This window comes from Nomascus leucogenys, chromosome 15, assembly GCF_006542625.1.
Source record: "Nomascus leucogenys isolate Asia chromosome 15, Asia_NLE_v1, whole genome shotgun sequence".
Classification (NCBI taxonomy): domain Eukaryota; kingdom Metazoa; phylum Chordata; class Mammalia; order Primates; family Hylobatidae; genus Nomascus; species Nomascus leucogenys.
Window position 1 is genome coordinate 77,608,411 of NC_044395.1, and position 288,358 is coordinate 77,896,768.

Below are 288,358 nucleotides of genomic sequence, written 5' to 3' on the forward strand. Positions count from 1 at the left end.
ACAAACATCCACAAGCATCAACACCATCCAGGAAAACATGATCAAAAACATGACTTCACCAAACAAACTAAATAAGGCACCAATAACAAATCCTGGAGAGAGAAAGATATGTGACCCTTCAGAAAGAAAATTCAAGATAGCTGTTTGAGGAAACTCAGTAAAATTCAAGATAACACAGAGAAGAAATTCAGAATCCTATCAGATGAATTTAACAAACAGATTGACATAATTTAAAAGAATCAAATGGAAATTCTGGAGTTGAAAAATGCAATTGACATGTTGAAGAATGCATCAGAGTCTCTTAACAGCAGAATTGACCAAGGAGAAGAAAGAATTAGTGAGCCTGAAGACCGCTATTTGAAAATATAGAGTCAGCTGGGTGTGATGGCTCATGTCTGTAATCCCAGCTCTTTGGAAGGCCAAGGCAGGCAGATCACTTGAGATCAGGAGTTTGAAAACAGCCTGGCCAATATGGCAAAACCCTGTCTCTACTAAAAATACAAAAATCAGCCAGGCATGGTGGCAGGTGCCTATAATCCCAGCTATTCAGGAGGCTGAGGCAGGATAATCACTTGAACCTGGGAACACAGGTTGCAGTGAACTGAGATCATGCCACTGCACTCCAACCTGGATAACAGAGTGGGACACCATCTCAAAAAAAAAAAAAGAAAATATAGAGTCAAAGGAGACAAAAGAATAAAAAATAAGCATGCCTATGAGATCTAGAAAATAGTCTTAAAAGGGCAAATCTAAGGAATATTGGCCTTAAAGAGAAAGTAGAGGGAGAGACAGAAAGTTTATTCAAAATATAATAACACCTGAGCATGGTGGCTCATGCCTATAATCCCAGCACATTGGGAAGCCAAGTCCAGAAGTTCAAGACCAGCTTGGATAACATGGCAAAACCCCATCTCTACCAAAAAATAAAAATAAAAAATTAGCCAGGCATAGTGGTGCACATCTGTCCCAGCTGAGTAGTCGCAGCTACTCAGGAGGCTGAGGGAGAAGGATGGTTTGATCCCAAAAGATGAAGTTTGCAGTGAACCGAGATCACACCACTGCTTTCCAGCCTGGGCAACAGCCAGACCCCATCTCAATAAGAAAACAAAACAAAACAGGATAATAACAGGGAAATTCTCAAACCTAGAAAAATATATCAATATTAAAATACAAAAAGGTTATAGAACACCAAGCAGATATAACCCAAAGAAGACTACATCAAGATATTTAATAAGCAAACTCCCTCAGATCAAAGATGAAGCTTAAAAATAGAGTCTTAAGATCAACAAGAGACAAGAAAGAAGTAATATACAAAGGAGCTCCAATATGTCTAGCAGCAGACTTTTCAGTGGAAATCTTACAGCCCAGGAGAGGGTGGCATGAATTATTTAAAGTGCTGAAGGAAAAAAAAAAAAACTTTTATCCTAGAATAGTGTATCCAGTGAAAATATCCTTCAAACATGGAGAAATAAAGACTTTCCCAGACAAACAAAAGGTGAGGTATTTCATCAACATGAGACCTATCCTACAAAAAATGCTAAGGGGAGTTCTTCAATCTGAAAGAAAAGGATGTTAATGAACAGGAAAAAATCATCTTAAGGTACAAAACTCACTGGTAATAGTACGTACGTAGAAAGATGCAGATTATTATAACACTGTAAATGTGGCGCATAAACTACACAAATCTTCAGTAGAAAGACTAAAAGATGAACCCACCAAAAGTAATAACTACAACAAATTTTCAAAAAATAGAAAGCATAATAAAATATAAATAGAAACAACAAAAAGTTAAAAAGCAGGGGGATGAAGTTAAAATGTAATGTTTTTATTCATTTTCTCTTTGCTTGTTTGCTTGCTTGTTTATGCAATCAGTGTCAAGTTATCAGTTTAAAATAATAAGTTATAAGACAGTATTGCAAGCCTCATGGTAACACCAAAAAACATACAACAAACCAGCGTGGTGGCTCACATCTGTAATCCCAGCACTTTGGGAGGTCAAGGCAGTGGATCACTTGAGGTCAGGAGTTCAAGACCAGCCAGGCCAACATGGGGAAACCCTGTCTCCACTAAAAAATACAAAAATTAGCCAGCATGGGGTGCATGCCTGTAATCCCAACTACTCCAGAGGCTGAGGCAGGAGAATTGCTTGAACATGGGAGGCAGAGGCTTCAGTGAGCCAAGATCATGCCACTACACTCCAGCCTGGGTGACACAGGGAGACTCCATCAAAAAAATCAATCAATAAATAAATAAACAGATACACAAAATATAAAAAGCAAGAAATTAAAAATTATCATCTGAGAAAATCACCTTCACTAAAAAGGAAGGCAGGAAGAAAGGACAGAAGGAAGAGAAGACTATAAACCAACCAGAAAACAAATAACAAAATATCAGGAATAAGTCCTTACTTATCAATAATAATACTGAATGTACATAAACTAAACTTGCCAATCAAAGACACAGAACAGATGAATGGATTAAACAAACAAGACCCAAAAATCTGTTGCCTACAGTAAACACACTTTACCTATAAAAATACACATAGACTGAAAATCAAAAAATGGAACAAGTCTTTCCATGCCAACAGAAACCAAAAAGTGCAGGAGTAGCTACACTTAGATAAAATAGATTTCAAAACAAAAAGTATAAAAAGAAACAAATAAGGTCATTATATGATAAAGGGGTCAAAAAGGATATAACAATTTATAAATATATATGCACCAAACACTGGAGCACCCAGATATATAAAGCAAATATTACTAGCACGAAGAAGAGAAATAGACCCCAATACAATATTAGCTGGAGACTTTAACACTGCACTTTCAGCACTGAACAAATTATTCAGACACAAAATAAACAAAGAAACACTGGACTTAATCTGCACTATAGAACAAATGGACCAAATAGATATTTACAGAACATTTCATCTAATGGTTGCATAAAAATCATTCTTCTCAGCACATGGATCATTCTCAAGTATGATAGACCATATATAAGTTAGGCCACAAAACAAGTCTTTAAAAATTGAAAAAAAAATTGAAGTTATATCAAGTATCTTCTCTGACCATAATGGAATAAAAGGAAATCAATAACAAGAGGAATCTTGGAAATAAAAATATGTGGAAATTATCCAATATGCTCCTGAATGACAGGGGTTCAATGAAGAAATTAAAAAGAAAATTAAAACTTTTCAAAGCAAGGCAGGACAACAGTCCATCCTAGAGCAACATGGAGCCAAGAGAACCTCCCCCACCCAGGGAAGTGGTACTGGAAAATCCAAGACAACTAGGGACTGCAGCAGACCCCCAGCATACTGCAGCAGCCCTACAGAAAAGTGGCCAGAGTGTTACATGGGTGCCTGTTCCCATATCTCCTCACTGGGCAGGTCCTCCAGGTCCTGCGCCTCCAGCCATCCCCTGCTGGGGCTATTGAGCCAGGGGCATCTCTGCAATTCCCTGGACAGAACTCCCAGTGGGAGGGGTGGGTTGCCATCTTTGCTTTCTTACAGCCCTTGCCCTTGCTGTCTCCAGGCTTGGGAGAGTCTGTGGAAATCAGGGGCTCATCCCAACCCCCAGCACAGAGCAACCACCTCACAGAAAAGTGGCCAGACTGTTCTCCATGCAGATCCCCATCCTCACTTCTCCTTACTTGGCAGAGCCACACAACCTGGAACTCCGACACAACCACCCTGCCTCCACCTGATCACCACAATCAGAGACAGCCCAGCACTTCTCTGAGGAGAAGATCCCAGAGTCAACCTGCAACTGCTCTGCCACTACAGTTGCAGTCATACAAGCTAACAACCCTCAAACTAGGAAGGAACAAAGGGTTGAGTCATTATGCTGGCACCCCCAGCATACCACAGCTACCATAGGGTGAGGAGTCCAGCCCCCTTCCCTGAGAATCCCTACCCCCGCCCTTCATCAGGCAAGGCCCCCAACTCATGGACACAAAGCAGCTGCCACACTCATGGCTGAGCATACCTACTTGTAGTGCCTGGAGTTTCCCTGGGGAGAGGATCCCAGAAGCACAAAACAGCCCCTCTGCCACTGACACAGTAACAGTTCTATCCCTGATGCCTTGGTCTGGGGAAGAAACAAACAGATTGAGGGCTACGCCCAAGCTTACAGCACACCATACGGAGAAGAGACCAATCTCTCCTCCCTGCGAGCCTTCAACCCCCTCCTCCCCAATAAGCAGACCCCCAAGCTCACACCAGCAGTACAGCCACCCCACCCCACTGGTTGAACACCCCCAGTAACAGTGACTCCATGTTTCTTGGAGGGGTAGCCCCCAATGGCAACTGAAATCCTCTCTGCCACTGCCTCTGCAGTGAAACTGCCCTTGCTACACTTAGGCTTAATGAAGGAGCAAAGACCCTAAGTGCTTTATTCACACCTCCAACAAACTGCAGTTAGTCCAAGGAGAGGAGGCCAGTCTATCTCCCACAGGTCACACCCACACTCCCTCTTGTCACCAGACAGGGAATCCCCAACTTGGGCCCACAGCACAAACTTCATACTGCACTGTTTGCAGAGCAATTGCTGACCTGCATTTCTCCGGGGTGAAGCCCTCAGAAGACAAGCAAAAGACCCTTGGCCACAACCACTACTGAGGTCCCTTCCTCTGCTGCCTCCAAGTTGGGGAAGAAACATAAACCCTGAGATCATGCCAGAACTGCATTGGGCAGCCCAGGAGTGCAAAGCCATGAACTACAGCCATCGCTCAATGGGAAGAGGAGCCCCCATCACTCAATGAGAGGGATCATGGCTGCAACTGTGAGGAAATATAGGAAAGTCACACAACTAAGCAAGAGCCTACCAACTGACCAATACATCTAAGTGTCACCTACTAAATCACACCCCAAAGCTTCAACACCAAAAGCACCTCACTAACATACCCCACTATGAAACAAAAGACAAAAAGTAAGCTACAAATAAAGATCCTGCACAGAGCCTCAGCCCTGTGAAAACATCCAAAAAAGAAGTCTATTGACTATACTCAATCTGCACTGCAGTTAAAGAAATAGCCACATGCAGAGATGAGAAAGAACCAAGACAATAATTCTGGTAACTCAAATGGCAAGAGTGTCATATGACCTCCAAATGACCACACCAGTTCTCCAACAAAAGTTCTTAACCAGGCTGAGCTGGCTGAAATGGCAGAAATAGAATTCAGAATATGGATAGGAATGAAGGTCATTGAGATTCAGGAGACTAGCAAAACCCAATCCAAGAAAACTAAGAATTGCAATAAAGTGATACAGGAGCTGAAGGATGAAATAGCCAGTATAAAAAAGAACCTAAAAGATCTGACAGTGCTGAAAAACACAATACAATTATTTCACAATACGATTATAAGTATTAACAGCAGAATAGACCAAACTGAGGAAAGAATCTCAGAACTGGAAGACTGGCTCTCTGAAATAGGACAGGCAGAAAAAAATAAAGAAAAGAAAATGAAAAAAAATGAACAGAAGCCCCAAGAAATATGGAGTCAGGTAAAGAGGCCAAATCTACTAATCATTAGCATCCCTGAAAGGGAGGAGGAGAAAGCAAACAATTTGGAAAACATATTTCAGGATATCATCCATGAAAACTCCCCCAACCTGGCTAGACAGGCCAACAGTCAGATGTAGGAAATACAGAGAACTCCTTAAAGATTCTACACAAGAATATCATCCTCGAGACACACAGTCATCATGAAAATGAAAGAAAGAATGTTAAGGCAGCTAAAGAGAAAGGGCAGGTCACCTACAAAGGAAACATCCTCAAGATAACACCAGATGTTTCAGCTGAAACGCTTTGAGCCAGAAGAGATTGGGGGCCTATAGTCAACATTCTTAAAGAAAAGATCTTCGACCAAGGATTTTATATCCAGCCGAACTAAGCTTCCTAAGTGAAGGAGAAATAAGATCCTTCAGACTGGCCTTACAAGAGATCTTGAAAAGAGCACTAAATATAGAAAGGAAAGAATATTACCACCTAATACAAAAACACACTTAAATACACAGACCAGTGACACTATAAAGCAACCACACAAACAAGCTGGCATGATAACTAGCTAACAACACAATGACAGGATCAAACCCACACATATCAATACTAACCTAAAATGCAAATTGGCTAAATGCCCCATTTAAAAGGCCCAGAGTGGAAAGCTGGATAAAAACACAAAACTGTATTAGTCCATTTTCATGTTGCTGATAAAGACATACCTGAGACTGGGCAATTTACAAAACAAACAGGTTTAATTGGACTCACAGTTCCACGTGGCGGGGGAGGCCTCACAATCATGATGGAAGACAAGGAGGAGCAAGTAACATCTTACATGGATGGCAGTAGGCAAAAAGAGAAACTGTGCAGGGAAACTCCAGTTTTTAAAACTGTCATATCTCATGAGACTAAGTCACTATCAGCACACAAAAAACCCACCCCCATAATTCAACCACCTCCCACCAGGTTCCTCCCATGACACATGGGAATTGTGAGAGTTACAATTAAAAATGAGATTTGGGTGGGATAACAGCCAAACAATATCAAAGACCCAGTGGTTGCTGCTGCTACCTTCAAAAGACCCATCTCACATGTAAGGACACTCACAGGCTCAAAGCTCAAAATAAAGGGATGGAGGAAAATCTACAAAGCAAATGGAAATCAGAAAAAGCAGGGGTTGCAATCCTAATTTCAAACAGAATAGATTTTAAACCAACAAATATCAAAAAAGACAAAGAAGGGAATTACATAATGATGAAGTGTTCAATTCAACAAGAAGATCTAACTATCCTAAATATATACACAGCAGGCAGAGGTTGCAGTTAGCTGAGATCATGCCACTGCACTCCAGCTTGAGCGACAGAGCAAGAGTCTGCCTCAAAAACAAAAACAAAAACAAAACATTGGAATACAGTGAAAGTGAAAGCAGTACTAAGAGGGAAGTTTATAGCTATAAGCACCTACATTTTAAAAAGAGAAAAACTTCAAATAACCTAACAATGTGTCTTAAAGAATTAGAAAAGCAAGAGAAAATCAAGCCCAAAATTAGTAGAATAATATAGGTTAAAGCAGAAATAAATGAAATTGAAATGAAGAAAAGAATACAAAAGAACAATGAAACAAAAAGTTGTCTTTTTGAAAATATAAACAAAATTGACAAATCTTTAGCCAGACTAAGAAAAAAAGAGAAAAAACCCAAATAAATGAAATCAGAGATGAGAAAAGAGACATTACTACTGATATCAGAGAAATTCAAAAGATAGAGGCTACTATGACCAAGTATATGTATGCCAATAAATTGAAACACCAAAAGAAATGAATAAATTCCTAGACACATAAAACCTATCAAGATTGAGCCACGAAGAAATCTCAGACTAATAACAAGTAATGGGCTCAAAAGTATAATAAAGTATCCTAGTAAAGGAAAGCCCAGAACCTGATGGCTTCACTGCTGAATTTTACCAAACATTTAAAGAAGAACTAGTATCAATCCTACTCAAACTATTCTAAAAAAAACCAAAAGTAGAGGAAGGAGGGAATACTTCCAAACTCATTATATGAGGCCAGTATCACCCTGATACCAAAACCAGACAAAGATATATTGAAAAAAGAAAACTACAGTCCAAGATCCCTGATAAACACTAATGCAAGAATCCTCAACAAAATACTGGCAAACCAAATTCAACAACACATTAAAAATATCATTCATCGGCCAGGCGCAGTGGCTCACGCCTGTAATCCCAGCACTTTGGGAGGCCGAGGCAGGCGGACCACAAGGTCAGGAGATCGAGACCATCCTGGCTAACACAGTGAAACCCCGTCTCTACTAAAAATACAAAAAATTAGCCAGGCCTGGTGCCAGGCGCCTGTAGTCCCAGCTACTCGGGAGGCTGAGGCAGGAGAATGGTGTGAACCAAGGAGGTGGAGCTTGCAGTGAGCCGAGATCACGCCACTGCACTCCAGCCTGGGTGACAGAGTGAGACTCCATCTCAAAAAAAAAAAATCATTCATCATGGTCAAGTAGGATTTACCACAAGGATGCAAGGATCTCTCAACATACTCAAATCAATCAATGTAACACATCATATCAACAGAATAAAGGACAAAAACCATATGATTATTTCAAGTAATGCTGAAAAAGCATTGATAAGATTAATATCCCTTCAGGCTGAAACCTCTCAAAAAACTTGGTATGGTAGGAACATATCTCAACATAATAAAACTCATATTTGCAAGACCCACAGCTAATATCATACTGAATGGGGAAAAATTGAAAGCCTTTTATCTTTAATCTGAAACATGACAAGGATGCCCACTTTCACCACAGTAATTCAACATAGTACTGAAGTCCTAGCTAGAGCAATCAGACAAGAGAAAGAAATAAAGGGCAGCCAAGGCCAGGCATGGTAGCTCACACATGTAATCCCAGCACTTTGGGAAGCCGAGGCAGGCAGATCACCTGAGGTCAGGAGTTCAAGACCAGCCTGGCCAACGAAGTGAAACCCCATGTCTACTAAAAATACAAAAATTAGCCAGGCGTGGTGGTACATGCCTGTAGTCCCAGCTACTTAGGGGGCTGAGGCAGGAGAATTGCTTGAACCTGGGAGGCAGAGGAAGGTTGCAGTGAGCTGAGATCACACACCACTGCACTCCAGCCTGGCTGACAGGGTGAGACTCTGTCTAAATAAATAAATAAATAGCATCCAAATTGGAAACGACTAATTCAAATTATCCTTGTCTCCTGACATATTTAAAAAACCTGAAGTCTCCACAAAAAACTACTAGAATTGATCAACAAATTCAATAAAGGGGCAAGATACAAAATCAACATACAAAAATCAGTAGCATTTCTATATGCCAACAGTGAACAATCTGAAAAAGAAACAAAAAATATAATCCCATTTACAATAACCACATATAAAGTTCAATACCTAGGAATTATTGTAGCTCTCTGCAACATTGAACTCCTTGGTTCAAATGATCCTCCTGCTTCAGCCTCCCATGTAACTGGGACTACATGCATGTGCCGCCACATCCAGCTATTTTTTTAAATTATATTTAGGGAAGGGATCTCATTATGTTGCCCAGGCTGATCTCAAACTCCTGGCCTCAAGTGATCCTCCCACCTCAGCCTCCTGAGTAGCTAAAAATACAGTCATGAGCCACCATATCCAGCCATAGATATACAATTATTAGTTTATGCTATTATCTTTTAAAACTTTAGAAAAAAAAGAGAGTTACAAACCAAAAATACGTAGTTCTTTGATGAGTGATTTTTTTGTCTTTGTCTGGGTTCAAGTTATTGTCTAATGTCCCTTCATTTCAGCTTAAAGAAGTCCCTTTGTCACTTTTTGTAGGTAAGGTCTACTAGAGATAAACTCAGTTTTTGTCTGTCTGAGAATATCTTAAATTCTCCTTCATACTGGAAAGATAGTTTGGCCAGATACAAAATTCTTTGTGGATTATTCAATTACTTTGAAGACATCATCCCATTGCTCTCTGGCTTCCATGATTTCTGATGAAAAATTAGCTGTTAACTTATTGAGGCTTTCTTGTACATAAGTCACTTCACTCTTGCTACTTTTAAGATTATTTTTGGTTTTTAAATGGTTTAATTATAACTTATCTTGGTGTGGCTCTCTGTTATCTTACATGGAGTTTGTTGAGCTTCTTTGATGTATAGCTTTATGTCTTTTGTCAAATTTTGAAAGTTTTAAACCATTATTTCCTTAAGCATTCTTTCTGTCCCTTTCTCTCCTCTCTTCTGGGACTCCAACTATGCATAACAGTCCCACAGGTTTCTGAGGCTCTGCTCATTTTTATTCATTCTTTTTTTTTCCTGGTCTTCAGTATAATCTCAATTTACCTATTTTCAGTTTCATGGATTCTTTCTTTTGCCTGCTCAAATCTGATTTGAACACTTCTTGTGAATTTCTCATTTCAGTTATTATGCTTTTCAACACCATAATTTCTATTTGGTTCCTTTTTATAACTTCTACATCTTTGTTGATATTCACTATTTGGTGAGACATCAGTCTCATGGATTCTTTATTTGCAAATTGTTTCCTTTAGCTATTTGAGAATATTTAAAATAATCGATATAAAATCTTTGTCTAGTGAGTCCAATGTCTGAGCTTCCTCAGGAATAGTTTCTATCAATTTCTTTTTCTCCTGTCCATGGGCCATATGTTCTCATTTCTTTATACTTGTTGAATATCCAATACTTTGACAAGTATAATGTGAAATCTCTGGAAATCAGAATCTTCCACCTTCTCTGGGGTTTTTTGTTGCTTCTTGTTGTAGTTGTTTTGTTTAGTTAGTGACTTTTCTAAACAAATTTTGTAAAGTCTGTATTCTTTGTCACATGTAGCTACTGAATTCCGTCCCATGAACTTAGTAGTCATCTAATAGTTCAACAGAGATTTCCTTAAATGCCTAGAATCAACCCAAATCAAACAACAACAACAACAACAACAACAACAAAAACCTCCCAGTCTTTGTAAATGGGCTTTGTATATGTTGAGCATGCCTTCAACACACAGTTTACAACTTCCTGAGTCCTGAATTCCTGCTTACACAGAGCCTAAAAGTCACTCTGAGAAGAAAACTTGGGGTCTTTCTCAGGTTTTTTTTTTTTAGTATGCACTCAGTCCTGGGCATGCAGTTGGCCTTCTAGATTACCAGGAATATGTGGGTACTTTTCAAAGCGTATTCCCCAAAATATCTCTTTCCCCAGCCTTTCTTCCTCAGCTTTTTGGTTACTCTATTGTTTGCCCCAACTATTATGCCTTTCCCCAGGTGACAGCAATAAAAACATTTGCTTTTAAATGTTTCCAAACTGTACCTCCAGGGTAGCCATCTCATCTGTGAGAAAGTTCTGAGTTAAACAAAGTAATGGCAAGGCTTTTATTTTTTGTTTTTATACTTTAGGTTTTAGGGTACATGTGCACAATGTGCAGGTTTGTTACATATGTATCCATGTGCCATGTTCGTTTGCTGCACTCATTAACTCATTATTTAGCATTAGGTATATCCCCTAATGCTGTCCCTCCCCACTCCCCCCACCCCACAACAGTCCACGGAGTGTGATGTTCCCCTTCTTGTGTCCATGAGTTCTCATTGTTCAATTCCCACATATGAGTGAGAACATGCGGTGTTTGGTTTTTTGTCCTTGTGATAGTTTACTGAGAATGGTGTTTTCCAGTTTCATCCATGTCCCTACAAAGGACATGAACTCATCATTTTTTATGGTTGCATAGTATTCCATGGTGTATATGTGCCACATTTTCTTAATCCAGTCTATCGTTGTTGGACATTTGGGTTGGTTCCAAGTCTTTGCTATTGTGAATAGTGCCGCAATAAACATACGTGTGCATGTGTCTTTATAGCAGCATGATTTATAGTCCTTTGGGTATATACCCAGTAATGGGATGGCTGGGGCAAATGGTATTTCTAGTTCTAGATCCCTGAGGAATTGCCACACTGACTTCCACAGTGGTTGAACTAGTTTACAGTCCCACCAACAGTGTAAAAGTGTTCCTATTTCTCCACATCCTCTCCAGCACCTGTTGTTTCCTGACTTTTTAATGATGGCCATTCTAACTGGTGTGAGATGGTATCTCATTGTGGTTTTGATTTGCATTTCTCTGATGGCCAGTGATGATGAGCATTTTTTCATGTGTCTTTTGGCTGCATAAATGTCTTCTTTTGAGAAGTGTCTGTTCGTATCCTTCGCCCAGTTTTTGATGGGATTTTTTTTTCTTGTAAATTTGTTTGAGTTCATTGTAGATTCTGGATCTTAGCCCTTTGTCAGATGAGTAGGTTGCAAAAATTTTCTCCCATTCTGTAGGTTGCCTGTTCACTCTGATGGTAGTTTCTTTTGCTGTGCAGAAGCTCTTTAGTTTAATTAGATCCCATTTGTCAATTTTGGCTTTTGTTGCCATTGCTTTTGGTGTTTTAGACATGAAGTCCTTGCCCACGCCTATGTCCTGAATGGCATTGCCTAGGTTTTCTTCTAGAGTTTTTATGGTTTTAGGTCTAACATGTAAGAACATTCCATGCTCATGGGTTGGAAGAATCAATATCGTGAAAATGGCCATACTGCCCCAGGTAATTTATAGATTCAATGCCATCCCCATCAAGCTACCAATGACTTTCTTCACAGAACTGGAAAAAACTACTTTAAAGTTCATATGGAACCAAAAAAGAGCCCGCATCACCAAGTCAATCCTAAGCCAAAAGAACAAAGCTGGAGGCATCACACTACCTGACTTCAAACTATACTACAAGGCTACAGTAACCAAAACAGCATGGTACTGGTACCACAACAGAGACATAGATCAATGGAACAGAACAGAGCCCTCAGAAATAATGCCACACATCTACAACTATCTGATCTTTGACAAACCTGACAAAAACAAGCAATGGGGAAAGGATTCCCTATTTAATAAATGGTGCTGGGAAAACTGGCTAGCCATATGTAGAAAGCTGAAACTGGATCCCTTCCTTACACCTTATACAAAAATTAATTCAAGATGGATTAAAGACTTACATGTTAGGCAAGCCTTTTATGTAATACTTCATGGAAGCACCAGACAGGTCAAATCCACAGTTCTTTGGGAATAAGGTCCATGCTGCTCCCACTTGTACTATGTACCTGTAGTTGGAATGTCAGCTGTCTTTAAAACCACCACCAAGATGGGAAATGAGGAAAACCTGAGTAAGTTAAAGTGTTACAAAGTTATTTTACAGAGATTCAAGGTTTTATTTAATTATTATTAAATATTTCCCTGGTTGCTGTAAGCTTTTGATTAGTTTCAAGTTTTAAAAAACTCGATCTTCAAATCTTTGCCAGTTTTTGTGGAGGGATGGACTTTGGGACTTCTCTACTCCACCATTTTTGTTTATGTTACTCAGCATTAACTGATTATATAAAGTTAAAACGATTTTACATTCCTCAGAGGAAAGCCCGCTTGGTCATCATGAATTATCCTTTCTAGGGGGGTGGAGCCAAGATGGCCGAATAGGAACAGCTCCGGTCTGCAGCTCCCAGCCTGAGCGACACAGAAGACGGGTGATTTCTACATTTCTCTTTGAGGTACCGGTTTCATCTCACTAGGGAGTGCCAAACAGTGGGTGCAGGACAGTCGGTGAAGTGCACTGTGCGCGAGCCGAAGCAGGGCGAGGCATTGCCTCACTCGGGAAGTGCAAGGGGTCAGGGAGTTCCCTTTCCTAGTCAAAGAAAGGGGTAACAGACGGCACCTGGAATATCGGGTCAGTCCCACCCTAATACTGCGCTTTTCCAACGGGCCTGGAAAACGGCACGCTAGGAGATTGTGTCCCGCACCTGGCTCGGAGGGTCCTATGCCCACGGAGTCTCGCTAATTGCTAGCACAGCAGTCTGAGATCAAGCTGCGAGGCGGCAGCGAGGCTGGGGGAGGGGCGCCCGCCATTGCCCAGGCTTGCTTAGGTAAACAAAGCAGCCAGGAAGCTCGAACTGGGTGGAGCCCACCACAGCTCAAGGAGGCCTGCCTGCCTCTATAGGCTCCACCTCTGGGGGCAGGGCACACACAAACAAAAACTCAGCAGGAACCTCCACAGACTTAAATGTCCCTGTCTGACTGACAGCTTTGAAGAGAGTAGTGGTTCTCCCAGCACGCAGCTGGAGATCTGAGAACGGACAGACTGCCTCCTAAAGTGGGTCCCTCACCCCTGAGCAGCCTAACTGGGAGGCACTGCCCCAGTAGGGACAGACTGACACCTCACTCGGCCGGGTACTCCTCTGAGGCAAAACTTCCAGAGGAACTATCAGACAGCTGAATTTGTGGTCTCACGAAAATCTGCAGTTCTGCAGCCACCGCTGCTGACACCCAGCCAAACAGGGTCTGGAGTGGACCTCTAGTAAACTCCAACAGACCTGCAGCTGAGGGTCCTGTCTGGTAGAAGGAAAACTAACAAACAGAAAGGACATCCACACCAAAAACCCATCTGTACATCACCATCATCAAAGACCAAAAGTAGATAAAACCACAAAGATGGGGAAAAAACAGAGCACCTCTCCTCTTCCAAAGGAACACAGTTCCTCACCTGCAATGGAACAAAGCTGGAGGGAGGACGACCTTGACGAGTTGAGAGAAGAAGGCTTCAGACAATCAAACTACTTTGAGCTACGGGAGGAAATTCAAAACAATAGCAAAGAAGTCAAAAACTTTGAAAAAAAATTAGAAGAATAGATAACTAGAATAACCAATGGAGAGAAGGGTTTAAAGGAGCTGATGGAGCTGAAAGCCAAGTTTCGAGAACTACGCGAAGATTGCAGAAGCCTCAGTAGCAGATGCGATCAACTGGAAGAAAGGGTATCACTGATGGAAGATGAAATGAATGAAACAAAGCGAGAAGGGAAGTTTAGAGAAAAAAGAATAAAAAGAAACGAACAAAGCCTCCAAGAAATTTGGGACTATGTGAAAAGACCAAACCTACGTCTGATTGGTGTACCTGAAAATGACGGGGAGAATGGAACCAAGTTGGAAAGCACTCTGCAGGATATTATCCAGGAGAACTTCCCCAATCTAGCAAGGCAGGCCAACATTCAGATTCAGGAAATACAGAGAACGCCACAAAGATACTCCTCGAGAAGAGCAACTCCAAGACACATAATTGTCAGGTTCCCAAAGTTGAAATGAAGGAAAAAATGTTAAGGGCAGCCAGAGAGAAAGGTCAGGTTATCCACAAAGGGAAGCCCATCAGACTAACAGCTGATCTCTCGGCAGAAACTCTACAAGCCAGAAGAGAGTGGGGGCCAATATTCAACATTCTTAAAGAAAAGAATTTTCAACCCAGAATTTCATATCCAGCCAAACTAAGCTTCATAAGTGAAGGAGAAATAAAATACTTTACAGACAAGCAAATGCTGAGTGATTTTGTCACCACCAGGCCTGCCCTAAAAGAGCTCCTGAAGGAAGCACTAAACATGGAAAGGAACAACCGGTACCAGCCACTGCAAAAACATGCCAAATTGTAAAGACCATCGAGGCTAGGAAGAAACTGCATCAACTAACAAGCAAAATAACCAACTAACATCATAATGACAGGATCAGATTCACACATAACAATATTAACTTTAAATGTAAATGGGCTAAATGCTCCAATTAAAAGACACAGACTGGCAAACTGGATAAGGAGTCAGGACCCATCAGTGTGCTGTATTCAGGAAACCCATCTCACGTGCAGAGACACACATAGACTCAAAATAAAGGGATGAAGGAAGATCTATCAAGCAAATGGAAAACAAAAAAAGGCAGGGGTTGCAATCCTAGTCTCTGATAAAATAGACTTTAAACCAACAAAGATGAAAAGAGAAAAAGAAGGCCATTACATAATGGTAAAGGGATCAATTCAACAAGAAGAGCTAACTATCCTAAATATATATGCACCCAACACAGGAGCACCCAGATTCATAAAGCAAGTCCTGAGTGACCTACAAAGGGACTTAAACTCCCACACAATAATAATGGGAGATTTTAACACCCCATTGTCAACATTAGACAGATCAACGAGACAGAAAGTTAACAAGGATATCCAGGAATTGAACTCAGCTCTGCACAAAGTGGACCTAATAGACATCTACAGAACTCTCCACCCCAAATCAATAGAATATACATTTTTTTCAGCACCACACCACACCTATTCCAAAATTGACCACATAGTTGGAAGTAAAGCTCCCGTCAGCAAATGTAAAAGAACAGAAATTATAACAAACTGTCTCTCAGACCACAGTGCAATCAAACTAGAACTCAGGATTAAGAAACTCACTCAAAACCTCTCAACTACATGGAAACTGAACAACCTGCTCCTGAATGACTATTGGGTACATAATGAAATGAAGGCAGAAATAAAGATGTTCTTTGAAACCAATGAGAACAAAGACACAACACACTAGAATCTCTGGGACACGTTCAAAGCAGTGTGTAGAGGGAAATTTATAGCACTAAATGCCCACAAGAGAAAGGAGGAAAGATCCAAACTTGACACCCTAATATCACAATTAAAAGAACTAGAAAAGCAAGAGCAAACACATTCAAAAGCTAGCAGAAGGCTAGAAATAACTAAAATCAGAGCAGAACTGAAGGAAATAGAGACACAAAAAACCCTCCAAAAAATTAATGAATCCAGGAGCTGGTTTTTTGAAAAGATCAACAAAATTGATAGACTGCTAGCAAGACTAATAAAGAAGAAAATAGAGAAGAATCAAATAGATGCAATAAAAAATGAAAAAGGGGATATCACCACCGATCCCACAGAAATACAATCTACCATCAGAGAATACTACAAACACCTCTATGCAAATAAACTAAAAAATCTAGAAGAAATTGATAAATTCCTTGACAAATACACCCTCCCAAGACTAAACCAGGAAGAAGTTGAATCTCTGAATAGACCAATAACAGGTTCTGAAATTGTGGCAATAATCAATAGCTTACCAACCAAAAAGAGTCCAGGACCTGATGGATTCACAGCTGAATTCTACCAGAGGTACAAGGAGGAACTGGTACCATTCCTTCTGAAACTATTCCAATCGATAGAAAAAGAAGGAATCCTCCCTAACACATTTTATGAAGCCAGCATTTTCCTGATACCAAAGCCTGGCAGAGACATAACCAAAAAAGAGAATTTCAGACCAATATCCTTGATGAACATTGATGCAAAAATCCTCAATAAAATACTAGCAAACCAAATCCAGTAGCACATCAAAAAGCTTATCCACCATAATCAAGTGGGCTTCATCCCTGGGATGCAAGGCTGGTTCAACATATGCAAATCAATAAATGTAATCCAGCATATAAACAGAACCAAAGACAAAAACCACATGATTATCTCAATAGATGCAGAAGAGGCCTTTGACAAAATTCAACAACCCTTCATGCTAAAAACTCTCAATAAATTAGGTATTGATGGGACGTATCTCAAAATAATAGGAGCTATCTATGACAAACCCACAGCCAATATCATACTGAATGGGCAAAAACTGGAAGCATTCCCTCTGAAAACTGGCACAAGACAGGAATGCCCTCTCTCACCGCTCCTATTCAACATAGTGCTGGAAGTTCTGGCCAGAGCAATCAGGCAGGAGAAGGAAATAAAGGGTATTCAGTTAGGAAAAGAAGAAGTCAAATTGTCCCTGTTTGCAGATGACATGATTGTATATCTAGAAAACCCCATTGTCTCAGCGCAAAATCTCCTTAAGCTGATTAGCAACTTCAGCAAAGTCTCAGGATACAAAATCAATGTACAAAAATCACAAGCATTCTTGTACACCAATCACAGACAAACAGAGAGCCAAATCATGAGTGAACTCCCATTCACAATTGCTTCAAAGAGAATAAAATACCTAGGAATCCAACTTACAAGGGACGTGAATGACCTCTTCAAGGAGAACTACAAACCACTGCTCAATGAAATAAAAGAGGATACAAACAAATGGAAGAACATTCCATGCTCATGGGTTGGAAGAATCAATATCGTGAAAATGGCCATACTGCCCAAGGTAATTTACAGATTCAATGCCATCCCCATCAAGCTACCAATGACTTTCTTCACAGAATTGGAAAAAACTACTTTAAAGTTCATATGGAACCAAAAAAGAGCCCGCATTGCCAAGTCAATCCTAAGCCAAAAGAACAAAGCTGGAGGCATCACGCTACCTGACTTCAAACTATACTACAAGGCTACAGTAACCAAAACAGCATGGTACTGGTACCACAACAGAGATACAGATCAATGGAACAGAACAGAGCCCTCAGAAATGATGCCGCATATCTACAACTATCTGATCTTTGACAAACCTGACAAAAACAAGAAATGGGGAAAGGATTCCCTATTTAATAAATGGTGCTGGGAAAACTGGCTAGCCATAGGCAGAAAGCTGAAACTGGATCCCTTCCTTACACCTTATACAAAAATTAATTCAAGATGGATTAAAGACTTACATGTTAGACCTAAAACCATTAAAATCCTACAAGAAAACCTAGGCAATACCATTCAGGACATAGGCGTGGGCAAGGACTTTATGTCTAAAACACCAAAAGCAATGGCAACAAAAGCCAAAATTGACAAATGGGATCTAATTAAACTAAAGAGCTTCTGCACAGCAAAAGAAACTACCATCAGAGTGAACAGGCAACCTACAGAATGGGAGAAAATTTTTGCAACCTACTCATCTGACAAGGGGCTAATATCCAGAATCTACAATGAACTCAAACAAATTTACAAGAAAAAAACAAACAACCCCATCAAAAAGTGGGCAAAGGACATGAACAGACACTTCTCAAAAGAAGACATTTATGCAGCCAAAAAACACATGAAGAAATGCTCATCATCACTGGCCATCAGAGAAATGCAAATCAAAACCACAGTGAGATACCATCTCACACCAGTTAGAATGGCCATCATTAAATAATCGGGAAACAACAGGTGCTGGAGAGGATGTGGAGAAATAGGAACACTTTTACACTGTTGGTGGGACTGTAAACTAGTTCAACTATTGTGGAAGTCAGTGTGGCGATTCCTCAGGGATCTAGAACTAGAAATACCATTTGCCCCAGCCATCCCATTACTGGGTATATACCCAAAGGACTATAAATCATGCTGCTATAAAGACACATGCACATAGCAAAGAATTGGAACCAACCCAAATGTCCAACAACGATAGACTGGATTAAGAAAATGTGGCACATATACACCATGGAATACTATGCAGCCATAAAAAATGATGAGTTCGTGTCCTTTGTAGGGACATGGATGAAACTGGAAAACATCATTCTCAGTAAACTATCGTAAGGACAAAAAACCAAACACCGCATGTTCTCACTCATAGGTGGGAATTGAACAATGAGAACTCATGGACACAGGAAGGGGAACATCACACTCCGGGGACTGTTGTGGGGTTGGGGGAGGGGGGAGGGACAGCATTAGGAGATATACCTAATGCTAAATGACGAGTTAATGGGTGCAGAAAATCAACAGGGCACATGGATACATATGTAACAAACCTTCACATTGTGCACATGTACCCTAAAACCTAAAGTATTATAATAAAAATAAATAAATAAATAATTAAAAAAACAAAAAACAAACAAAAAAATTATCCTTTCTACATATTTGGATTTAATTTGTTAGACTTTTCTAAATTTTTTAATTTGTTTTTATAAGGAGTATTGATCTGTGAGTTTGAGTTTCTTCCTTATAATGTTGTTGTATGGTTTTGGTGTCAGAGTAATGCTAGCCTCATCTACCCCCATCATAAATTTTCTGGAAGAGTTTCTGTCCAATTAGTATTATTTCTCCTTTAAATGTTCGGTAGAATTTGCCAGTGAAGCTATCTGGTGCTGGAATTTTCTTGAGAAGATTTTGACTTACAAAACCAATTGCTTTAATGAATATACAGATACTAAGGTTGTTCATCTTAAGTAAGCTCTGGTAGTGTGTCTTTTAAGAAATTGATTTCAATTTCATCTAAGCTATTGAATCCATAGGCATAAAGTTCTTCTATTATCCTTTTAGTAGCTGTAGAATATTCATGTGCTTCTTTTATCTTTTTTCCTTATCACTCTGACTAGATGTTTATCAACATTATCAATCTCAAAGAACCAATTTTGATTTCACTGATTTTTTCTTACTGTTTTTCTGTTCTCTATTGCATTAATTTTCATTTTGATCTTTATTGTTTCTTTCCACATGGTTAGTTTGGGTTTAGTTTGCTTGTCTTTCTCTGTTTCATAATGTGGACCTAAGATGATGGATTTGAGAGTTTTCTTGTTCTCTAATACAGGTTTTCAGTCATATAAACTTCCCTATAGGGACTAATTGAACAGCATTCCTCAAGTTTTAATATGTTATGTTTTCATTTTCTTTCCATTTAAATTGACCTTCTAATTTCTTTTTAAAATCTATTTATTTAGAAGTATGTTATTTAGCTTTCAAATTGTGTTAGGCTATTCTTGCATTGCCATAAAGAAATATCTGAAACTGGTACCACTTCAAGATAGCCAAATAGAAACAGCTCCTGTCTGCAGCTCCCAGCAAGATCAACACAGAAGACGGGTGATTTCTGCATTTCCAACTGAGGTACCTGGTTCATCTCATTGAGACTGGTTGGACAGTGGGTACAACCCAAGTATGGCAAGCTGAAACAGGGCAGGATATTGCCTCACCTAGGAAGTGCAAAGGGTCAGGGGATTTCCCTTTCCTAGCCAAGGGAAGCCATGACAAACTGTACCTGGAGGAACAATACACTTTTGCCCAAATACTGAGCTTTTCCCATGATCTTAGCAACCAGCAAACCAGGAGATCCCCTCCCATGCCTGGCTCAGTGGGTCCCACGCCCACAGAGCCTTGCTCACAGCTGGCACAGCAGTCTGAGATTGACCTGCAACACTGCAGATTGGTGGGGGGAGGGGCATCCGCCTTTGCTGAGGCTTCAGTAGGCAGTTTTATGCTCACAAAGCAGCCAGGAAGCTCGAACTCGGTGGAGGCCACCAGAGCTCAGCAAGGCCTACTGCCTTTCTAGATTCCACCTCTGTGGGAAGGGCATAGCTGAACAAAAGACAGACAGCCTCTTCAGACTTAAATGTCCCTGTATGACAGCTCTGAAGAGAGCAGTGGTTCTCCCAGAGTGGCGTTCGAGCTCTGAGAATGGACAGACTGCCTCCTCAAGTGGGTCCCTGACCCCTGTGTAGCCTGACTGGGAGACATCTCCCAGTAGGGGCCGACAGACACCTCATACAGGCGGGTACCCCTCTGGGACAAAGCTTCCAGAGGAAGGATCAGGCAGCAATATTTGCTGTTCCGCAGCCTCTGCTGGTGATACCCAGGCAAACAGGGTCTGTGGTGGACCTCCAGCAAACTCCAACAGACCTTCAGCTTATGGGCCTGACTGTTAGAAGTAAAACTAACAAACAGAAAGGAATAGCATCAACATCAACAAAATGACATCCACACCAAAACCCCATCTGTAGGTCACCAACATCAAAGATCAAAGGTAGATAAACCCACAAAGATGGGGAGAAACCAGAGCAGAAAAGCTGAAAATTCTAAAACCAGAGTGCCTCTTCTCCTCCAAAGGATTGCAGCTCTTCGCCAGCAAGGGAACAAAACTGGATGGAAAATGAGTTTGACAAGTTGACAGAAGTAGGCTTCAGAAGGTTGGTAATAACAAACTTCTCTGAGCTTAAGGAGCACATTCCAACCCATCACAAGGAAGCTAAAAATCTTCAAAAAGGTTACAGTAATGGCTAACTCAAACAGTGTAGAGAAGACCTTAAATGACCTGATGGAGCTGAAAACCAAAGCACAAGAACTTTGATGGAGCTGAAAACCAAAGCACAAGAACTTCGGGACACATGCACAAGCTTCGATAGCCAATTTGATCAAGTGGAAGAAAGGATATCAGTGATTGAAGATCAAATTAATGAAATAAAGCATGAAGATAAGATTAGAGAAAAAAGAATGAAAACAAATGAACAAACCTTCCAAAAAATATGGGACTATCTGAAAAGACCAAATCTACGTTTGTTTGGTGTAACTGAAAGTGATGGGGAGAATGGAACCAAGTTGGAAAACACTCTTCAGGATATTATCCAGGAGAACTTCCCCAACCTAGCAAGGCAGGCCAACATTCAACTTCAGGAAATACACAGAACACCACAAAGATACTCCTCGAGAAGAGCAACCCTAAGACACATAATTTTCAGATTCACCAAAGTTGAAATGAAGGAAAAAATGTTAAGGGCAGCCAGAGAGAAAGGTCAGGTTACCCACAAAGGGAAGCCCATCAGACTAACAGCAGATCTCTCTGCAGAAACCCTACAAGCCAGAAGAGAGTGGGGGCCAATATTCAACATTCTTAAAGAAAAGAATTTTCAACCCAGAATTTCATATCCAGCCAAACTAAGCTTCATAAGCAAAGGGGAAATAAAATCCTTTACAGACAAGCAAATGCTGAGAGACTTTGTAACCACCAGGACTGCCTTACAAGAGCTCCTGAAGGAAGCACTAAACATGGAAAGGAACAACCAGTACCAGCCACTACAAAAAGATGCCAAATTGTAAAGACCATAGACGCTATGAAGAAACTGCATCAATTAACGGCCAAAATAACCAGCTAACATCATAATGACAGGATCAGATTCACACACAGGAATATTAACCTTAAATGTAAATGAGCTAAATGCCCCAAATAAAAGACACAGACGGGCAAATTGGATAAAGAGTCAAGACCCACCAGTGTGCTGTATTCAGGAGACCCATCTCACGTGCAGAGACACACATAGGATCAAAATAAAGGGATGGAAGAAGATCTACCAAGCAAATGGAAAACAAAAAAAAGCAGGGGTTGCAATCCTAGTCTCTGATAAAACAGACTTTAAACCAACAAAGATCAAAAGAGACAAAGGCCATTACATAATGGTAAAGGGATGAATTCAACAAGAAGAGCTAACTATCCTAAATATATATGCACCCAAACAGGAGCACCCAGGTTCATAAAACAAGTCCATAGAGACGTACAAAGAGACTTAGACTCCCACACAATAATACTGGGAGACTTCAACACCCCACTGTCAATATTAGACAGATTAACAAGACAGAAGGAAAACAAGGATATCCAGGACTCGAACTCAGCTCTGGACCAAGCAGACCTAATAGACATCTACAGAACCCTCCACCCCAAATCAACAGAATATACATTCTTCTCAGCACCACATCACACTTATTCTAAAATTGACCACATAATTGGAAGTAAAACACTTCTCAGCAAATGTAAAAGAACAGTAATCACAACAAACTGTTTCTCAGACCACAGTGCAATCCAACTAGAACTCAGGATTAAGAAACTCACTCAAAACTGCACAACTACATGGAAACTGAACAACGTGCTTCTGAATGACTACTGGGTAAATAACGAAATGAAGACAGAAGTAAAGATGTTCTTCGAAACCAGTTAGAACAAAGACACAACATACCAGAATGTCTCAGACACATTTAAAGCAGTGTGTAGAGGGAAATTTATAGCACTAAATACCCACAAGAGAAAGCAGGAAAGATCTAAAATTGATACCCTAACATTAAAATTAAAAGAACTAGAGAAGCAAGAGCAAACAAATTCAAAAGCTAGCAGAAGGCAAGAAATAACTAAGATCAGAGAAGAACTGAAGGAGATAGAGACACAAAAAACACCCTTCAAAAAAATCAATGAATCCAGGAGCTGGTTTCTTGAAAAGATCAACAAAATAGACCACTAGCCAGACTAATAAAGAAGAAAAGAGAGAAGAATCAAATAGACACAATAAAAAATGATAAAGGGGATATTGCCACTGATCTCACAGAAATACAAACTACCATCAGAGAATGCTATAAACACCTCTATGCAAATAAACTAGAAAATCTAGAAGAAATGGATAAATTCCTGGACAGATACACCCTGCTAAGACTAAACCAGGAAGAAGTTGAATCTCTGAATAGACCAATAACAGGTTCTGAAATTGAGGCAATAATTAATAGCCTACCAACCAAAACAAGTCCAGGACCAGACGGATTCACAGCTGAATTCTACCTGAGGTACAAAGAGGAGCTGGTACCATTCCTTCTGAAACTATTCCAATCAATAGAAAAGAGGGAATGCTCCCTAACTCATTTTATGAGGCCAGCATCATGCTGATGACAAAGCCTGGCAGAGACACAACAAAAAAAGAGAATTTTAGGCCAATAAAATCCTCAATAAAATACTGGCAGGAGAATGGCGTGAACCCAGGAGGCGGAGCTTGCAGTGAGCCGAGATTGCACCACTGCACTCTAGCCTGGGTGGCAGAGCAAGACTCCATCTCAAAAAAAATAAAAATAAAAATAAATACAGGCAAACCAAATCCAGCAGCATATGAAAAAGCTTATCCACCACGATCAAGTGAGCTTCATCCCTGGGATGCAAGGCTGGTTCAACATATGCAAATCAATAAACATAATTCATCACATAAACAGAACCAATGACAAAAACCACATGATTATCTCAACAGATGCAGAAGAAGCCTTCAACAAAATTCAACAGCGCTTCATGCTAAAAACTCTCAATAAACTAGGTATTGATGGAACATATCTCAAAATAATAAGAGCTATTTATGACAAACCCACAGCCAACATCATACTGAATGGGCAAAAACTGGAAGCATTCCCTTTGAAAACTGGCACAAAACAAGGATGCCCTCTCCCACCACTCCTATTCAGCACAGTGTTGGAAGTTCTGGCCAGGGCATTCAGGCAAGAGAAAGAAATAAAGGGTATTCAAATAGGAAAAGAGGAAGTCAAATTGTCTCTGTTTGCAGATGACATGATTGTATATTTAGAAAACCCCATCATCTCAGCCCCAAATCTCCTTAAGCTGATAAGCAAATTCAGCAAAGTCTCAGGATACAAAATCAATGTACAAAAATCACAAGCATTCCTATACACCAATAACAGACAAACAGAGAGCCAAACCATGAGTGAACTCCCATTCACAATTATTACAAAGAGAATAAAATAACTAGGAATCCAACTTACAAGGGATGTGAAGGACCTCTTCAAGGAGAACTACAAACCACTGCTCAACGAAATCAAAGAGGACACAAACAAATGGAAGAACATTCCATGCTCATGGATAGGAAGAATCAATATCGTGAAAATGGCCACACTGCCCAAGTTAATTTATAGATTCAATGCTATCCCCGTCAAGCTACCAATGACTTTCTTCACAGAATTGGAAAAAACTATTTTAACATTCACATGGAACCATAAAAGAGCCCACATAGCCGAGACAATCCTAAGCAAAAAGAACAATGCTGGAGGCATCATGCTACCTGACTTCAAACTATACTACAAGGCTATACTAACCAAAACAGCATGGTACTGGTACCAAAACAGATATATAGACCAATAGAACAGAACAGAGGCCTCAGAAATAACACCACACATCTACAACCATCTGATCTTTGACAAACCTAACAAAAACAAGCAATGGGGAAAGGATGCCCTATTTAATAAATGGTGCTGGGAAAACTGACTAACCATATGTAGAAGGCTGAAACTGGATCCCTTCCTTACAGCTTATACAAAATTAATTCAAGATGGATTAAAGACTTAAATGTAAGACCTAAAAACATAAAAACCCTAGAAGAAAACCTAGATAATACCATTCAGGACATAGGCATGGGCAAAGACTTCATGACTAAAACACCAAAAGCAATGGCAACAAAAGCCAAAATTGACAAATGGGATCTAATTAAACTAAAGAGCTTCTGCACAGCAAAAGAAACTATCATCGGAGTGAACAGGCAACCTATAGAATGGGAGAAAATTTTTGCAATCTACCCATCTGACAAAGGGCTAATGTCCAGAATCTACAAAGAACTTAAACAAATTTACAAGAAAAAAACAAACAACTCCATCAAAAAGTGGGCAAAGGATATGAACAGACACTTCTCAAAAGAAGACATTTATGCAGCCAACAGACATATGAAAAAAATGCTCATCATCACTGGCCATCAGAGAAATGCAAATCAAAACCACAATGAGATACCATCTCACACCAGTTAGAATGGTGATCATTAAAAAGTCAGGAAACCACAAATGCTGGAGAGGATGTGGAGAAATAGGAAAGCTTTTACACTGTTGGTGGGAGTGTAAATTAGTTCAACCATTGTGGAAGACAGTGTAGCGATTCCTCAAGGATCTAGAACTAGAAATACCATTTGACCCAGTGATCCCATTACTGGGTATATACCCAAAGGATTATAAATCATGCTACTATAAAGACACATGCACACGTATGTTTATTATGGCACTATTCACAATAGCAAAGTATTGGAACCAGCCCAAATGTCCATCAATGATAGATGGATTAAGAAATTGTGGCACATATACACCATGGAATACTATGCAGCCATAAAAAAGGATGAGTTCATGTCCTTTGTAGGGACATGGATGAAGCTGGAAACCATCATTCTCAGCAAACTATCACAAGGACAGAAAACCAAACACTGCATGTTCTCACTCATAGGCGGGAGTTGAACAATAAGAACACAGGGACACAGGGCAAAGAATATCACATACCAGGGCCTTTCAGGGGGTGGGGGGCTGGGGGAGGGATAGCATTAGGAGAAATACCTAACATAAATGACGAGTTGATGGGCGCAGCAAACCAACATGGCACATGTATACCTATGTAGCAAACCTGCACATTCTGCACATGTACCCTAGAACTTAAAGTATAACTTAAAAATAAATAAAAGTAAAGGCCTTTCTCTTTGGAAAAGAAAAGAAAAGAAATATCTGAAACTGTGTAATTTATAATGAAAAGAGGTTTACTCGTCTCATAGTTCTGCACGCTGCACAGAAATCATGGTGCCAGCATCTGCTCATCTTCTGGGGAGGCCCCAAGAGCTTTTACTTATGGCAGGTGAAGTGGTACCAGACATGGTACCACATGGTGAGAATGGGAGCAAGAGGTGGGTAAGGTGCCACACACTTTTAAACAACCAGATCTAATGAGTACTCACTCACTACCATGAGGACAGCAGCAAGTCATGAGGGATCTGCCCCCATGACCCAAACACATCCCACCAGGCCCCACCTTCAACTTTGGGGAATACAATTCAACATGGGATTTGGTGGTGACATATATTCAAACTATACCATTCCATTCCTGGCCCCTCAGAGCTCATGTTCTTCTCATACTGCAAAAAATAAAAATAAATTAAAAAAAAAATACAATCATGCCTTCCCATTAGTCCCCCAAAGTCTTAACTCTCCAGCATTAATTCAAAAGTTCCCAGTCCCAAGTCCAGTCGAAAGTCTCATCTAAGACAAAGCAAGTACTTTCTAACCATGAGCCTGTAAACTAAAATACAAGTTATTTACTCCTAAGATACAATGGGAGTATTGGCATAGAGTAAACATTTCTGTTCCAAAAGGGAGAAACTGGCCAAAAGAAATGAGTCACAGGCCCCACGAAAGTTTGAAAAAACCAGCAGAGCATTCATTAAACCTTAAAGCTCCAAAATAATTTCCTCTGACTCCATGTCCTACATACCTGGCACACTAGTGCAAAAGGTGGGCTCCCAAGGCCTTGGACAGCTCCACCCCTGTGGCTTTGCAGGATGCAGCCCCCACAGCTGCTCTCATGGACTAGAGCTAAGTGCCTATGGCTTTTCTGGGAACAGGTGCAAGCTGTCAGTGGATCTGTCATTCTTGGGTCTGCAGAATAGTGGCCTCACAACTCCACTAGGCAATGCCCCAGTAGGGACTCTGTGTTGGGGTTCCAACCCCACATTTCTCCTCTGTACTGTTGTACCCTGCAGTAGGCTTCTGCCTGGGCACCTAGGCTTTCTCATACATTCTCTGAAATCTTGGTGGAGGCTGCCAAGCCTTCGCTCTTGCACTCTGTGTGCTGGCAGGCTTAACACCATGTGAAAATCACCAAGGCCTACAGCTCGCATTCTCCAAGGTGGTAGGTTGAGCTGCACCTGGGCCCCTTTGGGCCCCAGCTAGAGCTGCAGCAGCCAAGATGTGGAAGGTTGTGTCCCAAGGCTGCACAGGGCAGTGGGGTCCTGTGCCTGGCCCATAAAAGCATTCTTGCCTTCTAGACCTCTGGGTCTGTGATGGAAAGGGTTGCCACAAAGGTCTCTGAAATGCCTTCAAGGCCTTTTCCCAATTGTCTTGGCTATTAGCACATGGTCCCCTTTTAGTTATGCAAATATCTCTAGCAAGTGGTTGAATTCCTCTTCCCAAAAAATCTTTTTCTTTCTTTGCCACATGACTAGGCCACAAATATTCCAAATCTACGCTCTGCTTCCCTTTTCAATATAAATTCCATCTTTAAGTCATTTCTTTGCTCCTGTATCTGAGAGTAGGCCACATCTTGAACACACTGCTGCCTAGAAATTTCTTCTGCCAGATACCCCTGTGTCATCACTCTCAAGCTCAAACTTCCACAGATCTCTAGGGCATGGACACAATACACAATACAGCCAAGTTCTTTGATAAGGTATCTCAAGAGTGAACTTTGTTCTAGTTCCTAATAAGTTCCTCATTTCAATCTGAGACCTCAGCAGCCTGGACTTCACTGTCCATTTGACAATGGCCAGCATTTTGGTCATAACAATTCACTGGTCTCTAAGAAGTTATAAACTTTCCCTCCTTTTCCTGTCTCCTGTCCCTCAAAACTCTTCCAATCTCTACTCATTATCAAATTCCAGAGTTGCTTCCACATTTTCAGGTAGCTTTATAGCAAAGCCTCATTCCTCAGTATCAATTTTCTGTGTTAGGCTATTCTTGCATTGCTATAAAGAAATATTTGAGAATTAGTGGCAGGCACCTGTAATCTCAACTACTCGGGAGGCTGAGGCAGGAGAATCGCTTGAACCTGGGAGGCAGAGGTTACAGTGAGCCAAGATTGCACCACTGCACTCCAGCCTGGGTAACAGAGTGAAACTATGTCTCAAAAAAAAAAAAAAAATAGCCAGGTATGGTGGCACATGCCTGTAATCCCAGCTACTTGGGAGGCTGAGGCACAAGAATCACTTGAACGTGAGAGGCAGAGGTTGCAGTAAGCCAAGATCGTGCTACTGCACTCCAGCCTGGGCAACAGAACAAGACTCTGTGTCAAAAAAAACCAAATTACTTGAGACTGAGTAATTTAAAAAGAAAGGTTTGCTTGGCTCACAGTTCTGCAGGCTGTACAGAAAGCATAGTGCTAGCATCTGCTCAGCTTCCGGGGAGGCCTCAGGGAGATTTTACTCATGGCAGAAGATAAAGCAGGAGCAGGCATCTCACACGGTGAGAACAGGAGCAAGAGAGAGAGTGGGTGGAAGGATGTTCCACACACTTTAAACAACCAGATCTATGAGAACTCATTCACTACCGTGAGGATGGCATCAAACCATCAAGGATCTGCCCCCATGACCAAACACCTCCCTAACTAATTTTCACATTTTTAGTAGAGACAGGGTTTCACCATGTTGGCCAGGCTGGTCTCAAACTCCTGACCTTAGGTGATCCACCCGCCTCAGGCTCCCAAAGTGCTCGGATTGCAGGCATGTACCACCATGCCCGGCCTGAATCTTTAGCTTTTATGGGCATAAAAACGTCTTTATCTTACCTTGACTTTTGAAGAATACTTTTGCTGGCAATAGATTTACAGGTTGACAGTTGTATTTCCACCCTGCTTTATTTATTTAAAATTTTTTAGAGTCCAGTTCTTGCTTTGTTGCCCAAGCTGGTCTCAAACTCCTGTCCTCAAGTGATCCTCCCACCTCAGCCTCCTAAAGTGCTGGTATAATAGGCATGAGCTATCACACCCAGCCCCTATAGTGCTTTAAAGTTGTTGTGCCACTATCTTTTCATTTGCATTACTTCCAATGTGAAGTCGATTATTTTTATCTTTGTTTCTCTATAAATAATGTCTTTTTTCCTCCTTTATCACTGGCTTTAATAACTTTAACACAGGGTCTCACTCTGTCATCCAGGCTGGAGTGCAGTGGCATGATCTTGGATCACTGCAGCCTCAACCTCCCAAACTCAAACAATGCTCCAATCTCAGCCTCCCAAGTAGCTGGGAACACAGGTGCACACCACCACGCCTGGCTAATTTTGTTTAATTTTTATAGAGATGAGGTTTTACTATGTTGCCTAGGCTGGTCTCGAACTCCTGGGCTCAAGTAATCCACCCACCACAGTCTCCCAAAGTGTCGGGATTACAGCCACTCTGATGAGCCATTCTGCCTGGGTTGGCTTTAATAAATTTTTATTATAATGAGTTTCTTATGATTAGAGCTTATGATTTTTAACAAATCTGAAAAAACACTGGCCATTATTTTACTCAAATATTTTTCTTTCCCTACTCCCTTTCAGAGATTCCTATTACACATATAATAGGCTAATTGAATTAGTCCCACAGCTCACTGATTCTCTGTTCATTTTTTTCTGGTCATTTTTCGCTGTGTGTTTCATTTTGTTGAGTTTCTATTGTTATGTTATCAAGATATTTAATCTTTTCTTCTGTAATATCTAATATACTGTTCATTCCATCCAGTGGACATTTGAAATCTCATTGTAGTTTTCATCTCTAATGGTTTGATTTGTATCTTTTTTTATATCTTCCATGTCTTTGTGTAGTCTTTCTTCTAGCTTTTTGAACATATAGAATACCATCATAATAACTATTAATATTTTTAATGTCATTTTTGGGTAAGTTTCAATTGATTGATTGTTTTCTTCTTATTAGGTTGTATTTTCCTGCTGTTTTGGATTGCCGTTAAATTGTTATTAAATGCCAGACATTGTAAATTTTACCTTGATGGGTGTTGGATGTTTTTGTATTCCTATGAATATGCTTGAACTGTGTTCTAAGAAAAAGCTAAGTTACTTGAAAACAGTTTGATCCGTTTGGGTCTTGCTTTTAAGCTTTATTAGGCAGAACTAGAACAGTATCTAGTCCAGCAGTATATAGTCTAATTTTGCCTCCCTACTGAGGCCAACCGCTTCTGAGTTTTCTACCTTATGCCCTTATTAATTATGATATTTTTCTACTCTAGCTGGTAAAAATTGAAACTAAACCTGTTTTGTCATTGATTATTATTTCTTCTAATCCTTTATGGCTATTCTTTCCCTGGATGAGAATAGTTTCCTCACACCCATGCATGGATCACTACACAACTGAAGACTCATGGGGTACCCTTTGCAGATCTCTGGAGCTCTCTAGAAAGAATTTTAAAGTACTTTAAAATAGCTCCTTCCTGACACTCTGACCTGAAGCTCTAGCCACACTGACCTCCCTGGACTCCAAATGTAATGTCTTCAACTCTGGGTCCCTCTTCCTTATGCCATAGCCTGAAAACTCTCTCAAGGTTGTAAGCTGGAGCAACTGTAGGACTCATCTTGTTTATTTCCAGAATTTCAAGGATCACTATTATTGCCTGATGTCCAATGGCTTGAAAACCACTGTTTCATATATTTGATTTTTTCCTCCATATATTTAGGCAAGAAGGTAGACCCGATGCCTACTAGTCCATCTTGGCTAAAAGCAAAAGAACCAGACACTAATGTTTTGATTTTAGTAGTCCTAGCAGCATGCTTGGCATTCACTGAATAAATAAATAAATGTCCACCTGAATTTAAATATTTAAAAAGTTTACTATGTAAATAGCCTTAACTGAGTTCAATAGGTTTTGGTATAGAATGCTTTTCTTTTAAGTACATTCTAGATAATTTATATTTATTTGTTTTGTTTTCCAATGAAGAAGATTGTTTACTTTATAAATCATTAAAATTTTAGAGAGGTCATCATTTGTTTATTTCTATATTTAATGAGTTTTATCAGAGATTGTGCATCTCTGAAATTTAAGATTTTGTCACCAAGGTTATAATCAATTTTTGTAAATGTCCCATGGCTTTTTTTTTTTTTTTTTGAAAGAGTCTCACTCTGTCACCCAGGCTAGAGTGCAGCAGTGCAATCTCAGCTCACTGCAACCTCCGCCTCTCGGGTTCAAGCAATTCTCATGCCTCAGCCTCCCGAGTAGCTGGGATTACAAATGTGTGCCACCACACCCAGCTAACTTTTATATTTGTGGTATAGGTGGAGTTTTGCTATGTTGGCCAGGTTGTTCTCAAACTCCTGGCCTCAACTGATCCGCCCACCTTGGCCTGAGCCAAGGCGCGAGCCACTGCACCTGGCCTTGTCCCAGGATTTTTTTTCCACGCACGAAGTGTTTTTATCTTCTCTGAGTGTGCTAGGAGATACATCATTCCTCTCTCTGTGGCTTATGACATAAACTCAAGGATCTGAATCACCAGCGATCTTAGCCCATAAAGCTTAAAATTCTGTTCTCTCTCCAGACTATTATCTCTTTGATGGGTTTCATAGAGCCCATTTTAGAATTCAAAGCCAAGATTTTGACTCTTTATTCTTGCTTAGTTCTTTTCTGTTTCCCCTTTGCTGAAGCAAAAAAAATCTGTCTCAGAATCTAGTTTTAATAGTATAAGGGATACAAGGAAGGTAAAACAGAATTGTCAAAAAGGAAAACTTTCTATAACATTTCAAAATAGTACCCCACTATACGTTTTGAAAATTATACTTTTTTAAAAATCTCATTACGTGACTTAATTCCTTGGCTTTTCATGCGATGCAGGGAAACATTCTGTCTTTGGAGGGTAAAAGAATTGGCATTGCTGGCCATTTCCAAGTTGGGTTACCTGAGACAAGTTACTTAAACTCTATTACATCATTTGTAAAATGGGAATAATAACTTGTGAGCTGTGAGTATTAAATTGGTTGTTATATGTCAAGTACCTGCCACCATAAATGACATATAATAACACCTTGATTATTGTTAGGCTTTAGTAAGGAAACACTTTTACAAAGTTAAAAAAAATCCATAAGTGATTCAAATAGAGGTCAAAGGCTTTATTCAGCTAATGTGCATCAGGAAGCATCTGAAGATTAGGTAACTCCCCAATGGAAGCAGGATCAGAATGTCTACAGGATAGGGGAAACTATGAGTCCTTGCAGTTTTGACTTAGGCAGCGGGTTTTTTTGTTCTTTGTTTCTTTTTTACTTTAACTGAAACTCAAAATTGAGGATCATTCCTGTTTTCATGCTCCTTCTTGGGGTTAGTTGGCACAATCCTGATAACCATCAGAACAGTATTGTCTGAGAATTGTTTCTGCAAGTTACTTAAAGATATTCAAAGTTCATAAGGCAGCAGAGGAAGCTAGCTAAAAGAAAGAAAAGGTGGCAAAAGTAGAAGGCAAGGGAGAAACTGGGGACACCGTCATGTTTGTTTTAGACCATTTACAAAGGCAAGCAAATTAAGGAATATCAGAATGATGTTTCCATTAATGAGAATTCAGTTATAGTGGAAAGAGGCAACCAAATCAAAGCATCAAAGAGAAAGATTTTTTCTTCTGAGACTTTTATCTAACTTAATGATTACAAAAGTAATACATTTAAATAATAAAACAGAAGTGTAAAGAAGGAAAAAAACTGGCTGGGCATGGTGGCTCAGGCCTGTAATCCCAGCACTTTCGAGGCTGAGGCAGGCAGATCACTTGGCTCAGGAGTTTGAGACCAGCCTGGGCAACATGGCAAAACCCCATCTCTACAAAAAATACAAAAATTAGCCAGATGCAGTGGCATGTGCCTGTAGTCCCAGCTACTTGGGAGGCTGAGGCAGGAGAATCACTTGAGCCTAAGAGATGGAGGTTGCAGTGAGCCAAGATCGCACCACTGTACTCCAGCCTAGGCAACAAGAATAAAACCCTGACTCAAAAGAAAGGAAGGGAAAAACAAAGCAAAACACCATCACTCAAGATAATAATCATTAACCTTTTAGATTACATCTCTCTGGTTTTTCTATGTATTTGTAAACCAGATGCATCTACTCCCTCATTAGCTGGCTCTGAAGTCCTAGAAAATATTTCTCCACTTACCTCCCTGTTTAGACTGTCCGTCTCTCTTTAAAAGAAAAAGAAAAAAGCTTTAGTAGTAATCAGTTAGACTTCACTGAAGTTTTGATTTGTGTGTGCGTGTGTGCGCGCTGAGACAGTCTTGCTCTGTCGCCCAGGCGGTGGCGTAATCTCGGCTCACTGCAACCTCTGTCTCCAGGTTCAAGGGATTCTCCTGCCTCAGCCCCCAGTAGCTGGGACTATAGGAATGCACCACCATGCCCAACTAATTTTTGTATTTTTAGTAGAGACAGGGTTTCGCCATGTAGGCCAGGCTGGTGATCCACCCACCTTGGCCTTCCAAAGTGCTGGGATTACAGGTGTGAACCACTGCACCTGGACCACTGAAATTTTTTTAGTGAGCTTTCTCCACAGCTAACAAATTTAGAATCCCCCTTAGATATTTTTATTCTCCCAAACCCCTCCTCAATGCAGCCTGCCCCAACCTCCTAAGAAGCTCTTCCTTTCTGCCTTTGCTCTCATTTTTCTCTCTCTGTAGAGGTGTTCTCTAGGTCCCATATCCAAACTTACATACACACAAAACAAAAGACTCTCTATTTAGATGACAGTTTACCAACTTTTGAACTTGAATATCCAGCTTGGAGTCTGAAAAATCACTCCAAGCAGTTTATTAAGGATTTTCTCCAAATAAATAAGAGTTCTCCCCAAAAGGTGTTTTGGTGAATAATATATTTTTCATATCATTACATATAGACATGTACATACACACACATTGTTTTTTCTTTTACAAAATCAGTATTGTCCTATTTATAAAGTTTTGTATCCTACTTTCATAGGATATAGTGAGCATTTTTCATTTTATTAGAGATTGTTTATAAACACTATTTTATATCTGCATAAAATTGCATCATATCGTAAGAGACAATATTATGCATTACATTGAATCATATGAAATTGATGTTTTTAAATGTTAATAACAGTCAAATACTGGCACTTTCATATGATTCGTTCTAATAATTATTCTCTTACTGTTGGGCATTTAGAGCATTTTCCACTTTTCATTTTCCATTTCCATTAATGATGTGACGGGTATACTTGTACACAAATCTTTTGTTATTTCTGGTTAATATTTTACGCCCTATTCCTAGAAGTGAGGTTGAACTAGGTCAAATTGTAAACAATAAGAATAAGAATAAACTGCTTTCCATAAATGTTGTACCAATTCTTAGTCCCATTAGGAAGTATCTCCATCTTACCATACTCTGAACAGCATTATTGTCACTAAAAAATTGAGACTCAACAAACAGTATTTCAGTATTATTTATCTTTGGTGGTGATTTGATTTACCTTTCACTTATTTTATTGTAATTATTTGACTAATTTTCATGTTTATTCACTATATACAAACTTTTTGTGTGGGATTCTTCCAGTGATGTTTTCTATACAGTTTTTCCATTTATATTATTTTCAAAATGAAGATCCTAATTCTCTATGACATCGGTTGTAAATATTTTATCCCAATTTGAAATTTATCTTTTAATTTTAGGAATTTTTAATGTATAGAAGCTTTAACTTTTCATGTAATCCATGTAATCCCATCGTTTTTTATATTTAAATAGTTCCCTAAGACCAGAGTAAACTAAACATTCTTTGTCACAATTTTCAACATAATAAAAGTTAATTTTATTCTAAAATTATACTCCTGGATGTAAATGTCATGGTTCCCAATATTAAATCATATGAACAAATGTAAGTGTATTTGTAAACCTCCTCATCATTAAGGAGCCAAAAACTTTCTAAGTCCATATTCTGATAGTACAGCAGAAGTATTATCTACATATAATGAGTAAAACACTAATAATTCATTCATAGATACCTGTCATTTTTCCTCCAACTCAAGTATGATTCGGTTCATGGCATCAATTTCAATATTTATTTTAAGATAGTTTTTAGGTCCTAAAAAATAAGTTCATGTAACATTCTATGCTAGAGAAATAATTAATTCTCCTAGCTGAGCATTACTCTTCATTTCTTCCCAAACCAAGTATCTAACTTGTTTTCAACATGAATATATTTTTGACTTCTACCTAACACAACAGATGAGTCCTGCCTATGAAAACCATTAATCTATCCCTAACAGTCTCTTTCTAATCAGTATTGTCAAACTTAAGAAACAAGGATTTAGTATGTAAGGCCATGATTTTTATACTGTAGGAAAAATAAAATGCATGCCAACCCTTTAAAAGTAAGGTACTTCCGGAGCCAGGCATGGTAGCTCACATCTGTAGTCCCAACAGTTTGGGAGGCCATGACAGGAGGATGGCTTGAGGCCAGGAATTCAGGACAAGCCTAGGCAACACAGAGAGACTGTGCCACTACAAAATCAAATTAGCCGGGTATGGTGGTGCATACCTGTAGCCCCAGCTATTCAGGAGGCTAAGACAGGAGGATCGCTTGAGCCCAGGAGTTTGAGGCTACAGTGAGCTATGATAGTGCCTCTGCACTCTAGCCTGGGCAACAGAGTAAGACCCTGTCTCTATAAAAAAATAAATAAATAAAAGATCATTCCTAACCTCAGAAAAGTACAGAGGTACTATTTACAAGAAAATTTTAAATCTTTATGTAATAGTATTTATGTAATATTTCTGCATTTAAAATGTCAGAAGTCTTATTACTCATGCTGTCTTATATAACTGGCAAGCAGTAGGGAAAGTGGATGGACAAACATACCAAATACAGCACCTACCAAAGTTCATCTACCATTCTAAAATAACACACAGTTAGTCCAATATATCCACAGGTTCTGCATCCGTGCACTCAACCAACAAAAGATCAAAAACGTTTGGGGAAAAAAAAGAATGGTTGTATCTGTACTGAACAAGTACAGACTTTTTTCCTTCTCATTATTCCCTAAACAAACAGTATAACAACTATATACGTAGCATTTACATTGTATTAGGCATTATAAGTAATTTAGAGACAATGTTAAATACATGGGAGGATGTGCATAGGTTATATGCAAATACTACACCATTTTATAAAAGAGGCTTGAGCATATGTGGGTTTTGGTATCCACAGGAGGTCTTGGAATCAATCCCCCACGGATATCAAGGGATGACTGTAGTTCCCCAGAAAGAAGCCAGTTCTCTATATGTAATTCACCAAAGGAAAAAGATCTCTGAGGACTGCATCAGGGATAAAAAGAAGACTTTCATCAATGGATATTATTTCAATAGCTCCCATACACTGCTGTACTGAGACAGATTGCACAAAGGTGAATTCTGCATTTTATACTTAGCAAATCTAGAAATGAAAAATAAAATTCTATCCAACACAAAATAAGCAAAATTTTCATTAAATCTTAAGACCTAGTAATCTAAGAAGCCTAATAGAGAAGTTAATCAAAACTGGAATGTAAGCATAATATAGCAGAATAAAATACAGAAAAATGAGTGGAGTAAATGAAAATCAAAAACAGTATTTTCAAACCCAAAATAAATCACTATGCATTTTAATTTCATTTTAATCTACCTATTGGATAAGTAACAGATTCACAGAAAGACAGGAAATATCAGACCACCATTATTGCCTGATGGCAAGAGACAGACTTAGCCCCTTCAAGGAGTTTGTGTTTCTACTGTTCTAAGAATACATGTGATATCTTAATTCTATTCAGGAAACACTGCAGTCTTTGTTGTGATATTTAGAAATAAACAGAATCCGGCCAGGCATGATGGCTCAGGCCTATACTCCACTCTTTGGGAGACCTAGGTGGGCAGATCGCTTGGGGTCAGGAATTTGAGACCAGCCTGGCCAACATGGTGAGACCCCGTCTCTACCAATTAAAAAAAAAAAAAAAAAAAAGAAAAGAAAAAAAAAACACACAACAATTAGCCAGGCCTGATGTTGCATGCCTGTAATCCCAGCTACTAGAGAGGCTGAGGCAGGAGAATTGCTTGAACCTGGGAAGCAGAGGTTGCAGTGAGTGAGCCAAGATGATGCTACTGCACTCTAGCCTGGTGACAGAGTGAGTGAGACTTCATCCCAACAAATAAATAAATAAACAAACAAGCAGAATCCAACAACTACAAAGTCATTTAGTTGTAGTTTACTTAACAGTTTCCTATTTGTTGTTTTAATGTTTAAGAAATGAACATTTTGAAAGGCGTTATTGATTATAAACAGAGATTTATCTCAGTCTACCTATTTAAAATCTAAATGTAACTCTAACCACAAACAGTGGTTCAACAAATGGTAATGACAGGATTTTCCTTTTCACTCTTAAGTTCCGGTCTCAGTTCTTCCACTAATTAAGTCATTAGATATATAACCTTGAATGTGTCATCTAGCCTCTCTGAGCTTGAATTTCCTGATATGTAAAATAAAGACATCGGATTGTATAATTTCAAATTATCTTCTAGCTATAAATATCAAAATCTTAGAACTATATTCACTTGTCAAACACTCACTGAACATCAATCATAGGCATACCTTCAGAGATATTGCAAGTTCAGTTCCAGATCATTGCAATAAAGCGAATGTCACAAAAAAAGTGAGTCACATGAATTTTTTTTGCTTTTTGTTTCTGAATGCATATAAAAGTTTCGTTTGTATTATATGGTAGTCTATTATGTGTAACAGCATTATGTCTGAAAAACAATATATGTATCTTAATTTAAAATACTTTATTGCTGAAAAATGCAAATAATTATCGGAGCCTTCAGTGAGACATAATCTTTTTGCTAGTGGAGGTTCTTGCCTTGATGTTGATGGCTGCTGACTGATCAGAGTGATAGTTGCTGAAGGCTGAGGTGGCTGTGGGAATTTCTTAAAATAAGACAGCAATGAAGTTTGCCACATTGATTGACTCTCCTTTCATGAAAGATTTCTTTGTAGCAAGTGTTGCTATCTGATAGCATTTCAACCACAGAAGAACTTCTTTCAAAGTTGGAGTCAATGCTCTCAAACCCTGCTGCTGCTTTATTAACTAAGTTTATGAAATATCCTAAATCCTTCGTTGTTATTTCAACAGTGTTCACAGTATCTTCATCAGCTGTAGATTCTATCTCAAGAAACCACTTTCTTTGCTCATCCATAAAATGCAATTCCTCACTGGTTCAAGTTGTATTGTGATATTGTAACAATTCAGTCACATTTTCAGGCTCCACTTCTGATTCTACTTCTCTTGCTGCTTCCACATCTACAGTTACTTCCTCCACTGAAGTCTTGAGCCCCTCAAAGTCATCCATGAGGGTTGGAATCAACTTCTTTCAAACTCCTCTTAATGTTGATATTTTGATCTCCTCCCATGAATCAAAATGTTCTTAATGGCATCTAGAATGGTGACTCCTTCCTAAAAGGTTTTTTATTGGGCCAGGTGTGGTGGCTCATGCCTGTAATCCCAGCACTTGGGGAGGCCGAGGTGGGTGGATCACCTAAGGTCAGGAGTTTCAGACCAGCCTGGCCAACATGGCAAAACCCCGTCTCTACTAAAATTACAAAAATTATTAGGCATGGTGGCATGTGCCTGTAATCCCAGCTACTCAGGAGGCTGAGGCAGGAGAATCGCTTGAAGCCGAGATCACTTCACTGCACTCCAGCCTGTGTGACAGAGTGAGACTCTATCTCAAAAAAAGAAGAAAGATTTTCTATTTACTTTGCTCACATCTATTAAAGGATCACTATGTATGGCAGCTACAGCTTTATGAAATGTATTTCTGAAATACTGACTTGAAATTACTCCTTGGTCCATGGGCTACAGAGTGGATGTTGTGTTAGCAGGCATGAAAACATTAATCTCCATGAACATCTCCATCAGAGCTCTTGGGTAATCAGGTGCATTATCAATGAGCATTGTCTTGAAAGGAATTTTTTTCTGAGCCGTAGTTCTCAACAGTGGGCTTAAAATATTCAGTAAACTATGCTGTAAACAAATGTGCTGTCATCCAGGCTTTGTCATTTCATTTATAGAGCACAGGCAGAGTAGATTTAGCATAATTCTTAAGGGCCCTAAGACTTCCAAAAAGGTAAATGAGCATTGGCTTCAACTTAAAGACACTAGCCACATTAGCCACTAACAGGAGAGTCAGACTGTCCTTCAAAGTGTCGAAGCCAGGCATTAACTTCTCCTCTCTAGCTATCAAAGTCCTCAATGGCATCTTCTTCCAATATAAGGCTATTTCATCTACAATGAAAATCTGTAGTTAGTGTAGTCACCTTCATCAATGATCTTAGCTAGATCTTCTGGGTAACTTGCTGCAGTTTTTCATCAGCACTTGCACTTTTATGTTATCGAGACAGCTACTTTCCTTAAACCTCATGAACCAACCTCTCCTAGCTTCAAACTTTTCTTCTGCAGTTTCTTCACCTCTCTCTGCCTTCCTAGAACTGGGAGAGTTGGAATCTTACTCTGGATTAGGCTTTGACTTAAGGGAATGTTGTGGTTGGTCTGATCTTCCATCTGGACCACTAAAACTTTCTCTTTATCAGCAAGAAGGCTGTTTTGGTTTCCTATCATTCTTGTGTTCACATTGGCATAGCACTTTGAATTTCCTTCAAGAACTTTCCCTTTTCATTCACAACTTGGCTAACTGGTGTAAGAGGCCTAGCTTTCAGCCTGTCTCAGCTTTCAACATGACTTCTTCCCTAAATTTAATCAATTATAGCTTTTGATTGAAAGTAAGAGACAACTCTTCTTTTCACCTGAATATTGAGAGGCGATTGTAGGCTTATTAATAGGCCTAATTTCAATATTGTTGTGTTTCAGGGAATAGAGAGGCCTGAGGAGAAGGAGAGAGACAGGCAAATGGCTGGCTGGTAGAGCAGTTAGAACACACAACTCTCATCAATTAGGTTCATTGTCATTTATGGGAGAGGTCTGTGGCACTCCAAAATACTTACAATAGTAACATCAAAAATCACTGACCCCAGGTCACTGTAAGAGATACAATAATAATGAAAAAGGTTGAAATATTGCAAGAATTATCTAAATGTGACACACAGATATGAAGTGAGCATATACTGTTAGAAAAATGGCACTGACAGACTTGCTGAATACTAGGTTGCCACAAACCTTTAATTTGCAAAAGATGCAATATCTGCAAAGCACAAGAAAATGAGGTATGCCTGTATGTTCTATGCACTGGGTTAAATGTTGACAATCAAAAACTAATTCTGCCATTTACTGAAGATTTATATGACAGGCATTAGAGTAAATGTTTAGCATATATTTTCTCATTTATTTTTTGTCTTCACAATAGTCTTAGGAATTGGATATTACTATAGCCCATTTTATAGCCAAAAAATTCTCACCTAGAGGTTTAAATAATAGCTAGTTAGCAGGGAACCAAGATTCAAACCCAAGAATTTCTGACTCCCAACCCTATGCTTAACCAGAACATCACACTGCCACCAAGAAACTTATGGTCATGTTTCTCGACATTATTTGTGTCAGAATTACTTGGGGTGCTTATTTAGAATGCACATTTTCAGGCCTGCTTTACTCAAGTTCTACCGAAGTTGCTATCTCTGGAGTGGAGCCTGTGTTTTAAACATGTGATTCTGCTCTGATGATTCCTATTTATACTCATTTTGAAGTCTAATATACAGTTTATAATTTATCTACATGCATTAAATATTTAATGAATGCCCATTATGTACAAGTCACACTATACCAGATACTGTGTTAGACACATTGTTGTATGATACATTTTGTGTCTGATTGCAAGCAAAAGACTTGACAATAAGACACATAGAAATACTTACATCAGAGAACATTCTTGGAAATTGTGAGATCCTGCTTTAACTGCTATAATTGCTGTCCTGTAATTGCTCTTGTATTATTTATTCATGCACACATTATCTTTGTCACACAGAATGCAAATCCTTTGGAGGCTGCTATTCATCTTTTATTTACATTTGTCCTTTCAGCAAATATCTATTAAGTATCCACTGAGTGCAAAACATGTGGACACTAGAATTACACTGGTGAGCAAAAACAGGCTCAGTTCCTTCATGGAGCTTTTGATCTAGTGTGTGGGAAGCCATTTGTTAAATAATCAGACACATGCAAATAATGTAAATAATCAGAAATACAGCATGTATAAATTACTACTATGATACATGATACAAAGAAACAGTACTCTTGGCTAAAATAACTTAAAAAGATTTGGTCTGGTAGGAGAAATCAGGAAAAGCTTCCCTAAAGAAGCAAATTTTGAATGAAAATCTGAAACATATACAAACACTGATAGGTAAAATGGGAGGAAAGGGAAGAAGTATCCAAGAAAAGGGTACAGCACATAGAAAGGCATTTGTGACAGATGGAAACAACAAGAACAAAGCATTGATAACAGCCAGCACACCTGGACTGGAGAGAAGGAAAAGGAGCTGAAGAGTTCATCAGGAGTCAGTCTAGGGCCTTATAGGTCATGTGAAGAATTTTGTCTTAGTCCTAGAAACAATGGCAAAGCAATAAAGGAACGTACTGGTTATTCTCCATTTGCTTTGCCCCATCCCCAGACTCACTCTCCACTTAGAGCCCTGGGAGACTGACCCCATGAACTGCATCATCTGGTCTCCAGGTCCAGTTTCTGTTCAGATTTGGACAATGGGAAGCACATGCAGGAGACCAGTGAGAAGAAAGACAAGAAAGTCAGAGTATTTCTTCTCCACTCCCACTCTACTTTAGGGTCTCAGTTCTAGTACTGTTTGCATACCTGAATAACTATGTCTCCTGCCCACCAGGCCCTCTTCTAGGGGTCTAGACTCCAATAACACTATTTCAGTCCTCTTATCCCTTCAGGCCTGAGGATGATAATGGCTTCCTGCTATTGCTGGTCTCTGGGTGCGCCAGCATTTCTTGGTTTTCTTAACCCTGCTCACACCTTTGAAGGTAGTTCCTCTTCATTAAAATCCTTTCCTCTGAGTTGAATTGTTTCCTGCTAGGACCATAAGGTATGTGGTATCAATCCCTAGTTCCTAGTTTAAAAAAATATATACAATGCAACACTCAAAAATATCTGACAATCAAATAACCAGACTGACTTTTTCCCATCATAGAACAGTCCATGGAATTTTCGTTTGCCTCTTAGTTACACTTACTACTTTATTGTCAATAGTTGGTCTTCTTAATTATTAAAAGATTCTTGGAGGACTATAATCATTACCATTCATTACCATTCATACAAACAGATTTCTTGCCATCCAAAGGAATTAGGGTGAACAATGCCTTTATAGTGTAGACATAAAAAGCATGGACTCAGAGAGACCTGGATTTAGTTCTTTGCTCTGCCACTTAGTATTGGTATGCCCACAGATATATTTTATAAAACACTCTGAATCTGTTTCCTACGTAAAATGGGAACATTTATTCTTATCTTACAGGATTTTTGGGAATATTAAATAAAATTATGTTAAGGGACTGGTAGAGAAAAAGTACTTAATAAGCAGTAACTATTGTTACTATTACACCTATTTAATCATGGATAAAAAAGAAGTGACAAGTTTTTAGAATTGACATATGTTCATGGTTTAAATAGAAAACCAATATGGAAGAATATGAAGTATAAAATAAAAATTTCTCATTTCTTTCCTTCACCTCCTAATTCCACTATTAAAAGGATATGCAACTCATGCCTCTAATCCCAGCACTTTGGGAGGCCGAGGCAGGCGGATCACAAGGTCAGGAGATGAGACCATCCTGGCTAACATGGTGAAACCCCGTCTCCACTAAAAATACAAAAAATTAGCTGGGCGTGGTGGCCGGCGCCTGTAGTCCCAGCTACTCGGGGGGTGGGGGTGGGGGGTGGGGGGTGGGGGGTGGGGGGTAGGGGGGTGGGAGGGGGGACCGAGGCAGGAGAATGGCGTGAACCCAGGAGGCGGAGCTTGCAGTGAGCCGAGACTGCGCCACTGCACTCCAGCCTGGGCGACAGAGCAAGACTCCGTCTCAAAAAAAAAAAAAGGATATGCAACTTTATAGATATTTTCCATATTATACTCTGCATTTGGAGAATGAAGATGAAATAACACATGTGGGAAGAAGAAGAATCGGCACTCCTCCTGTTCTTTATGATTGAGATATTCAGAGAAGCATGTGTATCACAACAATACCATAGAATTCAGATACCACCCTAATATCAATTCAGTTCACAAAGAAGTACAATTTTGGAAATAGAGTGAACGAATTTTTATTTCTGTATCTCTGGCTGGGAAATCACTTGGACTAATTTAGCACAGAATAGTAAATAATTCTGATTCTTAATACCAACAATTTAGGCAGCTGAAAGGAGAGGATATGAAGCTGAATAGCTTAAAAGTACTGGGACAATGGGAAAACACTGTCAAAAATGATTCTGATCATTTTACTCAGGACCCAAAGATTGGATTCAGGTATCTTATATCAACCTATAGAAATAAGTAATTTCCAATCACTTACTACAGAACATATTTTTTTAATCCTCTACCGGTCTTTTTTACAACAGGTAGTTTCTCTGAATTCCTTAAACCTTTCTATGAAATAAAGCAGGCATCCATGTACCAGCAAGTAATGAGAATGCTACTTAGAGAAAACTTGGTAACTATGTGAATTGTTAAATTTACTCTATATGTTTTCTGAGTCAAACCACTGGAAGACACTCCTACAAACATCAGAACCCTCCATTTCCAGACCTTCTTGAAGTCCAAGGACACTGGCTAGCTCTGAAATTCAGTCACTTTTTCCCACTAGTATCCTCTCATTCCCTTTAGCCATGGAGAATTTTGAAAACTCCCCATTCCAAGCCCATTGGCCACCCTTCTTTTCCTGAGTCCCAAGTCTTCTGAAGGTGTTTGATGTCCCAGGCACCTTCAGAAAGCCTGTGTTGTACTGTAATATTTTATGAACAAGGAAAGAAAAATCCTGAATATTGTATTTTATATCCCAATTGAAATGGTCTATGTCAAAGAAGAAACTACCTAAAATATTTATATATATATATAATTATTCATATATATATAATCCTTCATATGTATATATATAAATTCTTCCCCACACATATCTTTAAGGAATACATTTGCCTTGAACATTTAGCAAATAAATAAATGAATAAAACAATTATTATAAGATGACAAATGGTAGGAAATCTGAACTTACTACAGCATTTAAAATGTATCTTATATGTTTGTACTTTAATAAGTTACATAGTATATGCATAGCACAGTTTACTACATGATCAAATCACACTGATCAGTGTGATACACAAAATAAAAAATATATAGTTTATAAATATGAACTAACGTCTATGAGGGTATCTCCAATTATTCCATATACACCAATGCTAAATGATCAAATTACACTTGTAAACTGGTTCATGTAAGATTCTTAGAACACCTGGTAATGAAAACATTTTATTATTTTTATGAATGTATAATGTCTTGCCATTGCCAGAAACATTCTTTTTCATTTAATTAAAAAATGGCTCTTGAATATTTGTTATGAAAAAGACTATTCAAGATAGAGACCTCTGTGCCAAGTTCTAGTCCCAAAATTTTTTTTAAATACAAAGACTTCTTTAAATTAAAAAGACAGTTTTTGCTTTTCAGTTTGCCAAAGTATTTCATAATAATATAAACTAGAAATAGAAAGTAAAGGGGGAAGATACTGTCCTGAATGCTGTAAAACAACAATATACCTGGCTTTTACTCCTCTCTCTCATCAAAAACAAACCAACTATAAACATTTATTTGTGCTTTTGTGTTTGTTATTTCATCTTTTTTTACAATGTGCTTAAACCTGATAGCTTATGTTTTAAAATTTTACCCATGGAACATCATTTGTGAGTCCTAACACAGAAGAATTTGTATTTCTCTCAATAGTACCACTGTGTAATATACCTTGCAAATAGTGTTCATACACCTAAACTTTTCTATTTTTCTCTCACCCCCAGGTACTCAACAAATACTTGTAGAATGAATGAATAAAGCTCAGTGAAATGTCCTATCTTACCAATAATACAACTTCCATCTAACCTTTCACTTTTTAACAGCTTTTGTCAAATCAACAAATCTAATCTGCTGCTAAAGGCACTGTCAATCAAACTCCGAATTAGTTACATAAAGAACAATGCAATAACTTCCTTTCAGAGTTAAATGATAGACAAAAGTTTGTATCATTTAAGAAACACATATGCTTCCTTTTTATTAAATATTATGATTTTCATTTATTCTAGATTGCCAGAAAGCCTAAAACCAGATATTGTAATCAATTCAGCTAAAATGATCTTCATTTCATTCCTTGAAAATAATTTACTTTGTTTCAAGAATTACAATGAGTTTCCCTTCTGGGAATACATGGAACCTACTGTGTGCAAAGTATTGTAACAAATAAGACAAGTTCCCTATTCTCCCACTTACATTTCTACTGTTAATTACAATGCAAAAAATGCAAAAGACCAAATGGATAACAGAGTGACAACAAGCTAGGCAAACAATAGCAGCCTTTTATTAAAAAAAAAAAAGTATGTAACCATTTATTGAACATCTTTGTATCAGGGATTTGGTAAACATTTTATATATACCACCACAATAATCCTGCAAAATAGGTATTGTTATGCTCACACTGATGTCAGAAAACAGGCCCTTAGCATAGGACTTAGCACATGCCAGGTATTCAACAAATACATGTGGAATGAATAAAGCTTAGTGAAGTTCCCTAATTACACAGGTAACAAGTTAAGAAGGTGCAGAGCATTATATGTACCTATAGAATGTCCAAATTCAATTTTATGAATTAATTAATCTAAACTGAATTCTACCCAGTTTATAGGTGGGCTTTATAAAACATACTTCAGTAACCAGCCTTCTGGATACCTTATGAATAAACTAGGTTACCTTCTGGATAAACTAGGGTACAAATTATAGGAAATTTTTTTGAAAGGGAAAGAAACTTTAAATAATTTTCCAGCGAGAATATTCAAATACTCTTGACAACTTTTTAAAACATTATTTAACAGGAAAAAATATATATTTGTCATAAAGCAAACTAAAAGAAACTAGGTATCAGGCCAGGCGTAGTGGCTCACGCCTGTAATCCCAACACTTTGGGAGGCTGAGGCGGGCGGATCACCTGAGGTCAGGAGTTCGAGACCAGCCTGTCCAACAAGGTGAAATCCCGTCTCTACTAAAAATACAAAAATTAGCCAGGCATGGTAGTGGGCACCTGTAATCCCAGCTACTCGGAAGGCTGAGGCAGGACAATTGCTTGAACCCAGGAGGTAGAGGTTGCAACGAGCCAAAATCATGCCACTGCACTCCTGCCTGGGCGACAGAGCAAGACTCTGTCTCAAAAGAGAAAAAAAAAAAAGAAAGAAACTAGAAATCATCTAGTCTTCCATTCCTTCTGCTTATATTCATAAAGAATTAGGCATTTAGACCAGGCGTGGTAGCTCACACCTGTAATCTCAATACTTTGGAAGGTCGAGGCAGGAGGATCACTTGATGCCAGGAATTCAAGATCAGCTTGGGCAATATAGCCAGACCTCGTCTCTACAAAACAAATTTAAAAATTAGCTAGGCATAATGGCATGCACCTGTGGTCTTAGCTACTTGGGAGGCTGAGGCGGGAGGATGGCTTGAACCCAGGAGTTCAAGGTTACAGTGAGCTATGATAGTGCCACTGCACTCCAACCTGGACAACAGAGCAAAACCCCACCTCTAGGGGGGAAAAAAAACTATGTTGATGGGCATACAATGTATAAAGATGTAATCTGTGACAATCACAACATCAAGAGGCAAGAATGGAGCTTATATAGAAGCAAAGTTTTGTATTCTATTGAAATTAAGTTGGTAGTAATTCAAACTAAATCATTATATATTAAGATGTTAATTGTAATCTCCAGGAAGATCATTAAGAAAATAACCAAAATATATTTCAGTAAAAGAAATGAGAACGGAATAAAAACAGTACAATAGAACATATCTAATTAACACAAAAGAAGGTAGTAATGGAGAAATGTGAACAAAGAAATGATACATAGAAAACAAATAGCAAAATGGCAGAAGTCCTTCCTAATCAGTAATTACACTAGCTATAAGTGGATTCAACTCTCCAATTGAAAGGGGGAAATTTACAGAATGGAGAATTTGTAATTTGATTGTGCAAATCTGATCTTGACTAATGTTTAAATCAGTAAGACTAGCAAGGCTCATTATGGTGTCCATTTATGCTATAAGATATTGTGAGAGGAGGCTGGGTGCAGTAGCTCACATCTGTAATCCCAGCACTTTGGGAGGCCAAGGCTGGAGGATCACTTGAGGCCCCCAGTTTGAGACCAGCCTGGACAACAAAGGAGACCCCATTTCTACCAAAAAAAAAAGTTTTTTTAATTAGCTGGGTATAGTAATACATTCCTGTGGTCCCAGCTACTCAGGAGGCTGAGGCTGGAGGATCACTTAAGCCTAGGAGGTCAGCTATGATTGAATCACTGCACTTTCCAGCCTGGGTGAAAGAGTGAGAACCTATCACCAAAAAAAAAAAAAAAAAAAAAAAAAAAAACCATATATTTTATTTATATATATATATATATATATATATATATATATATATATATATATATAGTGTGAGATGGTATTTTCTAGTAATGGTCCTGTTTAGAAAAGGGCAGTGGAAAAAAGGGTCCAGCAAACATGCAGGAGAATGAGAAGCAGAGAGGGGTTGGGTGGAGGAAGCTAAGATATAGGGGGTAGGAGAGAGTTCACTCCAGAGTTCCAGAGTTGGGTCTGGAGGGGGAGAGGAGTTTGAGTTTGGATTTTTGGATTTGAGATCCTGTACATTTTCATTAAAATGACAAATTAGCCATTTTAATATACTTTATTATTTTAATAGCATACCATTAGAAAACCATTTTTTTCTGCTATATCTGGATGGCCCTAATAAATTATTCTAGGCAAAAATTCTCCTATCTGCACATTGACTCTTTGTCATGTTCACTATCATTTCTTTCTCTATGTTACTGGTTTATTTTTACCTTTGGATTTTGTTTTTACTTTTAGAATGAAAAAATGCACACTGGTGAATAGATGTACCTTTCCATAATAGTGTTATCACTTTAAATAAGCGAAATCATTCAATAATGAGTGGATCTTAAAGGCAGTGGTCTACTTCCGAGTTATAACACAGTTCTTTACTCTTTCCCAGTAGTACTCCAAAATAAATGCCAAATAAAATCCTTAATATGGAATTTCAGTACGAATGCTCACAAATTAAGCAAAGAAACAGTGTTTTATTTAAAATAAATTAGTCATTTTTTCCATTTTCTCTTTCAGCCTTAAGAAATGAGATATAGTTAGTTTTAAATGTAAAACTTGGTACACTATGCAAATCATGTCTGTGTGTCAAAGAAAAATAACAAACTTAATGAGGAATGTTAAAAAAAAAAAAAAAGCAGAACCCATTAGTTTAAAGATACATAGGAACAGCCAAAGATGACAAACATACACAAAATTCAAAACATGGTAGGGAAAGGGAATAGGCACTGAAACACATAAATCAGTGTTTTGAATTCTTTTTCTCTGTGGGTATAATTGTACCTTAGTTTCTTATAATGATTTATTGAGGTAAGTATTCTGTATGGTTTAACAGCTACAGCTTCAAAGTGTCAGGCACAAGCTCTCCTTTATTCATGAGGTAGCTGAGTATTGGGATGTGAATTCACTTCTGTATTCTGGGACTTGGCAAAGTTTGTTTTTAAGGTCCTTATAAAGAATTCATGTTGATGCAGTCTATTCAAATGTGAAAAACACTGTGCTATAATGAGTGAAATAGAAAACCTTTACAGTAATTCTGGAGAAAAAAGTAAATAAATTGAAGTAAGCCACACAGAATTACTTTCAGCAAAGTAAAGAATGCCCCTGAGTTCATCTTAATCTACTTTTTCAGATTTTCAGATTTAGGGATGCCTACAAACCCCCTTCATCAGATGGGTTACTATACTGGGAATTGAATCTAATATCAAAACAAAAAGAAAATAATCAGAGAGAAATAGAATTAAGTCTCTGTCTATAATATTCAGATAAGAAAGTATTTTGGGTTGATTTTCAATTTGCACATGTTACTGCTCTGAGACCAAGGTATTTCCAACAGCAAACAGTAATAACAGTCACATAGTAGTTTATTAAACTACCATATAGCTACTTTATAGTTTGGAAAGGGGAAACAAGTAATTTACTAAATGTATTTCCTTTTAAAGTATTATGCCAATAGAAGTTATACATGGATACTTAGGGCATAGAGACCTAATGAAACCTTGAAATTCATTGATCTTATGTTTGTTTATGTCAAGCCTTTCAGCAGAAAATTCAGATTTTTGCCAAGAAATACATATGCCTTAGATGTATAAGCTCAATATGAAATAAAGATTTGACCTGCTTAGACAGTGGTCCTCTGATGCATCCACTTTCTTATACATCTGCCAAAGTGGCTTTATGATTCCCCACAAGGTAGTTTGATAGTCTGACGGTATAGGTGCCAAGTAAAAGTAAATTTAAAAAAATTAAAACACATAGTTTAAAAATATACCTACATTTTTTGTAATGAGATTCTCTCATTTCCAGATAATATATCTTATGCTTTCAAATTTTGTTCAATTGAGGAAGTATTTTGCATTATTAGAGAGAGAGATCTCACTAATAAATGGCTTTTGCCTTCTTGCTAATTCCCTTTATAATTAAGAATTACCTAAAAACTCTGCCTGCTTAAAGCTACTCATTAAATTATAAACTTTTTCTTTATCTTCATAGAGCCTAACATAGCCATGGGTGGGGTAGATGATCGGTAAATAAAGACTTACACTGGATAGCAACTTATTAGTTTAAAATGGCTCTAGACAAATCGTATTACTTTTCAGGTAACATATTTTTCTCCCCAGAATAATAACTTTTTCACACAAAAAAATTCACTAAATAAATATGCTATAAGATGTGATGTTTTGACATTACTTTCTGGCAAAAAACTTACTAATTTACTCAACACAACTTCTAGTCAGAGAATATCATCTGGAAAAATATGCATTGTGTACCATGTTTAAATGACCCAAAATGTTTTGCATTGCCAATGCAGAATGAAGAGGTGGCATCTTGTACAACTCTAAAAGTAGCTGATACAGTTGGATATTTATCCCCACTCAAATCTCATGCTGAAATGTAAATCCCAGTGTTGACAGACGGGCCTGGTGGGAGGTGATTGGGTCATGGGAGTGGATCTCTCATGAATGTCTTATTGCTGTCCTCGTGATAGTGAGTTCTCATAAGAAATGGTTTTTTAAAAGTATGTGGCACCTGGCCAGGCATGCTGGCTCACACCTGTAATCCCAGCACTTTGGGAGGCTGAGGAGGGTAAATCACTTGAGGTCAGGAGTTCGAGACCAGCCTGGCCAACACAGCAAAACCCAGTCTCCACTAAAAATACAAAAATTAGCTGGGCATGGCCACACGCACTGGCAGTCCCAGCTACTTGGGAGGCTGGGGCACGACAATCACTTGAACTCAAGAGGTGGAGGTTGCAGTGAGTTGAGATCGTGCGACTGCACTCCAGCCTGGGCAACATAGCAAGACTCTGTCTCAAAAAAAAAGAAGTGTGTGGCACCTGCCCCCTTCTCACCATGTGAGAAGCCTGTTCCTACTTTGCCTTCCACTATGAGAAAAAGCTCCCTGAGGCCTCCCCAGAAGCCAAGCAGATGCCACTGCCATGCTTTCTGTACAACCTGCAGAACTATGAGCCAATTAAACCTCTTTTCTTTATAAATTTCCCAGTCTCAAGTATTTCTTTATAGCAATGCAAAAATGGCCTAACACAGTAACTTTCTCTGCTATAACTTCCAGTTAAGTTCATTTGAAGCCAAGATAATCATGAGCTCCTAAAAGTCTAAAAAAAATTGATGCAGAAAATGGTGCAGAAAGAAGAATGCACCTTCCAAAGAATGAATATCTCACACTTGTCCTCTACCAGCCATCCATTATCAATTCTTTAATTCGTTCAGCAAATACAATAAAACTTTATTACTTTATAATTTATGTATAATCTATATTTATTTACTTTCAAATGCTATTTATTACTTATTTATGCTTGCCTTCATTGTTCATCAAATGCTATATTTTTCTGTGAAAAGAGAGGGTATCTTGCGTTGGTATAAAATGCATTATAATTTTTCCTATTAGAATTAATGAAAATATTTTCTGTTTTATAGCTTTTCACTAAAGAGCAGAATTTTCCAAAACAAAATTAACAACTTGAAGGGAGGGATAGGTGTACTCTATTCAAAGTTTCTAAAATTATCATAAAACTAGAGAAGAAAATAATTAATATCAACTCTGCATCCCATATTTTTCAGGTAGTATTCAAGTAAATGTGTTAGTTCATTAATCCTTAGAATAACCCCATGTGAGAAGTACCTTTTGAGAAGGTGAGAAAACTAAGACTCGATGATGTGAAATGAAGTGTTCAAGGTCATACAACTAATAAGTGGACGAGCCAGAACTCAAATCAAACATTGCCAAGTCCAATGGCCATTTCTCTATGCTTATCTTCACTTCTCATCAGCATTTAACGAAATCATCAACTTCCTCCTTCTTGAAACCCTGAGCTCTCTTGGCCTCCAAATACTGCATCTCCTGGTTTATTTCATCCTTATTAAGAGTTACTACCTCTTAGCCTCTAGTGTTGAATCTACCTCTTTTACCTGACTTAAAAGTTACAGGGTTTCTCAGACTCAGGCCAGAGCCCTCTGAAATCTCTCTCTTTTCCTGGATGACCTTATCCATTCCCATGGATTTGAATATCATCCCTATATTGATAACTCCTAGATATATCTATACTTAGCCATGACTTTTGTAAGCTTCAGGTTTGACTATCTATCTACTTTGTTTCTTGGTATTTCCACATATATATCTCAAAAACATTATAAATTTAATGTGTCCGAGGAAAAAAATTAACAAATCATGATGTCTAGCCACCCAAATCTGTCTGTCTCCTCCCATTTGGATAAACAGAAAATTTGTCCATAAGTTGTTCAAGCCAGAAACCTAAGAGCTGTCTTTTTATTTTCCTTTTCATTATCCCCAATTCTAATCCATCAGCAAATCCTGTTGTTTCTCATTCTAAGATATATCTTGAATTGCTCCATATCTCTTCAGCTCCATCTCTACCACCTTAACCCAGGTCCCCATTATTTCTCACCTGAACCATGCAACAGCTTCACTTCTACTCTTGACCTCCTCCAATCCATTCTCCATACTGTAATAAGAGTAAATGTCTTAAGACATCAAATCAATCACTCTCCTGCTAAAAACCTTACAGCAGGCCAGGCACAGTGGCTCATACCTGTAATCCCAGCACTTTGAGAGGCCAAGGCGGGTGGATCACTTGAGTCCAAGAGTTCAAGACTAGCCTGGGCAACATGATGAAACCCCGTCTCTACAAGAAAAAAAAATGTTAGCCAGGCATGGTGGGCCTATAGTCCCAGCTACTGGGGGGTGGAGATGGGAGGATCACTTGAGCCTCGGAGATGGAAGCTCCAGTTAGCCGTGATCGTGCTACTGCACTCCAGCCTGGACGACCGAAGGAGACACTGTTTCAAAAAGAAAACCCTACAATGGTTTACTTTTAAGATAAAATCTTAAAATGGCACTTAAGATGAAATCCAAACTTCATTTCATGATCTAAAAGCTCTGCCTATCTTTCCAACCTCACCTTATGGCAGTCTTCCCTCTTTTCACTATACTCTAATACATACTGATCACCTTTCTTTTTTTTTTTTTTTGTCAGCTCAAAATGTTATGTTTCTTTTTTTCCATAAGTGATTGGGGTACAGGTGGTATTTGGTTACATGGGTAAGTTCTTCAGTGGTGATTTGTGAGATTTTGGTGCACCCATCACCTAAGCAGTATACGCTGCACCACATGTGTAGTCTTTTATCCCTCATCCCCCTCTCACGCTTCCCCCCAAATCCCCAAAGTCCATCGTATCATTCTTATGCCTTTGCATCCTCATAATTTAGCTCCCACATATCAGTGAGAACAGATGATGTTTGGTTTTCCATTCCCGAGTTACTTCACTTAGAATAATAGTCTCCAATCTCATCCAGGTCACTGCAATTGCTGTTAATTCATTCCTTTTTATGGCTGAGTAGTATTCCATACACACACACACACACACACACACACACACACACACACACGCCACAGTTTCTTCATCCACTCATTGAGTGATGGGCATTTGGGTTGGTTCCATGATTTTGCAATTGTGAATTGTGCTGCTATAAACATGCGAGTGCAAGTATCTTTTTCATATAATAGCTTCTTTCCCTCTGGGTAGATACCCAGTAGTGGGATTGCTGGATCAAATGGTAGTTCTCCTTTTAGTTCTTTAAGGAATCTCCACACCATTTTCCATAGTGGCTGTACTAGTTTTACATTCCCACCAGCAGTGTACAAAGTGTTCCCTGTTCACCACATCCATGCCAACATCTATTGTTTTTTGATTTTTTAATTATGGCCATTCTTGCAGGAGTAAGGTGGTATCACATTGTGGTTTTGACTTGCATTTCCCTGATCATTAGTGATGTTGAGCATTTTTTCATATGTTTGCTGGCCATTTGTATATCTTCTTTTGAGAATTGTCTATTCATGTCCTTAGTTACTAGAACACACTAAGCTCTTTTCAGCCTCAAGGCCATTTCACATGCTGTTCCCTTTACCTAAAACACTTCCCCATTAATTACCTAGCTAGCTCCATCTCACCCTGAATCACTACCTTTTGAAGCAGACCCACACCATACTGTCACAGTCCCTTGTTTTTTCCTTATGGCACTTACTATATAATTGTTTTATGTAGTTGTCTTTTTGTTGTCTACCAAACTAGAATATAAGCTCCATAAAGGCAGAGACTAATTAGTTCAATTATTTATACTGTTAATTGTTATATTTCCCATGGCTGGCACAATAAATAATAACTCTCAATAAATACTTGTGAATGAATGAAAACCAGGTGTGACTGATTCCAAACAAATATTCCCTCCACTATATCAGGCTGCCACCTTAAAGGATCTTAGAAATCATTTAGCCGACTCTCTTGTTTTACAAATAAAAAACTGAGATCCAGAAAGACAAGTGATTTTCCCAAGGTGACACAGCATTAACTGACAAAGCCACAGTGACCCCAGACTTTCTGATTTCTGAATCAGGTTTTTTTCTTAGACAGCATATGGCCTTATGCTAATAGGTGCATTCAAACTATACCTAAGAAATTTTCTGCAAGTATGAGGTGGCCAAAAATATCAGAAAAAAAATTTTAACAAGCATTTACAAACTAATAAAAAACTAGAAAAAAATACAATTATAACGGTAGAATACAATGCATTACATTGCCAAAATCTTTTACTAAATTGTTTTTAAAAGAAAAATTTGAGAATATAGACAAAATAGTCCTCTATTTTACATTGCATAAATCATTTACTTCACAATATAAACAACATTTTATTTCATATGGATACTACATTCAGAATATGCCTGCTTAGAGAAATCACACATTTGCTGTTGTGGAAACAATAAATAAGCAATAAAAAATTTAAAAAGGAGAAATCATATTTTGTTCCTAAAAATTTAAGTTTTCCTAATAGCTAGTAACTCTAAAATTCATACGACTATAAAATTTGCACAATTTTGAAACTAAACAAGAAACCAAGCAAAGTATCTAGAGTTAATAATAATAGATAAAAGATAAAAGAAGGAACAGCCAAACCCAGGAATCCTACACTACCTATTTCCAGAATTCAGTCACTGGTCTGCAAAACACTAAACCATGTATCAATTTATTCAATCCATGAAGCAATGCACAACTACATTGTCACAACTACACTTCCCCAGCTCCTTCCACTCCTGCAGAACTCAAATCAGGTAGCTACTAAATCATCTCAAGTTGTTCCTGTCACTTGGTGACCAATGGAGAAAACTGTGATCCAAATTTTCTTTGCCAAAAATATTTTACTTCCCCACTAAGCACATGGTGTCCATACTCACAATTCTGCCCATGTGTGAATACGTTTTTTAATTTCCATAATAAAAAGCTAGAAAATATAACCTCCATCATGAACCACTTAGTTGTTAAAAACATCTATGCCTCCATTTAACTCCTTCCTCATCTTCCAAAGAATGCTACATAATTTTTCAAAAGTATTAGAAATAATAAAATACAAATTATTTTACTTTTAGCATTGCAACACTATTACTGCAAATGATAATTAGTTTAGCTACCTTATAGTTCAAATAGGTTTATGTAGACTATCCTAGCGAACAAGAAATTATGTACAGCATTGTTGTGTGGAAAAAAAAAAAATCTGCTTCCATGGAACTTTTGATTTCCAACTTCCCTAAAATTACTAAACTTTCAAAGTTCTTTTCATACAATGTCATGTTCATTGTTTTTCCCTCAGAAAAATTTCCCTCATAAAAAAGACGTTTTTATAAATACCTTTGTTATTTACCTACCAGTTGTTCCAAATGTGTCTTTTAATTTTCTTTTTTTTTTCCTTTTTTTGAGACAGAGCCTCACCCTGTCGCCAGGCTGGAATGCAGGGGAGCATCTCGGCTCACTGCAACCTCCGCCTCCCGGGTTCAAGCAATTCTCCTGCCTCAGCCTCCCAAGTAGCTGGGACTACAGGCGAGCGCCACCACGCCCAGCTAATTTTTGTACTTTTAGTAGAGACGGGGTTTCACCATGTTGGCCAGAATGGTCTCGATCTCTTGACCTCGTGATCCGCCCAACTCGGCCTCCCAAAGTGCTGGGATTACAGGCGTGAGCCACTGCGCCCGGCCGTGTCTTTTAATTTTCATTAGGTCTTTTATGTCTACCAGATGTGTCTCTTGCTCCTCCTCATTAGAATATGCAAATTACCTCAGTATATATTGGACTTCTGTAGATTTCAAGGCTCTGATTTAAAAGTTGTCATTTAGAATCCGTCAAAACAGTCCTGTTGGAAAAGTTTCAAAAAATAAATTTCAGTACTTTGGAGCCCTTTCCTACTCTAGAAACTAAAAAAATCCTGTGTCAAACATAGATTAATGACCCATTATTAGAGAACATTACAGTGGAATGTTACCAAAAGCATGAGTAAATCATGTTTACCTTGTACAGCATGGGATCTGCTCCCATTCTGTTACGGAAAGCCTAAACCTGCACTATCCAACGGGATAGCCAATAGCCACATGGGGCTCTAAGGTGCTAGAAATACGACTAGCCTTAATTGAGAAGGGCTGTAGTACAAAGTACACACCAGATTTTTGAAGAAAAGAATCTAAAATATCTCTCATTAGTAATTTTTACAATTACATATTGAAATAATACTATTTTTGATATATTGGGTTACATAACATACATTATAAACATGAATTCCACCTGTTGCTTTTCACCTTTTTTTAGTATGGCTACTAGAAAATTTTAAATTACATATGTGATTCACATTTGTGACTCAGATTATATTTCTGTAGAATAGCATTGTCTTGCTATAATAAATAAGATTTTTATAGTTAAGTTAGTTTTTGGTGTTTTATTTTCCCCAAAGAAATAGTTTATGATTAATGTGTTGTGGATAGCCCATAGGAAGCAAGGTCCTTAATGAAAACTTAAACTTTTAATGAGAATTAGAAATAAAAAAAAAAGGAGTGGGGAATAAAAGAGGAACAGAAACATTGTAGGAATAGATAATAAACATTAATTTCCTCTCTGCTCAAAGCAAAAAGTACTACATATTCAAAAACACTGTAACAGCTAAAGGTGTTTATTATTATTAAAACACTGCTTATCAAGGAAGTAAAAAAAAGATAAAAACAATAGTTTAATGGTTTCGAAGTTTTACTTTTTTCCAACTACTCTCAGTTCTTTGAAGGAACAAAAATTAGCAAAAAAGAAAAAAAAATCAACTGCTTTTCCCTGTATCAAATGACAGGTAGTAAGAAATTTCAAAGTTCTAGTCTCCAAAGAATAGTACTATAATATTTTTTTAAATAAGCATTAGAGGCCAGGCACGGTGACTCATGCCTGTAATCCCAGCACTTTGGAAGGCCGAGGTGGGAAGATCGAGTACAGGCCAGGAGTTCAGGGACAGCCTGGCCAACGTGGTGAAACCTCGTCTCTACTAAAAATACAAAAATTTATCCAGGCATGGTGGTGCACACCTGTAATCCCAGCTACTTGGGAGCCTGAGGCTCAAGAATTGCTTCAGCCTGGGAAGCGGAGGTTGTAGTGAACCGACACTGTGCCACTGCACTCTAGTCCGGGTGACAGAGCAAGACTCTGTCTGAAAAAAAAAAAAAAAAAGCATTAGTAATCAGGTGTGGTGGTATGCACCTATAGTCTCAGCTACTAGGGAGGCTGAGGCCAGAGGATCACTTGAGCTTAGGAGCTGGAGGCCAGCCCGGGCAACACAGAGAGAACCCATCTCTTTAAAACAAAACAAAAAAAGGCATTAGTAAGGCTGGTCAGCATCCATATATCATTTTCTGAGAAAGTTCACATGCTTCATATTAGTGATCATTTCATTTCAATGGTCATAAAGGAACAGTTCAAATTTTATGGTCTGAGCATATGGGAGTATAAATTGGTACAAGCAGTTTGGAAAACCTTTTGGCATTATTATCTACTCCTAAGCATATCCCCAACAGTAACACATGCACATTTATATAAAAAATATACAAAAATGTTCATAGCAGCATCATTCATAATAAGTCAAAAACTGGAAACAACTCACATACCCATCAACAAATGAATTCATACAATGGCATACTATATAGAATAAAATGAACCAACCACTACTATAATACAGTAATGATTCTCATAAATATAACATTGTGTAAAGGAAGTTAGATATAAAAAAACTGTATGATTCTATTTAAATAAAGCTCAAAAACAGAAAAAAATTAATTTATGATCTTAGAAATCAGGATAGTTACCTTTGAGGGGGTCATAGTAATTGGGAGGGAAGGAAGGAGTCAGCAGCACCGAAAATGTTTTATTTCTTGACCCAGGTAGTGGTTATATAGATATGTTCATTTTGTGATGAATGAGCTATTTACACTTATGATTTGTATACTTTTCTGTATGTCTATTATGTTTTCATCAAAATATAATTCAAAAAATAAAATCTGTGGTCATACTAAAATTTTGTTTTATATTATGAATTAAAATATCATTTGAAATTAGGAATATTTTTGCTAAATTGAGTTTTTTAAATGTGGTTTTATCCTTAAGATTACTTTCATATTTATTAAACTCATAGAATCACAGAGTGTTACAGATGGAAGAAACTTAGAATAAACTAGTTTGGCTCTGTGAGAAGTTAGGTGACTTGGCCAAGATCATATCAGTATCAGTAATGAGACTAAAATTTAGAACTTTCATATTATATTACAGAACTTTTTAAGTTTTTAATTTCAGAGAGTTAGACTCCATTAGAAAGAACTAGGATTTCTTCTGAAATCTTGATTTATAATGCTAAAAGAAAAAAATCTACACATCACCAAATATTATTCATTTTTCTATTTCTTTTATAATAAAATAATGAATAAGTCATAAAACAAGTAAGGAAAATCATTCTTGGATGTTTGGTGAGGAACTTTATAAGAATTGGTAACCTATGTCCTTTGTACATCTTTTTGAAACTTATTCTTCATGAAAACAGATATAGAATATTTATATTCAATTACTGTATTAAAAACAGAATAGTCTCAATACACACTACCCTCTTTCTCTTACTTTTTGCAGCTTGTTTGTAAACAAGTTTAGCAGTAGCACAATCAAGAAGTATTGATTCCTTTTAGAAATGCACCTACATTTGAGCTATTCACAATTCACAAAAATTCAAGGATATAACCACTTATTCTCCTCGTTTCCTTCAGACTTTAAAATATGGCAACTCTTCCCCCTTGTTCTTTTTTTTTTTTTTTTTTTTAAGCTTTTCTTCTGGCTCAGAAATGTAAAATAAGCTATGGCAACATCCATTGTATCTGTTCTTTTCCTGTTTTTCTTTTTTTTTTTTCCAACCATTTTGTTTTGGTGGAGGAAAAAGAAGGAGAGTTCTAAGAAAAGCTTTTTGTAACAGGTTCAAAAGTACAAAAGCCATTTCAAGCTCCAGACATTTGTAGCTTTTATTTCTTTAGTCCTTGAAAGGGCTTTTTAAATGTTAACAGCTAAGATAGGACTGCTTTCCTATACTGATGTTCCAGGTTTCATTTCCTTTGTAGTCTTGAGTTCTTTCCCATCCTCAATTCCCCAATAACCTCCATGCAGGCTTCTTTTTCAAAACAAAACAAACAACAATTTTTTTAAAAAAATATTTCATTCCTCATGATACACATACAAGCAGACTTCTAAGATCCCATACACAATGGACACCTCTAATGATTTAGAGAATTAAAATATTTTGCTTGAATTTCTTCCATATTTGGTGATTTAATGTGCCCATTTATGCTTTCATTTCTAAAATAATAACACGTCACCTGCAAAGTTATTACAGCTAAAACAGCTAACAAGAAGCTTTGTTGACCCCCTCTTCAGGAATGCTGAAATGCAATCTTCAAAAAATACCAGCCAAAATATGTTCATTTATGTGTTTAAAATTTTTTAAAACAGTATGTACATATTATCCTGGTTCAGAAATAAATTACATATATGCCAAGAAACAAGTCTGAAACACTGTATTCCAAGGTCTTAATAGTGATTATTATTCCTGAGTGGTGAGATTATAAATGTTTTTATTTTTAAATTTTATTCTTGCTTCTGAATATATTTTAATTTATCTTCAGTGTACATGCATTGTTTGTGACAAGGGAAAATATTACTCTTCATTTTAAAAATAAATGCTGTTTTATTATTTTTCAGCACATCATATAGGTACTTTTAAAACATCCACATATATAGGCCAGGTGTGGTGGCTCATGTCTGTAATCCCACCACTTTGGGAAGTTAAGGTGGGTGGCTTGCTTGAGCACAGGAGTTGGAGACCAGCCTGGGCAACATGGCGAAACCTTTCCTCTATTTTTAAAATTTAAAAAAAAAAAAAAAGAGAGAGAAATCCAAAGGTATACACTTATATTTAACTACTCATATTACACAAGTATATAATTTTAAAATGTAATTTCCAAAATTGTAAAATTATAAGTCATATAAATATAAAAACAGCATGAGTCAAAATGTTAAGTGTCAAAGAGTTTACTTAACTGAGTAATTAATGAGGAAACCAGTAAGTTAAAACCAATTCATTATAGAATTTGACTTACAGAAATTTGTATTCTCTACTGGATAAAGTCCATTTGCATTGCCAAGAATAGGAATCATTTGCGTTGTTACGGGCCAAAATCATTTGCATCCTTTCCAGATGTATAAAATTTAACTTTTATCCCTCTACAGAGTTGTAAAATAGCCTAGTCAATCAAAGATGATCAAAAGTACACACTCATTTAGAATCAGATAATCCCTGGAGAGTCCCTACACATTCAGCACTCCCCTGAAAAAAAACCCATTTATCAGTTTTGCCTGCTTCCAAGTCTTTGACAAATTTTCCTGATATAATTTACTAATTAGTAAACATGCTTTCTTACATATCACCTAGAAACGTTTAGTAAAGTTTTCTGTACCTTGATATAATCAAGGCATATCAGCAATATTTGAGGTGAGTATAAACTTTAGAAACTTCACACCAGGCCAGGTACAGTGGCTCACAACTATAATGCCAACATTTTGGGAGGCCAAGGCTGGAGGATCGCTTGAGTCCAGGAGTTCGAGGCTAGCCTGGGCAACATAGTGAGACCTCACCTCTACAAAAAATAAACAAAATTAGCCATGCAAGGTGGTATGTGCTTGTAGTCCAGCTACTAAGGAGGCTGAGGTGAGAGGACTGCTTGATCCCAGGAGGTAGAGGCTGCACCACTGCACCCCAGCCTGGGCAACAGAACAAAACTGTCTCAAAAAACAAAAAAACGAACAAACAAACAAAAACACTTTATATCAGTTTAAATCATGGAACATTAGCAAATTATAAAAACATAATGAAATACTGATATATGAAATAGGAAATACTGTATAAAGTATGAGTAATTTTTATGCATGCAATATAAAAACATAATCACAAACAAAATATCCATGAGGAAACACGCTGTCAAACAAAATATGGTCAACTTTGAGTTTTCCTATCAGCAACTTTTCAAAGTTGAGAAAATTTTAAGGGATAAAATCTTAAAACTGAGAAAAGTCCAGTAACATCTTCCTAGTGAACCACAAAAGGACTATACTGAGGAGACCCTCAACTCAAAGGAAATAGACTGTAGCACCAATTGGCCAACTTTGGGTAAGTGGTGGGGTACATTTTACCCAGGTGAAGGACGTGAATGGGCCTGAGGCCCAACTTAGGACAATCTCTCTTAAGATACAGAAGGTTAAAGGCCCCTCTTAATAAAAGGCAAGGACGCTTGATTAAACTTAGGTTCAAGGCCCAACTTAGGAAGCTCAGAGTCCTTCCTAAGATTTAGGGGGTTAGAGGCCCCACTCAGAAAAGTCTACTTCGGTTAAAAATGGATTTGGCACTATGGAATGTGAACCACTATTCTCTTTGGATGAATCTGCCTTGCACTCTTTGCTGATGGCTATGGGTGACAGGATTAGGTATGTACAAGATCATGGGACATGGGGAACTTTTTTTTCCCCAAGGGGGAAACTTGAGAGCTGATGGATCTGCTGGAAAAGATCCCTTCACAACTGACAAGCAGCCGCCTGAATTTTGATTCAGTGTCACTGCAATGGTTTGGTCTTCCTCTAGCCTCCCTGAGCTCTCTAACTTCCCCGTTCTATGCAGGCAATGCATCTCTCTCTCTCTCTCTCTCTTTCCTGCCAGCTGTGTGAAGACTTGACTGCTTCCCCTTCACCTTTCACCATGATTGTAAGCTTCCTGAGGCCTCCCCAGCCATGCCTCTAGTATAGCCTGCAGAACTGTGAGTCAATTTAACCTATTTTCTTCATTAATTATCCACTTTTAGGGAGTTCTTTATAGCACTGTGATAATGGAATAATACAGAAAATTGCACAGACAAATGGAACAGAATAGAGCCCAGAAATAAGGCTGCACATCTACAACCATCTGACCTTTGACAAAGCTGACAAAAACAAGCAATGGGGAAAAGACTCCCTATTCAATAAATGGTGCTGGGATAACTGGTTAGTCATATGCAAAAGATGGAAGCTGGACTCCTTCCTTTCACAAAAATCAACTTAAGATGGATTAAAGACTTAAATGTAAAACCAAAAACTATAAAAACCCTGAAAGACAACCTAGGCAATACCATCCTGGACATAAGAAAAGATTTCATGACAAAGACACCAAAAACCATCATGACAAAAGCAAAAATTAATAAACTTAAGAAATTCTACACAGCAAAAAAAACTATATCAATAGAATAAGTGGACAACCTACAGAATGGGAGAAAGTATTTGCAAACTATGCATCTGACAAAGGTCTAATATCCAACATCTATAAGGAACTTAAACAAATTAAACAAATTTACAAGAGAAAAATAAACAACCCCATTAAAAAGTGGGCAATGGGCCGGGTGCAGTGGCTCACACCTGTAATCCCAGCACTTGGGAGGCCGAGGCAGGCGGATCATTTGATGTCAGGAGTTCAAGACCAGCCTGGCCAACATGGTGAGACCCTGTCTCTACAAAAATACAAAAATTAGCTGGGTGTGGTAGCACATGCCTTTAATCCCAGCCACTCGGGAGGCTGAGACAAGAGAATCACTTGAACCCAAGAGGCAGAGGCTGCAGTGAGCCAAGATCACACCACTGCACTCCAGCCTGGGTGACAAAGTGAAACTCTGTCTCAAAAAAAAAAAAAAAAAAAAAAAAAAGGGCAAAGGACATGAAATGACACTTCTCAATAGAAAACATACATGCAGCCAATGAGCATATGGAAAACAGCTCGCCGGGCACGGTGGCTCACGCTTGTAATCCCAGCACTTTGGGAGGCCGAGGCGGGCGGATCACGAGGTCAGGAGATCAAGACCACAGTGAAACTCCGTCTCTACTAAAAATACAAAAAATTAGCCGGGCGTGGTGGCAGGCGCCTGTAGTCCCAGCTACTCGGAGAGGCTGAGGCAGGAGAATGGCGTGAACCTGGGAGGCGGAGCTTGCAGTGAGCCGAGACTGCGCCACTGCACTCCAGCCTGGGCGACAGAGTGAGACTCCGTCTCAAAAAAAAAAAAAAAAAGGAGAACAGCTCAATGTCACCATCATTAGAGAAATACACATCAAAACCACAAAGAGATACCATCTCACACCAGTCAAAATGGCCATTACTAAAAAGTGAAAAACAACAGATGCTGGCACAGTTGCAGAGAAAAGGGAACACCTACACACTGTTGGTGGGAGTGTAAATTAGCTCAACCATTGTGGAAAGCAGTATGGCAATTCCTCAAAGAGCTAAAAGGAGAATTACCATCCAATCCAGGAATCCCATTACTGGGTATATACCCAAAGGAATAGAAATCACTCTACCATAAGACACACGCACATAAACGTTCATTGCAGCACTATTCACAGTAGCAAAGACATGAAATCAACCTAATTGTAGATCAATTATAGACTGTATAAAGAAAATATAGTACATATACACCATGGAATACTATGCAGTAATAAAAAGGATGAGATCATGTCTTCTGCAGGAATATGGATAGAGCTGGAGGCCATTATCCTTAGCAAACTAATGCAGCAACAGAAAACCAAATACCACGTTTTCACTTATAAGAGGCATCTAAATGATAAGAACTTATGAACACAAAGAAGGAAACAACAGACACTGGGGGCTTCTTGTGGTGGGGGGAAGGTGGGAGGAGCAAGAGGAGCTGAGAAGATAACTATTGGATACTGGGTTTAATACCTGGGTGATGAGATAATATGTGCAACAAACTTCCGTGGCATGTGTTTACCTATGTAACAAACCTTCACATGTACCCCCAAACCTAAAATGAAAGTTAAAAGAAAAAGAAAAAAAAATGAGAAAAGTCCATCTACAGCCAGGCGCAATAGCTCGCACCTGTAATCCTAGCACTTTGGGAAGCTGAGGTGGGCAGATCACTTGAGGCCAGCAGTTGGAGACCAGCCTGGCCAACATGGTGAAACCCCATCTCTACTAAAAATACAAAAATTAGCCCGGTGTGGTGGTGGGGGCCTGTGATCCCAGCTACTTGAACCTAGGAGGCAGAAGTTGCAGTGAGTGAAGACTGAGCCACTGCACTCCAGCGTGGGTGACAGAGAGAGACTCCAACTCAAAAAATAAAAAAGAAAGAAAAGTCCATCCTCTCAATTTTTCCCCTTTCCCCTCTCAACTAAGAAATGATTGTCGTTGTTTGAATTTTACAATGGAACAACTAAATCCAAGTCACAGAAGCATAGTCAGATGAAGAAACTTGACACCCAAAGAATTTCTGTGACTCTCTGAAGTCTCAAAACCACTGATTCAACAATACTAGTTTGTATACAAATTATAATTCACATTAGTACTATATTACATAAAACTGGGCCTTAAACATATAAGTAATTTTTAAATTACTGAATAACTAATTAGTTAATTGATACACACAAGCACATTGAGGGAATACTTGGATTTTTAGACTGTTGTCTTGAAAGATAATAAGTCTCCTTTCTTGGAGGTAAGCATCCCAAATTTGCAGAAAATTGATTATTTGCAAGTTTTCACTCAATAAACATGTATACCATGTGTGAATTAACTCTGTGTAGCAGCATAACATAGTGATTAACAGCATAAACACTTAGAGCCAGACTAGGCCATCAGCTCTACTACTTCAGCTCTGCCTCAGTTTCCTGATCTGTAAAACAGGATAATAATAGTATGTAACAAATGTAAAGCATATGTAAGGAACAAACTGGGCACAAGACAAGCATTACCAACATGTTTGTTAAGTTAGTGGTCCTAAAAACGTTGTCTTCATTCAGAATGACTGTAGGCTTTAAAAAAAAAGAGGGACAATAAAATGTGGTCCTCAGACCAGCAGCAGCAACATCTGAGAATTTGTTAGAAATGTAAATTTTGGGACTCATCAGAGACCTACTAAATCAGAAACTCTGGGGTAGGGCTCAGCAATCTAAGCTTAAACAAAACATCTTTCAGGTGATTCCAATGCCCATTAACGTTTGGGAACCATTGCTGCAGATTAGTAAGATTTTATCTCTTCCTCTCTAGACTTTAGTGCATGTGTGTGTATATATATTCATTAGTATATTTGGTGTTTTGCACATCTCATCTTTTGTCATAAAACTGCTCAAACGTAGTGTCAACACTGAAGGTAACTTCACACCCACTAGGATGTTTATAATAAAAAAGATGACAAATGTTGGCAATGATGTGGAGAAACTGAACTCTTTACACACTGCTGGTGGGAATGTAAAAGGTACAGCCACTTTGGAAAACAGTCTGACAGTTCCTCAAAAAGTTAAATATAGTGTAACCATATGATCCAGCAATTCCACTCCTAGACATATACCCACAAGAATTGGAAACAAAGTCACACAAAATCTCTTCTACACAAATGTTCATCACAGCATTATTCACAATAGAAAAAAGGAGAAACAACCCAAATGCCTATCAACTGATGAATGGACAAACAAAATACAGTATATCCATACAATGGAATCTTATTCAGCCATAAAAAGGAATGAAGTACTGATACATTCAACAATATAGGTGAACCTTAAAAACATGCCAAGTGGCTGGGCGCAGTGGCTCATGCCTATAATCCCAACACTTTGGAAAGCCAAAGCGGGCGGATCCCTTGAACCCAGGAGTTAGAGAACAGTGTGGACAACATGGTGAAACCTTTTCTCTACAAAAAAAATACAAAAATTAGCTGGGTGTGGTGGTGCGCACCTATAGTCCCAGCTACTGAGGAGGCTAAGACAGAGGTTGCAGTGAGCAGAGATCATGCCACTGCACTCCAGCCTGAGTGACAGAGTGAGACCCTGTCTTAAAAAAATGCTAAGTGAAAGGAACCAGTCACAAAAGACCACATATTGTATGATTCCATTTATATGAAATGGCTAGAAGAGGCAAATATAGAGAGATAGGAAGTAGGTTAGTGGTTGCCTGGGGTTGGGGGTGATGAGAGGAAAACAAGGAGGAGGGATGGCTAACAGGTGCAGAGTTTCTTTTTTTCTCTCTCTCTTTATTTTTCCTCATTTGGATGAAGAAAGAAAAATTCAGTTAGCTAAGGATTTAAGTCAACTAAATTTCAATTAATTGAAATGTTAGGAAATTTAAGTGTTTTTTATTTACAGATGTTATAGTATTACTAATAGATGAACTTTTTAAAAAATTAGAATTTTCAGCACATCCTTAGAATAACTTCTTATTCTGTACTAATTTTAGATTTTTGAAACATGAATGTTAAATATAAAGTTAATTGTTTTAAATTGTTTAATAACCAGCAAAAACAATACCTCCCTTTCTATTTGAACTGTCTTAAAACTCAGAGTTAAATTTAAACCAAAGCTGGGAAAAGGTCTATTTCAGGTTCTTCTAATATCTACCTCAGGTATAAAATTTCTTTTGAAGGTGATGAAAATGTTATAAAATCAACAGTGATGGCTGGGCATGGTGGCTCACACCTATAATCCCAGTACTTTGGGAGGCCAAGGCAGAGGATTACTTGAGGTCAGGAGTTCAAGACCAGCCTGGCCAACATGGTGAAACCCCATCTGTACTAAAAATACAAAAATCAGCTGGGTGTGGTGGTGCACATCTGTAATCCCAGCTACACAGCTACGCAGGAGGCTGGGGCACAAGAATCGCTTGAACCCAGGAGGCAGAGGTTGCAATGAGCTGCGATCACGCCACTGCACTCCAACTTGGGTGACAGAGTGAGACTCTGTCTCAAAAATAAATAAATAAATACAATCAATAGTGATGGTTGCACAACTCTGTGACTACATTAAAAAACAATTGTATACTTTAAACAGGTGAATTATATAGTATGTAAATTATACCTCAATAAAGTTATCATTTAAAAAGCCTAAAGGCACATGCCAAGATATTATTATTGATGGAAAATACATGTGATATAACAATTTGTGCAATAACAATAATCTATATTTAAAACTCTAAATTATATTATCCTGGAAGTCAGGGAGGGAAGAACAGGGCAAAAGTAAAGGTTCTAAATTATTCACAAATATAGGGACTGATGAGACACTCAGATATTGCTTTACTGTTGATTAGAGCAAAAACTAAAATATAACCATTGAAAACAAAGTATTAAGACCAAAATGTAATATCTTGAAAATCACTAGAATAAAGAGACTAGAAGGAATTATGCTTAGATATTAACCATGATAACCTCAGAACTATGGCACTACTAAGTGATTTTATTTCCTTTCTGTATTTTTATTTTCCATGTCTTTTCCAATGATTTTATTATTGTGTGAGTCTGCTTATCTTTGTGACCCTGACTTTTTTAAAATCCAATTTTACTTACTTGTGTATTAACTTACAGTTAAATTTTTAGTTAATACACTCAGATAATTCAAAGTTCAAAAGACAGAAAAAGCATGGTGAAAAACCTCCTTGCTACCAGTACACCTAGCCCCCACCTACCACTACTCCAACCATGGAGTCTACAACTGTGATCAGTTTCTTCAATATTTTTGGGGAAATATGTCATGAATACACATTGATTATTTTCCATCTTTTTAATACAGACACAATTTAATATATCTACTTCACTTTATATGCTATATTCACCTTGCTTTTTTTTTTTTTTTTTTTTTTTTTTGGAGACTGCCCCATATCAGTACCTACAGAGCTTCATCTTTCTTTTCAATGGCTACATAGTATTCCACTGTATGGATGTAACATAATTTATTTAGCCAGCCTCATACTGAAATATCACTTTTTTTTTTTTTTTGAGATGGAATCTTGCTGTGCTGACCAGGCTGGAATGCAATGGTGTGATCTCAGCTCACAGAAGCCTTGACCTCCCAGGAACAAGCAATTTTTGTGCCTCAGCCTCCTGAGTAGCTGGGACTACAGGCGCGTGCCACAACACCCAGCAAATTTTTTTTTTGCTTGTATTTTTAGTAGAGATGGGGTTTCACCATCTTGGCCAGGCTGGTCTCGAATTCCTTACCTCAAGAATCTGCCCACCTCGGCCTCCCAAAATGCTGCGATTACAGGCATGAGACACCACGCCCAGAGACATATTACTTTTATAACTGACAAGCACAACACAGGAATGTTAGGGGAAATTTTATTCAAATTCTCTTTTTAAATTTTTTTCAACTTCATATGCTCTGGATCAGTGTTTATCATTCGAATTTTCTTTTTTAAAAAGGATTATTACCCACTAATTTAAACTCATAGGTTCTTTTTGACAATACCAATTGGAATATTGCTACTTTATGTATACATAGACTTTGTGGCTAGAAGATACACATCTGGGTGGAGCCCACCTCAGCACCGCAAAGCCACTGTAGCCAGACTGCCTCTCTAGATTCCTCCACTCTGGGCAGGGCATTTCTGAGAGAAAGGCAGCAGCCCCAGTCAGGGGCTTATAGATAAAATTCCCATCTCCCTGGGACAGAACACCTGGGGGAAGGGGCACCTGTGGGCACAGCTGCAGCAGACTTAAACGTTCCTGCCTGCTGGCTCTGAGAGATCCCCAGCATAGCACTGGAGCTCTGCTAAGGGACAGACTGCCTCCTCAAGTGGGTCCCTGACCCCAGTGCCTCTTGATTGGGAGACAGCTCCCAGCAGGGGTCAACAGACACCCCACACAGGAGAGCTCTGACTGGCATCTGGCAGGTGCCCCTCTGGGATGAAGCTTCCAGAGGAAGGATCAGGCAAAAGTCTTTGCTGTTCCGCATTCTCTGCTGGTGACAGCCAGGCAAACAGGGTCTGGAGTGGACCTCCAGCAAATACCAGCAGACCTGCAGCAGAGGGGCCTGACTGTTAGAAGGAAAACTAACAAACAGAAAGGAATAGCATCAACATCAACAGAAACGACGTCCACACAGAAACCCAATCCGAAGGTCACCAACATGAAAAACAAAAGGTAGATAAATCCACAAAGATGAGGAAAAACCAGTACAAAAATGCTGAAAATTCCAAAAACCAGAACATCTCTTCTCCTCCAAAGGATCACAACTCCTGGCCAGCATGAGAACAAACCTGGATGCAGAACGAGTTTGAGGAACTGACAGAAGTAGGCTGCAGAAGGTCGGTAATAACAAACTCCTCCGAGCTAAAGGAGCATATTCTAACCCAATGTGAGGAAGCTAAGAACCTTGAAAAAAGGTTAGAGGAATTGCTAACTAGAATAACCAGTTTAGAGATGAACATAAATGAATGGATGGAGCTGAAAAACACAGCACAAAAACTTCGTGAAGCATACACAAGTATCAATGGCCAAACTGACCAAGCAGAAGAAAGGATATCAGACATTGAAGATTAACTTAATGAAATAAAGCATGAAGACAAGCTTAGAGAAATAAGAATGAAAAGAAATGAACAAAGCCTCCAAAAAATATGGGACTATGTGAAAATACCAAACCTACGTTTGATTGGTGTACCTGAAAGTGATGGGGAGAATGGAACCAAGTTGGAAAACACTTCAGGATATTATCCAAGAGAACTTCCCCAACCTAGCAAGGCAGGCCAACGTTCAAATTCAGGAAATACAGAGAACACCACAAAGATACTCCTTGAGAAGAGCAACCCCAAGAAACATAATTTTCAGATTCACCAAGGTTGAAATGAAGGAAAAAATGTTAAGGGCAGCCAGAGAGAAAGGTTAGGTTAACCACAAAGGGAAGCCCATCAGACTAACAGCAGATCTCTCTGCAGAAACCCTACAAGCCAGAAGAGAATGGGGGTCAATATTCAACAATCTTAAGGGAAAGAATTTTCAACCCAGAATTTCATATCCAGCCAAACTAAACTTCATAAGTGAAGGAGAAATAAAATCCTTTACAGAGAAGCAAATGCTGAGAGATTTTGTCACCACCAGGCCAGCCTTACAAGAGATCCTGAAGGAAGCACTAAACATGGAAAGGAACAACCAGTACCAGCCACCGCAAAAACATACCAAATTGTAAAGACCATCGACACTATGAAGAAACCGCATCAACTAATGGGCAAAATAACCAGCTAACATCATAATGACAGGATCAAATTCACACATAATATTAACCTTAAATGTAAATGAGCTAAATGCCCCAGTTAAAAGACACAGACTGGCAAATTGGATAAAGAGTCACGACCCACCAGTGTGCTGTATTCAGGAGACCCATCTCACATGCAAAGACACACATAGGCTCAAAATAAAGGGATAGAGGAATATTTACCAAGCAAATGGAAAGCAAAAAAAAAGCAGGGGTTGCAATCCTAGTTTCTGATAAAACAGACTGTAAACCAACAAAGATCAAAAAAGACAAAGAAGGGCATTACATAATGGTAAAGGAATCAATGCAACAAGAAGAGCTAACTATCCTAAATATATATATCCTAAATATATATGCACCCAATACAGGAGCACCAAGATTCATAAAGCAAGTTCTTAGGGACCTACAAAGGGACTTAGACTCCCACACAATAATAGTGGGAGACTTTGACACCCCATGTCAATATTAGAAAGATCAACAAGACAGAAAATTAACAAGGATATTCAGGACTTGAACTCAGCTCTGGATCAAGCAGACCTAACAGACATCTATAGAACTCTCCACCCCAAATCAATAGAACATACATTCTTCTCAGTACCACATTGCACTTATCCTAAAATTGGCCACACAATTGGAAGTAAAACACTCCTCAGCAAAAGCAAAATAACGGAAATAAAAACCAACAGTCCTTCAGACTTAGTGCAGTCAAATTAGAACTCAGGATTAAGAAACTCACTCAAAACCGCACAACTACATGGAAACTGAACAACCTGCTCCTGAACGACTACTGGGTAAATAACGAAATTAAGGGAAAAATAAATAAGTTCTTTGAAACCAATGAGAACAAAGACACAACATACCAGAATCTCCGGGACACATTCAAAGCAGTGTGTAGAGGGAAACTTATAGCACTAAATGCCTACAAGAGAAAGCAGGAAAGATCTAAAATTGACACCCTAACATCACAATAAAAAGAACTAAAGAAGCAAGAGCAAATACATTTAAAAGCTAGCAGAAGGCAAGAAATAACTAAGATCAGAGCAGACCTGAAGGAACTAGAGACACAAAAAACCCTTCAAAAAAATCAATGAATCCAGGAGCTGGTTTTTAGAAAAGATCAACAAAATTGATAGACTGCTAGCAAGACTAATAAAGACGAAAAGAGAGAAGAATCAAATAGATGCAATAAAAAATGATAAAGGGGATATCATCACCGATCCCACAGAAATACAAACTACCATCAGAGAACACTATAAACACCTCTACGCAAATAAACTAGAAAATCTACAAGAAATGGATAAATTCCTGGACAGAAACACCCTCCCAAGACTAAACCAGGAATAAGTTGAATCTCTGAATAAACCAATAACAGGCTCTGAAATTGAGACAATAATTAATAGCTTACCAACCAAAAAAAGTCCAGGACCAGACAGATTCACAGCCGAATTCTACCAGAGATACAAAGGGGAGCTGGTACCATTCCTTCTGAAATTATTCCAAATAGAAAAAGAGGGACTCCTCCCTAACTAACTTTATGAGTTCAGCATTATCCTGATACCAAAACCTGGCAGACACACAACAAAAAAAAAGAAATTTTCAGGCCAATATCCCTGATGAACATCTATGCGAAAATCCTCAATAAAATACTAGCAAACCAAATCCAGCAGCACATGAAAAAGCTTATCCACCACGATCAAGTCAGCTTCATCCCTGGGATGCAAGGCTGGTTCAACATATGCAAATCAATAAATGTAATCCATCGCATAAACAGAACCAATTGCAAAACCCACGTGATTATCTCAATAGATGCAGAAAAGGCCTTCAATAAAATTCAACACCCTTTCATACTAAAAACTCTCAATAAATTAGGTATTGATGGAATGTATCTCAAAATAATAAGAGCTATTTATGACAAACCCACAGCCAGTATCATACTGAATGGGCAAAAACTGGAAGCATTTCCTTTGAAAACTGGCACAAAACAAGGATACCCTCTCTCACCACTCCTATTCAACATAGTATTGGAAGTTCTGGCCAGGGAAATCAGGCAAGAGAAAGAAATAAAGCATATTCAAATAGGAAAAGAGGAAGTCAAATTGTCTCTGTTTGCAGATGACATGATTGTATATTTTGAAAACCCCATTATCTCAGCCCAAAATCTCCTTAAGCTGATAAGCAACTTCAGCAAAGTCTCAGAATACAAACTCAATGTACAAAAATCACAAGCATTCCTATACACCAATAATAGACAGAGAGCCAAATCATGAGTGAACTCCCATCCACAATTGCTACAAAGAGAATAAAATACCCAGGAATACAACTTACAATTGATGTGAAGGACCTCTTCAAGGAGAACTACAAACCACTACTCAAGGAAATAAGAGAGGACACAAATAAATGGAAAAACATTCCATGCTCATGCATAGGAAGAATCAATATCATGAAAATGGCCACACTGCCCAAGTTAATTTATAGATTCAATGCTATCCCCATCAAGCTACCATTGACTTTCTTCACAAATTAGAAAAAACTACTTCGTTTCATATGGAAACAAAAAAGAGCCCATATAGCCCAGACAATCCTAAGCAAAAAGAACAAAGCTGGAGACATCACGATACCTCACTTCAAACTATGCTACAAAGCTGTGGTAACCAAAACAGCATGGTACTGGTACCAAAACAGATATATAGACCAATAAAACAGAACAGAGGCTTCTGAAATAATACCACACATCTACAACTATCTGATCTTTGACGAACCTGACATAAACAAGCAACAGGGAAAGGATTCCTTATTTACTAAATGGCTTTGGGAAAACTGGCTAGCCACATGCAGAAAACTGAAACTGGACCCCTTCCTTACACCTTATACAAAAATTAACTCAAGGTGGATTGAAGACTTAAATGTAAGACCTAAAGCCATAAAAACCCTAGATGAAAACCTAGGCAATACCATTCAGGACATAAGCATGGGCAAAGACTTCATGACTAAAACACCAAAAGCAATGGCAACAAAAGCCAAAATTGACAAATAGGATCTAATTAAACTAAAAAGCTTCTGCACAGCAAAAGAAACTATCATTGGTGTGAACAGGCAACCTGCAGAATGGGAGAAAAATTTTTGCAATCTATCCATCTGACAAAGTGCTAATATCCAGAATCTGCACAGAACTTAAACAAATTTACAAGAAAAAAAAACCCCATCAAAAAGTGGGCGAAGGATGTGAACAGACACTTCTCAAATAAGACATTTATGCAGCCAACAAACATATGAGAAAAAGCTCATCATCACTAATCATTAGAGAAATGCAAATCAAAACTACAATCATCTCACGCCAGTTAGAAGGGCAATCATTAAAAAGTCAAGAAACAACAGATGCTGGATAGAATGTGGAGAAATAGGAATGCTTTTACACTGTTGGTGAGAATGTGAATTAGTTCAACCATTGTGGAAGACAGTGTGACAATTCCTCAAGGATCTAGAACAAGAAATGCCATTTGGCCCAGAAATCCCATTACTGGGTATATACCCAAAGGATTATAAATTATTCTACTTTAAAGACACATGCACATGTATGTTTATTGGAGTACTGTTCACAATAGCAAAGACTTGGAACCAACCCAAATACCCATCAATGATAGACTGGATAAAGAAAATGTGGCACATATACACCATGGAATACTATGCAGTCATAAAAAAGGATGAGTTCCTGTCCTTTGTAGGGACATGGATAAAGCTGGAAACCATGAGTCTCAGCAAACCATCGCAAGAATAGAAAAACCAAACACCACATGTTCTCCCTCATAAGCGGCAGTTGAACAATGAGAACACATGGACACAGGGAGGGGAATATCACACACCGGGGCCTGTTGGGGGTGGGGGGCTAGGGGAGGGATAGCATTATGAGAAATACCTAATGTAGATGATGTGTTGATGGGTGCAGCAAACCACCATGGCACGTATATACCTATATAACAAACCTGCACATTCTGCACATGTATCCCAGAATTTAAAGTATAATGAAAAAAAAAGGACCGGGCGCAGTGGCTCACGCCTGTAATCCCAGCACTTTGGGAGGCCAAGGCGGGTGGATCACGAGGTCAGGAGAGTGAGACCATCCTGGATAACACGGTGAAACCCCGTCTCTACTAAAAATACAAAAAAATTAGCCAGGCGTGGTGGCAGGCGCCTGTAGTCCCAGCTACTCAGGAGGCTGAGGCAAGAGAATGGCATGAACCTGGAAGACAGAGCCTGCAGTGACCCGAGATTGTGCCACTGCACTCTAGCCTGGGTGACAAAGCGAGATTTTGTCTCAAAAAAAAAAAAAAAAAAGAAGATATACATCAACAACAATTTTATTGAAGCAATTTTAAGCAATACATTTTTCATTTCCCTTTTCATTCCTTTTTCATTTAAGTTCCTAGGTATGTGTAAAATAATCAAGTTAATATTTATAGTGTCACATTTTAAATCACAGTAGCACTCTGACAAATCTGCCTGCCCAATGGACAGAATGGGAGTTATCCAATCATCAACCATCATCAACCACAAATATGTATTTATTTATACCTTGTTTTCAGGATTCTGTGTTAGACCCTTGAGTTGCATTTATATTATGCCTTTAAAATCAGCTTCTAAATGGGCTTCATCTCATAGTCCACCACAGTGGAATAATGCATTTTTCACATTTTTTCCCTTTGCTTCAATGACACTAACCTCTCCTTCTAGTTCTATGTCTACCTTCTAACCTCAGGCTCTTCTTCCTCATTCTATCCTTAAATCTTCTCCTTCTTGTTCTTTTCCAAGTATGTCTCTTCTAGGCACTCACTAGGCAAGCTCAGTTACTCTCCTTGTTGACCCATCACCTCTAGATGGGTGATTTCTAAGTTTATTGCTCTCTCCTAACTTTGAAGCCCATATTTTTAACAGTTCCACTTGGTGTCCTACTAATACTTTAACATGTCTAAAATCAAAGTCATCCTACCACATAAACCTGCTCCACTCTAACCTCACCCATTCATATATTAAAACAACAAATATCTATTGAGTGATAGTTTATATATGTCATGGTGCTAAGCTTAGATCCTACCCAAAAGCAGCTGAGAGTCTAGAACAGTCAACAAGACTAGTATCTTTGTTCAATACCTTTATTATAGCACATATTTTTGTTGTGGCGGGCTAATCAAGATAAGTAAAAGATAACAGTAGAAAATAAGACTGGAATGGATTATTGAGATCAGAATATCGACCTTATTCTGACCTCAAGAACTGAATTCTTATTTTAATTATAGGCTTAATTCTAGCAATTTGATTCTGTATAAAATGGGGAGCTCCAAGAAGTTTTTGAGCAGGAGAATCTCTACATTCCATTTTCAGAGGCTGAATCTGGCTAGAATGCATAAAATGAATTTAAATGGAGAAGTATTAGAAAATAGGTCACACAGATCTATGAAAGAGATTATCTTAATCTGAACCCATATAGTGAGAGATTCAAACTCAAGGCTTTTCACAGCCTGGCTTTGATCAGTCTATAGAATTTTGTCTCACAATACAATACTTTTAGGCTTATCAGGTTTCAGCACACTGGACACTAACTATCACTGAATACATGCCCCATCCTGCCCAAACTGTTTTTCAAGGCCTAGCTCAAAAACTTTTGGGAAATAATTTTCCAATTTCCCTCAGCCAAAATGAACTGTTCCCACAGCATTTTATTTGTAATTTACTGATGCCATTTAATCATTCTCCTGCCAAGCTGTAAACTCCTTGCAGTAAAGGATTATACATTATTTGCTCTGGTTTTCCTCAAACTTGGCACACTTCCTGACATATATGAAGCATCTTATTTATTAATATTGGGTTATATTGGCACAGTGGAAAGTGCACTGGCTTTTGGAATTAGACTTAAGGACTGAATCACTCACTAGCTACATTATTTTAAGCAAGTATTTAACTTTTCTTAAGCTTAATTACCTATAAAATTCCCTACTTCTTGCAAATTATTGTGAAACTTTGAGGTCAATTCTAAAAATCACCTGTAAAAAGCACCTAGCAAAGTATATGGTACATGGTGGGTATTTAATAAATGGTAACTGTAATTATGGCCCTAGGAATTTTTTTTTTAGTCTTAAGTGAAACAGCAGATTTTTTGTACACAGCATAATCTTCGAAGCCTTTATTTCCTCTTCTGGTTTAACTATGGTCAATTATGACTATCCCTGGTTGAGAGAATGTACTCGACAAACATCTGTGACTGCCCACTACATGCTAAATGTTGGGAAAATTAAAAAAAATGGAAAGTTCTCAGTGACAGGGCCTCCTCTCCTTGTCTTTACTACCCAAGAAAGAAGAACATTGCTGAGTTTCTAGGCCTCATATAAGATACCACTCTGGTACTATATAATTTCATCCTTCCTATATTAATTCAGAAATATTTATTAACTACCCTGTGGCAGGCATTGTGCCAGAAACAAAAATGGAGATGCAACAATTCTGAAGGAGGCATTTCATTGTTTCACTCATGATAGCGTATCTTTGTTTTTACAGTACAAGAAAGAGAAGCATTACTGAGTTTCTGTGGCATATATGCATTCTATTACACTGTATAATTTCATCCTTACCTATATCCTTCTGTATATGAAACTGAGTAAAATCTGATAAAATATTCCAGTCTTTAGTATTTCCTATGTTACTTTTTGGTTTGTGATCTTGTTTCACAGTAACTTGAAGATTTACCATCCAGGTGCCAACAATTCTGGTGAAGAAATAAAAGACATGTTGCTAGCTCATTAAAGTTTTCTGGACTTTCACCAACTAGTAAAATTAAAATTATATAGTAACTACTATTCTTATTGACAATCCTTTCTTATTTCAGAATTCTTTTAGCAGCCTAAAGTACCTATTCAGCCATCTTATTTGTTTTGGTAATATAGCTAATAGTTCTAAATCACCATTTGTCAAACCCATTAGAGGTGAACTGTAGTTGAAACTGCAAAACTCTGTAACTTAAATGTAATTTCATTGTAATTAATAGAACCTAAGTAGAATCATGGAGTTAGTGGTGAAAATATTTTAATTCTAGCAAAAAGCAATCAACCACTTCCTAAAACAATGTTTTGTTTTGTTTTTCTCTTGGGTTTACTCTCCTCCTCCTTTATGATTTATTCTTACCACAGAACCATTAAGATGTTCTTTGTTTGGTTATACTTACAAAATGTAACCCTGACATCTCTTTTTCTATTATAGTACTTACTATTATACTATTTTTCTGCTTCCAAAATAAGGGAGAATTTGAATCTATGACTGCATAAATTTAAAAACTACCTTCCACTGGTCACAATTCTATGAATGGTTCAGTGAGGATCTGAAATCTAGGTAAGTAATATTTGTACACAGGCAGTGAAACTACAGCAATTGCTGAGTTCAAAAGCTAATAGCTAAGCATTGTTTCACAAACTGCTCTCAGTTCCGAAACAGCAGATATGTATTATCCATACCACTTATTATTTATTTATTTAGAGACCGAGTCTCACTCTGTCGCCCAGGCTGGAGTGCAGTGGCACCATCTCGGCTCGCTGAAACCTCCGCCTCCCGGGCTCAAGCGATTCTCCTGCCTCAGCCTCCTGAGTAGCTGGGATTAGAGGCATGTGCCATCATGCCAGACTAATTTTTGTATTTTTAGTAGAGACGTGGTTTCACCATGTTGATCAGGCTGGTCTCGAACTCCTGACCTCGTGATCCACCCGCCTCAGCCTCCCAAAATGCTGGGATTACAGGCCTGAGCCACAGCGCCAGGACTAATTTTTGCTTAAAAAAAAAAAATCACATTTGTATTCAAGGTGAGCAAGCTTCAGAATTATTAAGGACAAGGATTCTGACAGAAAGTTAGGTTCAGACCTGGTTACAAATTCAGACACCTTGATAAAGTAGGAGATAGTCTCCAGTATCTGAACAATAAATACCTTTAAACGCAGGGCTTTTTGAGTAGAAGAGTGATCACTTGAATCTGGAGAGAGGGCGAGAAATGGGGAGGGATTGCTAACGGGCATTGGGGTTCCTTTTGGAGTGGTGAAACTTCTTGGAATCAGAGGTGACAGCTGCACACGATTGTGAATGTACTAAGTGCCAGTGGACTGTACACTTTAAAATGGTTAATTTTATATGTGAATTTCACCTCAATAATTACTTTTTTAAAAAAAGAAAAAAATAGAGGCTTTTGTGGTAGGGATGGACTTTGCTTGGTGAAGGCCCCTACCGTACGGTGCCCAGACATCCGCAGCGAGGTCAGTGAGGAGCACTCCCACCTCACACAAAGCCATATGAAAACTTAACAGATTTCCCTCAGCTAAATCCCCGTTTTCAATAGCCGCCAATTAGCCAACATTTAACAACATACTCAACTCATTTCTGTATGGGAAAAGAGCGAAATATTCATCAAAACCTTTAAAAAGCAGCATCACCGGCCGCGCAATAGAGAAATCCCCTGGGCGCAATAGAGAACACCAGGGTGGAAATGGTAGAAGCCATTTTTTGTTAAGGTTTTTGTCCTGGGTAGAGGGTATTCGTGAGGATTCAGTCAGCCTCAAACATTACATTTAAACATAGGTGCCTAGCTACGATGATACATTTGCCACTAGGGCAGCGTTGCACCGTGAAAGGCAAAAACCCCTCTAGGCCTCCTCCTGCGGCGACGAAGCTCTCAGTCAAAGCTCACCGCCATACCCATCCGCGGGAACGTTCCTCCACCAGCCGAAGGCGGGGCCTCTGAGGGCACTCCCGCCACACAGCGCGAATTGAACCTCCGGGCTTCCTGGGAATTGTAGTTTTAGTCACGGACACATCTTTTTTATTCGGGCCAGTATGCAGTGAATCAGAAAACTACAACTCCCAAAGTGCCCCGGGGCGGCGAGGGGCCGCAACAGTGACGACTGTGGCAGAGAAGGCCCGGAGGGGCTCTGCGTTGTGTAGTGGCGCTGCTTGGGCCGGTGGCGGATTGCAAGCTGCTGGTTTTGCGGCTGGGGAGAGCGGCGAGAGGTTTCGGCATTTTTCGTCGGGATCCCCGCAAGGATGAGTGCTGCCAGAGAGTCTCACCCGCATGGGGTGAAGCGTTCAGCCTCCCCAGACGACGATGTAAATAACAATGGCGGAGTGGCTGAGGGTTGAGGCCTACTAAAGGCTGGAGTAGGCCGGAAGGGTGGTTGGAGGAGGACGCGCCTGAGGTGGCCCGCAGCGGGAGAGCCCAGGGAAGAAATCAGAAGAATGAGTGGGAAATGTCTCCCTTAATCTTTATGAGGGTCAGAAGGTTTGAAGAGGCCCACACGCTGAGAGCCGGAGACCTGCGTAGGAAGGGAGATTGAGGAAGGAAATTCTGAGAGGGTCGAGGAGTGAAAGAGCTTAGTCAAGGGATTTCGTACGTGCGTTTTGGGGGGCCGATGAGGGTGCTTTCTCGGGCCTTTGTACTCAGGATAGAGACGGCAAGACTCTCCCTGTTTTGGGTTCTAAATGTTCCCGTGACAATGTCGAAATGTTCTTGCACATTTGTACAGATTTTTCCTGCCTGGATGATTTTTACAATGTGCTGTTGAGAGTTAACTTTAGCTGCACTAGTAAGGGTAAACCGAGAGTAGTATTGAGCCGAAAGTTGTGCCACGGGTGTAATTTGGTACTGGCTGTGGTGGTGAGGTCTAAGACGTTGAGACCTAGAAGCCCATTTTGATGTCGGATGTTAATACCTCGTTCTTCTTACCTCGTCTCCCCATCAAATGCCGTTCCCTTTCCCAGCCCCCACCTCATAGGTTTTAATAGCGAACGGTTTATCCCTTAAAGTAACCCATTAAATATTTACTGCAGTGCCGGATGTTGGGAATTCGGAGAGAAATATGATGCTTATTTTAGGCCTTTTTGTATATTTGCCCTAGCTCCTAGCGCAGTGTCATGGAAACGGTAGGTAACCAGTAAAGGTAAAACTAGGTCCTTCATACAATGTCTTCATACAGCGTCTTGGCAACGTTGATGGGGAAAATTGTTGGAGAGGGCGCGGAGAGGTCGGTCATCTTTAAGGAAGATGAAGGGATATCTAGGTTTTTTTCGGTTTTGTTTAAAGTACTGTCAATTTCTGAATACATAGAGCTTTAAATTTTTCGATAGTGCATTTTAATGCTTTTCATAAAATTTTAAAAGCCCACTGAATACTACTTTATAGCAAATGAGATGATGTTAAGACCTACCCCTCTGATGGGAGGTGGGGCGAGGACCGGAATATTAAGGGTCTTTAAAGGAATCGACTTCAGCTCTGCAGAAAGATTAGCAATCAATAAAGATTTGGGGATGAATGGGCATCTAGAGAAGTTTATGCTTGCTCTCTGTTCTTTCTGCTACTGGCTTTTAGATCTTGTTAATATGGTAATTCAGGTTTTGTCAGGAATTGATCCACACTTTTGAGTAACCTGGCTGCCACCTAAAAAGCTGTTAAATTGTTTTCCTCCTGATCTTTAAATGTGACTTGATTGCTAGGATGTCAGACACCTGTTTGGAAATAGCTTTTAGCGTGACAGAAAACTCCAGGTGATATGAAATTTAACAAAGTTAAAGGGATTAAGTCATTAAGTTTACAGCTTCGGAAGAGATCAGTTTAAACTAGACGACCTTTAAGACCTTTCCCAATCATATAAGCGTATCTTTAAGTACCTGGGTTTTGTTTTTGTTTTGAGACAGGTGAGACAGGGTCTGTGTCGCCCAGGCTGGAGTGCAGTGGCACGATCAGTGCTCCCTGCAGCCTCCACCTCCCTGGCTCAGGTGATCCTCCTGCTTCAACCCCCTCTTCCCCCACCACCACCACAGTAGCTCGGACTACAGGTGTGCGCCATTACACCCGACTAATTTTTTGTATTTTTAGTAGAGACCGGGTTCTGCCACATTGCCCAGTCTGGTCTCCAACTACTAGACTCAAGCGATCTGCCTACCTTGGCCTTCCAAAGTGCTGGAATTACAGCTGTGAGCCACCTCGCTCAGCCAGTACTTAAAAAAAATTTTTTTTTAACCATAAGTAATACATTCATTAAAATACCTCCAAGCTGTTGTAGGAAAAAAAAAAACTAGCAGGCCGGGCGCGGTGGCTCACGCCTGTAATCCCAACACTTTGGGAGGCCGAGGCAGGCGGATCACGAGGTCAGGAGATCCAGACCATCCTGGCTAACACAGTGAAACCCCGCCTCTACTAAAAAAATAATAAAAAAATTAGCCGGGCTTGGTAGCGGGCGCCTGTAGTCCCAGCTACTAGGGAGGCTGAGGCAGGAGAATGGCGTGAACCCGGGAGGAGGAGCTTGCAGTGAGCCGAGATGGCGCCACTGCACTCCAGCCTGGGCGACAGAGTCAGACTCTGTCTCAAAAAAAAAAAAAATCTAGCTATAATATATAGTTGGGAAACAGTTTCTAATGAGCATCCACGGTATATGAGAGATCATTGAAGTTTTCTTATGCCCATTGACCTCACATCTAATTGAGGTAACAAAACTTTTTTTAATATTAAAAGTAGATACTAAATCACAATACAACTCTAGAAAAACGCTAACAATGTAGGAGTAAATTCTAAGAGTCACCAGGGTATGTATTGAGGAGGTAAATTGATTGCAGTTCTGTAGTAAAGGGTATTAAGGATGAAGACAACTTAAAAGTAGTTTCATTGGCTTGGAGTGGAGAAATGAAAGCTATCTTATAGGAAGTGGGAAGAGTGGGAAGGTTAATTTTAGTAACTGCTAAGGAACTCTCTTAAAATGTATAGCGCACCCACGTGCTTTTCAGAATGCAGCATTTGGGCAACTTTAAGGCAGCATGCAGCAACTGCTGTACTTTAAGGCAGGGGTCTCCAACCCCTGGGCCACAGAACTAGGCTGCACATCAGGACATGAGCTGTGGGCCAGCCAGCAAATCTTCATCTGTATTTACAACCGCTCCCCTTGGCTTGCATTACCACCTGAGCTCTGCCTCCTGTTGGCATTTGATTCTCATAGGAGCATGAACCCTGGTGTGAACTGCACATGCGAGTGATCTAGGTTGCATACTCCTTCTGAGAATCTAATGCCAGATGATCTCTGTCACTGTCTCCCATTACCCCCAGATGGGACTGTCTAGTTTTAGGAAAACAAACTCAAAGCTTCCACTGAGTCTACATTATGGTAAGTTGTATAATTATTTCATTATAGATTACAATGTAGTAATGATAGAAATAAAGTGCCCAATAAATGTAATGCACTTGAATCATCCTGAAACCATCACATCCTCTCAGTGGAAAAAGTGTATTCCACGAAACCAGTCCCTGATGCCAGTCCGGTCCCGAAGTGCTGCTTTAAGCTCTTTGAAAAGAAGAACTGGCAGGACTTAATGTTATTTCCTTAAAACATTGGGATTAGAAGTTGTAGATGACAGGGTTATTTATATAAACACTAAAGATATTTTACTCTTTTAATAGAAGCAGAATCAAGAAAGTTGGTTTTTACACAATTTTTTAACTTCTATACATTTTTATAACTAGTTCATAGACCACTTTCATCTGTCTCATTTGATCATGGACAGTATGATGTGGAAAAAACACAGGATGGTCAGAGGATCAAAGCAAGTCACTTACCTCTCTGTGCCTCAGTGTCTTAAGACAGTCTTTTAAAAAGGCATCTCTTTATAGATAAGGAGTTAAAATTAAGTTAAATGTCAGATTCTGGCTTAGAGAGCGAGTGATTTAGTGATTGTCAGAACTGAAGCTTCACCATTACTTTAACTGTATTGAGCCAGAAATAGTTAAGAACTAAATGGCCTATAAAAATATATGAGAGGGTCACATGGAAAGAAGTAGAGATTTGGAACTTAGGGAACCAAAATTATGACAGCATATAAGCCCTTCCACTAATGAGAATTTAGAAGCGCAAATGGGTCCAGGTTGGTACAAATGCTTTAACTCTCATATGCCCAGGGGAAATAGTGTTTTTTTTAATATTAGTCTTTTACAAATAATTTTTAGAAATAATAAAGGGAGATAGTGCAAAACAACTTTATTAGGAATTTTAATGTGAATTTAACAATAGCAAACCGAAACTTACATTATATGTTTTCCTGATTTTGATGTACATATAGTCATCCTTCAGTATGCTAAATGTGGGGGATTGGTTCCAGGACCCACCCACCTCCTTGGCAAATCTTGCATACTCAGGTTCCGCAGCCAGCCCTGTGGAACCTGAGAATAGGAAAAATCAGCCTTCCATATACTTGGGATGGATCTGCATTTGGTTGTAAAAGAAATCCACTTATAAGGGACCCTTGAAGTTCAAACCTGTCTCGCATTTTGCATCATCAAAATACAATACTTGAGGAATTTTTGAAACGTTCTATTGCTTACAATTTTGTGTTGAAGAAGGATTTGTCATCCTTGCTCCATAATTGCAAAACATTTTTATTTTTAGATTATAAACTTAATTAGAATGATAAATTCAGTGAATATTTTTATTTCATTTTCCTTCCAGTCACCTTGTGTACACATCTGCCTTCACCCTTTGTCCATTTGCAACCAAATCAAGTAAACTTTGATGCATAAACATTGTAAAAGATGAGATAAAACAGTCACACCTCCTTTTAGAAAATGGGCTGATCCTGGCTCTTAATGTGAAATATTGCAAGATGAAGTCCTTCCTGCTGATGGCTCTCCCAGTGAGAGTACATTTCTTGTTTGTCTTTTTTTTTCTTTTTCTTGTCAATTCTTGGGTGGGAGAAAAGCCTTCTAGTATTTCCTCATCCAAACTCGTAGTCTGAGATTTTTGCAGTTAATTTTATCATCATCATTAGTCTAGAATACAACTGCCTGTCATTTTGCATTCACCTTCTTCGTCTAATAATGGTTAATGCCTTCTGTCAGTTTTTTCTCTTTGCCATTATGAATAGAAAATGAAAAATTGTGAATTCCCATCTGTGTTCAATGAAAGCTAAAAGTAGACAACAGGTATGATGTCTTGAAAGATGATGATGAAATACTTTGGACAATACAGTGAGAAAACTAATATCTTAAAAACTATTTTAGTTATTTTTAGCATAGTTGAAAAAATGAATTATAAATAATGAACTGTTAAAAAAACAACAGTTTTTACATTTGTTTCAAAATGTAGGGAAAAATATGCTCACTAGGATTCCATTGTATTTCTTAGATTTATAAAAGAGTTCAGTGGACTCATTTGATAATTGCAAGATAGCTGAGTTTTAGTCTATTATTTTAAAAAATAAGTTTTCTCTTTGTTCTTTGGAAGACTTTTAAGAAAGAATAAAAGTAATGACATCTCAATCCTAACAAATAACTAGAACTGCTAAAAAAAAAAAAAAAAAAAAAAAGGCAACTGAAAAGTTAAAATTTTCTCTCAAGTTAAAAGTTAGCGGCCGGGCGCGGTGGCTCACGCTTGTAATCCCAGCACTTTGGGAGGCCGAGGCGGGCGGATCACGAGGTCAGGAGATCGAGACCACGGTGAAACCCCGTCTCTACTAAAAATACAAAAAAAAAAAAATTAGCCGGGCGTGGTGGCGGGCGCCTGTAGTCCCAGCTACTCGGAGAGGCTGAGGCAGGAGAATGGCGTGAACCCGGGAGGCGGAGCTTGCAGTGAGCCGAGATCGCGCCACAGCACTCCAGCCTGGGTGACAGAGCGAGACTCCGTCTCAAAAAAAAAAAAAAAAAAAAAAAAAAAAAAAAGTTAGCTCACTGGTAAAGGCAGAATTTTTAACTTCAACTAACAACTGTGGCTGCCATCTAAGTTCAGAGTACTAGGTGCTCTAGGACCCTGCAAGGCAGTAGGTCTCAAAGTGTGGTCCCCAGATAAATAGCATCAGCAATCATTTAAGAATTTGTTGAAATTCAAATCCTAGAGCTCCACCCCAGACCCGCTGAATCTCTGGGGCTGTAGCCCTGCAGTCTGTTTTAACAAGCCCTCTAGGTGACTCTGATACAGGCAAACTTTTGAGACTCAGCTCTGGCTGTAGAAGAACTAAAGGATTCTACTGTGAGGTAATAGAAAAGGAGTAAATTTGAATGTGATGAATATGCTTAACTTCCTAAGCAAGAAAAATGAACTCTGTTTATAGTTACAACTGACGGGAAAAAAACTTGAGAGTTACAGGTAGACTTTAGATTTTGTAATACTTATTTTTATGCAAAAAAAAATTAATTAACCAATTTTTTTTCTAGCTGGGATCTAGCAATTGGGAGGCAGCAGACTTGGGTAATGAAGAGAGAAAACAAAAGTTCTTGAGACTTATGGGTGCAGGAAAGGTAAGCATCAGATGGTGAGCATTTTTACCTTTTCTGTGAAAATATTGCCCTTTTTGTGTATGCTGAGTAAGAAGGACTGAATATACTTGGACTCCATTTTCCTGTTCTGTGTGATTTCTTTTGGCTTTGGGAAATACATATGGCCTAACCAAGCACATAAAATTTATATTATTTTTGAGCCACTTCTAGGATGCTCTGTCCTTAAAGTTTGAAGACTGTACAAAGAAAAATTTGGTTCAAGGAGGCTGTATAGGAGAAAAGAGATGTCAAAGTTTATGATTTGCCATATGTTGGCCCAGTGGTTTGACAGAAGATATTTCTTCTGGGTAGGTTATCTTGTGGGAACCTCTGGCCAAAGTGTAAAGCCTGTCATATTTTATAGCTCCCTCCAGCCCTTGAAGTAGTAACCACAGGAATATCCTTTATCAAAAACCTAATTTTAAGACTACACTTTCAGAGATTATTTCTATAGTTTGTTACTAGATAGAGAAGTTTCTCTGAATGTTTAGAACACCAGGGGGAAAGAAAACCTTAATTTTAAAAGTGTTCAAGATACTTTGAAATGCCTGTCAGTTTGGTTAACGTTAATGGAAGGTACAGTTGACCCTTGAGCAATGTGGGGTTTAGGGGTGCTGGTTCTGCAGGCAGTCAAAAGTTTGCATATAACTTTCGACTCCCCAACAACTTAACTACTAGTAGCCTACTGTTGACTGGAAGTCTTACTGATAACATAATTATCAGTTAACACATATTTTACATGTATTATATCCTGTATTCTTACAATAAAGAAAAGGAAATGTTATCAAGAAAATTATAAGGAAGAGAAAATAATTGGCTCTTCATTAATTGGAGGTGGATCATCATAAAGGTCTTCATCCTCATAGTCTTCATGTTTTGAGTGGGCTGAAAAGGAAGGATTGTCTTACTGTCTGGGAGTGGCAGAGGCAGAAGTAAATTCAAGTATAAGTGGATCCACACAGTTTAATCCTGTGTTCAGGGTCAACTGTATAAAACAAGTGCCAGGAAAATATCTATTGTAAAAAGCTTTCTTTATCCTAGCAGTTTATACAGGGATCTCTAGATACTTATTTTTTGTAAGCAAGTAAATTTATTTTCCTAACATTGTCCCAACAGTCTTCCTACAAACTAAATTGAAAAGAAATAGGAAAGCTTTTTTTCTCTCTTCTTAAGCACCTTAAAATGAAATTCTGCTCTTTGTTTGTTTTGTTATGCACATGGGAATACGTTCATTCATTTTCCCAAAAATTACAGACTACCTACTACTGTGCTGGATCCTCGGTGGTCATATAGATCAATAATACATGTTTGAAGCTATTATGTAATGGAGGAAACCAGGTAATAGCAATACAGAGTTGTAATTGCTGTGAGAAAGCCATGCACTTAGTGCTGTGGAATCACAGAGGGCAGCTAACTCTGGTTTAGCAGTGCAAGAAAGCTTCCCCAAAATAGAATTGATCTGAATCTCAAAGGATGAGAAGGAGTTAGCCAGACTACAACAATGGGTTTGGGGATAGAAAGAGGTCATGTAAAACACTGAGACCTATTTAAATAAAGCATTTGTATAATATCATTAATCGAGATTTCCCAATTTGTAATTTGTCATAGAAAATAGTCTGCAATTTCTCTTGTTTCATGCAAATATATTAAGTCCTCACTTAACATCCCTTGTGGTTCTTGGAAACTAACTTTTAGCAAACTGACAATAAAGTTGTTTCACTGTAACACTGATAAGGAGGAAAATTGTTTTCATTATAGGTTGTTTCAACTAAAATCAGTTAACGTCGAAGTTTCCAAGAACCTATCATTGAAAATTAAGTGAGGACTTAAAAGATTTGTTAAGGATATGTAAGGTAAGTGTTAGTTTAGGGGCCATATTCAACTTAGTAGAATGAAAATTATTCAAGTACTTAGGAAGAACATCCTAATATAAAATATATGGAAGTTGACTAACTAGTAAATAGGTTGTTCAGCATAGATTAAATTCTTTTTTTTTTTTTTTTTTTTTTTTTTTTTGAGACAGTCTCACTGCAACCTCTGCCCCCCCGAGTTCAAGCAGTTCTCTGCCTCAGCCTCCCGAGTAGCTGGGATTGCAGGCGCCTGCCACCATGCCTGGCTAATTTTTGTATTTTTAGTAGAGACAGGGCTTTACCATTTGAACTCCTGACCTCATGATCCACCCTCCTTTGCCTCCCAAAGTGCTGGGATTACAGGCATGAGCCACTGCGCCTGGCCCATAGATTAAACTCTTTGTGAGGCCAAGATTGTAGATTTGATCTTCATATGGGGTGTTTAGATTTATTCCATTTTGTGGCCACAGAGTATATTTGTAATCCTAGCCAGCTATCATGAATATTTTATTGGTCACAGGAAGAACCAGCTAAGAACATATGAATAGATCAGTGCAATACTATCATCATCCTGGAATAACTTGATGCTATTATATTAAAATATTGTTAATGGCTGTCAGTTTTGCAACCTAAACAAGTAACACACTGAATTATTGATTTGCTTATGTGTTAATGGCACATAAAGCAATGAGCATTAACACTTGAAGTTTTTCAGTAGTATCATTTTTGTGTATGGAGACCATCTGCCATTTTTTCACAATAGGAAGGTTTGTTACTGTATCTTCACAGATGATTGGTTAAGTTTGCTTTCCAAAGTCACATTTATTCTCACCTTCACATGGTGTTTTAATGAGCACTTATGAAACTAAATATGAACCATAAAGAGTGGATTGGACTGATTAAATTGAGAGTAATTATGCAGTTTAATCAGTTGGTAATATTGAATCAGATGTATTTTTATGTTTAGAGTACAGGATTGTTTTAAATTGTTCTTTTTGACAAGTTGAGATTAGTAGTTTATTGTCAAATAGTAAAGAGATAGCTAATGATTGTGATATACTGTAATAAGATCTATCACTTTATATGATACATTATAAGTTTTAATTATTTCATTTTTGTCTGGCTAAATCTCATTTGCTTTCTCTCCATGAGATATACTTGAGGCAGCAGAAAGAGCAGGTGAGAAGTTAAAGCAACTCATTTAACTGGCCTTTAGGAAAGAAAATGTTTAGATTGACTCAATTTTCTAGTTATCTATTCATCTTATTTAAAATTCCAACCTGCTCTACTCCTTACTCAAGTCTGTTTTGTTTTAATCACACTTAGTACCTTCTAACGTAGTATAAATAGTGATTACATTTGCCTGTCTCCCTTCCCCATTCCTACCCTTGCTAGAATGTAAGGTCCTTAAAGGCAGAGATTCTAATTTAATCTTTTGTCTTCACTGTGTCCCAGAATAGTTTTCAGCACATAGTAGATACCCAGTAAGGTTAAATTAGTGGTCTCAAATGCTAATACATTTTCAACCTTCTTATAGAAAGAACATACTGGTCGTCTTGTTATAGGAGATCACAAATCAACATCTCACTTCCGAACAGGTAGGAAAGTAAAATGTAATTAAAATGGAAGTGGTAAATTCAGAATATGAAGTATGTGTTCATGTTTCAAGATATTCTACTTTGGCATGTAATTGTGTAAATTATTAAAATATTAGAATTGGAGCTGGGTGCAGTGGCTTAATGCCTGTAATCCCAGTTATTTGGGAGGTTAAAGTGGGAGATTCACTTAAGCCCAGGAGTTTGAGGCTGCAATGAAGCTATGATTGCACCACTGCATTCCAGCCTGGGCTACAGAGCAAGACCTCATCTCTTAAAATTTAAAAAAAAAAGAGGAGAGAAAAAAATGCTGGGCACCATGGCTTATGCCTGTAATCCCAGCATTTTGGGAGGCTGAGGTGGGCCGATCACTTGAGGCAAATCACCAGCCTAGTCAACATGGCAAAACCCTATCTCTACTAAAAAAAAAAATTAGCCAGATGTGGTGGCTCACACCTGTAATCCCAGCTGCTTGGGAGGCTGAGGCATGATAATTGCCTGAACCTCAGAGGCAGAGGTTGCAGTGAGCCAAGATAGCACCATTGCACTCCAGCCTGAGCGACAGAGTGCAACTCTGTCCCCAAAAAAAAAAAAATTAGAAATGTGTAATAGGTAAACATGTTACATATATAAAGTATCAATTATCATGTACTTTGATTTTTAAAAGATGAGAGATTATATGTCATTATGATATTCTAACCAAGAAACTAACCTTTTTCTGTCTCCATTTTTACTGATTCAGAACATATAGTTTAACTGTAGTGAGGTTTTATGCCTCAACTTGTTAACTCTGGTATGTACAGAATTTTTGTTCCTTGTATATTAGCATATAATGTCATAGTTGGCATTTGGTTTTGTGTATTCACTAAATTTTGTTTTAAAATCTTTGAAGAATATAAACTAGTTGCAGAGCCTGAAGAAATAAGCTTTTAAAATAATTTTAGGGAAGAACATTTTTAAATAAAAACTGAAAATGAATTTGGGTATTTGGTGTGCTGAAAAGTGAAAATTTTGCCTATTTAAAACTGACCCTAATCTTGGACATTATTAATAAAAGGCACATATTAATAAAATACACATTGACCTAGATTATGTTTAACAAAACTTTAAGTTATTTAAATTATGCTAACACAGCATATGTGGCACATGTTAGAAATTCATAGATCTTTTATTTTTCTAGTGTTAAACAATTACCTCAAATTGATCTGTATTGCTACATAAGGCAAAAAACAATTCCTAAACTTTGCAGAATGGAAAAATATTTCAACGCCACATTTACTCTTTTAAAACTGAGAGCTTTAAAGCAGGAGCTCCCAATCCCCGGTACCCCTCCCTGGCCTGTTAGAAACTGGACCACACAGCAGGAGGTGAGTGGCACGCAAGCCAGAGAAGCTTTATCTGTATTTACAGCTGCTCCCAGTGGCTTGTATGGCCACCTGAGCTCCGCCTCCTATCAGATCATTGGCAGCATTAAATTCTCATAGGAGCATGAACCTTATTGTGAACTGTGCAAGCCAGGGATCTAGGTTGTGCCTCCTTATGAGAATCTAATGCGTGATGATCTGAAGTGGAGCTGAGGTAGTGATGGGGCGTGGCTGCAAAAACAAATTAACATTAGTAGAGAGGCCTGACTGCACAGAGACCATAATCAACTGCTTGCAGGCTCATATCGAAACCCTCTCAGTGAGTGGCAAGTGACAAGCTGCATCTAGTGGCAGGTTTTAAGTCAGAATCTGACATTTATTTAATCTGCATGTGGCCTGCCCATTATTTATTTACCACTTCCATCCGTGCCTCTTTCCTGCACTGTGCATTTGTCTCAGTCACAGCTTTGGTAAGCCCACAAGCTAACCCTAGCCAAAATGAGTAAAAAAACAAACGTCCTTGGAGAGCTTCTTTGCAAAGGGGGAAAGACCCAATGATGAGAGAACAGAAGACTCTAATACTGCCAACAAAGAGAAAGCGGCATTTAAAAGAAAATATCAAGAGTCCTACTTAAATTGTAGGTTCATTGCAATAGGTGATTCACATTCTCCAAACCTGCTTTGTCTAATATGTGATGACCAGCTATCCAGAAGAGCCATGAAACCTTTAAAAGTGCTTCACCACGTGGAGACTGAGCACCCTGCATTAAAAGACAAGCCTGTGGAATTTTTCAAAAGAAAAAATGATGAACGCAAAGAACAGAAGTAATTATTGAAGGCCACCACTTCATCAAATGTGTCTGCAGTGAGAGCATCATTCTTAGTGGCTAATCACATTGCTAAAGCTAAGAAGGCCTTTACTACTGAGTTGACTGACTTTACTACTAAGAGTTGATCCTGCCTGCTGCTAAGGACATCTGTTGTGAACTCTTAGGAGAGCCTGCAGTTCAAAAGGTGGCACATGTTCCTCTTCTGGCTAGCACCATAACTAGATGAATTAATGAAATAGAGGATATGAGGCACAATTGTTAGAATTAATGAGTCACTGTGGTACGCAATCCAGGTTAATGAGTCTACCAGTGTTGACAACAAGGCAACAGTGCTTGTTTTTGTGTGATACATTTTTCAGGAGGATGTGCATGAGGATATGTTATATGCACTTTTGCTTTCAACCAGCACCACAGCTGCAGAACTATTCAAGTCTTTAAATACATATCAGGAAAACTGAATTGGTCATTTTGTATCGATATATGCAGGGATGGAGCAGCTGCCATGACTGGATGGCTTTCTGGTTTTACTACTCAGGTCAAAGAGCTTGCTTCTGAATGTGAGTCTGTGTACTGTGTCATCCATAGAGATGCTGGCTAGTTGAAAAATGCCACCTGAACTTACCATTTTGTAGGATGTGATTAAAATTTTCAACCACATTAAAGTACATACCCTTAATTCACATCTGTTCATGTAGCTCTGTGAGAAGATGGACACAGAGCACACACGTCTTCTCTTACACAGAAGAGAGATGGCTTCCTAAAGGTGGATCACTGGCCACAGTTTTTCAGTTACAATAGCTGCTCCAGAGATTTCATTTTAGAAAAAGTCACCACTGGCAGCACATTTCATTGACACAGAATTGGGTCACAAAACTTGCTTACTTCGCCAGGCATGGTGGGTCACGCCTGTAATTACAGCACTTTTGGGAGGCCACGGCAGGCAGATCACCTGAGGCCAGGAGTTTGAGACCAGCCTGGCCAAAGGGGAGAAACCTCGTCTTTACTAAAAAATACAAAAATTAGCTAGGCGTGGTGGCACACGCCTATAATCCCAGCTACTCAGGAGGCTGAGGCACGAGAATCACTTGAGCCTGGAAGGCAGAGGTTGCAGTGAGCTGAGATCATGCCGCTGCACTCCAGTCTGGGCAAGAGAGCGAGACTCTGTCTCAAAAAAAAAAAAAAAAAAAAAAACTTGCTTACTTGTGTGACATATTCAATCTGTCACCTCAGGGGAGAACAAAACTGTGTTCAAGTTGGCAGATAGAGTGGCTGCATTCAAAGCCAAACTGGTATTATGGGGGCCACAAGTGAACATTGGGATTTTTTGACATGTTTCAAACATTAGCAGAAATTTTAAAAGAGACTGAGCCAGGACCTTTTTTCTCCCAGCTGGCACATAATCACCTAGCTCAGCCTTCAAAGAATTTGAGTATTATTTTCCAGCCACAAAAGAGCCCCGAACTGGGAAGGAATGGATTCACAACCCATTTGTGAATAAGCCAGGTGAATCGACTTTGTTCATGCTAGAAGAGGATCAGCTGCTTAAGATCACAAATGACGTTGCCCCTAAAAGTATGTTTGAGACAACTTCACATCTCCATACATTCTGGATTAAAGACAAAGTGGAATATCCTGAGATTGCCACGAAAGCACTGGAAAGCCTGCTTCCATTTCCAACCTCCTGTCTTTGTGAAACAGGGTTTTCTGTAGTGACAACAGCCAAACAAGATTACGGAGTAGACTGGACATAAGCAACACACTTAGGGTGTCACTGTCTCCCATCACCCCCAGATGGGACCGTCTAGTTGCAGGGAAAACAAGGTCAGGGCTCCCACTGCTTCTACATTGTGGTGAGTTGTACAATTATTTCATTATGTATTATGATGTCATAATAATAAAGTACACAATAAATGTAATACACTTGAATCATCTCAAAACCACCACCACCCCCCTCCATGGAAAAATTGTTTTCCACAAAACCGGTCCCTGGTGCCAAAAAGGTTGGAAACTGCTGCTTTAAACTTTAAGTTGCTCTGATAAACTTGATAAGCAAAGAAAGGCATAAAGAAGAGTCAGTACATGACCATTTTATTTAGCCATTTGCTGAACAGAAGTGCCTAGCTTTTTTCACTGTTTTTGTTCAAAGATAGATAATTCCGTTTGTTAGAGAGTTTTTATTAGGTGAATAGAAAAAAAACTTTCAGGATAACATGTACTTATTATATTACAAGTAAGCTAAAACATTTAATACCCAAAGTGCTTAGTAATAAATATTTATGCTATCTCTACATCAGGCATTTTATTGTCTATTAGGTAACCACCTATGGCATAAATTCTCAAAATTCATAGTAAAATTAGTCACAATTAGATAAATCAGCCCTGAGCATAATAGCATCTGAATTATGGGTTTTTGTGTAAATTATTAATTTGACTGAAACATAACTAAAGTATCCTGGACATGCAGGGGAAGAAGACAAGAAAATTAATGAAGAACTGGAGTCTCAATATCAGCAAAGTATGGACAGTAAATTATCAGGAAGATACCGGCGACATTGTGGACTTGGCTTCAGTGAGGTAGTAATTAACTTATTTTCATTGGGAAGATAATTAGTTTTCAGTTTGGTACCATTTATTGCTGTTAGATTACCCTAGCAATCAAGAATCCCATGTAGAAAGCTTTCTGTATGTAGTTATCTTAAAAATAATTGTATATGCCCTACTGGTCTCTGTAGATAATCAGGAGAGATGTTTCTAAGGATTTTGTGTGGGGTTGTTTTTTCTTTTTTTTTTTTTTGAGATGGAGTCTCACTCTGTCACCAGGTTGGAGTGCAGTGGTGTGATGTCTTCCACCTCCCGGGTTCAAATGATTCTTCTGCCTCAACCTCCTGAGTAGCTGGGATTACAGGCGCCTGCCATCACGCCCAGCCAATTTTTGTAGAGATGGGGTCTCACCATGTAACCAGGCTGGCCTCAAACTCCTGACCTTAGGTGATCCCACCCACCTTGGGCTCCCAAAGTGCTGGCATTACAGGTGTAAGCCACCACACCCGGCCTTTTTTTTTTCTTTTGGAGACAGTCTCTGTTGCCCCAGGCTGGGGTGCAGTGGCTCGATCTCAGCTCACTGCAACCTCCACCTCCCGGGTTCAAGCAATTCTGCCTCAGCCTCCCGAGTAGCTGGGATTACAGGTGCACGCCGCCACACCGGGCTAATTTTTTGTATTTCAGTAGACATAGGGTTTCACCATGTTGCCCAGACTGGCCTTGTACTACTGAGCTCAGGCAATCCGCCCGCCTCAGCCTTCCAAAGTGCTAGGATTCCAGGCTTGAGCCACCATGTCCAGCCTCACCTGGCCTGTTTCTAAGGATTTTAAAGTGTGTTTTCTAAAAATGAAAATTCTGCTTAATCATTAGAGCACCTTTTTTTCCCCCTTTTTTGAGACAGGTTCTCACTCTGTCACCCAGGCTGGAGTGTAGTGGCACAGTCTCACTGCCACCTTAGCCTCCTGAGGACCTGGGATATAGGCCTGCACCACCACGCCTAGCTAATTTTTGTATTTTTTGTAGAGACGGAGTTTTGCTATGTTGCCCAGGCTGGTCTCAAAACTCCTGGGTTCAAGCAATCTTTCCGCCTCCCAAAGTGCTGGAACTACAGGTGTGAGCCACCACGCCCAGCCAAGACACATTTTTAATAGGCATGAACAACAACATGCTCACAAGTTAAGTAAAATATTTCATGTAAGTTTAAAATAATGGTATAGGAGAGCTTTTTTTTTTTTTTTTCAGTTGTTTCCTAAGTGATCTCTTTTTATATTATGAATTTATGTGTGACTACTGTTTACTCCAAAGTAATGCAATGTGCAAAACATTGATAACTGATTTCTACATAAAGGTCAGTGGTTAACATGCCTTACTAATTTAAAAAATTGTTTCTTTCGGGAAAATGTAATACCGTGGTTTTCAAACTAGGGGAGGGGAGATAGGTGTGTGATCTTCAGAGCACCTCCCCTCTTGTTTTCTTTTGTCTTTTAAGAAATGGAGTCTTGCTCTGTCACACAGGCTGGAATGTAGTGGCATGATCATAGCTCACTACAGCCTTGAACTCCTAGGCTCAAGCAATCCTCCCACCTCAGCCTCCCAAGTAGCTAGAACTACAGGTATGCACCACCATGCCTGGCTAATTTTTTTTCTTTTTTCTTTCTTTTTTTAGTTTCTCTCTTTTTTTTTTTAAAGAGACAGGGTCTCACTATGTTGCCCAGGCTGGTCTCAAACTTTTGGCCTCAAGCAATCCCCCTGCCTCTCAGCCTCTTGAGTAGCTGGAATCCCAGCCACAGGTATGAGCCACTGGGCCCAGCCAGACAGAGCTCTTTCTTAAAATTCTACTCAAGTCTTAAAGCTGTTGTTCTAATGGCTACAAAGTAGAGTGTTTCTAAGACTGACAGAACTTAACGGTCTTTCTCACATTTTGTATGGGCTAATGTTTATTTTTAAAAGAGCCTGTTGATTGATGTCTTAGGTAGAAGATCATGATGGAGAAGGTGATGTGGCTGGAGATGATGATGACGACGATGATGATTCACCTGATCCTGAAAGTCCAGATGATTCTGAAAGCGATTCAGAGTCAGAGAAAGAAGAATCTGCTGAAGAACTCCAAGCTGCTGAGCACCCTGATGAAGTGGAGGATCCCAAAAACAAAAAAGATGCAAAAAGCAATTATAAAATGATGTTTGTTAAATCCAGTGGTTCATAACTCCCAAACGCTTAGTCTTTGTATTAAAAGTAAGCCTTATTGTTATAATGCACAGTGGAGGACTGCTTATAGAGCACAGACCTTTGTATTATAATTTTTAAAAAGGCCCTTTTAAATAATTACAAAGAGTGTTTGCTTTCAAATGCCATGGGTTACACTTTTATGGGCATGACTATAACCATTTTTGTAAAGAGTAAGAGTTGTATAAAATAAATAAATACAGTACTCAACTTCCTTTCATATTAGCATCATCAACCCTCTAATTCACCTTATGGGGGAAATGCTTCTTTTTGTTTGTGATAGCTGTTTTATCATTTCCTTCATATTTTTCTCTTATAAAAATGTATTTGATACTGTGATCTGTTCACGAAAAGTATTCTTTAATTATTCTTTGTTATAGTAGAGCTGTTCATTATGGATATTTCTGCTGCCAGTCACAATCTAAATTAATTTTGGCAAAAGATTGGGTACTTAGTTTCCTGTTACTGAGTTAGCTCTACTCTTTTGGACCAAAGCAACATGAGAGCAAGTACTTTTCACACTTGTTAAGATGGAGTTATAACTGTCATACATTTGGAATATTATGATCCCAAGTAGTCTTTTTATAATTTGGATTATATCGTATGTTAGATTTTTGATAAAATTTGGCCAATTTTTACAGAAGAAATTATTTCTCTGATCCTTTAGTTCTATTTAGAAATATGTAAAACTGGATTTTTTTTTTAAGTAATATGTGACCAAAGTTAATTTTGTCCCAAAGGTCTAAATAAAGAGCAGTTTCCCATATTTGGCTGTGATATCTTTATCCTCATTATCTACAAATGAGGAACAGGCTTACTGATAAGAAGCTGAAACAAGAAATTCTCTTCATTTTATCCCAGTGCTATTTTATTGATTAATTACTAAAAAGTATTACTTTCTAATTTTATTGCTGTTTCTGTTGGTGTGAGAGTAGAATCATCTGACTGCTATAAGGTGGTTGATTTGTACAGCTCATGAACACAAATTGCATTATGAGCTAGTAAATGGATCTTTGAATAATTGGGTCCAAATTCTTAATGTTTTTAAGTAACAAGTTCAAAAGGCTTTAGTCACACCTGTGAGCTGAACTATTATACATCTAGGTATTTAAAGGATGTATTTGGAGTGTTGGATTTTTTTTTTTTTTTTTTTTTTTTTTTTTAGGTGGAGTCTTGCTCTGTCACCCAGGCTGGAGTGCAGTGGCGCGATCTCAGCTAACTGCAACCTCCGCCTCCCGGGTTCAAGCGATTCTCCTGCCTCAGCCTCCCGAGTAGCTGAGATTACAGGCATGTGCCACTACTCCTGGCAAATTTTTTGTATTTTTAGTAGAGATGGGGTTTCACGGTGTTAGCCAGGATCGTCTTGATCTCCTGACCTCGTGATCCAGCTGCCTTGGCCTTCCAAAGTGCTGGGATTACAGGCGTGAGCCACCACGCCCAGCCTTGGAGTGCTGGAATTTTAAAAAATTATTCTTATGTCACTTTGAAATTTAGAACGTGTTGCCAGGTGCGGTGGCTCACACCTATAATCCCAGCACTTTGAGAGGCTGAGGTGGCTGGATCACCTGAAGTCAGGAGTTTGAGACCAGCCTGACCAACATGGAGAAACCCCATCTCTACTAAAAATACAAAATTAGCTGGGTGTGGTGGTGCATGCCTGTAATCCCAGCTACTCAGGAGGCTGAGGCAGGAGAATCACTTGAACCCAGGAAGCGGAGGTTGCAGTGAGCCAAGATCACCCATTGCACTCCAGCCTGGGCAACGAGAGCAAAACTCCGTCTCAAAAAAAAAAAAAAATTTAGAATGTGTTAGAGAAATTTAGCAAGTAGAACAGGTGATTTCTGGTTGATAGACTCTATCTTGCAGTATATTTCATGTATCAGACCCCAAAGTTGTTGCCTTTTTGTTTTTAATTTCTCACATTTTTGAAAAATAGATGCTACCCTCTATAGTAAAATATTGAATCACTTGATAGACAATACATATGACATTTACAAATACTTGGTTTGAAAAAGTTTGGCTTTATTCAACAATTTTAGTTTGCCCACTGATTTTCAAATGTCTGGGATTGCTTATAACTAAGTAGAAAGTGAAGATTGATTTTTACTTAAGAATGGGATAGAGATGAGTTTTATGGTTGTTAAAAGTATTTTCAGTTCATTATTTAAATGTCGGGTTGTTGATATGGTCTTGTTTCTGATAAGGAAATAGGAGCACCTTGTTTTAAAATAACTACACTAGAAGACTTTCTTCATCTCCGTATAGAGAAATCCAGATTTCAATTAATTCATGTATTGGGTGTTAACAAAATTCAGGGTTAGAGTAAATTTAGGTCGGTTGGTCCATGTGGCCTGGTTTCCTAGCACCCATTAAACATAATGCTATCTTAAGCATGAACATGTGGGTTTTTTAAATCAAATTGGAAAAAAATTAGACAACTGATGTCATGCTGTCTTGGTATCCATACTAAAAAAGTATCAGGAAAATAGATTATTTTTGTGCTGTGAAACACTATTCAGTGGAAAGTTCAGTGGCAACTTTTCCATATCATTCATAATTTAATACCTGAAATGCACTTTTAAATGTTTGCCTTATATCCAAGTGTTTACTTGTACCCATAACCTAACCGTCTATTGAATGTTTGCGGATACAGATTGCAATGTTTGTATTCATAGGCAAAAGTCCTCTTCTCTAGTATAATTTTTTAAATCTGAGAGAATTGAAGGTACAGAAAAAAAGTCTGGAGTGCCTGAACCATAGTTTGAGAGCACAAAGGTCACATTCTTTCAGTAAATTTGGGGGAAATAAATTTCAGCTACCTGGTTAGCTTCAGTGACTACTTACACACAGGGCTTTGGTTCCATTACTTGTTTCCACCACAGCCACATCCTAAATACTTGCAGTATCCGAAAACAACTTCTAAAATCACTCAATAAAAATATTCACTTCTAACCAACCCCTCCTCCTTTATACCTGCTCTGTGTTAGGGCATAGTCTGTTTCCACCTCTGTAAGTCCTATCTAGGCTTCCTGATCTATCAATTCAGTATCATGATTGTTAACTCAAACGACTTCCTGGAAAATTCCCAGCCCTAGATGTATCCAAGCCCTCCTACCCTCACCAGTTATTTCTGGAGAAAGATCACCAAATGTATAAATCTGTATTAGTAAAAATTGGTTTTAACTGACCTCAGCACTGCCCATTAACCCTTATTTTCTCTAGTCGGCTCTCCATTCTTACTATGTAAAACTTACACTCTGAAACTTGTTACCCTCTTTTTTTCCTTAACTCTTAACATGTCCTTGCCTTCTATCTTATATAAAAATAGAGACCTTCAGGCACAAATTCCCTGAACTTCACTTACTAAATCCACAGCCATGGACAAGTTTCTGTGCTCTAAGTTGTGACATCCCAACTCTACCACAGGGCTAAACTCGGTGACCTTGAGCATAAGTTGATCTCTCTGGGTCTCCTTTCTGGGTAAGTAAAATAAGGATAGTAACAGTAACCCCCTTGCATAGTTATTGTGAGACTTAGGTAAAATGAGCAAAAAGCTTAGTGCATAGATAAGTGATCAATAAGTGCTGGCTCCTGATTCCCACCACTGCCCCTGCTGCCCCGAGACAGGGTCCTGCTCTGTCACCCAAGCTGGAGTTCAGTGGCATGATCATGATCATGGCTCACTGCAGCTTTAACTTCAAAGGGCTCAAGCCCCTCCCACCTCAGCCTCCTGAGTAGCTGGGACCACAGGTGTGTGCCACCACACCTGGCTAATTTTTTAATTAATTTGTAGAGACTGGCTATGTTGCCCAGGCTGGTCTTGAACTCCTGGTCTCAAGCAATCCTCCTGCCTCAGCCTCCCAAAATGTTGGGATTACAGGTGTGAACCACCACACCCAGCCTACTGTTGAATCTTTTAAACCTTGTGAATGTAGTGCTTATTATCTTCCCTTGAGTCTTCAACCTCCCCCTTAATCTGTGACCCTTTTCTTTTGACATTTGTTCAAGTATTTCATATCTTTTTAAACAAGAAGTTGCTCCTAGGTACCACCTATGTTGGGTGTAATTCTCTCATCTATATCTAATTTTAGTAACTTTTCTATTACTGCCTCTATTTCTTACTTCCATCCCCTCCCTCCTCAATCCACTCCAGTGTGGCTCCTACCCACCCTTGACACAAGAGCACTGAAAACTAATCAAATCAATTATTGACATTTTCCTAAAACATAAGTACTTGTAAATTCTTCCCTTGACCTGTTAGCAGTACTTAGCATTGTTAACCAGTAGGATATACGCGCTTAGTACATGAAGGGGTTTCGGTAGAGAATTTCCCAATCCTGTACATCCATATGTATTTGTTCCTAAATTGATCTGCCTTAAAACAACTACCTCTTATTTCACAGCCTTTCTCCCACTAGAGGAAAGGCAATACCTCTCAGCCATGCCAGACCTACTGTGTTTAATTGTCCCAGGGAATAAAATATTTCATGGGTCCAAACAAAGGGACAATTTGAAACATTCATGTTTATGTTGAGGCCTGAATGACTCCATTTGCAAGTCAGATGGTTTCTGTCATCTGTCAGCTGCCCTCAGTGAAACTAGCAGACAAGTGAATTGTCAGCTAATTTATTAAAAATAAATTTTGATGCAAATCCCTATGATTTTTGGCCTAAGAGTTCAGAAGATTGACATTCCTAAAACCTATTATTGACTTTTTATCATGTGAGCAAAGTTTCTCAGTGCTTTCATCTACAAAAATAGAAAATGGACGTTTTCTACTTTAGGAACTCCAATTATGTGCATGTGTCATTTCCTTTCTCTATGTTATTTTTCTTTATAATTCCTGTTCCTTATTCCCCTTACCATGATTCAAACACTGTATACCCCATCATTCCCACTTTCATTTTTGCGATTATTTTTATTTTCCTGAGTTCTGCCAGCTCACATTTCATTCTTTGTCATTTAATTGTATCTTCCTTTTTTCGAGACACAGTTTCACTCATCGCTCAGGCTGGAGGGCAATGGCACCATCTCGGCTCACTGCAACCTCTGCCTCCCAGGTGCAAGTGATTCTCCTGCTTCAGCCTCCCAGGTGGCTGGGATTACAGGTGCATGCCACCACACCCGGCTACTTTTTGTATTATTAGTAGAGATGGGGTTTCTCCATGTTGGCCAGGCTGGTCTCAAACTCCTGGCCTCGAGTGATGTGCCTGCCTCGGCCTCCCAAAGTGCTGAGATTACAGGCATGAACCACTGTGCCTGGCCTTATCTTCTATTTCTGATGTATGTTCTTGGAGAGATGAATCTTTAATTAAGATATTAAGGTCATTGTAAAATATTTCATAATTTTCAAATATTTTGAAGCAGTATTTTTCTGGAGAGTGTTTTTCATCTGCCAATTATTTTTCTCTCTATTATATCCTTATACAGAGCTTGTGCTAGCTTTTGTTAATTATCTGATCAACTGCAAGTATTTATTGAGCACCTGCTATGTGCCAGGCAGTTTTAGGCACTGGGAATACAACAGCAAACAAAATCAGACCCTGCTTTAATAAAGCTTAGACTCTAGTGGAGGGGAGACACAATAAACACTTTATATATATATATATATATATATATAATATATAATATATAACTATATATGTTCTATATATGTTATATATCATATATGTTATATATAACATATATAACATATATAATATATATTTTATTTATATATATATATATATATACACACACACACACCATCTCATCTTTTAGTGGAGACGGGGTTTCACCATGTTGGCCAGGATGGTCTTGATCTCCTGACCTCATGATCCATCCGCCTCAGTCTCCCAAAGTGCTGGGATTACAGGCATGAGCCACCATGTGTAAATATATATATATATATATCTCATATATATGTCAGATGGTGCTAAATATTAAAACAGGGTTAAGAGATGTAATGAAAATAATAAGCTAGGGTCAGCAGAGGGTTATGAGTTCAAAGAGACAGCAGGAATTAAGATCATTAAAGCCATGATATGAACTTTGAGTTTTATTCTGAGGAGAATTAGAAGAACTTGCAGATTTTTTTTATTAGTGTGACATGATCTAATATTGCTTAAGCTGCAATATTAGATCATGTCACACTAATTTTAAAAAAACTTGGGAAGCCAACTGTGAAAATTAGATTATGGCAATATTCTAGGTGAGCCCACCCTTGGACTAGGGTGGTAATGGGAGTGGTGAAAAGTAGATTCTGGGCCGGGCGCGGTGGCTCAAGCCTGTAATCCCAGCACTTTGGGAGGCCGAGGCGGGCGGATCACGAGGTCGGGAGATCGAGACCATCCTGGCTAACACAGTGAAACCCCGTCTCTACTAAAAATACAAAAAATTAGCCGGGTGTGTTGGCGGGCGCCTGTAGTCCCAGCTACTCAGGAGGCTGAGGCAGGAGAATGGCGTGAACCCGGTAGGCGGAGCTTGCAGTGAGCTGAGATCGCGCCACTGCACTCCAGCCTGGGGCACAGAGCAAGACTCCGTCTCAAAAAAAAAAAAAAAAAAAAAAAAAAAGAAAAGTAGATTCTGGATATATTTTGAAGGTAAAGCCAACAGTATTTGCTTAAAGATTGAATGTATTATGTAAGAGAGGAGTCACGAATGAACTCTTGGCTGGGTGTGGTGGTGCATGCCTGTAGTCCCAGCTATTCAGGAAGCTGACATGGGAGGATCACTTGAGCCCAGGAGTTTGAGGCTGCAGTGAGCTATGAATGCACCACTGTACTCCAGCCTGGGAAACAGAGTGAGACCCTATCTCTTAAAAAAATAAGTTTTGGCTGGGCGTGATGGCTCACGCCTGTAATTGCAGCACTTTGGGAGGCCGAGGTGGGTGGATCATGAGGTCAGGAGATCAAGACCGTCCTGGCCAACATGGTGAAACTCCGTCTCTACTAAAATACAAAAAATTAGCTGGGCATGGTGGCGCATGCCTGTAGTCCCAGCTACACGGGAGGCTGAGGCAGGGGAATCACTCGAACCCGGGAGGTGGAGGTTGCAGTGAGCCAAGATCGCACCACTGCACTCCAGCCTGGCGACAGAGCAAAATACTCCATCTCAAAATAAATAAATAAATAAATAAATAAATAAATAAATAGTTTTTTATTTGTTCTTTTTTTTCTAACTCCTTTTTAGGAAGGAATTGCTATATACCTACATGGGGAAAACTGATGACTTATCTTTAAATGAGATGCTTCCCAGTTATTTGTGGATTTTCATGTTGGAGAGTGGTCAGGCTAGCAGAAATTTCTTTCATGATTCAGGGTTGTGGGAACCACTGTAATTCTGACAGTGAAAATCAGGCATTATAGGGCTGTCAGAATGCCAGGTCTCTTTTTGTCCTTGCCACTCAGACTGGTGCTACAAATCACTTCACTTAAGGAAGACACTCTAGTTAGCTTACTCAGACCCTGCAGAAGCGGCCATCCTCCTGTATTCTCACTTTATATTCACTACCTTTTCAACTCTTTCACCTATTTTAGAATTAAGAGTTTCAGATGTCTCCTAGTTTTGTTGAAGCTGGAGTTTGCACATCTGTTTCTCATTCTCTGTTGCTTTTGAGTGATTTCCAAGAGAAGAAATGACTTCATTATTCTGTCTCTAAACTAGAAGTACACATTAACTTTAACACTCAAATTACTATGGCTTGAATCCCCACTGGCTTGATTTCTAAACTTCAGCTTTCCACCCTACTCTCAGAAAGCATCCTCACCATTATTTCTGACACAGGAAAAACCCAAGCAATACCTCCTGTATGTTCCTCACAAGGTATGCCCACCACCATTACTGAACAGTGCCTTTCCTGCTCTCTCCAACTCCCACAACTGCTGTTCATTGCTCTCAAAACTGCTTCAAGGGTCAGGCGTGGTGGCTCACGCCTGTAATCCCAGCACTTTGGGAGACCGAGGTGGCTGGATCACTTGAGGTCACGGGTTCGGGGCCAGCCTGGCCAACGTGGAGAAACCCCATCTCTACTAAAGATACAAAATTAGCTGGGTGTGGTGGCACATGCCTGTAATCCCAGCTATTTGGGAGGCTGAGGCAGGAGAATCACTTGAACCCAGGAGACAGAGGTTGCGGTGAGCCGAGATTGTGCCATTCATTGCATTCCAGCCTGAGCAACAAGAGTGATGTTGCCCCTCCTAAGGCTGAAGTTTCATATGGCAATTTTCCCTGACAAGCTCTTCAAACCACTTGAAGCCATTTCCACAAGAATTAATATATTAGAAATAAAAGATCTATCCAGAAAACTGAGGCCCACATAGCTAATGTAGTAAACTTGAAACTCAGCTTGAAGCTTGCAAACAGCTAAAGCCAAAGGAAAACAAACAATTCAGAATAACCCATGTTTCTGGCTAAACTAGTGATGTGCTTTCTTTTATTCATTAAGCAGAATATTTCTTGATATTAAGTTGCAAGTAGAACTGTTCATGTGGACCTTTCCTGTGTGTTGGCCAACCCATGCAGGACTTACGATCATTGAGAGAAGGGAAGCACACGAGGAGAGTCCTACATTCAACCCAGATTTCTTCCTTAGGCCACTTCCAAACCACTGCGAAGGAAACAAGTCCAAACTGAAGTGGCAACAATCTCAGTGGGCAGAAGAAACAGAGATCAGCATTGAGGGCTGTCAAGGTGACTGGGATTTGAAGGAAAGAGTACTGGAGACAAAAGAACTCTAGAGCCCCCCAAATCTGTACAAAGATACCCACTTGGGTCCTTGGCTGACTGCTAGGCATATGAACAGGGTGCAACTATAGGAGGCTATCAAAGAACAGCTGCTTGTAGTCAAATCGCTGCTGAGCAGCTTCTTGGGCTTTCAGCTGCAGCTTTTGGGCTAGACAATCCACCTGAGGAGAAAAGTGGCATCAAATGCTGAGCTCACACCCCCTACCTTTCTTCCTTTCCTCTGGATCTTGGCTCCACAAATTTTCACTCTGTTGATAGCACTGCTTCAAATGCTTTCCAATGCTTCAAATATGTTTTTTAAAATCTTAGCCTGCTTTTCTCCTTGTTCTCAGTGGAAAAGTTGGTTCAAAGCATTCTTATCGCCATTGATAAAAGCAGAATGCTTTTTTTCTATAATACATTTTGAAGGCTGGGTATGGTGGCTTGCACCTGTAATCCCAGCTACTTGGGAGGCTGTGATGAGTGGATCCCTTGAGCCCAGGAGTTTGAGGCTGTAGTGAACTATGATCATGCCACTGTACTGTAGCCTGGGTAACAGAGAGAAACCCCCCCTCCAAATACATAAAATAAAAATCAAACGTTTTGGAGAGAAAATTTTAAAAGCCTAAATAAATGAATGGATTAGGATTCCATGCTCAAAGATTAGAAGACTCAGTATTGTAGAGATGCAGTTTGCCCCAAAGTTATCAAAATGCAATGCAGCTCAGTTTTTCGAAATCCAATTGGAAGTGATGGGGGAGACTTAGCAAGTTGGCTCTGAAATTTATGAAGAAATGCAAAGTCCAAAATTAACCAAACATTTGTGAAGAATAAGAACAAGACAGATAGAAACCTTGCTCTCCTGGGTATCAAAACTTACTATGAAGCGCCAGTAATTAAAATATTGTGATATTGGCATACTAGACAAATAGACAATGAAATAGAAAAAAAGAGCCCAGAAATAGATTCGCACACATATATATTTGATTTATGATAAAGGTGGCATTCTACAGCAGTAGGAAGTAATAGATTTTTCAGTAAGTTGGATATCTATTTGGAAAAAATGAAACCTGATACCCACTTCATACCTTACTTAAAAATCAATTCCAGGTAAACTATAAATCTGTGAAAGACAAAACAATAAAGATCCTAGAACATCTCATGGGAGAACATTCTTATTACTTAAATACAGGACTTTTTCTTTTCCTTTTTTAATTTTTTTTTATTTTTGAGATGGAGTCTAGCTTTGTCGCCCAGGCTGGAGAGCAGTCGTGCAATCTTGGCGCACTGCAACCTCCATCTCCCAGGTTCAAGTGATTCTCCTGCCTCAGCCTCCCCAGTAGCTGGGATTACAGATGCCTACAACCACCTCTGGGTAATTTGTGTATTTTTAGTAGAGATGAGGTTTCACCATGTTGGTCAGGCTGGTCTCAAACTCCTGATCTCAGGTGATTTGCCTGCCTCGGGCTCCCAAAGTGCTGGGATTACAGGTGTGCGCCACCACGCCCAGCCAGTACAGGACTTTTTTAAACAGAATACAAAACCCCACAAACTATAAAGGGAAAATTTATCAACTCTACTACGTTAAAATTAGTAATGTCTCTTCATCAAGACACCATGAAGAGAGTGGAAAAGCAAGCCACAGAGGGGAGAAGATATTTACATACAATCCCTAAGAGGCTGTGGGGCAGATACTTCCCACGCTCCACCTCACATCCTCTCGGCCACATTTTCCTCTGCTATGGCTATCACTGCTGCAAGATGGCATCTTCACCCTTTGCCCCAGGGCTTCTCAGTGGCTCCAGTGTGGGGTTCATGTGGGAATCACTCACACATGTATGATCTGGAAAAGTGAGGGGCTTAACACCCCATGGGAACCCCTTGGTCAAAAGGGGCCCTGAGCTAGAGGATAAGTGCTCCCTTCTTTCATTCTCAAGTGGATAATTTTGAGGTGCATTTTACATGGCCCCTCAGAAGTAAGGTCTCAGTGAGACTGAGTCCAAGTTTCCCACAACAGTGACCAGCTCTGGAGAAGCCATTCTTCGATTGGTTTCCTCTCCTTTCCTTTCCACTGTGATTCCCTAGGACATTCCCAAATAAACGCTCTGCCTGCAAGCCCTGGCCTCAGGCTCTGTTTTCTGGTGGTAACCCTGGCTACCCTAGAAATCTAGAATCTCTACAAATCACTAAGAAAAAGATATGCAACTCAATAGAAAAATGGCAAGACATGACAGGCTTTACAAAAAAGGAAATCTAAGTGGTCAAGGAACATTTAAAAAGCTGCTTGACTCTGTTAATGGTCAGGAAGATGCTACTTAAGCTTACTTCATACTCATCAAAATGGCTAAAATTTTAAAATAATGAAAAGTTTTGGTGGGTATATTATCTACCACTGTGTGACAAATTACCTCAAAACTTGATGGCCTAAAACAACAAACATTTATTATCTCACCATTTCCATGTGTCAGGAATCAGGGCTTAGCTGAGTGTCTCTGGCTCAGGGTCTCCCACAAAGCTGTAATGGAGGTGTGAGCTAGGACTGCAGTCACCCAAGACTTGACTGGGGGGATAACTCACTTGCAAGCTCGCTCAGGTGATTGCAGCAGGTCTCAGGTCCTCACTGGTTGTGGTCAAGTGTCTGTTCCTTGCTGGGTAGACCTCCTTCCACTAGCTCACTACAGGGCTTCCCTCGCAATAAGCAGGTGAGGATGCAAGGGAGGGTGCCCAAGATAGAGGCCTTTTTGTAACCTCATCTTGAAAGTGACATCCATTACCTTCTGTCACATCCTATGCAGTAGAAGTGAGTTACTATCTCCAGCCCACACCTAAGAAGAGGAGATTACACAGGGTGTGAATACCAAGAGGTGAGGATCTTTGGGGCCATTTCAGAAGCTGGCTGCCACAATGAGGATGGACAACAACTCATATAGTGATGGTGGGAGCATAAATTAGTACCACTATGTTAGAAAACAGTTTGGCATTTTCTACCTAATGCGAAGATATGCTTATCCTCTGACATAGCACCTCTACACTTAGCATGCGTGCCAACAGACATGCATAGAAATGTTAATAGCAGCATTATTTGTAATAGCAATATTACAGTAATGCTATTGTAATAGCAATAACATTATTGGTAAAAGCCCAAATGTCCTTCAACAGTAAAACAGATCAATAATTGTTAGATAAAACAGATCAATAATTGTTGGATATCCATGCAGTGGAATACTATCGCATACAGTAGCAAAAATGAGTGAAACATAGTTACATGCAACACAAATGAATATAAAAGATGTTTAATGAAAACAAGTTGGACATAAAGGAATTTCTATTTGAGAAAATTATTCTATTTGTAGAAATTTCAGAAAACAAATCAAACTAAGCTACTGTATTTTGTGATGTCTGCTTCGATGGTAACACTGTAAGGAATAGCAAGTAAGTAGTTACCACAAAAGTCGGTGGAGTGCTTATCCCTTGCAGGAGTGGGAGGGCCTCCTGAGCAGGCAGGGGCAGGACCAGGGCTGCCAGCACCCTGGTACACTTCTATTTCTCGACTGAAGAGTGGTTATGCAGGTGTTTGCCTTCTGATCACTCACTGAGCTGAACATTTTTTTGTGTGTACCTTCTGTATGTACGTTACATTTGCCATAAAGAAAGGTCTTGGCCGGGCACAGTGGCTCATGCCTGTAATGCCAGCACTTTGGGAGGCCAAGGCGGGCAGATCACCTGGGGTCAGGAGCTCAAGACCACGGTGGCCAACATAGTGAAACCCCATCTCTACTAAAAATACAAAAATTAGCCGGGTATGGTGGCGTGCACCTGTAATCCCAGCTACTCAGGAGGCTGAAGCAGGAAAATCACTTGAACCCAGGAGGCAGAGGTTGCAGTGAGCCAAGATCATGCCACTGCCCATTCCAGACTGGGTGACAGAGGGAGACTCTGTCTCCAAAAAAAAAAAAAAAAATGAATGATTTCAGAAAACTACACACAAACTTACATCCTATTATCTAGTCATGCACAAAAGAAGGCCGAGGGTCTGGCAGAGGAAGCACTCGGCAACTGTCAGCCTGTTTTCGGGGCTCCTTCAGGTGAGAAATCCAGGCACATTCATGTCTGCCTCACCCCTTCACCATGCCAGGCCCTGGAAGGAAAAGAAAGCAGTAGAGTCCGTAAGCCTTGCCATTTCCAACATGGTTTGGTCTGGAGAGAGGCCTCTCCTTCTGGGAGAGGACCCAGTCTTCTCCCTCAGTCATGGTGGGAGGCAGGGAGTGTGAAGGGGGTGTTGGCTGAGCGGACCTGGGGTCGGGGGTCAGGGATAGGAAGCCCTTTGGAGCAGTCACTGGAGCTCAGCTCTTGGAGACAAACTGCCTGCTCCATGTGGCTTTAGTGAGAAGACAAAAAAACCCTCTCTAAGTGCCCCCCCAACCCCCACCCCTAGAACTTCAGTGAAAAGGTCAAGGGAATTTTCCTCTCCTTTAAATGGAATGAATCTTTCTTGGGCCCAAAAAGAATTATTCATCAGGTGTTCATGGCACTCCGCGTGCCTTTACAGGGCCCGGCCGCGCTCTGAGGCACAACAGATAACTTTTTTTCCTGAAAGCTCAGTTTATAGGCCAACTTCAAAGCTCAGGTTCTCAGAGCAGGGCACGAGGCTCCAGTTTGAGGACTCACATCAAAGGGAGGCACACAGGTTGATCTGCTGTCGGGTGGACAGCCGCAGGGCTGCAGGGGCGGCCTCCGAGGACTTGGCTGTCCTCTGCACCTAGAGAGCTCGGGGGGGTAGCCTGGCATGGCCCAGCCTTGCAAACTCCAACTTCAAAAGCCCCAGACCATCACTCTACCCATGGCAGGTGACTGTCTGAAATGGAAGGCAGAGGGTGGAGGGCAGAAGACAGGGGTCGGGAGATAGTAGATGCCCCCAAACCTGTTTATGCTGCCCAGTCAGGAAAGGAGACAGGGTTTAAATGTGGAAGAACCACTTGGAGCCCTGCTGTCCCTAAGGGCAAAACCAGCCCAGTGAATGCTTCTTGAGTGCTCCCAAGCCAGGGACTGTGTGTAGGACTACCTCCTTTAGTCCTCACTATGAACCGTGGAAGGTAGGTCCTATTATGTTCCTGTTTCAGAAGAGGAAACTGAAGCTTACAAAGTCCAATGGCTTGCATACCTCAGTAGAGCTGTTGTGAAAATTAAATGAGTTAGTCCACAGAAAATGCTAAGAACAGTTCTCAGCACCATGGGAAGGATCAGAAAAAATATACGTATTGGTTATCATTTACCTGCATTTAAATTAGAGTCACAGAATTAGTAAGGGTAGATTGGAATTCCACAGTCCCTGCCCTTATCTACTACTCAAGGGACTTAAGAGGGTGAGAGATGCTCTCTGGGGGCTACAGTATAAAACACATAACAGAGCTGAGCAGAGATAGGCAAAGTCATCCCAAAAAGAGAGACGGCTCCCTGGCCAACAGGCCTCAACTTCATTCATTTATCCATTCGTTGAACAAATTATTTCTTAGCACTCTCTTTGTGGCTGACATTGTTCTGGGCAGAAGGGATAATACAGTGAACAAGACAGTGTCCTTGCTTTCATGAAGCTTGTGTTGTTGTGAGGGAAGCAGTCAATAAACTGGCAAACAAATAAATAAAGAACAAGAGTGTGATGCATATTAAATGACTGTAACTTAAATGCTGGTAAATAACTAATATGTATATTTTTTCTGATGCTTCCCATAGGGGCAAGAACTGTTCTTAGCATTTTCTATGGACTAACTCATTTAATTCTCACAACAGTTCTACTGAGGTAGGTAAAAATATCCTTATTTTCCAGGTAAGGACATGGAGGCATGGAGAGGGGAAATAACTTGCCCAAGTCACAGGGCTGGCAACCCGGATTTGATTCCAGGCAGCCTGGCTCAGTGCGTGTCACTTCTGCACTAGGCTGTCTCCCTCCCATGGTGTCAACCTGTGGATGAGGGGCTGGCCAGTCATAGCCACATAGAGAAGAGCCACCTGAAGGGCAGTGCCATCTTCCTCTGTTCCAAAGAGGAAGCCCCAGTCCAGGAACATGAGCATCAGGTCTGCAGGACATAGTCTCCTGTCATGGAGATAGTACCTCTGGTTGGTATAGCTCAGTAACACCAGGACTCTCCAAGACTGCCCTGGTCCTGAGACTTCCATGTCTAAAGAAGACACGCATCCCAACCCCAGGTGGGGCTGGGGGTGGTAGTAGTAGTGTCAGTGAATACCAGTAGCCAATCTGCCCTGCAGTTCGGTCCTCATCCAATTTTCTCCATCTGTCTCCCAAGCCTGGTCAGTGTGACTGCAGCCCTGAGAGACAGCCCCACTCTTAGTGCTGACAAATCTGGTTTCTGACTCCTAAAGCCTAAAGACCTGTGGCTAGGTCAAGTGTGCCTAAGTAACACCTCTCCAACGTGCCCCCAGGCCATGCTCGCTGTCAGATCGCAGCCACAGAGGGGGTTTCCATTCATCACACAGTAGGCACTGACACAGGCACTTTCCCAAACCTAAGTTTCTCTTCAGGCTGTCTGTAACATCATCGATTTCACCAGAGATTATTCTTTTTCAAAGGACCCAGAATCCAACTCTATAGGACCATCATCCCTTTCTCCATCAAAATCTTCCCGTAAGTCCCCAGGAAGCTCTTCTCTCTCTCTTTTTTTCCTCCAAGGTAACAGCAGCCAATGTAGTGGTTAAAAGCTCCCTGGAGTCAGAGGAATACAAGCTTAAGTTTCAACTCAGTTAATTCCTAGTCATGGGACCATTGTGCCTTAGTTTTCTCATCTATAATATGGGAATCATAATATCTAAAGTATGGGAAGTCTAGACTATACTATGGTAGAAAATAAACCCTAAAGTCCCAGGGGATGAATATATCAAAGTTTATTTCTCACCCATGCAAAGTTAGGTGTGGATCTTGGGGCCTCTCCCAGGTTGTTCCCTTCCAAAGTGGAGAGTTAGGGCAAGTCAGTTTGCGTCTTGCGGTTCCACTCTCTAGAATATGTGGCTTCTAGGTGGCCACTGCAGGGCAAGAGAAAGCTAGAGACAGTGCACTGGTTCTTAAATGCTTCAGCCCAGATGTGACACATCTCATTCAACTTGTGGTCCACTGTCCAGAGCTGGACATATGGCCTTGCTTGAGTCTAAAGTGGCAGCATGATGGGGAGGAACACATGGTTATCTGTTTGTAGTTACTGTATCTGCCACAGAGAGTAACACAAGGTGCTTGATACATAAGCAGCACTAAATGTAACCAGAATTATTACTACCCAAAATAACCACCTGAAAAATGATTCTGACCTGAGGTTAGTGGAGCTTCAGGTATGGGCTAGATTCATCAGTGGTGGGCAAGTTCCTGGGAGGTGGAAGAGGTGCTGGAGTGTAACCATGATTGTCACTCCCACGCTCTCCACCCTCCCCCCAACCCAGTGCCAAGCTCAGCATGTCCATTATACGCTCACATGTGTTCAATCTATCAGAACCTTCCCTGGGTTTCTGCCTTGTTGCCCCAGGGCCAGCTCTCCTAGAATAGTGAGAAGTGGGGAAGTGGGAGGCAGAGGTGGACACCACAGCCCACCCGTTCTCTCCAACCTCACCTTCCCGAGCAGTCAGCATCTGTGATAAGCTGGGCACTGAGCAAAAGAAAGCCTTGGAGAAGCCCACAGGCTGGCTACCAAAACAAGGTGTATGGGAGCAGATAGTGCCTTGCAGAAGTTCTCTTGTTGGTAAGGGTCATGGAAACCATCGCATCTTGTGAGGCTTGTGCTCTAAGCAATTGCCAGTTTACACGGAGACTATCACCTTTTGGTGAGCAAGTTTTCCTCTAAATTAGTTAATGCTTGAGACCTTAAAATTATAAGCATGAGTAGCCATTATTGGGACCTGCTGATGCCCAGGGCACACTTTGGCCCAAGTAGTAAGCAAGACCAGCATATCCCCAGTGGCGGAGCCAGCCTGTTCCAGGCTTCATGGCCAGTAGGCATCAAGTAGCTGCAAGTGGAAGAACTTAAATTTGAGACAGTTGTGAGTTCACGTGAGGAAAGTCTGGGGGCTCCTGGGAATGAACAGGTGAGACAACAGCAGAAGACTCCTGTGGTGAGCAGCAGGAGGCAGAGGCCATGAAATCTGAGTTACTACTGTCACTGGGACCTTATTTTGCCTAACAGCTAGTGTGGCCCCAAGAAACACAAGTAACAGCAGAACGTCCTGAAAGTGACAGCCAAGAAAATGGATTTCAGAGCATACATGGAACACCTCCGGGGGCTCCCAGAACAAGGTAAGAGAACTCTGGGGGTGGGGGGGGGCTGATGTTCCCACAGTTGTGGGCAGAGAGGGACCCAGAGAACTACCGCTTTTCACTGTGATTCTGACCCTATTGTGCTCCTGACCCTATTGTGCTCCTCCGGGCCACTGTCTTCGAAGCTGGAGATTTGGCAAAGATCCTGAAAAGACTTCGCTGGGATGTCCGAGCCCTGGGTTCTCTTGGTGCAGGACCTGATTTTCCAGCTCCTCCCAGCGATGATTCTGCCTCTGAACCCAAATTCTGGGTCTAGGAAGGAGGTGCTTTCCAGGCCCAAGAGGCCTCAAGGGGCAACAGAGACTCAGACCGGCATGAGCCAGGAGCTCAGTCAAAAGGAGCTGTGCACCCTCAGTGCCCCAAAGGGAGCCTCCTTCCGTGTGGGGAGAGTGAGACTTGGTGGACAGTTCCAGGGTCCTGGGCCAGGATGGCAAAAGGGACTGCTGCCATGGCCCACACAACCAGCAGCACATCCAAATCCAAAGATATCAAATCAGTTAAGGATTGAGATGCAGCTCAGCGCTCAGTGAGAAAGCATCTGCAACTGATCTGTGAGGTCCACCCGGGGGCTGGAGGATGTAGGTGACTGCAGACAGTTACGGCAGCTTCCTATCTGACTGTGAGCTCAGCCAAGGGACTCAGCCTCCCGCGTTCCTTCCCAGCTCTAGGGCCGAGTGTGAGAGAAAGTAAACAGCAAGGAAGCCTCTATGCATGAGGACAAAACCCTCTTCCTTTGGAGGAGCCCTCAGCAAGTGCTTCCTGGCTCTCTCAGTTCAAGTCTTCAAGTTAAGCTGTGAAGCCTCTTCCCTGTCGCCAAGCAGTTGCCCTTGTGCTCAGAGAGGTCCCTTTTAGGGTCTGCACGAGCAGCTCCAGAGCATGGGGCTGAGCCTTTCTCCCCAAAACCCAGACCTTCCTGGGCTGGTCGACACCCTCCCCTGCAGGTCCACTCCCTTCCTCACCCTGCTCCAACCTCATCTGCATTTAACATCCCTTGTTGGGCTGTGGCAGAGAATACTCAACAGACTCATATTAAAAATGCCCTTTAAAATTCAAAAGCTTTGAACTAAAGAAATACCTTGAGAAGTTTTCATGGAAAGTTCAGCTCCACTGGTTCAATTCACTACACTTAGATGCACCTTTTCAAATAATAGGGAAAAAATGTAACAGGGTCAGACCCAATCAATAGGCTTGTTCAAACAGAATTGCAGGGACTGTGATGTGCGCACATTTTGTACTCTGCCTTTGTACCCCGCCACTCGCTCTGAAGAAAGGTTTCTTTGCTAGGAGAGCAATGAAAGTGGTAGCCTTTTGAGTGGAGGTGGCAAAGCCATGGCGTGTTTACTGGGCCGGGAGGGGCTCTGCCATTTTTCATGTCTTCCCCAGCCAGGTCTCTTTGTTCTTTTCATAACGGTGCACAACCCGCATGGGCAAAGTCCCTTGCACACCCCAGCATCTGATGCTGAGTCGGAAGCAGAGGGCTCCCAGCATTTGTCCGCCACATCTCAGAAATGTGATATGGGGATTATACAAACAATTTGATTCTTCTTTCCCACCCTTGGTAAGAACACAAAAGGACTTGCCAGGGAGTCCTCTGCTGTCCTTGTGGGAAATTCCCAAAGCCCAAAATGGGCTCCTGTCTGGCTGAGCCTGAGCCAGGGTCTGCTCCACCCCACCCCCATCCCTTCAGGTCCCTGGAATGAAACTGTGGGCGGAGAGATGATTCCCCGGCCATGCCCTGAAACCTAAAATAACCAGGAAAATTCTAGAGAACCCAGATGACCTGAAGGCAGCCCAGGGGTTAGAGAGAGAGGAAGGGGCTAGCTGCAGCTTACACTCCCACAGACACCAAGGCAGGCAGGAAAGTGAATGATGGAGAAAACAAAACGCTTGTTTTCATCGTCTACACTAGTCTGGGCACATCTACTTCATATGGACTCACAAATCCTACATACAATTGTAATCATCTGAATGACGTTCTGAACATGTTGAGAATCTTGGCAGTTCAGGAGGTTCAAGAAGGCATTAGGAAAAGATGTTATTCCTAACCCGTTTCATACTAGATCCTAAAATGTTCTTGTTGGTTCTTGCTAAAACTAGACATCCAGGGCTCAACCTGCACCTGCGGTAAAGTCAGAATTGAGGAGTGGACACCAGCAAATGGATGCAGAAGTGTGCTCACATCCCCTTTGTCAACTGCAATCTTGTTTAAGGCCCTGGGGTCTCCTGGAAGGAAGGGAAGTTGGAATCACAGGGCCACATGGCATTCCCCAGAGTCCTCCCCACCCTGTAGTGTCACCGGCCAGCCAGCACCATCACAGATGGCCCCATCTTACCTCAGGTAATGAGACTGCTCTCAAGGCCAGGCCACGTCGCCTGCCTACGCAGGATGGAGATGGAGTGTGCCTTTTCTGACCATGGTAGTCTCCGTCGACTCCGAGTTGAGGGCCTGTCACACACTCACTCAACCTGTAGATTGAAATCTGGGCCTCAATTCCTATAGAACAGGCTACCCCTCCTCCCTGACGGCATGCTCTAAAAAGAGCAGCAAGGTAGTTGTTCTGCATTCCCTCTTACACAGCATTGTATGTGTGAGACAGAAAGTGAGACCAACAGTAAATAAATAAATAAATAAAAAATAAACCCACTGGCATGTTTTCACTGAGAAAATGTCTGCAGATGGCCACCCTGTGGGGTGGGTATTATCTCCTGTGTGGTTTCTTTTTTGGTTTGGGAGGCTTTGCATTCAGTTATGAAATCATTCTCACCACCACCACCCCCCCCTTCATCTGTTATGGTGACATCTCCAAGTAATGTTTAAAATCAAAGAGTACATTTTATTTTAAAATTCAGAGTTCAGTAGCTAAAAAAGCAGCAGTACCCCGTGTTCGGAATGCCTTGGAATCTACTTTCCCCAGTTTAAATAGTTGGAAAGTCACCATGAACCTCGAATGCTCTTCTTGGCAGTAGAGAAAAACTGCCGTAACAACAAGCTCAGAAATATACACACCCCTCAATGGAACTGGCTTCTTGCCTTCTGTTTTGAGCATACATCACAAGTCAAAATGAATTAAATACAAATCCAGTTTGCAATGGTCCGTCACTAAGCTGCCTCCCAGGAGTGAGCCGGCAGCATGTGGGTTGGAAGGGGGCCCGCAGCGTTCCCTGCACTGTCTTGAATTGGACTGCAGTCTGTCTGACAAACCAGCCCCACAAGGGAGTCCACAGCCTGGTGGCTCCTATGACTGGGATGGAGTAGGGGGTTGCCTTGAGCAGCTGTGGAAGCCTAGCCAGGGGCCCGGGAGCACAGGCCTCCTCACTCCAGGCCTCTACAGTCAATCAAATGTCAAGGAACCGTCACCAGAAGAAACTTTTCATAGGTAAATAGAAGCAGGGCCGAGAGCTGACAGTGGGGATTTTCCAAAAAAATGGAAACAAATGTACACAGGCCACTCACCAGAGACTACAGCCAGCAAGAAACAGGAAACATATCAGGTTAGTATTTTAATCTGTACATCACATTTTTTTTGCAAACCATTACATTTTTAAATTAACTTTTTCTTGCAAAATATTCATTTCATTTTTTCCAAGAAAATCTTATAAAGGCAAAAATAAAATTTTATTTTGGCAAATGTCATGAAGTCGATACTGGCAGCATATGGAGTTAGTTAAAAATAGACGACAACTGCTAAATATATTCAAAATTCTATTTTTTTTCTGAGCATAGTCAAAGAGAAATTTTCATTTAAAGTGTGGCTCCACCCAATGGAGGTTTTTGTTGTTGTTGTTTTTTCCACTTAAACGTCATTGTTTATATGCAGAATAACATAAGAACACAACTTAAATAAAGGGCCACAAACACTGCACCTGGCTTGGTAGCCCCCCTCCTCATGTGGGGCTGGAAATCAAATCAAAGTCCTGCCATTATGGCCCTGCTGGCGGCAGGCCATGAGGGATGGTGGGGGCACGCTGCTGCCCTCCTGCCACCAGACCTGAGTCCCAGGGAAGCCAATCCGGGGTTCTCCAAGGGCAGGCAGCAAAGGTTCCCATCATGGCCTGGTTGGAGGGAAGGGATTTCTAGGTAGATGTCACCCAGTGTGGAGTTTATTGCTATGATACAATGAAAGCTGCTTCCTCCCAACTTTTCTGTACTTCAATGTGTACTGTTAAAAATGAAAGCAGGCTGGGCATGGTGGCTCACGCCTGTAATCCCAACACTTTGGGATGCCGAGGCGGATGGATCACCTGAGGTCAGGAGTTCGAGACCAGCCAGATCAACGTGGAGAAACCCCATCTCTACTAAAAATACAAAATTAGCCAGGCGTGGTGGCGCATGCCTGTAATCCCAGCTACTTGGGAGGCTGAGGCAGGAGAATCACTTGGACCCAGGAGGCAGAGGTTGCAGTGAACTGAGATCACGCCATTGCACTCCAGCCTGGGCAACAAGAGTGAAACTCCGTCTCAAAAAAAAAAAAAAAAAAAAAAAAAGAAAGCCAACTGCTTTTTTCTTTCTGACAAGAGCCCTTTGCTGAGGGAAGCCTGGGGGCAGGTTGTGGGCCCCAGTCCTCTTGAACACACTGCTGCCCCTAAGCCAAACCCAAGGGGCAAGGCACAGACTTGGGCTCCACGTGCGATCCTGGTGGAGTTTCACACAGAGCTGGTCATCATCAGGTCAGGGACAGCTGATCTCTGCAGCCAAGGGCCCCTCTTCTCCCAGACAGCATGCCAACCAGCCTCTTGCTGGAGTCTACTGGGAACACCTCTTCAAATCTCACTTTCTCCTGAGGTCATTGGAAGGTGGACTAGCCTCGGCTTGCCCCGCCCTTCCCGCCCCCCCCAACACCTGTTACCCAAAAGTACCTGAATCTGTACGTGCAGCTGCAAGGTCCTGTATCCTCAACCTTCCTGCCACTCAGCCCTTGAGGTGAACATTAGAAAATAGATCCCAATTCTAAAATACAGTGTATTTTACAGTGTGTATCAAAAGTGCCTTTGCCATTCATATGTAGAGAGGACTCTGAGCTAAACTGGTGGATGCGTATTAGGGCCTGGCCTGTGGTGAACACCCGCAGTCGGTAAGCTGCTCCTTTCTCCAGCCGGATTCCCTGCTCAGCTGGAAGGGGTTTCCTTGGGGGCAGAAAGGTCATCTCCTTGGAGGAAGCTGGTTCCACTGGGCCCCTGGCTCCAGGCTTCTCCTTTGCATGCTGGGTCACGGGTCAGTCACTGCCTGGGCTGGCAAAAAGCACAGGAGACAGTGAGAGGCTGGCAGGAGCCCTGCTCACATCCAGGGAGCAGGCACGTCTGCACACACATGACAGAATGGCAGATAGGTGGACAGGCAGAGCAGCAGAGCAGGGGGCTCTGGCAATGCGGCCGCTGCTGGGGGACCCTCAGCTTCTAGGACACATGGGGCTCTTGCCCCACCCTCCCTGTACCCCTACTCCACTGCTAGACACATGCTGGCCCCTAAATTGAGTCCCCATCCTGACAGGGCAAAGACTCTAATAAGAGTGCAGTCTGGCCCTGCCCTTCATTCTTTCAATGTGGGTAGCGCTCTTGGCCTCTGTGGGCCTTGTTTTTCTAACCTAAAAAACATGGTGGTCATACCCACTTCTTAACAAGGATGCTGTGAGGGTAAGAAGAAATGCAGTACTCCAAAGAGTATAATAGGCCAATCTTACAGCCATGGGGGCACCAAAACCCAGGAGGAACAGAGCCTCTCTCCTGCCTCTCTGTGACTGAGTGCTGTTACTGTGCTCAGATCTCTAGGAGAAAGCCACACCCCCAAATGTGGCCTTCACAATGGACGTGACTACAGCACTTCCCTATGGCTCCTCAACCGTGGGGCCTCTACTCCACACCTCCTCAGAGCCTGGCCCAAGGAGGCTGGCCTCTTCCTTTCATGCTCAGGCTGGCGGGGACCTGCTGACTCTGCTGTGAGGCAGGGGGAGCACTCAGGATGGACATCTGCCAAAAAATCATGCTTCGTTCCCTGCAGCACAAATACTCTCTCCCTCCTTTCACTTCTTTCTCCAAACACCTAGAGCTGCTCGGAGCGGCCCAGATGAACCCACGAGTGGTGATGGGGAACAAAGGCTCTGAACTCACATCAAAGGGGTTCAAACCCCAGCACTTACAAGCTGCGATTCCTTGTGCAAATCCCTCAAGGTCTCTGAGCTTTTGTTTTTTCATCTGTAAAACGGGGGGGGGAAATATCTTCATAGGGTTGTTGTGTGGATCGAAAGAGATGCTTAGCACAATGCCTGGCACACAGCAGGCACTCAACAATGTTAACCACAAGTATATGTAAAGGAAGGAGAGGGGAAAGCCCTGCAAAATGATAGTGGGATGGGATGTCAGGGAAAGGACTGCCCAGACCGGCAGTCTGACCTTCCCCTGTCCAGGTGAACCGATGGGCTCAAAAGCAACAGGCCCAGGCCAAGAACTCACTTGAGACTGGACCAGATGCTGGCCTCCTGTTCCAGAGCTCCCTCCTCATCCCACACTGCCTCTCATCACTAGATGCCCACATGGGGAGGACTTGGTAGGGGTGGTGCCAGAGCTTTCTGCCTGGCTGAGGGCCAATTTCACATTGCCCTGGCCTTCCCTTTCTCTCCCTCTTAAAGTGCCCAGTGACCAAAAGGGCAGTCTCAGTCTCTGCGCTGACACCAATTCTTTGTGATCTGGAGTGAGCCCCGGCCCCTCACTGGGCCTCAGTTTCCTCATCTGTAGAACTGGACTTTTCCCAATCTTACAGTTCTTCAATTTCTTTGGCCAAAGCCCTGAAAGGCCAAGATCTAACTCTTCCTTTCCAGCCCCCCGAGGCTGGCAGTGTGGTCTGCACTGGTTCTCAGGCATCAGGCTGCCCTACTGAGGAGAGCAGGGGATGGGGGGCATAGTTCTGGTTCTAGAGATTTCATGGAGGCAGCAGGGTGGATCACTCAGTCCCTATTGTATTAGAGCCACTGAGGACTGAGTTCCTAAAAAGCATCACTTTCCCACCTGCCTACCAGTCAGAACAGTCCCCCCAGCGGCCGCTTTGCCAGTGGAAGGAGGCGTCAGCAGGTGGCACTGCAATCATCTCAGCACAGCAGGGAGGTGAGGGGCTCAGCGCTAGGGAGGTGCAGGGAGCAGGCAGAAGCACACCAGACAGGGGCTCTTACTTGGAAGGTGTTAGACAAAGGTGTAGTGGAGTCCGTTGGTAAAAGGGGGGTAAGGTGGCACCGTCCTGGAAGACAGGGGGCCTTTAGGCGGGAGGAGGGCCAGCTGCTGTGCTAGATGGGGCACACAGGAATTAAGCGGTGTGTTAGACTCCTCATCAGCTCCTGCAGCACCAGATGCCCCATTTGGCAGGCTGGGGTGGCATGGGCCCTGCTGCCCACCATGAAGGGCCTGGGCTTGAGGGTGAGGGACAGATCCATGGGGCCTGGTGGGGAACCAGATGGGTCAGGCTGCAGTTCCTGGATATGTTTCTGAGATGGAGAGAGGGATCAAGAGTGAGGAAAGGCCGCAGCAAAGATCACCCCTGAGTAGAGAGGGAGAAAGGCCCTGGAAACTGGCTGCAGCATGTTAGGGCTGGGGGCGCTCATCTGCTGGCAGTAAGCAGGCCGAGGATGGCAGACCTCCCCAGGGTTAGAGCAAGCAAGGCGAGAGGAGGGCATGGTATGGTGGGGGAGCCGCCCCTGCTCGAACTCTCCCCAGGAGGAGCTCAAAAGCTGCTAAGATGAACCCCAGGGTCATGAGGAGGAGAGGTCTGGATGAGTCATCTCCTGCATCCCTAATCCCAGAACACCACACCGGCCACCTCTCAGCCGACTCAGCATGCGCTCGAAGGGACTGAGGACAGCAGAGATTTCAAGGACTCTGTGCAAGATCAGGCTGTGGGGGACAGAGAACAGGTTTTGACTAAGACTAAGGCCCCACCCCTTGTTGCCAGTCACTCTCATGGCCCTCTGGGGCCACAGCAAAGCTCTGATCTCCAGACGAGACTCTCCAGGCCCAGGCATCTGAGGACCCTGCCGGCCACATCCTTGGCTACTTCTAGACACTTTGGCCAGGGTTGGAGAATTGGTAGGGCCATGACACCACTTCAGGCTCCATGGCTGTTCCCTCCCCAGAAGGAGCACACCTGGCCAGGAGCACCACCCAGACACACAATGGCCTCTGCATTGGGGGAGAAATGCTACCGGGTGAATTGTGAAGGCACAAGGCACACACAGGCAGGTGAGCTGTGAGTGGAAGGAGGAGCCTGCGGTCTCCTTCCTGGCTGAGAGAAAGAGCAGCCCTTTTATACACAGACACACACACATACACACAGTCACACACACACAGACACACATACACAGACACACACAGACACACACATAGACACACACTGAGACACACGGACACACACACACACACACGTTCTCATCTCATGGTGTTATTTTTTTCCAACTGGACTGCAAAGTCCCACTTCCCAAGTCCTGTACTTTCTGGCACAGTACACTGTGACAAGGTGAACACTGGCTTTAGTTTAGAGACCAAGGCAGGGGGCCAGGGAAGGTGAGAGGGGCCCCCTTCTGCCTTGCCCCAGCAAGAAATCCAAGCATCAACCACTTTCCTGCCCCCTTCTTCATGAGGTCAGAAACCTTAGCCCCTTGGCTCAGCACCTTGAAAAACCTGTTCTTAGCTCATAGTCTCAGAAGAACTGGGGTAGCAGCACCGCTCCTCCTGGGACCTTTATCCCCTGACACTTCTGAGCTTCTGGGCCCCCTTGGTCTCCCCCACTGTGTGGCCTGCTCCACCTTCCTTTCCAAGTCCTGCTGTGCTCATGGGACAGGATGCCGAGTGGTCAGGGGAACACACCACTGACCCTCAACTACCATCCTTGACACCTGATTTTCCACTGGCTCTGGAACAGGCCATGCTGGACCCAAGCCCACAGGTGCAGTGGGGCAGGATCCAGGCCTTGGGGGCTGGGCCATGGCCTTACCTGCTACCTGCTTGCTACGCTGGGAGGCCTCGGAGGCCAGGGCATAGGAGATGTTGATGATGCGCTCCTGCTCCTGCAGCTGCAAGTCCAGGTCAGCCACACTGTTCCGGTCCTGGCCTGAGGTCGGCTGTAGGTTGCACATGCTGCAGGAGGGTCGGAAGCAGACCATGGGCCCTCCTGCCCTGGGCAGCAGCCTCAGGAATGGAGGGTCTCCCTGGCCTAGAGGTTCTCAACATTTTGAGGGGGATCAGACAAAAACTGTGGTACTTTCTCCCTAGACAAAGGTATACACTTTTCCCCAAATACCCAAACGCTCCCAGCTTTGTTCCTCCTTTGGGAAGGCCAGAGGCCTTAAGTTCACGGCTCTAGCTGGTGGCTCTTGTTAAATTCAGACATGAGATGGCTAAGCCAGCTCTGAAAGGCAGGCTTACAAACAAGATTAAATTTCTGAAGCTATTGAGGCTTAGGGGACAGTAAAGTCACTTCAGAGGGGCCCCAGGCCAGCATCCAGGGGAGTGGGCAACGACTCTGGTGCCCTAGGAACAAGGCTGGCACCCTTGGCTCTGATCTGCTGGTCTGCATGAGGGTGCACAGGCCCAAATGCTGGCAGGACCTTCATTGGAGCTGATCTCCAACTGGGTCCACTTCACAGCCATGCTTGGCTCCACTCTCCACACTTGCTAGGGTCACTTGGGACACAGAATTGGGGGTGAGAGCCCAGGACAAGAAGCCTCTATGAATGTTGCAGGCCTTTCCAGATGACCCAGGCAGGCTTCCTTGCTGATCTGCTGGTGATGTACCAGCCTGCCCCCTCCAATGAGTAGGGCTTACCTGAGACGAAGACCTGGCAAAACACGCACCCCAGCCAGCCTGGCCCAGGGCCCACATGGTATAGATACCACCTGGGGTCAGGGTGACCTGCCAACACTTGAGCAAGCGAGGGCTGACCTTGACCGGGTGAGGATGTTGCGGATCTTCTCGGCTTTGCGGTACCGCGCCTGCAGCTCCTCAAGGCTGGGCGGCTCTTCGGGATCTAGCTCCACGTAGCGCTCAGGGATTGACACCTTCTCTGGTTTGGACAGCTGGGGAGAGGCCAGGAGGTGGCAGAGGGAGAGGCTCAGATGTCTGGGTTTAGGACTTGCTTTCCCCACCTCTGTCCCCTCCCACCATGGGAAGCAAGCAGAGTCCACAGAGGCTAAGTAACTTGCTAAGATCACAAAATTAGTCAGTTGTGGAATCCAGGTTTGAACCTGAGTCCGACTCCAAAGCCCATGTTCCTTCCACTGCACCAGCCAACCTCCTACAGGCTGGGGGAAGGGAAGGGCGAAATAACTAGACTACAAGCTCTCGGGATACAAAATAATCATCCTTAATGCCACCGCCAAGGCCCTAAGTGATCTGACCCCTGATGACCTCTCCAGCCACTGATCAACCAGTCCCTCCAGTTCCCCGCCCACAGTGGGGCCTCTGTTCTGTCTAGGAAGCTCTTCCTTTTGTTCCCTTGACTCTCATCTTTCCAACCTCACTTTGAGAAGCCTTCTCTGATCCCCTCCACCCCCTCACTTTCCATTCACCATTGTCTCCCTCTGTCTAATGCAGGGACTTAGTAGCCCTCCAACTAATTCTCCCTGAATGGATGGATAATGGATAAATGGATGATTGACAGGTGGGTGAATGAAAGGATGTGATGGTGCTTTCTGTCCCTAAAAAAGCTCTTCTGATCTAGACAGGAGGCAGCTATGCTGAATCTACTGCTGGCCAGAGGAAAATGGCCCCAAATTCCACCTCACCAGCATCTCTCGTGGACCTAGTGGCAAACTCGGCTTGGTGAAACCTTGCTTGGACTAAGAACACTAAAGGAAGCTTTTGCATGCTCCAGAAACTTTTTCCTCCCTGAATTACAAAAGCACACTAAAATGGGGTAGGTTGAAGCTCCTAAAACCAAGCTTAATCCAATCTCAGGGCAAATCTGGTCATGGATTTAAACCCACACGCAGCCCTTTCACTCTGTTGGAGATGGCAAGAAATAAGCTCTTCTCTGTTACAGATTTAGAGGAAGGAAGCAGATTACATTGTAGCAGGAGGAATTTAGGTTAGAGATAAGGAAGAACTTTTTCCCTGGGCTGGCAGGCAATCAGGACACTACAGAACACACTTCCCCTGCCAAGGCAGCATGTTGGGGCTTCTTTTGTGAATCTGAGAACGCACAGACCTTTGGCTGTTTCAGATGGCAAAGAAACAAGGTCTTGGGGCAGGAGACCAGCCTTGTTAACTCCTAGAGCCCCAACAGACCCCAAAACTCAGCAACTGTACAGGCATCTATCTTATCCACACACTGTTCCTTTGTTCCCAAAGACCACAGGAACCCCTAACATATTGAGTCAGGTAGATACCATTGGCAAATCAGCTTGTGAATGGGCCTGGCACTGCCTCTTAAGACAGCAGGAAGGCTCTGGAAGACACAGGTCCTCCTCAGTACTCACTCTCCTATCACACAGACCTGGGGGAAAGTTTTATTGAGGTCTCGCCTTGATCCATCCTTCATGTGGTGAGAACATTTCCTCTTGTGCAGTTTCCAGGCAGGCCAAGTCCTTGTACAAATGCTTTTGGTACATTTATGGGTCACTGTGTGATTCATTCAACATAGTCAAAGATGCAGCAAAGATGTACCACGCACCCACTGTGTGCCAGGCCCTGTGCCAGGGGCTAGGGATACAAAGGTGAACCAAGCAGCCATAGACACTGCCCTGCAGAGCTTAGGAATAGCATTGACATAGGCCATAGGAGACAATCTACATCTTGAAGACGCTGAGTGTGTCATCCCGAGTTCCCTTTCTCTCCCCTTGGGTAGAGACATTTCCTGATGGGTAGAGATCCAGGAGTTACTTGCTCTCCTGGGCCTGCCCTGTCATGATGCACATGAGCCACCAGAGGGCACCAGAAGAATTCAGACCAGAACTCTGCACCAGAAGAATTCAGACCAGCTTCTATCACGGCTGGAAATTTCACCTGTGATTTTCAAACCTGCCCCCCCCATTATCCCCTAGTCAGACTGCCCAAGTTGGCCTCACCAGCCAGTTGCAAAGCCAACCCCTGGTGTTGCAGGGAACATTTCCTAACAATAACAACTGCTGCTCACGTGCCTACCATGTGGCTTTGATCGCTAAACCTCCCGAGAAAATGTACAGTTACTTAATCCTCTTCACAACCCACTTCACTGTTGAGGAAACTGAGGCACAGAGAAGCTAAAATTGCAATTTGCCCTAAATTACAGAGATAGTTTTGAACCTTCATCGAAACATCTGGCCTCCTTTCATTGTCTTAAGCTGCTATCCATCCATCCTCCTAGGCCACAATGTAGCTGACCCATGTCCCTGCTCAGGATGATACCCCACAGTGGGAAGGTGGATCAGGCTGGGAGCTTGAAGGCCATGTCTCCTGGAGGACATGAAGGAAGTGCCTGCCCTCACCTCTCTGCTGATGTCCAAGTCATAGTCTTGAGGCTCCAGGTCCAACTCAGTGACAGGCATGGCCTGCACTTTCAACCAGCCATTCTCCTCCTTGTCCTTTTTTTCCCCTTGCACGACCCGTTCCAGCAACTGCAGGTCAAAGTCCTGCTCACGCTTCCACTGGCAACAGAACAAGAGGGTTAAACGTAGTCGCTTCCTGATTGCTGAAAGAGCCCGGCTGGTCACCTTTTTCCATGGGGTCCTTTGGAAGATGAACCTGTGATCCCCTTAGGGAAAAGCTATATGTGCAATAGAGAATGAAGCTGCTGTCCCCTTCATATGGGCTGTTCCAGACTGCTAATTGCTTTCTGATCTGGGTTCCCAGAGGTTTCAAACTACACCCTCGGGGCACAGGTCTAAGACTCATGACTTCAGGCTCACAGTGGTCCCCAGGGAAACAGAAGGCTTCCAGAGAGGGTGACCTCCAAACAACTTGGGACAGAGTTCTACAGAAGGGATTTGTCCCTTCCACTCTCTACAGCTGGTTCAGGAGACATACGTCCCAGGCTCAGAATTAATGGAAAAACACACCCTTCAAGGCCCTGCTAAGCAAGAGGAATAACCAAGGGTCTTTCTATTGGGAATTTTCAACAAGATAACATTCGTAGGTGGGGGATCTCGCACTCACAGCAGGGCTGGGGAGGTACAAGCAAGAGCAGCTTGGAGCCAATGAGGCAGAAAAACTGCTGTGTGAGACCCATCTATTTGAGATAGATGTTTTCTTTAAATTAGAAAAAAAAACTAAATCATATAAAATTGAAATGCTAAATCAAATGGAATGTTTCTAAGGCTGTTTCACAGTATCAACTTTGTAACAAGCTTCCCAAGAGGGAAAATCTAACCCATAAGATCCAACCATGACTGTCCAGCTCTGTGGTGACTTCCTGTTGACCCAGGACCTGCATCCTCACAGGCCTTTGACCGCTGAGCAGGTTGTTGAGAATAGAGCAGGCTCAAAGCCTCTCTTCCCCTGAGCAAAACCAAAGCAGATGCTTATCTATCCCAGGCCATCTTCTCTCTCCCCATCCATCCACCTCAAAGCCCCAAATGGTCCTGATTGTCTTTGATGCCTCAAGTCCCTCCAGAACCCCAAACCCAGAGCCATATTCGCACATTTCACCCATTCATGCACAAGCTGTCAATAATGACTCCAAATCAATGTAATCACTCTTAGGTGATGGTTTCCAACTATTGTTGGAAGGTATTAGGCAACTGAAGTTCAAAGGATGAAAAAATCAATTTAATGATTCACGAAGAAAACACTCATTTCCTTACACGCTCACAAATGCTCCAAATAGAGATAAGTCCTCATTTAAACCCAGCCTGATTGTTTTCACAAACAGGAAAAGTTCACTAGACTCTACAAGGTATCCTGGGGAAGAACCACGCCAATCCATGATTATTAAGCAACATGTTTATTGGCGTTGATGCAGAGACTTACACAAGTCTTCTTTTTTTAAGAGAAAAATTACAAGGTATTCAAGTTACGATTTTTAGATAATCTCTACATTTGAGACATCAAATTATAAAAGGTCAGTGTTACCCTATATGACATTTGTTTTAAAAGTTTAAAGGTTACCAGGTTTGCAGCTTTTAAAGATATGAATGTCCTGGGTCTTACCCCTTTGGTGTCTGAGCTAACAGCTGCAGAAAGGCCCTCTGAATACACAGTATATTTTGCTATCCCTTCAAGTTATTAAATACCAGAAACACAAAAGGTTTTCCATAAGAAATTGTGTGATTGGACTACAGGAATTAAAACCGAACAACCTCAGTCTTGGGAGAATGTGTTCAAATGTGCAATCTCTGAAGTCCCTGTCTACTGTCCAGGTGTAAAGCATGAATCTTTATAAATTAATAATGCCCAGACCTCTGCCAATGACTGTGGCCTCAGGCAAGCAGGTTGGCTCAGGCTTGTGGGGTGGCTTTTGGGACAAGTGAATTATGAATCAGTAGGCCTGCATGAAGAGGGCAGCAGAAAGGTGAGTCACATCTGGGAACATTCAACAGGCTATGGAGACAAGAACCGCTATTACAAGCCCGGTAACAAGTAGCACAGGCCAGTTAGAGCACGTTCAATGCAAATCAGAAGCTTCTGTAAACACAATCAGGCAGGATTAGAGAGGCAATGAGCGGTAACACTAAAAGCAAAGGAGCTTGTGCAATGAATTAGGGAAAGAACAATCAGGCTAGAGGTTTAGGGAAACATGGGATTTCAAACAACAGGGAAAAGTCAAATGGAATGTTTCCAAAGGGACCTAAGGTGACTGGGGACAGGGCGCAGCGCCAGGAAGCGCCACCAGGGGGCAGCACAGGCCTCCCCAGCAATCCCAGACACCCTGAGGCCTCTGCACTGCAAGCCCAGGGAGACCAGTGGCCCTCGGGGCAGGGGTGTGACCCTGTGCTCCATCGCCCTCACACAGCATCTGCTGGCAGGTCTGGGAGGCTGATCGGTTTGCTTGTGCTTCTAACCAAATCATGTCACCATCTTCCTCCTCTCCTCTCTGAACCCTATATTCCCAGGTCCTGAATTTGGCTGAGATTCTGAACACCTGCATTCCCAGGTCCTGAATTCGGCTGAGATTCTGAACGCCTGCAAAGGCCCCTCTCCATTGCAGCTGGGAGGACTGACTGGGTATTTCCTCAGGCTCCTGGGCCTGTTTGATCCTCACTCCAGCTCTGGTTCAGGTCACCCTCTGACCAGGCGTTTGTCCAGCCCGGGTCGTGGACAAACAGCCCCATGGGGTGTTCTCTGACCCATGTAGGTCAATGGACAGCTCGCTCACTGGGAGGTGTGATGTGCTTGTGTTTGGGGGACTCTGAGGGGCACTCGGCTCCCTGTCCCTGCCCCGCTGCCTGGCCCCTCCTAACATACTGAGCCAAGATCTCCAGGGAGCAGCCGGCTGAGGTAGCGAGATGAGGGCAGGCCCGTCCTCTCCCCTTGGCCCAGTGTCCTCTTGCGCTCTCGGACCAGGGCCTTCTGGTGTCGCTTCATGCGCTCCAGCTGCTCCTCCGCACTCATCTTGCCCCGCTGGTGATCCCCTGAGTACAGGCGCTCCAAGGCACTCTTGGGTCTCTGAGGAAGAGGAGGCAGGCAAGAGAGACACAGAATGGCTGGGCTGGGCACGCAGAGGACAGCCACCCCACTGGCTGCATTCCCGTTGTCTCTCTCTCACACACATGCACACTCTAGTTGGGCTCCTCTTGGCCTTAGAGAACTATTTCCTCTAAGCAACATGATGCCCCCAACCCTCAGGAGCTTTCTGAGCAGCACCCATTCTGCAGATGCAGACACTTAGGCTCAGGCCTGTCCAGTGAAGCCAGAACCCAGGGTGCAGGCTTCTTGAGCTCCCTCCTGCCACCCTGACAGGCCAGAGAGAAAGGCAGAATGCCCTCCTTGGTGGACAGTGGGTGACAGGGAGCTCAGGAGGGGCTGAGGCCACCCCAGAGGCCATTCCCAGGGCTGACGGGATGGCCAGCTACTGTCCCCCTGGGAGACCCTCCCTCCCCATGTGAAGGAGCAGGGAGGTCCTCGACAGCTCAAGGCCACTCACAGGGAAGGTCACCTTGCTGCTTTCGGCATTGAGACCCCTCCGGAGTGTGACGTAGGGAGCAATGGTGGACGACTGCTGGAGCCTTGACGTGGACCCTGAGAGTCCTTAGTGAGGAAAGAGAAGTGCAAGCATGTTTGTGCTGGGGTGGATGGGTCCCTGCTTCTCCCTCATCACACATTCTTGTAGGAGGACAAAGAGCATCCAGTCAATGACCCACCCTTATTTCTCTTCTTCCTCCCCAGGGCATGGAGGAGCAAGGTCCCCAATAGAGGATGGGGGCCAGCCCAGGGGTGACCTTTGTCCCTGATGGGGGGCAGTGTCCCTGCAGATCTGTGGACCACCCCAGGCTTTCCTTATATGCAGACGACTGGGCTGCCTGGCAGGTAGAAAGGCTGGAGGGGCAGGAATGCCTTTCGCCCCCTGATCCATTCTTAGGCACCCTGCACAACCCAGCTTGGGGTGAGGAGGACAGTGAGAAGGACACTCAACTGGCAAGATAGCATTTAAGGAAAGGGCTCGCTGAGTCTTAGAGTGGCATTCTGGAAGGTCTGAGATGGCCAAGCTGGTGGCAGCCACCCAGCACTCCAGCCTACAGGGTGCAGTGACTCTGGAGCCAGAGCACTGGGATGGTCTTCTGGTTCCACCAATGATCAGCTAATTGGCAAGTTATTTAATTTCTCTGGGCCTTAGTTTCCGTGTCTCTAAAATGGGGATGACAGTACTTTCCTCATAGGATTGTTGTGATATCATGTCTATATAAAGTGCTTAAACAGTGACAGGCTTTCTAGTAACTGCTATTATCATTGTTCCTGGGGACAGATGTAACAAAAGAGGAAGAGAATCAGGATGTGGGCCACAGGAAGGCAGGCCAGGTCCTCCCTCTTGGCATCCCAGACCCCCCTGACAGCTGCTGCTCACTCCTAGGCCTGGAGCTGCAGGCAGAAGGGTACGAGGCACCAGCTGAGGGCTGGAAGCAGTGTGGTGGGATTCCCAGAGAAACTCCAGGGGGGGCCCTGCCTTACCTCTGCCTGGCAGCGTCTGGTACCTGCTCTCAGGGCCCACAAGTCCCAGGGAGGGCTGGGCTATGTCCCCGCTGAGGGTCGCCAGCTCAGGCTCACTGACATACGACCGCAGCTCCACCTGTGGGCAGAGTCCCAGGTGATGTGACCTGCCAGTGTCACACTCCTTTCCCTCTCCCCACATGCAGAGTAGCAGCCCCAGGGTCCCCCACTCACTCTGGAATCCCCGTTGACACACTGCCCCAGCTCCCGGTCTCGCTTCCTCTCGTCTGACTGCCGCTTGAGGCCCCGCACAGATGTGTGCCGGATGATGGTGGCCTCTCTTGGCAGAGGCGGCACAGCTGGGGGCTGGTCCTCTGGGCTGTAGAGTTCGGGGAGTGGGGGCCTGGGAGGTGCTTCATCTTCCTGCTGAGAAAGAGAACCAGACCAGAGGTCAGTGAGACGGAGCTGGAGGGAGGACTGGTAGGTACTGCCACGGTGGAGGTTTAAAGGGTAGGAACAGGCCACATCGGAGCCACAGAACATGACTGCCTCAGTCAAGGAGCACTCACGCTTCCCCTGGAGGAGCAGTGAAGAAGGTACATGCTCTGCTCCTCTATCCCCTCAGATGTATACAGTTTCTATTCCTCAAAGTGTTATCTGTATAACTGTGTCCTGAAACCCAGGACTCACGTCTCCTGGGTCCACGCCCTTGGTGCTGTGCCAAATTGCTCCCTCCGCTCATCTGGAGTGCACATCGCAGGCAGATGTGCCTGCCCTGACTTCCATGCTTATGACAGCACTACCCACCTGGAGAGTAACATCTACCCACTCAGCAGTGCTCAGCCTGAGCCTGCTCATTGGCCCTTCACAAGCTCTGGCTCCTTCAGCAAGGTGGGGACCTGAACAAGGACAGTCTACATCCTCTTGGCCTTTCTATCAGAAATGTGCATGGTTACAAAATATTTCCTCCTTCCTGACTCAGAACAGGCGGTCAGGATGAGTGACTCACTGCCTACCATGCAGTTCATTCCCTAGAATGTGATGAATGCAACCATTTTCCTTGAAACTCCCTGTCCACAATGCTCTGTGAGGGCTGTGGTTCCTCTACATATCGACAGACCGGCCCCTGATTGCCATGAACACCCACTCGCAGGACTAATGACCATCACGGCTTCCACCTCCTAAATTCCCTCTTTCTCGGTCTAATTTGGTTTTGTTTCTAAGAATTTTGCAGAGTTCAGGAAAGGGCACTCCAAACTCTTGGAAAGTTCAGGAAAGAACACTCCGAAGCAAAGGTTTATCAACAGTCTTCTAAAGCAACACGCTTCACTGATGTGTGAAAGTTAAGCCATCTGCCTAAGATACACACTGGTTCTCTGAGGATCCAGTTTCCAATCCTGACAAGACATCTGAATCACCAATTTCTAAAAAGCTCCCCAGAAAGATAAAACATAAAACATTGATTGCCTTTGATTGAATGGAATGTCTGGAGGCAGAGGGTAGGAAGGAGAGATGTTATTATGTACTTTTTATATCTTTTCCTTTTGTATCCTTTGAGAATATTATCTAATTTATTTTTAAAAAGACATTAAACTCAAGAAAATAAGTCAAATAAAAATAAAAGAACTATAGCCACATGCAACAATGTATATAAATCTCACAAACATAATGTTGAAGAAAAGATGCAAGATACAAAAGAGTACAGAATTATATACCAGCATAATCACAGTGTTTAGGAAAGTCAACACAGGCACTAAAACTTAAAAAAAAAAAAAAAAAAAAAGGCAAGGGGATTATTATCCAAAAAGTCAAGATGGTGGTTACTTCTGGCAGACAGGAAGAAGCTTGACCTGGGAAAGAACCCACAGGCTTCTGGTTGCTGGCGGTGTTCTATTTCTTAGTCTAGCTGTTGGTATAAAACAGATGGTCTCTTTATTGTTATTCATTAAATTATATAATCCTGTTTTATGTCATTTTCAGGATGTATATTATTGTTTCACAAATATAAATGGGTTTTGTTTTGTTTTGAGACAGGGTCTTGCTGTATTGCCCAGGCTGGGGTGCAGTTGTGTAATCACAGGTCACTGCAGCCTCAAACTCCTGGGCTCAAATGATCCTCCTGCCTTAGCCTTCCCAGTAGCTGGGACTACAGGCACGCAGCACCACGCCCATCTTATAAGTGTTAAAAGCAAACAAGTAATAAAACAAATGGTAAAACTGGCAAACACACATATATTCCTAGGAGAGAGGACCTCTCCTGGTGATCCTGATGCTCACCCAAGCTGAGAAAGCCCTGCCTGAGAGCCACAGATGACCAAGCTGAGGAGGAGCCTCTGTGACCATCTACAAAAGGGAAAGTGAGGAGGCTCAGAGAAGGGACGGACTTGCCTGAGGACAGAGTGAGAGAATCAGTCCCGGAATCTGGGTGTCCCAGCTCCTATGCCAGTGCCTTTTTCCCCTACTCCCTGTCCCAGCTGGCAGCATTCTGCCCTATGTTGGCAGCCCCAGACATTCCTGCTGTTTGTTTTGGTATTTTCCCTCTTCTGTTTTAGGGCTAGAGCTCCAGTCCACCTCTTGGATCTGGGATTGGGAAGGAGATCTCAAGATGTTGAAATCCACAGTGACTCTCTGGCTGGGTGCTGGGCCATACCCTGGGTCCAGCTCTGGGCCCTGGGCTATGGCTGGAAGCAGGTAGATGGTGAGGACCAGGGTAGCAGAACTCAGGTGTCTTACCCAGCACTGTGCACTGACCTCATCAGAGGTCCAGGCACACACGATGCCCAGGTGAGTCTCCTCCAAGCCTTTGTTGGCAAAAATCTGGAGGGCCCCATTCCGAGGTCCACTCTGCTATGGCTTCCCTGCACTGGGACCAGCCTCCTTGTGTTCTCCAGCCAAGGCTGGCCTGGCCCTGGAGGTGTGAGCTCTCTTGGGACCTGACCACATCTCCTATTTCTTTAAAGTCTCCTGCATTCCCAGACTCTGCCAAGAGCTTGGCTCCTTTCTATGCCAGGCAAACCAAGGTGCTGGCCCAGTCAGCCACAGAGGCCACAGACCGGATCTGGGACTGAAGGCCCAATTAGATGGCAGATGGCACAGAATAAAAGAGAAAGGCCAGGAGATGTGATTGGATTCACTAGTTAGCATGGAGACATTGAGCAAATGTCAACAATTTAGGCTCTTAGTTTTCTTCTCTGTGGAATGGGGATACTGCTCTTGCTGTGTATACTCTGCCAGGTTATTTTAAAGATCAAAGCACCCTCACAACCCAGCCCAGTGCTCAGCGGCAGGTGAAGGGAAGGACACTTTTCCACTGGACTGAGCTCACTGTCCACAGGCTGTGTAACTGCAGGAGAGCCCCCTGCGGATTTGCACAGAGGTTTGCATGGGGACAGCTTCGTCCACAGCCACACACCTCTCTGCAGATCACAAACTCCACCCTACTCAGCACGCTCACTTCTTGGTGGGCCTCAGTTTTCCCAACTGCAAAATGGGAGAGTTGGGTTAGATCATCTTCCAGGGCTCTTCCAGTTCTGAGAGTCTAAGACACAATAGCAAGGAAATACTACTTTTTAACTGCTTGTGACTAAGGACTCCTTTAGGACGCTGGCTGGGTCCATTTCCCCAAGTTTTCCCAGGAGTTTCTCTCCCAGGAGAAGGTAATCTGAGGACAGAGAGGAAACAATGGCATTCAGCTCCTAGTCATCACTACTTACAACTTTGGGCTTTGCCTTAGTCGGTGACTGAAGGGGGGATGTCACTTTTCTCAGCTGGGGTGGGTGAGGTCGGTACGGCACGTAGGTTTGCAGCTGGGGGAAGAGTCGAACCTCCAGAGGGGTCCGCACAGGGCTGGTGGGAGGACTGGGCTGTGGGGGCGGCTTGCTCTCAGAAGTTGAGAGTGAAGGCACAGGCGGGTGAGGAAACAAAGGCACCGTTTTTCTCTCTAAGGAGCATAGAAGGAAACAAAGCACGGGATAGAACAAAGACCCCCTTCCTCGGAGGATGAGTGGAGTGATTTAGCACCTCGAAGACTCGACCTCCCCAAGGGCCATCCCACCCACCTGGTTCCCAGCCTTCCACCCTCCCACCACCCTGCCCCCAACCAGATCCCCCACACCCAGGAAGATGAACAGCTCACCCGGATTTTTGACTGACTCCACTAGAATTCTGAAGTTCTCTTTATTTGCACTCAGGCCTGCAGTGACATCTTCAATTCTCCATAGATCTTTCTGTATCTGCGATTTCTCCTGAGGAAGACGAAGTGGTGGGTTTGCCTTCTTAGCTCCTTACAAGTTTCTTCTTAGGACTTATCCTACCATTTCAGACAGAGCCCCCTGCCCTGGGGGGCAGCATCTCTTCTGGAAACCCCACTAGTGCTAGAACCAAGCCTGCTTCATAGCTTTCCAGGGAAGCATAGACATGGAAAACGCCCAAGATCCAGGGAGAAATTTCAGAGTAGCTTTCAGCAGTCCAGCTTGCCTACCTAATTTAAAAACAGACTGCCGTAAACACTGTGCCATTCCACTAAAATACTGTATGACATACTTAGTCAATTTCATAGAGACAGGAAGTACAACAGTGGTTGCTGGGGGCGGGGCAGAGGGAAGAATGGAGAACTATTTAATGTGTATAAAGTTTCAGTTACACAAGAAAAAAGTTCTGGAGATTGAGCCCACAAAAATGTGAATGTACTTAACACCACTGAACTGTATGCTTAAAAATAATTAAGACGAGTCGGGCGCAATGGCTCTTGTCTGTTATCCCCGCACTTTGGGAGACCAAGGAGGTAAACACTTGAGGCCAAGAGTTTGAGACCAGCCTGGCCAACATGTGAAACCCCATCTCTACTATAAATACAAAAATTAGCCAGGCATGGTGGTGTGCGCCTGTAATCCCAGCTGCTTGGGAGGGGGAGGCATGAGAATCACTTGAACCTGGGAGGCAGAGGTTGCAGTGAGACGAGATCATATCACTGCACTCCAGCCTGGGCAAAAGAGTGAGACCCTGTCTCAACAAAATAATAATAATAAAGGTGGTAAATTTATGTTCTGTGTATTTTACCACTATTTTTTTTTTTTTTTTTTTTTTTTTTTTTTTTTTTTTTGAGATGGAGTTTCACTCCTGTTGCCCAGGCTGGAGTGCAATGGCACCATCTCAGCTCACTGCAACCTCCGCCTCCCAGGTTCAAGCATTTCTCCTGCCTCAGCCAACCAGGTAGCTGGGATTACAGGCGGCCACCACCATACCTGGCTAATTTTTGTATTTTTAGTAGAGACGGGGTTTCACCACATTGGCCAGGCTGGTCTTGAACTCCTGACCTCAGGTGATCCGCCCGCCTCGGCCTCCCAAAGTACTGGGATTACAAGCGTGAGCCACTGCACCTGGCCTTTACCACAATTTTTTAAAAGACACTGTCTTATGTAATCATGGCAGAAGGGACGGCAAGGACTAGAGTTTACACCATCTCTAGGATATAAAAAACATTTTTTAAAAGTCAGAGCTGAACCTGAGATTTGAGGTTTAGTTAAAAATACAGTAGTGAATGGAATATTAGTTGGCAATAAAAAGGAATGAAGTACTGATGCATGCTACAACAAGGATGATCCTTGAAAACATGTGAGAGAAAGAAGCCAGTCACAAAAAGCTACACATTATATGATTCCATTTATAAGAAATTTCCAGACTAGTCAAATCAGTAGAAACAGAAAGTAGATTCGTGTTTGGCAAGGGCAGAGGGGATGCTGGGGGAATGGGAGTGACTGTTAATGGATACAGGATTTCTACTGGGGGATGATGAAGTGTTATAAAATTGATTGTGGTGACGGCTGTATCATGCTGTGAATATACTAAAAACCACTGAAATGTATACTTTAGAAGAGTGAATTTATTTGTTTATTTATTTTTTGGAGACAGGGTCACTTTGTTGCCCAGGTTAAAGTGCAGTGGTGTGATCAAGGTCACTGTAACCTCAAACTCCTGGGCTCAAGTAATCCTCCCGCCTTGGCCTCCCAAGTAGCTAGGAGTACCGGAGCGTGCCACTATGCCTGGCTAGTTTTTCTTTTTCTTTTTCAGTTTTTGTAGAGACAGGGGTCTTGTTATGTTGCCCAGGATGGTCTTAAAGTCCTGGCTCCAAGTGATCCTCCTGCCTTAGCCTCCCAAAGTGCTGGGATTATAGGCGTGAGCCACCATGACCAGCCGAAAGGGTTAATTCTATGACGTGAAATATATGATAAAGCTGTTAATTTTTTTAGCACAATAAGAGTACAATTTTTATATATCAATTTAAAAAAATAATAAACTCCAAAAAATACATATCTACATACAATGGGGAAGGACCTAGGCTATATGATCATGTGCATTCTGACAACCAAAATCGAATGGGAAGAGGATCTAAAAGAGGTGCCGAGGGGTCTGATGTGGTTAAGGGACTGTGGCCATCTCTTGACAGGGCTGTTTAAACATCAAATGTAGTATTCTCTTGACTTTTAAGTTAAAATGGGGGGAAGATAGCCTTGGTCCCACCCCATGGACTAAAATAAAGGCAGGCTTCCCACCCCATCTCCTCTCGAGGCACCTAGCTACCCCTCAACTGGAAGAGTTCTTGCACTGCATGAGCCTCACGGACCTGCCCGATACTGCTCGTTGATCCATCCCTACAGGGCCTGGCACTTAGCAGGTTCTCAGTGCACACATGCTACATGAATAAAGGACCAGTCATGTAAAATTCCCTGAGCAAATACTTTCCAACAGCCATGACAACAGATGTCCAAAGCCTCCTGTCCCAAGGGGGCTCACAGTTCTCACTCTGTCTCTTAACCCCTCCAACATAAAGCACATCCTCAGGTCTGGCAAGCTAATAATGGGTTTGATTCTCAGCTCCATGCCAAAGCATGAGCATCCTAAAACAGACAGGTGTATTACTGAACCCAGGGCATGTGTATGTAAGAGAATGACCTCTAGGGCTGAAGTCCCCAAGCTGAGTGTTGGGAACAGGTAAAGAAAGGGATTAAACGCAGTCCTCTTCCTCCTCCATAGCTCCCTGGCAAAGCTCCCCTGTCAGCCACTCTCTTGCCCCCGATGCCTTTCTGTCACCCCCACATGTGAGAAAAGAACAGAGAGCAGAGAATAAAAAAGGCTGGAGAGTCCCTATCCTTCTCCAAGGGTGATGGAATTTTGGGCCTTCATAATGAGGGGAGGGGAATTTGGGGGGAAATGAGGGGGTGGAGTTTTATTCCTGCCTCCTCCCACCACACTGGGTAGAAAGGCTCCTATGTGCTGCTTTCAGCAAAGCCTTGAACTCACTGTTTTAGCCTTGACTGAAAAGGCTATTTTCCTGGGGCCAAACCTGACTACAGGGAGGCGAATTTCTAAGCCCTGTTACTGAGAATCTGCATATGGGGCTGCAAGCGCATCTGCAGTGCTGATGATTTATCTAGGGCTCTAACAGCCTGCCTGGCCTAGAATGACACCAAAGAAGCTAGCACAGTGCCTGCTCAAAGCAGGGCTTTGTTAGCTTCCCAGGTTACTGTGCCACTTAGGGAAAGCGTGAGCAGTGCCGCAGGCAAGGTGGAAATCAAGATGCAGGCTCCAGGCTGGCCTATCTGAGAGTAACTCGTGGGGCTGAGTTCTCCAGGGCGTCTGTGATAAAGACCTGTCACAGTGTATCTATTTGCTTTTTGGAGGGAAGGGGAAAAAAAAAAGGATTCTAAGCCTGCTATATGTTAAATCACCATGACATAAGGCACAGTAAAGACACAAATGGCCAATAATCATACAAATAGATATTTAACCTGCTAATAACTAAATAAATGCAAATTAAAGCAAGATGCCATTTAGTAGACTAGCAAAACTAAAAAGATCGATTGCAAGTGCTGACAAGGATGTGAGCAAATAGGTCCACTACTTTCATTTGCTGTGGGTAGGAAGATAAACAGGTGCAGCCCTTTAGAAGGTGGTTTGGCATATCCATCAACTTTAAGATGTATACTCATTTCAACCCCAGCAAGTCCACTCCTAGGAGCCTATCTTACACAGATACTTGTAAACAATGTGAAAAGGCAGTTACACGAATCCTCATCACACCACCATTTATAAAAGCAAAATGCTGAAAATAATTAAATGCTATCAGAAGAGGAATGGCTAAATAAAGTAGAAAACACCCAGACTATGAAATAGTATGTAACAGCCAAGGAGAACAAGTTTAATTTCCTTAGACTGGCGCTGCCCAATACACCTTTCTGAGATGATAGAAACCTATAATCCTTGCTGTCCAAGACAGTAGCCAACAGCCACACGTGGGTATGGAGCACGTGAATGAGTCTGGTGTAAATGAGGAATACATTTTGAATTTCAGTTACTTTTAATTAATTTATATTTTATTGGGCAGTATAAATTTTGGGTTAACTGTCCTGGAAAGACTTCCATGATATCAGGTTAAGACAAAAAAAGTGAGTTGCCAAATAATGTGTAAGTGTGATCCCCTTCAAGTAAGCCTTTTACCTGCTCCCATCCCTGAATAAATCATATGATTCTATGCACGTGCATATTTTTGAAAGTGCATAGAAAATAGTCTAGAAGGCAATGCCGCCAACGGATAGCACTGATGACACATAGGGAGGGTGATGGGAGGCGCAGAAAGGGGGAGGGGGAAGAGGAACTTTTATATCATTTTTTGTTTTTGCTTGTTACTGTTTTGGCCTTTTCAAAGACACGTATTCATGTATCATTTGTGTAATTACAGAAACAAACAATGAAAAGCTTGAAAAAATTACTGCTAAAAATAAAGCAAAAAAAAAATTACTGCTAAAAAAATTCAGATCACTGAAGTCCAAGAAAATAGGTAAACCTGGGCAGTTTTATAAGCTCATAACCAGAAATAATTGAAGGACTTTGTCAACAACATTCACCTAGTATTTTCAAGTCATTACGGTAAATGCTGGGGCTACAAAAAAGAGTAGTGAAATGTTAGTCAGTGTGGATGAAGAGAAATTATGGGAGGGAAATGACCCCAACAGCAGCAGGAGATAGACAAGTGCTGGGGAGAGTCTCATAGGCCAGCCCTGAGCCACAGGCGAGGGTCTCCTCCACATGGTCCTAGGCAGGGCTCTCTGGGAACCATCTCTGCATGAACAGAGGGACAGCAGGGCCCCTTGGAAAAGCCTCAGGGCCCACACACCTACACACCCCCTCCAGAATTTCCTTCAACTTTCTGGGGTGAGGCTAATGTCTGGAGAGTCAATATACTCATTAAATCACTTAAACAAAGAGCCTTGGTTAGAACTATCTCATCAGTTAGCAAGCCCAGCACCAAAAATGGCCCAGCGTGGTGCCTCATACACAAGAAGCCTCAATTAATGCTTGCTGAATTCAAACACACTTATTATGTCAGGGCCCTGAAAGGAGAAGATATAGATCTTAAGTCAGGTGAGAAAAAAACAGGTTATTTTCCACTTAAAAAATTGTGAGGGTGGGGTGGAAACCTGGTTAAGCATCACACTGGGGGAACACTGGGCAATTTGGAACCCAATTTGGAAGAAGAAAAACCACACAGGGCCTTTCACTGTCTCACTTCTGGGGGACAGAAGCAGCTATCAACAGGGTGGCCTGATTTTTTAAGGGTGAAGAGGCAGGGCTCTAAGGCCAGCTTTCCTGAGTGGTACAGGGGTCACAGAGATGGGTATCACCCAGCCTGGCCTCCAGAAATGCAGATGACTGCCTGGAGACCAGAGTGCCTCAAAGGACAGAATTCACACTGTCTACCTCTGGTAGAGGTGTGATAACATCTATCTCCAGGAATCAGAGGAGGGAAGGGGTGGACACTTCCTGCTGCTGTCTAAGCGATGAGTTAGCAGCCTAAGATGGGGCCAAGAACTACAGGAACACGGATCACTCTGTGATCACTGATGACACCAAATGATCAGAAGTAAAGCCCTTTCTAAAACACCCAAGAGCTTGTCTTTGGGAGCAGCAAGGCAAGGGGAATGGGGTGGAGCTTCTCATCACAGCCTGGCTTGGGGAAGGGATCCTCAAGGGAGAGCTTGGGGTGGCTCCTTTACAGGGGTGGAGCATCTGGGGCCAAGGGCTTCTACCAGGTGAAGTCTCTTGGAAAAAAAAACAAAACAAGAGCTCAGAAGGGATGGACAGGTATCAGGTCACCTGGAAAAAAAAGGCTCTTCTGTGTTGCTCTTGCAGGGTCTGCTTCAGCTGTTCCACATCATTCTCCAACTTCAGGTATTCGTTCCAAGCATTTTCCATCTCCTGTTGGCCAAGACAATGCCTCCGGTTCTTAGTTAACCCCTGCCCCCTTGGAAGGCCTCATGAACACCTGTACTCCTGACCATGCTGACCCAGCCAGGGGAAGAGGGAAGGAGACCAGGCAGGCCTGGTGGGAGAAAGAGAGGAGCAGGAAAGAGCGTGGCATCCTCTCATTTGTGCTCTGACCCTCGTCACCTGCACTGTTCACTCTTCCACCCTCAGGATGCTTTGGTTCTCAGCCCTGGCCCGTACCACAACAGACTGAAAAGTGAAAAAGCAGATTCTGACAACTTGGAATTAACTGCACACAGATCAGGGGAACAGCCTTGCAGAGAGCTCTGAGGAAATCTGGCCCACTGGGTGTCACTGGCCTGCAAGAGTCGCTGTGGTAAGCAGCCTAAGGCACACATGCAGCCAGACATGTCACCCCCAGACAAGGTCATCTACTGTCAGGCAGCAGTTCTGCTACTGGAGAAGCTCTGCTATTTCAGGACTCTTGCCTCTGGACACCAACTCAACTACATCTTGGGAGGTGAGAAAAGCAGCCCCTGGCTCAGCCTGTCCTGAGGGAGACAGGTCTGCCACCCTCTACGCACAGTGGACTCTCTGGAGAGCTCAGCTCGGATATGGACGAGGTCCTCCTGCAGCAACTTCTGCTGGTAGGCAATCTTCTCCAAGTGCTGGGGCTGGTCTCGGTACTGCTCCATCTGTCTGTGCAACACCTCCAGCACGGATTCTAGCTGGTCCTGCACCATGAAGGGCCAAAAAACAGCAGGATAGGAGGACAGTCCCCAGAGGCCTCCCCATACCACACCAGGAACCAAAGCTACTGGACCCAAGCAAGGCTGAAGGGACCAGCGCTGAGATGTGGGCCCACAGTCGGGGCTCTGATGCCAGCTCTGACTCTGTCTAGGGGGTAGGCTGGGGAAAGTACCTAACAGCTCTGTGCCTCAATTTTGTCATCTATAAACTAGGGATACAGCTGTCTAACTCCTTATGGGATAAACTAAGAGGATAAACGAAACTAAGAGGATAAATCAAAGAATTAAAAAAAACAAAAAACAGACAACCTCTCTAGCCTCCTAGGGAAAAGAGTATATTATCAACCTCCAGCATCACAAATTTAAAATACAAAAGGAAAAAAATACTTTAAAAATAGAAAAGGCCAAATGTTGGTGGCCCCTGGCCCATTCTGGCACTCCCATCCAGACTTGCTGCCTCCATAGCCCAGATCCTAGGTGACAAGGAGCTTTAGGAAGCAAAGGCCTCTGCCCTGTAATGACTACAGCCACTTCCTCCAAAGGAACCCTGCTTCCCTGGGGTTCAGGGACCTGGGGTCATCACATATAAGCCAGTGGAGCTCCTCTCCCAGGCTCACCTCACAGGGCCTCCAGGGAGAGGTGAGCCAAAGCAGAATGGGGGCAGGAGGGTCTCTATAAGATAGAAACCCCTAAGAAACACCATTTAAACACAAAGGCTTTTTTTTTTTTTTTTTCTCCTGAGATGAAGTCTTCCTCTGTCGCCTAGGCTGGAATACAGTGGTGCGATCTCGGCTCACTGCAACCTCTGCCTCCCAGGTTCAAGCAATTCTTCTGCCTCAGCCTCCTGAGTAGCTGGGATTACAGGAACCCGCCACCACGCCCAGCTAATTTTTGTATTTTTAGTAGAGACAGGGTTTCACCATGTTGGTCAGGCTGGTCTTGAACTCCTGACCTCATGATCCACCTGCCTTGGCCTTCCAAAGTGCTGAGATTACAGGCATGAGCCACCGCACCCGGTGCATTTTTTTTTTAAATAAGCTAACATCTGTTTTTCAATACTAACATGAGGGTCTAGCCTATGTTTCAAGAAAGACAGGACAAAATGCCCCTCTGCCCATTCCAAGATTATTCAAAACTGACACTTACTTTGTTCTCTTTAAGGGCTCGTATCTTGTCTTCCAAGTCCTGGAGGACTCTGTCTTGTTCACAGAAGATGCTCAGTTTGACCTAAAATCAAGAACAGGTGGAGAGGGCCTGGGGTGATGAGAAAAGGACATGACCTTGGGATTGCGATCAGACAGCTTTGGCTACAGAACCATCCAAGCCCTGCCTGAAGCTGTTCACCCTGGGTCTGGGTCAGGAGGCAGCTGAGGGGTCAGCATGTCACTCTGCTCACTCACGTCAGTGTCGCTCTCAGCGATCTTCACAGGCTTCAGACTTCGATCCTTGAGAAGGTCCCGGCCTGTCATCTGGGAGGTGAACAATTTAAAAGAGATTTAACCATGGTGTGAGATCAGAACTCAGGAAAGAAAATTCATCCTATAATGGATGGTGTGGAAGTCCTTGGCAGTGGCAGGTAGGGTCATAGCATGAGAGGGACAAAAACTTGGGCCATACTTGGCTCTATTTCTATGCCTATTTCATTTTAGGAAAAAACCAAAACCTTTTGATGATTCTAGTAGTGCTGGTAAGCCCTTTGAGTTAAAGAAAATGTAGATGTTCAAGTTAAAGGATCATCAATTTTAAAAGTATATATTTGCCTAAAATGAATGTGAAAAATCAGCATGAATCTTGGAAGATTTGCCACTGATAAGACAGAGGTGTATTACTGAGCCTGGGAACAAACACAAGTTATGAAGCCCATCACCCCCTGCCCAGGGTGGTGAGATGGGCAGACCCAGAGGAACAAACAAATCCCTTGACCATTGTCAAGCCTTAGTTTAAGGAAGTCTCTGAGGAACCCACTTCCCTGTGGGTAAGGCCAGCCTTCCTCACCCTTTACCATTTGGGAAGACCTGGCCAAGATAAAAAGGAACCTGGCTAGTTCCCAGCAAGGGTTTTTAATTGTTCCCTGAATAACTGAGGCTAGGCTGTACTTGTATAAGTTACAAGAAAGGAAACCATAAAGCAATACACAAAAGTCACCCAAACTTGCGGGCCAATGGGATTTTACATTTCCCATCCCTCACTTGACTCAAAGTAGGCAACATGCTGCCTGTCTCTCACTGACTCCGGAGAATCTAAATCTAACTTATCCCATTTTTCCATTTCCCCCAATTTCTTTCTTGCCAAAAGTCATGCAGGGGCTGAGGGGAGTGACTTTCACAGATGCACCCTCCCATGGCCAAGACAAGACCAGGGAGAACCAAGTCTATTTTGCCTAATGTAGGAGAAACCACCTCACTGAGCTCTATTTTGCAGATCTGACCAGGGAAATGGAGGGTGGAGCTAACAGTGGCAGAGACAGGTGGTGTGCGTGTGCTATGCAAAGAGGTCCCAGCGTGGACTGATAGCTGCTGGAGAGAGAGGTGTAGATTTCTCCCCATTCTATCTGTAAGGTCCAGGAAGTTTGTCAGTGTGAATTGGGGGTGGAAATAAATTGGCAAACATTCCACTCAGTGCTCAAGCCTTTCATGTGCCCAACTGTCCTATGCTACCTCTCCTTGCAAACTGTCATGAGCAAATCCAAAGGTCAAGGCAGAGGACCTCTCCCTGCCTTGGGGTGAGGACTGATTCTGGGCTACACACCTGCCCCACCCATTCCCATGATTCCTTTGGTGGCACAGAAGAGGGCGGAACCATTGTTTTATGTATCTTGGTAAAGTCAGCCCTGAACAGAAGACCTGGCACAAACTCAGCAAATGCTTATTGAATTGCTGAATTGCATGTAGGTCAAAGGGAAACACATGTAGATCAGTGTTGTTGAGTTCCTGGAAAAAATAACTCCAGCCAAATTCTGCTCTTCAGACTGTCAGATTACGTGTACATACACATATACACACAGTTGCAGAACATAAGACTGCAACGATCCACAAACAAACAGACTGTACTGTCTCCTGCAATGCGGGGGGGCAGTGCAGGGAGGTGCGGGGAGGTGGGCATGAAGTTAACCCTGGTGAATCACAAACAGCTGAACTTCTCAGGCAGCATGTGGGTTTTAAACTCAGGGCAACCCAGGAGAAAAAGCAGGTGAAAGCAGTGAAGTCTTCGCTCTATGTCATGTCCTTTCATCAAAGCCAAGAACAAGGAGGTTGTCTATTCTCCAAACGGGCTGACCTTTGGGGCTCATTTCCTAGGTAGAAATCATTTTCAAATGGAGATACACTCGGGAGATTCTTTCCCCCAGCAAAACTCTTCCCCTTATTTCACTGAAGCTTTTTACAGAGGATGTCTTTTTGATACTTAAATCACAAGCCAGAAAATCTAATTGAGCAATGCCTCATTTATCCAGTACCATCAGGAAAAGAATGAGATATTTTATATAAAAAGGACATTTTGAGAAGAAGCTGAATCTTCTAAATTATACTTTTTGATGGAAAGCTTTCTAAAAGTATGCCCTTTGCTGCCTTCATGGAATACTGAATATACATTCAACCGTTTTTTTCTCCCTCTCAGGATATTAGTACTACCTCTTTTTCTAAGAAGTAGATTTCTCTTGTCCCTTTTTAAAGTGCTGCTTATCTGGCCAGGCATAGTGGCTCACACCTGTAATCCTAGCACTTTGGGAGGCCGAGGCAGGTGAATCATGAGGTCAGGAGTTCAAGACCAGTCTGGCCAACATGGTGAAACCCCATCTCTACTAAAAATACAAAAATTAGCCGGGCGCAGTGCCGCACGCCTGTAGTGCCAGCTACTCAGGAGGTTGAGGCAGGAGACTCTCTTGAACCTGGGAGGCAGAGGTTGCGGTGAGTTGAGATTGCACCACTGCACTCCAGCCTGGGTGACAGAGCGAGACTCTGTGTCAAAAAAAAAAAAAAAAAAGTGCTGCTTACTAGGTGTTGTGGGTTAGGAATTCAAAGGACTATAAGCTCGGCTGACATGAGATTCTTACATCTCTTCTCTCCCTCTAACTGGGGGTGGTGCCCTTCAGGGTGCTCTTTCCACATGTTGCATCTGCCGCTACTACAGCACCCAGCACATTAGAGTACAATGTTCTGTTTGCTCATTTGTCTCTCCTCACTAGAGAGTAACCTAATTAGGGGTGACTGTGGAGATGGGTGCATTTCCTCTGTATCCTCAAAGCCCAGCCAGGGCCTAGCATATTGAGGAAACTCGGGCAATGTTTGCTCAGTGAGTTCATGAATGTGTCAAAGTAATGTGAGCTGGCTCTGTCTCCTAGGGACGAAAGGTCACAGGCTTTAGAGCATGGGCTTGATAAGAGCTGTTTCTACAGCTCAGAGGACCCTTAAGCTTCTGAATGTAGCTCTGCTCCAGACAGCCGAGGCTAAGAAATATTATATCCACGTGTACCATATTACATCTAATTTTCCTTTTAAAAGTGTGTTTGTTATAGCCATGTTCAAATACACTTAAAACATCAACTCTGGGTCCCCCCAGCATCTCTGTCATCCGAAAAAGTAAAAGTCTGTGGGTGCTCATCCATTTGAAAGAGTCTCTCCATCAGAGGGAAATCAAAGGCCACCCAGGCATCTTCCCTCCCCTCCACCACATCCCAACCCACTTCCTCAGGGCTCACGATGGTTGGACACAACACCTGCTTCTTGATCTGCATCCTCCCCTGGAATGCTGTGAGAGCTGGCCACATTGCAGTCCCTACTTCTACATCAGTCAAAGAGGGTACGGGCAGGGGATGGCATTTTATTCTAGTCCAGCTCCAGGCTGTTATCCAAATACCAACTGCCTGCCCCCAAATAGTGCCACCTTAATCTCAGGGCCACTGTGGAATCTGAGGATACCCTGGCTCTTGGAAGATAACCAATAACTGCTGTTCCCTCCCAAGAAACTCATGCTCAACTCTGTCTGGGTGAGCCCTCGCCATGGAGGCAGACACGTGATGATGGAAACACAACACAAGCTGGTGGCAAGCCAGGCAAGCTCCCCCACCCTTGGCAGCACAAAACATGGAGTCACAGAAAACCACAGATGAGAGGCTCAGCCTGGTGCATCAGCCAAAATGCTGAAGAGAGCTTCAGCTGAAAGAAAATAAACCAAAATGACTTGCGGGAAGCCTGGGGCAGTCGGGAGAGCAACTGGTTAAGCAAGTGATGAAGTCGGCACGGAGCCAGAAGCAATGGAATGACCCCGCTTGGAGACACGGATCAGATCATCTTACGCTTCTCCTGGGCCGACAGCCCCGTGCTGACTTCTTCAGCACTTTGTAAAGCACGTTGATCAAAGGTTCATTATTTTTAATCTGTTCCAAACAAAAAGGCAAATACAACAAAACGTAACAGGTGAGACATCAAATGACACTTGAAGCAGCCAGAATTTGGGGAACTGGCAAAGGGAAAACTTTAAGGAGGCTGTGTGCTACGCAATTCAAACAACCAGGCCTGAATCTTGGTGATGCTACTTCCATGGGACCGTGGATGCTACTCCCATGGGCCATGGGACCTTCCCAGACTGCAGCTCTCTCCTTTTTATAAAATGTTATACGCTGTCTGAAGGGACTTTTGCACAGGCTGGTTTATGTGGGAGTGCCAATTTCAGTGTTCATTTCCTTCCTGGTTCTGCTGCAGAAGGCAAGGAGGAACATCATAGAAGAGAACTTGCTTCTTTTGTCCTCCCTCATCACATTCTGTAAGATACTAGTTTAGAGTCATGCCATGCATTCATCTCACCCCCACTCAACCTTACGTTCCACCAGAACTGTGGTGCATCTACATGATTATGTCTTACCCATGGTCGTAAATGCTTACAGCTCCTTTTTGGGAACATTGTCCTCATTATCTAGGACAGTGGATCTCAGCCCTTGCTGAACACTGGAATCACTGGGAGAGCTTTAAAAAGTACCGATGCCTGAGTTCCACCCCAAGTGATTCTGATATAATTGGTCTGGGATGGTGCCTGGGCATTGGGATTCTTAAACACTCTCCTGGGTGATTCGAATATGCAGCCAGGATTGAGAATCACTGCCCTAAAACAGGGGTTCCCAAACTTTAGCATGCATCAGAATCAGCCAGAGGGCAAATACACAGATTTGCTGGGCCCCATCCCTGGAGGTTCTTGTGGTGCAGATCTGGGGTGGGACCCAAGATTTTGCATTTCTAATGAATTCCCAGATATTGACACTTTCGGTCTGAGGATCACATTTTGAGAGCCACTACTTCAAAACCATGTTTCTCAACGCTGGATGTGCATTAGAAACACCTAAGGAGTTTGTTTGTTTGTTTTAATTAAAGAGTAATACCTGAATATTACCAATTAAATCACAGTCTCTAAGGGGTAGGACCCAGATATTTATATTCATTTAAAAAAAACCCCCAACAGTTCTCGTTCATAGCCAGGGTTAATAATTTCTTCTCCAGAACAATAGACCTCAAACCCTAGTGTGCACAAGAATCACCCCAGAGCTTGATAAAAATGCAGAATTCTGGGCAGCAGAGTGTCCAATTCAATAGAACCCTCCAGGTCTGTGCTTTTATCAAGCTCCCAGGTGATTCTGAAGTATGTGGCATCCCCAATTACAACTTTAAAAACTGTCCCAGAAGCTGATTTTGGAAACAGAGCCTGAACAGAAAAGTCCTGATCTCAGGTTCAAACAGTCAGGAACAGTCCAGATTCCAATAACCCTGGAGCCACTGACGGCACATCCCTCACTGAAGACAAAAGCCTTTTTGGGGCTGACTGCAACCTTTTCTATCTACAAAGGCTTCACATGAGTGACAGCAGGTACCCTCATCTTCCTGGCTGTGCTTCACAGCAACATAAAGACAACTTAAATTGTCAACAACAGTGAACCCCACACCCCACCCTTCTGACTCAACTAAGGTATAGGGTTCTGAAGAGCAGAACTTCAATGCCAGGAATACAATTCAACGAACACGACTTTAGGGTGGGCAAAGCGTGTGATGCACGGACGAAAGAAGGCAGGTATGAAGTCAGTTGCTGGGTTCATGTGCCAGCAGTGTAACTTTGCAGAAGTTACTTTACTTCTCTGACACCTGGGTTCCTGGTTATAAAAAGGGGATAATAATTCATATTGCTCAAGTTGCTGAGAGGATTCAATGAGATAAATGAACATCAAGTACCCAAATACTGCCAAGGCAGGAACAGATGCTTAATCAATGTGAGTCCTTTTCACCCTGGCACCATCGAGTAAAATGCCAGCAAAGTAAACATTTCCAAAAAAGCACACTAATATAAGCGGCTCCCAAGAGCAGTGTGCCATTGTATGATCACTTGGCACCCCAGCAGGAATGCTCACTTCAGGAAGGTAAAGCTTCCCAACGTGGGCCCACAAGCACCCCTGATTCTGGAAGCTGAGCATCAGCTGACTGGGGGGCACGGGAAGATGGGCTCTGGATCCTTAAGTCCTTGGCCTCTCGAACAGGGACACGGGGGACCCCAAGTCAACATGGCACATGGAGGGGAGAGGTCAGCAGATCAGATGCCAAGCAGGGAGACTCCTCCCCAGAGAGGCTTATCTCCTTACCTCACCCCCCTCCAAGGAGCCAGGGGGGACCTCTCATAAGCAGCTGGTCCCAGAGGGGCTGTGCTTATCTCCATTTCCATGCCCAGAATGGTCTACAGGCCTATTCAACCATGTCCAGAGAGACCGCTGACTCAGGGACATTTTGTCCAGCATGTCATAGAATCTAAGGACCAATGAGCCTTGGGGTTTTCCTAATCCAACCATTCATCTCACTCAGTTTCATTGAGCCTCAGTTGCACCCTAGTGACAGGAAGTTCACCACCACCCGAGGTGGCCCTTTTAGAAAAGTCTTTCTTCTACTAAATTAAAACCTATCTACTTGTAGCTGCCATCCACATGTCTTAATTCCTCCTGACGTCCACAGAAAACACATGGAGACATACCAGAGTTTTACAGGCTGTCTCTATGCCTCTCCTGAATCGCCCCTAACTCCTTCAATCATTCAGCACTGTAGCTGTACCAGCTGCTGTTGTGCTTCCCTTCTCCGCCCAGTGTGTCCCATTAGGGAACTCCTCCCTCACTGCATGGAATACTGAGTAGGGAAGAAGTGAATCTGGGCTTACAGGAAGCTACCTTCCCTGCCCGTGTGGAGGCAGCCCTTGTTCCAAAGGAAAGAAGAAGTCTGACACAAGGAAAGTAGAAGAGTGACAATGTGGCTGAGCCCCGGGAATGTGGCCCCTGACTACATGAATTAGTATATTCCCTTTTCGACTTAGCAGGTTGCTTTGGGTTTTAGATACTTACAAACAAAAGCATCCCGCCTAACACACCCAGCCATGGTTCTGCAAGCCGTCAATACCTCTCCCCTGATTCCAGCCCTTCCTTCATCTGGATCCTGAAATGGGACTCTCATCTTGGAACCCTAAACCCAAGCTGGGTCTGAGCAGGGCAGAGCAGGCCTACTGCCTCCTGATCTGGGCCCCTGCCCCTCTGAGGGAAGCCAGGGGTGCCAGCCTTTCTGGCAGCCATGTCAGACTGATGACACACACTCGGCACAAAACCCAGCTTGTTTCTCACATGTGGTTGCTGGTGAGCCAAGCCTCTTCCAGGCTGCTGGTGCAGTTCAGCTGGGGGACTGGTTCTTGGAGAGGAGCTTAGCAACCGGTGTAGCAGCTCTAAGACCAGGGGAATATTGATATCAACACAGTTGTTTTCCATGACAAACAATGACAACTTCCAGAAAGTCCAATAACTAGATAACATTCTAATCATGTGCAGCTCTTAGGTAGTAAAACACACCAAGGATGTAACTTGCCTCTCTCTATCCCATCAAATATATTTCTTGGCATAACAATCCAAGCTCAGCTCCATAAAAACATAAGGCCTTTGGGTACACAGTGGTAGAGCAGCATTTTAAGAGAGGATGTGAGGCAAGGTGATGAAGGGCTTTAGGGTGAGAGCCGCACCCAAATACTGACACCCGCTAAATGCTGTGTAGGCTTGGGAAACTCATTAGCCTTTCGGAGTCACGGTCCATTAAATGATACCACCACTTCCCTTACAGGGCCACTTTGGAGGTAAAATAACTTCATAGAAGTAAAATGCAGTGACTGGCACACATTATAACCCCCTATTGTTATTAAGCTTCTGTTGGAGTTGACACGCAGGGACTCTTAGTTCTGCTGTGCCATTCTGTGGCTCAGTTTCTCCCTCTTTAATCCCGCATAGGTGAAATTCTATGATCTTGAAACAAAACAAACCTGAGGCCAAGCATCACTCCAGGACCAACTGTGAGTTTCCACTGTCACATACAAACAGGATCCAGAAGGCAGCTATTTCCTACTGCTCTTGTTCAGGCGCATTTAGTTCTCTCTGGCCCCGTGCACTAAACACTCTGGTATACCTGTGTTTTATACTCACCTGTGCTACTGGCATGCCAGGCCTCTCCCATAGGCCCAGGTGCACTATGGGTGCTCTATAGGTATGTCTGAGTGGACTGTTGGGCCCTAGGTTGGGGGTGACAAGAACTGTGCAGGCAGCTGCTGACTGGCTGTCAGGGAGGCTGAGGAACGGGGATATGGTGCTGCGCAGGGCAGATGGAGGCTGGGGGCTGGTGGATCTCTCTCCATAGGCATGGTGGGAACAACCCTGCCTGTCCCCACAGGCTGCAGGAGGATGGGCTGGGCTGCCACATTTGGTCCATACAGCTATACTTGAGCATTTTGAATCCTGAGGAATTACCACCATACTTAGAGCAGTCACCCAAGCTCTGTGTGACCTGAGTGTCAAGTGAGTTAGACAATCCTGGCCTTGAGAGAAAGCTCCTTGTTCTCCTCACATGCTAAAGCCAGGTCTTTTTGCTCATGGCACCCACCTTCCTTCCTAAAGCCTAGGATAGAGTCAAAAGCTTGCATGACCTAGCGCCACCTCCCCTCTGCTGCCCTGGCCACAACCACTGTGCCCTGGCTCTCCTTGGCTCTCACTGTTCCTTCCCTTTAAATCTCAACCAACCCCAGCCCTGCTGGCTCTTCAAAGCTTCAAACACATGCCACCTCCTCCCAGAAGCCTCTCCAGTGTTGTAACCCACAGAGATTCTCACCATCTCAGCTCTGAGAACCAGGCCAAATAGATCTTTGTCTAGTCATTGTAGAGGAGTCTGTTATTTGGGGATAATTTCTTTCACCAACCCAAGACTATCTGGAAGTATCTCAAGACCAGACAGACTCAATTTTTTTTCTGCATCTCCCCATGTCATCTGGGTACACAGCAAGTGTTCAACAGACACAGAATTGCACTGGTTGATTTCTAATCAAAAGCCCTGATCTCCTTTCATTGTGGGGAGACCCCCTTTCCATCTTCTTCCTTAGGACCTGATGTTCATACGCCTGCTTCTATGAGGCTGGATGAAGATCCCCAAGTTAAAAATATCCCAAGCCAGGTACACTGGAGACTGTAGGGAGGCACACCGCCCCTCGTGGCAGTCACCTGAGTGTCCCATGGCCCCTCACCCACCTTTTCAGACCCACAGCTGACTAAAGGTCACATTCCTCTAGTCTATTTCATGACTCAGGCGTAAGAAGTGCTTTTCACAGTGGGAGCTTTCAGAGAACTGTGGGAAGGGAACAATAGGCCTCTCTTCCAGGCAGAATGCCTCTTGCCTTCTCTACAGGAGCTTTCTTGGCTCTCTCTGTGCTGAGAAAGCTAATTTAGAGCCTGAAGCCTTATCACCTACAGGGAGGGGCCCAGCCTTCACCTTCTAAACTGAGATGGGAGACTACGGTGAGCCTCAAAGCCATGCGATTCCATGCGGAGCCTGCTCCCCTAGCAACAGAACCAAAGAAACCACCACACCACTTGTGGCTGAAAACCCACATTAGTAAACCAAATATACACCCCTGCCCCCACTGGAGACTCCGAAGAAGCAATTGGTTGCTTTTGGAGGGACCTTTTGGTTCTGACCAAGAGAGGAAAGAGATCGAAGTCTCACGCCCTCATTCTGTAAGCCAGGGACCTCAACAAAATTCACAAGAAACTGAAAAGAGGCAGAGTTTGAGTCTGTAAGAAATAAAATTCTTCTGATTCAAGATGGGAGACATCTTGATTTAGAATTCAGATTGGATAAGACCTGCCTGGCTTTGGGCTTGGCTCCAGGGAGGTGACACTCTTGGCTTTGGGCTTGGTTCCAGTGAGGTGACACTCTTGGAAAGGTGAGTATGCAAGGAAGGCAGGAACCCTGATGTCACTTACCTTTAGATCCAGGTATTCCAGGTCTTTCTTCAGCTGGAGGTAGGTATCATCAGCCTTCAAATGAAGCAGAGAGGGAAAAACACAGTTACGAACACCAAGAGTTTCCATAACTCGAGGTTTCACATGTGAATTATTTACATTGTGCAGCTTTGGGAACAAGGAACCACAGCAGACCAACACATCAGGGGCCACAGAGGAAGCACAAATGTCTCGGTGCAGCTGAGAGCCGTCTTTCAGCAAGGCGGATCTTGCAGGTCACTGTGGGGAAAGTCAGCTTGTCCCCCACTGGCTCGCGGAAGAGTTTGGCAGGGAGGATCCTACCCCAGGGCTAGGGCAGCTGAGGCAGTGCTGTGCTCCCAAGATAGACCTGGGAGGTCCACCTGGAGGGGCACATGCCACACCTGAGCTAGAGCGCATCAGTCATCATCGCTCCAATTCCATCCATCAAACCTTTGGTCTGGATCACTTCACATGCATGAAGATGAAGCTTACTGGTGTCGGGAGATGCCTAGAAGAGGCAGGGAGATGGCCTGGGTGACCCAGGAGGTCCCAGTACGACCTTGGTTTCCAGAATGATAACCACCAGCAACTGCTGGAAATTTCCTGCAAGTTTGGTTCTTTTTGCTCAGCATGGAGCCAATGTAGCCATGTCAGGAGCTAACTGAGGCAGGTGCAAGCTCAGACCTATCTGCTTGTGGCATCTCTGACAATCTATCAAGTTCTTCAGTATAATTACCAGAAACAGTGAAAATAAGGAAAAGACTCTTTGATTTCCCAAAACTCGTGCTTTCCCGTGTAGCAGATCACAGAAGCTAACTGTGAGGCAGAGGAGCTGTGAAAGCTGTGAAAGCAAAATAATCCAGGCACCATCTTCTCAGCAGACTAAGAGGGTCACAGCCAAGCAAGCCAGGGCCGAGGCAGGTGTGGCCCTTGCTTACAGCTCTGAGGTAAGACAGTCACACAGACAAACCACACGAAGAGTTGAGGCAGGGCTCTTATGCATGGGAATGCCTGAAGGACAACTGTCAGGGGCACTAGTGGCTTGCAAGGTCTTGTGTCCCTAAATTAACCTCTTACCCATCCATACTTCTCAAAAGCTCAGTCCCTACACACTTGCCATAGGAGTAAGACAGAACAGAAGAAGGTTATTCAAGATCACCTAGATTCACAACTGATGATAGTTTTTCACTGACATTCATTTTTCTGAATACATTTCCTAAATCTCTCAAAACTCACTAAAACAGAACAAGGAATGAAGGTAACAGTCCTGTCACTTTCCTCATCTGTCCCCTGCCTACCTCTGTACAGCCTGGAGGACCAGCCTCATTGGCTGAACCTATTTTTGCCTGAGGACAACCCCAGGGAGGGATCCTTTTCTTTAATCCTTTTGCTCAAGATAACCGGAAGGGCAGCCCCCTAGCCAGTCCTTGAGAAGCTTGCCTGCAAAGCCCAATGTTCTTGCAACAGTTTAGAACATTGTGTCATGCAGGCCTTGGATTTTGGCTGCAGCCTGCATGCTTCTAGCTGAGGGATCCTGAGCAAGTCACTTCCCCTTCTGGTTCCACTTGCCTTGTGTGTGGTCCTTACTCCTCTCCTACCTAACCTCTTCCAGCTTACTGTGAGGTTCAGCAAGATATGAGATGAGAAGACACTCTGTGAGGCAGCAGGGCACCATCCAGATAAGAGAGGGCGCCCTGCATCTCCCTCCAGGCTGACGCATATGTGCCTTTCCACACCCCAAGCAGTGGCCACGGGGGCAACAAGGCTGTCAGCCAGCACAGCCCTTTGAATGTGACCACACACCAGCCTGGCAGTCACTACTTACAGCCAGAGAAGCGACAGTTTAGGGCCCCTACACCACATGCAGCCCCCCTCCCCAGTGCCAGAAGGGTAGGCTCAGCCTCAGCCTCCAACACCACAGTGTGTCTGGCAGTAGCATCCAGAAGCAAACAGGCAGCGAACACAGGAGAGCCAGACAGCAGAGACAGACCAGAACACGGGCACAAGCAAACGCGAGCCAGCATGTCACTCCCTGCCCCTGGCCCTGAGAGGAGCCCACCAGTGCTGACCTGGCAGGTGGGAAAGGTCAGCTGGTGCTGCAGTAACTGGCCGATGGCGAAATTTCGCACACTGGCCAACTTGGCCTGGTGCCGCCTTAACCGGGTGAGAAGCAACGAGAGCTCCTCCAGCTGCAGATGTGTAGGAAGGAAGGAATGCAGATGTGCACAAGGAAGTTAGCACTGCAGGAGCACACTGCTAGAATTATGCTCTTCACCCCGGTGTCAGTGCCAAGACAGCACTGATGTGACACCATTAAGCAATTACTGCATTAATTCTGTCATTAGGACAAATAAAGGCACTGCCAGTAAAAGGGCTTCAGGAAGTTGTTTTTTTCAGGAAAGCAACAACCAACAGTGCAACCTCACCCAGACCCAAGCTTTTTTTTTTTCTTTTGCTTTGAGACAGTCTTGCTCTGTCACCCAGGCTGGAGTGCAGCAGTGTGATCTCGGCTCACTGCAAACTCCGCCTCCTGAGTTCTCATATCTCAGCCTTCCGAATAGCTGGGATCACAGGAGTGCACCACCACACCCAGCTAATTTTTGTATTTTTAGGAGAGACAGGGTTTCGCCATGTTTGCTAGGCTGGTCTTGAACTCCTGGCCTCAAGTGATCCACCCACCTCGGCCTCCCAAAGTGGTAGGATTACAGGTATGAACCACCATGGCTGGTCTCAGACTTGAGCTTTGAAGTTAGAGTTAACTAGTTAACTAATCAAAGATCAGGGAAGAAAGGAGAGGCACTGCCTGAGGAAAAAGGTGGGTAGCTGGAAAATGTTTCTGGCAAAATTCAACTTGAAAGAGGAGATAAGCCTAACATTCCCCTACATTTCCCCGACAAGCTCTTCCCCTTCACTGGGGACCCAGTGACAGCCAGGTGACCCTAAGCAAGTCATTCGACTTCTCTGAGCCTCAGTTTCCTCATCTCTAATATGGGGGTTGATAGCTGCCCTCTTGACTTCATTGTACTAACTCTGAGGAAGGAAAAGGTTGATGAGATAAGGCTTTGCAGGCTATGTCTTGTCATTCACCTTACCGATTTTCCATGTAAACTGGGAGCGCTGACGGTGTGGGTCATGTAACCCATGGAGGGCATGGAGCGTCGGTCCACATGAGATGAGTTCTGCAAGTGGGGAGACAAGACGTCACAGTGGAGCCCAAACCTCTGCCACTCACTCCCAGGGCAGCCCGCCCCATGCCATGTCCCCTCTGAGCCCCAGACTCCTCATCTATGAAATGAGCATACACATCTTGCTCTCAGGGTTAGAACACTAAACTGTGAAAGCCCCTTGGAAAGTGAAAACTTAAGCTGGGTTGTTATAATTTAACTGACTGGACACAGTTGTCTTTTCCTACCTTTCAAGATGCAAGGAAGCTGACTTGTAGTTGTGTGACCCTATGCAAGTTACTTTGTCTCTCAGCGCCTCAGAGTTCTCATCTTTGAAATGAGCATAAACATAGCACCTACCTCACAGGGTTGTGGTGAGAAGTTAAAGCGAAGCCTTTGGAAACTGTGCCTGGCATCTATTATTAAAATGTACTGCCTAAGTATTAGCTATCATTATTATCCCAAATTACTCAAATTTGTGTTCAAACCAGGCAAAGCTCCTGGCACCCTCATGCTGACCCAGCAGCCTGGCAGAGCTTCCCGAGCCTCACCTTGACAGCGTGGCCCCGTGCCTTCCTTGGAGAATCCCCCAGCGAGATGTCCACACTCCTCCTCTGGTCCGGTGGCTTCACTGTGACTCGCTCTGCTGGTGTGTGTGGGCGCCGGGGTGGGAAGACCCTTGGGGGTCCTGGGGGAGGGATGTCTGAGGGAGATGGAGGCACAGAGATGGAGCGGGGCACCTCTAGCATGCTCCTGCTCCGGCCCTGGTCGGTGAACTCTGGGGAGCCAAGGCAGATAGGCGCCGTGGGGCTGCCGTGCCGGAACTGCTGGCGCTGCTGCCACTCGTAGAGCTGCCACACGGTGCCATCCCGGTGCGCCCGGCGCTCTTCACTCGACATCTTCAGGTGGCTGGCTCGGTCCTGCGCATACTTGTAGTCACTTGGCAGGTTTCGGGGAGGTGGCGAGGAGCCCCCCGAGGGGTGTCGGGTGCTCTTGGGAAGAGTCTGGTAGTTTTCTGGGAAGGACAGGGATTGGCCAGGACCCTGGCGAGGAAGCGTCTGGTCCAAGGGAAGACTGAGGAGAAAGGGTAAGAACGGGTCAGGCAACCAAGCGAGGGTTCTGCCAGGCTTTGGGGAACATATCTAAGTAAACCCACAAAGCTGGGCATGTGGGAGAGTCCTGTAAGAACCTCAAAAGAATGATCAAGGCCAACATCCAGGACTTCAGTCACTTCCCCTTTTTGCAGACAACTCCAAAACCATTTTTCTCTGTCAACGTCCTCTGCCAAGACAACTTGGCTACCCCATGCCCATCACTTGGAGTGCAATGTGATTAAACCTGGCTTTTCCTTCTCTCTCTTCTGCCAGCAGTCAGCTCTTTCAATGGCTATGCATATTTATAGGAAAGGCCTCACAATTCTCCAGGTTACCAAGATTTTCTTTCTGCCTGGTATCCTTACCACCAAGTTCTAGAGGTTCATAAAGGAAGTGGCTGGCATCAGTTCTCTTTTTTCTGGACTCTTCTAGTCCAGATACTGATTAATTATCTCCCTCCAGACAACTTTGAGATGCTCCTAATGGGTTTCCACTTTGTCCACAGTCAAGTGCTCTGATCATATCAGTTCCTTGCTGCAAAAACTTCCATGGCTCCTTGTCACTTGTGAAATAAAGTCTAAACTCCTCAGCCTGGTACTCACAGCTCGCTAGCAGCTGACCTCAACACCCACCTTGCAGGCCTGCTGTTTTCTCACTGCTCTTCCTACCAAGGCCACACCAAATGCTGAGGGCCCCAAACTGAAGGAAGTACACCATCTCAGGGTCACCCCTACACCTGCTGGTGCCTGACAGTCAGCCTCACCCTAGTCCCGTCCCAGCCTCCTCCACACCTGAGCAACATCTTGCGGCAGAAAAAGGAAAAAGGAGTCTAACCTGGGTTTGAAGCCAAGCTTGACACTTGCTGGCTTTGTGACCCTAGGCAGCTCACCTGACTGCTCTGAACTTCCGTTTCCTTACTTGTAACATGAGGACAGTATTACTTGCCTCATAAGGCTCTTCTGAGGAATCAATGAGACAGGTTAGGAAATGCAACCTCCATATCTGATACACAGAAGGTCCTTCACTAACATGTGTACCCTTCCTGCCCTTCTTACTCTTATAACACTGTTCTTCCCTCCCCCTACCTGGATTCTCCCCTTGCTCTATTTACCCAAGTCTTACTCATTCTCTAGGATGCTGGCTCATGCCTTCCCCACGTGGACCTTCTGCAGTGCCACAGCCCTCAGTGATCCAGCTCTGTTTGACCTAGTCATCACACTGCCTGTAACTTTTCCAAGGTCCTATATTGATGTGATCTTTTCATACTTGCAAGGCATGTTTTCCCAGGCCAAGGTGAAAAATTCTTGAAAGACAGGAACTGTGTTTCACACCGTGGTATTGTCCACAGTCTAAGAAAGTCCTGTGCGTAATTAGCCCTTCAATAAACACTCCAGCACACAAAACTGGATATGACTTCAAAAACTACTACCAACTAGCCATCTTATTTTCTTTCTTTTTTTTTTTTCTTTTTTGAGACAGAGTCTTGCTCTTTTGCCCAGGCTGGAGTGCAGTGGTGCAATCTCCGCTCACTGCAACCTCCGCCTCCCAGGTTCAAGTGATTCTTCTGCCTCAGCCTCCTGAGTAGCTGGGACTACAGGTGTGTGCCATCACACCCGGCTAATTTTTTGTATTTTTAGTAAAGACAGGGTTTCACTGTGTTAGCCAGGATGGTCTCAATCTCCTGACCTTGTGATCTGACCGTCTCGGCTTCCCAAAGTGTTGGGATTACAGGCATGAGCCACCATGCCTGGCCGCCATCTTATTTTCTTCTGGAGTCTCACTCTTTTGCCCAGGCTGGAGTGCAGTGGTGCAATCTTGGCTCACCGCAACCTCCGCCTCCCGAGTTCAAGGGATTCTCCTGCCTCAGCCTCCTGAGTAGCTGGGACTACAGGTGTGCACCACCACGCCTGGCTAATTTTTGTATTTTTAGTAGAGACGGGGTTTCACCATGTCAGCCAGGCTGGTCTTGAACTCCTGGCCTCAAGTGATCTGCCCCCCTCAGCCTACCAAAGTGCTGGGATTACAGGCGTGAGCCACCGCGCGCAGCCTCCAACTTATTTTGTGAGAAGGAAAAAAAATTAAGCAAGGGACAAAGTATGGAATTCTACTAAGCCTGAGAGGCAGCATGATGTTGTAAAAAGAGAACAAGTTTTAGAGTCAGACAGGCTTGAGGTCAATTCTGACTCTGCCTTCACCTATCAATTTTATCTAACATTTATTTGGTGCTGATATTATGCCAGACATTGTTCCAAGCCAACACTACTCAAAGTGTGGCCTGTGTGCCACCAGCATCAGCACCACCTGGGGACTTGTTAGAAATGCAGGTTAATGAAATAAGCCAGGCATGGAAAGACAAATACCGTGTATGACCTCACTTATATGTGGGATCTAAAAAGGTCAAACTCATAGAAGAACAGAGTGGAGAGGTGGTTACCAGAAGTTTTGGGAGGGAGAGGAGAGATGGAAGAAGAGCTGTTGGTCAAAGGGTGCAAAGTTTCAGTTAGGAGGAATAAGTTCTGGTGACCTACTGCACAGCATGGTGACAATGGTTAATAATAATGTATATTTCAAAATTACTAAAAGTAGATATTAAATGTTCTTACCACCAAAAAGGATAAGCAGGTAAGGTGATGAATATGTCAACTGGTTTGATGTAATCATTTCATAATGTATACATATATTAAAACATCACATCTACCCCATACATATAATTATTATTTATCAATTAAAAATAAGATATATTTTTAAAATGCTGGTTATCAGCCCCACCTCAGACCTACCTAATCAGAAACTCTGGGGATGGCACCCAGCCATCAGTGTCTTAACAAGCCCTCCAGGAGATTCTGGTGCTCTGTAAAGTTTGAGAAACTGTTCTAATTGTTTTAAAACTCAACTCATTTAATCACTTTAGCTATATGACCTCAGGCAAGTATCATCCAAGCCCTCTAAGTCTCACTTTCCTTATTACAAAATGGGGATAGTAAGAACCACTTAGAAAATTGCTGTGAGGATTTGAAATAGTTGTCATTCAAATAAAGCTATCTTTGCCATTGCAGGAGATAATTTTAAGATCTCTTCAACCTGCTTGTTGTGCCTGCCAAGTGAGTCGGCCTGCCACTAGGTGGCAGGGTTTGCTGTCGATCTCCCAAAGTTAGACACGAATGTGCCTGAGACCGGGCAGTGCCTGAATCCTCAAAACAGAGGTGGTAGCGGTGGCAGAAACCAGGCTGGAGGCTTCTCCTGGGGAGTTCAGGACTTGACTAACCATTGTTCATTCTGCCAGAAGCAAAATGCAAACTATGCAAAGCATTTCAGAGCTGTGCTCCCACCCATATGCCCTTCCTGGCTGGCTCTGCAGCTCACTCCCCTTGCCTGCCTACAGTGCCTGGAAGGTCAGAGTCCACCCTCACCTCCCCACTGCCCCCTAAGCTCATCCTCTAACCTGTACCCTCCATTTACACACAGTCTGCCATTTTGGCTGCACATTAGATCACTGGGGGAGGAGGGATGGGGGAAAATGTGCTTCCTAAAACCCTTATGTCCAGGCTGTAACCCAGACCAATGGAGTCAGATTTCTGTGCAGGGGACCAAGGCCTCACCAAATGTTAAAACTCTCCAGGTGATTCCAATGTGCAGACTAGCAACAGTTTCTTGACTGTGGACATGCACTGGAATCACCTAGGGAGTTGTATGTATGTATGTTTTATTTATTTATTTATTTATTTATTTATTTATTTATTTATTTATTTTTTGGAGACAGGTTTTTGCTCTATCATCCAGGCTGGAGTGCAGTGGTACAATCATAACTCATTGCAGCCTTGAACTCGTGGGCTCAAGTGATTATCCCACCTTAGCCTCCCAAGTAGCTGGGACCACAGGTGCATGCCACCACATCCAGATAATTTAAAAAACAAAAAAAATTTTTTTGGTAGAGATGGTGTCTTGCTATGTTGCCCAGGTTGGTTTCAAACTTCTGGACTCAAGCGATCCTACCACCTCGGCCTCCCAAAGTGCTGGGATTACAGGTATCAACCACCACACCTGGTCAACCTAAGGAGCTTTTAAAACATACAGACGCCTTGACCTCACCCAAGATCAACTACATCAAAATCTCTGGCGTTGGGCCTCAAATGATCAAATCATGCAGACAGGATTAAGGAACATGGCTGTAAGCATTCCACCCTGGGTAATCTCAACTACTGCCAGGGCATTAGTTACCATCTCTAAGGCAATGACTCTAGAATCCCTCTACAGACTCTACCCACATTCCCTATAGCCTCTGATCATCTCTACCTGGATACTCCAAAAGTACCACATTCCTCGCCAAGCTCATGTCTCTTACCTATGCTTGTATCTACTGCACAGCACCATATCTACCTATTAACCAAGCCAAACCTGAATGCTAACTCCAACTCCACCCATGTCCAGAACTCCAACTCCCTACTTGCACGTCCAAAACGGAAATCCTGATTTCCCCCAACTTGTTCCTTCCTTACCCTTCCCTATCTCAGTAACCATCCAGTTGCTCAAGTCAAAATTCTATAGATCTGTTTACTGTAGCATTATTCACAACAGCCAAGATTTGGAAGCAACCTAAGTGTCCATCAACAGATGAACGGATAAACAAAATGTGGTATTTATACTCAATGGAGTACTGTTCAGCCACAAAAAAGAATGAAATCCTGTCATTTGCAACAACATAGATGGAACTGGAGGACATTATGTTAAGTGAAATAAGCCAGGCAAAGAAAGGCAAACTTTGCATGTTCTCACTCATTTGTGGGAGCTAAAAATTAAAACAATTGAACTCATGAAGATAGAGAGTAGAATGATGGTTACCAGAGGCTGGGAAGGGTAGTGGGCAGGGGGGAGTAGGGATGCTTAATGGGTACAAAAATACAGTTAGAATCAATAAGAGCTAGTGTTTGATAACATAACAGGATGATTATAGTCAACAATAATTTATTGTACATTTAAAAATAACTAAAAGGGGTCAGGTGCAGTGGGTCATGCCTATAATCTCAGCACTTTGGGAGGCCAAGATGGGAGGATTGCTTGAGGCCAGGAGTTCGAATCCAGCCTGGTCAACATAGCAAGATTACATCTTTATTTTAATTTAAAAAATAAAAAATAACTAAAAGGGGATAACTGAAATGTTTATAACACAAAGAAATGATAAATGCCCGAGGTGATGACACCCCAGTTACCCTGATGTGATTATTATGCATTGCATGCCTGTATCAAAAGATCTCATGTACCCATAAACACATGCACCTACCATGTACCCACAAAAATTAAACACAGTTTTTAAAATTCCAGACATCATCCTTGTTGTTTCCCTCATCCTGCATTCGAATTCACTTACAAGTGTCACTGTTTTAACCTCCAAAATGTATCTCAAATTGGTTTATTCATCCTATTTCCATTGTCACCCTCCTGGACTACTGCAATAGCTTCCTTCCTAGGCTCTTACCTTCTTTGTGAAATATTCATCAGATCACATCGCTTACCTGTTTAAACCTTCCAGTGGTTCCCTATTGTTTTTTCAAATAAAATTCAAATGCCTTACTTTGGAGTATGAGGACCTACATTACCTTACCCCTGCCAACTTTCCAACCTCACTCAGCAGTAAGGTCATCTTACAACCACCTACCAGGGGCCTACTTAGGCCAGCACCAAGAAGAGCAGCTTCCCTTCCCTGTGTCCTCAGACAGTAGCTTTCTGTTTTATTAATAAGACACAAAATGTGCACAAACAGGATTGACACCTGGTCATTCTCAGTTGGGAATGGGAAGGTGTCTTAGCTACAGCACAACAGGCCTTCTCTTCTAGTCTGCTCCACAACAATGTCTATCAGTTACTTAGGAAGGCTCCATTGTGATTTATCCACCATCCACTCTCACAACTGCCCACCTGGACCAGATTAAAGAGGTTACAGCAACCTATATATGCATAACACACCCACATACCTGAAAACAGGACTAGGCTATTCCCCTAGGAGCACTGACCACCTCCAGAGTCCACAGGTAGAAACTCTGGGCCTGGCCAACAGGAATAATGAAGTGTGGCCTTTCAGAGCATGTTATCAGGCCTGTGGCAGACTTGGTATCCACTGCAATCCCTGGGGAGCTCTCTGAATGCACATTGGCTTTGCTATCTCCTCTTTTGTCAGTGATTTGTTTAGAAGCCTGAAAATAGTGAGGGGAATCTGTCACGTCTTTCATAATGAAGACAAAGCACAGTGGCTTCTGGGGACAACAGGGAAGCTAGTGACCCTGAATTCTTCACATTCAGAAATGTGTCCTAATTAATCTGAAATTATAATAAAATACAGACAGTGCTTGGCTAATAGCAAGAGATGCATGCCTTCTAAATAATTAAAAACTTCTTGAAGGAATGGGTCTGATAAAGCCCAATGTCAACAGTGCCTACGCACTTCTGTATGTGCCTGGAATTAAAAATGAATCTGTATTTACTCTAGTTTCTATAAACATTTCTTGGATGTAGAGAAGTAGCAGCACAAGAGGAGAAGATCGGTTATCATTTACATGCTGAATGTCTCAAGGCATTCTCTCTGAGGAGCCGAACAGACCCTGGTGTAATCTCATGGGGGCCTTGGAGGCTCACAGACCCAGGACTGAACTCTGGCCTTACCACCTGTGTGCAGTGGGCAGGTTCCTTCACTTCTCCAAGCCTCAGTTTCTGTCTATAAGTTAGGAATATCACCCTTTCTTGCAGGGTTGTTACAGGGATTTACGTAGGTAATGGTGGTAAAGAGTTTAAGGCCGCCCTTACGCAGCAAGTGCTGGCTAAATGACAGCTATTGCCACTACATTATCACACTCGTTATAAGCAGCGATCCTGAGTCTATTACTCACCTCCTGCTGTCTCCCTTCTGGGCCCTTGCCCAGTGCTCCACCTGGGCCAGATTGCTCTTCCTTTGGCTGTGTTTTTCAGGGTTGGTCCTGGGAGGAAAGGCCCGCTGGTACCCGCCAGTCCCGTTCTGTTCTCCTGGGCCATATGAGGCAGGCAGCATTCCATTCTTCTCTGCCCGTTGGGGTTGTGCCTGCTGGCCTCTTGGGCCACTGGGTAAATCCATAAACAAGACATCCTCTTCGGCTGGCGAGTACGGAGACCTGGCCTTGCTCCGGTCCCGCTTGCCCTCCAGCGGGTCCCTCTGGGAACGGTACTGCTCTCCCTCCTGCTCCTGCCTCTCGAAGTTGACAATGTCATCATGGCCATGATGAGGACAATCTCTCGTATGTCCGGGTCCCACCCGGCCACATTCGTGACAGGACTCTGTGTGGTTGGCCTGGGGGATAGCCTGCCGCTCCACCTTCTCCATGTCCCTGCAATGACAGCAGCACATTCAGTTTGCTCCACAGCCAAGACTCCATGATGAAACGCACTGTACACTCAATCATCTGCAGGCCTTTGCACAGGCTATTCCCTCTGCCCAGAACACCTTTCATGCTCATGTCCTCACTCTGCCTGCCTAACTTCTGTTCCTTTGGGGATCTGGCTTAAACACCACCTCCTCCAGGAAGCCACCCTGACATACACTTCCAATTTAGAGTAGGATCTTATGCTGACCCCACTGTCACACTAATCGCATTGAACCATAACTTTGTTTACTCATCTAGCTCCCAAATAAACTATGAGTTCTTTTTGGCCAGTGGCCCACCTGGCTGATCATCATATGCCCAGAACTTCTACACAATGACTGGTATAGAATAGGCACTCCGTAACTACTACTGCAAGAGAGAATGAATAAATTATACATGTGACATTCCCATGAAGAGCACTCCTGTGCTCCCATTCTACTCTGTGCTACTGATCTTGCCTTTTCCTTTCGCAATTTGTCCATTTGGGGCTTAAATGGAAGGCTCCTGTGCTCAGGATCCCTCCCACTGGTGTCTAACACAGCCCAAAGTACAAATGATAGCATAATTAACACTCTTCAAAGATGGCGAATAGAGAATGGGCACAGCAACCTCTATAAACCATGGTGAAAAAAAAAAAAAAAAAAGGTCCTAGCCTTAAGATCCATCACTCAAAATGGCCAAGCCAGAGGCATTTTCATCTCAACATGAGAGTATATAATAGAAATGCTACTGCATTTACATCTCGGTGGCCACACCCCAGGTGTCTTTGCAACAACTTCAGAACCTCAGCTATCAATAATCAACAGATTCAGGGCAGAATCAACTCACCCTGAGAGCTAGTTAGAATGTCAATATAACATGAAAATACAACCCTCCACGTGGGTTCTGCTTCTCACTGTGTGTGGGTCTGTTACCTTTAACTTAGGCAGAGTGATATGGTTTGGCTGTGTCCCCACCCAAATCTCATCTTGAACTGTAGTTCCCATAATCCCCAAGTGTCCTGGGAAGGACCTGGTGGGAGGAAATTGAATCATGAGGGAGGTTATCCTCATGCTGTTCTCCCGAAGGTGGGTGCCTTCTCATGAGATCTGATGGTTTTAGAAGCGGCTTTTCTCTTTTTGCTTGGCAATTCTCCTTCCTGCCATCATGCAAAGAAGGACATGTTTGCTTTCCCTTCCACCATGATTGTTAAGTTTCTTGAGGCCTCCCCAGCCATGTGGAACTGTGAGTCAATTAAACCTCTTTCCTTTATAAATTATCCATTCTCAGGCCGTTCTTTACAGCGGTGTGAGAATGGACTAATATACAGGGAGAACTGAGAAAAGCAATCATTCTTCTCACTGTTCACGTACCAATATCTTTTCCATGGAAACCCCAAGCTTTGTGGAAAAAAATAATGCATCTTTGGAACTCCTTTTATCCAACAGAGGACATCTTTCCTCTCCAACCCCCACACTGTATCCACTGCCCTTCTGATAACAGCATTTCAATTTTCATTTGGGGATCACTTTCTCCTACCCTCAGTCCAGGTGGTTCAGGTGCTGCTGACTCCCTGTCCAGCTGAGGCTCCACAGTCTCAGTGACTGGTTCAGGAGTTGACTACTGCAGGCCAGAGTTAGCCCTGGGATTTGGGTTGGAGCTGCTGCAACTATGTGGGAAGGCACTGCTTGAGAATGAAGTTAACACAAAGGAAAGCAGATGGAGAAACATAGAATCCTAAAAACTTGGCTTAAGCTCCTACATCTAACCATATGTAAACCAGATATCTCTTTGGATTTTTTGGTTGTCAATAAATAAAAATAAATTCCTTCTTCTTCTTTTTTTTTAAAAGCGTCTTGCTCTCTCACCCAGGCTGGAGTGCAGTGGCATGATCACGGCTCACTGCAGCCTTGATCTACTGGGCTCAAGTGATCCTCCCACCTCAGCCTCCTGAGTAGCTGGGACTACAGGTGCATGCATGTTTTAATTAGCTCTGGTAATTAAAAAAAAAAAAATTTGTAGAGACTGGGTCTTGCTATGTTGCCCAGGCTGGTCTCAAACTCCTGGGTTCAAGTGATCCACCTGCCTCAGGCCCCCAAAGTTTTAGGATTACAAGCGTGAGCCACCCTGCTGGGTCTAAATTCCCTTTTACAGTTGTTAGAGTTTGGTTTCTGCTACTTATACTGGAAGGGGTCCTGCCTATTAAATGATTTTACAATGACATATTGAGATGGTAATGAGTGAGAGTCTGTCCATTGTTAACATTCAGTGGCTCTACAAATTCCAGTAGGAGGAAAATATGAGAAATATTCAGGGGCCCATACTTAGAGAAAAAGTAATTCAGCCGGGCACAGTGGCATGCCGAGGGAGGTGAACCACCTGAGGTCAGGGGTTCGAGACCAGCCCGACCAACATGGTGAAACCCCATCTCTACTAAAAATACAAAAATTAGCTGGGCGTGGTGGTGTGCACCTGTAGTCCCAGCTACTCAGGAGGCTGAGGCAGGAGAATCGCTTGAACCTGGGAGGCAGAGGTTGCAGTGAGCTGAGATTGCATCACTGCGCAATGGGCAACAGAGCAAGACTCCACCTCAAAAAAGAAAAAGTAATTATTACTGTAAGTTTATAAAGGGACAACTCTGTTCCACAATGTACATATGACAGGTTTTCTTTTCTTTTTTCTTTTTTTCACACGATAGGTTTTAGCTTTGTCTTTCTTTTCTCCCTTTAAGCCTCCATAACTAGATTAGTGTAACCTGAACCAACAGTCCTCAAGTCGCCTAAGTTGGCCATTCTTTTTTTTTTCTTTATTTGATACAGGGTCCCACTCTGTCACCAAGGCTGGAATGCACTGGCACGAACAGAGCTCACCATAGCCTCAACCTCCTGGGATCAAGTGATCCTTCCACCTCTGACTCCTGTGTAACTGGTACCACAGGCACCTACCACCATGTCTGGCTAATTTTTAATTTTTTTTTTTTTGTAGAGACAAGGTCTTTCTTGTTGCCCAGGCTGGTCTCGAAATCCTGAGCTCAAGCAATACTCCCACCTCAGCTTCCAGAAGTGCTGGGATTACAGGCATGAACCACTGTGCAAGGCCTATTTTCTTTATTATTTCTCACATCCAGGAAACTACCCATAGAGGATGTGCTGAGGCTACTTCGGAGATGATGAAGGCTCTGGCTGCCCTCTGGATCACACTCTGGCCAAGTCACTGAAGCTTTAGAATCTGGCATGCTGCTTTGGTTTCACTTGCTCTGGTATTTCCAAGTGTTTACTCCAATTGTGATACCCAGGTAATTATATCTCCTTGTTATTCACACCCCAAAGATAAAGAGTAGCTGGTCAGAAAAGCCAGATAGTGAAACAAATATGACACCTATGTGTATGACATTAGAATTGAGAGGAAATGAATGATTCTTCAACTCTGGGACCCAAAGATTGTGGGCACAATGTCTCAGTCCAACCAATTGTAATGTGGATTTTTCTTCCTTCTCTAACCATTCACCATGTATTTACCAAGCACCTATACAGCCCCCACTGGGACAGGCACCTGGGAGTATAAGAGAGTAGTAGAGAAAACAGCCTTTGCCTTCAAAGCCAGACAACCCTGAAGCCCAATTTAATTACGGTAACCACATTGAATACTGTTCCCATAAACACCTGACCCTCAAATCATGGAGTCTGTTAGTCTTCTCTAACCTTGGAGCTAATTTAACCATAATTCTTAGTCCTTACTAAGTATGTACATGAGAATATACACTCCCATATATATCAGTGCTTCCTGGAAATAAATTTGACAGAGGATGATAAATCATTTCCTTTAGATTAATACCAGCATTTATTACAAAACAAAGCTTTAGAGGGCAGCTAAGCGAATGGTAGTCAGCTTGCCACTGGGCAGTTTTCTAGCCCTGAAGACTTTGGGGTTATGAACAGCTCCTTATTCCCATGGCTCCCGGGACTTACATAAGATGCACCTTTGTCCCCAAAATGTTCACGCTCTGGCTGCAGGTAAGAAAGGTGAAAGTAATATTCCCTACTCCCCCACCTTACCAGACCTAAACATTTAACTTACTAAGTTACAGATTTTAAGGTCAAAATGTTTTTTGGTATTCTCCCTGTCTCCTTGCATTCCCACATGACCTCTCAAATTTGTGACACTTGTCACAAAACAGATCTGCAATGCTCAATTTAGCACAATGATGGGAAAGACTGAAGCACCCCTCAGTTGTCAATGACTGTATTACTCAGGCAGCTTGGCCATGCAAAGCATAGATGTTTAGCTAAGACAACACAAGCCTTTCCCAGATGGGCTGCTGTTCCCATGCAGGTCATTGCTATGATCATGAACACGTGAAACCAGTCACTGTTCAAAAACAGGAAATTCCTGACACTCAGTGGCCATTTTGGCCATATGTGTCACTTTTTGAAAATAACAGCGGGCACAGGTTTTAGAACCAGTTGGACCTAGATTCAAGAACTGGTTCCACCACATATAAGCTGTGTGACCTTGGGCAAGTGAGCTCTCTAGTCTCAAGTTCCTCATCTGTAAAATGGGATAACAGTGTCTCCTTGGGTTGTTGCGAGGATTAACGGTGCACAGAAACAGCATAGCACAGTGTCTGGCACACAGTATGCCCTCAAATACAAATGTCTTCACTACCCAAAGGTATTCCCTCCTCCTTTGCTCCAATTTTTTGAAAGTGGCAATGTACCCAGCAAAACACATTTCCCAACCTCCCTTGTAGCTGAGGATGATCATATAACATAGCTTTGGCCAATAAGATACAAGCATAAATTGCTAGCTGGAGTCCTCCAGGAAAGTCTTTACATGAAGGCAAGCTTAGCTAACCCTTCTCTTCTTCCTGCCTGGGATTTAGACTTTGCTGCATTGCAAAGTGATAAAAATAAGGATGCAAGTCACAGCTAAAAGCTGGGTAGAAGGTGATAAAGAGCCCATGTCTCTGATTGCATCACGGTGCTACTGTACCAACCTATTGACTATCCCTGGATTCCTGCTATGGGAGAAAACTAAAACCCAATTTGATTATGCCACCCTAAATTGGGTTGTTCTGTTTCTAGCAACCAAACATGACCCCTAACTGTTCAAGGGGCTACTCTTATCATCGACTGGGGTTGGGCCCCAGCATTTCTAGCATATCACAGAATGCTATTTGTCTGTTTAGAGCAAATTCTTATTTTCCCTTGCAAGTGGGAAGAGCACATACCTCAGACTGGCGATACTTCTCTCATTTCTTTTCTTCACAAGAACTTGAATGTTAACAGATCTCACCAAGCAACTATGCACTGATTATTATTTTATTCTGCCTCCAAATCATTTATCTCATCAGGCAATGAGGAATAATATTTCCTCTATCTTAATGCCAAATGCACACATACCCCACACACATTCAATCTCATTCAAAGACTGAGATGGGAAGAGCAATGACAGCTTGTAGGGGCTTGAACCTTAGTCCTGATGTCCAACACAGCCTTTCTGTTGTAATCCCACTGGAAGGATCCCTCCCCGCTTACCTTACCTAAATGACCAAACTAGGAGCCCAAGAACAAGAACCCAGGCCACTGGGAGTCTTGGAGAGTTGGATCTGACCCAGGGCCAGATGATAAAGTCCTGCCAAGGGAAACCAGCTCAGCCTGTGTTAACAGATCCTGGGTCCTGAGCACTGAACTGCAGTCTCAGGAATAGGGTGGGCTCAAAAGCCAGAACCCACTCTGGGCATAATCAATAGACTTGTACAAAACACTGAAGAGAAAGGAGCCCAAAGTATGTGGAGCACCCTAAGGCAGGCTCGCTCTTTTGAATGAGTTCCTAGCATTTGAGGAAGGAGATAGCCAGGGAGAAATGGAGAAGGGAGTTAGTTTCTTCTTTTCCCCAGAGTTAAATAGGGCAGCCCCCTTGGGATGGAGGGAGAATAGCCTGCTACTTTTCATGCTGTGCTTTGCCTAAATTAACAAGAGGGCTTGACAGCTTTGATGACACCCTCCACAATCCTTCAGGCCTCCCTCACACAGAGAAGAGTGAGGCTGCAGAATAAACAAAACAACCAGAATGCTAGGCTGAGGCTGCCTCCTGCCTCAGTAGAGCAGCTATTGGCGAAGTCCCTTTTAAAGTTGTAGGGATTGACAAACCAGACTAAGAAGAGGATAAAGCTATTCTAGGCCTGCCAGCCCTCCTCACTTTATTCATTCCTGCCTGGAGAATCCTTCTCTCTTTCTTCTAGCTGGGTAAGCCATGCCACCAGTCACAGCTCAACCTGAGCCACCCTGAAGCTCTAGCACATACCACGCTCACTTACTTTCCATCTCCCCAGGGAAACCTGGAGTCCCGGTCTGGGAGATACACTTTTTTAATGGCCAGGGCTTGGTTATTGTTACCATACGCTAGGCCCTACTGTGTGCTAGGAATCTGTCATGGATAACCTGTAATCGCTGTAACAATTCTGCAAGTTCGGGACTGAGCCCAGAGAGGCTGAGGGCACACACGACTACTGGATTACCTATAATAAATGGACTCTAATAAAGGATAGGAATCTGGCAGCGGCAGCCATCACTGACTGAGCACTTACTAAATGCAAAACTCTGAGCTAAGCACTTTACTACCTCTTCTTATCATCACACAAACCCACAGAGCTAGAGACATTTTTCTTTCATGAAAGGTAATAAAAGTGGCTGGGCATGGTGGCCCACATCTGTAATCCCAGCACTTTGGGAGGCCAAAGTGGGTGGATCACCTGAGCTCAGGAGTTCAAGACCAGCCTGGCCAACATGGCGAAACCCCGTTTCTATTAAAAATACAAAAAATATTAGCCAGGCATGGTGGCGGGCATCTGTAGTCCCAGCTGCTCAGGAAGCTGAGGCAGGAGGATCGCTTGAACCTGGGAGGTGGAGGTTGCAGTGAGCTGAGATCATGCCTTGCACTCCAGCCTGGGTGACAAGGCCAGACTCTCTCTCTCAAAAATAAAAAGGTAATGAAAGTGATGCTCAGAGATGTTAGCCAACTTACCTTAGATCATGAAACTAGTGACATAAGCAGGACTCAAACCTTATCTGATATGACTCCAAAGCCCTGTGCAAGGCTGAAAACATGTCTATAAATTACTTCTGCTGATGATCCAAAAGGCCAGTCCAGCCTCCGGGGCTGTCCAGCTACACTTTGCCCATGGTGATTAGAGTTTGGAAGGCCAAAGACTTAGCTCTTAAAGAGAGTGCAAATAACCCAAAATGTGTGGGCCACTTCTGAGCAGGCTGATCCCCCATGCACGAGTCCCAGGAGAGTGTTCCGATCACTCCCAGCCATCCCACATCCTCACTGGAACATCTTACAAGTAGAGGTTTCCCAGCTGTTTTGTTTATCTGTTCATCCATTCATCTACCTACCCACCTGGCCAGCCAAACATCCATGTACTTGGTGCAGATCATAATCTCAAAAGATACAATCCTGAACACCATAATCCCAAAAGGTCAAAATCCCTAAAGTCGAAAATCACAATCCCAAAAGATTAAAATCCAGAATGTTGAAATCCTCAAGGCCAGATGTGGTAATGGAGAAGCCAAATATCATTCCTTCTTCCTGTATTCCTTCCAGCACAATGGAAGAGATCAGTAAAACTGTTCCCTTGCAAAATAGCTATGGTAAGTGTACAGGGCTACTTAATGGTGAAGGACAAAAGTTTAAAAGCTAATTATCACTGGTGATGCAAAAGGGGAAGAGTGCTTAATTGCAACAGCTGAGCAAGAACCAGACTTTCAAATGGACAGCAAATACTACAACATTTCTATACTACAACCATTCTCCAAATGCAAGTGCAGCGAGTATTTTGAAAATCATAACAGTGAAAATGCAAGCAAAAAATACCAGAAATCTCCCCTGCCAAATTATTCAATCATGTGCAACGTCTGTCCCTTCACACATAGGGCCAATTTGCTATGTTATGTATTTCACCTTCACATTGTTTCCAATACTGGAGGTACAAATTGTATAAAGACTTTTAGAGCATTCTAATTTGTTTTATGCATCTTTTGCAAATTTGACTCCTTGAAAATGCATTATCACAAAGTTGACTTTGTGTGTAACCATTGTGTACTTTGTAAAACTGCTGAAACTTCCTCAAAAAATGAAGAAATGTCCTTTTTTTACACTTGCATTTGTGAAAGATAAAACTTCTTGAGATTTCAGCTCTTTGGATAACTGCATATGAAAATTTGTAGCCCAAACCCCCACGTATCTACGCATTAACTGAACACTTATTATATGCCAGGCACGGACAGATGAGACCTATGCAGTTCTCATTTTCAAGGAGCTTTAAGTCTGGTAGGGGTGACAATGAGAAAGCAGGTCAACATAACTTTAGCATGAAAGACCTATGAATAAGGAATGACAGTGTATTACCAACAGGGGCATCTGACACGCTGAATAGTCAGGGAAGGAGGAAATATCATTCATCTAGGCTAACCTGAGAGTGTTGGGGTTGCCCCGGTGCAGGTGAGAGGGCCCTGGTGCAGGTGAGAGGGCTGGTAAAGTGGGTGAGCAAAGCCCAGAGGGATCCTGGTTGCCTCAAGAGAAGGACCTCTATCCTCCCAGACCTCATCAGTCTATTCTCCCCTTGCTCACTTTGGTTCAGCCATGCTCTACACTCATTTGTACATGCCATCACCTCTGCCCAGAATACCCCTCCTCAAAGTTTTGTATATCTGACTTTCTTGTATCAATCAGGCCCCATCTCCCCAACATCCCCTTCTAGAATCCTTCCCTAACCACCCAAACAAAAGTGGCTACTCCCTTGCCCTATTCCTACCCTAACTCATCACTTGGTCTTACTGCCTTCATGTATAGATCATGATACAAATTGTCTTAATGATTTCTTGTTTTCCTGTTTATGGTCTGTCTTCCTGCCCCACCCCTCCAGAATGTAAGCAGCATGGCACCTTGCCTCTCTCTCTTTGAACACTGCTGTATTCTTAACATCTTTAACAGTGTTTGACCCACAATATGCCATATACATATATATATATGTATGTATGTATATGGCAGCACTTTGGGAGGCCAAGGTGGGTGGATCACCTGAGCTCAGGAGTTCCATATATATATATATATATATATATATATATATATATTTTTTTTTTTTTTGAGATGGAGTCTTGCTCTATCACCCAGGCTGGAGTGCAGTGGTGCGGTTTTGGCTCAATACAGCCTCCTCCTCCCGGGTTCAAGCGATTCTCCTGTCTCAGCCTCCTGAGTAGCTGGGATTACAGGCATGTGCCACCATGCTAATTTTTGTATTTTTAGTAGAGACAGCGTTTTGCCATGTTGACCAGGCTGGTCTCAAACCCCTGACTTCAAGTGATCTGCCTGCCCAGGCCTCCCAAAGTGCTGGGATTACAGGCATGAGACACCATGCCTGGCCATCCTTAATAGATATTTATAGAATAAAAGACTAAATGGATGAATGCATGAACAAATGTACCAATTCAAGTTGCTGAAAGAAGTTCAGCATGCCACAGAGAATGGGAAATGGCAAGAGATGAACCAAAGGTATCTGTAGGGACCAGGCCCGTGCAGGGTTTCCAGAGACTTACTAAGGAAATTGGACTTTATTCTAAAGGTGACTCTACTACAAGTTTCTTTAGTCCCAAGACAGGACTGCAGCTACTCCAGAGAACACAGAGGTTAGGAAATTGAGAAAAAGGATGAGTTGTTTTTTAATATGCCCTCCTGCCTGAGTCACTTCTCAGTTTTGTGAGCTGTAAATGCCAAATAACCTCCTTAGTTGGTGCTTTAGCTTATTAGAGAGGAAAAAAACATCCTTAGACAAGATAGAAAAGGCAGTATTATGGGGGAAGTCGGTAAGAGATTTCAAAAAGGTTGTTGAGAATCAAAAACCAGAGTCCACAGCATGGCCAGTAGAAGAATACGGACGTGAGGCAGAAGATGACTGGGGAGGGGGGCAGAGAGCAGGCCCTGCCAGTAGTGCAGGGTGTCCCTCACAGCACGTGGCGTGGCATCTCAAAAATACTGGAATTAATGTCTATCATGGAATTCTGAAGCCTGTGTAACAAACAAGAGAACAAAAGTCAGAGGTGCAGGCTAGGCACGGTGGCTCACGCCTGTAATCCTAACACTTTGGGAGGCTGAGGTAGGTGGATCACTTGAGCCCAGGAGTTCGAGGCCAGTCTGCACATCATGGTGAAACCTCATCTCTACAAAAAATACAAAAAATGAGCCAGGCACAGTGGCAAATGCCTGTAGTCCTAGCTATTCAGGAGGCTGAGGTGGGAGGTTCACTTGAGCCTGGGAGGCAGAGGTTGCAGTGAGCCAAGATCATGCCACTGCACTCCAGCCTGGGTGACAGAGTGAGACTTTGTCTCAAATAAAAAAGTCAGAGTTGCAGTGAGGACTCTTAGCTCTGCTCCTGGGCCAGAAGAATAGGAAGAGGCTGGGGGAAGTGGGAGCTGAAGACAAATAGGACTGAGGGATGGGGCTGTAGGGACCCTGAACTGTTGAACAACTCACACTGCTAGGAGATGAGTACATTCTGGCAGAGGAGAGAGTGCAGTTTGTTCATAGGAGACTCATCATTGAGATCTAGGAATTAATGATGAAACTGGAAGAGGGTAAAGAGAAAACAGCTGAAAATACTGTCAAAGCAAATCCTATGGAAGTTAATATAGCTGATATGGAGCACCTACTATGTCTCAGGCACTGGACTAAGTAAGCACTTGATACATTTGTTTCATTTAATCCTTGTAGCAAGCCTATGAACTAAGAAAAATCAAGGTTTCAAAAGCATGCATAATTTGCACAAGATGACACAGCTAGAAAGTAGTAGAGCAGGGATTTGAACCCAGGTCTATCCAATTTCAGACTAAGCACTGGGAGGAGATACTTAAGGCAAAAGAAATAGGTATAGTAGGAAGTGAGGGATAAATCAGCCAGCCTGGACATTGATTACTGATGCCCTCTTTACCATGTCCCAGGAAGCCATTTCTGCCCATAGTCCTCTGCCCATGGAGCCCTAACACTTCCTTGGGAACCCGCACCACCTCACTCTCAGTCTTCACAGCCTGGATAGGGCTCCACCCCTGGTTCTCAGAAGTGAAGCATGTGTTTCAGGCCTCTGCGATCAGCATGATGTTGTCCCTGGCCACGGAAGATGGTTGGGGACATAAATGTAAACTAAACCTGTCTAATCAGTATGAATCTCAGAGCTTCTGGACCAGACTCTGGCTCTTTCCTACTGGATTTTAACCTTGATGATACGAGTTTGGGACCACTGCAGCTATCTTGCCACCAGGCCCTAGATGTGCCAGGGACCTCCTCGTGGAGCTCAAGACTGAATTCAACACACAGGTGGGAAGAGCCCAGAGCCTGAGAATATGACTTCTAGTGATATTGTCTGAGCCTTGAACCCCATTGTTTCTAAAGCCAGATCTATCTTGGGCTTCTCAGTGACATGAACCAATAAATTCCCTCCTTTTAAAGGTAAATTTCTCTGTATTTTCTGTCATCTGCAGTCAAACAGTCCTAATACATACCACCACTAATAAAGGAAGCATCTGCCTGTATGAATAAAGAGAGAAACCTCTGGGTGAGAATAACAGGGAGCGAATAAAATGCTACTGTTGGGGCCACCCACTTACAGAGATGGAGCTTTTCCAAGGCAAAACACCAAACTGGAAGACAGGCAAGATTTAGTCTACCTGACGAATAATTTTAACCAACCAAATGTCTGAACATCTTATTCTGGAAAAATAGAACATTTAATAAGTCTGTATTTGCCTGGCTGGAAATTTCAGCTCTCAGAAACTTATGGAGAAATGCTATTATGTCTTTATTGTGACTCAGAAGCTGGAAAAACTTGTGTTTTTTATTTTGTTTTAGTTTCTTGAGCTTTTTTTTTTTGTTTTTTCTGTTTTTTGTTTTGTTTTTGAGACAAAGTCTCACTCTGTCACCCAGGCTGGAGTGCAATGGCATGATCTTGGCTCACTGAAACCTCTGCCTCCTGAGTTCAAGTGATTCTCCTGCCTCAGCCTTCTGAGTAGCTGGGATTACAGGAACCTGCCACCACACCCAGCTAATTTTTGTATTTTTAGTAGAGATGGAGTTTCACCATGTTGGCCAGTCTAGTCTCGAACTCCTGACCTCAAGTGGTCTGCCTGCTTTGGCCTCCCAAAGTGCTAGGATTACAGGCATGAGCCACTGCACCTGGCCTGTGTTTTTTATTTTTAAAGGGATGAAACCTTGGGCAAACATGATCATGGAGTTTTAAGAGTTTATTAAGAGCATAATAAGAATACATCTCAATGTCAGAGAAAAACTAGGGATGATACAATGGCCTGAGACTAGGGAAAGGGGAGGAACCCTTCCAACACCAAAATGTGATGCTAAAAAATACCCAAATCTCAGCTATCTAGATTAATCCTCAAGGGTTCTAGCCAGACATCATTTATCAATCATGCACTTTTTTCCTATAAAGTTCAATCTTGTTCTCAAATTCTCTCTCACCTAGCATCCTACTCAGCCACAATGAATTGAGCAAAGTTGGGACACCAGAAGAAACCCATTTTGCCATCTCTAGTGTAATAACACAGGGAACTCTTGAAGCTCAAATTATAAAAGGACATGTATAAGAAATGGAAGGTGGGGCACAAATCCATAGTGGAATGGGCCCACATGAACAATGGCAGAAAAAGTAAAGTCTAGAAGGAGCTGTTTGTTTATTTAAAGTAAAACAAAACAAAAACAAAATTTCTATTTATTAAAATAAATGGGGGTTTAAAAAAAAGAGATGTAGGTGTCTCTGCTTAGGGAAGATGAACCAACATAAACAGAGAAGGCAGAATTCTCCAGCTTCTGGGTTTAATTCCACATTTTCATTAAGAAGAATGATCTTCACCAGGAAAAAGGGAACAAACCTGGTTAAGAGAGCCTGAAAGTCCACGATGGGGAGGAAGAACAGGAAGCCCTACTCTCCTGTAGTTGAGCTCCAGGCCCAGCTATCGGTGGTGCCCCAGCGACATAAGGGAAGCTGGGCTTGAGAAACCTATTGGGTGATCTCTGAGGAATCAAAGGGAAGGGGGAAAAGACCAGAATATTAGAAACTGGCAAACAGCATTCTGATTTTCAAAGAAGAGGAAAAACAAATTCCATAGCCTATCAACAACCTCTGCAAGAGGCTAAGCAGCACTGTTAACCTGGCAGATTTCAGAGCACACAGGAAAGGCGGCAGCAAGAAAAGGCAAACAACTCAGTAGAAAAATGGGCAGAGGATAGGTACAGGCAATTCCCTTAATAGGAAACACACGTGCCCATTGAGCTGGGCATGGTGGCTGGTGACTGTCATCTCAGCTACTTGGGAGGCTGAGCCAGGAGGATTGCTTGAGGCAAGGAATTCAAGACCAGGCAGGGCAACATCGTAAGCCTCTGTCTCTAAAAAATGTTTTAAAATTAGCCAGCCAGGCATGATGTGGTGGCCCACAGCTGAGGTCCCAGCTACTAGGGAGGCTGACATGGGAGGACTGCTTGAGCCCAGGAGTTCGAGGCTGCAGTGAACTATGATCATACCACTGTACTCCAGCCAGGGTGACAGATCGAGACTCCGTGTCTTTAAAAAAAAAAAAAAAGTGGAAATAAATATAAAAGATCCTAACCATCATGGAAATACACATTAAGATAACCAGATACTATTTATGTATCAGACCAGTAAAATTACGACATAACATCAACTATTGGCAAAGATATGGGGAAATGACACACTCACTAGTGGAATACACAGCTTTCTTTTTTTTTTTTTTTGAGACAGAGTCTTGCTCTGTTGCCCAGGCTGGAGTGCAGTGGCGCGATCTCTGCTCACTGCAAGCTCTGCCTCCCGGGTTCACGCCATTCTCCTGCCTCAGCCTCCCGAGTAGCTGGGACTACAGGCACCCACCACCACACTCTGCTAATTTTTCATATTTTTAGTAGAGATGGGGTTTCACCATGTTAGCCAGGATGGTCTCGATCTCCTGACCTCGTGATCCACCCGCCTCGGCCTCCCAAAGTGCTGGGATTACAGGCGTGAGCCACCACGCCCGGCCACACAGCTTTCTTTAAAGGGCAGTTTGGTGGTATTGATTAAAATTAAAAATGTATTATACTTTTACCCAGCAATCTGAAAGACTCACACATGCAGAGGCTTTTGGAAGGTTAATACAAAAATTTTAAATACAGGTTTTAAAAATACACTACAGTACATCTACACTATGAAATACCATATGAGTAAAAATTAAATGTGATTCATATATACTGATAGTGAGTGATCCTTAAGATGTCATTATTCATGCTTTCAGAAAGCACAAAAGAAACCTATATATTTCTATAAGTCCATATACATATATAAATGCATAGAAAATAGTTTAAAAGCCAATTAACCAGATTATAGAGATTACCTTGGGAAGGTAATTTGGGATATCTTTGTCTTCAGTTTTTGCATTTTTATACCTAGAATGTTTTCATTTATTATATAGTTAAATATACATTTAATATATATTTAATAATTTGTATATACTTAATTATAAATATATACATATACACACACACACACATATATACATAGTCGGCCTTCTGTATCCAGGGTTTCATATCCATGGATTCAACCAACCACAAATTAAACATATTTAGAGGGGGGAAAAAAGGATGGTTGTGTCTGTACTGAACACACGCAGACTTATTTTCTTGTCATTATTTCCTAAACAATACAGTATAACAACTATTTACATAGCATTTACATTGTATTAGGTATTATATGTAATCTTGCAATCTAGAAATGATTTAAAGTATATGCGTAGGTTACATACAAACACACCATTTTATATAAGGGACTCTGAGTATTTTGGTATCTGTGGGGCTTCCTGGCACCAGTCCTCCATGGATACCAAGGAATGACTACATACATATACTGTAAGCATATATATATATATATATATATATTAAAAGAATGAAAAATAAAGACCAGGAAACAGTGACTGTTGGGGACTAGCCTGTGCACTAGGAGTAAGATGTGTCAAATCTACCCAGTTTCCTTCTCCTGGGGTGAGAAGGGAAATGCCAACCACGCTGTGAGCTGAGCCCCGCAGGCTACTGGCAAAGTCTTTCAGATCATTATTATGGAAACAATAGAAAAATGCAGGCTGGATGACAATGCTGGAAGCAGAGCCAAAATTGACTTAGTTACTGATTCAGGGCCCATGGGGAAGCTCCCAGGGCAGTCTTTGGTCCTGTCCTGTTCAACATCTTCATTCATTCATTCATTCATTGAATCTCTCACTCAGTCACTCACCAGACATTTGAGAGCTTACTATGTGTCAGATGTTGTGCATTTAGATATAAAGACAGGCCGGGCATGGTGGCTCATGCCTGTAATCCCAGCACTTTGGGAGACCAAGGTGGGTGGATCACTTGAAGTCAGGTGTTCAAGACCAGCCTGGCCAACATGGTGAAACCCCGTCTCTACTAAATATGAAAAATTAGCTGGGTGTGGTGGCAGGCACCTGTAATCCCAGCTACTCGGGAGGCTAAGGCAGGAGAATCGCTTGAACCCAGGAGGCAGAGGTTGCAGTGAGCCAAGATCATGCCATTGCACTCCAGCCTGGGCGACAAAAGCGAGACTCTGTCTCGAAACAAAACAAAACAAAACCAAGATATAAAAATGATATCTACTTTAAGCCTAGGATACTGAAAAGTAGACAGAAGGGGTAAACAAAAACAGTGTGAAAAATGCTCAGACTGAAGTGCTATGGGAGCTCCAGAAGGTAGGGCCTGACTATACCCTGGCCTCTTGATGGAGGTCACTATTTATAGCTATATTTATATTTCATGAGGTCTATACACTGCATGAAAGAGATCATAAAGCTAGGAAGTACCATGAATTCCGAAAACCACATATAGGTGAGGTGGAAAGATTCACAAGCTAAACATACCAGTGCAATCCATTTCCAGTCCCTAAAAAGTTCCACCCTTAGGTTACAAGAGAATACGCTTGAGTTTTGAGGCCTCATTGAAAGAACACTGTCAAAGAGCAAAGTGTCAGGATGGGAAGGAATGGGCCCAATGTGAGATGAAGGCCAGATAAAGGTATACCCAGACTTTTTCAGGGCCACTCTGATCTCTCTGAGCCCTCGACTCCACTCATATTCCTCTTGTTTTCTCTCAGGGAATCACCTACAGCCAACAAACTCAGGAATTTCAAGATCTCTGATTATATGCTTGGTTGAACTATTTCAGAGGGAGCAACCGGAAGATCACTCCCAGGTCAGCTCCCAGCAACATGGCAGTTAGTCTGTAGCAGATTTTCAGTTTGCAAGACCTTTCTTGCCTGTCCTCTCCCCACCTGGTGCCCCAAGGTTGTCCCTTCCACCATTCATAAGAAAAACCGAGAAGCCCACACATGCCAGTTTCCATGGCTGTGGATCCCAGGCAGTCATTTCACCCTTCCAGGCCTTAGTGTTTTTGTTTAATGAAGAAAGTTTATAAAGAGAGGGCAATGCTTAATACAAGTGAGTAAATGGAATCTCAGGCACCAAGAGGACCTATCTGGGTCCCAATCCTGGCGTAGGAGGTGCTGTGGCAGGGACCCTCCATCAGGACTAACCTCTTCAGTGACGATCGAGACAGCACCTGTGCAGCCTGGTTCATGGCCCTGACCCAAGCGTTCATGTCCTCCTGGGTGTCGGCACTGAAGTAGTAGGTCCTCATGCCTGACTGCTCGCCCTGAGAGCCTGCCGTGGAGCTGTTATAGATGAGTGCTCGCATCCCTGTGTGCACAGCCTGTAGCATGAAGACAGAATGCAGGTCAGAGGGAGGTTATCACACATTTCCTTTATAGGAGCAAAAGCAAGGAGGCACTATGGCCCTTCTAGACTAAAAGCCCAAGCACCACCCAACTTGTTTCCACACCTAGGAAACGTCATAGGCTAGATTTTTCTTTCTTAGTGCAGCCAGGCCCAGTGACAGCTGTCTGTTTCCCATAGTAAAAGCCCTGCAGCTGTAACTGTTTCCTATTTATCTTACTCCTGCTTTGGGGGTTGGGAGTGGGCACAAAGTCAAGGCTTATGTGAGAAACAGGCTTTTCAGAAAACCCTCATTTCATAGAGGCAGACTCTTGGGAACCCCTGTTTTGGTTTTGCTGAAGCCTGTGATTCCTGCTTTGGCTATAATCAGACAAGAATTGACTCAAAACTGGCTGCAACAGCAGGTGGCTTGATGTGGATGTCCACTGTGCTTCACTGCTTAGGCATGAAGTGTGATGTGTGCTCCTCAAAGAAGCTGCTGTTCTGTCTCTCCAAAAGAGGCACTACAGGATGTGAGGGCAATCTGGCTGAGACATCTGTCACCCCATTGATTGCCAGGGTTGATTCGGCTGATCTGGCTGGCTAGGCGGGTGTCCCCTTCCTCCCTCACTGCTCCATGTGTGTCCCTCCTGAAGCTGCACACCAGTCGAAGAGGAAGACCATCCCTGAGAGAGGAGGACCGGTCTTCGGTCAAGGGTATACTAGTAGCTGCAGGCCCCTGCTAGAACCTCCAAACAAGCTCTCAAAAGAGGCACTACAGAGGTGGACAGAGCTGAACAACAGTTAACTAAATATTCTTGCAAACCTACTGTGTCCTTCTGCCTCAAGGTGCTTTCACATGTAACCTTGCAAAAAAAAAAAATCTCAAAAAAAGGTACTCAGAATGACCACTGAAAAATGACTGGGAAGATTTGCAAATCAGAGACAACACCAGTTTTTCCCCTTGTGCTCTGATAAACCAGAGACCCATCTTTTAAATTTGCAAGGAACAATCTCACCAAATCTACATAAGAAAATGATGTGAAAAGAGGAAGATTTACTGAGTACCTACTGTGTGTCTCCTAGGTACTTCCACAACTTTAATCTCATTGTAATCCTAACAGCCTTGAGAGGTGGAGACAGAATCTCTGTTTTACAGATGTAGCAAACAAAGCTCTGAGATGTTAAGTAACTTTCCCAGATTTCCACACCTGATAACAGATTCTTCACAGCACTTACCATTACCTGATGCTATTTATTTTACATACTTGTTTATTACCTGCTTATCATCTGTCTCCTTCTTGTATAAATATAAGCTACATGAGAGTAGGAACTTTGCTATTTTGTTCACTACTATATCCCCAGGAACAGTACCTGGCACACAGTAGATGCTCAATAAACATTTGTTGAAAGAACAAAGAATTAGAGCCCAGGTCTGACTCCAAGTCCAGGCTTCTCTGTATATTGCTCCCAGGTTCTATCCAGAAGTGAGGGTGATTACACAGATAACTGGTTCGATACTCTGAATCCAGCATGAAAGGCAGACCCCATGCAAGGGCCAGGCAGAGAAAACAAAATGAGAACCAGTGAAAAACTAGACAACGACATGCATCTGGAATCACTAATGGTCACAGATGATAACCTCTCAAATGAACCTTCAGCATTTACTTCTCCTCCCTGCCCTCTTAAAATCCAGATCCAAAATGCATAGTAAATATGGGCCTGCTTCTGGCATTTATATATCTGAGTCCATCCGGCTCAGTGCCAAGGGAGTCTAGGCAAACCTGGCCTGCAGCCAAGAATCCCTATAGTGGCTGAAGCAAACCTGATATCCTTCCTTTGCGTATAAGCTATTATTCACTATCACAGGAAGGATTCCTTCTATTTTAAGCAAGGTGGAAATGTGCCAATAAGAACAGAATAAGGCCAGACACAGTGGCTCACACCTGTAATCCCAGCACTTTTGGAAGCCAAGGCGGGTGGATCACCTGAAGTTAGGAGTTCAAGACCAGCCTGGGCAACATATCAAAACCCTGTCTCTACTAAAAATAAAAAAAATAGCTGGGCATGGTGGCATATGCCTGTAATCTCAGCTACTCGGGAGGCTGAGGCATGAAAATTGCTTGGACCCAGGAGGTGGAGGTTGCAGTGAGTTGAGATTGAGCCATTGCACTCCAGCCTGGGTGATAGAGTGAGACTCTGTCTCAAAAAAAAAGAACAGAATAAGAAGGAACCTGTGCATGTCTTACTGAAAATCAGCAGAAATTCTTGGAAAATATCCCCTGGACCATGATCCCACAAGATCTCTGACACACTGTCCCAGCCTTTTGTGCCCAGCCATAGAGGGTTCTGGGACAGGTGCCTATCCCACTAGACACAAGCATAGGGAGCCCTCCAAGGTACATCCTGCTGTACAAAAAATTCATGGAGCCAGCCTTGTCCAGGAGATCAACATGGGACATGCCTCAAACATGCAGACATGGGTTTGCATGTCTATTTGCGAATGAGCCTTGAGAGTTACATCCACCATTACGAAGGAGTTACACATAGATTGCAAATATAACCCTGGTCACTAATCAAACCAGCAGGTGCTGTGCCCAGCTGCTTTTGACTCTGAAGAACAGATTCCAACTGCATTCTGCCTGTGTGAGGGCATATTCAATGGATTAACTGTGAAGGCAAGAAGTACAGGGAGTTTCCTTTTCATCTGGCCAAGTGACCCAAGTCCAAAGTGTCCTGAGCCTAGGACCCAGATGATGTGAATCTTCTCACTCCTGCCCTAGTCTCAACTCAGATGGTACTGTTTTCTCTGCTCTTTGCTTTCCAGTTAATATAATCCTATGAAGCAACTTTGCATAACTGAATAGAAAACAAGCTATGCCTAAAGGAAATCAGCATGTGAGTGAAGAAATTACCTCAAAGACATGATGCCCCTAGGATATGGTTGCTCTCCTGGCTGTTGGACCTCAGTTCTAGACAGCACTGGTGAAGGAGCCAGAATCCTCATGGTTCAAGCCCCCAACATCAGCCTTTAGAATAGAGAAACTCAGTGGAAAATAGAGGAGCACCCAAAAGGCCAGGGCCTATCAACTGGCTGGCTCATTCTGGAACTTGTTCAACAATAATGAATCATTTATTGAGTATTTACTATGTGAAAGGCACCCTACCAAAGTTGGAGGGACAGCCTTAAACAAGGCCATGACAGTTTATAGCCACATAGAAGAGAAATACTATGGACAAGTAACTACAGCTGTAGTAAGTGTGATCAAGAAGGTCAGGATGCTGTGAGGAAGATAACAGGGGAGCCCAGCTTGATCCCTGAGGAACTGACATTGCAGCTGCCTTCTACGTAGTAGGTTGCCATTTAAGTAATAGCAGGGAGGAGCTAGGTAGCACCCGATGAAGGACACGTGCACACAGTGTGTTCATCTTCAAGGATGAGGCCAGCATGACTGGCGCAGAGGAATGGAGGGGGAAACAGCATGAAGGGAGGCTGCCGAAGTTGGCAGGGCCAGACCACCAGGGCCTTGCAGATCATGTAGGGTTTTGTCTTCATGAAAGAGCAATGAGAAACTATTAAAGAGTGTTTTGTTTTGTTTTGATTTGTTTTGTTGTGTTGTTTTGCTTTGCTTTGTTTTGAGACAAGGTCTTGCTCTGTTGCCTAGGCTGGAGTGCAGTGGTACTATCTTTGCTCACTGCAACCTTCGCCTCCCTGGTTCAAGCAATCCTCCCACTCCAGCCTCCTGAGTAGCCTGAACTACAGGAGCACACCACCATGCCCGACTAATTTTTGTATTTTTTGTAGAGATGGGGTTTTGCCATGTTGCCCAGGCTGGTCTGGAACTCCTGGGCTCAAGTGATCCACCCACTTTGGCTTCCCAAAGTGCTGAAATTACAGGCATGAGCCACTGCGCCCAGCCTTATTAAAGGGTTTAAACTGGGGAATGATGTGCTCAGATTTTGTTTGGAAAGACCACTCTGGCTGCAGTACAGAGAAGAGGTTCAATTCAGCAGAAACAGGTGAGGGGGGATGGGTCAGGAGGCTACTACAGGAGCACAGGTGAGAGATGGTGGTGGAGGCAGAGAAGGGGAGGAGCAGACAGGGTCTGGAGAGAACTTGCAGGTAATACCTGCAGGCCTTGGCAATGGACTGGATATAGGAGGAGAGGGAACACCAGGTATAAAGAATAAGAGTCTCGAGTTTACAACTTGCAGAGGTAGTGATGACCATTTATTGAGATTAAGAAAAGGGGCCGGGTGTAGTGGCTCATGCCTGTAATCCCAGCGCTTTTGGAGGCTGAGGCAGGTAGGTCACCTGAGCTCAGGAGTTTGAGACAAGCCTGGCCAACATGGTGAAACCCAGTCTCTACTAAAAACACAAAAATTAGCCTGGCGTGGTGATGGGCACCTGTAGCCCCAGCTACTCAAAAGGCTGAGGCAGGAGAATCTCTTGAACCTGGGAGGTAGAGGTTGCAGTGAGCAGAGATCACACCACTACACTCCAGCCTGGGTGACAGAGCGAGACTCCATGGAAAGGAAAAGGGAAAGAAAAAGGGAAAGGAAAGGGAGAAAAGAGAAGAGAAGGGAAGAGAAAAGAAACGAAATGAAACTTCTCACGTCCAACCTTTAGGCTGACTCCAAGCAGCACAGTGAACAGGGTAAGAACTTGGGCTCTTGGAATCAGCCTGAGGTCCAAGGTGGACTCTGCCTCTTGCCCACTGGGTAACCCTGGGTAAATTACTCAACCTCCTCATGCTTGTTTCCTCATATTTAAAATGGGACTATAGGTAAAAGTAGCATTTACCTTATAAGGCCATGTGAGGATGAAATGAGACATACATGGCTTAGAGCACAGCCTGGCATTTGTAAGGCTCAAAAGATGTCAGTTGATGTTACTGAAGGAGCAGTCACTTGAGCAACCTAGGGAGGTTGGCTGAAAGAGCATTCTGGAAACTTTAAGACTCTTCTTCCTCCCTCCCCATCACAAATTTATAGGGAACTAAATACAAAATAGAAGTAAGCCTGAACCCACCATATCTTGGGAGGTATAAGCACTGTCACTGGCCACGATTCCAATTACACATGGATGCTCCCTGTGGTCTCTGTCTACAGAATGGGACTAGCAGAACTAGCTGATGAATCAGTTTTCCGGGTGAAAGGTCTGGGTGGGTGAATCAACCATTTACAGTGCAGTGAGACAGAGCTGTGGAAGTAGAGAAGAAGGGTACTTAACCTGTCCAGAGGGCTCAGAGAAGGCTTCCCAGGCAAGGTGACTCTGAGCAGAGAACTGAAGGACAAGTAAGAGTTGGGGAAAGGGCATTCTATGCTGTGGCTGAAGTTTTTTTTGTTTTGTTTTGTTTTTTTGAGACGGAGTCTTGCTCTGTCACCCAGGCTGGAGTGCAGTGGCACAATCTCAGCTCACTGCAAGCTCTGTCTCCTCGGTTCATGCCATTCTCCTGCCTCTGCCTCCCGAACAGCTGGGACTACCAGTGCCAGCCACCACACCCAGCAAATCATATTTTTAGTAGAGATGGGGTTTCACAGTGTTAGCCAGGATGGTCTCGATCTCCTGACCTCGTGATCCGCCTGCCTCAGCCTCCCAAAGTGCTGGGATTACTGCTTGAGCCACCACGCCCGGCCAACTGTGGCTGAAGTTTAAGTAAAGGCCTATAGGTAAGAAATGTCCTGGGGCCTTAGGCAACTGTATATGGCTAGAGGAAAGACATAAGATAGGAGTGGCTAAAAATGTGACTGGAGATATAAGCTGGGGCCTCATGAATCACAATTGGCTTAATCAGCCAGGCACAGTGGCTCACGCCTATAATCTCAGCACTTTGGGAGGCCAAGGCAGGTGGATCACCTGAGGTCAGGAGTTCGAGACCGGCCTGGCCAACATGGTGAAACCCCATCGCTACTAAAAATACAAAAAAAAAAAAAAAATTAGCTGGGCGCAGTGGCAGGTGCCTGTAATCCCAGCCACTCAGAAGGCTAAGGCAGGAGAATTGCCTGAACCTGGGAGGCGGAGGTTGCAGTGAGCCAAGACCGTGCCATTGTACTCCAGCCTGGGCGACAAGAGCGAAACTCTGTCTCAGAAAAAAAAAAAAAAAAAAAATTGGCTTTATCCTGAAAGCAATGGGGAACCACTGAAGGGCTTATGGTAGGAATACAACCTGAACAAGGGTGCAACTTAGCAACAACATAGAGGATGAACTGTAGGCTGCAGAGGAATTCCAAGGCTGAATCAGCGACAGCCAATGCTTACAGAGCACTTACTATATACTAGGTCCTGCTCTATAGTGTGCTCCCCAGCGGGGGATGGTGGTGGCTAAGACAGAATAGTGGCAGCAGAAGTGGAGAGGAGGAGATGAATTTGATAGATATATAAAGAACAAAATTGAAAGGAGAGAGAAAAAAGGCAGCTCTTTCTTGTTGTCTTCTCATCCTGTAATAACACACATGCTGATGCAAACTTGAGAATATAAGCCCTAAAAAAGCAAGGATTTTGTCCTATTCATTGCTGTATCCCTAGCATCTGTTATACTACCCCATAGACAATCAGAGTGTGCAACAGAAGTTTATCAAATAGAACTACATAAGTGAAAAACCATGCCTCTTGGCATGTCTTCAGAATCTTGAGCAGGGACCTTAACATTTTTTGTGGCATGGACATCAACAGTTTGATAAATCCTATGAACCTTTTCTAGAATGTTAAGCAGGCAAAATTAGGGAAATCTATTATATTGAAATATAGTTCTTAAAATATTTTTTAAATGTGTGGTCTAGTGATGCAGGTGTTTGTTTACTAACGTACTGCATAATGGATCTGGTGGCAGATGTAATAATTATTGTGATTTTAAAATGGTGATGAGCATAAATGATATTTCAAGATACCTGCAACAACTGTAATGTGTTATGAAGATATCTATGGTTTCTATTGGTGACCAAGTCACAGGTACTGCTGATACACATTGTGACCTGCTTTCTTAATTGAAAGAAAAGTTATATTTCAGTTAAAGGTTAAAGAGTAGGCCAGGTACAGTGGTTACTCTGAACTGTCTCCGACAAGGTACCCTAGCACCAGTCTGAGAACTTCAGCTCTATATACAGAGAAGGACCAACATCAAAGACAGGTATCAAGGCCAGGCACAAAACACTGTGTATTCCTTGGTATGCCCAAGAATATAGACCCTGAGCTGCCCCCAGGGCCTACCCTCTGGCCCCTAAAAGAAGGATGCTGCAACCCAAATGAAAAGATAACTCTTTCAGACTCACGAAACCATTGCCCTTTCTGGAGAACTATCTAAACACCACCAGATCTGTCTGTAGTAGCTTTTCTCTGCTCTCAGATCCTGAGGACCTCAAAGACCTCTCCCAAATACATGATGCCTTCTGTCTCCCAGACAAAAGATTTAGGGAACACTCTTAGTACAGTCTTTCTAAGAAAAATGTTGAGAAAAGAAAAGAAATCTAAGACAGATTAAAGATGTTTGCCTAGAATCTACTTTCACACCTCCAATGAAGTGTTAAGATAAAAAATATATATATAGTTATGATATGTTACTTTAAGGATATGCCAAATGTTGTTCCCAAAACATCATATGTAACATCACTATCCCAATTGTTTGCCCAACTGGGCAGTGCTCAACTCTAGAAAGGAGGGTTTCCTAAGGAAGACTTTTCAGGCTGTAAAGGATGAATCTGAAAGGCACTGAAAAAAATGTTTTCAGAGCCAGCAATAAGTTTCTAAAATGATACAATTAACGTCAATTCAAACCACCTTCTACCTCCTGCAATGTCTGTGCAGCAAGTGACCAAGATAAGACATGGAAGAAAAGTAAGGAAGAAGAGAAAATAATACAAAGTGGGAGACCTATAAGAAAACTGAAAGAGAATAGAATTCAGGGCCAAGTTCTGCCTCTGTCCTCTTCCAGCTTTGTGATTTTGGGAAAGTTTCTTAAGCTCTCATATCCTTCCCTCACCATGAGCATTAAATGAGGTCAAGTGTATAAAAGTACTTCCCACGTCATGTTTTAAAGATATAAGGCAACAGTATTCCATGCAACATGACACAGAGCAGTATCCCAGGATCACCAATCCATAGCAATTCTGGAGTGACACTCAGTAGCATCACTCGAGGGAAAGAGAGGAACAACTCACACCTGTTGATGAGTAACGCCACAGCATCAGCTCAGTTCCGTGCCTCCTTAGGAAGGAAAGGTAGAAGGAAGATGAGACTGACTTTCCAACCACCAGCACCACCATGGTTCCAGATCAAGGTGTTGATGGAGACTCTCACTTTGCAAGCCCCTCATAGATGAAGGACAAGCTGCTCATACCAGGGACACCACAGACCAACACTTTCCTTTAACCCTTCCAGAGAATGGCAGGCGTCTTACCTTGAGCTTTCCCGTGGTCCTTTATCTACGGCTGGAAAGCATGACTTCTGTTCAATCTCTGTTTTACGACCTACTGTCTAGTATTCATCTTGTGCCTCCAACATGGAAACGGCCAAGCAACAAGTGTAGTGGGGACAGGAGCCCCTACTCCAGCTTGACATGTATGACATTGCCTCATATCTTAAGCAGCCGAGAGAGGGCTGTGCCCTGTGGCGACTGGCACCAAGGGCTGCTTGCTTCAGTACTCTCTAGGACTTCCACTCCAACTGCCAGTAAAGTGGATCTTCAATCCACCCCACCCTTACCTTCCCTGAGGGACCGAAGATCTTAACACCTGCAGTGAAGGAAATCCGTGGAGGCCACCAATGGAGAAGACCTCAGGACTCCCCATGTTTGAGCCTAAACACACCTTCCAAGAGCCTCCACACCTGACCTCACAGGTGCTACAGGGCGAAACTGCCATTAATTATCATGGCCTCACTCAGCCCAAATGGTACAGACACAGAACAAGTAGGAAAGGGGTTTCACTGGTAAAGGGATCTGCCTGGAAATCTTCTATGATCCAGAAGATAAACCAAATTTCATTATAATTGCTTTTCAACAAGATAAACAAAGTGGACAAAGCTGACAGCCTCTTCAACACACAGGCCCCTAACCTTCCATGTGAGTTTTCATAATACAATGGATATAAACCCATTATGAGGGGTCACCAGTTCTATGAAATGGCTGGATGCTAGTTAGGCTGGCTGAGTACGGTGATAACATAGCTCAAGAAGGGCTTCGATAGGTAACCACAAGACTGGCAGTGACAGGAAGGAGGGGTCTGAATACTTGAACATGGCTGGGCGACTCCAAAGCTTAGAGTCAAATGACAGTACTGGTCATGTGATATTATTCTTGTTTAAATAACTTACAACTTTGTTAACCTGAATCTGAAACTCTCTAACTTCTTAGCTTCTTCCCCCTCCTGACAAAAGCAACTGCTTTTATGAAGACATTTTAAGAACACAGTTTCTTTAGACAGAATGGCTGCATTAGAGGTGTAGGGGCAGTACCTTAAAGGAGTATTTGCGGCTTATGCGATCCTCAGGGGCCACAGGAGAGATCACGTAGCTGGGCAAGGGGATGCTCCCGAGGACCGCTTCTTCTCGGCTGTCTTTGAATGGAAAAACGCATCAGAACAACCTTCTGGGAAGCTTCCCTGGGCTCATCCGTCCCACTGCTTCCAGAACTTCAGCCAAGTTGTTTCCTCCCCTTGTAATGTCCATCCTCCTCCGACCCACACAGAGGCAAAGCTCTACCCATTCTTTTATTTATTTATTTATTTATTTATTTTTGAGACGGAGTTTTCGCTCTTGTTGCCCAAGCTGGAGTCAAGGGCATGATCTCGGCTCACTGCAACCTCTGCCTCCCAGATTCAAGCTATTCTCCTGCCTCAGCCTCCTGAGTAGCTGGGATTACAGGCATGTGCCACCATGCCTGGCTAATTTTTGTATTTTTAGCGGAGATGGGGTTTCACCATGTTGGCTAGGCTGGTCTCGAACACCTGACCTCAGGTGATCCACCTGCCTCAGCCTCCCAAAGTGCTGGGATTACAGGCGTGAGCCACAGTGCCTGGCCAGCTCTACCCATTCTTAAAAGCCTATCTCTTCTCTCTCTTCTAAGAAGCCTCCTCAGATTCTCCAATGATGGAATTCACTTCTCAGTCCCCCTGAACTGCTTTGAAAGCACCAGTAGCAGTCTAGCCTTGTCTTAAAAGTAAGTCTTTCTTCACATTTTGAGACTGCCTCTTAACAACACATAGTCCCTAACTGTATGTTCTGGGGCTCCATAGAAGCTCAGATGGCCAATTCAATTCACCAGTTGCCCATCCAACATCCAATAAATCCAGATGACAGGTTACAAAATACAATTAATGATCCACACTTCTCACCTCTCCAGAGTACCTCAAAGGTGGACCTATGTCCCAGATGGGACAGAAACGGAAATGACTCTGAATCTTGAGACCCTTAATAGCAGGCAAACTGGATTCTATTTATTTTAACCCAACAGATTGAACTTCCTATGTTAGCACTGGTAAACCTGAAGTCACCAACCATCCACATATGTAAAACTGAACACTTCGGCAGGGTAATAGGCTACTTGTTAGCTCACCTTTATAGTAAAATAAGCAGTAATCAGCAAGCACAAACCACCTCCTTTTCCACAGCCTCATCCCAGAACTGTCCTGCAAAGCAAAGAAAACTAGTCAGGGTAATATCTGAGCATACTGTTGTCCCTTTCCAAGCATGCACAATCTGATTCCAGAACCAAATATCTGCCCATATGCACTCTTTGTTTTAATAAATTACCATTTTATTGAATAGCCATTCTTTGAATAGAACATTAGAACTTAGACTAAATGATGGTTTATCCTAAGAAAGCAGGGTTTTTATTTTTGTCTCCTAGAAGCAAATTAATGTATAATATTATAAGTCACTTTCTTCTAGAAAGTAAATTAAGAAAGGAATCAGTTCTTAACAAAAAGTTTTTGTTTGTTTGTTTCTTATTTAGGTGGCTACGCTATAAAATACCTTCATTTATGCTGACTGGAAAACTGAATTTACATTGAACTACTGAAAAGAGTTTAAGTTACCTAATGAATTAAGTGAGGCAAAGTTCTCATTAGACTATGCTCAGTTCTGTGCCATATAGGATGTATTCTGCTGTTGTGTTTTCCTTCCATTCAATATAAAAGAATTTGGATTCTCTTTGCTAGCAAATTGCCTCATAAGAAAAATCTGTCTTTACTCATCTGAAATGTAAATGTTTGTATTTATCAATAATGTTTTAAATTATTGTGAATATTTTTAAAAAACATGGCAAAGGCAGGAAAACAGAAAGTTTTAGGGTGAGTTTTCTCTCAAACCTAGGAATACCTCAGAGCATCTTTTAGTTTTAGAGATGGCTGTTCATGTCTGTACTCCCAGTGTTTTGAGAGGCTGAGGCAGGAAGATCGCCTGTGGCCAGGAATTCAAGACCAGCCTGGGCAACATAGCGATACCCCATCTGTACAAAAAAAATTTTTTTTTCATTTAAAAAATAGAGATGGCTGTTAAATTGTCTTCCTTCTGCAGAAGTTTTTGACAAGCTTGAAAAAAATCCGACAATTTCTAAACTGAAATACAGCATGAGGATTGTCCCTCCTCCACTTACTAAAATGCTAAAAGCAAATGTACCTTGATGATTTCAACTATTTATCTGTTTTATCTTCTGCAAATCAACAAAATGATTTCTAAGGTCTTGGCACATGATATTTGCTTTGTTTGGAGACCTCTTATCTATGCTTCCGTGCCTGGTTCAAATATCACTTCCTCCGGGAAGCCTTTCTGGACACCCCCCAGTATAGCCACTCTCTGTTGTGTGTCCACAGCACACAGATCCCTGTTATGGTTACAGCACAGCCAATGGGCCTGGCTTAGGTGCTGGGAATTATTTACAAATACTTCCCTCTCTCTCTCCATATGTCAAAGGGGCATCCTTTGTTTAACGGGGACAGGGATGCAAACGGAAGAAGTCAGAGGGTTAAATGACTCAAGTGAGAAAAAGACAAGGGCAAATGTAAGAAAAGAGAGGGACAACAGGGCTGTGAGGGGCAAGTGGGAGCAAGAGAGGGTGGTACCAGGAGTGTCCAACAGAAGAGGCCGGAAGCTGCTGCAGCTGCCATGGGGCCAGAGATGCAGAGGAAGATTTTAAGGGGACTTTTGGGATTTCTCCTGTGTGCTGTTGAATGTAATGCCCTCCTCCGTCTTCCCACAAAGCTTCACCAAAACTTACATTTCTGCTCTGATATTTTTGGATGCTATGCTAGGTGAGAGACAGGGCTGGGTGACAATGTGACAACTGAGAGATATGCTATCTGCTTCTCCTGGTAGCTGATGAGTTCCTCGAGGGCAGGAACCACGTTACTTTCTCTTGATACTTGCTCTTAGCAACTTAGGACATGGCAGGCACTTTGCAGAATGGATGAATGAATGAATAACTGGCAAGGAGAGAAGGAGAGCAAAAGAGACAGGGTCTCTAGCTCTGGGGACTCACAACCCAGCCATGAACAGAGAACCCCAGGCAGGGCAACTGGCAATGGGGATTCCAATGAAGAATGGCCTCAGCCAACACAGCCGACAGGGCTTCCTGACTGAATGCATGTGGGGGAAGGAGGATCTGGTGATAGTGCTGAGGTTTCTAACCTGAGTGCCTGGGAGAATGGTGGTACCATTACTAAGATCTGGAAAAAGCAGTCTTGGGGAAATGGCAGGCCAGGGTGGTGAGGAGATAATGAGCTGAGTTTGGCTGATTTGGAATTTGAGACGCTAGGTGGATATGCATGCTAGACAAGGGGGAGAGGAAAAGATGAAAATTTTCAACCAAATAATAAGAAAGACTCTTTGACACCAGGAAGGCAAGTGCTGGTAGAGAACTGGCAGGAAGGCTGGATTCAAGCTGACCCACCCATACTGCGGCCTGGGCCCCAGGACAGCCAATAGCACCAAGGGCCAAAGTGGTCAAGTGGGTTTTGGGAGAGAAGCTGTAACCATTGAGCAGACAGTCACTCATAAGAACAAACAGCAAATAATGCAGTGCAGCAGGTAGAATCCAGCTGCCTCAGACAAACTCAGGAACAGAAAGCTTATGTGCGCATCCCTAGCTTCCTGGGGCCTGGGAAAGGAGAGAACTCAGCCAGAGCCATTTCCTCCACGATTCTCACTCCTTGGCATCCTCACCTGCTTGTGCAGCCAGCCCCTCACCACCACAGGAACATTGGGGTTCCTCCGAATGGCCTGGTCTCTCTTCCCAAAGCTGTGGACTTTATTGCTGGACTTTATGATCTACAAAAAAGCAGACTGAACTTTAGCAGCAGGGAATTTAAGGTGACACAAAAAAGCACTTGTATGTTAGGAGGGCCGTCGGCTCTCTCTGCCTCACTGTAAATGGCAGCACCCTTTGATCAAACGAACAGCCAGGAGACAGGGAACGGGCGTGCACATGACCACAGCATTCTAATTAAAAGGCAAGCCCAAGACCTGGCAAACCTCCCAGCTGGATCACAGAAAAAAAAATTAAAAGGAATTTTTCAATCAACTTTCAGCAGCAGCTGTTGGCTGTAATATGTTCCATGGCTTTCTGGAGCAAAGCTAATTTTTGGTCACAGCTTTTTGCCAATTTCCAGATATTTACCCCTCCTATCTGGGTTCATCCCTCAGCACTCTCCTCCTCTCCGCAATGCTGGTTCTTTTCCCTGATCCTTAGTGTTTCTACACCTGGAGCACAAAAACTTCTGGGTCCTTCCCAAGGGCACCCTTTCTCAGGGCCTCATGTCACCAAATCTCTCCAGGCTTGCTTTAACATACAGCTACATGTAAATAGAAACGTGGCCCTCCCAACCACGCGAGGAAAGTGAAGAACATGCTCAAGGACCTATAGACACCAGTGTTGGGTCTGTCAGCAATCACCTGTTCTGTTGGACAAGGGACATATCCCTCTTGGCCTCAGTTTCCTGATCTGTCATTTGGGGAGAACACTTCTTATGGGTCTCTCTCACAAAACTATAGTGAAGATCAAATGGACTTCTGGTTACAAAGGGGCTTGGCAAAATACAAAAGAGGGGAAGGAAGGAACAAGTGGCCAGGAGCTCACCCTGGGTCCAGGCTTGGCCTCCAGGGTGGAGGCGGTCCCAGCTGTGGATGTTTCACTGACCATGCTGGACGGTCTTTGGTTTCTGTCTTGCTTCGACATATGTGGATTCGGCCTGTGAGGAGACAGAGGATTCCAGTGAGTAAGAGCCGAGCTGCAGAGTAGGAAGTGCAGTAAGATCAGTTCCAGGTAGGAATTGGTTGTTGTGCCTTAGAACAACCCAACCCTGATTCCTTGGAGGCTGCCTGACTCCAGACTGCAGCCAGAGGGCTGCGATGTCCAGCTTGCCCATGTGTTTCAAGGAATCAAGATGACAGGCACATCTCCACAGCCTGACACCCCAACAAAGGAGGACAGACTGTCATCCCTGCTGTTGTCTGGAAGTCTCCACACTCACTCTCTTAATCAGGTGTCTGTGACAACTGCCCCATCTGATGGGCATGCACAGATGTACCACTCTTCTCAGCACGCAAGAGCAATCCATGCCCTCTCACACACCTCCATTTCCCTGGCTCCCAAAAGAAGCTGTTTATAATTAGTAACAAGAAATCACTTGCGCACACAACCACACCCCCAGATACAGAGAATCCCTTACATAAATGCCAGTGGGGCTTGTCTCCCAAAATAGACTACTCAACAAAGAGTCCTATTCTGGGAACACTCCATTTGCCCCAAAATAGAGCTATCAGAGATATTAACCCCTTGTGCTATGCCTGGAGAGCAGGAAGAAATGAAATAAGCCTTGGGCTCCAGTAGGAATCTCTGGGGCTTCCCCATCAGCATCCCAGAAACATGGAACTTCCCACCAAGAAGCTGCCCTGGGAGGACCAACTCTCTAGGAGCATCTCAGTGCGACACTCAAGAGCCACTGAAGAGTCCTTCTCACCTGCTTCCACAGATCCCCAGCATTTGCCAGTCTTTCAAGGCAGCGGTGACAGATCCCTCCACACAAATCCAGTACCTATCCCTGGACAGCTGGATGCTTGATGCCAAGACCCTGCTAAGTCCAGGATCAGCAAGCCTTCCTCAAAGTGGAAGTCTCCATGTTCTGTCCACTGCTCCAATAGGCAACAGAATCCAGGTTATTGGAGACCAGGCGGACCACAGAAAACTGAGGCTCTTTGCCTGAAGAGTGGAGAAAATCTGCTTTGGAGGCCTGGGCAAGGAACCTGAGGAGATGGAGCTAGAGAATCCAGGCAGGAAGCAGCTGACGAAGCAGCACTCGTAAAGTCCTTCACACGGACACTTTCAGAACGATACAATGAGGGAACATCCTAGTTTCCACCATGGAAATATACTGTTTTCTTCAAAGACCCTGCTGCTCAAAAGATAAGTGATCCTTTCTGTGCCCCGAGACAGAGCCCAATATCCTACACCACAAGGGAAGTTCTCTGCAGAAGTAGCCGTGACTACTGCACTTTCCAAGCAATGCCAGCAGCAGGACCACTGTAGCAGGCACCAGCTTCCCAAAGGGCTGGGCCCTGTGGGATGCTTGGCAGCAGGAGATGCAAGTCCTACCAGGCAGAAAGAGCACTGGCTCCTTATCAGCTCAGACACTCACTCCAGATTCCACGCCCCCGGCCTCCAACCCAGCCAGACTTTTGTTGCTGCTCCCCACTCAGAGGGAGAATGTCACCACATTTGCTGTTGGCAGAGGCTGTATGCAGCAAGATAACCACTGATCAGGGGCAGGAAGAGGCTCCAAGAGGCTGCCTTGTCCACCCCCTTTCTCCAGACAGAACTATGTCCAAAACATCCTGGAACCTGGTCTTGTCTAACTCTTCAGACTTCTGGAGGTTGCAACAAGGAAAAAGAGCCTCAGGTTGCTTCAGTTATGGCAGCTGTATCTCTAAGCTAAAATTCAGGACACAAGGTCCAATGACAAAAAAGATTTGTTTGAATTTTTTTTGAGATGGAGTTTCGCTCTGTCGCCCAGGCTGGAGTGCAGTGGCATGATCTCGGTTCACTGCAACTTCCGCCTCCTGGGTTCAAGTGATTCTCCTGCCTCAGCCTCCCAAGTAGTTAGTATTACAGGCACTTGCCACCAAGCCCAGCTAATTTTTGTGTTTTTAGTAGAGACGGGGTTTTACCATGTTGGCCAGGCTAGTCTCAAACTCCTAACCTCAGGTGATCCACCCGCCTCGGCCTCCCAAAGTGCTGAGATTACAGGCATGAGCCACAGCACCTGGCCTCTTTGGGATTTTATCAAATGTAATTTATTCCCACTTAAGACATTTTAGGCTTATTACAGAATATTTGAGAAATACAAGAAAAAACTGAGAGAAAAACATCACCCATACTCCAGCTACTGAAAGGAAAACCACTTATAACACTTGGTATAGTTACTTCCATTCTTTTTATATGCCTGGGTTTTCTGCAGGGGAAGAGGGTAGGGAGAAAAAGGGTGCTTTTTTGTTTACATATGATCAAAATTATGTATGTGACTTCACATCTTCATTTTAAAAACTTATTGTAATGTAAACACTTTCTCCGTTAGTTTAAGCCAGTTTAACATCATTTCAAATAACTGCATCACATTCCATCAACTTTAGATGTGCCATTCCACCTCTGTAGGACAAAGAAAAGACCATCTGGATTTGTGACTGGCCAGGAAATCCAGGACAAATAGCTACTTTTGCCATTTTTGCACCTTACAATCTTTAACAAAAAAAATTTTTTTTTTGAGACGGAGTTTCGCTCTTGTTGCTCAGGCTGGAGTGCAATGGTGCAATCTCGGCTCACTGCAACCTCCACCTCCCCGGTTCAAGCCATGCTCCTGCCTCAGCCTACCGAGTAGCTGGGATTACAGGCACATGCCACCACACCTGGCTAATTTTGTACTTTTAGTAGAGAGGGAGTTTCACCATGCTGGTCACGCTGGTCTCGAACTCCTGACCTCAAGTGATCCACCTGCCTCGGCCTCCCAAAGTGCTGGGATTACAGGCGTGAGCCACCACGCCCAGCCTAAAAAAAAAAATTTTAAATCATCTCACCAGTGCAGTATAAAGCACCTTACAATCTTGACATTTAACTTGACACCCCCCAAACCCACATATTCTAACCCCACGTCTCCTCCCCATCCTAGCTTCTGGGATGCTAGCTGGCTGGACATCAGTGAGGGGCAGTGATGGGAAAGGAGTGGAGAAAGAATACAAAAACACATATGAAGACAGATCGACTCTTCATGGTCTACACCGCTCAGCCATACCCATAGAAAGCTTATTAGGAGACATGACTGAAGTTCAAACTATATATGCCCCAGGGAAGGGACTGTGTTGTCTACAAACAGGGAGGATGTCTTCACCAAGGCCCCCCATGAGCAGGGACAGCTCCCAACTCAAGGAATAGACTCAACTCATACTTGGCAGTCCCTGACCTGGCTCTTTGAAAGGACAAGGCACACACAGCTACCCACTTGTCCAAGTAACAAGATCGGCCTTCAGAGGATGTTTCTTTGACGCTCTCAACATAGAACATGATCTCTCAGGTTTTCTAAGGATGACTATGACTTTTGGAAATAACTACAAGTTATCTGGAATAACAACTAGTCAAAAAAAATGGTGGTCATGCTTGGGGATACCATTTGGTATCCATATGAAAAAAGTCTCAAAAACCATTTTCTCACTTGGCTGAAAACCTGGCTCTGATGGAAACTTCTAGTGGTGGTTTACCACAATGGGTAATGAGCAATGGGACATCAACAGTGCATGTGTACAGCCTCCCAAAGAGACAACACTGAAAGGAACATCCTTCACTTGGATGCGGGCATTCTGATACATTTGCTTCAGCCAGTTACATCCCACAAGCATGTTTCCCATTAAGAGCCTGGTGGGGCAGACAATGATTTGTCCTCAACTCCTCAGAATGAGCGTACTCTGCTGACCAGTCTCACCTAAGAACCAAGTCTCATCTAAGAACCATCTTCTCTTCCCAGAGAAGAACTTGTGCCCCCGAGCTGAGCAACCTTGAAAGGCATTCAGTTCCCAGCAGCATGCCCTCAGGCACACTGAGTCACGCAGACCCCTGGGAGAGGCGACCCAAAAACCTGTACACACAGACTGCTGCTGTCCTCAAATAAAACCTATTAACTTAAAAGCCTGTTTCCCAGGTTTCTGTGTTACTGGAAATCCCAAAGTACAATGGGATGATTTGAACAAAGACTTCTCTCTCCCTGGTTTGGGCTACATGAATGCTGATTATTTTGCTGGAGGGATGTGGGCTGAAGATGAAAACAGTGAGCTAGAGTTTGAACCCAACCTCCTCCCATCTGAAATGAATGAAGAACTTAGGACTAGACAAAATCAGTCTGGAGAAGCCCAGTTGGAAAGTGACTTGATTTTCCTCTGAACTTTGTCAAGGATGTGGGAAGTGAGCCTGAGCAGGAAGACACTTTCTCTGTCCCTATCTATAAAAGGAGTGCTTCTGCTTCCTGCATATTCGGCAATAAATGCATACGACACTGACAGAGGTAGTAAGAAAGAGAGGTTATAGATACACAAGCTATTTTTTTTCTGTTGGGTCTGAAATTAGGTGGGTTTGGTCAATGGGATCTGGTTAATGGGAGTCTCTCAATCAACGGTGTGAGCTGAAGCAGAATGAAGGAATCAGAGCAAGATGTCTATGATGCTGCGACAAGTGGTCACAAAGACAATGATCACCACCTCTTCAGGACAGGTACACGAAGTCAGGTAAGCAGAGGGATTAGGCTGTACTTGTTGAGCACCTACTGCATGCATGGCCAGGCACTTGGCCTGCATTATCCCACTTAACCCTGCCAAGTCAGTTTTGGTATCTCTATTTATAGAGGAGGAAACTAAGGCTCACAGAGACAAATAACTTATTCGAGATAGAAATTGGACTCCAAAGCCTAGGCTTTGCCACAGAAAGACCCTATGGCAGGTCCCAAGGTCTGAGAGAAGCAGGCTTTTGCTCTTTTCAGCCCTAAGACCAACCCCCAGATCAAGGAACTCTTGTGGTGGTGGAAAGAGCAAGAGCCCAGAATAACTGGATCTCAGCCAAGTCCTGCAGCTTACTGACTCCTCCGCAAGTCACATCAGTTCTCTGGACCTTTGTGTCCAGTTTTGCAAAATAAGTGGAAACCACCTCTCATCTCACAAAGTAGTTGTGTGGATTGAAATGACACTGAAAACCATAAAGCACCCATGACATACAAAGCATTATTTGGAACTGTTACCAGTGAAGACCCCAGAATTTAAATCCCAGCTACACTTTATTTCCAAGGCATATGTCTCCAGAAAGCTCAAGATGCCAAACAACTTCTAAACAACAGTCATCTCCTATAAACATCCCAATAGCATCTTACAAAAAAAAATTATTTAAAGCACAGTAATTCTGTGGCGGGAGGATTGGGTCCCATTCTTTCCCCAGGAGAACAGTAATGTCAAGAATCATCAAGGGCTAGGAACAGTACCTCCATGCCTATAAACCTAGCACTTTGGGAGGCTGAGGCAGGAGGATCATCTGAGGCCAGGAATTCAAGACCAGTCTGGTCTTGAGACTCTGTCTCTATTAAAATTTAAAAAAAAAAAAATCAGCTAAGCACAGTGGTTTACGCCCGTAATCTCAGGCCAAGGCAGGCGGATCGCTTGAGCTAAGGAGCTCAAGACCTGGGCAACATAATGAGACCCCATCTCTATGAAAAATACAAAAATTAGCCAAGAGTGGTGGTGCACGCCTGTAGTCCCAGCTACTCGGGAGGCTGAGGCACAAGAACTGCTTGAACCTGGGAGGCAGAGGCTGTAGTGAGCCGAGATCACGTCACTTCATTCAAGCCTTGGCACAGAGCGAGACTTGGTCTCATTCATTAAATAAATAAATAAGTCATCATGATGGGAGGTTAGAAAGCTATAAGGAAACATAAATCTTTTACTGAGAACACCTTATTAAATGACACCTTTATCCCATTAATTCCTGGGAAAGCTGGCCCCCAAAGTCATGCTCTGTCCTCAAGGAATCTACACACAGAGAGCTCGGCTAAAACTACTGATATAAAGGAAAAGTAAATGAGAAGAGGACACACTCACAAACACCAGCACCTTTTTTTAGTAGCTTACACCCATCAGCTAAGGGTTTGGGGAAAGCAATGCACAATGAAAACTAGGAAACAAAAGAAAGCTCTTATCCCAAACAGGCAGACACCTCCCTCCACACCCCCTCTTCTCAGAGAAAGAGACACACACAGACAGACCGCCAACGCTCACTGTAAACTCCCAACAGCCTGGGAGAGGCTGTCTGACATGGGTTTTCATTCAGCAACTGTGGTCTCACTACTCAACTATGGCTTATTATGTTCCTTCTCCTTCCCCCTCAAGTCCTTTCTTGAACACAGGCTGCAGTTCCTCACCCCACTCTACCCCAGGAGCTAGAAACCAGCCCAAACAGCAGCCTCTCACCTGGCATGAAAATAACCCCATAAGCACTGTGTGCCGCCATCCCCGCCTCCCCACGCCTGTTCCCCAAATCGGAGTATTGCCCCGAACCTGGTACAAGTCCTTTTCTGCTGTATGTCCCTGGGCCAGTCTCTTCTAACCAGTGCCTTTGGTGAGCCCTCTTCTAGCCTATCTGCTCCTCCTAGCTTAACAAGCAGCTAATTCTCTCATTAGACAATGATATTTTTTATTGGAGATCTGAGCACATCCAAGACTAGTGGGAGGTAAAAGAAGAGGACAAGAAGGGAAGTCACAGGAAGAAACAAAATCACTACTTACAGGAAGCAGCTTCCCTTCCTCACACAGCAAAGCCACCACTGCAGCATTTTTGCCCAGCACAGACAGAGCCAAAGACATGGTTGCTGTGTGGCAATGACTGCATCCCCAATGCCGATGCCCTTCAAAGCAGCAATACCAAAGGCCCAGCCAACACGCAGGTGTTTGAATGAACTAAAGGCCCCATCACCATCTCTTCCCCTACGTGCGACTATCACAGACACTGTCTCCTAGTCCAGGGAAGAAAACTGAACAGTCAAGTTTCTGCATCTGCTTGCCAGGTGTTTCCATTTTTCCTCATTTTTCTGCTACCATGGCAACCAAATACAACAGGCAAAGCTAGGCCAAGACTGCCAGCATCTAGAGACAAGGTGCTGGCTATATCAGCTGCAGACAGCAAAGCATCAGCCTCACAGCCCAGGGCTCAGCAGATGAGCAACAGGGCAGACTCCTGTGGGAGTTTAGGAGCAACTCCCCTCTCCAGTGCTCTAAATCTCACTGCCAGCTTTACCAACTTGTAGCTGCAGGAGGAATAGGAGACAGCCATCTCCTAGCAGCAAGTGATACCCCGCCCCCAAACCCATAATCAGCACATGCCATAGATGAGTCTCACCCTGCAACCTGCAAAATGAACCGCCTTTAGCAAAGAGGTCAAAGATCTGGAAGATAATTCTTACCTTTGGAAAGACAGTATCTTTTTTAAGTGCTATCCTCCGAACACCGCTCACAACATTCCAGGAAATTCCAACTTGTGTTTCTTTTCCAAATAATCCAATGAGAAAACTGAAAGCTGCTCAGACCCCAATGGAAACAACAAGTTAAACTCACTGGGATGCTGGGAAAGGCAGGTCAAGCAAGGGCACCCTCCAGGTTTGGAGCCTCCAAAGTGATCTTGCATGCCTTGCAGCTGGCGTCTCAGCACACAAGCAGGCCTCTGAACTTCCTAAGTGCATACTCTCTGCTCTCAACCTTAGGCCCCACCTCAACATCAACTGCTTGTCAGAGCCTGGGGATCGGTGTACACAGCCTGCTGTCAGTCAGCTGCTAGCGTCACTGCTCGGGAACGCTTCTCTCCTCTTCCCCGAGAACTGCAGAGGTGTTTGTCAGTGGCTCCCTGGGCAGCCCAGCACTGAGGAGAAAACACTCCTGTACATGAGCACCAAACATCAAAACCATAGGCCTGGAAGTTCTGTGTCAAGGACTACCCCTTTAGCAGGGGCCCTGCGTGTGGCTCTTTTAGCCAGAAAGGGTCTGGCTTCAAGCTCACAATTCAAGAAAGTCACTGAGAATCAGGAAAGAGGCAAAAAAAAAAAGGAAGAGGAGCAAAATGATCCAATAACTGGAAATTAGGCCCCAAGATAAAAGGTTTGAGAACATTTTCTGGAGAAAAGACTATCGAGGAAGCTTGGCATCTTTCAAACAAATGCAAAGTTATTACAGATGAAATTTCATTGCTACAAATACAATTACAATTAAAATCTCTCTGCAGCAGTAGCCTACTCACTCAGCACACTGAGTATGGACAAGGAAGAAGACTGTCCCCGGAAGACCTCTGAAATGAGAAGCAGTATAGCATAGTGTTTAGAAGCATGGCATCTAGGACCAGACTATCTGGATTCGAATCCTGACTCCACCACTTACTCTCTGTGTGACCTTTGGCAAGACTCTTAACCTCTCTGTGCCTTAGTATTCATGATAATAATGGCATCTTCCTCACAGGATTGCTGTGAAAATTAAATATATGTAAAGCACTTAGAAAAGTACCTGCTAATAGTAAGGGTGCTAAGTGTTAGCTATAAAAATAACAATAATACTAGGAATACTATTAATATTATTCATTTTAAAAGCTCCCAACTCTTATTCTTGAAGGTAGAATACTTCATTTAATGTTAAAGAGGAAATTCTAGATCCTGAAACAAGGAATGCTATAAACTGATACAGTTTGGCTGTGTCCCCACCCAAATTTCATCTTGAATTTGTAGCTGCCATAACTCCCACATGTCATGGGAGGGACCCAGTGGAAGGTAATGGAATCATGGCAACGGGTTTTTCCCATGCTGTTCTTGTGATAGTGAGTAAGTCTCACAAGATCTGATGGCTTTATAAAAGGGAGCTTCCCTGCACATGCTCTCTTGCCTGCAGCCATGTAAGATGTGATTTTGCTCCTTATTCGCCTTCCGCCAAGACTGTGAGGCCTCCCAGCCATGTGGAACTGTGTCAATTAAACCTCTTTCCTTTATAAATTACCCAGTCTCGGGTATGTCTTTATTAGCAACATGAGAACAGACTAATACAGTGTCTTTCTTAGAAAATTATGGACTGAGTTGAAATTTGTGTGCCTATAGCTTTCACCCATTGATCTGACACCTGCCTTTGCCCGCTACATGATAAATATACCCCACTCCCACTTGCTAGCCCTTCTTGAAGACTTTTACCACGTCCTCCATCTTCTCTCCTGCAGATTAATCACAATAGGTCACAGGATAGGGCTTCTAGAACCCTCACCATAATGGTCCCCCTCCTCAGGGGAATATCAATTGCTCACCACTTCTCTTAAAATTTAGTATCTAGAACATGGTGTTTGGAGCTTGGCATGCCCTTTGTACTCCATCAATTTGTACTGAATGAATGAATGAAGTGGTTCACAAAAACCACGATATAACAGAACTATTCTCCCCCTTTCTCTATGCATTGTACTTTTATTAATACAGCCTGAGCTTGTATTAGCTCTTCCATGAGGCATTTTCACATACCTACTGGCTTGGGGAGTGTCCCCTGGGGGAACAAGGCTACAGAACCCATTGACTAATGCCTAGTCCCCTCAGGGGGTATAACAAAAAACTGGGTAGCATAACAGAAAAGGTCAAATGAGAAAATTAGCACTCTAGGCCAGGCAGGTGGCTCATGCCTGTAATCCCAGCACTTTGGGAGGCTGAGGCAGATGGACTGCTTGAGGCTAGAAGTTCAAGACCAGCCTGGGCAACACAATGAAACCCCATCTCTACTAAAAATACAAACATTGTCTGGGTGTGATGGCGGGCACCTGCTACTCAGGAGGCTGAGGCAGGAGAATCACTTGAACCCAGGAGGTAGAGGTTGCAATGACCCAAGATCACACCACTGCACTCCAGCCTGGCAACACAGGGAGACACCGTCTCAAAAAACAGAAAAGAAAAGAAATGAGCACTCTAGTCATACAGCAAAAGCAGCTTCTTAGTGAGACTCAAAAGGTCCCACTTCTCTGATAAATCTGGACTGTGGTTTATTAAGGATAACAATTAGTGCTGTCTGGCCGGGTGTAGTGGCTCACGCTTGTAATCCCAGCACTTTGGGAGGCCGAGGCAGGCGGATCACGAGGTCAGGAGATCGAGACCACGGTGAAACCCTGTCTCTACTAAAAATACAAAAAATTAGCCGGGCGTGGTGGCGGGCGCCTGTAGTCCCAGCTACTCGGAGAGGCTGAGGCAGGAGAATGGCGTGAACACGGGAGGCGGAGCTTGCAGTGAGCCGAGATTGCGCCACTGCACTCCAGCCTGGGCGACAGAGCAAGACTCTGTCTCAAAAAAAAAAAAAAAAAAAATTAGTGCTGTCCAACAAATACTTCATTCATTTATTTATTTATTGAGATGGAGTCTTGCTCTGTAGCCCAGGCTGGAGTGCAGTCGCATGATCTAAGCTCACTGCAACCTCTGCCTCCCGGCTCAAGTGATTCTCCTGCCTCAGCCTCCCGAGTAGCTGGGACTACAGGCATGCGCCACCACACCAGGTTAATTTTTTGTATTTTTAGTAGAGATGGGGTTTCACTGTGTTAGCCAGGGTGGTCTCGATCTCCTGACCCATCCGCCTTGGTCTCCCAAAGTGCTGGGATTATAGGCATGAGCCACTGCACCCAGCCCAACAAATACTTCTGATTCTCTTCTCAGGTACATAATAAATATGCGCTTCTCTTCTCCTCTTGAAGTGGTTCCGTGACTTACTTTAGCTGAAGAAATGTCAGTGAAAGAGCCAGTGCCCAATTTACAAGTTCCCTTACAGAAATTAAGCCACCCTCAGTAAAGAGGGCAGAGCAGTCTGGGTGCAGTAGCTCATGCCTGTAATCCCAGCACTTTGGGAGGCCAAGGCGGGTGGATCACCTGAGGTCAGGAGTTCAAAACCAGCCTGGCCAACATGGTGAAACCCCGTCTCTACTAAAAGTACAAAAATTAGCTGGGTGTGGTGGCAGGCACCTGTAATCCCAGCTACTCGGGAGACTGAGGCAGAAGAATCGCTTGAACCTGGGAGACGGAGGTTGCAGTGAGCCCAGAGTGTGCCATTGCACTCTAGCCTGGGCGACAAGAGTGAAACTGTCTCAAAAAAGAGGGCAGAGCAGAGTCCATCGGGTGACCTATGATGGACATGAAGCGAACATGAGAAATCCGCCTTTGCTGTTTCAAATCATGAAGATTTTGTTTGTTGTTACTACAGCAGACCCTAGCCTATCTAGCCTGATTCTATATGACTGACACAGGAACAAGAACCCTCAGAGCTCATGTCCTCTGGCCCCATTAGATCACAGCTTTCACATTATTTCCTTTGTTTATGCCTCTGACCTGTAAAATGAGAAACCATCGTTTGGAGGGGCATGGATGGGTTATTCAAAGCAGCTCAGGCAAGTCCTACCTGCCAACAGTGGAGAGATCTATCTCTTCACACCAATAATGCCCTAGGAGAAGTCACCATGGGATGGGTTAAAAAATTTTTTTTTCTTTTATTCCCACAGAAGAAGAAACTCAAGATTATGTGACTAAAATCTACCTAAGATTGTCACTGCAGCCCAGAGAATGGATGGACACTTGGTGGGGGCAGTCAAGTGGGAAGACACCTGAGGGTAAAGAGAAGAACTAGGGAGTAATTTAGAAGGGATGAAAAGAGCAAGTTGCCTAAATCAGTAGTTCTTAAACTTTTACCTGCATCAGAATCACCTGGAAGGCTTGTGAAAACACAGATTGCTGGGCCCTACCTCTAGAGTCTCTGATTCAGTAGGTCTGGGGTGGGGCCAAGAATTTACATTTCTAACACCTTCTCAGGTGATGCTGATTCAGAGATCACACTTTGAGAACTGCTGCTCCAGAAGAATTAGCTACAAGAAACCGGGGAGTGGAGGCTCTGGCAAGAGGAGTCAATGTGGTTACAACTCTCCAGTGCTTGGCCTTAGTGGATTCTCTTTGGAGAAGAAAGGAGCCGTTTTCCTTTTTCCACCCAAGACATTAGTCTGAGACATAACACACTACACAACAAAATTAAGCTCCTCTAAGGGAACAAAACAAGAATCTCATTCATTTGTATAATTTAAAAAAACTGTTTCTGTGAGGAGACATCATGCCTCACTCACCCTCCAGAGCTTCCCCAGGAGGTAAATCTAAGTGTATTTCATTTAGGAGGAAGCAATTTAGGTAATTGGTTGCAGCCCCGCTCTTCAACCTTATCTACACACTCCCCTTCACAAACCTCCACTGCAAGTCAGCCTTCTTGCACTTTGACCGCACCAAGGCTGATCACACTCTCCTCAGCTGTGAACGACACCTACACACACGCACGTGTACACACTTATCTTCCCTTATCTAAATCTTCCCTCTTCCTCCAGTTTAAGCCCAGAGGCTTCAAGAAAGTCTTTCCCCTCTTTCATCCCTATCACAGTCAGTCAATCACCAAATTCTGTTCATTTTACTTCCCAAGTATCTCCAGAATCCATCCAGTGCTCCTCATTTTTCACTTAAACTCAACTGGTGTAGGTCCCCCATGTTCTACCCTCCTTCCCCTCTAAGTCTTTGCCCAGGTTGTTCACCTTGACTAGACAGATCTCAATTTAAACCACATCCCTTTCCAGATGAGGAGGCCTTCTGTGGTCCCTAAGCCAGGTTAGAGTCCCCTTTATCAATTCCCATTGAACCCTATGTTTCCTCTATCATGAACATTTATCACATTTGTGATCTCTTATTACCACAGCAGACCCTAGCCTATCCTGACTGATTCTATATGACTGATGCAGGAATTAGAACACTCAGAACTCATGTCCCCTGGAACCATCAGATTATAGCTTTCACATTATTTCTCTTCTCCATGCCTCTAACCTGTAAAACGAGAAACTATCCTTTGAGGGTCATGCACACATTATTCCGAGCAAATCAGGTGAGTCCTACCTGCCAACAGTGGGGAGATGTATCTGTTCACACCAATAAGAGAAGGCAAATTCCCTACTCAACTGTAAGCTCCTCACCACCAGGACCACATCTGTGTTGCTTGCTGGTGTACCTGTAGAGTCCAGCACAGCCCCAGACACAATGCAGGTACTCACTAAGTATTTAATGTATAAGTGCAGGAATCTTCCCTTCTTCTCAATGCCTATAGCATATTCTGCCTGTTGCAAGGAATGTCTGGCCAATGAGTGCCACACACCACCTGAGACAAGCAAGGACCTCCGTGACATCCAGGAGATGGGATCTAGAGGAAAAAAGTAAGCCTTGAAAACAAGGTGCATCTTCTCCTTGGAAGCTGGATGGAATTGAAATAGCGCCTCTGCCCGGCCGCCCCGTCTGGGAAGTGTGGAGCGCCTCTGCCCGGCCGCCCCGTCTGGGAAGTGAGGAGCGCCTCTGCCCGGCTGCCCTGTCTGGGAAGTGAGGAGCGCCTCTGCCCGGCCACCCATCGTCTGGGAAGTGAGGAGCGCCTCTGCCCGGCCGCCCCATCTGGGAAGTGAGGAGCGCCTCTGCCCGGCCGCCCTGTCTGGGAAGAAATGAGGAACACCTCTGCCCGGCCGCCCCATCTGGGAAGAAGTGAGGAGCGTCTCTGCCTGGCCGCCCGGTCTGAGAAGTGAGGAGCGCCTCTGCCCGGCCGCCCCGTCTGGGATGTGGGGAGCGCCTCTGCCCGACCGCCCCATCTGGGAGGTCTACCACGGAGGCCAGAAGCAATGTGGGGGCTGGACGTGGTGGCTCACGCCTGTGGTCCCGGCACTCTGGGGGGCCGAGGCGGGTTGATCACTTCGGGCTAGGAGTTCGAGACCAGTCTGGCCAACATGGCGAAACATATGAAAAATACAACAGACAAACCAACCAACCAACTCAGTGACAACAAAACAGGTCTACCCTGGAGTCATACTCTAATTTTTTCTATTTTCCTCCCTTTCTGATCCTTTATCCCACTTTCTTTTTCTTCCTCCTCCTTCTTCGTCAAATGGAGGATTGAGTTATTATCACTGATCCATATAAAGTCCCTCTCTCATTTATTTTAATTCCCACTCCCCATTTCTATTCCCCGTCTTCCCATGTGCAACCTTCCTAATATGTTTGATACGCATCTTTTTGTTTGTATGTATTTTTAGAAAATGTTTATTGTTTTTGTGTGCAAAAAAAAATTAATAAAAAAAAAAGAAATTAACTACAGAGATGTTTCAGTAGTAGGAAAGGGGCTACCTTCTGAAGAGAAGTGGTCAGTAGACAAAGTCTTCTGTTAAGAATGAGAGCAAAAGGAATTGTGTGTGACAAGTGTTTTGTAATGGTAGGTCTGCATTTTCTAGCAGCTCTTATGGAAGTTGGTAACTTCCCAAGCTAAAGGTTCTGATGGAGTCTCCATCCAGACTTAATAACAACAGGCACCCGTGTCTCCGGGATGCCTGAGGACTGAACTCAATGACCTCCCAAGAGCTTCTGACCTTCAGGATTCTATAAACAAATTCATTGTGAGCTGGAATTTGGGGAATCCACATATCCTGGCTCTTTTTACACAGCAGTTCTTTATCAATCTAGGAGACAAGACAATCTTTACCTTCCACTCACTCTCTTTACTAGTATTAACGCTTCCAAAGTCAGATTCCCAACCCCAGCCCCTGACTGTCATCTCCATGGACCACCAGCATCAAAATAACTTAGGAAGTGGCCTCTGACTATGACAGGAGTTGGACTTGATGAAGGGAACACCACGCAAAGGCAGCACAGGCCTTGAAGGCTGGCTAACCTGGGACGGCATCTTGGCTCTCCTAAGCTGTGTGTCTCTGGGCACTTCTTTGGGTCTCAGGTTCTTCATCTCTAAAATGGTGATGGTCTATCTCTCAGGATGATCCTATTAAATGAGATATGCATGTAATGCCTCCGGCACACAGCATACGTGCAAGGATGTCAGTTTCACCATAATTATAGCTTTCTAGCTTTAAATGTACTGTGGGATAATGATTCTAAGCTGAAAGTACTATAGAGATGAAATGATAAGTTTGGAATTTGCTTCAAAATAATCTAGGGGATGAAGGTGAAGGGACAGATAAAATAAAATTAGCCATGTTTTGGAAATTGTTGAAGATGGGCAATGAGTATATTGAATTTATTACCATATTTCTTTTTGTATATTTTAATTTTTTTCCATAATAAAAAGTTTAAAGGTGTAGATACTAAGGGAGGGAAATGCTGTAAAAATATAAATACTGAGAGTTTAAGATCATATTTGGTCTACGTGACTAAACAGAGGAAAAATGATTTGAAGAAGAAAAAAACCTTTAAAGCTAACATCTATTTGTTACTTTCCAAAACACAAACGTTTTCTTCAAATAGAACTGTCTCAGATGAATGGAAGGGGGCAGAGCCACCTGTGCACATTTCTTGCCTTTCTTTTTTGGGAAAACACATCCTGCTTGGGCTGTACATGTATTTTTATGTAGACAAGCCCTGGGTGGTAGAGCCCACCTGAGCACCTGAGAGCCCTGCTGAAACTGAGCTGAGGAGCAAGAAAGTTCCCATGTTAGGAAAAGAGAAGAGAAAGAACTCAGAATGTCCAGGGATGATGGGGATTACCAGCTCTCCTCTCTTCGGACTTTGGACTCTTATTTGAGGCTTCCCTGGGAGGCTGATTCAGCTCAGTCTGAGAGTACACCCCCTACCCCCACCCACACACACACACTACACACACACATTTTTTAAGAGATGGGGTCTAGGGCAGTATGTGATGGCTCATGCCTGTAATTCCAGCACTTTGGGAGACTGAGGCAGGAGGACTGCTTCAGCCCAGGAGTTTGAGACCAGCTTGGGCAACATGGCGAAACCCCATCTCTACAAAAAATACAAAAACAAGCTGGGTGTGGTAGTGCATGCCTGTAGTCCCAGCGACTTGGGTGGCTGAGGCAGGAGGACTGCTTGAGCCCAGGGAGGCCAAGGCTGCAGTGAGCCAAGATTGTGCCACTGCACTCCAGCCTGGATGACAAAGCCTGGGTGACAAAAAGACCCTGCCTCAAAAAAATATATATATATAGATAGATATGGGGTCTTGTTAGCCTTGAACTCCTGGGCTCAAATCCATCCTCCCACCTCAGCCTCCCAAGTGTCTGGTAATACAGCTGTGTGCCAGCTATATTTTCACCCAGATGAGTGGGTCCTCTTCAAACAGGGCTAATGTGCCAGAAGATGTATCAGGAGAAAGGGTTCATTCAGGGGAAAGGGAACTTTAAAGAGGCTCTGACAATACCCATCATAGCACATCCCTGTATCAACTCTCCTCTTCCATATCTTGCCACTGAAAGAAGTCTGAAGATTGAAAAATAAAATTCTTCTCATATTCCTGTTTGAATCAACCAACCCACTCACTCCAAGCCCCTCTGTCTCAGAGAAAACAGTCCAGCAAGTTTTGTTTTCAGCAAATGCCTTTAGTCTTCCATACTCTGCCCAGATAAGGAGAATACATAAAAATACTTACTCTTCTTGAAGAATGAATTCACTATTTTCCGGAGAAAACTGCCCTGTCACAGGATGCCTGAATGCTGTGGTCTGCTGGTTATGGCTAAAGAGAAAGAGAAATGATGGATGAGAATTCATGTGAACGGAAGGAGTACAGACACGACAGGTCAGTCAGCAATGTCTGGTGACCCTGGTCATCAAAGATTTCTCACGGGGGGAGAAATGTGGGCCTTTCCTCTGAGACACACTTAGTCTGTCAGAACCCCGCCAAACTAAGAAAAGCCCAAGAATTTCAAGCTCAGGTGCCAGAGCCCACCTACGAGACAGGGAGACTTCTAAGGAAGTCTTGGCTCCAAGAGAATACTGCATCTTGGAGAGACATTCCATGAAGTACTTACTCCAGCAAACTGAGACGATGAACAAAAAGTAACACTTTAAGACAGTACGAGCTAAAACAAGAATGAAGGAAAGCAGATGACACTTCCGACAGCTTCCAAATCCATGAATCTAGTGAAAGAATTCTAAGAATTAACCATCCACCCAGAAAAATCTATCTTCTGAAAATTCTCCCTACTACAAAATGTCTTCACTTCAATGATGGGATAGAAATATATGGGCATGTCTCTGCAACAGAACCTGCACAATTTCAGCACGGTGGAGTTTCTATCACCCTTTTGAAGTTAGGAAAGATCAGCTTCCACACCAAGCTGACAGACACAAACAAAGCGTGTAGGTGTTTTGTGCATCAACAAAGGCTGCTTGGTTCTTTGAAAGGGAGGAGGAGCTGGCTCTACAGACTGTTGGTTTGCTCCACAAATAAATTAAACTAACCCTCTTCTTTTAAAAACAAAATATGATTTATTTAAATGTCTTTCAAAATCATAGTAAATGTAGACTTTTTTTTTTTTTTTTTTTTAAGACAGAGTCTCTGTTACCCAGACTGGAGAGCGGTGGTGCAATCTCGGCTCACAGCAACTTCCGCCTCCTGGGTTCAAGGGATTCTCCTGCTTCAGCCTCCCGAGTAGCTGGAATTACAGGTGTGCACTACCACGCCTGGCTTATTTTTGTATTCTTACTAGAGATGAGCTTTCCCCATGTTGGCCAGGCTGGTCTCAAATCCCTGACCTCAAGTGATCCACCCACCTCAGCCTCCCAAAGTGCTGGGATTACAGGTGAGCCACCGTGCCCCACCTGTAGACATTTTTTAAAATGTAGAAAGTAAAAAGTCACCCATGACCTCTCTATGTGGAGATATACCCGGGTATGTTCCCCTTCCAAGTTTTAAATTTTCTTCTACTTAAAAAGAATCACTTTAGGCTATTGAGAGTGATTTTAGTGTATATAAAAATCTATCCTGCTTTTTCACATCCTATTAACATAGAAAAAGTCCTATATCATTAAGACTTCTTTATTTGACATAGCTGAATAATAGTCTTATCATATGAATGTAAACAAAAATTTTTTTGACAGGGTCCCGCTCTGTTGCCCAGGCGGGAGTGCAGTGGGGTGATCATGGCTTGCTGCAGGCTCAAACTCCTGGGCTCAAGTGATCCTCCCACCTCAGCCTCCGGAGTGGCTGGGACCACAGGTACATGCCACCATGCCCAGCTAAGTTTTGGGTTTTTTTGTAGAGATGAGATCTCACCATGTTGCATAGGCTGGTCTCAACCCTAGGCTCAAGTGATCCACCAGGCTTGCCTCCGGAAGTGTTAGGATTATGCCTGGCCAAATGTAATTTTTTTTCATACAACCACTCAGAAAGTTGTCTACTGGGCACCCATGTGCTAGGCACTCCTTTAGGTACTGGGGATAAAAGGTGAACAAAAAGTCCTTATCCCATGGTATTTACATTCTAGAAAGATTTATACTCTTCTAATGCTAGATATTTTAGGTGCCTCCCCCCCCCCACTATTATAATCTATATCTCTTTCAATATAATTTGAATTTTGCAATTCAAATTTTTCCTTGGGTTAAAGTCTCAAAGGTAGAATTACTGAATCAAAGAGCATGGTCATTTTTTAAGGTTCCTAATACAGACAGCTAAAATGCTTTCATAATCAACAGATCATCTCAGTTGGTATTGTTAAAATATTAGCCCGATCTCCAAATTGAGGACTAAGCGTCCCTAGAGATTACTATGTCTAAATCAGCATAGCACAAAGGTTATAAAAGAAAAACTCTCTAGGCCTACAGAGGTTTTTTTTACTCCACCCTAATGCCTGGTCAGAACCTCCAATGTCCAGGTGTCTGGGGTAACCTGGGCACTGAGGGTTAGAGCAGCCTGAACCCTAACAAGCCAAATGTGAAGCCAGCCATGAGGCCAGGCTATTCCTTAGTCCTGCAACTTTGTACTGCCTCACCATACTGTCACCCTTCCCAACCATAGCAAGCCTCTGAATTCCCTGCTCCTGGTTCCTTGTACAAGCCCGTGGAATTCTATGACCTCATTTGGCAGACAGCAGACTAGTCTTCCCAAAAAAGCAGAGTTAAGTCTGAGCATCTAAGATAAGGCCTTCTTAACACGTGTTTTAAAAATCCTTGCATCATGTTCAAGGGTTAGGCTTTATTTACACCCAGCTTTTCCTTTTTTCTTTTGAGATGGAGTGTCGCTCTGTCACCCAGGCTGGAGTGCAATGGTGTGATCTCAGCTCACTGCAACCACTGCCTCCAGGGTTCAAGTGATTCTCCTGCCTTAGCCTCCCAAGTAGCTGGGATTATAGGCACCTGCCACCACATTTGACTAACTTTTGTATTTTTAGTAGAGCCAGGGTTTCACCATGTTGGCCAGGCTGGTCTTGAACTCCTGACCTCAGGTGATCCGCCCACCTCAGCCTCCCAAAGTGCTGGGATTACAGGTGTGACACATCATCCTAGCCCAGCTTTTTCTAGAGACTTATCTCCACTTGCTGGAGAATCTGAAAATGCAAACTTTAAATCTAAACCTGCCTCATTTCCACCTGGAGGGAAAAAAAGCCCTGCTCATAACGGAAAAAACCATAAAGCATTAACATCACTATCTGTGATTATCTCTAAAAATGCTTTGCAGTTTTAGAGAGGTGAATAGCTCAGAGAGGTGAGTGGGGGGGGGGGTGCCTTGTACAAGATAACTTTGTTGATAAATTATAAGACTGGGACATGGGGCAGGTGCAATGGCTCACACCTGTAATCCTAGCACTTCCTGAGGCTGGGGCGGGTGAATCACTTAAGCCCAGGAGTTTGAGATCAGCCTGGGCAACATGGTGAAACTTTGTCTCTACAAAAAGTACAAAAATTAGCCAGGCATGGTGTCACGCACCCGTAGTCCCAGCTACTTGGGAGGCTGAGTTGGGAGGATCACCCGAGCCAGGAGGTCAAGGCTGCAGTGAGCCGTGATTGCACCACTGCACTCCAACCTAGGTGACAGAGTGAGGCTCTGTCCCAAAAACAAACAAAAAAGTGATAAGACTGGAACATGACTCCAGGTCTTCTATTTCTAAATTATATGTTCTCTGTATGATAACCTGCTTTCCCTTTCCCTTAGGAGTCTGAGTGGTGGCAGCTTCCTGGCCATGATGAGAAAGCCCTAAAGACACAAGGCATCAGAAGCACAGCCCAGCTGCCACTACTCCCTCTCATTCTTTACCTCCCCCTTTCCCCTTTTGTCCAGGGCCAAAGTTCTGAGTGACAGCACTTGTGTGGCACTCAGTAGTCTCCAAACAGCTTTCAGTTCTACCATAAGATCAGCTGATGGATCTCTGGCAGATGAGGGTAAAGAGCAAATCTTCTATGTGCCTGGGGCAGATCCAGCAGCCAGCGACCACCACTTCATATACACTGCACAATCTTAATAGCAACTCCTGGGCTCCCCATCCAAACTTGTACCAGCTTAAATAAACCCAGGGTTCTAAGTAATGAATCTTGAGCTGCAGAGTTTAGGCACTAAGATGAATTTTACCTTCTAACATTAGAAGAAAGGTAATTTTTAAAAAGCCAACACAAAATAGCTGTCATTTGATCAGACCTAGAGACAGTTCTTCAAACTTTTTTCCCTAATATGGATGCTGCCTTCTTTGCCAAAAGAGTTGTCAGTCACAGCATCATCACCACCACCACCATCTACTGCAATTTACAAGGAGCTTTAACTAAGCAGCTTTAACTGTGCTTACATTCATCATCTTATTTGCCCCTCCAAACTACCCATTGATGTAAGCAGGGCAGATATTTTTATCCCCATGTTAAACATAAGGAAACAGGTTCCAGGTTATGGGATGTTACTATAATACTAAATTTTTTTTTTTTTTTTCAAAAAGACTCATACATTGAGAAAAGAGATGAACCAGAGTAATGGCTTCTGAATACTGAAGTCTTAAATTTTCTTTTTTTGTTTGTTTGAGACAAGGTCTCACTTTGTCACCCAGGCTGGAGTGCAGTGGAACGATCTCAGCTCACAGCAGCTTCAACCTCCTGGGTTCAAGCGACATTCCTGCCTCAGTCCTCCAAGTAGCTGGGACTTACAGGTGCACACCACCATGCCCAGCTAATTTCATTTTAGTAGAGATGGAGTTTCACCATGTTGCCCAGACTGGTCTCCATCTCCTGGGCTCAAGCAATCTACCCCCTTGGACCTCCCAAAGTGCTGGGATTACAGGTGTGAGCCACCGTGCTTGGCCTAAATTTCATCATTTTTGATCAAACACATTCAGCTTGCTAATGGCAGAGGTTCTGGTTCAGCACTCTGAGCAAAGGGATGCGAGTGAGGTCCCTCGGCGATTCCATTCAATATTCACAAATACCTAAAAGGGCAGGTTAGGTATCACCACACCAGGCCTCAGATGAAGAAAGTAAGGTCCCTAAAGAATGGTGATTTACCTACAACCTCCGTCAGCTCCTGTGTTCCCCGCACACTACCACCCTTTTGATCTCTTTCCACTACTCCAGGCTCACCCTCACCAAACAAAGGCTGCCTATTAAACGCTGGCTCCCCAAACCCATTTGGAGATTGCAAAGTCCTCTGGCTTTACTCGCTGTCCCTGGCTCCCCTGCCACAAAAGCCCTCAGTCAGCTCCATTACCTGATTCTAACACCCATGAAGAGTCTCATGTCCTATCACTATGTCTCAAGAAGTATTTAGCAGGCACAGACACATCCCCTGAAATACCTGTTCTTAGACCTGAATTGCTACCTTGCTCTATGGTAGTACAGAGATGGCCCGGCTGAGAGCCAAGTGGCTGGTTTCAGGGGAGAACAAAAACTCTCTCTGTTCCACACAAGGGCTTCTGTTTCTCTTCAGGCTACTGAGAAGGTAATTTGGCAAATGAGGTAAACACAAGCTAGCCTCCATTTTCAAATCCCGCTCTTCCTCCCAGAAGCAGCCCCTTGAAGTTGAATGGCAGCCAGTCTCACTTAGGAAAGGACCAGGGAACATGGACAGAAGATGGCAGGGAAGGATGATTCCCGCGAAAGCAGGCTATGGGTAACCATCCATGTAAATAAGCACGTCTTCACAAGCCCTGGGCCAGGAAGTACTTGGGTTAAGCCCTAAAGAAGTCTGACAGCAAATACAAAAGATAAGAGAATAAAGTGAGGACCATGGAGAACTGGAGACTGATTTAAGCTCAATGTAAGACAGAGTCAACCTACAATGACAGACAAGGCTAGTCAAAATGTAAATGCATCCTATGGTTTCTTGCAGCATTTTTCCAAGATTAATTTTCTATTCATATGGATTTTGATTGTAATATCAGCAGTGACTCTTGTTGGTTAAACATAAAGGTTCCAATTACTTAGCACAGCAATTTTTTTGGCATGGCAAGAAGTTCTGGCATTATGTGAGTGATGCTTAACAGAACAGTGGGGGTCGGAGCACCCTGATAAATCTGGTTTTCTGACAGTAGTGGTGTTGGTATGCTGAGAGTGTGACAAATCTGCTCTGTCAGCACCAGCTCTTATCTGGCCCGTGCTATAAAGAAGAGAAGAAACAGCTTAAAACGTAAGAAAAGTATCTGGCCTAAAAGTCTGAGGAGGGACTCTATTAAAGATCTTCTCATTGGTATGCTCAGCAGTATCTGCCCCTCTGGACCTTCTGGTTCCTCAATGTGGCTCCCAGAACACTGTAAAAGCATTACCCTGCAGGCCTGCAGCCACATTCAGCACTGCCCCCAGGCTTGTAAAGCCACTTCTATCTTTGTTCTAAATACCAGTGTCTGGAGAAAACCAAGGATTCTGGATAACCTAATAATGCTCCTAGTTAGGTCTCAAAACTGGAAATTGAAACTCTAAGAATACAAGAAATTGCCTCTTCTTCATCTTCAGCTCCAATTTGGGCCCCACAATAAAGAGGTAGCAATCAACATTTGAAACAGCATCTCTATGTATCCTCAATTGTTTTTTAAGCTCCTTGTGGCTAATTTTACTTAACATTTTCACAAAATTGCTCACTTAATGCAAAGCGTCATCATTAATGTGGTGTTTCTAAGGGGATTGAAAATCTCCTGAAATGGTCTTTCAAGCTTTCGCTATTTTGACAATATCAAGATTTACAACAGCTCGCTGCACGTGGGCATTCCTGTGACAAGCCCTTCTTCCAGAATCAGGCCTTGATGAGCCAATGTAAGGTCCCCATCCTCTCTTTAAGTAGAAGCTATCAACATAACACTAATCAGCCTCCTTCAACATCTGCCCTAAGCAACAAGTCAGCCCAGAGCCCTAGGGTCAGAAGATCTGGGTTCAAACCGGATAAGCCACCTCACCTCTCTGAGGCTCAATTCTTCCATTTGCAAATAAGGGATAAAAATTCCCTCCAAAAGGTTGTTGTGATGATAAAATGAATGAACATACGTGAAAGAGCCTTGAGAAATGTCTGGCATACAGAAGGTACTCAATTAATGTTTGCTGAACCTAACTGTACCTTGACTATAGCAATGACTAATAGGCATCTACATTTTAACAGGGCAAAAATAGAATGAGCCTCCCTTCCCTGCAAACTCAATACTCCTCTAGGCTTCCCTATTTCCATTAACTTCACTATGACTTTGGAGTCATCCTTTATTCCTTTCTTTACCTTAACCTCCATGTACAATATGTGAGGCACACAGAACCAAGTCCTATTGCCTCTATCTACAAAATATACGTTGAATTCATCCACACTCCTCTCCATCTGTACAGCTAGCACCGTACTTATCTCTTAACTAGATACTGCAACAGCCTCCTACCAGCTCTTTCTGCTTCTACCTTGGCCTCTGTAGCACACATTCTCCTCATTGGATGCCTCATGGATCTTTTAAAATATAAGCTAGACCATGTCACACTCCTCCATTAAACTCTATGATAGCTCTATTTTACACACAGAGTAAAAAATAAGCTCCTTACCTTAGCTTACAAAATGCTAAGATGCCTCGACTCCTGCCTGGTTCCATCTTCATCTAGTACCATTCTTCCCCTTGCCCATGCTGGCCCAGCCACACTGGCCTTTTTGTTCCTTGAACACCAAGCTCTTTCCTACTTAACAGTCTTAGTACTAGCTGTCCTTGCAGCCTGGATGCTCTTTCTCTGGATATTTTAGATGGAGTCTCACTCTTTCACCCAGGCTGGAGTGCAGTGGCACAATCGCAGCTCACTGCAACTTCCGCCTCCCAGGTTCAAGGCGATTCTCCCTCTTCCACCTCCCAAAGAGCTGGGATGACAGGCGTGCACCACCACACCCGGCTAATTTTGCCTCTAAATGAACTAGCTAGCCCTACAGAAATCTGGACTCAAGTAACAGAGACGAGAACCTAACGGTCATCAGCCATCAGAAGGCAGTTGGCTTCTATTCTTACTGCCAGTGCAAGGATGAGACACCAACATGCCAAGAACACTTCATCCTTGGCTCTCCTGAACTGTGTTACAATACAATTTGGAGAAATTAGCCCTCCCCTACAACTTCCTCAACTCCCCTGTAAAGGAGGGTTATTACACTCCACTGAGAGAATCAAAGAATGGAATGCAAACACCTGATAGGAAATTACTGAGTGATTAAAAACACACAGAAGGATAATACAAACGTCACCTGTATCTCCCTTGCGTGAACTGGGAGAGTGTTTTGGCATGAAACCTACAATTTGGTGACTGATTATATCCTCGCTAGTATTACTCTCTGCTTATTTCATGTGTGTTTGTTCTCCTCCCTGTCCCCTCCCTTCAAGTAAGATCCAAGGGTTGTGAGGAGTCATTCCTTACTCCTCACGTATCTCCTACAGCAAAGAAGAATATTCATGGAGTAGGCACTTGAACCCCTTTACTTCAAAACAGCCTGAGCACAGACACATCACCTTCAGGGAGAGGCTGTGCAGAACCGATGTCATTTTCTGATTTCAGCAGCACCATGCATCACAGAGCCCTCAAAGATACGGGGAGGCAGAAGGCCACAGGCCCTGAAGACTCCACCAGCCCTGGAGAGCATAGAGCAGGGCAACTCTAGACCTTCCCCTTTCCCATACTGTCCACATCTGGCACACACTCCATATTAATGTGGGCAGCGACATGGAAACCCCGTCCAACTCCAGACCCCCCCACCTGAGGGGCAGTTAGTAACTGTGTTCAGTGTCCAAATGAGCCAAAGGGAACAGAGCCTGGCACAGGCAGAGCTGGGCATGAGGGAGTCACAAAATTAACTGAGCAAACTTAAAGCCCTCACAGCTTGCAAAGAGGGAAGTCCGTCTTTTCCAAGCTCTAGATTTAACAGTCTTCTGGCATGATTTGCAAACCTCTACATTTCATTAGGTTCTATTAAGTTCTCCAGAGTTCTGCTGATCCACTCAATGGCCAATTCATTCTGCAAAGTACTCTTCTGACTGAGTCACCCACACCGCAAGCCTGTCTGGCCCCTGAGTTCCCACATGGAGCCCTATGACTTGGGGTTGCTACTTGGTGAACAGAAAGTTTTAATTTTGATTTCACAGGATCCCAGTAGCCATGAGAACATTAAAGCCAAGCTTCTGATAGAATGAGCAAATCAAACTCAGAGAGCCCTTTCCTAATTTTCTTTTTTTTTTTTTTTTTTTTTTTTTTTGAGACAGAGTCTCGCTGTCACCCAGGCTGGAGTGCAGTGGCGCGATTTCGGCTCACTGCAGGCTCCGCCCCCCGGGGTTCACGCCATTCTCCTGACTCAGCCTCCCAAGTAGCTGGGACTACAGGCACCCGCCACCTCGCCCGGCTAATTTTTTTGTATTTTTAGTAGAGATGGGGTTTCACCGTGTTAGCCAGGATGGTCTCGATCTCCTGACCTCGTGATCCGCCTGCCTCAGCCTCCCAAAGTGCTGGGATTACAGGCGTGAGCCACCCCACCCGGCCCTCTAATTTTCTTAAGGAAGTTGGCAGAGGGGCAATGTGACAGGAGCTGAGTACCAGCTTTGTCACTACCAGCTAGCTCTACAGCCCAAGCAACTACTCAACCTCCTTGGGCCTCAGTTTCCTCATCTGTAAAATGGGGGGTGCAGGTAGGTTCTCCATCTAGAAAGGCCACACAGGCCTGCATGAAGCCCAGGCAGATCAGAGCCACACAAACTGGAATTCAAATCCCAGCTCTGCCACACACTGGTAGTGCATGACCTTGAGCGAGTTAGTGGCTTTTCTGAGTTTATCTGTAAAGAAAAGATTAATTCCGACCCTGCATTGTTGTTACGAAGAATACTGATAACATCCCAGCCCACAGTAGACACTTCAACCTTCAGTGCCTGCTACATTTATCTTCTGCTAGCTCTAAAACTGCACTCCAGTAGAGTTGTTTTGCCTTTTTCCACATTGCAGACTCCAGCATGTTCAGCCTGCTCTAGGACAGAGGCTCAAGAACACGCTTTCTTTTCTTCCCTTTGAGTTAAGGCACAGCACCCAGCCTCCTGTTTAAATTTCTATTTAAAGAACTCACCTGGCAGGCAAAGTGGTTTAAGATCAAGAGGCACCTTCCACCAGCCACACTTCTATCCCCAACAGGGTTCAGAAACTGCGGCCAGAGAAAAGGCACATTCTATAGAAGTTTTCAAACCTGTCCTGTGAAACATTTTTAGTCTTAGAACACCCAGTTTTATGCTTCCATTTAGTACACTTAAATAAGTCAGGTTCCCCAACTGTAAAATGAGAAGGCTGGAGCAGGAGATGTTCCCAGGATCTTCCCTCCAGCTGTAGCATTTTAAGATGCTGAGGTTCATCTCAAACTACTGTCATCCACAGAGCTACAGACTGAAATGTAACAACACTACACACAACTGCAAACACAGAGACAGAGGCAGACCAGTTGTCCTCCCCGACCTCACTTGCCAACAAAATACTCTGTAACAACATCAGGGAGGTGTAGTTAATGATACTTATGTCTTATTTATACCCAATTACATTGGATGGTGGTTGTTTTTATTTAACTGTAGATGCTCCCAACCATCGAAAACTCCCTTTCTCTCAGTCATTACTTGACTTTCATGAATCAGAATATACCACAGCAAACTGAATCCCTATGAAACCAGTACAGGACTAACCTGCTTTCTTGTTCTTACTGGAAAAGGCAGGAGACACACTCACCCTCCCTTTGGGCTCCACGTTTGGATAGTGTCTTCCCCAGCTGCACCGCCTTATTAAATCTTAGGTTCAGGTCAGACAGGGAGGGAGACTCCCAGCCTGCCTGCTGTCTCTCAATTTCAGTTCGTGAGCAGCTGCCTCCCAAGGTGTTACAAATCCAGCAGCCACTTGCTCCTGCTCATTCATTCTCCTTCCTCTCCACTCCCTATGCGAAATCTGGCAACCAGGCAGGAACATAGTTCCAGCTCTGAGTCACTGCCCCACTGTGGCCAAGGGGAGCAGTGGCTAGAGGTAAACAACCAGGCACGCACTTCACGTCTCTAGAATCCAATTCTTCTGTTCTTTGAGACTGTTGGGTTGGCTGCCCCTCTAGAACCAGGACATAAAGAAACACCCCTACCTACAGCTCTGGAGTCAGAACAAATTGCTCATTCAGGTTTGCCCTACCATGCTGAGCTGAAATCAGCCCCAAAACAGAGCCTATCTTGGTGAAGAAAAAATGGCTCCTTATCAATATTTCATATCAGTCAGGGCAGGGAAGGGTTTGCGTGGTTACAAGTCAGCAAACCCACTCCCCCTGGTAACAATGATTCTTTCATCAATGCTTGGGATGGCTAAGGTTCTCTCAGCACCGATTTAACCATGTGGCACTCACTCCCAGAACAGGTCTGAAAACGAGAAGGGCAGAAGGGTTAAAAAGAGAAACCAGGCACCAAAGTCACAGATCAACACTGTGGCTCTTTTCATTGCAACCTATATAGGTCTACAAGTCACAATGCAGGTGACACTTGAATATGAGCTCCATGGGGCAGAGACTAGTGTTTTCACAGCTATGTTCCAGGGCTTAGCATAGTGCCTGGCACATAGTAGGTATTCCACAAATAATTGTTGAATGAAAAAAATACAGGGGGTTTTGTCCTGAGTCTACTTAGGATGACTGTATTACTAAAACTTGTATCCATCTTTTCCCTTTTAGAAACCTCCATATCCTTCATAACTCCTAATACTACCTGTAGTGAGTGTTCTGTAAATCTTTAAATGTGGAGATGATTTACTGTTAAACCAGAAGCTCAAGCTTTAGGGCCCCTCACTTTCATAAGCCTCCTCCAGGCCCCAGGAAGAGCCCTACCAATGTGTTTACATGCTTTCTGCAATTTTATATATTTTTAAAGAAGGCTCCCCAAATTATCATATTAAACATCAAGCCCTACAAAATATCGATCTGCCATAGCAGAACGAATTAATGACTCACAAGCCATCCTGACATATTATCCTAACAAAGGCATTTGCTTGGACAGAACTGTTTTGGTCACAGAAGAGGTATACCCTAGCCTACAGACACAGCCTAATCAATCACAAGTCAATCACTAAAAAGACTGGATTAGGTTTAAGAGCACAAACCCCACACATTCAACACTTATTAAAGCCCAACTATTTGCTTAGCCCTCTGACTGCTTTGGAGAAAAATAATGATTAGATCATAATCACCCCCACAGAATAGTAGCTTATAATCCAACAGAATAGACTGATATGGTCATAAGTACATATAAATATATATTTCATATGTATATATATACACATATATACACACATACACAGAGTTCAGAGTGGGTGTCATCACAGAAAAGCAAAGCAGACCTACTTGCTATGTATCAACCTAAAAGGCATAACACCCTAGGAAGTAAATCATATTATCTTCATTTCACAAAAGAGGAAACTGAGGCCCAAAGGAGTCAAGGGCCATTCTAAGATCATATAACAAGCAAGTGGCAAGGTCAAAATTCAAGTTCAGATCTGCCTAACTCCGAAGTGTGGGCTTGTTTCTAGTGGCTACATGTCAGTCAATGGCTAGTTGCTCTATAGAACCTCCAAAATGTCTTGGGAGACACACTGGCTTTGGAGGTAGAGAAACCACATCGGGCACCCGCAGAGGTTGGCAAGCTTCCAAGACTCACACTCTTAAGAGTGGAGGAACAGGAAATGTGAGGAGCTTATTCATCAGTTATACAGAAATAATCCTTGTTCACCAGGAAACACCCTAGCAGGAATTAGTGACAGCTATCTTGGGAGCCAGCAGGGGCCACATGAGAGGCTGCCACCCTGTGGCTTTGTCTCCAAATTTCCTCATCCTTGTTGCCAGTTTAAGCATGCTGGAGCACTGCTCTTGTTCCATTATCTCCTGCCCAAATACCCTCCATGGCTCCTCATGTTAAAGCCTCTTTATCTCTCACTGCTTCCCAATACTCTTGGCTTCTGTCAACTTTAACTGCCCACCAGCCCCCAAGTCACCCTTTCTTTTCTACCTCTAGGCTGGCTCCTTCTGTCCTTTTCCCTAAGGATTTCTGCCCAATCTTCAAGGCCCCTTCTCTTCCAAATAGCCCTTCCTAATCAGGCAGACCACTCTAATTTCCTTCCTTCCTTAACATTCTTAGCACTGAAGGCTTACACTCTTCAGTATTAATATATAGCAAGACTCCCCAATTGTAACATATAGGAATTATACTTCCCAACAGCTCTTTTCATTTTACTTTTCAAAAATTATTTAAGTACTGCATGCTACAGAAGGATATAAACTAAAAAGCAGTTCCTTTTCCTGCCTCCAATTCAGTGTCAATCCCAGGGGCAACTACCTTTATCAGTTTCTTGTATATCCTTTTCGGGTTTTGCACTTACAAAATTTTTATGAACTCAAAATTTTATATACACATCTTTTTAGAAAAAAAATCATAAATAGAATAAAATTGTACATATCATTCTATAACTTGCTTTTTACTTTACATATATATCTTGGACTCCTCCATATCCATACACAAGGATGAACATAAACAGCCCCCTCCACACTCAGGTTTCCCTAGGACTCCCACACCACTCCAGCCCTTTGAGAGATGATCCACAGGCCCATCCCACATGCCAACCTATCCCAATATGCACCAGAGACTTCAAATTCATGACCTGAAAACCAATTTGTCCCCCAAACTAGTTTTATTTGAGCTACTCAGATTGTAAAAAACCAGCCAAAGTTTAAAAATAGAAAAATTTCATATAAAAATTCAGCTTAGGCTGGGCACAGTGGCTCATGCCTATAATCCCAGCACTTTGGGAGGCCAAGGCAGGCAGATCACCTGAGGTCAGGAGTTTGAGACCAGCCTGGCCAACATGGTGAAACCCTGTTTCTATTAAAAATACAAAAAAATTAGCCAGGCATGGTGGTGGGCACCGTAATTCCAGCTACTCAGGAGGCTCAGTCAGGAGAATTGTTTGAACCCAGGAGGCGGAGGTTGCAGTGAGCCAAGATTGCATCACTGCACTCCAGCCTGGACAACGGAGTGAGACTATGTTTAAAAAAAGAAAAGAAAAAGAAAAAGAAATAAAACTTATGTTAGAAAACAAAAACTGTGGCAACTCTGGGCCCCAAAGAGAGGTAGAATGACCCTTTTATTTCCTGCAGTCCTCAACACTCCCTGCTGCTTCCCAGTGTTGAGGGTGAACACCTAGTGTTATTTATCATCGCATCTAACATTTCTAATTTTCTTACAGTAAAGAAATTTCTGTAAATATAAACAGAGTGTTATGAGTACTTCAAAAACAAATTCAAGAGCATAAACACCACAGGCTGCCTTTTTGTTATCTGCTAAGCCTCTGTAGACATCTGAGTTTGTAACTCCTACCTTGTACCAACAACACTGATTCCAGAGAAGACCTTCCTTTCATGAAGAAGATCTGTTTTAAACAATAAAGGTTTCTTGCTGGCCATGGTGGCTCACGCCTGTAATCCCAACACTTTGGGAGGTCATGGCAGGTGGATCATTTGAGGTCAGGAGTTCAAGACCAGCCTGGCCAACGTGGTGAAACCCTGAATACAAAAATTATCCGGGTGTGGTGGCACATGCCTGTAATCTCAGCTACTCAGGAGGCTGAGGAAGGAGAGTCGCTTGAAATCAGGTGGCAGAGGTTGCAGCAAGCCAAGATCGTGCCTCTGTACTCCAGCCTGGGCGACAGAGTGAGACTCCATCTAAAAAAAAAAAAAATTCATATGTAAGAGTAAAAACTAAAGCGAGATGCCAGGTGTGGTGGCTCATGCCTCTAATCCCAGCACTTTGAGAGGCTGAGGCGGGCGGATCACTTGAGGTCAGGAGTTTGAGACCAGCCTGGCCAAAACAGTGAAACCTCATCTCTACTAAAAAAAAAAAAAAAAAAAAAAAAAAAAAAAAATTAGCTAGGAATGATGGCGGGGCCTGTAATCCCAGCTGTTTGGGAGACTGAGGCAGGAGGAAAAAAAAAACTGAAAGAAGATGACAAAAATTGGCCCAGAATTTTCCCTGTCACAAAAATCTTAAAAAATAATAATAATTCCAACAGTGAATAGACTCACTCTTAGACTTCTCTAACTGAGCTTTTGAAAGGCAAACCCTGGCCGGGCACAGTGGCTCACGTCTGTAATCCCAGCACTTTGGGAGGCCGAGGCAGTTGGATCACTTGAGGTCGGGAGTTCGAGACCAGCCTGGCCAGCATGGTAAAACCCCATCTCTACTAAAAATACAAAAAAAATTAGCCAGGTGTGGTGGCGCATGCCTCTAGTCCCAGCCACCTAGGAGGCTTAGGCAAGAGAATGGCTTGAAACCAGGAGGTGGAGGTTGCAGTGAGCTGAGATCGCGCCACTGCACCACTCCAGCCTGGCAACAAAGCAAGACTCCATCGAAAAAAAAGAAAGAAAGAAAAGGTAAACCCCAAACCAGCCAACAGACTGTTTCTTCCACAGAGTTAAAAATCCAGAAAGATACCACCACCAATTCTACCCCTAAAGAATCCAAAGGAAGAGTGGTATCAGTGGATGCAGCCCTAATGGCCACCCAAAGAGGCCACTGGCAGTAGGCAGAGACTCCTGGAAAAGAAAAGCATTTAACCAGGTGCCACCTGGGACAAGATCACAGACCTCTCCCAACTTGAAAAATACACAGTCTACTGTGGTGTTTACAGCACAGTCCCTGGAGTCCAGCTCTCCACAGCTGTCCACATCATAGATAAGGAAACTGCTCCAGAAAGCAACTGCAAAAAGTTGCCACCATTTAAAAAAAAAATAATTGTTTCAGCTAGGTATTCAAAAGAAATCTTAAAAGGCACACAATTGCCGGGCGCAGTGGCTCATGCCTGTAATCCCAGCACTTTGGGAGGCTGAGGCAGGCAGATCACCTGAGGTCAGGAGTTCAAGACCAGCCTGGCCAACATGGTGAAACCCCATCTGTACTAAAAATACAAAAATTAGCGGGGCGTGGTAGCAGGCACCTGTAATCCCATCTACTCAGGAGGCTGAGGCAGAAGAATTGCTTGAACCCGGGAGGCAGAAGTTGCAGTGAGTGGAGATCATGCCACTGCACTCCAGCCTGGGTGACAGAGTGAGACTCCGTCTCAAAAAAAAAAAAAAAAAAAGCCCACAATTACTACATGGTCAGACCTGAATGATATTGCTTTACTTGCCCCCAACAATAACATGTGACAACAGTATATTTCTTCATTCATTTAACAAATATTTGAGAGCCAACCAGATGCCAATCCCCTAGTGTCTTACACATGAAAGGCAAGTAATCAATAAGAGGGATTAAGGGCTGTTAAGGGTGTGTAACAGCTTAGTTTCTATATATCCTGCCAAAAGATGAACAAAATAACAGTTTTTCTGATTCAGATTAGCAAATGATAACCTGTCTTAGGAGATATAAATTCTCAGTTTATCAGTTTATTAAGCCAAGTTAAGAAAACTGAAAAACAACACAAATCAGAAAAACAATTCAGGATATGAAAGAAGAGCAATATCATTTTTAAAAATCAGACAGAACTTCTGGAAATGGAAATTTCATTGAAGGAATCACAAAATATAGTCAAAGAGCTTCAACAATAGGCTAGGCCAAGCAGAAGAAAGAATTTTAGATTGCTTAAGCCCAGGAGTTCAAGACCAGCCTGGGCAATATGGCAAAACCCCATCTCTATTAAAAATATAAACTATTAGCTGGGCATGGTGGCACGCACCTGTAGTCCCAGCTGCTTGGGAGGCTGAGGTGGAAGGATCACCTGAGCTTGCGAAGTTGAAGCTGCTGTGAGCTGTGATCACATCACTGCACTCCAGCCTGAGTGACAGGAGTCAACACCACCCCCCAAAAAATAAATAAATAAAATTAAATGAACAAAGCCTCTGAGAAAATTGGGTTTATGTGAAATGTCCAAACCTACAAGTTATAGGTTGATTCAGAGAGAGAAGAAGAAAATATATGGAAAAGCTGTTTGAAAGAGTAATTCAAGAAAACTTCCCTGGTCTTGTTAGATGCCTAGACACCCAGATACAAGAAGTTCAGAGAACTCCTGGAAGATGCATTACAAGAAGAATCTCACCAAGGCATATAGTCATCAGACTATCCAAAGTCAACGTGAAGGAAAAAATTCTAAAAGCTTCAAGAGAGAAGTGTCTAATCCCCTATGAAAGAAATCCCATCAGACTAAAAATGACTTCTCAGCAGAAACCTTACAAACCAGAAAAGTTTGGGTTCTATTTCCAGTCTTCTTAAAGAAAAAAATGCCGGCCAAGAATTTTGTACCCTGCTAAACTAAGCTTCATAAATGAAGGAGAAATAAAATGTTTCCTAGACAAGCAAACACTAAGGGAATTTTTCACCACTAGACTGTCACTACAATAAATGCTCAAAGGAATTCTAAACATGGAAACAAAAGGGCAATATTCATCATCATAAAAACACATGAAAGTATAAAACTCACAAGTCTTACAAAAGCAATTACACAATCAAGACTGCAAAGCAATGAGGTAACAACATTATAACAAGAACAAACCTCACATAGCAATACTAACCTTAAACATAAATGTACTAAATACTCCTCCTAAAAGATACAGGCTGGTGGAATGGATTTAAAAACAAGATCCAACCACATGCTGCATACAAAAAACCCACCTCACTGATAAAGACATTTACAAAGTAAAGGACTGGAAAAAAATATTCCGTGCAAACAGAAACCAAAAGCAAGCAAGAGCAGCTCTACTTATATCAGATAAAACAGACTTTAAATCAATAACAGTAAATAAAGCAAACAAATTGAGACCTATTTTATCACAGATGGTAACTCTTGCTTTCCAGAAATTAATTCCACAGTATTAAGAGTTGTAGGACTGAAAATGACTCAGAGCTTACCTCATCCAATCTCTTTGTTGCGTAGATGAGGAAACTGAGACCTGGGAAGGTTAAGAAATTGCTTGAGGTAACAGTTATTACTGAACCACAAATTCACACTAGGTTCCCAAAAACAAAGATTAAGAAAAAAATCATACATTGTCTTAAAATTAATGTCCTGCCTTAAAATCCATCTTCCAGTGATTAATTTCCACTAACATGAAAATATATATATATGTGTATTGCTTAAAAATATGTAAAAATATACTTTTTTTTTTTAATGTCTTTAGAGTCAGGATCTTACTCTGTCACCCAGGCTGGAGTGGGTGGCATGATGATAGCTTACTGCAGTCTCAAACTCCTGGGCTCAACTGATCATCCTGACTCAGCCTCCTGAGTAGCTAGTATAGATGCAGTGCCACCATGCTATCTATTCTGTTCTGTTCTGTTCTGTTCTGTTCTGTTCTGTTCTGTTCTGTTCTATTCTATTCTATTCATTATCTTTTTAGAGATGGGGTCTTGCTATGTTTCCCAGGCTGGTCTCAAACTACTGTACTCAGGCAATCCTCCCGCCTTGGCCTGCCAAAGCACTGGAATTATAGGCATGAGCCACCCAGACTCGAAAAATATATTTTAGAGCTTGGAATCTCTGTGTGCATCCAAGAGACCTCATCTGGAAATCCAGTATCAGTGGTCTGGATTTGAGTGGCATATAAAATATACAAAGGGGAGAGAGCCATATGAAGACAGAGGCGGAGATTGGAGTGATGCCTCTATAGGCCAGGAATGCCAAGAATTGCTGGCAGCCATCAGAAGCAAAGAGAGGTATGGAATGGAACCAACTCTGTAAACACTTTGATTTTCGACTTCTTCTCTCTGGAACTGTAAGAGAATACGTTTCTGTTGTTTTATACTACTGTTGTGGTAATTTGTTACAGCAGCCACAGCAAATGAATACAGAATCTGTATTAGTTTAGTGGCTTTGATTTACTACAAATCCAATTAGTCAACAGCATGGAAAAGCTATCACAAGGGCCACTAGGACCTTGGGACTCACTTAATAATAGTATAGAGTTCAAAACAAGGGGGTAAAATGTTATTCAATTTTAAACTGATCAGACTCCACCCAATTATGTGTCCACTTCTAGGAATCATACCTGCAGGCCAGAGGGGAAAGCTGGAGGAAGTCCAGGAGAGACAAGCAAGGGCTGTGAAGGGCTAAGTGGGTCAACACCACCATATCATTGAAGTAACTGGAGTTTTCAGGTTTCAAAAAACTCAGGGGACACAACTGCTGTCTTCATCACTAAAGGATTATCAAGACGGGAAGTAATCTAATTTGTTCCCTGAGGTTCAACATGATTGAACTAGGATCAGTGGGTGGAGTCACTGGGAAGCATATTTTTCAAGGAACTGAGTGTCAACAATGTCACAGAGACTCTGAACATCACACTGGCCAACTGCCTTCCATTGGTGGAAGTTTTCAAGCCTGGGCCAAATAAATCATCTGGCAAGGATGTTGGTAATGGAAGAATGCAAATCCCAAGCATGCAATCTGCCAAGATGACCTTATGCTCTTCACCAGCTCTGTGAATCTATGAATCCATAAAATGCATCATTTGACAACTATGTGAGTCAAGAGATATCTGAAACATGTGGGTGGGATATGGAGATCCTGAGCATGAAGAAATATGTATGGTGGGAAAAGAGAACCAAGGCCCAGTACAGAGCAATGGCTAAGAACTTATAGCCAGCTCCCAGAAGCCTGGCAGCAAAAGTAGGTGGTCACAGCCCTGCAGGAGAGGTTGTTTTATTGTGTGTGTGTGTGTGGTTTTTTTTTTTTTTTGAGATAAGGTATCACTCTGTCACCCAGGATGGAGTGCAGTGGTACAGTCTCAGCTCACTGTAACCTCTACCCTACTGGCTCAAGTGATCCTCCCACCTCAGCCTCCAAAGTAGCTGGGACCACAGGTGTGTGCAATCATGCCCAGCTTCCAGCTTTTTTTTTTTTTTCGTATTTTTAGTAGAGACAGGATTTCACCATATTGCCCAGGCTAGTCTCAAACTCCTGAGCTCATGCCATCCACCTGCCTCAGCCTCTCAAAGTGCTAGAATTACAGGCATGAGCCACTGTGCCTGGCCAGGAATCTTACACTGAAATTGACAATATCTATGTTGAACTTTCTGTTTTATTTATTTAATAAACAACATGCATTTACTTCTGACAGTTCTGGAGGCTGAGATGTCCAAGATCAAGACGCCAGCACATTCATTATCTGGGGAGGGCCCATGCCTTGTAGATGGCACCTTCCTGCTGCGTCCTCACATAGTGGAAGGTGTAAACAAGTTCCCTAGGGCCCCTTTTATAGGGACACTAATCCCATTCATGAGGGCTCAACCCTTCAAGCTTTCTCTTGTAGCTCTTATCGTCCAACATGGCCAGTATCCACTAACAAACCACTTGTGAGTAACTGCTTGTAATATTTGCATGTATTATCTCTAATGGTTATGTCAACACTACAAGGTATTATCATCTTAACTCAGGGAACTCAGGCATAAGATAGGTTAAATCATTTGTCCAAGACCACACATTTCAAAAGAGTTTAGGATTCCCATTGGAATCCAAGTATAGAAGCCAAACTCTTCTCCTGCATCACGGGTATTTCCTCTGTACCCTACTGTGGGCATTTAGTTTGTTCAAGGTAAACAATAATACCAAGCAAGTGGGAAGGAAACAGGTGGCTTTCCCTTTCTGGGCCTCATTTACCTCATCTATAAAATGGGAAAAGATGGGAGATGATGAACACAGGGAGCTCTTACAGCTCTGACACCCTGGTGTCACAGCTCCACACTTGTAGTGTAAGCTTTGTAAAATATCTCCTAAATAGTGCCCGAAATGAAGAAGGTGAATGGTAAGGGTACGTGTTCTTGTTGGGGCCCCTTCTCCCCACAGAAAACCTACCAACTCCCCACAACCCTAACAGAGAGCCCGCCATCCCAGTGCATGATACTTCTCCTGCAGATATCCAAAACTGGGGGCAGGGGAGGGGAGTGGATAAAGAACCACACAAGGTAAAAGAGAGAGATCCACAATGATAACTTCAGTGAACATATTATATACAAATCACATCATAACATATTACACTCCAGGCACTCTGCAGGCATTATCTCATACCGTATTACCATCCTAGGAGGTAGTTATTATTATTTCCATTATACAGGAACTAAATGTTACTGGAACTAACATTCCATGACACCAGCATGCATTTAGTTACCCTGCAACTAAATGTTACTGGATTCCTTTTCTCTCAGTGTCACCTCCACACTGTTGGGGCTGAGAAAGTAGTGACAGAGAAGGCTGTAATTCTCTAGTACCTGCCCCCCCACAAGGAAGACACAGCTGGTAACTTTTCCCATTGCCTTGAGGTCAGAGCAGTAATGGAAGGAGAAAACCAACAGGCAAAAAGTCTGCTGTATGAGCTCATTTGCAGGTGTGCAGCATGGAATGACCCACATAAATCCTGACATTTAGCACTTACTCTTACTCCGTAAACCAGGACTGTGCTGTAAAGTATCAGCACACAGATCTGAGGGCCAGCAGTGCCCAAAGCCCAAGGGATGTCCATGAGGAATTAAAGCACAGTGTCTTTGTTTGGAAAAGATTAAGTTATCCACGGAGTGTGAAAGAAAAAGTAGCCCAGCCACATTCCAGAGGCTCCAGTAAAGGAGCCTCTTGCAGATGCTTCCAGTGTTGATGCTGTACTGAATCAGGTTAGGAAGCATCCTTCAGCCCACCCTGCTGGGGACCTCTGGCTAGGCAAAGCCTCCTCTTTCCAACTGCCCCTTCTACTGGTCCTCTAGCAATGGAATACCAAGTCTAGGGACTCCAGAGGCCCAACAGCTCGGGAGGGGGAGGTTACCAAGGTCCTGTGAGACTTCATTCCTCCCCTGCCCATCATCACTCCATGACCCAGAGAAGGGGGACCATCCCAGCATCAGGGGTTGGGGGACAGACTGGACATCTAATCAGGGAGGGGCTCTCACTATCTCACTTCTAGGAAAGGGCAAAATGGGATGACTTCGGAAATTCTCCACCCAAACCAGTTTTTCCTCTTCAATTTCCTAATGATACCCATTCAGGAAGGGAGTCCCAGTTAGAGGAACAGAGCAGGAAGAAGGCTCCTGACCCACAGGACCCCACGTACCCGGAGTTTCCAGTGAACACACCACTGTGCCCAAATGAAATATCCCAGCAGATGTTTCTGGTTTTTTTCTAATATTTCTTTTTCTTTTTGGTTTTGCAGGATGCAAGGCAAGATGGCAGGGTGGGCAGGAGAGAGGTATCAAATAGACAGTGGAAAGAGTGTGGGTTTGGAGCCTGAACTAGGTTCCAATCACAGCTCCACACTTGTAGTGTAAGCTTTGTAAAATATCTCCTAAATAGTGCCCGAAACGAAGAAGGTGAATGGTAAGGGCACATGTTCTTGTTGGGGCCCCTTCTCCCCACAGAAAACCTACCGACTCCCCACAACCCTAACAGAGAGCCCGCCATCCCAGTGCACGAGACTTCTCCTGCAGATATCCAAAACTGGGGGCAGGGGAGGGGAGTGGATAAAGAACCACACAAGGTAAAAGAGAGAGATCCATAATGATAACTTCAGTGAACATATTATATACAAATCACATCATAACATATTACACTCCAGGCACTCTGCAGGCATTATCTCATACCGTATTACCATCCTAGGAGGTAGTTATTATTATTTCCATTTTACAGATGAAAAAACTGAGGATCAGAAAAATTAAGGGATTTATATAAGATTACACAGCTAGTAGGCACAGAGCCAGGATTCAAATCCAGGCTTTTTGACTCCAGAGGTGGAGTCAAAGATTGAACTATTCCCCATGAAGACAACATGGCCAAACTGATTCCTTACATTTCCAAGGCAAGAAGAAAACTCCAGTACAGGGTAAGGGTTTAATATAAGAAGCTATCTTATTAGGGGCCTCCATCCTCTGAAAATAAATCACTGGCCCTCCTCATTTGTGTCTAGAAGTCCCAGCAATCAGGCATGGACACTGACTGGCTGGAAACCTGCAGGTTAGAACCCAGAACTTGCTACTGACCTTTAACCCAGAACGACTCCTACCTGTGAAGAAGGTAACATAAAGAAATGGGAGCACAAAGCATCCTCAACTGCACCATCCACCTCTCCAGAACACTTCCTCCTTTGGCAACAGCTGCACATCACTGACTCTGAATCACACATTTATACTGCGCCTTTCCGGATCCAGACTCAGTTCCCTAGTGTCAAACTGTGTCAGCAGGGAGGGATGCAGACAGCAGAGAGGGAGCTCAGTGAATCACTTTTCTCTGCTAGTGATGGTATCTGATGCATGTTAAACACCTCCCTGCAATTCCTCAAGCGTCTATTAATCAGTGAACCAAGAACACAGAGGGCACCAAGGAACAATCTGCCATTGCAGGGAAAAAAGCAAATTGTATCAGGCCTTGTTACTAATGCACAAAGACTTCTAAATCCAAGAGGAGGTGGTGATAGTAACAGCCTAGTCATTGAGACGCTTGGTCCCACTGGCCACAAAGTGGACAATAAACAAGCCCTCACCTGAAAGGGGCAAAATCTACTTCTCCTTAGCCTCATGTGGACACTGGCAGAGCCAAGAAGAGAATCTGTCAAAACTGATTAAGAGAGAAACTTGTGAAAATTTGCTCTTGTCAGCCGTCAGTCTCTTCTGCCCTACAAAACAGCCCTAGAATACCATCAGTTCTCCTCAGCTCAGAAGACTAAACAAGATACACCATGGTCCCCAAGGTTCTGGTGCCCACTTGCCTTTTCAGGCTAAATATCTTCCCCAGGAAAGCTCCTGCCCTAGCATGGTTATGACCCTAAACCTGTCTCTCTGAGTTCCGTCCACTCTCTACAGCCCCAGATCCCTATATCCAACTGCCTACTAGACACTTCTTCCAAGATGTCCTCTAGGCACCATTAAATCAACATATTCCAAAGTGGAACCCTTTGCCATCTTCCTAAACTGTTTCTATTCTTTTATTCCCCATCTTGGTGAAGGTCATCAAGGAGCACTTGGAAGAATGGCTGTGACATTTTTGTTATCACTACAACTTGGGGAGGGGGCGTCTGATGGGCAAGGAGCCCAGAGTGCTAAACACCACCATCCCGCACAATGAAAAGCTGTCCCTCCCCAAATGCCAAGAGTCATAGCACCTAGAAATGCTGGAAGGCATCCTACCTTTTCCCCTCACTCCCCATCAGTCATCAAGACTAGTTAACTCTACTTCCTATGTCCCCAACCTGGCCCATTCTCTCCATCCCCACAGCCACTCAGTGGAATGACTGCAACAGTCCCTAAGCCCATCATCCTATCTCTGCACCCACCCACCCACCTATTCCCAATTCTCTTTCTACGATCCTCCAGACAGTTGCCTGTAAATAGCTCTAAATCTATAAACTGTGCCATTTCCAGCCTTAAAATCATCCAGTAGTTCCCATTACCTTCTGGAAAAAGGATAAACTTCTTAAACCTGTTCCCTGCCTCATGGCTCACCACACCCACATGGATACCCAGGCTCCAGGGGTGTCTCAGTATCTTTGCACACACTGTTCCCTTTTCTTGAGGACCATGTCCTTATCTCTCTGGCTTTTGTCCTTTAAGACAAATGCAAGGGTTACCTCTCCTTAGAAGCCTTCCCTGATATGAGGCTGAAGTAAGAGCTTGCTTGCGCACACACGGAGAGAACTTTTACTGCCTCATTGTGATTGTTGTGCTTACCCTGCTTCTCTGTTGGCTCTGATTCTCCATCACAGAGCCTAGTATACAGTATTGGCTTAATGAACAGTCAATGGATTAGAATGTACAACATATATATAAGGCACTGACAGTTGCCAAAGTCTCATGCAATGCAATGACCTGGAGAGGTAGTACTGACACTATTACCATTTAACAGAAGAGGTTAAGTCTTTCGCCCAAGTTAAAAAGTAGTTAGCTAAGGGTAGAGCCAAGAAGTGAACCAGGTTCTCTTATGGCAAATTCTTTGTTCTTTGTCATAATACCACTCTGCATGAAAGGCTACAGAACAGACATCCAGGTGGGGGCGAGAGACGTCATCATCCTGTCTCCTTCAGACTGAGCTCCAAGAAACCCACCACATTACCCAGCTGCACAGCCCCATTCCTCCCCATTTTTTCTTCCTATACCTCAATCATATAGTGCAGAAACCCCAAAGCCAGCAAAAGAGCCTAGTCTTACTGTCAGAAACAGCCGCACTCTGCCAGCCTGTAGCATGATGGCTCCAGTGTGCTGGCTGGGAGCAGAGGACTGGTGGTAAGTGGCAGCTTTTAGAGATGCCATGCATTAAGTACACAAGGCTTTAAATGGGCCGCCCACAGAGAAGGTGTATTAGGCAGTGAGGGGGAGGAGGCCTGCAAGCTATCCCGCTGTGCCACGTGAAAGGCTGGTAGTTCCTAATTACTTTCTGAGAGTTTTCATGAGCACCTCACATATGCCATTTTGCTTCAGGAACAAAAAGCAATTAGAAATAGGGTTTCAGACTTTATGACTCTAACTGTAGCTGCAGCGGAGAGCATTTGCTTGCACACACACATTTGGCTCAAATGTGAATGTAAAAGACGATTAAGGAAATGTGCAGTTTGGTGCTGCAAGCCTCTCAGGGGGCAAGGAAAATGACAAATGCTCATTTCAGGGCTCTGGGTGGCAATCACTACCCACTTCCACAGTGTCATTCAGATATCACCATGACAACCACCAAAAGGCTTCCTTCCTCTATGGCAAAGACAATAGAAATTTTAATTAAGGCCATTCCTTTTTTTTTCTGACCGATGGAAGAAAAACATCCACAAAACGTTACCCAGAAATACATGACCAGGAACACTTTCAGAATTCAAAAATATTTTTGCTGCTTTCCATGAAGTCACATGATCCATCCCGGCATCCCCAAAGCCCACACTCTCCCACCCTCTCAACAACTCAAATTTTTATAGATCTCATAAATTCAGATCTGTCTGGATCTTTTATCAAACATTATGAAACTAGGGAAACATTCCAATTCAATTTTCTGACTATGAGAACAGGATTTTAGTCATTTTTATTTCAGTCATAAAATTCAAAAGTCTGGTATATTTTCATAAAGTATTTTCAATAAACTGAGACAGCCCAAGATTAGATTTGAGTGTTCAGTGGCCTTTGGACAGGAGCAGATCTGGACTTGAATACTTGCTTTGTAATCCTGTGTGACTTTGAGTTAGTTACTTAACCTCTCTGAGATTTAGTTTCCTTATCTGGAGGACAGAAGTAATAGTGCCTACTTTGGAGCATTCAAGAAGAAGCAAGGGTGAATGTAACAAGTGAGCACTCTGCCCGGTCCATAGTGAGCTATTAATAATAGCAGCAAGTATTATTACTGTTCCTTATTTTGCCCTGAAAGAATTAAGAAGGCCTTGTCCACACTTCCTAGGAAGTGTTTCTGGCATGTGTTGGCTCCTCTACCTTCTCACAGTCCTAAATCCTGGCCTTTATCATCTCTCACCTGGACTAGTCCAACACCCTCCTAACTGCCCTCCTTGCTTCTAGACTTTGTTCCCCCTAGTTCATTGTCCTCAGATCACCCAACTGCTCCTATAAAATCCAAACCTATGCTGATCACTCTGCTCTGCATGAACCTCTGATACTCTGATAGGACTTTCATGGGGAAAACTATGGCTTTACTGAAAAACACTTTTAAAGGCCTAAATGAAAGGAGAGCTATAAAACACCAATTTTGTAAAGATGCTGATTCTTCCCTAAATTAATCTATACATTCAATGTGAAACCAATCAAGATCTCATAGGGTTTTTTGTGAATCTTTGCAAACCGATCTTAAAATCTAAATGGAAAAGCAAAAGGACAAGCATAGCCAAGAGCTCTTGGATGGTGTTTTCTAGAGTAAACAGTATTTTCATTCAATGGGTTTTACTCTAGGGAAATGGTTCAATATAGACAAAACTTTTGCATATGGCTGGGCATGGTGGCTCACGCCTGTAATCCCAACACTGGGAGGCTGAGGCAGGCGGATCACCTGAGGTCGAGAGTTCGAGACCAGCCTGACCAACATGGAGAAACCCCATCTCTACTAAAAATACAAAATTAGCCGGGCGTGGTGGCACATGCTTGTAATCCCAGCTACTAGGGAGGCTGAGGAAGGAGAATCACTTGAACCTGGGAGGTGGAGGTTGTGGTGAGCCGAGATCACGCCATTGCACTCCAGCGCTGGGAAAAAAGAGCGAAACTATGTCTCAAAACAAAACTTTTGCATAAAGGAGAAAATATTTTAATAAAAATACTAACAGGTGACTTCTAATTACGAGTGGAGAAAACTGGGTAATTTTCTCTGCCAACTCAGTGTAGGAATGAGGCCTGGGAAAGGGAAAGCAAAGAAGAAAAGCAGACTGGGAAAGAGGTAATGATCTTTACTGAAGGCCCACTATGTCTCAGGCACTGTGCTATGTACTTCCCATATGATTTTCATTTAATATTCATCACAAGCAAGTACAGTAGATAGCATTATTTCCATTATAGGGCAGGAAAACCTTAAGAAGGATAAGTGATTTGCCCAAAGGCAAAGAGCCCTTATAAGTGGTAAGGGCATGAACTGAACTTTGCTCTTTGAGCTTTCTTTCTACCATACTTGTGAGCTGTTCTTGGCCTGTTCTTAATGGTCCCAGGTGTCAGCAGGGAGCCCAGGTGCTAGGGGTAGGCAGGGAAGTGTCAGTGAGCTTACCTGGATAAGGTGTGAGGGGCAGGCACTTAGTGGTGCTGCTCCTCATCTCTCACCTCTTTAGCTGGGAGGGTGCCTAAACCTTACTTGCAGACAAACACAAATGCACATAGTTAATGGGAAGGCCTTTAAGCCCCAGAGCATGTCACTGTCCAGCCAGAGAAATCCAGGTCACACTCCAAGTTGCTAACCTAATGTGTAATGGGAAAATAACTCTACACATTTAAGGCTCTCACAGGCTGTAAATCCCCAGCTTTACTCTGATTGCATGACAGCAAATTCTGCTCTCAAACATACAGTTGGAACTCAATAAATTTCATTTCACTGATCCATAAATCTTGTTTAAAAAAATATATGCATGGTTCAGTCTGTCCTTAGCTCAGGTGGAAAGGAAGAGACTAGAGTGAATTTTCATCCTGTTAAGGCCTTGTAACTTTCATGAGGTATTTTACTAGGTTACAAGCAGACTATGAAATTCTGGCATAAGCAATTATACTTGGACAATAAAATGGAACAAATGACCTAACAGCATAGACACCCCATTATATTTCTTCCTTTTGCATTTATTCAACTTGACATAAGCACTCATCACTGCCTTCCAGATCTTTCCTTTTAAATAAAATTGTACACAAAATTGTATACAACATTGTGATCACTAACAACTGGGTGGTCCTTGAACAAACTCAAAGGGCAAGAAAGAAATGAGAGGATGAAAGGGAGGAGGCTTTGAGGAATGGCTCGATTCCAACATCAGTTCAGTTCATGGACACTCATGAGACCTCTCACTTTTTTCCCCCAAAAAATCTTTTCTCTAGGACAGAAATTCTCTACCTCAAGTGGCATAATATGTGGAAGTCATGACTTTTTTTTTTTTTTTTTTTGAGACAGAGTCTCACTTCGTCACCCAGGCTGGAGTGCAGTGGCACGATCTCAGCTCACTGTAACCTCCACCTCCCAGGTTCAAATGATTCTCCTGCTCAGCCTCCCGAGTAGCTGGGATTATAGGTGCCCACCACCACACCCAGCTGATTTTTTTATTTTTAGTAGAGACAGGGTTTCACCCCATGTTGGCCAGGCTGGTCTCGAACTCCTGACCTCAGGTGATCCGCCTGCCTCGGCCTCCCAAAGTGCTGGGATTACAGGCATGAGCCACCGCACCCAGCCATGATGTTCTTTTTGTATGACCCAATGGGATACATATTTTATGAAACATTTTTGGTTCCCTACTTACAAAACATAATATATACTCCTTAGAGAAAAATGGAAAAAAGCTGTCTAGGAAAGCAGACAGCTGAAGAAAAAATAAATCAGCTCTAGGTTCACCAGCCAGACAATAGGCTGAGAGCTCAATATTTAATTTTGTGCTAGATTAAATAAATTTTTTCAGTTTACTATAGTGAAGACAAACTAATATAAGCCAAAAATTTGAGAAAACTGCATGGGGGTTTATCCTTTCTCCTCTAAATTCCACCATTAGCAACTCATTTATTTAGGTAAGCATTATCCTTCCCAATATGTCTTTTCTCTTTTTTCAGGGGTGGGAAGGAACAGCTTTATTGAGATAGAATTCACATGTTAAACAATTCACTTAAAGTGTACAATGTAGCTGGGCATGGTGGCTCACGCCTGTAATCCCAGCATTTGGGGAGGCCAAGGCAGGAAGATAGCTTGAGCTCACGAGTTCAAGCCCAGCCTGGACAACATAGCAAAACCCCATCTCTACAAAAAATACAAACATTAGCTGGGTATGGTGGTGCACGCCTATAGTCTCAGCTACTCAAGAGGCTGAGGTGGGAGGATGGTTTGACCCAGGAGGTGGAGGCTGCAGTGAGTGGAAATCGCACAGTGCACTCCAGCCTAGGCAGCAGAGCCAGACCTTGTCTCAAAATATAATAAAGTGTACAATGCAATGGCTTTTAGTATACTGAGAATTATACGATCATCACCCCAATCAAATTTAAAACATTTCATTGCCCTAAATGGAAGTCCCATACTCTCTAGTCATCACCCCAGCTCCAGCCCTAGGCAGCCATAAATCCACTTTCTATCTCTCTGGACTTCCCTATTCTGGACATTCCATATCAATAGGTCATCTTTTGTGACTGGCATCTTTCATTTAGCATAATGTTTTCAAGGTTCATTGTTGTGTTCTTGGTGTAGCATGTACCAGTACTTCATTCCTTCCTATTGCCAGATAATATTCCATTATATAGACACACCACATTTTATTTATCCACCCATCAGTTGATGGACTTTAGGTTTTCACTTTGAGGATATTATGAATCATGTGGCTATGAATTGTGTACAAGTTTTTGTGTAGGTGGACATGTTTTCACTTCTCTTGGGTATATACCTAGGAATGGAATTCATGACTCATATGGTAACTTTAAGTTTAACCTTTTGAGAACCTGCAGCTGGCTTCCAAGGTGGCTCCACCATTTTACACTTCTACCAGCAGTGCATCAGTGTTCCCACTTCTCCACGCCCTCACCAGCACTTCTTAAGTATCTGTCCTTTTTAATATAAACATCCTAGGGTGTGTGAAGTAGTATTTCATTACGGTTTTGATTTGCATTTCCTTGATGGTTAATGATGCTGAGCATCTTTTCATTTGCTTATTGGTCATTTGTGTATCTTCTTTGGCCCAGCTTGTCTTTTAAACTGCAAGTACCTCTGGACAGAGACACTCCCTGAATTCAAATGTTACTTATTAGCTGAATTATCCTAGGCAAGTCATTTAACTTTTATTAGCTTCAGGTTCCTTCTCTGCAATGTAGAGATAATATTAACTACCCAACAGGAGATGTGAGGATTGAAATAACACAGGTAAAGGACTTAGCAGACAGCTGGACACAAAATAAACAGTCAGCAAGTGACAGTTATTATTAACAACACCCTTATTCCAACTTTACAATCCATAAATGCTTTGAAACAGTTCTTCCCATAAGGAGAGAGCCTAAGATCTGGGACAGAGAAGTTGGGAGCAAAGGACAAGGGGAGCTCAAAATAGTTGAATAAAAAAGAAAATGAAAACAATTACTTATGGGCCATTTTCACAGTCTTGTTTTAGTTATCATTGCCAAAGTTCAGCCTAGAGCCTACTCCTGCACCCTTCCAATCATGATGTAAACACCTAGTTCACTGTATTAAATCCATTTCTGTTTAGAAAAGCGAGAATAGCTTCTCACTACTGCTATTGAACCCTGACTGAACAGGAAGGAAGGAAGGTCTTAGTCACAGCTCTATAATTACAGCCATGCACACTGCCTGGCATATAACATTAGGTGATCAGTAGCTAAAGTGAACCAAATGGAATCAATGAGTACATTAATGAACGGAATGAATAAATGGGCAAACAGAGCATGTTTGGGATGTGTGCTCAGTTAGGTGAATGAGGATCCCCTCATCCAGAGGGTCCCAGGGAAGGCTGAGATCAGTTCCCAGGACTGGCAGCCAAGGTTCTCATTGACCATCCATAACCCATCACCATTGCACAGACACCTACATTAGAATATCTTCCATTTTTCTGTTGCCAGCACTCAGGGATTATAGATGGTAGAGAATGCTGTTTTCCTGTATTTCTTAAAGTCATGAGTGAGAAGGTGAAAAGGCCTCCACTGTGCTTCTTGGCATATAAATAACTCACAGCAGAAAGAAAGGGGAGTCAATGGTTCCAAATTCAAAATACAGACAGGCTGTTCTCACAAAGTCCAAATTACAGAGTGCTCCAGGCAGAAATAGAGACATCTTTCACAGAAATTCTATTTGACCATTCAATTCCAAAAGACAGAATCAAACTAAGAAAACTCTTCCATGCCTTCCACAAATTGATTTAGTTTCAGCAGCCACCTGGGGCAGCACAGTCAGACAGCAAACAGGCCTTTCAGTTTTTGTCCTTCTTGCCATGTTCTCTTCCTTCAGAGACTGGAAAAGGATCGCTGCAACTTCATTCTTCAACATGGTACAAAGATAGAGCCCGCTCTACATTCCTGCTGTACAATTTTGCAAATCACTATCTTTCCCTCAGATCTTTCACAACCAAAATTGTAGAACCCTCTCAAAAACCTTCAAGATATCAGAGGATGATACGTTTCGGTTTTGCAGTCCATTTTGGGCTCCCTCTTGACAGGCCTTCATTGGCTTAAAACATTTGTTATTCTTACATGTTATCATTTATTGAAATCATTTACAGAACATTCCTTCACACATGTCCCCTCATTCTCTACGCACAAGCAACATCTGAGTGCCTGCTCTGTACCCATGCATTGGGAATATAGCTTCTCTAAGCTCCAAACAGATTTTTTTCAGGGTCAGTACTTCCAAAGACTATTTCTGAGGTTGTCCATCACAGCATTATTTTTACAGTCAAAAACTGGAAACTATGAAGTAATGGTTAAGCAAAATAAGGTGTTTATACTTGATGAAACATTGTACAGCCATTAAACATAAAGTTCATAAAGAATCTAAGCTTAATAGATCTTCGTGTTAAATGAAAACCAAGAAGCAACCACATCATATATAAAATATAATCTCAATTATCTTTACAAAATGCAAGGAATGAATATTGGATAAGAATAAGCCAAAATGTTAACTCTAAGATTATGGATATCTCTTCTGCATATTTCTCTGAATATTACTGCTTATTTGTGGAAAATTTAGAAAATAAAAGCACACATAATAAAAATTAACTGTAATATGCCACCGCTGTTACTAATTTGGTGTTTTGCTATCCATTATTTATTTAAGAATAAAAATTCATAAATATACTTTGCATATATTGCTTTCAAATTTTAAAACTTCAAAATGGGGAAGAATAAGAAATGTTTAGACATATAAAGATAACACAATGTTAACTGAAAAAGTCAAAATCATATATATGACTAAAAGCATGTTATGTAAAAAGACTTTTCACTACTTTGTACCCTGTCAAATCCATGCAATATCATGTACACCTATTTAAAATAAATAAAAGACGGGGCTGGACATAGTGACTCACGCCTGTAATCTCAGCACTTTGGAAGGCCAAAGTGGCAGATTACTTGAGCTCAGGAGTTTGAGACTAGCCTGGGCAACATGGCAAAACCCCATCTGTACCAAAAATACAAAAATTAGCTGGGTGTGGTGGCACACACCCACAGTCCCAGCTACTTGGGAGGCTGAGGTGGGAGGATATCTGGAGCCTGGGAAATCAAGGCTATAGTAAGCCATGGTCATGCCACTGCACTCCAACCTGGGTGTCAGAGCAAGAAGATCCTGTCTCAAATTTAAAAAATAAATAAATTAATTAAAATAAAATAAATGTTATTTCCCCACTCTTCTATAAAATCCAAAAGATACATTGAGGTGAAGTGAATATGGCTGCTTTTCCCCTTTGTCTCTATTATCCCATTTTTTATGTAATGCAGTTATATGACCTTCATAGTATAAAAGAATTTTTTTTTAATTCTATACTTTCCTCAAGGTCACGATAACCCAAACTGTATATTAGGCAATTTCTCTTTAAGCAAGCTGAGCCCACTGCTCCTCTCCAAGCTGACTTCTTTGCAGCAGAGCCCCAGGGAAGAGCAAGATGAGGCCCTCTGGGGTGGAGCCACAGAACCTCAGCCACACACAGTGCCATAGTACTGTTAGAAGGTGAAAAGCTGGGTAAGAAGGCCTCGGAAATGACTGGCAAGGGAGATCAGTTTGTTTTTCAACTGTCTCTGTATTTCATTCCCTTAAGCATTCTTCCCCAAAGCTCCCACTCCACCATCCCCTGGAATGGGGGTAAGGGATTAGGCGCTGAGTAATCATTAGTCTCACGACCCCATCTGAACTCAAAGCTACAAACACTTTCAATATGAAGTGTTTAATTTATTTAAGACAGAAATCACCTCCACTTTACAGCTGAGAAAGATGAGGCTCTAGAAGGTTAAGTCCAGTCAGCCAAAACCCAGGCCTTAGTCTCTGAAGGCTGTGCTTTCCTTGATAGCAGCCCTCTAGGGCGCTGGAGTGAGGGACAGCTCTTCTCATTCAGGCTTTCGGCACTGCTGAGGGCAGGTGACAGCCTAACCAGCTGTCACACAGTCAGGACAGCCCTAGAAGTTCCAGCTGGCCATCTGACAAATAGCAGGACTGTTGTGGGCTGAACTGTGTTCCCTTCAAAATTAATATTCAAAGTCCTAATCCTAGAACTTCAAAATGTAACTGTTTGGAGATTAGATCCTTAAAGAGGTGACCAAGTTAAAATGAAGTATTTAGAGTGGATCTTCATCCAATATGACTGGTGTTCTCATAAGAGGGGGAAATTGGACACAGAGATGACCATGTGAGGATACAGTGAGAAGGTGGCAGCCTTCAAGCCAAAGAGAGAAGTCTCAGAAGGAACCAAACCTGCCGACCCCTTGTTCTCAGACTTCGAGCCCCCAGACTGAGAAAATAAATTATTTTTTCTTTTTTATTTGAAGACAGAGTCTTGCTCTGTAGCCCAGGCTGGAGTGCAGTGGCGCGAACTCAGCTCAATGAAACCTCTGCTTCTGGGGTTCAAGCAATTCTCCTGCCTCAGCCTCCCAAGTAGCTGGGATTACAGGCATGTGCCACCATGCCCAGGTAATTTTTGTATTTTTAGTAGAGACGGTGTTTCACCACATTGGCCAGACTGGTCTCAAACTCCTGACCTCAGGTGATCCACCTGGCTCAGCCTCCCAAAGTGCTGGGATTACAGGCAAGAGCCACCGCGCCCAGCCAAGAAAATAAACTTCTATCATTAATGCTACCCAGCATGTGTTATTTTGTGATGCCAGCCCTAGCAGACTAACACAGGGACATCAAATGCCTCAAATTTGGCTGGAGAAGAGGAGCAGGCAGGTGGGGTTTACGGTAATCACTTCCACAGAAATTAGTACAACAGAGCTGGAACAAGCCAATTTAGGCTTCATAAATTGGAGGGATTTGAATCTCAGTTCTCCCTCCTACTCTGTGACCTTAACCTGTTTCCTCATTTACAAAATGGAGAAAATTATAGTACCATCTTTGTAGAGTTTCTGGGTGGATTAAATGATACATGCATTGTGCTGAACACTTCACATGCACTGACGTACAGTAAGTACTCAACAGCAGCCAAGTATTAATAACACTAATAATTAATATTAGTAGTGATATAGGAGCACATCCTAGTGGGAGAAAATGTGTGACCAAGAGATGGTGTTTGAGGTTACTGAGGAACAAAACAAGCTTCAGTTTCTCAGTCTTTCTATGTTCACACAGAAACAGGAGCCTCTTAATATTCATTGCCTTTCCCCTCAAGATATTCCAAGAATCAGTGACAACCACATCTTGTACTATGTGTATTCTGGTGAAATTCTATCCATAAATTACTAAGCAGAAAGAGACAGTTTCACAAGGCCTGCATGGCAACATCTGAAAGAAAACAGAAGGCAGCAGTAGTACCCTGGATACAGAGTAGGGCCTGCTCCCCACCACACTCTCCAAGGCAGCAGCCTAGACAGGTGCAAATACTGTGCTGAGAGCCTGAGCTCCTGGAGAGCCTGGGCCACACTCTCACCCTGCCCCTGTGACACCTCACTCATGCTCCCTCTCTGGGTTCAGTTTCCTCCTCTGCAAACTGAAGCACTGCACTAGCTGAGCTTGGCTGTGCCAAAGAGCCCAAAGACCTTGATACTTAAGTTCATCTGCATCTTTTTGCAGCCTGATGCTTGCTTCACTGCCCACATTCAGGCCTCATGAATGAATTAACCATGCTCCTCTCTGGGTGCTGGCAATAAGGGAAAATAAAGTGTCATGGTTTCACTTTTCATAATACATCTGACAGCCCTTCAGAAACCTCACCACAAAAAGAAACCGGCTGTTGCCAGAGGTAATAACCTAATGGCCAATCTTGCAGAGACAATGACCCTAAAGAGATATGGCAATGGCCACCAAGAAGAGGTAGATCAAATTTAAAGTGGGAGAGGGGAAGATTAACTTTATGGGAAGATGACAAGGATAATATACTTGGCCAAATACAAGTCTAGAATTGCTGTGCTGAGTTCTGCACTTTTAAATTTGAGAAAATCTCAAGTGCTAGTAATTAGACCTGAATTTTTTCAGCACCAATTAATATATGAGTACTGTTTTATAAACACTTCCACATCCAAGGTGTCACTTAATTCTCATTCACAACAAACATTTCTATCATAATCAGATGAGGAAAGGAGTTCCAGAAAGTTAAGCGACTTGCCCAAGCTCACACACCTAGAAAGCCCAGGGTGGCAGGCAAATCGCAGATCGGAGTCCAAAGTCAGTGGTCTTTCCAAGCTTATTTATGCCTTCCCTCTGTAAGCCAAAGCAAAGATGAGGAGAGAGCTTATATTCAGTGTGACTTCATTTATGTTTGTAATCCAGCTTATTAGCGAAGCTGGGAAGAAGCCAGCTCTGCAAATTTTACAAGTCCCCAAACATAAAAATAAATGTCATGGGATACCACTAGGGAACAGCCCTGGAACACGGCTTCCCCCACTAAAGCAACTGGGACAACTGGGTTGCGACTAGGACAATTTTGCCCCCCAGGGGACATTTGATAATGCCTGGAGAGATTTTTGTTTGTCACAACTGGGAAGCACTACTGGCATCCACGGGGTAAAATCCAGGGATGCTGCTAAACATCCTACAATATACAGGACAGCCCCCCACAACAAAGAATAATCTGGTCCAAAATCAACAAGGGCATTCTCCATCTAAGCAAACTAGAGGAGCAGAAAGATGGACTACAATTTGCAAAGAACAAAGCTCCATACAAATATGAGGTAGAGATAACATTCTGGACTTGGCTTTGAGTTCTTCCAGGCTTGGCTCCAGCTGTAATCTACTGTGTGATCCTGGGCAAGTCACTTAACCACTCTGTCACATTTCCCGACTGTATAGCAAGAGTGATGTGACATTTTTTAACGGAGTGATTCTGAAACATTCCTGTATTTGATGACCTGGGATCCTGGCTAAAATGCAAATTCCTCGGTTTTATTCCCAGGGATTGTGCATTTTTAACAAGCACCCAAGAGGAATCTGTTATAGGTAATTAGCAAATTGCAGTTTGAAACAGCACGAGGAAATCAAAATGTGTGTATCTTTTTTTCTAAGCAGGATTTGCCAGTTTGGGGAATGGCATCATCAGCACCCCAGGTGTTAACCCGCAGGCCTCCTCACCTGTGGGAAAACTACAGGGGTTCTCTCAAGGGAGCTTCAACTTCTCTAAGGCTGACAAGGCCAGGGAGCAGGCCAGCCATGAGACAGAAGCTAAGGGGCAGCTGCAACCACAAAAACAGCCCTTCAACCTAGGAGGCTACTCTTGGAACAAAGCTCCAACCACAAACACCCCAGAGGGCATGTGAGAAGGGGTAAGACTCAGTACATCAAGTCGTGTGCATTAGCCAAAAAGGAGTGCAATCTTTCTCAGTCACAAAAAGGAACCCGCATCCAAACCCAAACACACACAGCCAAGGCGCTCATTCACTCATGGCAGTTGTCTGGTCCCTTACTGACTCCTCTGTAAAGAGGTCTCTACAACATTCAAGAGGAAACTGGCAGAAGTGAGGTCTCAGGGATAACAGAGAGCCATGCAGGGTTGAACACTCACTGCAAGCACCCACCTCTTTGACCTGTCTTCTAGACCCAAACTGAAAAGCCATCCTCAATTCACTCAGAGCTCTTTCCCCACACTCTCCCACCTGCTCCAAAAGCTTGAGAAAAAAGTTAATCCAGTCCCTTGTGCTGATGAATCAAATAGAGACACACTCATATCCTGCTTCTTCCTTTTTATCTTTAACCTGAACCAAAGCATCCTCATCCTGTCCACGTCACCTGCTTAATTACCAAGCAGAGCGACACAGCCAGAGCACACCCTGATAACAGAAATGGGTGCAAGATACATCTCTGGAGGCTTCCCATCAAGCCAATCCCTCACATGAAAGCCCTGATGCAATGCTCTCATTTGGCACTTTACCCTTTCTGCTTCCAAAAAGGATGCGGAGCAACCTACTGCTGCAGATGTCACAGGCTTCTACTATGTATCTTCCCATAAAGGGAAACTGCTGATAGGGTATGGCAGACACACTTTACTCCTTATTCAGTGGAATGTTTCTAAAATGATGCCAGAGCCCCAGTCCGGACCAAACAAATCAGAATTTCTGGCACTGGGTCCCAGACATATTTTTTAAAAGCTTCCTGAGGCATTCTAATGTGCAGCCAGGGGTGGCACTCACTGGGCTAAGGCCTTGCAGTGGGGACTTTGGCCTCCAACTTCAACCCACTAGGCTAAAAGTACAGTGATATTCAGCACCAAAGAGAATTTGGTATAACTAAAAAGGGAGACAGAAAAAGCTTCCCCTCTTCAAAAGGATGAATAACACTCTGACATGGATATTTTAAATGGGAGCTGAAGAGCAGAGAACTAGCTTCTTTACTGAGTGCCCAAAACCACGGGTTTTGCCTCTTAAATGCTGATTTCATTTCAATCAAGACCTACACTGTACGAGGCACTGAAGGAGGGAATAGCAAAATATAAAACAAGGCATCTCATCTTACATGTGTAGAACTTCCAAGGAGGACAAGCTGGGAGCATCAAGCAGTTAACATTAAGGCAGGACCTCCAGGTGCTGTGATGGAGGGGAGGACAGGGAGCTGGAGGTCAGTCAGCCCAGACTGGGTCCCCGGGAGGCTTCAGGCTCCATCTCCTCTGGGCTTCTAGCCATGCTCAGATGCTCCCACAGGTGCAGCACTCAATTCTCAGTCTCTTTCCTGTGTGACTCGCTCCACCCTGCTGGCCAATTGCCAGCCAGCTTTAAAATGCCTAAGTGAGGGGACACAAGGGGACTCTTGCTGCCCAAGAAGTTGCAGCTATATTCATTTCCCTTTCAAATTAACATCCTACTGCTCCGTGATAAAGCTGTCAGCTCTCAACAATGGACCCACGCTAAGAAAGGTGGCCAAGGCTGTTCTGGTAGAGGGCACAGCTGCTTTATGCCAAGGGTGGGAGGCCCAGGGTGGGACCTTTCCCTCCCACAATGACAGCTGGATTTCCTATTACCAGAATGTTCTCAAACGCCCCTCCTTGCCTGGCCATCTTCCTTCGCTGTACATTTACCACTTGGCCAATGCAATTGGGGCTGAAACACAATTAACCCCTGCTCCAGCCACATTTTTTTTTTCCCCCAGAGAATGAATCTGATAGACCCACAGCATCCAGAGGAGAACACCACTCCGAATGCTAATTGCCCCCACAAGTTCTGCAGAGGGCACGGGAGATGCTGGCCTGCACAGCATGGGCACTCTAGGATTCAGAAACCCTACCTAGTGTTATCAGCAGCAACTCGATGCAAGGACCGCCCTCCCAGTCTTGAGAGCAGTAGCCAGAGACCCTCAAGTTTCCTCCAGGATAACATAAGGCTGGCAGCTGGCGTCGCAGTGGTCAGGGGAGAGAGGTGAACAAGGCTGCCTGCAGACAGTGCGCAGCTTTGCTCTGCTCCACTCCACTGAGGGGAAGCGACAGCAGGTGAAGATTTAAAATGCAGCAGATGAGATTTAGGTTAGATTCACAGACGAACTTCCTGATAGAGAGGGAAGCACTGGAAAGGCTGACCCAGTACTTAAATTTCACTGGCAAACCACAAGAGGCTGATTGTACTGTCCGCCAGGAAGCAAGTGAGCGGCAAGGAGGCAGCCTTCTGTGCACAATGGTCAGAAACAGGGACCTCACCCAGGCTGGCCTGCAGCCGCCTCACCACACCATAACTTTTTTGCTTTTTAATATAAGGTAAATAGAAGAGTCCACCAAAATACACTTTTAAATGTGCTTATTCTTTGATCTAGGAATCCCAGTTCCAGGAATTCAAGAAAATCGTTCTTTAAAAAGTCAAATATTTTTATGTATTTTAGGAGAAAAGTAGAAGCAATCTAAATGCCTAACTATGGAACAGGGAATGATGAAGAGTATTATGGCATGTGTGCACCACAGACTGTTATGTAGCAAATAAAAATGTTCTTAAGGAATATGTAATGATCTGGGAAATACACATGATATCGTAAGTGCATAAAGCATATTTAAAAAAAAAGCTTATGTGCATTTGAAAAAAGAAGAAAGGGAAATTTACAAAAATGTTAGCAGTAATCATCCCTGGACTTAGAAGTAGACATTTTTTTCTTTCTTGATACTTTCCCAATATTCTAAAATAAGCACCTTATTTGAATAATTAGAAAACATCAACATTTAAAAGGGGAAAAAGGCCGGGTGCGGTGGCTCACGCTTGTAATCCCAGCACTTTGGGAGGCCGAGGCGGGCGGATCACGAGGTCAGGAGATCGAGACCACGGTGAAACCCCGTCTCTACTAAAATACAAAAAATCAGCCGGGCGTGGTGGTGGGCGCCTGTAGTCCCAGCTACTCAGAGAGGCTGAGGCAGGAGAATGGCGTGAACCCAGGAGGCGGAGCTTGCAGTGAGCCGAGATTGCGCCACTGCACTCCAGCCTGGGTGACAGAGCGAGACTCCGTCTCAAAAAAAAAAAAAAGGGGGGGGGGGGGAAGATCAGTCTCATCTCTGACGTACCTCAGCGCCATAAATCTACTTCATCAGCACAGCCATTATTCCCAGAAAGCAAACCGGTGACACTCAATCTCGTACTTGGCAAGACAAACATTCTCGCTTCCAAAATGGCCCTGCATACCCACTGCAACCAGAAAACCATTGATCAGCATCTCCTGCCAGGAAGCACAGGGTCTTCCCCCTCAAGAATTCATGGGGCTCTCATTCTATGGCTAGACCTTCCTTCATGTCCAGCTACAATGTGCCTAAGTGAGTCTGAAAGGCGAGGGAGAAATGTGGAATCCTGCAAAGAATTGGGACTTATTGGATTAACCCTGGGAAATACTAAAGTGATCTAGAGTTCACCACTATTTATGAATGTTCACTGCATACCAGGAAAGGGATAGGATGCTTTCACATGCTCTGCAACATGGGAATCATTAGCCCTGTTTTACATATGAGAAAATGGAGTTACAGAACTCCAGCCAACTTGCCTCAAATCACACAGATGGTAAGTGGCAGGGCTGGGACTAAATGCTTGTCACTTGACCCCAAGACAAGAAAGGTTTTTCGCCTCAGCAGCCTCCAGCACCCGTGTCTTTGGAGAAAACATGATGCAGGCCACACCTCTCTCTCCTAGACTTATACCCTACTCCCAGTGCTCTGAGACAAGCCACTCTGCTGTTGCTTGCCCACTTTCTATCTCCACCACTACCCACAGATGCAAATACAATAGCCCCATGTGGACACCTCAATGATCCACTGTGGCCGACTTCCCCGACCCACCTCAATGACCCTTAAGGAGATGGGGTTCACTATCAAGGCCCTCTCCAGAGGTGTCTCAGACACGTTGCCTTCAGGCAACATTGCCCTGAACTCACAACATCTCTGAGGCAGGCTGGCCTCTTATCTCCTTTTACAGATGGGAAAACAGATTGGTAAGTAGGTTGACCTGCTCTAAGTCTAATAAGAAGCAGACCTAGGACTAGAACTCAGGTTCTCTCAAATCTGGCCAAGTGGACTTTCTACCACAGAAAACCATGCTCAGAACATGGGCTCTGACACCTAAAGACCTGGATTCGCATCTCAGCCCCACTACTTCCAAGCTGTGTGGTGTTGGGCCTGATTAACTTAAGTCTCATTTCTCTCAATCATAGGATGAGGAAAACAGTCCCTACCTCAGGCAATTGTTTTGAGGATTAGATCGGACAATGTGTAAAAAAGCCATTGCAGTGCCTGGAACAATTTCAACTCTATTATCACACAACCCTGAGGAGGAAACATAGGACTTTTCAGCCTCTCCCCAATTATGCAAGGCCCAAAAGGCTTTAGTCTGAAAACAGCCATGGAGACTGCACCAATTTAGATGGAACCAGCTTCCTCCCTTGCAAGGACTGCCAGTAAGCTCCACCTAGTTTTCAGATCTGACTGAGATGACATTGATGCTCTTTTTTTCCCGCCATAAAGGCTCTTCCCTGCCCACCTTCCTCCAACTTATCCTCAGTGGCACCCCTGAGGCCGGGCCGGATTAGGTCCCACGGAATCCTGGATTTATAGCCCTATTGGGACACTACCACTATTATCAAAAGTGGCTGTTGAGGCCAGGCACGGTGGCTCACACCTGTAATCCCAACCCTTTGGGAGGCCGAGGCGGGCGGATCAATTGAGGTCATGAGTTCGAAACAAACCTGGCCAACACAGTGAAACTCCGTCTCTACAAAAAATACAAAAATTAGCCGGGCTTGGTGGCAGGTATCTGCAATCCCAGCTACTTGGGAGGCTGAGTCAGGAGAATCACTTGAATCCAGGAGGTGGAGTTTGCAGGGAGCCAAATTCACGCCACTGCCTTTCAGCCTGGGTGACAGAGCAAGACCCTGTCTGAAAAAAATAAAAAATTGGCTGTTGACTTGCCTGTCTTCCCCACTAGACTGAGAGCTGCTTGAAGGCAGAGATATGCTATATTCACTGTTTATCTTCTGTGTCTATCTATATTAGCTTCCTATTGCTGCTATAACAAATTACCATAAATTTAGGAACTTATAACAACACAAATTTATCATCCTAAGGTTTCGGAGGTCAGATGTCCAAAATCAGTCTTATTGGACTGAAATCAAAGTGTCAGCAGAGCCGTGCTCCTCAGAAGGCCCTAAGGCAGAATCCATTCCTTGCCTCTTCCAGCTTCTAGAGGCTGCCCACATTCTTGGCTTAAGGGCACAACGCTCCAACCTCTACTACCCTCCTCATATTTCCTCCCCTTACTCTGATCTTATAAGGACCCTTCTGATTACATGGGCCCACACAGATAATCCAGAATGATCTTCCCATCCCAAAGTCCTTCCCTTCATCATATCTGAAAGTCCCTTTTCCCATATAAGGTAACATATTCACAGGTTCTGGGTATTAACACATGGACATCTTTTGGAGGGGCCCATCATCTGGCCCACTCCACTACCATAGCACCTACCACATGGCAGATGCACAGTGACTGTTCACCTTGTGCAAGAGACCATGCTCCATGTAGTCCTAAAGCACTAAGTTGAACCTTCTTGGTTGGTTTAGGAGGGACCCAAAGCTTGGATCCCATGTTCTAGACAAAATGTCCCACAAGGGGACCTGAAAGTCATTCTTCTCTCTATAACCTACAGCTCCAGGTTTCTTCAGCTAACGTGGAAGCAGCCCACACCTCACCTCCACACCTCCTCCACTCTAGGTAAATGCCTACTAGTTGATTCTCTGAAGTCTGAAAGTATGGATAGATGACTCAATCTCAAAAGTCACTCACAATCTACATCTTCCTAGGGCTCACAATTCACATGGCATCATCACAACATGGACAGAAGCAGGATAAGGATTCTATCACTGAATAGCATGAGTCAGATTTGATAAATACAGCACATTCTTTAAAATTCTATCAAAACCAAGCCTTAAATTAGCGGGCTGCAGCAACAACCTAGCAACCCAACCACATTCATTTCCACTTGAGCCTGGTACCTTCAAATCCCAACAGGAGTCAGACCTAGGAGGAGAAAGGTCCTAGGCTCACTCACCTTGTGGAATGCAGCAGGTGGCTATAAGGGGCAACTGAAGCAGCCCAAGCTGGGATCTGAATCTTCACTCTCCAACCTATCCTCTGTAACCTTGAGCTTGTTACTCAACTTCTCTGAGCTTTCTCAATGAGCCCGTTGATACTGACCAGCTGGTAAAATGCCCAGCAAGTAGTATGTTTTCACTAAGGGTTGGCTCCCTTCTACTTGCCCCTGAAATAATAAAGCTGGCCAGACAGGTGAATCCATTAGGAGGAAGTGTAAACTGGTGTAAATGCAGTTTCCCTAACATTAACCACACATCACTCACACCGCCTCTGTAATTTCTGCCACATCTTGTCCAACCTGTACTTCCACTTTTTTCCTTTAAATAGACCACAAGGACTCTAGCTATATCCTAAGCATAACAGCTGCCAAATGATGACTTTGATGTTCTAGTTATATTTTTCTTCAAACACACATGAAAAACATTACATACTCACATAAAAAAAAACTATTAAGAAATATTCACCCCTAGGCCCAGCCAGCACGGTGGCTCATGCCTATAATGCCAGCACTTTGGGAGGCCAAGGTGGGCGGATCACCTGAGGTCAGGAGTTTGAGACCAGCCTTGCCAACATGATGAAACCCCATCTCTACTAAAAAATACAAAAAAATTACCTGGGCTTGGTGGCAGATGCCTGTAATCCCAGCTACCTGGGAGGCTGAGGCAGGAGAATTGCTTGTACCTGGGAGGCGGAGGTTGCAGTGAGCTGAGATCACGCCATTGCACTCAGTCTCGGTGACAAGAGCGAAACTCTGTCTCAAAAGAAAGAAAGAAAATAAAAGAAAGATTCACCCCTGTATTACCCCATATCATTTCACACTTTGGGAAACTCTGGTGAAAAGAAAACTTGGGTTCTGTTCCTCACTTAACTAAAAACTATTCTGTATGCCCAGGTCACTTCTCTTCTCTGAGACTCAGTTTTCCCCAGTAAGAAAATAAAAAGAACCAGATGCAGTGGCTGGTGCCTGTAATCCTAGCTTGTCAGGAGACAGGCAGGAGGATCACTTGAGGCCGGGAGTTCTAGACCAGCCTGGGCAACATAGCGAGATCTCATCTCTAAAAAAAGAAAAAAACTTAGCCAAGCATGGTAGCTCACACCTGTAGTCCTATCTTCTCGGGAGGCTGAGTCAGGAGCCCAGGAGCTGGATGCTGCAGTGAGCTATGATCACACCACTGCACTTCAGTCTGGGCAACAGAGCAAGACCTCATCTCTTAAAATTAAAAATTAAAAAAAAAAAGAAAGTAAAAAGGATAGTCTAGATAACCTTTCCATTCCCCTCCAGTTCCAATACTCTGAGATTTATTATCAAATGACCCAAATAAACAAAAGATTCTAAGCAGGGAACTTTTTAAAAAAGACAACAAATATTACTCAATATAATTAGAATCAGAGAGAGAGAAAGGATGAGAGAGGGAATGCCAAAGAGACATGTACCATCCCTTCCTTCTTCACAAAGGACTTTGAGCTTCCCTTTTCTGGGATTTGTGATACCAGCCGTTTTTCATAAGAGAGGACAGTTACTTTTGTAATGGGACAACCTGGATTTGGATCACATCTTGGGTGGCTGCTAGTTTTATCACCTTAGGCAAACTATTTAACCTCTGAGTTTCTACAATTATAAAATGGGCAATGCCTCCTTCACAAGGTTGATTGGGGATTAAGTGTGAGTAACTTGTATAAAGCACATGGAAAGAGCTGGATATCAGAAATGTTTGTTATTACTACTCTACCTGTACTAATTGGTTGAGTACACATCTGCCTCTCCCACTTAATTGTAAATTCCGAAGGGAGGAATGGCTTGCTCATCTCTTTCCCCCACAGCGCCTAGCAAAGTGCTTTACATAAAATAAAGAGTTTCACCTGAATTTGTTGGGAATCAAAGCTTACAGAAAGAATGCCTGTTCCAAGGGAGGAAATTAGATATGCCCAGAGATATATAAATAATAAGCAAATAGCAAATCTCCCCTGACAAAAACAAATGTCCTCATTTCTAAACAAACAAAACAAAGAGAAAAGGTTTTTCAAAATCCATCAAAATATGGACAGTGGTTGCCTTTGGTGCTTGGTCCTTAATTTCCTCCTTCTATCTTCTTTGTAGTAATATTCTAAATTTCCCCCAAAGTGTACATAATAGGAAAAATTATTTAAATTATCATCAGGACAAATAAGACTGCTTGCCTCTGAGTCCGAAAAGTCAGGGACCTGGAGTCCAGTCTCTGCCATTATATATCTGACTACCTGACTTCAGATGTGTCACTCCAAGTTCCAGTAAAATGACAGGAACTCTGCCCACTCTGACGACACCAGCGGGCTGCTACAGGAGCAGAGTGCACAGCTCCATGCCGTGGAAACCCTTTCTTTGCTAACCAGAGCTCTAGAATCTCTTAAGCACACCTAGAGCCTCACCAGTGGTATCTCACTTTTTATTCCAAACCAGACCTGTATTGCTTTATTGGTGTCACACCTGCATAAATGTTGTTCATGTAATAAAAAGAGAAAATAACCCACGAAGTGACAGCCTTTTTGTAATCTTATAAACATGATACAAAAGTAATGAGAATGAATTCGGGGCTGTGATCATAACTCCGTTAATGAGCAATGCCCGTGTCTGAAACACCACCAGCTGGGAGCCCTTATTTTCACAGGGCGTTTTTTGTTGTTGTTGTTCCTTTTACATTTTTTTTCTAACACATTGAGAACTTCAGACCTCTGCTCACTGGCAGATCATCTGGAACAGAGCAAAACAGCTTACCAGATGTATCAGAAAGAAAGATGGGACCTTGAAAACTCTGAGCCTAACAGCTCTAGACCAAACATTTCCCCTGCCTAAAGTCAAATCAAACTAGCAACCTCGTTCTTAAAAGGAACTACTAGGTAGGGTGAGTGCAAAAAGGGTTACAATCCCATGCAAGTGACGCTTAAAAGTCACAGACAAGAAGGCACTGTGTCCATCAGCCCCACAGAGCCTATGGATGAGGGGGCAGAGAGGGGCGCAAAAATAGCAAACTTATTTTACAAATTTATGTTCAGATTTAGTCTGGGATGTTAGAATAGGTCAGTGGAAGAAAGGCAGCATGCAAACATATTTGTAGGAACTTTAGTTGATTCCTACTTTGGGAGATAGGTCTTCAGATGCATTATTTCCAGTCATAGTCAGCTATCCAACAATAACAATTATAATCCCTAACAGCTCAACTTCTTCATCAATGAAATGTGGATAATAATTAAGTTGCATCATAACTTGCTGTGAGAATTCAATGAGATAATGTATGAACATACTGAGATCACTGTCTGGTACCTAGTTAGCTATCAATAATATGCAATGCTGCATTATAGTTGAGCATACGTTATCCTGTTTGAGCATAAGAACAACTGTGTGAGGCAGGTTTTATTATTCTCAAACGACACTGGCTCAAAGAGATAAAAGGACTCATCTAGAGTCACGCAGCTAAAATGTGACAGGTATCCAGTTGCTCTTAGGACTAATATTCCCTAATCCTGGCTGGATCAGAGAAGGCTGCTTCAGCAGGATTTTGAGCAGGTGACCTTTCCAGTTCAGCTGTGCTGTATGCCTAGGGTCAGAGATTCAGGGTTCTCCAAGGCCTCTTTGAATATTTGGAGGCTGGAAACAGGTTTGACATGGAAGTCAGATGAAACCCTTCTAGGACAGTTGTCTCATCTGAACCTAGGAGCCCAGGTATGGCCTCCGGTAGCAACACAAAAAAACATTCATGACATTCTTATTTTCTACATTTAAAAAACAAAACAAAAAACCACTGAGCTAATGATCTAAGGACTCTCTAGCTGCCTTAATTAATGAAAAATAATAGCTATCAATTGGTAAGTACTGCGTTAAATCCTTTACAATCATCTCATACAATTCTCACAATTGTCCTGGCAATGGGGGAGTGGCCTTGTCCCTATTTAACAAACAAGCAAAGAAACTGAGACTCAGAGAAGCTAAAGGACACAAAGCTAATAAGTAGCAGAGACTGAATTTGAGCTCAAGCCTCCAAAGAAATTGCCACACTGCTTCAATTAACCCCCCATTCTCTCTCCCCTCATTCCTGGGTACTCACAGGGTATAGGCCTGGAACACTGGCTTCTTTTCCGTTTACCAGATACAGTACAAACCCTAGGTTGGAACTTTGTGCTTTTGCAAACCAAGACTGCAAGGGCTGCCAGGGTCTTTAGTCTATTTCTCCTCCCCATCTTGCCTGAGTCAGAACAAACCATCAGAGCACTCTTCTCTTAGCCTAGGGAGCTTCTCCTGCCACCCATCCCAGGAAAAGGCTCCCTGCCACAGCTGCTACTGAGGAACTCAGTAACCACCATCAACCAAGTACCTCTTTTAAGAGGGAAGAGAGAAGACAAGCTAAGGAGCTGGTGCAGAGAGACAGGCTGCCCCTTTCCCCTGAGAGCAGGGGGAGTCAGGCCCCAGGACAGAGGCCTCCACTGATGTTGGACTCACCATAGCCTGCTCCATCCAGTGCAGACATTAAGAACAAGACACATGGGGAATTTCCAAGCTAGCCCTACTCAGTCCTCTGTCCTCACAATCCATAGTGACCATGACATCCTCACCCCACCATCCCACAGTCTGATAACTGCCTCACTTTCCCTATAACCTATAACCTCTGATGCCCTCTCACTCTCAGTGCCCTAGGGACTCTGCTACCCACCTACTCTTTCCGGAATCACCTTGGGTGCAGCCTCAGGCTGTCTTGGCTGGGCCATTATCCACGAATATGCAGCTATGGCCAGCAGGCCAAAAGGTGAGACATTAGACGGCAGGCTTGAGAAGAGTTTTCATAATAGAAAAACCTTGTTCCTAATCAAGGCCATCTTCAAATCCTCAACTCACAGAGTACCAGCAGCTTAGAGCAGGGTTGCAGAAGGTGGCACTCTACAAGCAAGAGCCCTGTGTGTTAGGGGAGGGCTGCCATGGAGTGTATACACCACAAACCCAGGTGGCAGGGCAGGTGGCACTGATTCCCCAATAACCCAGGGTATCAGAGTCAACAGCCTCTTTAAAGCCAAGCCTTCCTTCACTCATTTTCTCCCTGGAAGGCTGGAGTGAGGTAGGGACTGGAGCAGCCCAGCCCATGGCGACCAAAGCAGAGAGGCAGGCGAACTCAGCAAGCCACGTCACTGAGAAAGGGGATAGAAAATTGGGAGGAGGGGGAGGGAGCACAGCAGCCTGTCTCAGAGCATCTCTCTGATACACAGCCCACACCCAGTGCTAAAATCTGCCTCTCTGCGCTCATCGCCTCCCGTAAGCCCACCCCACTCCCCACAATTCTTGCCTTTGCCCCTCCCCCCTTAGATAAACCCAGCCCCCTCTTGCACTCCCCAGAATGTCAACTTCCAAGACATGCTCATCTTCCTCATCACACTTACTCTACAGTCCAGTTCTTCCACCCTTCCATTAACAGGACTGAAAACTGTATCCCAAGCCAGCACATAGCTTCCCAGGTCTCTAAGGCACAATGCTACCAGGAAGGCTGAGTTTCACAACTCTTCTAAGGCCCTGGCTGGGGTAAAAAATCTCCTCAGGTCTGCCTCCAACCAACCCCCATCCCTCCCACCTCCCCAGAGCCCAGCCTGGTCCACAGCCCTCCATTTAAGGCTGGGCCCTTCCACTCCCGCTCATTAGGGCCCCACCCAGAAATACCCCAGCACACAAACAGGACACCTTGTACAACTATCAGTCTTAGACCCACCCTGTCTCTGACAAGGACAGGAGGGAAAATGAAACTGCCTGAGGGAGGAGTCTCACTCCACCTTCTCTATTTCCCACCTGGACCTCCCTGCTCCCCTCCTGCTGAGGTCCCTAGGAGAGACAAGTTAGGTGACACCTGACAGACACCTCTTCCTCTGCCCACAGCCCCCAGGCCTGAAAATACACCCGAGGGCACTGGCAGAGCACGCAAGGAGGTTTTTAGGCACCGTGGCTGGGACAGGGCAACATTTTTCTATTTTTCAGAATGTTTCAGACTCTACCTGCTGAGAGGACTCAGGTCTCCCACACCTGGTCTGGAAGCTTCTTCAGGAAGCTGCCTTGAGGAAAGGGATGGGAGTGAGATTCGTTTAGGAAGGCAAAGGAGGAGGGGTACAGGTGGGTTCTAAAGGAGATTAAAAACTGAGGGATGCACCCTTTCTGCCCTCCGGGAGGAGATGGGGCTATCCCACCGACAACGAAAGGGGAACCCTTCGGGGGCAGTGCTGGTGCCTTGGGGGAATGCCCTTATCCTTCTCGGGAAATAGACTGCAATACCTTGGGCTTAAACCTTGCCTTGCCAAAGCCAAAAAAGAAAGGGGGAGGCCTGCAACCCACCAATCTCATTTTCAGATTTCCTCTCTCCAGCTTAGACACATTAATAATTAACTTGCCTACCTAGGAGCTTGCCGGCGTTGCCATAAAAGATGAGTAATGGCACCGGAGTCCCAGCCCTATGCCCGCAGGCTTCAGTGCTCGGAGCTGGGACGGGCGCCTGGAACAAAGCCTCTGCATTCCTCCGGGAAGGTGTGTCTGAAACCAGAGCTGTCACAGGCGAGAAGCTGACCCCTTACCTCCTCCGTAGCCGGCTCCTGGCAAGTGTGGGTGTAGAGGAAGGGCAGGCGCCCCGCACACTGGGCGGAACGCTTGGCGGGGTCGCCTTTTCCCACCTCCCGGTCCCCACCCCCTCCACTGCTGGCCAGTTGCTGTCCCCGCAGCCCGCACGCCTGCGGGGCCGTGGGGTCCCCAACCACAGCCGATTTCGGGAAGCGGCGCTGTCTGCTGCTGAGGTAATCCTGTTAACAGGAACGCAGTCTGTACTTGGAGACCCGATTTTTAAAAACAACAACAGCTCCCTCGGCGTCCTTCCCGAGGAGTAACCCAAAGCTGGGCGCCGGCTCAATGAATTCTCTTGCAGAAACTCCAGCGGCCAGCTACGGCTCCCTCGCTCATGGCTGGCCGGGGACTAGCCGGCTCCGGTCACGCCCGCCCCCAGACACAAAGCACCCCCAAAAGGAGCCCGTGCACCCTGCGCCCTGTCGACTCGACAGCCCGCAGACCCCCCGAAAGTTACAGCGCGCACACACACCTGCAGGCCCCCCTTGGCCGCCCCTGCCAGACCCCCAGCGTGGCGGGGCACGCGTCCCAGGGAGGGCAGCTCCGCGGCTCCATGCGACTGCTTCGCGAGCCCGGGCGGGCCACCGGTCAGCGGCGCTGGGCTACGGAGCGCGCCGGGGCCTCAGCTCGCCCGCGGCGCATTGCGCGCCCTCCTCGTCCTCGCCGGGGCCTTTCCGAGGAGCCCACACCCACTTGACATCAGCATCGGCCAAAGCACGTGGCGCAGCGCCAGACGGCGGACTCCAGAGGTCCAGAGCGCGCCCCAGGTGCTGCCGTTCGGCCAGGACGGCGCGTCCGAGCCCAGCACATTCCTTTCCTCGCAGAGGATGCTGCAAGTGGGAGGGGTAGGGAGACTGAGGAGGGGGAGGGAAACGCGCGGAGGGGCAGGACCTGCGGCCTCAGAACGGCGCTCTTCTGGCGTCTAGCCAGACCCCAGCAGACCTGTCATCCGTTGCCGCAAGTGCCCATCGGCTGGGAAGACCAGGCTGCAGGAGACCCGGGTTGCTGTCGTCTCCCCTCCAAGAGTCCTGACCTTGAATTCTCTTCCCCAGAATGATTCAAGGAGGCTTCTCTCTAACAACCCCTGGTAAATTGCGGGAACGGATTCTGACAAGCCAGGAATGAAGGCTTGGTTGGATGTGACTGCGACCTCATCGCCCAGGAGGCCGCTATCAGGCACCCAGCGAAGGAGACCATACCCTCTGGCTTCTCTCTGCCCTGGCAACCTCAGCTATGTCTCCTCTCTTTTCTCAATGCCCTTGGCAATATGGGATCACTCTCCTGGTCCTGCAGGCAATCAGAACTACAGCACCTCTCAGCAGCCCACACACACTTCTAATTCATTCATTAGCACCCGTCCAAATATTCAAACATGCAAACATTTAAGGGTTAGTATATGACAGGAGCAACAGATAATCTTCCTACACTCACAGTGCTTCTACTCTAGTCACGGAGACCTATATTAAATACAGAACATGGTAATTACCATTGTTGCAAGGGGATTACAGAGGTGCTATAAGAATGCACCAGGGAGCCTTAAGTCTTGGCAGTCAAGAAAGGATCCCTGACGAAGTGATACTGGACAAAGCTGAGAGGTTACCCAGGGGGTGGGAAAGTTCAGGCAAAACCACTGGGTATTAAAGTGTAAGCTTGCTTCCATTCACAGGTGGAGATGATTAGGCAGAAGTGGAAATGCCATGCTAGGCACATCTGGGCTTTCATCCAGTTGGGGCATACGGTGGCTCCCAGGCCCTAGAAGAGAGCCTGGCTATCTGTCCAAAGATGCCCTTATGTCTGTTTTCTCATCTCTCCCTGACCCATGGCTGTCCTACCTCCACAAAAGAGCGCTGTACAGGAATTTTGGAACCTTCACTTGAGGCTCCAACTCAGTCATCAATTTGCTGTGTGGCCATACAGAAATCCCTTCCACTCTCTGGTATCAGTGTCTCTATCTAAAATGAGAGGTTGGGCTGGGTGTGGTGGTGCTAGCCTGTAGCCATAGCTAGTCAGGAGGCTGAGGCGGGGGCGGGGGCAGGGAGGGAATGGCTTGAGCCCAGGAATTTGAGACTGTGGTGATCTGTGATGCACTCCATCCTAGGTGACAAAGCGAGACCTTGTCTCAAAACAAAATAAAAATAAAATGAGAGGTTGGATTAGGACATTGTTTCTCCATATATTTTTTTTAAACCATACTTCCTTTTGGATAAATATACAAATGCCATTCCCATTCTTCTATGGTGACCAAATTATTTTCCAAATCAAAAATTATAATAGTGAATACGCTTTTTAAAACTATATATGCCCTTTAAGTATTAAGCAATATTCTGTCTTTACATGTCTGCTGAAGATAGCTTGGAGGCCAGAGTAAAGAAATGGCCTCCAAGCTCACCCTTCTGTTATCTTTCCCCACCCTCCCCCACAACCCAGCCACCAGCACTTATCATCTCTAGCCTCCTTTCTTGTACTCTTTCCAGGATAAATTGGCCAGACAATGAACAGAAGCCCTGGGTCATCCAAAAAAATAAAAAAGGCATGCTGTGCAAGACTCCTTTGAATAATAACTTCCAGTAACGTTGGCAAGAAGACACTTTGAAGGAAGCATGCAATGACCTTGGGGACAATTTGGCAATATGAATTAAAAGGCTTTAAAAGGCTCATATCCTGTGAACCATCAATTCCACAACAAAGAATTTATCCAGAATACTTCATTGTGGAATGAGCACAAAGATTTATCCACAAGGATGTTCATCTCATCATTTTTATAAGAGCAAGTAATTGGAAATGATCTAATTGTACGACAGGAAATTGGTTAATAAACTGTGGTACATGCTTACGATGGAATACATACAACTTTTAAAATGATATATTAAATACTTACTGTTGAATAAAACAAAATGTTAAACAACAAATCATCCCAATTGTGTGTGAAGGGGGAAGGGGGGAGGTCTGTTGGGGAGGGAAGTGGTAAGCACCCGTGTTCATTTTTCTTACTGGTTGCCTCAGAACCTACTATCTGAGGTAAAATGTGATGCCACTATGGCATGTCATCTTCACAACAAGTAAATTTATCAACCCATATTAAAGTTATAGAACCTTAACATTAAAACAGAATGTGACCTAGGCATGGCGGTTCACGCCTGTAATCCTAGCACTTTGGGAGGCTGAGGTGGGAGGATCTCTTGAGCCCAGGAGCTTGAGGTTGCAGTGAGCTATGAATGCACCACTGCACTCCAGCCTGGGTGAGAGAGTGAGACTTTGTCTCAAAAACAAAAACAAAAAAAACAGAATGAAATCAACCTTACAGGCAAGCCGGAACAGAATTCAATTTTCTACCACCATCTACTCACCATTAGGGGTTTGATAGTAATCTTAAATGTAGATTGGTTTTGCCCCCAGATTTTTTTTTTTTTGTATTTGTATTTTGAGACACAGTATTCTTGCTCCATCATATCAGTGCAGTGGTACAATCACGGCTCACTGCAGCCTCAACCTCCCAGAGCTCAAGCTGTCCTCCCACCTCAGCCTTCTGAGTAGCTGACACTACAAGAGTGTGCCACCATGCCCAGCCAATTTTTAAAAAAAATTTTTTAGAGACAGGGTCTCACTATGTTGTCCAGGCTGGTTTCAAATCCTGGGCTCAAGTGATCCTCCCACCCTGCCCTCTCAAAGTGCTGGGATTACAGGCATGAGCCACCGCATCTGGCCCTCATGTAGATTTTTGTTGCTCTTAAGCCTAATTTTAGTGTGCATAAAAATTACTGTCCATGGTAGTTTAGGGTACATTTGACTTTATGAGATTTTTTTTTACCATACACTATAATTTTAGAACCTAATCATTGAAAGTTCAGTAAATAAATAAATAAATAAATAAATAAATAAATAAATAAAAGACTACTAGAGGGATATTTACCAAAATGTTAATAATGTCAGAATTACAGCTGATTTTTACTTCCTCCCTTGGAATTTTCTGTGTTTCTGAAGTTGTCAGACAATAAACATATATTACTTTGGTAATCACAACATAAAATGCTGCTTAAAAATAACTGCATTTAAAAAACTCTCCAAAAGATAAACTAAAAAGAAACTATGCCTTGACTTTTAAAGGGCTGACTGACCATGCCCTTCATATTCCTCCCCTCTGCAAGCTTTGATACGGCCCCAGTTGGTGCCCCAACACCCAAGGACAGAAAGTACATCGTCGCTAGGATACCATGCAGGAAAAACTGGCAAGAAAATTATTTTTACATTTACCTCCTGGGCTATGCTTATAATAATGCCCAGAAACTTAAACTAAAGGTTCCAACACGAAGCAGCCATGACCATCAGCTAATGAGTCTGTCCCCTACTCCCAAAACTCTCTACCAAATATTCTGGGTTCTTAATAAGCTGAGAGCATATAATGCATATACCCTTGGTCCTAAGGACCCAAAACTGTTCACCTTGCTTTTCTCACACCTAGTGTGCCACCAAGCACACAGGCAAGAATCAGCTGAATAAGAGCAAGCCATAGATAAGACTGGGCTCAGTAATAACTGGTTGGGTGATCTCTGTCTCCCCGTCTCCTTGGTAAATAGCCTAATCAAGCCCCTACTTTCCTTTTAGGGGGTGGATGTAAAAGCTCTTGAACAAAGGGAACTGCACCACCTCAGTGTAGGGGATTATTATTTAATGAAAGTATGTGCTGGGGCTGGGTGCGGTGGCTCACGCCTGTAATCCCAGCACTTTGGGAGGCCAAGGTGGGTGGATCACGAGGTCAAGAGATCGAGACCATCCTAGCCAACATGGTGAAACCTCGTCTCTACCAAAAATACAAAAAATTAGCTGGGCGTGGTGGCGTGTGCCTGTAATCCCAGCTACTCGGGAGGCTGAGGCAGGAGAATCACTGGAACCCGGGAGGTGGAGGTTGCAGTGAGCCAAGATTGCACCACTGCACTCCAGCCTGGCAACAGAGTGAGACTCCGTCTCAAAAAAAATAAAATAAAAACAAAAAGAAAGTATGTGCTGGGATATTTTGGGGAGCAGGGAGCTGGCCAGTTGTGGGTGCTTTGGCACAGGGCTGTTAAACTACAATTTGCTTCACATTTTGAGCTTTCCAAGAACCTAGAGGGCTCATAGACCAGAGGAAAGAACAGAGGTAAGAAAGACAACTCTGTTGACTTTCTCTTGTGGCATTACCCAGGAACTCTTAATCCAAGGACTGAAGGCAGATAGGATTAAAACTCCAAACTGAGGGCCCAAGTTTCTCAAAACAGTCTAGGTAGATGGGCACGGTGGTGCCTGCCTACAGCCCCAGCTACTTGGGAGGCCGAGGAAGGAGGATCCCTTGAGCCCAGGAGCTTGAGATTACAATGAGCTATGATTGTGCCACTTCACTCCAGCCTGGGCAACAGAGAAAGACCTTGTCTCAAAAACAAATAAATAAAAAATACAAATACAATAGGCAAAACCACCAGGACAGGATCTAAAGATAAGGGATGCTTGTATTATTTGACCACTTTAATTCAATAATCATTTAATCCCTTACCAGTCATTGCAAATACCAACATTCTCTGCTCAAAATAAAACGCTTGATTTCCAAGCCAGACAGAGCTGCCATTAGGTTACATTTTAAATCCACCTAGAGTCTAATCAAGCTAATTTTACTGTTATTGTGTCTATTAAAACATGAAGACTTTATTTAGAGAGTGAACAGAGGGGAGGAAAATGCAAACATTAAACGCTGGGAATTTTGATCATTCCAGAATTGCTTCTGAGAGGAAAGCAACAAAAACAAACGTGAATTTTAAAAATAATTTTAACAGGACCAAATGCATCAGAAGGTCCACCCACTGGAGAGCTGGCCAGTGCCTTAGAACCAGGCAATAGCTCAGGGACAGAAATGAGGCTCCCTGCCTCACCTAAGCTGGACACATGGAGCACACTACCAAGGAAGACAACTTGGGCCTAGCACCTGGCACCTAGGGGCCATTAAGGTAGGAAAAAAGCCTACTTGCTCCATGGCCAGAGACCAAAAGCTATCCAAATACAAGTTTTAATAAAATAAATAATTAATAAATAGCTTTATTGATTTTTTAAAATCAAAGAACAAAACCAAATCACAAAACACCTAATAAGCTAGAACAACTATGACCAATGATCTTCATACTTGTATTTTAACCAGAACAACCCCACGTTAGAAATGCAGATTTCAGGGGCCCACCACCAGAGAACTGAATGCCAAAAGTCTAGAGTGAGCCCAGGAATCTGCATTTTAGCAAGCCCCTCAGTAATTTGGCTGCTTGTGGTCTGGAACTCACACTGAGAAATTCTAAGCCAAGAGGCCAGAAAGACCTAATATATCTGTCTACCTTTACCTTCTAGCAAGAGTCACCTAAGGAGGCTTGAATTAATTCATAATTGAAGCTGAGGCCAGGTGCGGTGGCTCACACCTGTAATCCCAACACTTTGGGAGGTTGAGGCAGCCAAATTACTTCAGGTCAGGAGTTCGAGATCAGCCTGGCCAACATGGTAAAATCCTGTCTCTACTAAAAAAATACAAAACAAACAAACAAAACAAAACAAAACTTAGCTGGGCATGGTGGCGCACCTGTAATCCCAGCTACTTGGGAGGCTGAGAATGCCTTGAACCCAGGAGGCAAAGACTGCAGTGAGCTGAGATTGTGCAACTGCACTCCAGCCTGGGGGACAGAGTGAATATGAAATTCCATCTCCAAAAAAAAAAAAAAAAAAAAAAAAAAAAGGAAGAAGAAGAAGCTGAACAGAATCCAACTGGAACCTCTTCCTTTGGATTCCTAGTTTTCCAAAATTACAAAACTAGGGCATGATGAAAAGTGCCAGAAAGAGGAAAATACAAGTAAAGAAGCATTGGCCACATAGGAAGGTCTATAAAACTGTTAAATTTTAAAAGGATGAAGATGGTATACCTTTGACACCTGCACAGTCTCATCTTGTACTCATAAGCCAGGTATGAATGCTCTCAACTCACCAGTGTTATCACCTATAAACTCCATGAGCTCTCACAGATGTGAGTTAAAATCTAGGCTCACCCACTTACCAGCTGGGGGACGCTGGATAATTTTTTTTCTTCCCTGAGTCACTATTCCTCAACTCTAATGTGGGATTAAAAATACCTACCTCTGTAGTATTGTTATGAAGATTAAATAACAGAATGGCATAAGAGTGTGGGACACAATAGTACTAAATAAATGCTGGCTATCATTATTCATTCCTTTTTTTTTTTTTTTTTTTCTGAGACAAGGTCTTGCTTTGTCACCTAGGCTGGATTGTGGTGGCATGACCATAGGTCACTGCAGCCTCCAACTCCTGGACTCAGGTGATCCTCTCACCTCAGCCTCCCCACCCAGTATCCAGGACTACAGGTGCACACCACCTCACCTTGCTAATTTTTCAATTTTTTTGGTAGAGACAGGACCTTGCTATATTGCCCAGGCTAGTCTTGAACTCCTGGACTCAAGCAATCCTTTTGCCTGGGCCTCCCAAAGTGTTGGGATTACAGGCATGAGTTGCCACACCCCACCTGTCAACTGATAAACATTTATTTTTAGGCCTTCTACAAATCATGCCTAGTAAGCACAGTAGATGCAGTAGTGACAGAAGAGACAGTGGGACAGAAATACTGATAATAAATAAGCAAACAAAATATTTCAGAGATTAATGTGTGCTATGAAGAAACCAAACTGTGATATGTGCAGGTCAGGGTATGTATCAGGAAAGACCTCACTAAGGTGTGGCATTTAAGCTAAGACCTAGGGGAAGAGCTGTCCTGGCACAAGAATAGATGGGAATAAACTAAGTTTGTTCCTGGGAAGGAAGAAGGACAGTGAGTGAGGCTGGAACTTAGTGACCAGTGGGAAGGGTAGGAAAAGATGAGGTAGGGGAGTCGGGTTAGCCTTATAATACCTAGTAGGAATTTGGGTTCTCTTCCAAAGGCAATAGGAAGCCATGGAAGGGTTTTAAAGAAAGGAGGCATAATCTGATTTGCTTTTCAAAAAGATTTCTGTATCTTCTATGTAGAGGATGGCCAGGGATTAAGGACAATAAAAACCTAATACTTACTCGGTGCTTAGCTATGTGCTCTGAATTGTCCTAAGAACTCTGTATGTATGATCTCCTTTAATCTTCATGAAAACTTTTTGAAATGAGTACTATTATAGTCCCAGTTTTACAGATGACAAAACCCAGGCATAAAGAGGTCAGATAACTTGCCCATCACAGTAAGTGGAGGATTCAGCATGCAAAGCCAGTCTGACTACAGTTCCATACCAATGCCTCTGAAAAGAAGTGGGGAAAAGCAGGGAGATGAGGTAAAGAGACTGCTGCAGCAGTAGACAGGAGAGGACAGTGGCTGGCCAAAATGGCAACAGTGAAACTCCTGGGAGGGATTCAGCTTTGCCAAGTGTGTTAGTGATAGTGCCAACAGGACTAACTGATGGGATTTATAACTGGAGAGAAGGAAAGAGAAAAACAAGACTTCCAGCGTTTTGGTTTGAGCAACTGAGTGGATGCCAGCACTGTTTCCTGAAATGAATAAGCCTGGGAGAAGGACAAGTCAAAGGGGAGGGGAGGTGTTAACACTGATCAAGAATTCTGTTTTGGACATGTTAGTTTGACATGTTGATTAAACGTCCAAGAAGAAAAGTCACAAAGCCAGTGAGCTATGGTGGTCTCCACTCAGGGAGGGGGTGGGAGATGTAATCAGTGGCATCTCACGGTCTTGTGAATCCTTCCTGGGTATATGGGGAAGGTGGCTCTCCCAGCTACAGACCTTCGGTGGCTTGTAACAAGCAAGAGCAGAGCCAAATCGCAGCACAAGATTGTAACTTGTTTCAAGGCTGAGAGCACACTGCCCAGGCAACCCTCTGTGATCCAGCAAAGTCTGCATCCCAGCCCCATCCTCTGAATCAGCTTCCTGGGAGCCTATCTGAGCCGCATTCTTTCAGGATGACCTCCAGCAAACCACGCCTCCAGAAAGCAACAGGAAGCCCTCTGGTCTTGGAGGAGAGGCTGGAGACTGGAGCCGTGGAAGAAAGATAAGTTATCCTGCCTTCTGCCGGCTTGGGAGAAGAGGACTTCACCACCCCCTTCCACTTCAACACTCCCTTTTTTGGTCCTCCTATCACTGCAGCCCATCAGGGTATGAGGTCCTGGAACCACTTACAAGGGCCTGAGTGCCACGATAATGAAAGAGTTTCCAAAATAAGCTTCCCAAATGCTCTGCTGGCACTCAGGCTACAGCATTTCCACAAAAAATGCCAACCTCGCTTGATAAAATACTTTTAGAATTGACACCTCCTTGGCTCAGATGAAGTGGGTGTGTGCTGGGGGTCAGGTAGAGGTTGGGAGGGGAAAAAAAGCAATTTTCAAAGTTCAGCTGAAATGTCAGGAACATGAAGCATCCCATGTTTACACAGAGCTTTCCAAAACCCAGAGTAGCTTCCAAGTTGCTTTTTAAAAAATGGCTACATAAACTTGTCCAATGAACTGGCTTTTTACCTAAACAGAAATAGTACGAGGCTATTGCCATTCTCCTTGTCTCCTTAGGCTTAATCTCCTAATATAATTTATATTCCTATTGATACTGATTGTTTTATTTTGTTACCCGTATTTCATCCTTTTCCCATAAGCTACCTCAAATCCACTGTGGAACAGGATAAACAATAAATGAATACTCAGTGTATGGTCTTCATATTCCTGGATATTAAATGTTCAGATTCATGTAATTAATAAAGGTTGTTTGCTGTGGATATTAATTGGAGGTTAAGGGGAGGAAATATCCTAATTAAGATGTAAAATACTTTGAAATTTTGATCTCTTACCGTAAAAAAAGAGTCTGGTTATATTTAGCATCTGTATTTTTCATACTTTTCTGTCCCTAATTGCCTAAACAATAATTTCTGGGGAAAGTAGGTGAAATCTTAATGTACTACATGTGTATGGGCGATTTTGTGGCTCTTACCTTTCAAACTAGGAACAAGATGCCAGTTCAGTAACTGTGCTACTCCTTCCAAATAAGACTTGTCAAAGCTACTGTGGGGAAATCGGGAAAAAGAACTTAAATCTATCCACAAATAAATATCGAATGTGAGGCTGGGCATGGTGGCTCACGCCTGTAATCCCAGCACTTTGGGAGGCCGAGGCAGTCAGATCAACTTAAGTCAGGAGTTCAAGCCCAGCCTGGCCAATATGGTGAAACCCCATCTCCACAAAAATACAAAATTAGCTGGGCACGGTGGCATATGCCTGTAATCACAGCTACTCGGGAGGCTGAGGCAGAAGAATCGCTTGAACCCGTTGCAGTGAGCCAAGATCATGCCATTGCACTCCAGCCTGGGTGACAGAGCAAGACTCTGTCTCAAAAAAAAAAAAAAAAAAAAAGATTAAATGTGTCAGTCCTTTTCTAGTGTGGGGAGGGGTAAAGGCATGTCAGTGCCCACCGCTATTCTCTGGTGTCCTTTTAAAGGTAGAAACATGCTTTAAAATATGAAATAGCCAGCAGTCTGGAAACACAACTTTGGAGACATAAAAATTATTAGGTTTTCCAAATCACTGATAAGAGCCAAAATCCTTACTGAGACTAGGGGGCCAAAGATAGAACTGAAAGCCTTGTGACATTTACAAACATCACCCTAAGTGCCTTCTTCAGGGATACTCTCTCTACATAATCCTGAATGTTGCAATTATTCAGATCCCCATGTGCAGGCAGCACATGTTTTTGAGGCTCATTCTCAAGGGACCAAAGGAAAAGTGGTATTTTTGTCTAGCATTTTCTTTTAACACCAGAATTCACTATAACCAGTATCTTGGCACTCCAAGAGCACACAGTGATGACAGATGCTTATAATGTTCACCCTGAAGACTTGCAACCTTGTGGAAGAACAGACGGATCAAATTATGCCTTGTTGCAGTTTGAAATGTGTTTTACTGCCTTCTAATATTTTGAAGATTGACAATCTATACAGCACACGGTAGGTGGCAACACTGAGCCAGGAGAACATCCCATTTGCCAACCTCGCTGAATAGAGAAAGTTTAATATGATAATGAACCCCTTTTTAAAAAGTCTCCGCAGGGCGCGGTGGCTCATGCCTGTAATCCCAGCACTTTGGGAGGCCAAGGTGAGCGGATCACAGGGTCAGGAGTTCAAGACTAGCCTGGCCAACATAGTGAAACCCCGTCTCTACTAAAAAATACAAAAATTGAGCCAGGCATGGTGGTGGGTGCCTGTAATCCCAGCTACTCAGGAGGCTGAGGCAGGAGAATTGCTTGAACCCAGGAGGTGGAGGTTGCAGTGAGCCGAGCTTATGCCATTGCACTCCAGCCCGGGAAATAGTGTAAGACTGTCTCAAAAAAAAAAAAAAAAAAAAAAAAAAAAAAAAAAAAAAATCAGGTCTCTATTAGAATAATGACAACAGGGACAAAACAATTAAAAATACATGTCTGACAAATTTGGAATCAAAAGCACCATCAAATGTACTTTCTGGCATGTTGTCATTTCCCACCTCCACTCTCTCAATCATTGGGCAAATCCAATTATATTCCTGGAGACACCCGAATCATGCCTCTTCTCTCCCTTTCTCTCCAGTGGCTTTTATGAAAATAATATTCAACTTTAATGCATCTGCACTTCAGGAGACAGTGTGACAAGAGCAATAAACACATTCACCATGTGCAGAGACCAGGGAAAATGAGTCCTGAGACTGTCCTTTCCAACCCCAGGTGTGGGCTTTCTTTTCCCTAAACTCAGGAGATATTGGAATGTAGCAGCTGTCAGAAAGCAGCAATGGCCTGTGCCAGAAATACCCTTGCTGAGCTGCTCTAATTGCCAAGAGATAAGAACCCATAACTCACACAGACACTTGTGGCTCTGGCTCAGAAACAGCAGGCAGAAAGGAAAGAGCATGCCTTCCGGCAATGTGACCTTGGGCAAGCTGTTTCCCTCCCCCTGAGCCTCAGTCTCCCTCATCTTTGAGGACTACCAGCAACATGTATCAAGTGCCAATTACAGGATTGGATTTATAGCAGGTTAATAACCTGGAGTCATTGTTATTAACAATCTCCGAATTGTTACTAAGCGTGGAGTAAAATGAGCTTGGAGATGGCCACCAAGCTCTCTGGACAAGAGACAGTTTGCATGCTTGAAAGGGCCTTGATTTCCTGGGAAGACACTATAAAAATCAGTCACATAAAATCCCTGGCTGCTTTGGCCTTATTCATTTGTTCTAACAAATATTTTTTGAGGGCATACCATGTGTCAAGATTGTGCTGGGCACTGAGGACAATATGGCCCGAGTCTCATGAGGTATATAGTCTAGCAGAGAACATAAGCTTTCAAAATAATCATCTAAGCACGTGAGAATGTACATCTATGATAAGCACTACAAAAGAGAGGTATATGGCCATCTGTATCATGGCCACCTAAATTGAGAAACTGGCCCAGTCTGAGGAGCCATATAATGAGTGAATAAGACAAAGAAGAAAGTTGAAGAGGACCTTGTTTATAAGAAATTTAACTTAAAGAAACAAACTAGGAAGCACTTAGCTACCCCTTAACTAAGATGTTTTTTTTCTTTTCTTTTTTTTTTTTTAGACGGAGTTTCGCTTTTGTTGCCCAGGCTGGGGTGCAATGGCGCCATCTCAGCTCACTGCAGCCTCCACCTCCCAGGTTCAAGCGAGTCTCCTGCCTCAGCCTCCTGAGTAGCTGGGATTACAAGGCATGCACCACCACGCCCGGCTAATTTTGTATTTTTAGTAGAGATGGTGTTTCTCCATGTTGGTCAGGCTGGTCTTGAACTCTTAACCTCAGGTGATCCACCCGCCTCAGCCTCCCAAAGTGTTGGGATTACAGATGTTAGCCACAGCGTTCAGACAATATTTTTCTTTTCCAACAGTAAAATCCAGAAAGCTTACCCTGTTTCCTTTTTGTTTTGGCTGCCAGGAAGCTCCAAGTCAAATGTGAAGCTCAGCAGTAACACAGACCCTTAATGTGAGTGCCTTCGTATTCTTCCCAACCCCGTGGGTTTGTCTTTTTCCTCTTACTTATATTTTCCCTAGTCCTGATTTCAAATTCCTATTTCTATTTTATCATTGTATCTAGTGTTCATGGACCTTCAGAGGAAGGAGGCAGGATGCAAACACAAACATTCTAATATTCTTCCTAAGGTTAAGGGGTTGAGCTGGAAAGAATGAACAGGGTGCCCTTTGTGTACTCTGCCTGAGTTGTTACCCTAGAAGCAGGGAAAGACACGTGGCTTCGTCTGCATTTACACAAATGGTGCGTTCTGTTTGATTTGTGTGATCTAGAATGATGGTGCTTTTTCCCATAGCCCCTTTATCATGTATTTATGCCCCAATGAGCAGCTTTCCTTGTGCTCATTTTTTTCTCTGAAACATTTACTGGTCTATTAATACATTTAGTGAACTTACATTCTCAATATTCTAAGATAGGTGCCCGCCTCACTTTTTTTTCAATTTTGCTCTTTTAATAAAGATAATTCATTAAATATGTAACTGAAGTTCTCCCTTTATACCTTTGAAAGACATGATATATACATAAAAATCCTTAATCAGACCATACATCATGATTTTTGGATCACAAAATAGTCACCTTCCTCCTACAGTGATTAACATTCACATGTTGGAAGTCTGAAAACAGAATAGAGATGAGAAAGAGATGTGGGAGAGACCATTTTTCAATGTGCAGTTTATCTGCACCTCATTATAAAATAGAATGCTTTAGGAATAAAACATCCATTTCTTGTAAAAAACAACAACAACAATGTTCCTCTTCCTGGGAAAATGAAATTTTTGTAAATAATAATCAGACAGAATTCAAGAAACCACAAACTGTGGCTCTTACCCTTTTCTGGTCCTTGCTTGAATAAAGCTTTGGACTATCTTTCCCAGGAAAGAAATACATAAACACAATTTTTTACAATAATAAACACAATTTTGAATTTTAGAAGATTCAAAGATCTCCTAGAGGAATATTCATGAATTTCTTAGGCAGAATCTTCCTAAGTGGAGCAAATACCTAAGGATGCCCAAGATCTTTGACAATGTGGCAAGAACATTTGAAAAAATATACTATGAGCTGGACATAGAGACTCCCTCCTATAGTCTCAGCACTTTGGGAGGCTGAAGCGGGCAGATCATCTTGAGGCCAAGAGTTCAAGACTAGGCTGGCCGACAAGGTGAAACCCTGTCTCCATTAAAAATACAAAAAATTAGCCACGTGTGGTGGTGCACGCCTATAATCCCAGCTACTTGGGAGGCTGAGGCAGGAAAATTGCTTGAGTCTGGGAGGCAGAGGTTGCAGTGACCTGAGATCGCGCCACTGCACTCCAGCCTGGGTGACAGAGCAAGGCTCTGTTATCAAAAGAAAAAAAATAAAGAAAAAGAAAAAATATACTATGAATCATAGCTATACAATATAGATAAAAGCTATGAAGACTAATTAAAATAATAGGAAATTTTAAAAATTTACGTATTTAGTTTTTATTAAGTGAGTTGATTTAAAGAAAAATACTACACGGGTATTGCAAAAATGCAGAGGTGAGACAGGAATGCTTAAAGTTAAAGAAATACTGCATAGGCGATTCACAGATTCTAGTTTTAAAACTAGTAAATCATTCAGGGCCACTGATTTTTTTCGTGTTTTCTCTCCTCATGTTCCCCAAATCAATTAGCTTGGCAACATACCCCACTCCACCCCAACAAGGCCTTCCTTCTATTAATGAGCCAGAGGATTTCTGGTTTGCTGCAAAGTTTTTGAAGAGTGAAAGGGTGCCTTGGGATAGAAAATGTGTGTGGGGTGAAGGGGTTGGGGACTCACCCTGAGCTCTCTGGGCAGAGGTAACTGACCAGCTGCATTTCATTGACCCCTAGATCTGATGAGACCCAGACATCACCATAGGAAGTGAGTCAGAAACCCAGCGATTCAGAGAATGGTACCACATTTGCCAAGCCAAAGCCAGGGCCACTGGTGCCTGGAGCAAGAAGGGTTAGCCGTATGGATCTGTCTCCCTCTTCATAAACAATCAAAACTTTAACATTCCTAGCTCAGTGGAACTGAGCTATCTCCCCTACTGGGCTGTAACTTCCAGGGGAAGAAGTACCACTTGTGTCTTCTCAGTCCTGTATCTCCGGCCCCTAGCACAGTGGCTGGCACATAGCAGGTACTTTGAAAAAATGGAAGAACTATTTTGGGGTAAGGGAAGAGAAGTATCTCAGATCTTTTCTTCCGCTGCTTTTTTTTTTTTTTTCTTTGAGACAGAGACTTGCTCGGTGACCCAAGGCTAGAGTGCAATGGCGTGATCTGGGCTCACTGAAACCTCTGCCTCCCAGGTTCAAGCAATTCTCCTGCCTCAGCCTCCTGAGTAGCAGGGACTACAGGCAGGCGCCACCACGCCTGGCTAATTCTTTTGTATTTTTAGTAGAGACGGGGTTCCATCAGATTGGCCAGGCTGGTCTTGAACTCCTGACCTCAGGTGATCCGCCCGCCTCAGCCTCCCAAAGTGCTGGGATTACAGGCATGAGCCACTGCACCCAGCCTCTTTTGTTTTTCTCTCTGGTGGCTAACAGATGCTTTGTACTAGTAGATGCTCAAGAAATGGTTCCTTTAAAAGTGAATAAACTGCCTGACATAACCAGTAAGTGTTCAAAACTGAAGATAATTACCTTTTTCTGTTTGTTTTTTTAAAGGACAAATGAATCCAACATAGTGGCTTTGTTTTTTCACTTTCCATAGGCAAATCCAGAGTGGCAAACAAAAGGGGAGGAGTGATGGAGCCCTGAATTAAAGCTGCCTGTGGCTTCCCCAGGGCTGTAGACAACAGGCCCAGTCCTCCCTAGCCAGGTGGCTCTGAAGTCATTTCTATCTACTCCATCCCCTAGCGAAGGAATTTTAGGGCTGAGTGTGACACCAAGAACCAGGTGCCCTCCACTCTCTGGATGAACAATTCAGTGAAGATGTGGCACGTCTTTCTCCAACTCAACCCTAGCCCTTACCTCCAAGAAATAACTACACTCAGGAGAAGAAAAGTAGTAGAAGCGATGTCAAAGTGAGCTTCCCTTACTGGCTGGGTGAAGGAGGTGGCAAATCCCTGAGGTCACTCTTTGCTCTTCAAAAATGGGTACCCCTCCCTAGGGTGTCCTTACCCAGATGGGTCAAATGTTAATGAACCAAGGCTCCATAATCTCAGAGCTGGAAGCAATCCACAAGCTCAGGGCCCATCCCTTTATAATATCCCTGCTGACTGGTCGTCCAGCTTGGATGCCCCTAATGATGAGAGACTCATTATCTATCTTTGGGCTGCTCTATTGAACACCTGGATCTCTATTGTTTTTCTCTGAAAAAGAAGATGGTTTCCAAGGCACTCATGAACAACTTAGCTCACAGAAAGGGGCACCACAGGAGAATTTGGCTCAATTTCCCCTTCTGCCAGCCTGGTGAACTTTTAATTTAGAACCACTGACTCACAGAATTTCTACAACTAGAAGCAATGGCAGTAATAGCTAACATGAACACTTACTACGAGCCAAGTATATGCTAAGAGCTTTATAGGCATTATCCTATTTAATATAACATTTAATTCTCACACTCTCCTTTGAGCAAGGTATTATTTATTAGCTTTTTTATACATGAGGAAATGAAGCCTCAGTGAGTTTATGTAACTTGCCCAAGGTCATACCATGAAGAAGCGGGTAAGCTAGGAATAAAATCCAAAGTTTTGTACTTAAAACGTTAAAAAAGCAGACTACTATGTCAAAACCTAATACATAAAGTAAAGCAGCATTATGTGTGAAGGCCCCTCAGCCAGTGCACAAGCATGGATAATTATAAGCAACAAACACATCTTGAACTCCTCTGCTGAAAGCACCTCTCTCGAAGGGATTTCCACTGCCTTGTTCACTGCTGTACCCCAGTGTTGCTCCTGGTACATGGAAGCATAAATATTGCTACCTGAATGAATCCAGTGTTTACAGAGTGTTTACTCATGTGTAAGTTCTAAGGACCTTACATGTATTTGCTCAATTAACCCTCACCACAGGTTCTATGAAGCCCATTTTACAGATGAGAAAACTGAGGCACAGAGCACTCAAGTGGTGTTCCCAAGGTGTATCACATAGCTAGTGATAGTGGAATTCAAATTCAAACTTGGGGGGTCAGATTTTGTGCCTCTTTGACTATACAGAACCAATCCACCCCCTTAGAACAGGTCTGAAGAGAAAGACTTGAGGCCTGCAGGAGATGCACTGAAGGCCATGTCAACAGCTAATGGCTGGGCTTCTACTATCAACCACTTCTGCATCCCTGACATCCTGCCTCTGGTTTTTCCTATTCTCCTCATAATCCTACTGTGAAGTAGACATTGGGGCCTTTGGCATCACCATTTTCAAGTTCACTGCTCTGAACTCCCAGGAATGCCACCATTTATAGAGAAACTCAATGACTAGCACCTACTTCAACTCGGCTGTTGCTGACGAGCTGAGTCTGCTCTTCTCAGCCCTGCTGTGTGAGTTCCCAGCTGTGTCTCACACACTAGTATCGCAAACACCATCGGGGAAGAGAGTGAAGAAACAGAGTGGCAGAGAGAAGGCCAAAGATGATAAGGAAGATTGTGAATGGTGCTTTCATCAGTATTTCATAGTAGTTTGATCGCAAGCCCACAATTTAAAAATGAATGGCTGCGGCCGCTGTAAACTGCTGTCCTCTGGGCTTTGCAGCTCTGCAATAAAAATTCAATCTAAGCAAAGCAATTTCTCCACTTAGGCAATTTTCTTCTTGCCCCTCCCAGAGAGGTTAGGAGACTGTCTTTTAAAATAGTAGATAAACTGCTAAATGCCCTTTAGATTCTATTTCATAAATTCCTACTTCAATAAAACCACCAGTGACAATAAACAACAATGCTAACGCTCAAAGTTGAGTTAAATGATTCAGAATAACTCTTCTAGATGTCCACTTCAAATGTAAAATTTACCTTTTGAATTTGAAAACAGAGCAAACCCTGTAAACTTTTTAAGCTGACTCCCAAAGCTAACCTAACACTTAAAGCACCAGTGTCTGATGAAATATAATGCAAGACACATATGCAATTTTGAAACTTCTAGTTTTTTAAAAAGAGAAAATCAGTGAAATCAATTTTAATAATATATTTTACTTAACCCAAAATATTATTTCAATATGTAATCAGTATAAAAGTTATTATTGCAATACTTTACTTTTTCTAGCATTAAATCTCTGAACTCTGGGTGTATTTCACATTCACAGCACATCTCAACCCAGACTAGCTGAATTTCAAGTGCTCCATAGCCACATGTGGTCAGTGGCTACCTTTCTGGACAACACAAATCTAAAGCTTTCAAGTCCCAATTTAAACACCTGCACAGTCTCTCCCTCTCCCGATACAGGAAAAGTGCACAGACAGGGCAGAATCAGAGGCTTTTTAGCAGTGAGAACTTGCTGTTGAGCCAAAGCACAGCCTCTAACTCCTTATTTTATATCAAATCCTGTCAAATCAACCACGGCTTCAAAGATAAATGCTATACTGGAGTGACTCTGATTAAGTCATTGGGCAAGAAAATGGGACTGGAAAGGAGGGATTATTACCGTAAATAAGAGTATTGATAATCTCTTACATTTACAGAGTCCACACAGAGATGGGTACTCACATTCATCATCTCATCAGACACTCAAACCTGATAACCCTGAGACACGAAGAACCTTCATGACCAGGAGATCATCCAGGCAGACAGAGACAGTGCCAGGAGAAACTAAGCCCAGGGCTTGGCCTCAGAGTCCTGGGATCTGTCCTTAGGTTCCCAAAGTAAGCCATAAAAGCAAAACTCACTGGAGGCACGTATTTAAAATACAGATTTCCAGGCCCTGCCCAGATATAATAATGAAGAAGTTTAGGGGATGGGAAGAAAGGTAGAATCTTAGGGTCTGCATGTTTAAGACATTTCCCAGGTGATTTTGATGTTGTCTCTTTGGGAATGACTGTACCAAACCACCTTGAAAGAATTAAAGTGGGCCAGGTGCGGTGGCTCACACCTGTAATCCCAGCACTTTCAGAGGCCGAGGCACGCGGATCACCTGAGGTCAGGAGTTTGAGACCAGCCTGGCCAACATGGTGATACCCTGTCTCTACTAAAAATACAAAAGTTAGCCAGGTGTGGTGGCCGGCGCCTGTAATCCCAGCTACTTAGTAGGCTGAGGCAGGAGAATTGCTTGAACCCAGGAGGCGGAGGTTGCAATGAGCTGAAACCATGCCATTGCACTCCAGCCTAGGCAACAAGAGCAAAATTCCGTCCCCCCAAAAATAAGCCGGGCGTGGTGGCACACATCTGTAATCCCAGCTACTCAGGAGGCTGAGACAGGAGAATCACTTGAACCCAGGAGGCGGAGGTTGCAGTGAGCTGAGACTGCACCACTGCACTCCAGCCTGGGTGACAGAGTGAAACCCTGTCTCAAAAAAAAAAAAAAAAAAAAAAAATTACAGTTCTTCTCTTAAAAAAAAAAAAAAAAGAATTCAATGTGCAAAAACCCATATTTGACAAAAACAGGGCACTAGTCTCATCCAGGAGACCTCATTCACTGAATTGGACTGCTGGTATCATTCTTTCTGCGTACGTGAGGTACGTTATAACAGACAGGTTAGTAAGACTTGTTGAATTCATGCTGAGCAAATTGTTGGAGATGTTTTTCTCTGTGATTTCAGTGACTTTGCTCCAAGGATCCTGAAGAAAATTTCTTCTCTGTCTTATAATAACGTTAATAACTAATATTTATTAAGCATTTACTATGTTTCACAAATATACATTATCTCATTAATAATTGTTAATCCTTAACAACAATCCTATGAAGTTCATGTTATTGTTATACCTTAACCAACTCACAGATAAGAACTTTAAGGCTCAGAGGAGTTCATTTTTTTTTTTTCCCTTCACCTAGGCTCAAGTGCAGTGGCACCATCTCTACTCACTGCAACTTCTGCCTCCCAGGTTCAAGCAATTCTCCTGCCTCAGCCTCCCGAGTAGCTGGGATTACAAGCATGTGCCACCATGCCCAGCTAATTTTTGTATTTTTAGTAGAGTTGGGGTTTCACCATGTTGGCCAGACTGGCCTCAAACTCCTGACCTTAAGTGATTCGCCAACCTCAGCTTCCCAAAGTGCTGAGCCACCATGCCCGGCCCCAAAAGAGTTAATCTTTTTAATCAAGGTTAATTTGAAGTAGGTCTATATAATGCAAAAGCTTCATTATCATTATTCCTCCTAATACTAACACTGGTTTCTTTCTGGCATCTAGTGTATTCTACTGGCCAGTAATACTGTGTTTACTGTGGATGACTACTCACAGAGCTGGCCCACCCTTCACACAGGTGTCCCTCCTCTGTGATCTCACAACCCCTGTAATTGACTGTTGTCTGCCTTCCCCAAAAGACTGAGAGTTCCTTAAGGGCAATACCTCTTTCTGTCATATGTATTTCTGCACCCAGGAACTTCACAAAGTCCTGTAGTGCTTGGTAAGGGATGATGGATAGATGGACAGGTGGACAGATGGATGAAAGCCTGAAGGGCAGAGAAGGAGGGCTAGATCACTGGATTTTATTAGCCAGCTAAATAGAAGCTCCATAAAGTTTCTAAGCAGGGGCAGGATAAAAACTTTGATCCAGGAATATCTGGCCCTCTCTGGAGGTGAGGGGTGGTGAGGACATGAGGGGAAGGGAGTAGTTAGGAGGTCCTTAGCAGATCTGAAGGGAAGGAGTCCCAATGCTGGGAGGCAGTAATGCCATATTAAATAGCAGTTTCAAAGGCATCAGGGACCTGGGCCCAAGAAAGGGCAGGACCGTGGGCCCGCTAGGGAGCTGATTAAGAATAAAAGTCCTACAAAGTCTCATACTTTCACTCTCTGGCCTCAAAGGACACTGCTGCTCTGCCTTCCCATTTAGGTAACCGGTGCCCTTTGCTTTGCTTTTAAGGCATAACACATTCTCAGCCTCAAAATCCCAGCCTGCTCATGAGGGAGCCACGGACACAAACAGGCAAGATTCCCTCCACTGTGGTTTCCTCCTCACTTAGTGGGAAGCCATTCACTTTCCCAACCTCTCCTCACGGGGGCAGCAGGAGCCTGCTGTGGCACCACTCATGATCTTTCCCCATCTGGGTGCTTCTGCTTCTAGCTCCTGGGCTCTTCCTGCTAGAGACCTTACAGGTGGGCAATGCTGGCCAGGGGAGATGGCGTCCATGCCAGCCCATGTCCAGCCAGCCTGAGGCTGAGGCTTCTGGCCTTTCTCCCAGCGCCTTCTCCCAAACAATCTAGACACTGGATAACCTGCCCTAAAGAGGACTGGACACCCCACCCACCAGAACCCTCAACCCTGGGACTTCTCCCCGAACGTGTGAAACCCTCCTTCCTCACTCCCTATGACCAGACAGGATTATACCAACCTTAAAGTGGAGGGGAGAGGGGGACTTTGAAATTGGTCACAGAATATTTTTAGGGTTTGGGAATCACAGGGATTTTAGTTTGTTTATGCTGACTTTTTTGATGTGTTCAAAGAATTTCACTTTTCAAGTGTTTCCCAAGAGGTTTGCAAAATCAGTATGCACAGAGGATGCCACAAACCTGCCCACAAAGCCCTCCTTCAGTGCCTAATTAGAATGGCAAATCAGGATATCTGAAGGCTCTAGGTTTTGAAGCGAAATTTCTGTAGAAAACAGCATAAAAGTACTCATTACTGACAGGCCTCAACTTGCTGTGGGTCTTAATGAGCTTTCTGTTAGACTCTGTTAGACTCGGGCTCCAGCAACACCCCCTCCCCCACAGCGACAACCTAGGGGAAACACTCCCCCAGCCACCATTCTGCTCGGTACGGTATTTTCCTCTCCACTGATCAAAGTGGAAGAAGGAGACATTTTCAAGTTTAAAAACTCTCATTCCAACTTTGGAGTTTGCAGGCCTCTAATCCCCAGGTGAAAGGGTAAAGTGATTGGGTCATCTGGGCTGCTGGTTCCAAAACGCAGCTGCGCCAGCACCCCCTGGGAACCTATAAAGAATACAGAGGCCTGGGCCCTACAGGACCTGGCATTTTTAAACACCTTTCATGACCACTGACTAGGCTACTGTTTTCTCAGCTACTGGGAAAGTATCACCTCACACATGTTAGGAGGCCATTATCAAAAAGATGAAAGATAAGTATTGGTGAGGATGTGGAGAAAAGGGAACCTTGTACACTGTTGGTAGGAATGTAAATTCATACAGCCATTATGGAAAATGGTATAGAGGCTCCTCAAAAAATTAAAAATAGAGGCTGGGTGCGGTGGCTCACACCTGCAATCCTCGCACTTTGGGAGGGCAAGGCGGGCAGATCACCTGAGGTCAGGAGTTCGAGACCAGCCTGGCCAACATGGCGAAACCCCGTCTCTAATAAAAATACGAAAATTAGCCAGGCATGGTGAGAGGCACCTGTAATCCCAACTACTCAGGAGGCTGAGGCAGGAGAATCACTTGAACCAGGGAGGTGGAGGTTGCAGTGAGCTGAGATCACACCACTGCACTCCAGCCTGAGCGAGAGAGCGAGACTCCATCTTAAAAAAAAAAAAAAAAGGTCGGGCGCAGTGGCTCACGCCTGTAATCCCAGCACTTTGGGAGGCCGAGGCGGGTGGATCACAAGGTCAGGAGATCGAGACCACGGTGAAACCCCGTCTCTACTAAAAATACAAAAAATTAGCCGGGCGTGGTGGCGGGCGCATGTAGTCCCAGCTACTCGGAGAGGCTGAGGCAGGAGAATGGCGTGAACCTGGGAGGCGGAGCTTGCAGTGAGCCGAGATTGCGCCACTGCACTCCAACCTGGGCGACAGAGTGAGACTCTGTCTCAAAAAAAAAAAAAAAAAAAAAAAAAAAAAGGAAAGAAAAGAAAAGCAAACATGGCTGGACGCAGTGGCTCACACCTGTAATCCCAGCAATTTGGGAGGCTGAGGCGGGTGGATTGCCTGAGCTCAGGAGTCCAAGACCACCCTGGGCAACATGGTGAAACCCCGTCTCTACTAATACACAAAAAATTAGCCGGGCTTGGTGGTGCATGCCTCTAGTCCCAGCTACTCGGGAGGCTGAGGCACGAGAATCACTTGAGCCTCGGAGGCAGAGGCTGCAGTGAGCTGAGATCATGCCACTACACTCCAGCTTGGGATACAGAGTAAGACTCCGTCTCAAAAAAAAGGAAAAAAGAAAAGAAAAGAAAACGTGCATATATATACATAATGGAACACTAGTCTGCCTTAAAAAGAAGAAAGTCCTGTCATTTGAAACAACATGGTTAAACCTGGAGGAATTTATGTTGTGAAGCAAGCAAAGCACAAAAAGACACATACTGCATGATCTCAATTATATGTAGAGTGTAAAAAAGGTGAGCTCATAGAATCGAAGAGTAAAATGGTGGTTACCAGAGGCTGGGGTGGGTGGAAGGATTAGGAGATGTTGGTTGAAGGATACATAATTTTAGTTAGGCAGAAGAAATAAGTTCAAGAGATCTATTGTACCTCATGGTGAGTACAGTAAATAACAATATATCGTATACTCAAAAATTTCTGATAGATTTTAAGTGTTGGCACCACAAAATAAGTATGCGAGATATTATATACATTAAATAATATAGCCATTCTACAGTATATCAAAACATCATGCTATACACAATAAATACAATTTTTGTCAGTGAAGCACACATACACCCCTGACTGTATCAGAGTGTCCTCCATTGCCTCACCCTCCATTTCCCTCACATCAGGAAGGTAAGGCCATAGTAATATGAGGAAGAAAGAAAAGATAGGTAAGATGGTATCTGCACAAATACGTGTTCACACATACATGCACACACATATACTTGCACCTCACATGCACATGCATGTGCACACACACAGAATGAAGGAGGAACACACACACATACAGACACCCCTCAGCTTCTCTTGCAAGTTCACAGGAGCTGGAGAAGATGAAAAGCACAGAAGCTTGAAGCAAGAAGCTCTTTTCTCACATCCAACATGGATGGAAGTACTTTAGCAGAACTTGATCATGAGCTCCAGGATTCCCACAGCCACCTCCGTGAAGCTCTTGCCCACTTCCCTGCTCCCAGGGCATCCTCAACACAGATCCTGTGGGTTTCAGGTCTATAGAGACACCTCTCCAGCCTCCTCAGCATCATCCCTGGAGCAGGACGTCATCGCTCCTCAGCATGGCATTCAAGCCATTTAAGATGTGAATCTTTCTTCTGCTTCCCCTCGTGCCTGTCCATCCAGACAACCCAGACCCCTTGTCACTCCATACACTGGATTTCTCACCTCTAAGCCTTGCTCGTGTTGACTCCACCCCCCAGAAAGCTGCCCAACTCCCACTCTTTACCCCCTCCCCATCTCTATTTATCAAGCTTTATCTGTCTATCTGTTTCAATGTAAACCCCCGATCTGCCTCCTTTGTGCTCCTCCCCACCCCATTCACCACTACACAGACGCCATGCCTTCCACCTAAGCCCTGTCTCCCCTGCAGGTGGGAAGGGGTGGCACAGGGTCCTGCTCACCTCCTAGGCCTCATTTAGAAGACTCTAGATGCTCAGCAGTTGAAACGCATTTATAAGGTTGGATTATTGTCCATTAAACCAGGAGTTCTCAGATTTTAAAGTGAATAACATGGGGAGGGAGCGGTGTGACTTAAAATTGTAAACTCTCAGAGATTCTGGTTCAATAAATCTGGGTATGGCCCTGAAATCTGCATTTGTAACAAAGCACTCTACTATACACACATGAATCTGATGCAGATGGCCTGTGGATCACACTTAGAGAGCACTGCTAAGCAATTAACTAATAACAAATGCCCCAAAATTGTTTGCTCATTCATTCATTCCAATGTCTGTCTGCCCACTATATGCCTATCCTAGGTACTTGGAGGAATAAAGAAGAGAATCAAGAATTGGATCTTACCCTGAGAGTCTATCTAGCACAGGAGTTAAGATATGGATATAAATCACCAAAGTAAACCAAGGCACAATACAGAAAGTAACAAATGCTGTCAGAGCACGGAGATCATGAGCCACAGAAATTCAGAGGAGGGAGAGAAATCAAACTGGAGACAAAGAGCTAGAGGGGAGGGCAGGGGAGAGACCAGAACATCAAGCCAAGATGAGGTTCTGAGAATGGGAAAGTGGTCAAGAAAGTCAAACTCTACAAAGGGCATGGGAATTAGGCCTGTCAACAGCCTTTGGACTTGGTGAGTAGGAGGCCAAGCAGATCTCAGACAGTGGAGGATGAAAACCAGACAGCAAATGGTTAAAGGGGGAATGAAGGCAGAGTAAAGTGTGTGTGTGGGAGGGGCGGGGGTGCGGAGCAGGGAGAGGAGTCAGTGGGAAGACAGAGGGCTGAGAACCATTTTCTAAGAGCTAAGAAGGATTTTATCCTTTGCTATATACCACGCCCTAGAATCTGTGAGGCAAGAAAATAGAACCAATGGGCATGGACATGAATATCATTACAGGTGAAATCTCAAATTAAGGCATAGTAGCCTTCAAAGAAATGAAAGAACACCCAGAGCAATGACGGAAAGAGATCCCAATCAGTAAGTTTCAGGGATCCCAGTTCTTCCTGGTGCAAAGCTGTCCCCTGGTGTTTCAGGGAGCTGGAAACAAAGGGATAAGAAGGCTGTGCATACCCACAAAGAAGAGGATATGTATGTCCCTACTTCCTCTCCTTTGGGAAGAGATAGACTTTTTTTTTTTTTCATAAAAGGAAATCTCTGCTGGATACAGAATAGAGTCCTGACTCGTAAGCATGGTCCACAGGCCCTCCACAATCTAATGCTCAAGTACTATCCAGCCTGATCTGCTCGCCATTGTGGCCCCACAGATATCTTAGCCTCACATGCCTACCCTTAGTCACATTCCTTCCACCTGCCCATTCCCTCAGCCTGAGCCATTCACACCTCCAAGCCAATGCACATAGGGCTGCCCTGCATGGAACACCTTTTTCCAAACATTTTCCCCTCATTCAGATACCCTTGCCTAACTCCCAGGCCTTTATGCCGTAGATAAAGTGTTTCCTCCCCACCTCACTTCCTTGTTCATGTTTCTCCAGCTACACCTTCCTCTGCGCTGCATTTTCACGACACTCAAGGAATCCTTCTACCTTGGCATTCATTGCACTGTGTAGAAAGCATCCATCACAGGCCTGCCTCACCATCAAAACTGTTAGCTCCCTAAGGGCCAGGAACCAGTCCCCAACATCCTTCTGTTCTTTTAATCATAACGTTTACTGAGTGCTTGCTACGTGTCAGACAGAATTTATCTGTATTATCTCATTTAATCCTTCATAATTTTATGAAGTTTATCATCCATATTGCAAAGACAAAAACAAAGACTAGTAGCATTAAGGGTTACACAGCTGGAAAATGGAATACTGGTACAGGAACCCAGGCAGTTTTACCTTGCCCTTCAGCCTCCTCCATGCAGCATGGGGAAGGTGTTCAGTTGACATTAGTTGAGTGAATAGGGATGGCTGAGAATACTCTCCATCAGTCTAAGAGGGGAGACATCATGATGACGATGATGATGATGATGATGATGAAGAAGAAGACAATAACAATAACGATGCATTTTACCAAGCACTTATCACGAACTGAGCTCTAGGTTAAGTGATTTACCTGGATTGTCTCACTGAATCCTTATCTTATGAGATAGATATTTTTATTAGTTCCCATGTATAATGCAAATACGGAGGCCCAGAGATGATAAGTAAAAGAACTCAGATACGAACCCAGGCAATCTCACTCTGAGACCCAGACTCTTATCCACAGGGTCATGCCATTATC

At 43.3% G+C, this 288,358-nt stretch overlaps 2 protein-coding genes and 1 long non-coding RNA gene across 4 annotated transcripts; 1 reads left to right on the top strand and 2 right to left on the bottom strand.

Annotated features, from left to right (window-relative positions):
- Nucleotides 1-56,332: 56,332 nt before the first annotated feature.
- Nucleotides 56,333-79,279, bottom strand: LOC115838652. Its single transcript, XR_004033702.1, has 3 exons — nucleotides 78,684-79,279; nucleotides 77,343-77,476; nucleotides 56,333-56,476 (listed from the first exon to the last, which is right to left on the bottom strand). It is a non-coding gene; the product is annotated as an uncharacterized LOC115838652 (long non-coding RNA).
- Nucleotides 79,280-79,610: 331 nt separating this feature from the next.
- On the top strand, nucleotides 79,611-99,390 carry C15H11orf58 (chromosome 15 C11orf58 homolog). Of its 2 annotated transcripts, none has more exons than XM_003254270.4 (5): nucleotides 79,611-79,851; nucleotides 85,931-86,014; nucleotides 89,420-89,480; nucleotides 94,136-94,245; nucleotides 96,185-99,390. In XM_003254270.4, the coding sequence occupies exons 1-5, from the start codon at nucleotides 79,789-79,791 to the stop codon at nucleotides 96,416-96,418; spliced, it is 552 nt and encodes a 183-aa protein (XP_003254318.1). In that variant the 5' UTR covers nucleotides 79,611-79,788; the 3' UTR covers nucleotides 96,419-99,390. The 2 variants fall into 2 exon arrangements, with proteins under 2 accessions (XP_003254318.1, XP_030685624.1); XM_030829764.1 differs by lacking the exon at nucleotides 79,611-79,851 and adding an exon at nucleotides 82,068-82,895 and having other exon boundaries at nucleotides 96,185-97,204.
- Nucleotides 99,391-116,940: 17,550 nt separating this feature from the next.
- On the bottom strand, nucleotides 116,941-211,899 carry PLEKHA7 (pleckstrin homology domain containing A7). Its single transcript, XM_030829765.1, has 24 exons — nucleotides 211,749-211,899; nucleotides 195,319-195,430; nucleotides 194,406-194,510; nucleotides 191,800-191,872; nucleotides 190,701-190,801; nucleotides 181,072-181,247; nucleotides 163,938-164,408; nucleotides 156,517-157,039; nucleotides 155,894-155,980; nucleotides 152,802-152,855; nucleotides 142,900-142,968; nucleotides 142,646-142,726; nucleotides 141,335-141,484; nucleotides 140,640-140,741; nucleotides 134,623-134,731; nucleotides 134,201-134,427; nucleotides 130,722-130,913; nucleotides 130,509-130,626; nucleotides 129,487-129,590; nucleotides 128,808-129,008; nucleotides 125,894-126,052; nucleotides 123,372-123,505; nucleotides 122,424-122,566; nucleotides 116,941-118,681 (listed from the first exon to the last, which is right to left on the bottom strand). The coding sequence occupies exons 1-24, from the start codon at nucleotides 211,865-211,867 to the stop codon at nucleotides 118,659-118,661; spliced, it is 3,633 nt and encodes a 1,210-aa protein (XP_030685625.1). The 5' UTR covers nucleotides 211,868-211,899; the 3' UTR covers nucleotides 116,941-118,658.
- Between the last annotated feature and the right edge of the window lie 76,459 nt (nucleotides 211,900-288,358).

Excerpts from the sequence above, each read along its gene's own strand:
- C15H11orf58 (XM_003254270.4), top strand. The coding sequence starts at position 79,789 with ATGAGTGCTGCCAGAGAGTCTCACCCGCATGGGGTGAAGCGTTCAGCC. Across the intron at positions 86,015-89,419 it reads GACTTATGGGTGCAGGAAAG|AAAGAACATACTGGTCGTCT; the intron begins GTAAGCATCAGA and ends ACCTTCTTATAG. Across the intron at positions 89,481-94,135 it reads AACATCTCACTTCCGAACAG|GGGAAGAAGACAAGAAAATT; the intron begins GTAGGAAAGTAA and ends CTGGACATGCAG.
- PLEKHA7 (XM_030829765.1), bottom strand. The coding sequence starts at position 211,867 with ATGAATTCTCATCCATCATTTCTCTTTCTCTTTAGCCATAACCAGCAG. Across the intron at positions 130,914-134,200 it reads CTAAGGCAAAGCCCAAAGTT|CAGGAAGATGAAGCACCTCC; the intron begins GTAAGTAGTGAT and ends TCTCTTTCTCAG. Across the intron at positions 129,591-130,508 it reads CCAGACGCTGCCAGGCAGAG|GACTCTCAGGGTCCACGTCA; the intron begins GTAAGGCAGGGC and ends TTCCTCACTAAG.